Below are 283,053 nucleotides of genomic sequence, written 5' to 3' on the forward strand. Positions count from 1 at the left end.
GTTCTTTCTGGTCTGAACAAGTCACGCCATATTTGTGTGTGTACCAGTCGCTGCTGGTCTCAAAAGTGAGACGTTTAAAGGGTTCGGAGTGCAGATTGATTGATAGCGAAATGAAGGGGAAACTGGCCATTTATTTTCGATAAAAGAAGTACATTCATAATTTAAAATGATAAAGTGCTGTCTGTGTGTTTGGCGATACATTCATTTACCAATGCCCTTTTTATTTTCTTTATTGATTATCTAATTTGAAAGCGTTTGATAGAATACAATAATTAAAAGATGTGATACACCTACTATGACAAAAATTTACCACTGGATATCATAAAACTGATCGAAAACATATATGTAAGAAATAAAATAGAAATGAAAGTCAATGGAATAATAAAAGAACCCATAGAAGTAAACACAGGAATTAGGCAAGGAGATTCACTAAGCCCTCTACTGTTTAACATAATGTTGGATGCAATAATAAAACAAGTGAAGAAAAAAAGGCCTTTGAAATGTGGCTGCATAGACGTACACTGAAAATACCATGGACGGCTATGCTGACAAATAATGTGGCAGTCCTTAAGAGAGCAAATGCTACCCGCGAGCTGCTTGATAACATCAAATATAGAAAGATGGCCTATTTTGGACACGTAGTAAGGGGAGACCGGTATAATATTCTTCAACTTATTATGATGGGTAAAATCGAAGGACGCAGAGGAATTGGTAGAAAGCTTGGTTGAAGAATATTAGGGAGTGGACAGGAATAAAGAAAGCAGAACAACTATTTAGAATAGACAGAGACAGTTTCGCCATGTTAATCGCCAACGTCAAGGGGACTTGATAGGGCACGTTAAGAAAAAGAAGAAGAAAAAAAAAAGATGGTACAAAATGGGCGATAGAGAGATAAAAATACTCTGTTACGCTGATGACACCGTGTTAGTAGCAGAGTGCGAAGGCGAAGACGACCTACAAAGATTACTGCACGAATTCATCATTACCGCAAAAGACAAAAATATAAAAATATCAGCCCAAAAATCAAAAAGCTTAGTAATATCCAAAGAACCAATAAGATGCAAATTGGAATTAGACAATAGGGAGTTTTTATGGACACAAATACGTAAACGTAACGCGTCTTTTTGACATATACGCTTGCGCATTAATGGTTGAACTCCCGTATCGCGATACGTATTACCTAAAGTAGGGAGTTTTTGTGCACACAAATACGTAAACGTAACGCATCTTTTTGACATATACGCTTGCGCATTAATGGTTGAACCCCCGTATCGCGATACGTATTACCTAAGGTTACGGGCTGGTACGTTAGGTTCATACGCATCCCTATCGAGCCGAAAGTCACCGAATGCACACGAGGATCTTGCCCGATTACCTACCAAATGAACATTTCATCAGCGTACTACCTGTTTATAAACATTTTAAGGTTATATTGGTTATTGGTTTAGTCTATTTGAGTAAAATTATTCTGTGTTTGTAATTGGAAATTGGAGCTTCATAATAGATTTAAAATTTTATTGTTTTTAAGTTGTCTATTAATAAAGCAAAACAAACAAATCTTGTATTAATTTAAGAAATACAGTGATCACCACAATTAATAACTAGATAAACAAATGACCTAGTTTCAGTAAAATTTTCAAATAAATATTACCACACTATTTACATTATACCTACTGGAATTCTGATGTAGGTATACAATAATTTACAACTAAAAAGTAGGTATAAACAAAAATAAAACAATTTTAACCTAAGGAAAAATAATATTTTTATATTTAAATAGAAGCAATTAAAACCATACAATTTCATCATTCATTTATCTTTTTTTACATTTGTATATTAATTGTATATTGTGTGAACATTGTTTTATTTTTTTAAATGTCAACGGAATTTAAAAATGACTTTACGATTTGCTTTACGTTACGTTAAGGCAGTTACAAAAACTACCTATTTTAACATTCATCCTCTACGACACGTTAGTTGCTTTACGTATACGGAGATGCGTACGTTACGTAGCAACAAAAACTCCCTAATCAAATTATACAAGTAATGACTTTCACATATCTGGGAATTAATCTATCAGCCGACAATAATATCGAAGAAGAGGTAAAAGACCAAATAATTAAAGCCAGTAGAATGGCCGGATGCCTAAACGACACAATTTGGAAAAACAAACACCTAAGAGTGGAAACAAAGGCCCGAATATACCTATAAGTCAGTTATTAGACCAATTATGACTTACACGGCCGAAACAAGACCAGATACAAGCAAAACACAAAGACATCTGGAGACCAACGAAATGAAGACCTTAAGAAGGATTGCTGGAAAAGGACTACAGGACAGGGCAAGAAGTGAGGAAATCAGACGCATATGTGTGGTCGACAATATAAATACCTGGATAAAGAACAGAAAAGAAGAGTGGAATCAACACATAAGCAGAATGTCTGAATCAAGGATAATAAGAATAGCCAGGGACAAGTCACCGTTAGGCAGAAGAAGTATAGGACGCCCAAGGAAAAGATGGAATGACAATTTAGGGACAGAATGAAAGGCACCGTTGAAGAAAAACAGGCAGTACTGCCTATATAAAAGAAAAAGAAGAAGAAAGAAGATTATCTAATTTAAAGCATTATAGTATTCTGCTTCTCCTCATCATCCAAGAACCAGTAATCGTAGACTGAGGTGTTGCGAAACTTATCTCTTATACAATAGTTCCGTTTTCTTATTTTCTCTTCTTTATCTCTGTCTTCGATTATTTACTTTTCATAGTTTCCTCCCAATATTTTATCTCTCACCTCTTTAATATGCCTTTCTATAATTTCTCAATAGAACCATCTCAGTTTCTTTGTAACAATATACTAACCAATGAATAATAAAGCTCATTAGTCACTATTACAGTATATACCAGGGGTGGGCAAACTTAGTTTAATAAGGGCCACAAAAGGTTTTTGGTCTATTACCAAGGGCCGCTTAAGCAATTTTTTTTATTTGTTTGAAAATATGGTAGAATTATTTTATTTTTAAATTAAATAAACATATTCAGTACAATTCAAAGAATATCCGAAAAAAATGTTTCAAGACCAACTATTGAAAAATAAGCCAACGGTGGCAAATTTTTACCGACACCTAAACAAAATGAATTTTTCAGTAGACATCAGAACTCGTTATTGGATCATATGAAACAAAAAATTCAAAAATATTTTATTAGCTTATGAGTTTCTCGAGATAACACTATCGGTTTTTTTTAGTTTTGACGATTTTTGCGTTTTTGATATCTCTCAGAAATGAAAATACCGAAATAGTGAAAACCAACACATTTGTTATTGTTACCTCACGAAATGTCTAAAGAAAATATATGAAAAATTTCAGGTGGATCTGTCAAGTAGCTTTGAGTTACAATGTCCACCGCCTATAAAAAGCAGTTGAGCAGTTTTGAGAAAAACACGTTTAGTTTTGACAACTTTTATTTTCAATTTCTTCGTATTTCAATTTATCTGTCAAATCGTAAGCCGAATATGATTTTAAATCGCAGAGTAATTTACAAAAGAAAATGGAACAGCTGTTGAACGTTTCTCACTACACTCAACAAGCTGCTGCAAAGCGAGTCGAAGGTAGGGATATTAAACATGCTGGATTTCTGGTAGTTTTCCTACGGTCAAACTGAAATTTTCAGAATATTTTTGAAATTATGTATTTTCATACAAAATAATAAAAAAAAAATCGAAAATTTCAAAATTTTCAAACCATATCCCTACCCCCCTATACCACATTCGCACTTATTTAAGCATGGTATTTGCCGCAAATATACAGGGTGTTTCATTGAGAAACGGGAATACTTAAATTGTGAATAGAGGTCACTAAGGCGGTTCTACATTTACTACAATTAATGCCTTAATGATTTTTATAACTGAGTTACAGGGTGTTTTATCGATTTTGCCCAATGTCTTTCTGGAAGCATAACTTTAGAACCACCTTGTATATTTTTTGATATTTGACATAGATATCCCTCATTTAAAATCCAAACCACCCAACTTATAATCACAAGAATAATCCAGATCCGGACTAAACAAAATTATTGGAAAATAATTGGACTAATTCTTTCTTTTTTATATGAGGAATGAATAGTTTGAATTTCATTACAAAAGTTTCATTTTGCGATCAACACTTATAAATTTAGAAAAGTAGCAGTGTTTAATTTCTAAATAATTTCCTCCCATAATTCACAGCGTCTTTTAAGAACCTTTTCTAAACTTAATTATCGAATATGATTGTTGATTGTGATATAAGATATCAGTATGTTCTGTCTCTTCCAAAAGCTTTGAATTCACGATGATTTAATCCTATTGAACTAATACAGTTAACAATATTAGTTATTATTGAAATGACGTTGTCCACTTGCAAAACATTTTTGCACAATATCTGATGATGGATTATGCAGTGAAGAATAATAAATCATGTTCTGGAAACTGTTGAACGTAATTCTTTAAGTTTTCTCAACGTTACAATATTTGCTCCTCTTAAATTTGGTGCTTCGTCAGTTGTTACTCTTACTCTTACTAGGTGGTTTCGGGTTAATTCAAAATTTCCACACAGTTCCTGACTACTTCGAAAATATCATTTTCATTTGTTGAAATTTCATAGATTTCATTGAGGGAGCCGATAAATCTCTGTGCCAAAAACCCAAATCATTGCCCGCCTTATGTTGAAAATTTGCGGAAAAATCACCCGCTGCGAAAGTGATAATATTAATAGCTGCATTATCTATCTATATTTAATTATCAATATTAGCAATAATTAGAAAAAATCTTGAAATGAAAATAATTCACTTTTTCTCCTCGGGCCGCAAAAAAATGTCTAAAGGGCCGCATGCGGCCCGCGGGACGCACTTTGCCCACCCCTGGTATATACCTACATAACCAGACATATATTATGGACTCACCATGTATTTCAAACCCATTGTCACGGTCCCAGGCCGGCCCTGTCAACGCCAGAACTTTCTGGCGCCGAAGTGTCTGAAACCCTGTTCGTCGGCGAGACAGCTGTTTACGAACGTATCGGCATATCTAGAAGGTCACCTAATACACCTTTCTTTTGTTGCTTTGTAAATAATACATATCTTTCGATTTTTTCTGGAAATCAGTAGATTAATTTTTATAACTATATAAAGAGACATTTTTGAAATTAGAGTTAGTTATAAATTTGTAGTCGTCGGTCGAGTAACATTTTTCGATGTTCGGACGCGAAATAAATGTAAATGTAAATGGTACATATTAGACATTTAGATAAATTGTTGTTTTAGTGTAATCTTTAATAAAGCCGTGGTTATTTTGTAACGAATAAAAATAATGTAGTATTTTAATGTTAAGTTTGTAAATTAGTGTTATTAAATGATATAAATTCAGTGTTCTTTATTTCTTTAAGTGTAAGTTATTAAAAATAAATAAAGTCAATTAAATTAAACTTAGTGCCTAAAAACATAAACAATAAAATAGTAGAGTCAACCACGTAAAAAGACAATTACGCCACAAATGGTGTCAGAAGTGGGATACTTGAAATAAATCAATTCAACGTAAATTTTCGGTTTAAATAGAGTGTGGAACCTTTAAAAATAAATAAAATATAAATCGTATTAAATAAAGTGTGTGATCATGTCTACCTTGTGTAAGCTAAAAATTGCAGACCTGAGACTTGAATTGGAAGAAAGGGATCTGAGTTCTACTGGAAAAAAGGCTGATCTAGTCGAACGTCTAAAGAACGCTCTTCAAGAAGAGGGCCAAGATCCAGAAACCTATTTGTTTGAAGACAATCATGCTGCTGTGATCTCGTCGATTTCGAAGGTTTCGACAGACATTACATCGTTAGAGAACAAAGTTTCTAGTGAAATCTCCCAAGTTTCCTCGGATGTTTTGAAAGTTTCGACAGACATTGCATCGTTAGAGAAGAAAGTTTCGGGTGATATTTCATCCCTTGAAAGCAAAATGACTAACGAGATCTCTGCTAACATCTCTAAGGTCACTTCGGATTTCGACGACAAGATATCGTCCATAAAATCTACTTTTGAAGAAAAGATCAAGGAAATAGAAAAGAAACTGGAGGAAACTGAAAAAGTGGACAAAGTGGTGGAACCCATCTTAACAGATATTAAAGATGATGAAACCAAATACAAATTGGAGCCACGGTCGATAGTTGAAGGGAGTGTAGGTCATGCTCGTGTTAAGGTGCCAAATTTCGACGGAAAGTCATCATGGAACAACTACATGAAACAGTTCGAATCTGCGGCCAGAGCGAACGGATGGTCCGAAAAAGAAAAAGCTGTAAACCTCACTATTGCTCTTCGAGGCGACGCTTTGGATGTCCTCCAGACCATAGCCGTAGAGGAGACAGATGACTTCGAGCAGCTGAAGAAGAGACTGAATATGCGATACGGGCACGAACATTTAGAGCATGTCTATCAGTCGCAGTTTAAAAATCGAAGACAAAAGAAAGATGAAGCTCTTCAAGAATACGAGGTCGATATTGCCAGGTTGGTACGATATGCATATCCAACAGCTCCCGAAGACATGATGGAAAAGTTGGCTGTTCAAACATTTATTGATGGCCTTCGTGATCATGAAATGCAAAGAACACTGCGATTAGCTCGTCACAAGACGCTGGTCGATGTCTTGTCTGCCGCCCTCGAATACGAATCAGCTACCCAGGCCTCTGGTGGGTACAGTAAAGTGAGGACTGTGAAAGAGGAACAGGATGAGGACAAACTTGACCAGCTTGTTAATATGATGAAAGACATTGCATCCAAGAAAACGAAGACCATAAGGTGCTGGAACTGTGGGGAAATGGGACACGTACGGAGTTCATGTAAGTACCCTAGGTACAATAACAATCAAGAGACTCACCAGCAGGAAAACTAGAACGGGTCGGCCTTAGGGGGGCAGCTTCGACCCGCAACTTTTCCAAAGACCCTCTCATACTAATAGCTTCTTTGAAATGTCGTGAAGATAGTGTATATGTGGATGGAGAAATAAATGGTAAAAAGTATACATTATTGATGGATACCGGAACGACCAGGACCATTATACGACCGTCAGTTTTAAACAGCCGTAAGAAACTCTTACCAACGAGGTTGCGACTGCGGACTGCCACAGGTGAAGATGCCAACATCCACGGAGAAATCCAGATACAATTAGGGATTGGAGCAGAAAAGTTCGTCCATACTGTCATAGTTGCAGACATCGAAGAAGATGTTATATTAGGAATGGACGTAATGAATTTGCATGGATTTCAATTGGATTTTAAGAAAAGGGTAATCAAAGTTGGCAACGAGGAGGTATTTCTTCATCCACATGATGACAGCACTGTGCTAGCAGCCATTAAAGAAGATACAGTTGTGCCTGCGAGGAGTGAAACGATCATCGTAGCGCGGCTACAGGGAATTGTAGAAGAAGGAACACCTGTTATGATGGAGTCATGGAACCACGACGAGGAGGTTGGCCGAGGAATCATAATTGGAAAGGAATTGGTTACTTCTGCTAAAGAAATTCCCGTGAGATTGATTAATGTCAATGACTACCCGGTGACCATCAAGAAGGAGACCAAAGTAGGAACTTGTGTACCCGTGACGTCCATAATCCGTCAGACAACAACATCAGATAATTCCAATGACAAGTTCGACCAAATGGTTGCAGTTGCAGGCCAATCTCTAAATCAAGTGGAGAAAAGGAAATTAAGGGAATTTCTTCGGCAATATCGTGACATATTCGTACCGAAAGAAGGAAAGACAGGAAGAACGACAGTTGTCAAACATAAAATTGACACTGGTACCGCTAGGCCAATTCGTCAATCAGCTCGACGATTACCACAGGCGAAGAGAGAGGAAGCTGAAAGGATTGTTCAAGAAATGAAGAAAGACGGGGTGATAGAAAGTTCTACGAGCCCATGGGTCTCTCCGGTGGTCCTCGTCAAGAAGAAAGATGGAACTACGAGGTTCTGTGTGGACTACCGTTTGTTGAACAATGTTACCAAGAAAGATAGTTATCCTTTGCCTCGGATCGACGACACGTTGGACACATTGGCTGGAAGTAAATTGTTTTCTACGTTGGACTTGAAGTCTGGATATTGGCAGGTAGAAATGGATCCAGTGGACAAAGAGAAGACGGCCTTTACGACAGGATCTGGATTATGGGAATTCAACGTTATGCCGTTTGGACTCTGTAACGCTCCTGCGACATTTGAGAGGCTTATGGAAAATGTGTTGAGAGGGTTATCTTGGAAGACGTGCCTGGTGTATTTAGACGACATAATCGTTTTGGGGGAGACGTTTGAAGACCACCTGAAGAATTTAGAAGACGTTTTTAATCGACTTAAAGCTGCCCAGTTAATGTTAAACCCCAAGAAATGCCAGCTATTTCAAAGTAAAGTCAATTATCTAGGCCATATAGTCAGTAAAGAAGGAGTGGCCGTGGACAAAGGAAAAATCGATTCCATTAAGGAATGGCCGGAACCAACTGATAAACATCAAGTGAGAAGTTTCCTGGGACTATGTACTTACTACCGGAGATTCATTAAGAAGTTTGCAGATATCGCTAAGCCATTAACGCGACTTACAGAGGAAGCAAGGGATTATTGCTGGAATGGAGACTGCCAAACGGCCTTTGAAACTTTGAAGAGGCATTTAATTACAGCGCCAATATTAGGGTATCCACTGCCAGAAGGAGAGTTCATCTTAGATACGGATGCAAGCAATGTGGGAATTGGAGGAGTGCTGTCGCAGATCCAAGGAGGACAGGAACGAGTCCTTGGATATTTTAGTAAAGTGCTTTCAAAACCTGAACGAAATTATTGCGTCACGAGAAGAGAACTTCTAGCAGTAGTAAAATCAGTGGAACACTTCTATCAATACCTCTACGGAAGGAAGTTTCTAATCCGAACCGACCATGCCGCCCTTAAATGGTTAATGCAGTTTAAGAATCCAGAGGGTCAGATAGCCAGATGGATTGAACGACTTCAAGAATATGATTTCAAGATCGAGTATCGGGCCGGAGTTAGCCACAGGAACGCTGATTCTCTATCTAGAAGACCGTGTCCAGCAGAATGTTCCCATTGCAACAAAACAGAGTCAAAGGAAGCAGCAGTACTAAGAACAACAGTGGTCAACGACGAGTGGACGCCTACCAAGATCAAGGAAGAACAAGAAAAAGATCCAGTTTTACAGAAGATTCGACAATGGAAAGAAGAAAATCGTCGACCATCTTGGCAAGAAATATCAAGCCTAGGCTCAGTAGTTAAGACGTATTGGGCCCAGTGGGACTCATTTATCTTGGAAGACAGCTTGCTTAAACGAGTAATAGAAAATGATGATGGTTCGGTGAGGAGAACACAGTTGGTGATTCCAAAGAGCAGAGTAGCCGAAGTGCTTCGTCAGTTACACGACAGTCCATCAGGAGGGCATTTTGGTGTAAAGAAGACCCTTCAGAGAATTCGGGAACGATTTTATTGGATGAATAGTTCCGACGATGTGAAGGACTGGTGTAAGAAATGTACTACCTGTGCTACAAGTAACGGGCCCTACCGGAAAAGAAAGGCTCCTATGAGACAGTACAATGTTGGAAGTCCGTTTGAAAGAATAGCTTTGGATATTGCCGGGCCATTTCCAGAAAGTGACAATGGATGCAAATACATGTTGGTGATAATGGATTACTTCACGAAGTGGGTAGAGATCTACGCAATTCCAGACCAGAAGGCCGCCACTATTGCAGATGTGTTAATCAAAGACTGCATCAGCCGATTTGGAGTACCTCTGGAGATCCATAGTGACCAAGGAAGGAACTTTGAGAGCGATCTATTTCAAGGAATCTGTGATAAACTAGGCATGAAGAAGACAAGAACCACGGCCTATCACCCGCAATCGGATGGAATGGTGGAGCGTATGAATAGGACAGTCGGCAAGTATTTGACAAAGATGGTGTCCAATCATCAACGAGACTGGGACCAGTACCTTCCGTTCTTCGCAATGGCCTATAGATCTGCTGTTAATGAATCAACTGGCCAAACACCAGCAAAAGTCCTATTTGGACGTGAGATGCGTCTACCCTGTGATCTAGAGTTTGGATGTCGACCTGGAGAAGATGTTGCTGGTGAGGATTACGTGAATGAATTACGAAGAAGAATGGACGATATACATGAGTTGGTCCGTTCTAATCTTCAGATCGCTAGCGACCGAATGAAGAAACGATACGATACCCAAGCTGAAAAGGGATGTTTCAAGGAGAACGACAAAGTCTGGCTTTATAATCCAAAGAAGCGAACAGGCTGCTCTCCCAAGTTGCAGCAGTTCTGGGAAGGTCCGTACCTCATTGTCAAGAAAATCAATGACGTTATCTACCGAATAAGCAAGATTCCTAGGGGAAAGCCGATGATAGTTCACCATAACCGGTTGGCGCCGTACGAGGGAGACCACGACGTAGATGAAGAAGTGGAAGTCAACCAAGTTCGAGAAATACCTGACCTCACGTTTGAGGAGTTCATGGGGGCCTATGGAGGTACCGGTAAAGCAAGACATGGTGTTACCACTGAAGAAAAGCGAGATTTACTCGCACTTCCCGATGACTATTCACTGGCCCATACCATCCCGGCCAGTATCAAAGACGCACGAGGGTTGGCATCCGCCTTCCGAATGAAGTTTGGTCGAGTTGCAGAACTTCAATGCCAACTGCCAGCTCCTGGCAAAGCATTGAAACTCCAAGATGCATCACGTTACCTATTCTATCTGGTAACAAAAGACACTGTCCATGACCAACCTACCTACCAAGATGTATGGGGTGCATTAATTCAATTGAGAGAGCACGTGTTGGAGTCCGACGTGCAAAAGTTAGCCATGCCAAAGTTAGAATGCAGCCAATTAGACTGGAGAGTTATCCGAAATATGGTAGAAGAAATTTTCCAAGACACCGAGGTCCAGGTGTTAGTCTGTTGCAATCCGCATAGTTACTGGTGCGGAGAGAAGACCGTCCCCTGTCACTTTTATACAACTGGGAGTTGTAAAAGAGGGTCCAGTTGCAGATACCAGCATCCAGTTCCAGTCCCGACAAGGTTCCAGGAGGAACCATCTTTTGAGGAGGGGGCAATGTCACGGTCCCAGGCCGGCCCTGTCAACGCCAGAACTTTCTGGCGCCGAAGTGTCTGAAACCCTGTTCGTCGGCGAGACAGCTGTTTACGAACGTATCTGCATATCTAGAAGGTCACCTAATACACCTTTCTTTTGTTGCTTTGTAAATAATACATATCTTTCGATTTTTTCTGGAAATCAGTAGATTAATTTTTATAACTATATAAAGAGACATTTTTGAAATTAGAGTTAGTTATAAATTTGTAGTCGTCGGTCGAGTAACATTTTTCGATGTTCGGACGCGAAATAAATGTAAATGTAAATGGTACATATTAGACATTTAGATAAATTGTTGTTTTAGTGTAATCTTTAATAAAGCCGTGGTTATTTTGTAACGAATAAAAATAATGTAGTATTTTAATGTTAAGTTTGTAAATTAGTGTTATTAAATGATATAAATTCAGTGTTCTTTATTTCTTTAAGTGTAAGTTATTAAAAATAAATAAAGTCAATTAAATTAAACTTAGTGCCTAAAAACATAAACAATAAAATAGTAGAGTCAACCACGTAAAAAGACAATTACGCCACACCATATTAATTTATTTCTTTTAAAAAAACTTGTTATTGTTACGAAAAATAAAGGTTTTTATTGAAAATAAACAAACCGATAAAACAATCAGATAACACAGCTGTGTACATTAGAGATTATTCGCTCTATTTGTAAATTGATCGAAACTAAATAAACAACCTTTTGCGTTCAAAAACGAAAATACACCCTGTGTTGGGTTAGCGGACACGCAAAGAGGAAATATTATTTGTCTTGTGAAGCAAGGAGTGTCTCTATAGGCGTAACCAGGGGGGTTTTGGGGGTTATAACCCCCCCTATTGGGATGTACTTTGAGCTCTATACGCTTAACAACATACCCTTCAGAGACCTTCCAGTAGTTGTAACCCCCCCGTTTCAGGTAGTTGTAACCCCCTTAGGATCATCCTGGTTACGCCTATTGTAACAAAAACGAGTTTTGTGTGTGGCAGAATAGATATAGCTTTAAAGGGTAGTTACTTATTTATGGAAGTTTCCTCAAACTAGGCTAGCTGGAAATTGAAGAGACTAAACAGTAGGGCTCAGGGGAGGATTAGGCCGTATTTGCATGCCCTAGTAAGACGGTACCTACTGAAATACTTGAATGATAAAGAAAATAAATTAATATAAGGAGTAATGAAAAGAAAAGAACTATTGACCAAGAAGATATTCAGAAGTAGTGTTGAGCGCCAGGGAAGAATTGAATATATTCCTCTCCACGTGACCTATATTGCTGTACCTAACTAATAATATTAAAAAGGTAGGATAAGAAAACATATAAGTATGTACAACCAACAAATTTAATGAAAAAAAATACCTAGAACTCCTATATACAATTTTATACAAACTAGCTAACCATCTGACGTACTAGGCTAGTACGCTCCTGTCTATTACACAGATATTACAGTAGAGAAAAGCAAATATTGAATTTATTATACCAAGACAGTTAATGGATCTAAATATGTGTGTACAAAAACTTATTATTAAGGAGGATTACAATATTGGTTGACAATTCCACATCTGATCGGAATGACACACCGGACAATAGGGCTTTTCATTCACAGTCATTTGTTTCGAGCTTCTGTCATGTGTCACATAATATTAATATATCTACGTCATATGTTATTGACATATACCAATGATACAAACCAAAGACGTATGGCGTAGATATATTAATATTATGTGACACATGACAGAAGCTCGAAACAAATGACAGTCGATGAAAAGCCCTATACTGATATATTGTGATAATAACCGAGATAGTGTGCACAGCATAGAGAAATAACAACAAGGAGAGTGCTTGGTTGCATACATTTGATTGTCACACTAGACGCTAGCGACTCGATGAACTACTTACCGAACTACACGGCTAAAAGCGGGCGTGGCGGGATATTTAAAATTATTTTAGACTTCACTTAGCTATGAAGATCTATTTACAAAAACAAAATAACTGTATTTTTAAGTTTTCTTTAATGTTTTAGTGTAAAAACCTAATTTCTATGAAATAATTTGGAAATTGTAATATTATTTACACATTATCTTATTTATAATGTCATAAATAATATTAAAATTTTAAATTTTTTCATAGAAATTATATTTTTACACAAAAAATATTAAAAATACAGTTATGTTGGTTTTGTAAATAGGTCTTCGTAAAACATGGGAATAAACACTGGGAAAAAAACTACACATTTTATTTTTATTAATCTTCACAGCGACCTCTTTATTCATCTTATATTTTACAAAATGCAGATATTACTAGTTTGATTAGTAGCCTAAAAATATCTAAAGAAAAATATTTTTTTTTCAGAACTTTCAGAAAAATAGAAAATAATATAAACACTGGGAAAAAAACTACATATATTTTATTTTTATTAATCCTCACGGGGACCCCCCACTTACCGCATGCATGTATGGAGTGCTGATAAAACAAAATAAGAAAATCTATGCAGTAAAATTGTTTTGAAATAATGATGTAAAACACAGATCAACACAAAATGCATGCATGTCCCCGCTCTTTATTCTTTAATTATCTTATCTTTTACAAAATGCAGATACATATTACAAATTTGACTAGTAGCCTAAAAAAATCTTAAGAAAAAAAATTATACAATACAAACAGAACTTTACTAAAGCTAAAATAAAAGCCTTTAAAATATCAACTAACTGTTGTAGTTCCCTCAGAACTTTTTAGAAAAATAGGATAAAATATATAAACACTGACAAAACAACTTCATACATTTTATTTTTATTAATCCTCACGGGGACCCCCCACTTACCGCATGCATGTATGGAGTGCTGATAAAACAAAATAGGGAAATCTGTGCAGTAAAATTGTTTTGAAATAATCATGTAAAACACAGATCAACACAAAATGCATGCATGTCCCCGCTCTTCTTTATTCTTTATTTATCTTATAGTTTACAAAATGCAGATACATATTTGATTAGTAGCCTAAAAATCTCTAAAGGAAAATATTATATAATACACTGAGAACTTTACTAAAGCTAAAATACAAACCTTTAAAATATCAACTTACAATAAATAAGTAAAATACTTTTAGGTGATAAACAAATCGAACAAACCTGCAATTTAAATAAATGTTTATAAGAGAAATCAAAATGTTTGCCATTAAAAATTGTTTAACTTTACACTATATAGTCCCCAGTACAAGGACCTAAAATTTCAGTGATACATATAAGTTTTAAACTTTGTGTTTGCATTCCTTGCGACATGTCCGACAAACTTTTCCTCTGTGAAATCTTTCAGAGTTGCTATGTTTTCGAACGCTTAGTTCTCAAAGATGTCACTTTTACGTTATTGTCTCTCAATACAAGTTTGGTTTATTTAAATACAATTATGGTCACAGAGGAAAAGTTTGTCGTACATGTAGCAAGGAATGCATACAAAGCTTGAAACTTATATTATAATATAATATATCAGTGATATATTATAGATATACTATACAGGGTGTCCCGAAAAGATTGGTCATAAATTATACCACAGATTTTGGGGCCAAAAATAGGTTGATTGAACCTCACTAACCTAAATACAATAGTGCACACAAAAAAAGTTATAGCCCTTTGAAGTTACAAAATGAGAATCGATTTTTTTTCATATATCGAAAACTCTTGAAGATTTTTTATTTAAAATAGACATGTGGCATTCTTGTGGCAGCAAAATCTTAAAAAAAAATTAAAGTGAAATTTGTGCAGCCCCTCAAAGTTTTATGGGGGTTTTGTTCCCTTAAACCTCCCCAAACTTTTGTGTACGTTCCAATTTAATTATTATTGTGGCACCATTAAAACACAATGTTTTTAAAACTTTTTTGCGTCTTAGTAATTTTTCGGTAAGCCAGTGTTTATCGAGATATTTTGAATATTTGTGGAATCCACTACATATTTTGTATATGGTAAGTACGATTATAGAGACCTGTTAATAATCTGAAAATTTATTTATAATTTACATTTTTAGGTATATTTTGAAAAAGAAGCCACATCTCGATAAAAGGTGACTTATCAAAAAAGGACTAAGAGGCAAAAAAGTTTTAAAAACAGTTTGTTTAACTAACGGTACCACAATAATAGTTTAATTGGAACGTACACAAACATTTGGGGGGTTTAAAGGAACAAAACCCCCATAAAATTTTTATGTAAATATATTAAAAGAAGCCGTATCTCGATAAAAACTGGCTTATCAAAAAAATACTGGGAGGCAAAAAAGTTTTAGAAACGTTGTGTTTAACTAATAGCATAACAATAATGAATTAATTGGAACGTACAAAAAAGTTTAGGGGGGTTTAAGGGAACAAAACCCCCATAAAATTTTAATGGGGTGGACAAATTTTACTATAATTTTGTTTTAAGATATTCCTGCTATAAGAATGATACATGTCCATTTTCAATAAAAAATCTCTAATAGTTTTCGATATATTGGAAAAAATCGATTTTCATTTTGTAATTTCAAAGGGCTGTAACTTTTTTTAAGAGCACATTTGTACTAAGGTAAGTTAGGTTTAATCGAACTATTTTTGACCCCAGAATGTGTGGTATAATTTATGACCATTCTTTTCGGGACACCCTGTATTATAGATATATTATATCAGTGAGATTTTAGGTCCTTGTACTGGGGACTACTATACTATGTTAGTTATACAGTGATGAGTGTGCTGGAGTGTGCACAAAAGATGGAAAACACATTCAAGTTGTGGGATAAAAAGAAATTAAACTAGGAGGTGTGAGATTTAGCAATAAAAACTTATAAATTTACATTCTACTTATTGTTTCCCACCTTTAGATGTATCAGACGAGTTTGGCAATTGCCACAATGACAGTGACAGTTTTAGTTGACATGCTCCTCTGATATGTCTAAAGGTGGAAAACAATAAATGGAATGTAAGTTTATAGGTGTTTATCGCTACATCTCCCACCTTCATTAGTTTCATTTCTTTTTATCTCAAACTGAATATGTTTTCCCTCTTTTGCATTATTTTGCCGATGATTAGCTTGCTCATCACTATATAAATGTGAATACAATATAATAAAATTTACCATTAACTATTTCACTGATCATTATTGTTATCAGATTTAGCCCTACAGCTCAGATTCCGTCTAAGGGAGGGATTATTAATTTTCTTATTAGTATTAATTTTCTTTTTTCGTAAATCATTTTTTTGCAAATCTTGAGAACTTCTATAAACATCATCATAATATTTCTTAATTATTAAGGATACAGACACATCTAGACAATAATTAAACACATAATCCAAATGTTGGTTACAAGTAAACCACTCCAGAGTTACATACTTTTTTATCAGAATTTTAATTTTTTTGACCAAATGGTTTATATGTCCATTAATGACTAATACCGCAATTACAATATCGTACATTTTGGCTAAATCTACTAGAAAATTTTTTGTAACATAATTTAAACTTAATTTATTATCACTATATTCTTTAAACATTGTAAATGTATGGTGTGGTTCCAAACAGTCAGATATGATATTAGCTGCACACACCTCACATTCTTTAATCGATTTAAGATTTTTTATTATAAACCCAGCAACATATCCCTAATAGCACACGACGTCCAATGGACGTCCAAAATAGGTCCATTTTTGGTCCTAACGTCCATGGACTATAAATGGACGTCCTTTGGACGTCCCATGTTGGACGTCCTTCGGAAGGAATAAATATGGACGTCCTTTGGACGTCCGACGTTGGACGTCCTTCGGACGGAATAAAAATGGACGTCCTTTGGACGTCCGACGTTGGACGTCCTTCGGAAGGAATAAATATGGACGTCCTTTGGACGTCCGACGTTGGACGTCCTTCGGACGGAATAAAAATGGACGTCCTTTGGACGTCCGACGTGGGACGTCCTTCGGAAGGAATAAATATGGACGTCCGACGTTGGACGTCCTTCGGACGGAATAAAAATGGACGTCCTTTGGACGTCCGACGTTGGACGTCCTTCGGAAGGAATAAATATGGACGTCCGACGTTGGACGTCCTTCGGAAGGAATAAATATGGACGTCCTTTGGACGTCCGACGTTGGACATTCTTCGGACGGAATAAAAATGGACGTCCGACGTTGGACGTCCTTCGGATGGAACAAATATGGACGTATATATACTGGACGAAATACGGACAATTCCCTAATAGCACACGACGTCATTTGGACGTCCAAAATAGGTCCATTTTTGGTCCTAACGTCCATGGACTATAAACGGACGTCCCATGTTGGACGTCCTTCGGAAGGAATAAATATGGACGTCCTTCGGACGGAATAAATATGGACGTCCTTTGGACGTCCGACTTTGGACGTCCATACTGGACGAAATACGGACGTTTTATGAACGCTTATATTGGACACATTATACCAATTACGAGATCAAATAGCAAAATAATTCAATAAAATATTAACTTGCGTTAACTTTACGTTAATGAAATACAGTCAAACCTGTCACTAACGGCCACTAAAATGAAAGAACTATTGGCCGATATAGAAAAGTGGTCGTTATTGCCAGTTTTTGTAGCCTAGATATACAGTACAACCTGTGTTACTGGCCACCTGTACTAACGGCCAGTTTAAAAATTCCCCAAACCAATTATATCTAGACTACAAAAACTGGCAATACCGGTCACCTTTCTATATCGGCCAATAGCTTTTTCATTTTTAGCGGCCGTTACTGACAGGTTTTACTGTAATTAGTGTGGGGAATTTTTAAACTGGCCGTTAGTACAGGTGGCCGGTGTTGGCAGGGGGCCGGTAACACAAGTTTTACTGTAGTTTAAATCGATTAGATCGAAAGATTAAATCTTAATTCAAAATTGTATATTAAATTATTACAATTATAAAACTATATAGTTTAATATCCAAAACATGTTTTGATTTCATGTAATGTAATGAAAATCTTATTTGTAAATTATTGGTTACAATGTTTAACAACAGGAAATATTCAAGAATAAATAAAATAAAAGTTTCCCCTAACAACAAAACATTCCAGGAATTCTACTATCAAAGTTCTATTCCGTGAACATCTGATTAAATTATGGCTGGAAAGTTACCACAAGATATTCTATGAAAAGAGTACAATGTCCTCCTGGAGGGGTAAAATTTTCCATACTCTAAAGAGAGGCCATTTACTATTCAATTTGCGTTCATTTTCAAATTTGCCGCGCGAGTATCTATGTAGCGTCGCGTGGTCATTGGTCATCAAGTCATCAATTATTTCATTTTCATCATAAGATAACCTAAAAATTTAGTAAAAATTTTGATTGGAAAAAAATGCATCGATAAGGGGGTGAAAAATGGAAATTAGTGGCTTTTTTTGCTATACTCAACTGTACTGTTTAGTATGCTAGTTTTGGCTATGGCTGGATCTCTTAAACAATTATGTAAGTATTATAAAATCCGTTTTCAATTTTCTTTATGAAACGAATCATTTATGCATGTATTACCTGTAAATATTTTGATTTTTAATTGTAAAGAATAGAAAAATTACCGTTCATTTTAATTTTTTTTAGAATCAGCTGAAAGTGGTCTACAAAAAACCAGATATAACCAAAATAAAGATATAAAAAGTGTATTGGCTAATTGGAAGAAACAACATTGTCCATGCATAATAAGTTATTACTTTATAAACAAATATTAATACCTAGGAATGGAACCTGGATATAATCATCAAGAAGATAGCAGGAATCCCGACAAACAACTTAAATAAGTACAAGAATATTGAGGAAATCCTCCTCGATACTACTGGGCAAACTAGAAGATTGAAGAGGACAAAGCCTTTTGAACTAGTTTGAGTGATAGGTGATAGTGAAAAGCAGAGCATAGTGCGTGATGTGGCTGTGTATGTTAGAATAGTGCATGATCTTGTTAGATTAGATAAGAGACGCTATCGGGTAAGCTCTTCATTTTAAGAAACATTAGTAATTTAGGTTAAATTAAAATTGCTCATTGGTCAGTTATGACCAGATTGCTTTTTTTATGTTTGGCAAAAAGGGCGTAAGTCAGAATTGCACATTGCTAATGTTTTGATGATTTCTGGACCAGCAAAAAACTGTTGTAGACGTAAACTGTATGTACCAATAAAAAGAGCCGATTTTTCTGGTCCAGAAATCATCAAAACATTATCGATGTGCATTTCTGACTTAAGCCCTTTTTCCCAAACATCAGAGAATTGTAATGTACAAATTCTCCTATCTGATTTTTCATGAATTTTGTAGGAGACGAAAAACCATTTTTAGGATCATCTCCTGCTTTCACATGTAAATTTTGACATGTCTTGTAGTAAATAGATAGTTGAATTTACTACAAAACATGTCAAAAAATATATGAAAACAGGAGGTAACCATAAAAAAGTTTTTAGTCTCTCTTACAAAACTCATGAAAAAACAAATCGGAGGTATGTCACATCAGTGACTATATCCAGGGAATGTCTAAAAAATATACTTTGATGTCCCAAGAACCAAATATAACCTTTATATATATACAGGGTGTAACAAAAATACAGGTCATAAATTTAATCACATATCCTGGGACCAAAAATAGTTTGATTGGACCTAACTTACCTTAGTACAAATGTGCACAAAAGAAAAGTTACAGCCCTTTGAAGTTATATATTAATAGCACCAAGGGCCTTAGAGGCCCATGGCTTGAAAAGTTTGTTTTTTCTTCATTTTCACGTTTCTTTATGTACTGAGATCTTCTCTGGCTTGATATGTGATTTTTCTCCATTCCTTCCTCTTATTCATTTTTCTTTTCTGACCCTGTAACACCATTCTTTCCAAATCTTTTTCGACCTCTTGCTTCCATCTATTTTCCGGTCTTCCTCTTCTCTTTCTTGAAGCTATAGTGTAGTTTAGTACCCTTTTCGGAGTCCTCGTTTTTGGCATCCTTTCAATGTGACCTCGTGATCTAAGTCTCTGTGCCTTTATCACTCATTTGAAGTTACAAAATGAAAAGTGATTTTTTCCAATGTATCGAAAACAATGTGCTTTTGTGCACGTTTCAATTTAATTATTATTGTAGTACCTACCATTTAAACAACGTTTTAAAAACTTTTTTGCCTCTTATTGCTTTTTCGAAAAGTCAATTTTTATCGAAATATTGTGAATATTTGTCAAATCCACCACATATTTGTATATGGTTAAGTACGATTATGGAGACTTGGTAATAATATGCAAACTTATTTATGCTTTACATTTTTAGGTATATTTTGAACCATATTAAAAAAGAAGCCAGACTCGATAAAACGTGCCTTATCGAAAAAATACAAAGAGGCAAAAAAGTTTTGAAAACACTCTGTTTAACTAATGGTACCTCAGTAATAGTTTAATTGGAACATACAACATTTGGGGGGTTTAAAGGAACAAAACCCCCATAAAATTTTTACGTGGACATATTAAAAAAGAAGTCGCAACTCGATAAAAACTGCCTTATCTGAAAAATACTAAGAAACAAAAATATTGAATTTAACTAATGGTACCACAATAATAAAATTGAATTGGAACATACACAAAAGTTTGGGAGGATTTAAGGGATCAAAACCCCCATAAAATTTTTATGGGTTGCACAAATTTCACCATAATTTTTCTTTAAGATATTCCTGCCATAATAATGCCACATGTCACATGTCCATTTTCAATAAAAAATCGCTAATAGTTTTCGATATAATCGAAAAAATCCATTTTTATTTTGTAATTTCAAAGGGCTGTAACTTTTTATGTGCATATTTGTACAAGGTAAGTTAGGTTCATTTGAACTATTTTTGGTCCCAGAATAATGTGATTTAATTTATGACCTGTATTTTTGTTACACCCTGTATATACAGCCCATTACGCACCACCTTAAAAATTGGGCATTTTTGATGTCTCGAATTTCCTAAACCTGTTGTTGCATCTAGGTGATTTTTTTTATAATATTCTAGCCTAGGCCCTAGAATATGTTACCTCCTTATGCTTGTCATGCACAGGGAGCTATACTGTAATATATATTATATCACATTACTATAGAGAGCGATATGATATAATATACATATATTACAGCATGACAAGCTTAAGGAGGTAACCTATAGCCTAGGCTATAATATTATAAAAACATCACTTAGATGGGACAACAGGTTTAGGAAATACGAGACATCAAATATACCCCATATTTAAGGTGGTGCGTTAATTTCTTGGAGAAGTGTATTGTAATTTAATGTAAATACTGTAATATCCAATAATTGTAATTTGATATAAGATGAAATATAAGTTCCTTAAAAAATATATTTTTTATTTCCCACAATACATTCTCCACAGGTCTAAATATCGTCGCTAGATGTCCACCGAATGACCTTCCAGGACGTTAGATGGATGTTCAGCAGCAAGACATTGGACCAAACTGGGACATCCTATGAATGCCCAAATGACGTCCACCGAACGTCCCCTCCGACGTTAGGTGGACCTCCATTGGACGTTTAACAACTTGGCCTTTGGACCAAAATTGGACGTCCTGTTAAGGTCCAATTCACGTCCCCTAGGACGTCCGATTAAGGTCCAATTCACGTCCCCTAGGACGTCCGATTAAGGTCCAATTTACGTCCGATTAAGGTACAATTTACGTCCGCTTAAGGTCCCATTTACGTCCGATTAAAGTCCAATTTACGTCCGATTAAGGTCCAATTTACGTCCGATTAAGGTCTAATTTACGTCCGATTAAGGTCCAATTTACGTCCGATTAAGGTCAAATTTACGTCCTATTAAGGTCCAATTTATGTCCGATTAAGGTCCAATTTAGGTCCGATTAAGGTCCAATTTACGTCCGATTAAGGTCCAATTTACGTCCCCTAGGACGTCCGATTAAGGTCCAATTTATGTCCGATTAAGGTCCAATTTACGTCCGATTAAGGTCCAATTTACGTCCCCTAGGACGTCCGATTAAGGTCCAATTTGCGTCCGATTAAGTTCCAATATACGTCCCCTCGGACCTTAGATGGACGTCCAATGGACGTTCGGTAGCGCGACATTTGGACCAAAATAGGACGTATAAAGGACGTTCCTCGGACGAAAACGGACGTCCAAAGGACGTCCCTAAAGTCCGTGAAGGACGTCCATTGGACGTCCTTGTGCTATTAGGGATGCTAATGTGTTACCTTCATGACCTGTAACATCTGTATCAGGTAATGGTAGAGCTAGATTTTCTATTTCATTCACATCTAAAACATCTAAATCAATAAAATCATTTTTGGTTATTGAACTTTCCAAAAAGTCTTGCAAATTATCAAGAATAGAGCCATCATCTGTTTCACAATTTTTATTAGAAGAAGGAGTAATTAAGTTATTAAGAACAGATGTTTTAAATGATGAAATAAACTGGTAGCAACTTGGATTTACATTTTCTGCTCCTAGATGGCGTATAGAGGCAAATGAGTTTTCCAAAGGATCTTGATTTAGAGCACGGGTTCTTAAAAACTTAAATCCCAAATCTTTACAAATATTCCACAACTCTTTTGTGGCTGCAATGGTTGTTAACCACCCTGACTTAAATGGCATTACCTTCTTTTTGACTTTTTCATCAATAAACATCCAGCTATTAATTTTAGGAAGAAGGCGATTCCACAGCACGGCATGAGGAGATCTATTAGACATACACCTACGATAAGGCTTGCCACATTCAGGCTTTGTTGTTCTGCCATTAAAGCTATCGAAAAGCTGATCTACATCATGCACAAATTCAGCAGTTTCGATAGCTTGAGAGGGTATATTATTATTTGGATTACTAACCATCTCTTCCAAAGTGGAAGCAACTGTATGACTGAGGGTCCGTGCGGCTACACACACTTTCATTTTTAAGCGACTATGAGTTTTGAGATGTAAATAAACCTCCCTTATCCGTCTTAGGCCCGGTCTTTTCACCTCCGGATAAATAGTTAACGGGAAGTTTATCTGACAGATAAAAAAAGTAGCGTCTTTTCACTCTGGAATAAAGTTATCCGGCAGATAAATTGACGTTAAATATCAAATATTTAACTGCCGAATAAAGTACCGAATAAGAAGTTATCTGGCAGATAAACTTTGATTTTCGTATATTTCATGGTTTCTGATTACCAGGAAACTAAAAATATAACCTAAAATCTTGAGGGTCTGATTGAATTTATTGCAAAAGTAAAATTTTGTTCTTTCTAAAAATTCTCAATCACAAATTTTATGTTATTTTGTTTTTATACATACCTACCTACTGTAATTTTTTAAGCAGAGTTATTAGATATTAAATTAAAGATGGGTTATAATTTGAAAAAATTATAATAGGTATGTATTATTGTATACCTACCCAACTATATTCATTTACAAAGAAAAACAAGTTGTAAAAAATAAAAATAGAATAGTTTCTTATCCCATCATTTCTTTGAATTGCCAAATATTTTACGATTCCAAAATGAAAGGTATTGATATATGTAGGTAGTAACTAGAATTATGTATGCACATGGTTCTCAGAAACAGTAGATGATACCTACCTTGAAAAAAAGGCTGTTGTTAAGTATCCAAAACATACTGGGTGTATCATGAAATTCTAAAAAAAATAGAGTATAGGAAGACTGATTTTATATTCTGAGAATTTCGTAATACTCCCCGGATATGTTTTAAATAGGTACCTTCTTACTAATATTTTTTTGTGCTAAATATAAGTAATTCTGTATTATTGCTGTTTAAATTCAGATCATAGCAATGGGTTGTTACTTTTTTAATGAGTCCGCAAATACATCCCTTTTTGTATATAGCAGAAAACAAAATGATTACATTGATTCAGTTGTCCTACACTGAAGCAATATATTTATAACATAGAGAGAGATGAAAATGAAGACAATTTTGAAAATGAATTGCTAAGTATAGACCAGGAATAAGCTAAATTATTGAATTTACTGAAGTTATGATGTTTGATAACCTTATAAAAATTTTTGTGTTAAGCTTGTCACGCACAGGGAACTATACTAAAATATATCTCATATCACTCACTATAGTAATGAGTGAGGCTGCATACCCGGAACTATACCTAATGTATATTATGGTTCCGTTTATGCAGGCTCACTCATTATTATAGTGAGCAATATGAGATGTAATATATCTATTATAGTATACCTCCTGGTCAGTAACAAGCTTTATGGGGAAATAGAAGGATCATTAATATACATGTATAATTTTTTATTCTTTATTTAATTGTCCTTTGTATAATTTAATTATTAAATTTAATAAATCAATGAATTTTTGTGTCTCTTCTGCCCTTTAATTTTCTCTGGCACGCTTGTGTTCTACCCTTTCCTCCTCTTTTTCTATCTGAAGCAATTGAGCTATGTTGGGTATTAGCGTTGTTCTTTCTTGTAATACATTCTCTAGTTTATTATTGGTAGCTTATTTCTGGAACTAGCTTTTTCTTTGAGAACACAGGATTCCATCTTCTAGGTGTTTGTCATATCTGTAACCAATTTTTTTTATTTAGAAAAGTGAAAGATATCTACTATGGGCCATTCCACGAACATACGCCTGTTTTGGATTATTTCGACAACGAATATTTTACTGTGCAACCTAAGAAGTACGAAAGTAAATGGCACTAATAATTATTCCAATAAATAACAATGTAATTTGCAATTTACTTTTGTTCTTCTTATTTTGCAACGTAAAATATTCTTTGTCGAAGTAATCCAAAACAAGCGTATGTTCGTGGAATGACCCATAACAAATATTAAAATTAGGTTTTATTCTTGTTATTGGGATTCTTCAATTTACCATGTAAATTATCCAATCTTTAAAATATTGTGTTTTGATATACATAGTTGGTTTATCCCTAGTTTACTATTCAATATACCAGTTGGATGGATTATAAATCTGTAGCGTTTTGACAATGATTGATATGTCCATCTAGCCTAATTTTTCAGGAGGGCATTTTGAAAGTTTAAATCATGTTTTGTCAACCCAAAAACGAAAAGTAATCAACATAAGAAATCAAGTAATATATCAAGTTCTGGCCTACCTAATACAGTAGAATCCAGATTATCCGTGCTCCTCGGGACCGAAGGTGGCACTGATAATCCGAACATGTATTTCTTATGTATAATAAGTATGTATACACATACATATTATAATATTATGTACCTACCATAAAAAGATAACAGAAAAAATAAATCTTTCATTATGAGTCTCTCTTTCGTCATATAGAGTTTCCGTTAAGTGATTTACAATGACGCTATGTTGATAAAACCTCAAAAATGCAACTTGAGTAATAGAAAATCATAGCACGGATAATTAGGGTTCTACTGTAAGTTAAAAGGGGACATGTGGGACAAAGGGGGTTTTACCTTCATCATACACATACCAAACTATACCAACTTGAAGAAATGTTACTAAATAGCATATCAAGCAAATAATCTCATTATGGCTAAATTCAGACGTAACATCAAGTTTTGCCATATTGCATGATATTTACAGAAATATAGTATTGAATTTAAATAAAAGTTTTCCCCACATTAACAAATTTTTACATCATTGAACAGTCATTAGGTTTGTTCTAGCATCAGTTTCAAACGGTTTGAAACCATCAGCGAATAGTCGACCAGCGCGAGTAGATAGGGGATAGCACTGGTGACTGTATTATGTTGTCTCACTGAGCAACTAATTGCTGACGGTTTCTGACTAGTTTGACTGTTTGCTAGAACAAACCTAATATTAATAATCATATAATATGTACATATATAATTATGTAAACAAAATTACCACTGCATCTGTTTCATTAGCTAGCTTGTCTTTATTTAAACTTGTCTTTGTCTTCTATTTTACATACAAATCAACAGTTTTCCTCTAATTTAAAATGGATTTACCTCTTGTTCAAGCTCTCCAGTAAACTATTTCAGCATAATCAATGTTTTCCTTCTAAAACAATATTGTTGTCTGATTAAAATATGGAAATGTATTTCTAAACCTTATGACTTTGTATACCTATTTTTTAAGTTGTAATTCTTTGATTTACTTACATTTCCTTCATTCCTTCTTCCAAAATGGAAATAAAATCGATAAAATCATCTTTGAAATACTTTGAATCTAATTATGTTAGGTTAAGTTAAAGCTGAAGGTGTGTTCGGAATCCAAACTTACTTTTAAGCTTATCTACCGGATAACTAACTGGAACATAAATTGACGTGAAAAGACGGGTACTTTTTATCTGGCGAATAAATATTTATCCTCCAGATAGCTAACTGCCAGATAAGAGCATATTTATTCGGAGGTGAAAAGACCGGGCCTTAATGCTTGAAAACGTTTTCTTTTGTCTATATTAAAACACTGTCTTATATGATCAATTTTGGCCATTTTTGTCTGATCAAACTGAATATGGTACTTTAAAAGAGCATTACGAGTTGACTTTAATAAATGTGGTGGGTCGAAAATTGTCAATATCTTATGATTATTGATGAAAAAGTGAGGCCCTGGTTCGTTATTTTCCCTACAAAGTAAGTTAATAGCAGCACGGTTTGTAGCACCTTGGTCACACACAGTACACAGTATTTTCAAACCGGTTTCTATTTCTACCTGACTAATCACTTGTGAAATTAAAACCTTCAAATCATGTGATTTTACAGAATGTTGTGTAAAAAAAAAGCTATTGGTTGTTTCCAACTTTTGTGCAGACCATTGAGTATAAAAACTAGTGCATGATCAGCATACTCATTTTTACGACCCAATGGACCAAGATCTACATAACCAATGACTTTATCACTAAATTTATCGTAACTTAACTTCTGAGACAATGATATTTCATCAAAAACTAAGGAACAATATCTATCCAATGGTCCCATGGATTCTACTCTTTTACAAAGTTTCTTTAATAATTGAATTTCTGTTCCAGCTGCAAAAGGAATGTTTTTTAATAGTTTCTGAAGGGTACTTTTAGCTGGCAATGGTATACTACGTCTCAAAAATCTGTAACATCTAGGACCCCTTTTGTACAAAGCCAAAGCATATACCTTATCACGTGTTGTCCAAGTAGGCCTTTTAACTTTAAGATTTGAAAAAGAACTTTTAAAAAATGATGCAATTGTAGGGTCCATATTTTCTTCTAATTCCCTAAACCTTTCACCTTTAGAAAACTCATATGCCAATTTTAATTTCAGTTTAGTTACTTTTAAACAGTTTTTCAATTTACAAATAGAATTTCTATGAGTACGATTTAAAAAATATAACTTTTTCTTTTTAGGAGACAAATCTCTTACTCTTGTTTCATTAATATCTTTCAAAATACGGGATCGCTTACATTTAGGTGTAATACTATACTCATTATCATGCTGACTGGAAATTGACCGTTTATTATTGACTGGGTTATTAATGGAGGATAATTTTGGAGCAACTATTTCTTTGTTACTAAAAATGTGTACATTTGAAACAGAGATTTCATCAGAAGAATGTGCAGGTATAGGCAAAAGTTGATCATGAACATTGGATATGTGAATTATTTTGGAGGGCACTGCATTATTTAAAAGTTTTGTTTTTAAGCTGCTTGTAAATTGTGTTTCCTCAAAATGATCTTCACATAAATAACACCTAGTTTCAGTAAATTCAATACCAATAATTTCAAACCAGTCATGACGTCTTTTTAAATCTTTATCTGGAAATCTAAAAAACTTTTTATTTGTATACTCTGGGTCTGTGACAGGATGAAAATACTTGTTATTACAATAGGACGCTAAACATCCGTGAACATATTTACCGGGTTGGGATTTAGAATTTGACATTGCAAAATGATAAAATAATATTACCTACATACAATATAACCACTATAAATTGTAACTAAACAGAACCTTTATTGATATTTTTAACCTACCTACTTACAAAACACTGACTTTTGTTACAATACTAGTTTTTTATTTGTATTTACACTATAAAATGATAAACTAATTTTACAGTTGAGTACATTGGCAGAAAGTGGTTATGACAATCTGTGTGAATGAGGTGAACTTTGTATGTAAATTAATGCCAAAATAAAATTAGTTGTGAAAAACAAACAATAAACAAACCAGAAATGTTGCAAATTGTACTTAAATCTGAAAACGTCCCCAAGCGTCTTTTTGTACCTCTATTTTTTCGATGTACTGAGTCTAAAATGTTCATAAAAATAACATGTGTGTTTACTTAATAACAGGCAGTAGCTGGTTTGTCGTTAGTGTCATGCGTGGAACACAATGGTGCTAAGTGACAAGTATGTGTTTTATCTCTCCAGGTATTAATGAGAACCATGGACTCAACTGTACCTACATACAATATAACTACCATACCTTTATTAACGTTTAACACCTTGGTTAGCGATCACTTAAACTAATAAGATGTAATTTTGTACCATTTTATCCTTATTTTGAAACCAATATGAGAAACTAAAAACTCTCGCTTTAGAGCATTTTAAATCATTTAATAACAATGGAAGCCAGCGTCTCACACGATATTACAGTCGATATTTTGTGTCAAATGCTGGCATCTCACACGGTAGCCAAGGTATGAACCTACCTACTTACATGTACCTACACTATACCTGTTATTCTATTCTATTAGTCTACTTGTCTCTTCTACTTGTCTACAAACATGGGAGGCCTATGTCCAGCAGTGGATCGAGAGGGGCTGATGATGATGATGATGATTAGTCTATATCACTTCTCTGTAATTCCAAGTTCCTGAAAATAAAACAGAAGGCAATTTTAATACAATGCATATAGAGAGTGGATATCGAGGTTAGGGAGTTGAACTAACTCAAAATGTAAAGTGATTTTCTTATTAAATTTATAAAAGTATTTCTAAGAATACACAAATAGCATTTTGCAACTAAGAAAAAAATAATATTTAATTACTGAAAAATACTGAATTAACATTACTTTTAGTAGAATGCAGTAATTAATCACATCATAGTTTTTGAGAAATTAACTCATAAAAGAAAGCAATTTTGATTTTGATGTGTGTAGACACCACATGAATGTAATTTAAAAATTTGGTTATATGTTAATTATTTACAATAATTATTAAAATTTATTGGCCACCATTTAAAGGGTACATTTTTGGACATATTTATTAATTTAAAAAGTCCACCGAACCCACTGCAGGAAACAGAGATTTTAGTTATCGAGGTCCATAAAACACAAAATATTTGTCATATACCTACCTACCAACAAAGTACTTTTTTTACCTTATGTCTCTGTGGATTAAAGTAAAAATATTTATTATGATATTGAATATTATATGACACACTAAATCTTAGAAGAGTACCTGCACTGGGGTTTGGAAATGAATACCAACAAAACGGAATATATGTGTGTTGGAGGTATACAGCAGGATCTATCCTTGGAAAATGAAATAACTACTAATCACTGTCAGGAATATAAATACTTGGGTCTTAAAATTACACAAGATGGAACAGACAAGAATAGCCAAGAAAAGTGCACACAAGGAGGGAAAGCTATGACATTATTATACACAATCCTATGGGACCAAAAGTATCTCCAAAGAAAATAAACATAACATCTATCACAGCATTGTAACATATAGCAGCGAATTTTGATCACTAAAAGAAAAATCCGAAAAGATGCTCAGGAAAAATGAAATGGACTTCTGGAGAAGATCTGCTCGTATATCAAGAATACATAAAATCAGAAATACAAGAATATTGGAGATAATGGATGTAAGCATACAATAATTAACAATATAAAAACAAAGCAACTAAGATGTTTTAAGCCACTACAACGTACGGAAGACGACAGATTACCTAAGAAAAGCTAGATAGAAGAAATTCATAGGGAAATTGGAAACACATATAGAGAAAGAGGCTTGAAGGAAGATATTATGTGTTACGATAGAGAAAAAGGCGATTATATATATAAAAAATTGTATTTTCACCTACCGATATTCAATTTCAGCAATTCCAGCACTATCCAGTAATGAAAATAGAAAATATGTTTAGTAGTATTCAGTACAAACCGCCAAATTATCTATCTATGCCGGGCCGGGAAATTGCAAATTCTAACGCACAAAATGGCGTCCTAAAAACAAAAACACAAAGTCAATGTCAATTGTCAAAAATGTAAATTTTCTGCACGGTACAATCAAAATACTTTATTGTACCATGGGTAAATTTTAGTTTCAGAAACAGCAGCGCCCCTATGTGCTACTTACCTGCGCAGAAAGAGTGTTCCAGTTATTGCCTATCTTTTGACTTCTCTCTTGTTGTTATTTCTCTATGGTGCACAGTATCTTACCAGATAGGTTATGGTCTCCGGACTATTTTACATAAAATAAAATACCAATACAATAATGAAAATGACATATAAAAGTTGTTGAAAAGAAAAATATTGATTATGATAACGTTAATTGATTTTAGAAAAATGAATTTATATGATTATTAAGATTATATATGTTATTAAAATGTTAAAGTTGAAATATGTTATGTAAAAGAATTGAAAATGTAAATTTTAATAATAAAACCTGTCGTTTCTACAAAAAGTAGGCCTGTGGCTTCTCCAAACTCCGGTTAAGTTGATGAGGGAGAGCCAAGTAAGGTATCTTCCGGGTTTCCTCTACCTTAGGGGGAGTACTTCTCACCAACCAGAAGGTACGACGATGTGGTGCGACAAGGAGGTACTTCCTAGCACCCGGAAAACTGTCTATCTCCAAAAAACAAAAAAATAAAATCCATCCAATGCCAAATAACCCAAAATGATCGTCTATTCCATATCCAAAAAGATTGACTTAATCTTGATCTCCACCAGTGGCTAAAAAAACAAACCTTGATCAGCTGATTGCCTTGACCACACAAGAAACAGGGCCTCTGCAAAAAGGTGTACCACCTTATCAGAACTTGACAGAGAAAAAATCTAAGAAAAAATGAAGTTTGATGTACTTGCTTGAAATGTCAGTGACCTTGACTATCCTTGACTGGAAAGAGCCTTTTTAAACGAATATAAGGAAGTATTTGAACAAGTAAATATGAATCTGGTAATCAAGATTACTTTAAGGAGTTATATAAATGAGAGAATAAGAATGGTCATTGATTCCAAACTGATTTTGAACTGGAAGTATATAGTTAGAAAGAATTCTTTTCTCTGTAGAAAAAATAAGTGCGATGGTATTGAAGTATTGCAAATCTGATGATTGAAGAATAACAATTCATTTGAAAATAATATATGTAAGATATTTGAAATGAATAACAGGGTTATTTTTTTATTTAAGGAAAACATCATTTTTTTAATACATACCCATTACTCTTCAAAAAGGTGTTGGAAAACAAAAAAACCTCTTCTTTTCAAAACACTTAACAACCAAGAACAAAACAACTTCTTCCCACGTAAACTTATATTCTATTCAAACATTTCAACTAAAATTTTATATTCTCTGTAATGGCCACTGGTGTGATGGGTCTGCCTTCAACAACAGCCGAGATTGAAGTGACGAATAGCCCCTTCTGCAATGACAATCACGTCAGCCGGAAGCCGTATCGACACACAAACCAACTTCTAGGTTCCGAATTCCCCAAAAGTTACCAATTTTGTCGTCGGTCAACTGCAACTTTCAATACAATTGTCTGTAAAGTTGGTTGCATACCTAGTTCCTATTGGAATAAATATTTTAGTAACGATGGCAATAACTAATCGTTACACTATGAGTGTCTCAGAGGAACGTAGCTGCAGTGGTAGTGGTAAAACAGGGTGTTGTGTCAAAAACATATATTAGGTATCAGGAATTGGGAGAGCTTGCAAAGAGACCAAGACAAAGTCGCCAAAAAGTACCAACGGCTCGACACGACCATTTCATTGCCTAAGCAGCTAGAAGAGACCCAACAATTTCTCATATACAGCTCCAAAAGCATCTTTTGCAAGTTACAGGTGCAAGTGTTTCAGTGAAAACGATAAAAAAAGGTTTCGTGTGCATAAGGGACTATATAACAGGAGACCGTCAAGGGTTCCGGAGATATCCAGGCAGCACATAATTAATTGCCTAAATTGGTACCTATCTTCAACACCAAAACTGGAACATTGGAAATTGGCAAAATTTGCTATTTTCAAGAAAGACCCCAGAAAAAAAACGAAAACTACCAGATCTGTTCACAGATATGAAGTAGGAAGTGTCGTGTCCTGGGGAGGCATTATGATCGATATAAACTCATTTAATTTTTATCCAACAAGCTTTAACATCTCGCAGTTATGTTGATTTGGTTCTAGAACCTATATGGACCAGGGCGCATCTGTAAAAATATTAGTACATTTGGACGTTCAGAGGTGACTCATATTTTTTGCAGAAATTGCTTGGAAATATCTCATATAATAATAATTGAGTAATCCTTCCACTCAAAAAGGTCCGGAACATTGTTTAAATAATCAATACTTGTTGTTTTTTGTTTTTTTTTTCGCAATTATTGCTATTTTACAACAAGGGTGACAATTTTTAACCAATTCTATATTGTGGGAAATTTAATTACGCAACTTTTATGTCAGTGCAACTTTTCTCGGAAGTGAATACTTTGAAAGTTATAATCAAAAAACAAAAATAAAATCGGCTTTTTCCCTAATTTTTTGACATTTTGATTATTTAAACAATGTTCCGGACTTTTTGACTGGGTGGTTAACTCAATTATTATTATATGAGTTTATTCCAAGCAATTTCTGCAAAAAATGAGTCACCTCTCAACGTTCATCTCAAAACAGATGCGCCCTGGACTAATAGTAAAAGAGAGGAGAAATGGGAGAATATTTAATTTTCATACATAATAATGACGTATGAACACATAATAATATAGCAATTGATGGCCATACAAAAATTAGAATTGACGTGTTTTAAGATTTTTTTAAAAGTCATCTGTTTCTGACATAATGCATTTATTTCATTTATTTCATACTTTTTCATCATACTGTATGTGTATAGTGTTCCATTTCATCAGACGTCCCATGTACTTAAGTTTTCCCTTCTTCGAAAGTTTTGTGTGAATATTCATAATATTTACATATTTCATCTTCCAAATATTTCCCTAATATAAATAGATCGACGAGGTCAGTTCATTTTAGGTTTATAGAGTGTGCAGTGTAACGCGAGACCCTGTTAATGAGCAGTTGAGCGGCCGTTGTGACCACAACGCCACAATTACCACTTTAGAGATATATTAGCAAGAGCAGATTCACCAAAATAGATTAGAGTTACAAAGTGACAAAATTACGAATAATTTCCTATTAACACGTAATTATCGAATAAAGACTCTATATAATGTGGGAAATAAGTTAAATATAAATAAATAAGATACGAGTCACTTACGATTCTTTTTATTGAGTAAAGCATATTAGAATAGAGATAGAGCATTTATTTATTCTATCCACTAACAATTTTTTTGTTCAATTTTTATTACAGTCTTGTGCGGTCTATATACAGTCTATATAACAGTTTAATATGCGGACGATACAGTACTCCTAGCTTCTACTCAAGAAGATCTGCAAACACTACTTGATAGTGTCGTTGAGAGTTGTAGGTAGGCAGGTCTGGATCTGAACATACGGAAAACCAAAATAATCGTAATAAGTAAACAAAGGCATATAAAACCGTCTATATATGTTAATAATACCAAACTTGTGCAAGTTGATAAAATCGTTTACCTTGAACAGCAATTAAATTGTAACGCAGAAAGTCACGGCGAAATTAGATCTAGGATAGAGCAGGCTAGAGCCGCTTTTAGAAGGATGTCCAAGGTGTTATGTAACAGAGACCTAAAATTGGCATTGAGGATCCGCCTACTTCACTGCTACGTGTTCTCGGTCTTACTTTACGGTGTCGAGTTCTGGACTGTGAATAAAATCGATCTAAATCGCCTTGAGGGTTTCTAAATGTGGTGCTATAGAAGAATTTTAAAAGTTTCCTGGGTGGAGAAGATTCGAAACTCCACAATACTAGAACGTCTCAGCAAGACTACTGAGATCATAAAATGCATCAAGCAGAGAAAGCTGGAGTATTTCGGACATGTAATGAGAGGTCCCAAATATAGGTTGCTGCAAAATATTATGCAAGGAAAAATAGCAGGCAAACGAGGTCCAGGACGAAGAAGAACCTCATGGTTGAAGAACTTGCGAGATTGGTATGGTGTTGATACAAGCATGCATGCTATTTAGGGTGGCAGTGAATAAAATTAAGATAGCTATGATGGTAACCAACGTTCTGAAAGGACATGGTACATGAAGAAGAAGTTCACCGTAGTAAAATTTCACTAAAAAGTCCAAGGGCTGCTCACTATCTACACTTGTGAGCAAAAAAATCGACTCATTCGATGAATTGTATTTTATGCTTAGTAATTTCATGTTGTCTTCTTCGAATAATTAAAACAACTGATACAAAAAATATTGTCTATCATCTCAGTGTTAATATGTCGGCAGGGCTCCCGTAAGGGTAACTGGCGCCTGTGTGCAAAAAAGGATTTTGGCGCCCCTTAAGGCAAGGCATTTTGGATCATGTTTTGCTATTTATTTTTTAAGGTAGGTAGGTAGGTAGGTGCTTGAAATGAGGCAAAAAACTGAACTTTAGAAGTCATATTTATACTCCAGTCACTCACGGTAAAATATTGCAAAACCTCCGAATTTTAAAGAATTGCTTGCATTGATATAGAATTTGGCGTACACATACCTAACATGTCAAATAAAAAAAGTGATATTGTGCGCATGTTTGATTTTGCCCTGGATGTGAGTTTCACCCCATCTCGGGGGTAACAGGGAAACTTTCAAAAAAGGAATTGGATAAAAATGACTAATTTTAAGCAACTTTTGTTCTATAGAGTTATTTCAGTAAGTTTATTAAGTATTTTATCGAACAAAATGTTCTTACCAAAAATAAAGCTTATAAAAAAATGACAGTGAAACATATTTTTTTTTTGTTTTTTAAGTTTATAACTTCAAAAGTAAGTAAGTTACGCTAAAAATAATGCTATTTTTTGATAGCATTTTTTGTAAGCTATTTTTTTGATAAGAGCAATTTTTTCGATAAAATACTTACTTTTTGGGTTATTTGGGAAAAACCGTCTAAAAACAGGGTTTTTGTTAAAAAATGAACATATTCCCTCGCAAATAACTCAAAAAGTTTTAACTTACTGAAAAAGTTCTATAGAAACAAAGGTCCTTAGAATTGTTCAGTTTATCCAATTCCACTCTTATTTTGAACGTATGTTTTTCACCCCCAAGGAGGAGTGGAACCCACACCCAGTGCAAAAGCACACATCGGCACAATATCATTTTTTTTCTTTGACTTGTTAGCTATGTGTATTATGTGTATGCCAATGTGTATTTCATGTCAATGCAAGCGGTTCTTTAAAATTCACAGCAAAAACCGTGAGTAAATGGACTATTATTTGTAGACATATCAAAATGAAACAAACATAATAAAATCATAACAAAATAAATTAAAATGCCTGACTTCCGACATGATCTTGCATATAGGAATCGGCAGTGACTGGAATTTCGACCAATCCATCTTTTTCACTCCACTTTTTCTTGTATTAGGTATAAGGCGAAGTAGATGGAATTTAGGTCCTCTAATTATTGTATGGCCGAAGTATTCTGGTTTTCTTCTATTTATGCGTTTCTTCTATTTAATTTTTCAACTTTTATTTTAAAATTAATTTTTGTTTTTTTTTCAAATTCTTTGCAATTTTTTACCCTGGGTTTTGGCGCCCCTAAAGGATGGCGCCCGTGTGCTTTGCATACTTTGCACATATGGTAGCGGGGGTCCTGTATGTCGGTTTCCCCATATAGTGTTATAAGACATCCTGCAAGTCTATTTGCTTTTTGTCCTGGATTTCTCATTTCTTTGTCCAGGTCTACGTAGCTTGACAATGTAATTTCAAGGTATTTTATTTCCATTACTTGTTCACTATTGATACCATCAATTTATATTTTAAATCTGATTGGTTCTTTACTGATTACTATTGTTTTAGTTTTCTGAGATGAAATTGTCATATTGAATTCTTTGCGTCGTCTTTGTGTGACGTTTCTATTATTTTAAGAACATCAATAGGTGATTCGTCTGGCCCATGACTTTTCCCATTGTCAGAGCCTATTTTAATTCAAATCAGGCCCGAGGCACTTCACAATTTTCGGGACCCTAAATATAATTTAATAATAATAACTTTTTTAAATGTACATATTAACTATTTAATAGAAATTTAGTTGCACAAGAAAATAAAATTTTTATTAACAATAAATAAAGTTTATATTTAAACAATTAAACATTGTTTAAGGGGATAGGAGCAAACTTTCGACATCAATGCTATTTAAATGCATTCTTTTTTTTTCGAAGCCTGAGAAAACTAATAAGTATTTTTGAAAAATTTAAACGCAGAATGAAAGATTACGTTACTATACCGAGGGCCGAAAGTCCATCAAATCTTTGATAATGTTTATTTCAATAACTTACAGGGCGAAAAAAGAGAGAACTGAGTGTGATTTTTAATTTTAAATATGTATCTTATTCAAAAGAAACTTTTTATTTAATCGAAGGAACATTCGGCCTCGATAATAATGTAATCTTTCATTCTGTGTCTAAATTTTTTTTAAATATTTATTAATTTTTGGAGAATTCGAAAAAATGAATGCATTTAAAAAGCATTGAAGCCAAAAGTTTGCGCCTATCCACTTAATTACTCTTATGGTTATCATTTATCATTGCCTGTTCGTAAAATGAAAGAATTTTGAAAATTTGTTTTGTTATTGTAATAAACATGTTTTGTTTGGTGATCTTTCCGGGCCCCATTCAAATACGGGCCCGAGGCAGTTGCCTCACGGACCTAGTGGTAAAATAGGCCCTGCCTATTGTGAGTAGTCCTTAGCTTAGCACATGCAACATTTCTACTTTGCAATTTCTGCAACTTCCTCTCTTTCTTCTAACGATATGATATGCGTTCTATTTTCCTCTTCCGTCTTCGAACAGTTCTTCGATGTATTCTTTCCAGACCTTTAGTTTTCCTCAGTCTTGATTATGGTGTTCCCATGTTTGTCTAACATTGGTAAAATATGGTTTCTTCGTTGTAACCTTGCCATTTCTCTAAACTTTTTATGTAGGTTATGTCATAATTATTCTGAAGTTTTTAGATTTCTTTCATTTCCCTTCAAAGTATGCTTGTTATGTTTTTCTGAGTTTGTGTCTGATCTTATTGTTAATAGTTATGTATTTGAGAGTGTCTATGTTCTTTCTCGTCTCTGGTTTGTCTACACTGTTACATCACATTCAATATGTTCATTCAGCTCCATCTGTTACAGGCTCTTTCAATATCATTTTAATTGGTTCTTTTCATTGTCTTCCATTCAGTGCCGGATTAACCATTAGGCAAAGTAGGCAGTTGCCTAGGGGCCTCGGCTCCAAAGGGGGCCTCGCAGGGCCAAAAACGAAAAAATAATAATTAGAATTAAATAAAAATATAAATCGTATTACGTTAAGAAATTCAATTATCACGCAATACCATAAAAGTGATTGTGAACGTATAAAACTACATAACAATGCATACTTTTGTTCACATAGAAAGCCTATGTTGTGAGAATTAAGTCGCTAATGTAGAAGCCGTTTGGCAGAAGTAACAGTACTACGGTTTCCCTACCCTCTCCTACACTACCCATGCCTTTCGCTCTAGATTCCCGCGGAATTGATCATTTAGCCCCTTATTTGTCTTAGTTTGGTTTTATTCTTTGGCAGAGAATGACTGCTGTCGTGTAGTTAGGTGCAGTAGTTGATCAAATAGTAAGTAAAGTATCCACCTTTGGGAATTTATAATCAAATGCTTAAATCAAACTCCACTAAGCGATCCCATTCGCCACGATCTAGTCCTTAAAAGAACAAGTAGCACTAGATGGAGTGCAGGGGCTGATGCAACAAGAGCTTTGTCTAAAGGTTACAACGCCTTCAAATCTGCTCTTCATACTCTTGCTGAAGACACTAATCAGAAAGTTGAAACAGTTCGTGAGGCTTAGTGTTTGTTAAAATAAATGTCAAAAAAGAAACATTCATATTGAATCAGTTTTGGCCAACAAATTCTAGAACGCATCAACGTTGTCAGTAAATCATTACAGAGAGAAGAGATTGAACTTCAAACTGCAGTCCAGCTTCTAAATTCATTTTTAGAGTTCTTAAAATCCCAAATAGATAATTTTTGCTTACTACGAGCAGAAGGCCTGGGATCTTAAATACCTTTAATATTCCGACGAGAGTAAAGGACAACCAACAAGAAAACTACATTTTGATGATGCTAATGCCAATGAAGTTTATCTACAGGATGGAGAAAATTTAAAGGTTGAGACATATCTACAAATTTTGGATAAGCTAATTACTGAGCTGAGTCGTCGGTTGACAGCGTACGAGTCAGTGAACTCAGTGTTTTGATGTTTTGTGTATTGTTCCTAAACTGAGGGATACTGAAATAAAGAAGTATGCTTCAAATCTTCATGAAAACTATTCCGATGATACTAATCCTGAAATTAAAGATGAACTAGTGCAGTTCAAATATTTTATTGCCCAGCTTCAAGACTTCTTCAAATTCAACCTTCTGTTCCAAATATATATTGGTTTAAAAATTATGTAGTACCTCGAAGATATATAACAACATTAATTAGAATGAAGTTTGGACATGCATGTTTCCCTCTACATCTAGCAAGAATTAAAGTTTTTGATTCAAATCTTTGTACAGAATGTCAGAAGGTTGGTGACTTAAATCATACTTTCTTTGAGTGCGCAAAATATATTCCATGCACATATAATTTAATCCAAGATTTAATAAAATGTAATGTTTTTCCACCTTTCAATGTATCCTATCTATTGTCTCTGAACAGCAAGAACATATATGATTGTTTAATGAAATTTATCTGTGAAACTAAAATTAACCTCTAAACTTATTAATCCTGATAATTTGGTATATTATGTACATATGAAAAAAGAAGAAGAAGAAGAAGATACATAATGGAAAATGTGGTGAGCAACTTGGACAGTCCATAGCGGCCAGCTTTTAAACTGAGTAGAGAGCTGTAGAAGAGTTTGCTATGGAACTCTAAGGACCTCATTGCCTTCCTTATGTATGAACAGAAAACAAAAAAAGTTGTGACTGGCTAAATGACACCCACGTCTATGCCATAAAAAAAAAGCTTCAAGACTTGTAGGGAAAACAATATATTCCTGCTTCATTCATGAGAACAAACTCGAATCGATGTTTCCAAATGTGTCAGTAGCTTTTAAGACTTATCTTACGATAATGATTACAAATGCAACAGGCGAACGCGAACGGTCATTTTCAAAAATGAAAATTATTAAAAACTGTCACCGTTACATCTTATGTCTATGGAATATCGCTCGGAGATGAAGAAGTTTTCCGTGGTTTTGGAGGGAGAAGGCGTAGGTTTCTTAAGGGGCCTTATAGCTCGGGTTGCCTAGGGACCCCATGATTATTAATCCGGCACTGCTTCCATTGTTGATTGACGTCCTCGATACTAGTATCCGATTTATTAAAGCTCTGATATTTTTTGCTGACAATTCGCTCTTATACCAGGATCCTTCAATTTAATTATTTTTAATCTAGGGCTTTTATGATATTTCTTGATGCGTTTAAGTTTGAGTATAATATCCGCGATTAGTGGAATGTGGTCGGATGAGACATCTGTTGCTCGATATGTTTGCACTGCTTCGAACCGTCTCATTGGTTATTTATAGAATGTGTGTGTGATTAAAAGTTCATGTTCTTGGCCAATTTTAATGCCAAGCACACCCATTGGGGTTCTAGGTTAATTACAACAAAGGGGGAGGAACTCTTGCAGGCAGTTAAGCAATTAAAATGTGAAACACTTTCAACAGGTAAACCGACTTATTGGCCTACTGATTCCAACAAAATTCCAGACCTGATTGATTTTTTTATAACTAGAAATATTTCTGTTAATTATTTACATATTGAAGAAGCTTGGGACATGAACTCCGATCATTCACCCATCCTTCTCACAGTTAGTGATACTGTTATTCAAAGCCAGCCACCTCCTAAACTGACTAATAGGCTAACAGATTGGCGGAGTTTTCAGCTTCACTTAGAAGAAACAATCAATCTCAAAGTTTCACTAAAAACTAGATATGAACTTGATGAAGAAACGGAATGTTTTGTTAAACAAGTTCAACAAGCCGCTTGGAATAACTCACCTGAACTGATTCATAGAGTTAAAGGTAATAATTACCCTAAAGAAATTAGAAAGCTAATCGAACAGAAAAGAAAACTCAGAAGGATCTGGCAACGCTCTAGAGCTCCATCTGATAAAACAAAACTGAATAATGCTACACAACAACTTAAAAGAGAAATTAAAAAAAATAAAAACGAATCAATTAGTAACTATCTAAGAGAATTGACAAATGATAGCACAACTGATTATTCCCTCTGGAGAGCCACTAAGAAATTAAAACGACCGATAATGCAAAATTTCCCACTAAGAAATACAGATGGAAGCTGGGCAGAAAGCAATTTAGAGAAGGCTAATAAATTTGCTGAATATCTCCAGGAAACATTCCAGCCAAATGAAGGTGATAACACACTGCAATGGGAAAATGCCAGACAGGAAGAAGGTGAAATTAAACTAGTCACCCCAAAAGAAGTGGCCGACGAAATTAAATCAAACATCAATCCCAGGAAAGCACCTGGGTTTGACTTAATTACTGGGGAAATCTTAAAACAACTTCCTAGAAAAGCCATAGTAAAACTGACATATCTCATAAATGCCTCGTTCAGATTAAGATATATTCCCAAGATATGGAAAGTGGCTGAGGTCATAATGATCCTTAAACCTGGAAAACAACCAAATACAGTATCATCGTACAGACCGATTTCATTGCTACCCGTAATTTCAAAGCTGTACGAGAAGCTTTTGCTGAAAAGGTTGAAACCTCTCATAGATGCTAAGGCTCTAATTCCATCACACCAGTTTGGGTTTCGAGAAAGTCACTCAACTATCGACCAAGTCCATAGAATAACGGACATAATAGAGAGGTCGCTAGAAGGAAAGAAAGTTTGCTCCGCTGTCTTCCTCGACGTGGCGCAAGCTTTTGATAAGGTATGGCACGAAGGACTTAAGTACAAATTAAGCAGGATTTTGCCAAGACAATACACATAATTATTGGAATCTTATATATCAGAGAGAGTTTTTAGGGTTAAGCAAGAAGATGCCTACTCGGAACTAAAGGAAATCAATGCCGGGGTACCACAAGGTAGTGTGATAGGACCGGTCCTATACCTATTATACTCTAGTGATATCCCTGAAGTACAACATAATACAATAGCTACCTTTGCTGATGACACTGCCGTCTTAGCCGTAGGTGAAGACTATGAAGAAGCAGCAAGAAAATTATATATATCTCTTAACAGACTTAACGAGTGGACTAAACGCTGGCGAATTAAATTAAACGAAATGAAGTCAGTGCATATAAATTTTACAAACAAGAAAAATCAATACATTCCTGTTAACTTAAATAATACTCAGATACCATATGCCGACACCGCAAAGTATTTGGGTATTACACTAGACGCTAGGCTACGCTGGAAGGCCCATGTTAAAAAGAAACGAGAACAGCTTAACATGAAGTATAAAAAAATGTATTGGCTATTGGGAAGACAATCCACTCTCTCGATCTACAATAAAATACTTTTGTATAAAAAGATTATAAAACCTATATGGACATATGGCATCCAACTATGGGGCTGCGCTAGTAATACAAATTTAATTATCATTCAACGATTCCAAAACAAAGTGCTAAGGAGCATTGTCAACGCTCCATGGTACTATAGGAACAGTGATCTCCATAGGGACCTAGACATGGATACTGTTAACAAGACCATTGAAAAATTTGCCAAGAGTCACGAACAACGACTTCTTCAACACGTCAATGTTGAGGCCATCCAGCTCCTCGACAACACGGATCTAGCTAGAAGACTCAAGAGGAAGAAACTCTTCGAGTTAGTTAAGTGAAAAATAGTGCACGGTGCAAGTGATGGTACAAGTTAAAATTTGTGCAATATATTAACAGAACCTAGGGGGTACTATCGAGTTTATCCTTAGTCTTAAGTTTTTTAGTAGTAATTTAGGTTAGAAATAAGTTGCTCATTGATCACATTATTTGATCAGATTGTAATGTCCTTAAGCATCTTATTGGTGTTTAATAAATAAAAAAAAATGTTCTTGGCAAAATTGTACTAACCGATCCACCATTTCACTAGAGTTCCTCAATTCAAGGTTCTAAATGTTGCCCATAAGTACCTAGTTATAGTGATTTTCCTGTTCAGTAATTTTCAAGGCATTATCAATATGTTGCCCAAACATTTCTATTTCATCTTCCGTTCCGTGTTCGTTGGTGAATAAACCTGAATCAGATTGAGTTTGGTGTGAGGTTTATTTATTTGTAGGAGGATCACTCTTTCGAAAATCGGAACTAAACCTTGTATGTACTGCTTTATTCACCATATGCAGGTGAGGTTGACAATTGGGTCGGTGTATTACATACAATAATCACCCCTAAAGTTGTAATAGGTACTTGGGCCTTAAAAATAATTCCATTTCTTTGTTATTCTTTGTCTTCAGTCTTTTTTAAATCCATAAATCACTGACGTGAGTAATTTTTGGTCTTATGTAATTACTTACGTAATTCCGTTACAGCAAAAACGGAAATAGAAACAATGAATCAGATTAAGAATATAAATCAGAAAAATTTAAGAAAATGAAAAACATTCGATCTTTAAGAGAGAAGGGCAGAGTGGTATCTAGAACTAATAAATAATGAATGATAGTCCAGAAAGCCACTGCGCATCCGCTCGGAAAAATATTCTGATTCGGATTTTTTGCACAATCTTACTCAAAAAGGACTCCTTTTAACAAATTTGCATGTTGCCAGGACCAAAAGGTGGTCAAAAATTTTTTATACGTTTTTTTTTGGTTTTTTTCCTAAAATTATTTTTCTTTACATGGAAAAAAGTTTTTTTAGGTTTTTTGGATCATTCCAAACAGAAAAGGTCTTTAGTGACTTCTCTCTAAAAATAATAGTTTTTGACATATAAGAGATTAAAAATTGAAAATTGCGAAATCGGCCATTTTTAACCCTCAAAAACTATGTGAAAAACTGAAAATTTGAATGTTGCCAAAGTAGGTAGATATTCTTTAAACATCTATTGATGAAATCCCGATGAGTTTTTTACAATACAATATTCAAAACTCCTTTGTTTTTTTAATTGCTAATCAAGCGTGCGCGACACTATTTTCCACCGACAGTATGGTGCAAATGAAAGGAATAAATTCGTTATTTCGTAAACCGGCGACTTTAAGGAAAAATATATTGTGGCATATATGGTATACTAGTGACATCATTCATCTGGACGTGATGACGTAATCGATGATTTTTTTTAAATGAGAATAGGTGTCGTGTGCTAGCTCATTTGAAAGGTTCTTCAATTCTCTATTCAGTAATATAAACAATTACATAATTATTTATATAGGGTGTCCAAAATTTTTTTATTAAATTAAATTATTTGACAAAAAAAGAAGTAGAAGGACACCCTGTATAAATAATTATGTATATGTTTACATTACTGAATAGAGAATTGAAGAACCTTTCAAATGACCTTTCACACGACCCCTATTCTCATTTAAAAAAATCATCGATTAAAGATTGCAAAGATTGTGCAAAAATCCGAATCAGAATATTTTCCCTAGCGGATGCGCAGTGGCTTTCTGGACTATGAGAGAAAAATATTAAAATTAAACTTTAATAAACAATTTTTAATGGGAAATAAGCCACAATTTTACCAAAAAAATGATTTTATTAACGTTTCTTTTTAATAAACAATTCATTTTAATTGGCAAGATTTCAGCATAATAGAAAAGTCTACATATATTATTCAATTTCTGAAAGGAAAATGCATCAAATTTGTAAAATTACTCACAAATTTGTGTTTTCAACAGTTGGTAACAGTTTGCTATTTTGCGTAGACAATTTTCTTATCATTGATTCTCCTTATTGTGCCTTCTTCTTTCGAAGGTTGGCCATTCAAATGGTAATTGTAGTTTTGGAACCTACTACACGAAAGGTCCTCCAACCATGAGTTCTGGGGTCTTCCTACTCTTTTGCCCTGTACTATATCTTCTAATATAATTTGGACTAATTCACATCTTTCACCTCTCAACACACGACTCAAACATTGTGCTTAGTGCATTGTCCTCCCTTTGATCGTGCTTAGCAGTTGCGTCGAACTACTTAATCGTTGGTAACCTTTTGTTTTCATCGAAATTTCAGCCTCCATTTTACGCTAGGGAAATAAGGTAAAAATATACCATGTTCGGGACACTTGAGCAGCCAGGTTGCAAATGGGTTTTTTGGGTACTATATACCTAATGCATTATAAATACAAAAATGCCCGTCACAGTTCGGACGAGAATTTTAGTCATTAACAAATAAGTGTCAAAAATGGCAGTTTTTTCGTTTAAATCGCCACAGGTAAAAATAGCGTAATTAAATATCTTATTTTTTATAGTATCCTTTTTTTAGAAGATGAGCAAAAGTTTAAAATGGCAGTTTTCAAATGACAGAAATTTCAAAATAAAACTAAAATTTCGAAAATAAAAAATTTGCTATAACTTTTGCGAAAATGACCTTAAGACTTTCATGTTATACGAAAAGTTGAGTCAAACATTCCATATAATGCATAAAAATTTTTAAGACGATTCGTCAATTAGTGTAAATTTTCTTCAATTTGTTTATCCCAAAGAGCTTTTTGCAGAAAATAATAATGATATAGCTATTCTGTTGAAACCGCGTGAAAGAAGAATAGTTATGTTTTCAAAGTATATAAAAAATCATTAAAAAGTCATTATTATCATTCCGAAAACATTTTACAAAAGTAGAGTCATTTTTGGCTTATAAACAATTTGAATAACTTTGTTAATATTGACTCTAGCTCTAGCCTAAAACTACTTTGGGATTTAAAAAGCTGGTATTTTTACACGAATTTGCCACGAAAACTTTTTGCCTAGGTTAATTACAGTCAAAAATAGTCACTTCTTTTATTTAATTCACAGCTACTTTGTTTATAACAATTAAGCAACCTTACTAGCGCCACTCTGAAGTTAAAGGTATATAGTTTATGTGTAAAAGTTTGAGTAAATTTTGAACTTCAACAAATGGGTTAATAAAGCTGTAAAAATGACGTCCTAACGGAATCGATTCGTGGTCGGTGGAGGGGAATTATTGAAATCCGTGCAGTCAAAAAATGAAATTGATTCTTCAAACATTATGCTGCGATTAATATCTCCGGAGCTTGTTAAAGGATTTTGATCATAATTTTTTTAATTTGTATGTACTCGTAGTCTTGTAGAGTACGTTATGTACACATATCCCCACCTAATATTGCAAAACGTTAGGGGAACCCCCTTATCACTCAGGGATATGAAAAATAGATTACGACCGATTCTAAGGCCTACCTAATATACATATATAATTTCATAAAAATCGGTCAAGCGGTCTCGGAGGAGTACTGCAACTAACACATGTGACAGGAGAATTTTATAGATGTAAATATATAGATGGCTATTAAAAAATAGGGGTTGGTGATAGAAGAGTGAAAATTAAGGGTTGTATGTATTTTTTAATTATACACCATGCAAAATTAAGGTAGATAATTTTGTCCAAAAAAATAAAAAACATGTCAGGGGGACAACACGACTTATAATTTATAGGTATGAAAAATAGATTAAAACCTATTCTCAGTCTTATAAGATATACGTGTAAAATTTAATAAAAATCGGTTAAGCCGTTTCGGAGGAGAATGGTAACTAATACTGTTATAGGAGAATTTTATGTATATAGAAGTAACACTGAATTAAATAATAAAAACGGATAACTTTGACCGCAATTAACCTAGGCAAAAAGTTTTTTTGAAAATTCGTGTAAAAATACCAGCTTTTGAAATCCAAAAGTAGATTTACTCTATTATAGAGTTGACTCTATTGACTATATTATTAACAAAGCTATTCAAATTGTTTTTAAGCCAAAAATGACTCTTTATCTTAAATACTCTAGCAAAATGTTTTCGGGGTGATAAAAATGACTTTTTATTAATTTTTTTAAATCCTTTGAAAATACAAGTGTTCTTCTTTTATGTGGTTTCCACATAATTGATGCATCAACATTATTTTCTGAACAATAACATTGAAAAAAAAGCTCTTTGGGATAAACAAATTGAATAAAATTTAAGCTAATTGACGAATCGTCTTGAAATTTTTTGTACATGATACGTACTGGTTGTCTCAACTTTTCATGCAATATTAAAGTCTTAAGTTTATTTTCGCAAAAGTTATAGCAAATTTTTTATTTCCGAAATTTTAGTTTTATTTTGTAATTAGCGAAGCAACAGATGATCATACCAAAATTCGAAAACTGCCATTTTGAACCTTTGCCCATCTACTAAAATGTGAATGCTCTAAATAAGATATTTAGTTACCCTATTTTTACCTGTAGCGATTTAAACGAAAAACTGCCATTTTTGACACTTATTTGTTAATAACTAAAATTCTCGTCCGAACTGTGACGGGCACTTTTGTATTTATAATATTGTATTAGGTAATACCTAAAAAACTCATTTGCAACCTGGCTGCTTAAGTGTCCCGACAAAAACCTTATTTCTCTGGACTATTTGTATATACAACATCTGTGTACATATCTGTGTATACATCTCAAAGGCATTGATTATTTTTTTCTATTTTAACGTCCATAATAATTTATTTAGAACTGCAGAATTTGGTTGATTGTAGCTGCTTGTTTAGTTTTATATAATTGTACAACATTCGATAACTGTTTGCAGTGGATGATAGAGACACAAATTGATATTGACAGTTTGCACAATTTGAGTAGTGGTATGGTAATAGCAGTTCATAACGTAGCGGGGTATAACTCATAACCGAAGTTATATTATTGATAGGACTTTATAGCAATTAATACTACTATATAGTGGTTATTAGAGACTAAAAAAGTAGGTCATAGAAAGTTGATTACAAGCTCCAGAAACTGGAATTTTGAAAGTTAAAGGTGGGAACTGTTGAATAAAACTGTTCCAAAATATCGTAAAGTAATTTAATTTAATTCAATTTAGGGGTAACACATTCGAAAGAGAAACATATTGCTTGAGAAAATCATCTTCCTTCGACGCGTTGAGTCGGGAGGGTGATTTTATAGCAAGCAATTTCGGTAAGAAAATGACCCCCGACGATTACACATTAGACGATAATCGGAAAAGATATGGAGAAAATGAGGAGCAGTCTTTTTCGAAAAGCAAAAAAGTATCAAGAACCTCAGATAAAAAGAACACAAGGAAGACAAAATAGACCAAATATTAAATATGATATCAAACTTAACGAAAGAGACACAAGATCTGAAAATTCACGTAAAAGAAATTAAAGAGGAGCAAAGGCAATACGGAGAAGAAATAAGGGAACTCAGAATTGAATTAGAAGAATTAAGACAAGAGAATAGTGAAGTGCGAAGAGAAAATGAACATACGAAAAAAGAACTGGAAGATGTAAAAGTGCGCCTTGAAAGACTCGATAGAGCACGAAAAGAAAATAATGTTATAGTACATGGAATGACAATAGATACGGGAGATAGAAGATTACTAAAAGAAACAATGGAGAACTTTATGAAAAAAGTTAATTAAAACAGGCGGTCATGAACTCATAAGTAGAATCCATCAATTAATAGAAAAGGCCTGGCAACAAGAAATAATGCCGAAAGAATGGTGTGGTAGTATTATTGTACCAATACACAAGAAAGGAAAAAAGGAATCATGCATGAATTACAGAGGAATCTTACTAATCAACACTACGTATCAAATATTGGCTTCGATATTATTAAAAAGATTAGTACCATACGCCGAAGAAATAGTTGGTGACTACCAGTGTGGTTTCAGGCATGGCAGATCGACTATTGATCAAATATTTACAATAAGATAAATGCTTGAAAAGTATTGGGAATATAATCAGGACGTTCATCAGATCTTTATAGACTTCAAACAGGCTTATGATTCAATTAATCGTGCAACATTATGGAAGGCAATGATCGAGCTCGGCGTACCCAAGAAACTAGCTGCGGTAATACAAATGTGTGTAAGTAACTCCTTTGTACAAGTTAGAATAGGGGGAAAATATCAAATGCTTTCTGCGTAAATTCTGGACTGAGACAGGGAGATCCGTTGTCCCCATTCATCAGACCAGACATAACTGCTCGGGGAGCAAAAATCATACTCGCCTTTGCCGATGACGTAGACGCAGTAGCACAATCAACATTAGAAATTAAGGATATTTTCTCGAGCTTTGAAGAAGCTGCATTAAACATCGGTCTAAAAATAAATGAAGACAAAACAAAATACATGGTCTTCTCAAAACAAGAACGACGGCGACTAAGGCAACATATTACTATAAACGATCATAACTTCGAAGTGGTTAAATAATTTAAATATCTAGGAGCAACAATCACAAATGACAACAAATTAGAGCGAGAAGTTGAAACGCGAATAATGGCAGGAAACAGATCTTTCTTTGCAATGAAACATCTATGAAGTCAAAACTTCTTTTACGAGGTGCAAAAATCCAGATATATAAGATCATAATACGACCAGCAGTCGCGCATGGAAGCGAAACATGGACGCTAACAAAAAGAGAAGTAAATAAATTTCTGGTGTGGGAACGTAAAATCCTTCGAATGATATATGGCCCTTGCAGAGACAGCGCGACAAACTAATGGAAGCGCAGATACAATAACGAGCTAGTGTCTCTATTCGGAAAAGAAAATCTAGTCAGATATATAAAGGCTAATAGACTCAAATGGGCAGGGCATGCGATACGCAGTAACGACAATCGCCTTATAAACAATGTGTTCTGGGAAAGGCCAGATGGAAGAAGGTCTGTAGGGCGGCCTAGAAAAAGGTGGAAAGATCAAAGAAAATCAGGTCCAGTCAAAATCTAGAGAAAATGGGAGTGCGGCAATGGGAATTAGTGACACAGGACCGACAAACATGGAAGGCAATAGTAAACGCGGCAAATACTCACGAAGAGTTGTAGCGCCAAAGATGATGATGATATTCTAAAGCTAGATTGAACAGTGTCGTGGATAAGGCATCTCCTTGTTTCACTCATTTATTTATAATTAATTCATCTGTCTCGCCTCTTCGCGTCTATATGCTAATTTTGGTAGTTCATATTTATTAATTTTCTGAGTTTATGTGGGATTTTTAATTTTTCCAGGACAATCATTAGTTCTTTTCTCTTAATCGAATCAAATACCTGTTTGAAGTCGATGAATAACATTTCTAATTCTAGTTTGTATTCATTTGTTTTTTCCATTATTTGTTTTATCGTCTGTATAGCATCTATTGTCGATCTTTCTTCTGTGAATCCACATTGGTATTGTCCCACTCTCTTCTTGGTGATCTTTGACAATCTTTTTCTTATTATCGAAGTCAAATTTTATACGTTGTGCTTAGTAATGTTATTACTCTACAGGGTGAGGCAGATAAAGGGCCTATTAGAAATATCTCGAGAACTCAAAGTAAGAAAATTACGAAAATCGGAATACAGGGATTTTGAGGTGTGAACTATTTAATGAAAATATTTTGGTCTCTTTGCTACTTCCGGTTATACCGGAAGTTGGTTGTAACTTCGTTTTTTTTTAATGGGACACCCTGTATATTTTTACATTTTTGGATTCTCCTTGATTTGTTCTTTCTTAAAATATAAGTTTTTGTTATATTATACAGGGTAGGTTAAAAGATAATTACGTTTTTTTATTAATTTCGTAGCAAAATTCACACCCTGTAGAATTGTAGTAGTTTTACATAATAAACTTTGTTTATGTTCAAATGATTTTTAATATAGTCTACTACGTTAAGAATTATTGGTATAGTTAAATTTTTCCTCTTTTGTATACAGGGTTGGTCGAAACTCAGAATGAGTATTTTCTGAGTTTTCTTAAATGGAACACCCTGTATTTTAGTATTGTAATGAAATGTTATTTTAGGATACTTTTTAATTTCTTGAGCAATCCCTATATCTAACTGCTTCAATTTGTGAGTTATTGGTGATTCAAGCCAAACATTAATTCCAACACAAAATACCTGAAATTTTATTAGGTTGGCCGTAAAAATATTCAATCGAGACTGATACTTAAAATTGCCAATAATGGTTGAGCCATCAAAATATCTACGTAGTTAAGATTATTGGTGCGATTAACAATTAAGCACAAATTAAAGCAGTTGGGTATAGGGAATGCTATTAGAAAGAGGTTAAAAGAAAAAAAATTAAAAAGTACCATAAAATACCATTTCATTACAATTATAAAATATAGTGTGTTCCATTTAAGAAAACTCAGAAAATACACATTCCGAGTTTCGACCCACCCTGTATACTAAAATTCAAAATTTAGCTATACTAATAATTGGTAACAATAGTAGACCATATTAAAAATCATTTGAACATATAAATGGATTTTGATGTAAAACTACTACAATTCTACAGGGTGTGAATTTTGCTACGAAATTAATAAAAAAACGTAATTTTCTTTTAATCTACCCTGTATAATATTACAAAACCTTATATTTTAAGAAATAAGAAATCGAGGAGAATCCAAAAATGTAAAAATATATAGGGTGTCCCATTTAAAAAAACGAAGTTACAATCAACTTCCGGTATAACCGGAAGTAGCAAAGAGACCAAAATATTTTCATTAAATAGTTCACACCTCAAAACCCCTATATTCCAATTTTCATAATTTTCTTTACCTTAGTTCTCGAGATATTTCTAATAGGCCCTTTATCTGCCTCACCCTATATAATTTTCACAAATTTGTTGGTCTCCCTTTTTATGTATTGTTATTACCTACACTATCTCCCAGTCCGCCGGCATCTTCTCTTCCTTCCATACATTTTTCAATAGTGATAGTATTTTTTCCTTCAGTTCCTTTCCTCCATATTTTATAAGTTCCATGTTAATTTCGTCTTTTCCTGGAGCTTTTCCATTTTTGCTCCTCTGTATTACTTCCTCGAGTTCCTCTATTGGCGCTTTTGAGACTTCAATGTGTATTTCGTCTGCTTCTTCGTCCACCGTTTCCTCTTCCTCATGCATTTCTTCTCCATCGTATTCCATTTACTTATGATACTCTCTTTCGTACTTCTCCCTCGAGCAATACCTCAATATGTCTTCATAGCTTTTATCATGGACTGCTCAATCACCACATCTGTTGACGTTTCACAACTAAATTTGTCTGAACGTCTCACAGCGAAAAATCCTTGTGTAAATTTGTCGTAAACTTCAAGAGTAAATTTTTTTTCACAACTTCGTAAAGTTCTGAAATTGTAATATATCTATGAGCAATAATAACTGACAAAATAACGCAAAAGATGGAAAACATAATAAGTTGTGAAATAAAAAAAGATGAAACTAGTAGAGGTGGAAATTATCGATATTAACGTATAAATTTACATTACATAGTTTTCCACCTTTAGACTATCGGATGAGTGTGACAACTACTGTCACGGTGACAGTAGAATTTTAAAAAATTCTGTCACAGACGTCTTAAGGTGGGAAACTCATACACATATTAAGGATAGACAAGGCATACTGAGCCAAAAAAGCGTAACGTGCGGGCAGTCGATCGGTGGTCTGTCTATCTCTTTTTACAAAGCTATCCCGCGCATGTGACAGACAAAGACTAGACCACTCAAAGTGGCTATTGTCCAATTATATTGGCATTACACCTCGATGCACAGAGCGGCCCATACCTTGCCTGGTCTACCCTTTATTATGTCTTCTTCTTCCTTCTTGCATGTAGGCTTTAAAGTCTGTTTCTTCTGTAATATTAGCCTCCTAAATTGTTAAATTATCGCACCATCTTTTCTTGGTCTGCCAATACTTCTTCGTCCATTTGGTGACTTATCTCGTGCTATTCGTAACTATCCTATCCTCTGCCATTCTACTAATGTGTTCGTTCTACTCCTGTTTCCGTTTTGTCACTCATCCATTTGTCTTCTGCATTGCATGCTCTTCTTATGTTATCGCTTCTCTCCCTATCCAACAAACTTTTAACAGATATTCGTCGAAGTATTTTCATCTGTTGTTTCTAGTAGTCGTCTCGTTTTAGATGTGTCAGGTCTTGTCTCCGCCGTGTATGTCAATATAGGTCTAATTGCTGCTTTATAGATGCTTGCTTTTGTGTCTTGTCTTAGGTGTTTGGTCTTCCAGATTGTTTCATTAAGAGATCCCGCCGCTTTACTTGCTTTTAAACTTTGTTGTTGTACTCCTTCTTCAACATCTCCATAACTAGTTATATCTTTTATGAAGGATCTTTTTATTATGTCTATGGGGAAACTATGTAATGTAAATATATACGTTTTTATCGATAATTTTCACCTCTCTTTCATTAGTGGCATCTCTATTTATTTCACAACTTATTATGTTTTCCATCTTTTGTCGGTTATTATCGCGCTCATCACTGTCTAGGTGTGCAGACAGCATAAGGAAAATGTCAAGACGCGTAAAAATAATGAAGATTTCTCGAATGCAGTTTAAATGAGCTTTTAAATGAACTCTTTTGCAATTAAAACCTTATGAAAATATTGTATCCAAAGCTTCGCAATAGGTCCTCGTTTCTCATATTCTTTAGTTTCTTAGTTTTTGATGAAACAGACAAGGCGAAAACGGCGGGTTCGTTGGGAAAAATATTCCCGTGAGATTATTTTGCATAATTACATTCGTGAGACATCCCAGAATAAGGTTCAAGAAGTCGCTCACGTGAAAAGTGGACCAAATTTTTTTTAACAATTTTTTTTAATTAAATTGCAAAAATCAATATTTTTGGCCAGGACAATTTTTTTGTAGGTTTTTTTGGACCATTCTGGATAAAAAAGGTCTCTTATAATTTTTCTCTAAAGTTGATCGTTTTCGAGTAATAAGCAATTGAAAATTGAAAAAAACGAAAAATGGCGATTTTCAAGGCTTAATAACTCGGTTAAAAGTTATTATTATGAAAGTCAGAAAGTGACTAAATCAAAGTTTAATGCCGCCCCCTACAAGATGCCGAAGAAATTTTTGTCATTATTTTATTACTAAGCTGTTATTTTTAAGTAATAATATTGAGCGCCATGCACGTGGTAGGCGGCCGTAAATGTGAGTGCAAGTAAGATGCACAATTGGACTGCCGGAGTGGCATCTCTCGCGCACTCAGCATTTACGGCCGGCTACCACGTGCATGGCGCTCAATATTATTACTTAAAAAGAACAGCTTAGTAATAAAATAATGACAAAAATTGTAGGGGGGGCATTAAATTTTGATTTACTCACTTTCTGACTTTCATAATAATAACTTTTAACCGAGTTATTAAGCCTTGAAAATCGCCATTTTTCGTTTTTTTCAATTTTAAATTGCTTATAACTCGAAAACGATCAACTATAGAGAAAAATTATAAGAGACCTTTTTTATCCAGAATAGTCTAAAAAACCTACAAAAAAATTGTCCGGGCCAAAAATATTGATTTTTGCAATTTGATTAAAAAATATTGTTAAAAAAATTTGGCCCACTTTTCACGTGAGCGACTTTTTGAACCTTATTCTGGGATGTCTCACGAATGTGATTATGCAAAAAAATCTCATGGGAATATTTTTCCCAACGAACCCGCCGTCTTCACCTTGTCTAAAATTTATTAAGGAATCCTCCTGATACTTCATTATCATTTTCAATGTCATATGAATGAGTGTTATCTAGTATGTTTACAGCTTCAGTGATGTATATACGTGGTGTCTCTCTCTCCTGTCGTTTCCCCATTACTGAGGATCGTGATTTCTTCCAATATTCCTAACAATGTTTCTCCATTGGTCTCTATCTTCAGCTGCTCTAAGAGCTTCGCAGAATGAGTTTCCAGCTGAATGCTTTATTTGGTCAGACCATCTAGTCGGTGATCGTCCTCTTGATCTTCTCCCCGGAACGTTTCCAGAAACAATTAATCTTTCCAAACTGTCGTCACCTCTTCGAACCACGTGACCAAAGAATTGCAGAATTCGTTGCAGACATAATGTGGACAGCCTTTTTTTAATATTGAGTTGGTTTAGAATGGAAACGTTTGTCCTATGAGCTGTCCAAGGTATGCGCAGCATTCTTCTCCAGCACCACATCTCAAAGGCATCAATTTTTTGGAGCTCGCATGCGCGAAGAATCCAAGTCTCCGCTCCGTATAGAAATATTGAGAATACAAGGGCATTCACCAGTCGCATCTTGATATTTTGAGAGATAGATCTGTCTTTCCAAACTTTAGTTAGGCGACTCATCGCATTTTTTGCCATACCAATACGTCTCCGAACTTCTGTTTCACAGTTACCATCGTTAGTTATACTAGACCCGAGATAGACAAAGGTGTTTACTATCTGGTATTCCTGTAATATGTTAGTCAGTTGAATAGTGTCAAATCTGTCGACCACCATTATTTTTGTCTTAGCTTTATTGATTTTCAGACCAACTTTATTGCTTTCGTACTCAACTCTTCGCAGAAGATCTAACATTTCTTGCTCATTTGCTGCTATAAGTGTAGTGTCATCAGCAAATCTTAAATTGGAGATTTTCCTACCAGCTACTGTTACTCCACCGGCCCATCCTTCTAAAACCATCCTCATGACATGTTCACCATAAATGTTAAATAAGTCAGGTGACAACACGCATCCTTGTCTAACACCTCTCTCGGTCTTGAATTGGTTTGAGAACTTCTGATCTAGTCGTACTGTCGCTATATTAGACTGGTACAGATTTTTAATAAGAGTCACCAGGTGCATTGGTGCGCCCATTTCTATTAAAATTGACCACAGATTTATCCAGCTTACACAATCAAATGCCTTTTGGTAGTCAACGAAGCATATAATCATAGGTACTTGAAATTCTCTAGACTTTTCAATGAGTTGTCTCAGGTTCAGGATTTGTTCCTTTGTACCTTTACTCTTTACAAATCCCGCTTGTTCCTGAGGTATTTGGTAATGTAGATAGGTTTTTAATCTGTTTTTGATGATATGCAACAAGATTTTACTAGCATGTGTTATTAGTGACAGTGTGCGGTAGTTCTACGACGTTGTTCTGCGGTTTTAATATTTCTTGTAAAATCGTAATAGCCATCAAATACAACAGTAACTCTCGGGCCAAAATGTCATCTCGTTTAATATTTTTAAATGTTAGCCCGGTTATTTTTGACATAGAGATAAGGTAAAATTTCACGAAGTTTATAATAATTAATTTTATTATCACTAACGATACCACTTGCACCTCTGGAAAAGGATCATGCGTGGAGAACCACCCAAGAAGTTTCCGTATATCTTGTGCATCTTTTTTACTCCTGAATCACTTGCATCAACATGCTGCTCAGTCGTATCCATTCTAACATTAGCGAGATCTTCTAATCTTGCACAAACTGCATACTATACTGCATACTATACTTGCATGCATACTATAAATCAATTTACTTATGATACTCTCTTTCGTACTGCTCCCTCGAGCAATACCTCAATATGTCTTCATAGCTTTTATCATTGACTGATCTGTTGGAAGTTTCACAACTAAATTTGTCTGAACGTCTCACAGCGAAAAATCCTTCTGTAAATTTTTCGTAAACTTCAGGAACTATGAAGTTCCAAAATTGTAATATATCTTGTAAATACAGTGAGCAATAATAACCGCCAAATTAACGCAAAAGATGGAAAACAGTAAGTTGTGAAATAAAAAAAGATGAAACTAGTAGAGGTGGAAATTCTCGATATTAACGTATAATTTACATTACATTACATAGTTTTCCACCTTTAGACGTATTGGATGAGTGTGACAACTACTGTCACAGTAGAATTTTATAGAATTCTCCTGTCACAGACGTCTTAAGGTGGGAAAGTCATTGGGCATACTGAGCCAAAAAACCGTAACGTGCGGGCAGTCGATCGATGGTCTGTCTATCTTTTTTTACAAAGCGATCCCGCGCATGTGACAGACAACGATTCCTAAACCACTCAAGGATACTATTGTCCAATTATATTGGCATTACACCTCGATGCACAGAGCGGCCCATACCTTGCCTGGTCTACCCTTCATCATGTCTTCTTCTTCTTCCTTCTTGTATGAAGGCTTTAAAGCCTGTTTCTTCTGTAATATTAGCCTCCTAAATTGCTAAATTATTGCACCATCCTTTTCTTGGTCTGCCTATACTTCTACGTCCATTTGGTGACTTATCTCATGCTATTCGTAACTATCCTATCCTCTACCATTCTACTAATGTGATCGTTCCACTCTTGTTTCCGTTTTGTCACTCATCCATTTGTCTTCTGCATTGCATGCTCTTCTTATGTTTTCGCTTCTCTCCCGTATCCAACAAACAGACTTTTAACAGATATTCGTCGGAGTATTTTCATCTCTGTTGTTTCTAGTAGTCTCGTTTTAGATGTGTCAGGTCTTGTCTCCGCCGTGTATGTCAATATAGGTCTAATTGCTTCTTTATAGATTATTGTTTTGTGTCTTGTCTTAGGTGTTTGTTCTTCCAGATTGTTTCATTAAGAGACCCCGCCGCTTTACTTGCTTGTAAACTTTGTTGTCGTACTTCTTCTTCAACATCTCCATAACTAGTTATATCTTTTACGGAAGATCTTTTTAATATGTCTATGGGGAAACTATGTAAATTTATACGTTAATATCGATAATTTTCACCTCTACTAGTTGCATCTCTATTTATTTCACAACTTATTATGTTTTCCATCTTTTGCAGATTATTATCGCGCTCATCACTGTCTAGGTGTGCAGACAGCATAAGGAAAATGTCAAGACGCGTAAAAATAATGAAGATTTCTCGAATGCAGTTTAAATGAGCTTTAAATGAACTCGAATAGATCCTCGTTTCTCATATTCTTTAGTTTCTTAGTTTTTGATGAAATTTATTAAGGAATCCTCCTGATACTTCATTATCATTTTCAATGTCACATGAATGAGTGTTATCTAGTATGTTTACTTGTATTACAGATTCAGTGATGTATATACGTGGTGTACATATTATGACGATTACAACTCTTTCAACTTTTTGAATCGTTGTATCTCAACAACGGTGGCTCTTAGGAAAAAAAGTAGTAAGACATTTTTTACAGAAATTATCTAATCTACATTTTTTGCTAGAACTAATTTTATGATAAAACTTTACCCCGAGTAAATTTTTTTCCGATGTTCAAATCCATGAGGACTTTTTAGATTTCATATTTATGATTTTTTCCTTTGTGTTTTGAATAATCCTATCAACTTTCAGCTGGGTGCGAATTATTGTAACCTCCTATTTTTGGGTCTAATTAGACCGGTCAAAATTATTCTATAAGGAATGGTATTTTTATTACAGAAAGATATTTTTAAAAGAAAAATAAGACATTATGTATGATACTCAATTTGATCGTTTAATTATTAAATTAAAACAAAAGAACTACACGGGAACAATATAATATGAAATACTCCCAAAAATAATATTAAGATTGTTAAACTCCCACAGTATAAAATTCTCATTAGTATTAAATAAATCAAAAGATAAGATACACGCCTTGGCTGCATTTGCAATGGTTTTCCCTACACGCCTTCGCCTTTTTCCTATCAAATCTGAGTCCAGTTATCATTCTCGTAGACAGTCTCATCACCTTTTGCCCTTGGTCTTCTTCCATTTTCCGTAGAAACTAGTGATGGATTCGATGGCGATTCCTACCGACTGCGCCAATCCGACGTAACTGAATTCTTTGTTTTCGTTTTAACAGATATTCGTCGGAGTATTTTCATCTCTGTTGTTTCTAGTAGTCTCGTTTTAGATGTGTCAGGTCTTGTCTCCGCCGTGTATGTCAATATAGGTCTAATTGCTTCTTTATAGATTATTGTTTTGTGTCTTGTCTTAGGTGTTTGTTCTTCCAGATTGTTTCATTAAGAGACCCCGCCGCTTTACTTGCTTGTAAACTTTGTTGTCGTACTTCTTCTTCAACATCTCCATAACTAGTTATATCTTTTACGGAAGATCTTTTTAATATGTCTATGGGGAAACTATGTAAATTTATACGTTAATATCGATAATTTTCACCTCTACTAGTTGCATCTCTATTTATTTCACAACTTATTATGTTTTCCATCTTTTGCAGATTATTATCGCGCTCATCACTGTCTAGGTGTGCAGACAGCATAAGGAAAATGTCAAGACGCGTAAAAATAATGAAGATTTCTCGAATGCAGTTTAAATGAGCTTTAAATGAACTCGAATAGATCCTCGTTTCTCATATTCTTTAGTTTCTTAGTTTTTGATGAAATTTATTAAGGAATCCTCCTGATACTTCATTATCATTTTCAATGTCACATGAATGAGTGTTATCTAGTATGTTTACTTGTATTACAGATTCAGTGATGTATATACGTGGTGTACATATTATGACGATTACAACTCTTTCAACTTTTTGAATCGTTGTATCTCAACAACGGTGGCTCTTAGGAAAAAAAGTAGTAAGACATTTTTTACAGAAATTATCTAATCTACATTTTTTGCTAGAACTAATTTTATGATAAAACTTTACCCCGAGTAAATTTTTTTCCGATGTTCAAATCCATAAGGACTTTTTAGATTTCATATTTATGATTTTTTCCTTTGTGTTTTGAATAATCCTATCAACTTTCAGCTGGGTGCGAATTATTGTAACCTCCTATTTTTGGGTCTAATTAGACCGGTCAAAATTATTCTATAAGGAATGGTATTTTTATTACAGAAAGATATTTTTAAAAGAAAAATAAGACATTATGTATGATACTCAATTTGATCGTTTAATTATTAAATTAAAACAAAAGAACTACACGGGAACAATATAATATGAAATACTCCCAAAAATAATATTAAGATTGTTAAACTCCCACAGCATAAAATTCTCATTAGTATTAAATAAATCCAAAGATAAGATACACGCCTTGGCTGCATTTGCGATGGTTTTCCCTACACGCCTTCGCCTTTTTCCTATCAAATCTGAGTCCAGTTATCATTCTCGTAGACAGTCTCATCACCTTTTGCCCTTGGTCTTCTTCCATTTTCCGTAGAAACTAGTGATGGATTCGATGGCGATTCCTACCGACTGCGCCAATCCGACGTAACTGAATTCTTTGTTTTCGCCATTCGACAGTACGTTTTGGTTTCCAATAAGCAGCGTGACGACGTTTGACGCGCCCTTTTGCTGCTCGGCAAGGAAATGGCAACATTCGATTATCTGGATATATATGTGCATCTCTTTGTCTTTCTTCTTGGGGTATTTGATAAATGGAATGGGAGCTCGTTCTTGAGGGCGCTGGGCGCGAAAGAAACGGTTGCCGCGGTGGAACTGGGACTCGAGCCATCTGATGGCGTCCCTTGCTTCTATCTTTTCTCGCTTTAGATCATCCAAGGCCGACACAACTGATAACAGAAAAGGTATATTATTATTTTACACTCTTAAACTGTTAAAAAGTGACAAAAATTATTTCAATTTTAGTTATATACTCTTTTAACAATAAAACTAGATTTTTGCATTTCTCCCAATTGAATGAATAACTTGCTTTAACTTAAATCTTTCATAAAAGCAACACAAAACAGCACAATCCGACTGTTGCTCAATCGATCTCACAAATCAATAGTAACAGGTGAAAAATCCACCTTAGTGCAGTCACTGAAGGTTTTCACCTCCGATTTCGTTGAACCTTCATCAATTTTCATGAAAATTGGCGAGTAGTTAGATGATACCTCAAGGAACAAAGGTTACATGATGCCAACTTGCGCTTTTACCCTGGGGGTGGATGCCACCCCATCGCGGGGTGAAAATTATTGTATTAAAAATAATACTACAAGTCGATAGAATGACAAATTCTAAGCAAAATTTGTTATATAAAGTTATTAACATAAATCACTACATTTTGAGTTATTAAAGATCAAAGATTTTATTTTTTCGCAAAAAAATGCATGTTTTAAAGGTATTTTTCACGCATAACTCAATAACTATAAGCTTTTGCAAAAAAGTTATTATTACCAAAGTTGAAGATAATAAAAAATTGAATACACTACTCACAAAAGAACTAAACTAATGTTAATTCAAAGTGAGTTATGGGTAATTGAATGTATATTTTTTTCGACGAGTACTCAAATCTAAGTATTTAAGCTTAAATAACGGGAAAACGATGCATACAGCATACCTATCAAATGAGAACCAGAAGAAGTTAATAGCTTCAAAATTAAGCAAGTTATGATGAAAATAAGAGAACCCTTTCGAATTTTTTAGGAAAAAAATGAAAAATAAAACATATGCCATTTCCACAAAAATTATAATTTATTGTAATCCTTACAAGAATTTCCTTATATTAGCATAAGTAATCATTTCAACAATTTTGATCGGTTTAGAATGCATATTTTTGAAAAAAAAGATATGACTTAAAAAATCAGACATTTTTAAATTATCGTAATTTTCATTTTCTTTTGATAATAACTCCAAAAATACTCAATACACGTAAAAAATGGTATATAACGAAATTTTAGTTTTTTCTGTAACAAATATTTTACCTCCTTTACTATTTCTGTAGGGTAAAAATTAACTGAGACAGAAACGTTTAAAGCTCAAATTTTGCTCCGAGAACCATGTAGCCGGGTCCATTTTACCTTTTATTTTTAAAAAAGTAAGGGGTTTAAAATATTAAATTCAACGTAGTTTAATAGCTCTTGGAATTAAGTTTCAAATGGTGTTTAGGTGAATCTGATATCGTAAAAAATAACGGAGTTATTTAAAAACACAATAACATTTTTGGAACATTTTTTTAAAAGATAAATTTTGAACAATTTTTGGTGCATAAATTTTAATGCTATCGACTCGTTTAGGAGCTAATTTGATATATATTTCTAAGCGGTGCCGCCCAAAATCCCGACAGCCAAAATCCCGACGGCCAAAACACCGACACGCCAGAATCCCGACGTAGTACTCTGACAATTAAGTTTATGTCATAAAATGCACCATTTCCCTTTATTTAAGCTTGAATATTTAGAGTTGGGTACGCGCCGAAAAAATAAACATTCAATTACCTATAACTCACTTTTGGTTAACAATAACAGGTTTTTCTAGAAAGGAGTTTATTTCGTTTTTACTAGCTTCAATTTTAATAACTATAACTTTTTTGTAAAAACTTATAGTTTTTGAGTTATTTGTCAAAAATCAGTTAAAAACATGCATTTTTCTAACGAAAAATTAAAATTTTTGATCTTTAATAACTCAAAAAGTTTTGATTTATTTTAATAACTTTATATAACAAATTTTGCTTTGAACTTGTCCGTCTATCGAATTATGGGGTTATCCTTAAGAAAATAATTTTCATCCCAGAGAAGGGGTGGCGTCCACCGCCAGGGTAAAAGCGCAAGTTCGCACCATGTCATCTTTGTTCTTTGAGGTATCATCTAACCACTCACCAATTTTCATGCAAATCGATGGAGGTTCAACGAAATCGGAGGTACATAATAGCTCATATCCACCTTCAGTAACTGCACTGCTATTGAATAAACATAATGAAAAAGTTGTTTAAAATAAGAATACCCAATTCTAACTGAAAAGCTATTAAAGCTTAAAAATTAGAAAACAACAAAGAACATAGTGACGTAGAACCTGCAGCAATGAAAATTTATTAATGAATCGGTAATCAGCGATAGACTCACGAGGATATGTAAAACATTGTGTAGTTGGAAAGACATTATGAAGAGATTATTTATAGATTTTGGTACAAAAAATTAAGTTTATTTTAATATAGGAACGTTAATCAATAAACGACTGAAGTTGTGTGCTAATTCTTCTCTTTATAATACCATTAATGCAAAACCAAACTAAAATTATTAAATTTATGAAATATTCCTACCATATTTACACATTTATCACGTGTTTCACACACTATCACTTTAATGTTAACTTTAAACTATATCTTAACATCCAAAGAAGCCACACGGTGCTAACAGCACCAAACAATCATGGTGTTGAGTAAGTTATGAACTTCAAATATCTAGCAGTCAACATTACCAGTAGCAGAAACTTCAACATTATCTAATTTAGAGGAACAACCATAAGAAGTAAAGTAAGAATATATAAGACCTGAGTCAGACCAGTAGTGACCTATGTCACTACTGGTCATTTCAGTTGTCCTTTGGAGCAAAAAGCTCCAAAGGACAACTGAAATGAGAACACTGATATCCATTGCTAGTTATACCCTTAGGGACCGAGAAATGAGAGAATGGATTAGGAATGAGTTTATAAGAGAACAATGCAGCATCCGGGATATCGTAAGATGAGCTAGACAGAGACGCAGGCACTGGAGAGACCACAACAGGCCTTAGTTCTAAATTAAGAAGAAAAAAATATTCACTTGTTAGTTTATCGCTAAGAAACGGTCACTAATTGAGGGAGTTGACCACAAATGATTAATAAAAAAAAAACAATACGAGACATTAAAATGTGACATGTCATCATTCATTCATTTAGTTAAAAATGGAGAAAGTTATAGCATGTAATAAACTGAGATTTTGGTAAACCATTTGCAAACAATAAATTTATTTAAAAAAAAAAACAGTAAAATCCTGTATAAAAGGTATATTTAAAAAACCCTCAAAAGGGCCACATCAAAATCACATAACTAGTTTTCGACTGGTTTACCAGTCATCATCAGTGCTTACGTGCAATGTACATGCTAACCACCAAGATAGTATTTAACAAAAATACTATCAAAAATACAAAACTAAATACTAATACTATACAAAAATATTGGTGGTTAGCATGTACATTGCACGTAAGCACTGATGAGTACTGGTAAACCAGTCGAAAACTAGTTATGTGATTTTGATGTGGCCCTTTTGAGGGTTTTTAAATATACCTTTTATACAGGATTTTACTGTTTTTTGTATTACATGGTATACAGCCAAGCACAGGAAAATTTTTCCTTGTGAAAATTTATTTTACTAATTAATTAGTTCTACAAAAATTGTTGCATCGGCAGTTATTCATTCTTATAATGGTTTTTAAATAAAGGAAGTAAACGATTCTCTAATAAAATAGTGGTAGCGAAATAAATAAATCAAGTACCAGTTTAATATCAAAATAAACCTACTATATTGTCTGAGATATATTGTATCTGGGAATAAAGCACAATCATTGTAATTAAAATTGTATAATGTTACATAATAATTACCTACCAACTGAAAAGAAAATCTTTTATTGCTCTATATCATTGTGGACGTTAGATACTAGCATGTGTTTCTTCTTCACTCGCTTTTAGCATCCCCCTTTCATTGAAGAATAAGTTGCCAGAGGCGATATTTATGTCTTATCACATGCCCAGTTATTACAGCTTCCTCTTCATGTTTTATACCTCATGTTTGCTGTCAATTATTCACGAATTACGTTTTAGATGTCGATCTCAGCCAGGGAACAAAAATTTTAACGTAGCTGTTTAAAATCCAACTGAATGTGCGACCTGTGTATGGGATTGACTTAAGGATGAATAGTACGACAAGCGATCGGGTCTTGCGGCTCGCTGTTACTCAATAGATCCCAACCGGAAGAGCGAGCACGCTTAAAGATTACGTCTCTTTTTACTAGCAGATATTCAAACCACGAAATTAAGTCCCTTATCAACAAAAAATGCATTACGTAAAGACAACAGCAAACAATGTGAATGGTACTGCAAATTTGGAGTTTTAAGAATGCCAAAACGTCAGCTTTATTGTTTATAACGAGTTTTGGTATTAATTAAATTTTAAATTAATTTCGCTGTCCTGAGTTATAACTTTTTCAAAAGTAATTGTCATAACGACTAGCCATACCGTTAGTGCTCGATTTCGCAGGATAATTACATATTTATAAGCTAATAACAAGAATACTGATTAATCGTTATAATAATTATTTTCGAGAAAATAAATATAACTCCAAATTAATTTGAAATTTAAATACATAATACGAAATTAATTATTATAACATCATTTTGACATTGTCAAAATTCAAATTCCCAGTATTAATCACAGTTCATCATATTGTTGTGTTTGTTTAATGTATTGAATTGTTAAAGGAGAAGCGACTAAATTTCATGGTTTTAGATTTTGTGGGCAGAAGAGCCATCCACCACCAACAGCCTTCACTTAGGGTTAGGCCCTCTGGCCTATTCCATTCCTTCACTTCACGTCTTCCTGGTTTCAATATTTAATTTACATTTCAGTTAGTGGTTATGCATCAGTTTCAGAAACCGGACGTCGTTCATTCTGTCAGTCCTCGTTAACACTCCTCAAAAATCTCGTCTCGGCAGCCAGGATTTTGTTTTCATATTTTTTGTTATGGTCCACGTTTTGTTGCCATATATGTATAACTATTTTTTTTTATCTTTTGGAAGCCGTTTGTTTTTGTAATCTCGCTGTACTACAGCCAATTTGCTTTCTGGCTAAGGTTTTAGTGTTACTGACACTTATATAACTGGAACCGGCTTTACGTGCCCCCTGAAGCACATCGTTGTATTTTTTCTCGTGTGTTCCTATTGACCCTATTAAAATTACGCATATTATTTTTAAAGTTGTTTACTTATTATCAATATCTCGGTCATAGACAAAAGATAAATAAACCCAGATAATTAAAATTCGGCAATTTTTCAAGAGAGATGTCATCAATGCATATCTTACTTCCAATGTCATGGGTTATGGGCAAAAATGCCAGCGTAGTTCAGACTGAACTGGCTGGTATCTCCATAGCCGCAAAAGAGATAATCCGGAAAGGTATAGCCGGCAAAACTATAATAATCTGCACAGACAGCAGACAAGCGCTACAAACCCTGAACAGCAGGGCAAGTAATGGAGTGTCATGAATCACTAGCCCAAGCTTCGGATGGTAACAACATCATCCTGAGGTGGGTTAAAGGACACAACGGAAATCAAGGCAACCGCATTGCTGACCAGCTAGCTAGGAATGCGGCAGGCCTAAGACTCTTAGGACCTGGTGATCTTTTTGGCTGGGCAACTGCAACAATCGCGGAAATTGTCAAATGTCACTTCCACACGCAAACCGTGAAAAGATGGAAAGAAGGGCCAGGATGTAGGCCAAGGTAACACTAAGGAACCTTGGGAAGTCAGCATCAGAAAAGTACTTGAGAATGACCAGGAAAAACCTACGCTTGACAGTTGGTTTTTTAACTGGCCATTGTCAACTAAGAAAACACCTCCACACACTGGGGCTAGTAGACACATCTCTATGCAGGAGGTGTGAACGAGATGACGAAACTGTCGAGCATGTCCTATGTGAATGTCTGGAGTTATCGTCAATAAGAGAGTATGCGTTCGGCGAGCCTTGGTCTACACCTGCCGATATAGGGGAGATGTCACCAGGTGATTTGTCCGCCTTCCTGGAAATGGCAGGATGGATAATGAACTAAGGACAACTTCCTAAGAGAATGTACAATGGGTCAATTGTGGCCTAAGTGCTGTGGGACTTGACACTTGACTCACACTCCCTACTCTACAGATACAGAGATACTTCCAATGTCCTGATTATAGTGTTTGCTAAATATGTCTAGTTTATATAGCAACATTTTGAGGTTGTCTTCAGTCCTTGATGTCTTGGTCATCGGCATATCTTCATCTTTAAGTGCCGTCTTCTAATCGGAGGTTGGATATCATCATCACTATCTTTACTCTATCTACCGCTGCTCCGAAAATTTTTATGTTACTGCATTTAAACAAGTCAATTAAATTTTTCAACCATGACACACTTCCTATACTCCTTCCTCCTCTTACTTTCCCGTGTATTAGCATTTTATGTTGCATTTCTCTCATTACGTGTCTCAGATGATAACTTTCTTATTTTTATTGTGTTGATTATTTCGTATTCTTTGCACATTTCTCGCAATAATTTTGTGTTTGCTTTCTTCTGTGTCCATGCTATTCTAAGCATCCCTCTGTAACACCACATTTCAAATAACTGTACCTTATTTATGTGTTCTTGCTTCAGTGTCCATCTTTCAAGTCCATATTGTAGTATCGAAAAGAATAGCATGACAGAGCTCTTACACGGTGAGCTTAAAACACGTTATTATCTAATTTAATATAGCTTCAACTTTTTTTGTTGGGATATCTTCTTTAACTCAAAAATAGACAATACAAGACAAAAGTTAAATCCGCTAAGCGTCCCTTTTTGAAAGATTTTTTCTAAAAAAAAAATATAAATTTCTGAAAAGTAACATTTTACATAAATATTTTGCAATAACTATCGTTGTAATCGTTTGGAAAATGAAAGAAACGTTTATGCAAACTTCTATATTAAAAGTAGTATATAAACACAGCAATATATAAATACAGGGTGGGCCAAAAAAAAAAGAGTCCACCTCGATATTTGGCCGTAGTTATTCGATTTAAAAAAACAAAAAGGCCGAAACAGGTCCGTTTTTATTTTTATATTGCAATTTTTTCGCATATATTTCATACTAGCGACGTCATCCACCAGAGCGTGATGACGTAATAGATGATTTTTTTAAATGGAAATAGGGGTCGTGTGGCAGCTCATTTGAAAGGGTGTTCAATTCTCTATTCAGTAATATAAACATTGATATCATTATTTATACAGGGTGACCAAAAAATATTGTCTGAATTAATTAATAGACGCAAAAAGAAGAATGTACTTTTAATTTATTTAACTCAAAATACATTATACTGCTGTCAGAAAATAGAAAAAAATGTTTATTTCACAAATACATTTTTATTTGCTTAAATTAAATCACAAACAGCCTCCCACCTACCTCTTTTGACAGTTGTAACATTTAATTTAAGCGAGCAACAATGTTTATTTGCCCAATAAACATATTTTTTTTTATTTTCCGAGAGCAATAAAATGTATTTTGAGTTAAATAAATTACATACATCATTATTTTTGCGTTAATTAATTTAATTAAAAGAAAAATTTTTTTGGCCACCATGTATAAATAATGATATTATCGTTTATATTACTGAATAGAGAATTGAACACCCTTTCAAATGAGCTACCACACGACCCCTATTCCCATTTAAAAAGTCATCGATTACGTCATCACGCCCAGATGGATGACGTCACTAGTATGAAATATGTATCAAAAAATTGTAATTTAAAAATAAAAATCTATATGCTTCGGCATTTCCTTAAAATCTAATAACTACTGCCATATAACGAAGTCGACTCTTTTCTTTGGCCCACCTTCAAGAAATTCTTCAAACATTTCAGAAATTTATATATTTTTTAGAAAAAATCGTTTTTTTCAAAAAGGGACGCTTAGCGGATTTAAATTTTGTCTTGTATTGTCTACTTTTGAGTTGTAGAAGATATTCCAACAAAAAAAGTTGAAGCTATATTAAATTAGATAATAAAGTGTTTCAAGCGCACCGTACTTACTCTCAGTTCTAATCGAGGAACTTTATTGCAGATAATTGTTTTCATTTTCACAAACGCATTTCTTGCTATTTCTATCCTGGCCCTTATTTCTATTGCTTGATTATAATAATAATATTCTCCCGTTTTATACCGCTAACACGGCTTTGGGATTATAGCAGGGTAGTCTGCTATATCTAGGGCCTACGGTATACAAGGAAGGAAACGGCCAGTGCTACGCTTCAACCGCCTATTATTACCCCTGGTTTTACCCAAGGTGCTCATTTTATTCAGGCTGAGTCGACCTGGGGCCTATAGATATTTTAAAAATGTCTAGTTGTTTTTGCCGGCGCTAGGATTTGAACCCTGACCTACCAGCACGCGAGCCAAGCATACTACCGCCTGAGCTACGCCGGCCCTATTGTTTGATTATTTTTAGAAATACAGTTTCCCAGTATCTATTTTCCGAATATATTTACTGTTTATCAGTCCCAATAAAAAACTGTTAACCCTTTCAGCTCCGCTATATTTCCAAACTTAGCTCCTGTGCCGACAGAAATAATTTGGTTTGAATATAATACACACAAAACGCGTTTACGCGTCCAACGGCACTAGTGATATTCACACAGTCATATTTTGACGCTGTACGCTTCACCGGAGCTGAAATACACGAGCGAGACACCCTCAAAAAAGCGCTTAGTTTTCGAGATACTGACCACGGAGCGGTGAATGGCTAATTTTATTCATACTTTATATTTTCGAGGGTGCTGAAAACGAGAATGAAGTTTATTTTGAATTTTATGTGGGGGAACATTGTCAAAATCGCAATTTTAACCTAAAAATAAAAAAAAATGAAATCACGTTTTTTGCGTTTACCTCGCTCCATCTCTGTTCGATTTTAATATTTTTTTCTGAAATTTTTACAGTATATAGCTCTAACATTTCTGAAGACAACGATACCTGTTTCAAGCTTTTATTCTTATCATGATAAAGGTTATAAATTTTTCAAAGGAAAAGGTGCGGATTTGTGCATTGCAAAGTTTATTCGCAAAAGTTGTGTGACGAAGTTTAAAATTTAGCTTCTTAATTACGTTTATGTTAAAGTAGAGAGTACAAAGAAGTTTTCTGGTAAGTTTTAGATCAAAATGTTTTATAGAAAAAAAAAATAGTGCAACTTTTAACGTCGACATTAGAAATCCCCAATATAACGCTTATTTTTCGAGATACTGACCATGGGTGGAGAATGGCTAATTTTGGTCTTAGATTATGTTTTGGACCGTGATGAAAACGAAAATGAGATTTATTTTAAATTTTAGGTGGGGAATATTGTCAAAATTGCAATTGTACCCTAAAAATAAAAAAAAAAATCACGTTTTTTTTGCGTTTAGCTCGCTACAACTCCCGACGCTGGTCCGTTTTAATATTTTTTTCCAAAGTTTGTACACTATATCTCGCTCACTTTTTTGAAGACAATGGTTTCTGCTTTAAGCTTTTAGTCTTATTCTAGTAAAAGTTATGAACCTTTTAAAGTACAAGGTGCAGATTCGTGAATTGCAAAGTTTAATCGCAAAATTTGACTGACAAAATTTGAAATATAGATTTTAAATCAAAATCAAAAATAAAACATGAGTACAAAGTAGTGTTCTGGAAAGTTTTGTATCAAAATGTTTTATAGAAAACAAATGGTGCAACGTTTAACATCTACGTTAAAAAAACCCCAAAATAACGCTAATTTTTCGAGATACTGATCATTGGTGGTGAATGGCTAATTTTGGTCTTACTTTACGTTTTTGGTGGTGCTGAAAACGAAAATCAAGTTTATTTTGGATTTTTAGGTGGGAGAAAATTGTCAAAATCGCAATTTTGCCCCAAAAATAAAAAAAAGTTAAACCACGTTTTTCTTAAAATTAAAAGTTGCACCATATTTTTCCTATGACACATCTAGACCTAAAACTCCCCATAAAAGATCTTTGAACTCTATGGTTTAACATAAACGAAGTTTAAATACATAAATTTTAAATTTTGTCACTTAATTTTTGCGATTTAATTCTGCAATTTACGAATCTGCACCTTTTATTTTTAAAAAATTTTTAAAAATATTTTAAAAAGTAAAAATTTTAGAAAAAAATATTAAAATGGAGCAGAGTTGTAGCAACGTAAAAATTCGCGATTTTGACAATGTTCCGTCACATAAAATTCAAAATAAACCTCTTTTTCATTGTCAGCACCACCGAAAACATAAAGTAAGACCAAAATTAGCCATTCACCTCCCATGGTCAGTATCTCGAATAATAACCCTTATATTGGAGATTTCTAATGTCGCTAATAAAAGTTGCACTATTTTTTTTTATTAAACATTTGTAACTAAAACTTTCCAGAAAACTTCTTTGTACTCTATGTTTTAACATAAACGTGATTAGTAAGATCAATTTTAAATTTTGCCTCTTAACTTTTGCGATTAAACTTTGCAATTCACGAATCTGCACATTGTACTTTAAAAAATTCATAACTTTTACTAGAATAAGACTAAAATCTTAAAACAGATACCGTTGTCTTCAAAAAAGTGTGCAACATATAGTGTACAAATCTTAAAAAAAAAATATTAAAATCCACCAGAGTTGTAGCGAGTTAAACGCAAAAAAACGTGATTTCACTTTTTTTATTTTTATGGTAAAATTGCGATTTTGACAATATTCCCCCACCTAAAATTTAAAATAAATTTCATTTTCGTTTTCAGCACCGTCAAAAACATAATCTAAGACCAAAATTAGCCATTCACCACCCATGGTCAGTATCTCGAATAATAACCCTTATATTGGGGATTTCTAATGTCGATAATAAAAGTTGCACTATTTTTTTTTCTATAAAACATTTTGATCTAAAATTTTCCAGAAAACTTCTTTGTACTCTCTATTTTAACATAAACGTGATTAAAAGGCTAAATTTTAAATTTCGTCACTCAACTTTTGCGATTAAACTTTGCAATGCACAAATCCGCACCTTTTCCTTTGAAAAATTCATAACCTTTATCAGAATAAGAATTAAAGCTTAAAGCAGGTACCGTTGTCTTCAGAAATGTTAGAGCTATATACTGTAAAAATTTCAGAAAAAAATATTAAAACTGAACAGTGTTGTAGCGAGGTAAACGCAAAAAAACGTGATTTCTTTTTTTTTTATTTTTAGGTTAAAATTGCGATTTTGACAATGTTACCCCACATACAATTCAATATAAACCTCATTTTCGTTTTCAGCACCTTCAAAAATCTAAAGTATGAATAAAATTAGCCATTCACCTCTCCGTGGTCAGTACCTGGTCATTTTAGGGGTATCTCCCGCTCGCCTAAAAGTGTTAATATTGTTGTGTAGAAAGAAAAAATATAGATACTCCGGGCACTACCTGTTAGAGGTATGAACAACTTACAATGATGTTATGTATTAAAGTTATTAAGATAAACTTCAATAAGGTTAAAAATTTGATTATTTTTATACTACGCGATGCGACAATTTTAGTAAACTATGCATGTTTATTAAAAAACCCTACCTGCTGTAGGAACCAGCACTATAAATTTCCTAGAATGCACCAACTGCTTCACCATGAACGTGTACTTGATCAACGCATCGGCGTCTAAGACCAAATAAGGAGAAAGGGCGGTGGTCTTACCGGCGCCCACTCTATTTTCTAGTGCTCGAACTTCAGCTGCTAGCCACAGTTGACCCATGTGCTTCATCTTGTTGAGTTGCCCTACACCATCGTTTGGCGATTTACTTGACAAATCATCATCAAAGTTGGGGGAGAACGTACGCTTGGAGGTGCCGTTGAACGTTGTAGTTGCCAGGGAGTCTTGTATGTCCTAAAATAGATCATAGCATATATCATTTACTCCCAAACAAAACATTTACAAGCCCTAACAATAATTGTATAAAAGGACAAGGGAAAATAATATTTATTTGTTACATTAATTGATAATTACGAGCAAATGAACACACGGCGTGAGAATAGTATTGAAGAGAATATGACGCAGAACATATAAAATTGGAACAGGCGAGATGAAAACAAAGGATTTGTGATTTACTTTCTAAATGGGAAATAAGCCACAATTTAACTAAAAAAATGATTTTATAAGGAAATAGCTTCAGAACAACATAAAGGATTTATGGGCATGGGAATACATGGTGAATAGATAATAAACAGAAATCGAATTAAAATGGTTTGGTGTTGCTACTATAGTTGATTTTTTACATGCTACACAAATGATCTGTTAATGGGTAACTCTTAAACACTACAAAATAAATCTACAGGAAAAGGCAGAGAAACAAAAGGCATTATTATAGATGTCGTGTACAAAATGAAACAAAATAAAAAATAAATTTGGACAGAAAATAGAGCGGAAATGAAATGCATCACAAACTGTTAATGGCAGAGATGCCATGGTGCGGTGCGGCTAGAACATATTATATAACACAGCAATATACGAATAAGAAAAACTAAAAGATGAGCAAAAGTAAAGGAGAGACCAAGAAGAAACAGGAAAAATTGAAGCAGTAATAATGAAAAAGGCAAATAGATATGTGGCAATTATTATCAGTAAAAAAAAATAAACAAAAAGATAGAATGGTGTTACACAGAAAAAAAATATAATAGTACACAAGAAGAGCAAGACAAAAGGAATACCAAAAACACAGAAAGTAAAATAAGAGAAGGAAAAAACCCGAGTTGGAAGAAGTTCACTAAACCAAAATTATAGAGACGACAGTTCCGAAAAAAGTAAAAAGTCTAAGAGAACAAAAAACAAAAGAACTCAAAGTAGTAATAGTAGTACAGGTATAACAGTAAAAACTAGAGTTATTAATCCCACTACAAAATCACTACGTTCATAACATAGTTAATTAAAATCTCATTTTTTTTATCTAAATTTAAGAATAGGAGAATACATTGAGGTTGCCAATAAAAAAATTCCTTAAAAAAATTCGTTCATGAGTTAGATTTCTTATATCAAATTAAAGATAATTTTTTAAATACGATGATATGAACTTGGTTCTTAGTTGTAAGTTCAGCTGAGAATTGCTCAGAATAGATTTAAGTTTCATAAATGCCCCTCTTGCAATTTCTATATGAGTTTTAATTTCCTCGTCAGAATTTAGTGTCTCGTTTATCCAACATCCTAGGTATTTAAAATGGTTAACTTCTGTTATCGCTTCATTGCTGACAATTAGTTGCATATGGCCGACGTCTTGTTCACCAACCACAAGTGTACTATGCTAAAGAGAATATACTATGCAAAAGATAATACGATATTGGAAAAAAGAAAAATCAGTTTAAAAACAAAATTGCATATACGGTACCAACATTCCTATATGCAAACGAGACATGAATTATAAATAAAAGCACAAATGCAGCAACTAAGAAAAACAACAGGGAAGACGAATCTCGATAGACAAGGAAATGAAAAATATCAGAAACGAGTTAAAGCAGGAACGAATAGAGAAAATAACTTGAATGGGGATTAGATTATTAAAGAAAGTGATAGATGCCAAGAAAACAGTGAAAAGGAAAGAGTAGGTCTAGAAAGTAGTGGATGAAACAAATCCAGGTAATCGGGAGTAAGGAAGTGAAAATATTGCAACAGATGAAGGAGAGGGCAGTTACCCGGAAGGAGTGAAAGAAATGGGTAAAAGATGCACAGATGCCGCAATACCCGATGCTCTTATATAATAAACAAAATATTCAATTTTGCAAAAAAAATAACTTATTTTGGTCACATTTGACACACATTTTTGGCTGCTTGTATTATGATAAACAAAATATTCAGATTTTGCAACAAAATAACAGTCAACTTGTTGTGGCCACATTCGACACAGATTTTCTTACAATAATTTTCTTTTTCAAGTAAACACAATTATCTTTTTGGATTAATCAATATTAATTTTTTTGAACCAGAAATTATGAAAATTTTGAAAAACTCAATAATATGAGAATATTACATATTACTAAAGCCCGGATTATAAGCATGACAGAAAGGTCAAAATAAGCACTTAGATAAGCAAAAAATGACGCAAAAATAAGCTAAGTTTTTATGAAATAAGCAAGGTTCAAGAAATAAAAACCGGTAAGTAAACATGTATATGATATAAATATGAATAAAGGACATTAACATTAAATACATTTATTTTTAATTATCGTATTATTAACAATAAATAAAAAAAACATAAAATCCTTTAAAAAAGGTATATTTGTTAACATCCCTATAATACAGGGCTACATCACAGAACAGAACTAGTTTTCAACCAGTTGACCGATCATCATCAGTGTTTACATGAATCGTAATATGCTAACCACCACAGTAAAAAATATTTGGGTAAAAACCCTTTACAATTAATCCGTCATAGGAACATAGAAATAAAATGTGAACTTAAACATGGATTTTTAAAATATCCAATGTTTCATGCTCTAGGTACCATTGAGCTCGAATCTGACTTGTTCACATCATGACTGTATGGTAGCAAGTGAGTCAACAGTTCTGTTCTGTGATGTAGCCCTGTATAGGGATTTTAACAAATATACCTTTTATACAGGATTTTATGGTTTTTTGTAATAAATGGTATACAACCAACTACAGGAAAATTTTTTCCTCGTGGATTTTAATAAATAAAAAATTACAAAAGTGTTAAACTATAATATAATAAAAAAATCAAATAATGATTAACATATTAATATATTTTTTATTCATGGCCATTAGCATAAAAACAATTAACAATATGTTTTTCAAAATTTTCTCGTAAAAAGCTGTCTTCTATCTGTAGGCATATTATTTATACGTAGAAAAAGTTCTTTCAACATCTGCAGATGTGATTGGTGCGTAGGTATTTAAATTTAGACAAATGTACTGATACTACCGAAAAGTATTTTACAACAATATAATAAATTTTGACTTTCTGCAGACAAATATTAGTTTATTACATGGACAGGTATAACGATGGGTTTTCCCGTTTATCTCCTAAGCCTAAGGGATTAAAATTCTTATGGTTTATTGAATTATTAGAGTTTTATAGCTCTGTATACTTATAGAATTTTGCTTAAGACAGGAAGTAATACATGAAATTTAACTATATCATAAGAAGCAAAATAAACAAAGATAAGCAACATATCTTTAAAATAAGCATGTTTACTAAAAATCCTAATAATAAGCAAAAAAGCAAAAAAAAATCAAAATGCTTATAATCCGGACTTTACATATTACATTCGTGTCTCATACTATTAAGCGTTATTTTCAATTGGTTTATTTCTAAAACTACAGCTCACGAAATTGATTGGTTTTCACTCAATGAAAAAGAAAACTTCTATTTTTACTTAAGACGCCCAGAAAAAGAGCAAGATTAGCGGCAAAATCGGATGTGGCGTAATTGCTAGCGCGTACCACCGCGAGAATTGCCAGCAACCTCATTTGCATCTATATGGGTTCAAGCGAGAATTTCCTCTGGCGAAACACAGGTGGAAATATTTCACGAGCTTATCACAATGATGTTCATTAGAATAATTCGCATTGCCGTGAATTGAGACGGTATTCATATTTTTTATTTTTTCTGACTGAAAAATAATTGGAGGAATAATTGGGTGAGACTGCGGGAATTGGGACGTAAACGTTAACAGAAATCATCCAGTTTATTGTTTTATTTGAACTGGTAAAATATACTGTTTATACACCATAAAGTGTATATTTTTTCAATTGTCTGACAATATGCTCGCAGTTGTCCACAATATTTAAACTTTCTAGATATTATCTATAGATCAGTAATTGATCTATAAATTAATGAAAAAATTATTCGGTTAATTCCTCATGAAATTTATCAAATGAAAGGTTTTTTCTACTTCTTGAAAAAAGTTGATTTGTCGATATGTATTGTCATAGATAAAAAAAGGCAGAGTTTTAAAGTTTTTAAAATATTTAATTTTTGTATTCAACATGTAAAATAGGTACCGATTGAAATTACTCAGTAATTTATTAAGTTTCTCTTTTAACAATGGTAAAATAATTCTATGAATTTTGGACAAATCTTTATAATCTTATCAGTGCGGCTAAATTTAATAGAAAGTGCTTCTAAGAACAATTCGCGGGTGAATGAGATTATACGAAAGACGTTGTTGTTATCGTAGTTACCAGAACTATTTGGAAAACGTCGGGATTTTCGATTTCCTAGAAAATATTTAAAGTAATGACGATTGGAAATTTGGATACGGTGAAATATGAAGAAGAGGGATATTTGTTTTGACCAATAGAACTGAAGGGATGTCATTGATGGAAGGGGAAGTAGAGCCAATACAGTTTTGGCAAAGAGAGAAAAAGGCAGGGTATTCCAGATAGTTGAAAGGAGCAGTTTGTGTTGTTAAAAAAAGTGTCGCTCTTCGTTAATCAAAGCCTTATAGGCCCCGTAAATAACAAGTACCAAGTAAATGTTTTTAAAGTTAAAATTAAATTAAGTGATAAATGGTAACAGTTGTACCCAGGTAGTAAGATTACTATATTTTTCTCATATAAATATTCTCCGTTGCGAGGATTTCGGTTTTCTTTGGTTCATCGACGTCTACATAAAGACTCCAGTGGAATTTGACATAAACTTTTACATAAACAATTTCGTGATTTTTTAAATTAATTTTTGTTTACCAGCTAGAATTCATTATTGTACCTATACTGGGTAAATTTCCATTTAGATTAATTGGCAGTATCTTTCATATCCTTTTACAATTATTTACATAATCGTTTCAGATTGTTTGTTTTATAATTTATTCTATTATTAAAATTTGTGTTTAATTCTTTGGTAGAAACAATTTGTTTTAAATACGGTTATATTTTACTTTTGACTTTTATTTTTCTATGAGTTTCATCTGAGTATTCGTTTGCATTTCTGTGATTGGATGACGTAAAACCCTGAGATAATTTATTAATTTGAGCTAGCCCAATAAAAGTTTTGTTACATTAATAATTGAAAATAAATTAAGTATAATTTTTAAATATTACATAAAGAAAATAAGTAGAATCAAAACAGTATATAACATCAAAATAGATACAGGCAAAGAAGACACTATTGTATCTCCTGAAAAATTTGTGCTACATCTAACTCAAGGTTTAGTAAATGAAGGATGAACACTAGTTATTGATAATTGGTACACAAGTTTGTCTCTGGTCAAAAAATGTTATACACCAATATAACCCAAAGAAGTTGTAAACGTGGCGAGATTTGTTCCATGTAAAATGAATACAGCATTACAATTTTTAATGGGAAAAACAAGAGGAACATTCATAAGGCTGATTTATCTTACAACGGGACTGGGACGGCACGGGGCGTAGAACAATAAACGGCGCACGTTCCCGTTTTACGACAAAAAAGCCAATGCTTTTCATATCAGACGATTCTTCAACGTGTACCGTAACTCAGCCGTGTCGTCCACCTCGCCGTGTTAAAATAAATCAGCCTTTATACTTTCTACAAAACGTGGAAACGAAATGATGGAGGTGCCTTGCAGTTAAGAGGATGGGTACGTATTTTCGGCTGCAATGCTATTCAAATGGGGATTCATTTTTTTCGAATCCTGAGAAAACTAATAAGTATTTTTGAAGAATTTAAACGCAGAATGAAAGTCTACGTTATTAGTGAGGGCGGAAAGTCCCTGAGAACTTCTATAATGTTTATTTTAATAAGTTACAGAAGTGAAAACTAAGAGAAAATTTAGTGTGATTTTTAATTTCAAATATCTCATTCAAAATAAACTTTTTATTTATTCTAAGGGACTTTCGGCCCTCGGTAATAATTTAGTCTTCCATTCTGCGTTTAAATTTTGTAAAAGTATTTATTAGTTTTTTCAGGATTCGAAAAAATGGACACCATGTCCGTGGTAATATTTTCCAAATCTATCTTTGTCTTACAACGCACTCAGTCGAATAGAATATTGTCAGCAATATGTCAGTCAGACAGTGACAATCAGTGACAATTTTAAATACATGGCATCGGGAATATTTTGAGTTGTTGATTAAATAATATTGATATATAGTATATTTGATAAATAATTGATTTAAGACGTGAACTTAATAAAAAGTTATTTATTGTGTATTATTTGTTTATCCAAGCAGAGAATACAACAGGATAATATATTCTGTGATCCAAGTATTTTGTTGTTAAAGATGTTCAAAACTGTAAGCGTTCCATAGTACCAATATATTATTAAAAAATCACTTTAACACTTTTCCTCTTTTCTCGATTGAGTATTAGTTTTTGTTGTACATATAAATTATTACAATCACTGAATACATAGTTAGTGAAAAAACTATAACATTTATTAACTGAATTAATAATTTGCAATTATACAAATAACAGTTATCCAAGAACATTCAAAAGCCATCTCTTTAAGTTAATGATGACATTTACAAGTAGAATGACATTCTAGTAATGTTTACATATCCATACCAGTCTGAATTTTACTACACGTAATTTGCCGTGTAAAGACAGAAAAAGTAGGGATAGCCATAAAATATTTGCGAATTATGTACCCATGGCCTTAACCAACAAAACTGACACCTAAAATTGTACTGGACTAAAGTAAAGGTAATGTACCCGAAGATTTTGTCAGACCAATTTGGGGCCTATTCAAATCCACTAAAGAACAGTATAAAGTGTTTCTGAATAATGGGATTTGACCTTATCCTAACTACACGTTTAGTAAAAGCCTACATTTTGTATAAACTGGTAACAGAAAACACGATATCCATAACATCAAAAAAGATGTGGTCAATCAAGCACCTATCAAGAGCAGAGAAAACTAAAAACTATGAAAGTTTCTTCCAGAAACTTCTTTTTTGTGGCATGTCTAATTTAAATATGGAATTTCTAGGGATAAAAGGCAGATTTTGAGCATATAGTTTAATCAAATCTTGCCCAAGTATACTTTCGCTAACTTAGCATCCTCAGGGGCATCTGAAATAAGCCAAAAGAACTCCATTGTAACAAAAGAAATAAGTGGAAAAACTTTGACAAGAAATCAAAGTTGATGTTATACAAAAAATTACAATAACGTAGACTTACTTCGTCAAAACAGGAAGATATCCCAGCAAAATGTAGATAACATTTGTATGGCAAGAACGTAATTCAAAGAATTTTGCAACTAATAAATAACATTAAACACACACTGGACGAAGGACAAACAGATCAAAAATTAATTAAAATTTACCGGATACTACATCTTGGCAAGAGAAATGTAAGAACAATGAATGACAGTTCCTTATTTTGGCAGTAGTGTTCAAGTAAGTGATAAGTGACAAATGACAACTGACGTGACTTTGACAAATATTGTGTACAGTCACTGCATAGTGAACTGTATATTACAAGAATTTAATGCAAATTGAACACCGAATCCAAGTACAACGAAACAGTAGCACAATGCAAGCCAGAGAATGAAATTAGGAGTGATTAACAAATATAAATTTGATGATGGTTAAATTGTGTAATCCAGTTCACAAATTCAAACTTCTCAAAAAAAATAAAATTTAGTTGTTAATTGGCGACAAATGTAGTGGACAATGAATGGATGTGAGAACTGGATAGAATACATGATATATGATCGGTTTTATACTTTAAAAGATTCATATTATGACATAATATGACTTACATTGTAAGTAGCAAATGTATTATATAAAGAAGAAGGAAATTAACCTATGGATTTGAATTGAATAATACTTAAAAATTAGAAATTACTGAAATATGAAATATTATTGTACCACTGTTTAGTCAAACCTATGGATTTGAATTGAATAATACTTAAAAATTAGAAATTACTGAAATATGAAATATTATTGTACCACTGTTTAGTCAAACCTGAATTCAATGGACAAAACAAATCAAAGTGTCAGGCCAATGTAACAAGAAAGAAGAACTTCTGTTGAAGTGAAAGTAAAAAGAATGATATACTCCAACAGAAGTAAGAAAAAAGAAAGAAACTCATGTGTAACTAAATGGGAACAGAAATGAAAGGGGGCTTCTAAATTGGAGAGGCTGGATTAACAAAATACTACGTTGATGTTAGTATTATGTGGGAAATGATAATACTAAGAAAAAGCTGAAGTAATAATGTAGGGGTAAAATGATACGATGTAGAAATAGATGGACTGATTATAGTAGTATAGATAGACAGAGGCAAACTAAATGAAGTGGGGCTAGCTAGAGATGCAAGAGAACGACTACTTGACACTCAAGGATGGATACGTCTCATTTGCATGCCTGTCGAAGACGGTAGCTCAAAGTAGATAATGATGATGATTAGAAAAGGTAAATACTAGAATAATAATAATGTACTGAAAATGAATAAAGGAAAATCATTGCTAAAGAAGAACAATTTAAATAACACTAAAAAATCATGGGCGCCAAGAAAATGATCTTCGATCACTCTCCCAGGTATCTTACACTGCTGTCTTAGAACCATAAAGGGTTGGCTCCACGTTGGGTACGCCAATGTAACAAGAGTAACAATGTAATTTAAATATTATGTTTATATGGAATTGAGCCACAATTATTAGTGTAATCAAAAGTCTTCTTCTCTTGGCATCATAAACCTGGATGGGTCTTTGCCTGTCTGGCTATGTCTTTCCATTCGGATGTCTCTTGTGCCCTTCTTCTCCATTGTCTTATGTTCATGGTTTTCAGGTCATCTTCCACGTCATCCAACCATCTCGTTCTGGACCTTCCTTTTTTTCGCCTTCCATTGTAATAATTTCTTCGTTGTTTATTCATCGTCTTGTCTCTGCACATGTCCCAGCCATGACAGTCTTTGACCGTTCACAAATCGTACAATATCGTAACCTTCATTCAATTCATTAATCTCGTTTTTTTCCTGATTCTCCATCTGCCGTCTTCCTCTTTTACCGGGCTATATACTTTTCTCAGTATTTTTCTCTCGAATGTTCAGAGTTGGGCTTCATCCCTTTTCGTCATTACCCAGGTTTCATAACCATAGGTTACTTCAGGTCTAATCAATGTTCTAATCAATAATTTTTGTTCTTTTGTCTAATAACTACGATTACTATTCCAATTGGGAAATAAGCCACATAAATGCCACAAAGAAATAGCTTCAGAACACTAATAACTTCGTTGTCATCAATCTTTTATTAGCATAGTATGTACGATTCCCCCTGGAAATATGTGCATTAATTTCGCTACTTATTTTACGCTACTAAGGAATTCTTCTGATTGTGTAATGAAAATTACATTTTTAATTAACTAATAATAATTGGCGTTTTGATTTCCACTCCTGAAATCGTTCTCAATTATACCCATGATTGTGGCTTAATCCCATATAAACATAATACTTAAAATAAAAACTATCACTCAGACAACATGTCAGCAATCCACGTTATTAAAGTGAAGACAGGGGGAAATAAGCATAGCAAAAAAAATGTACAGGAACTGATACAACAAAAATTCTGAAACAAACGGGCGAAAATATGCCATGAACAAAAACAGAAAAGTCGACACATAGTGTGAACAATTTACAAATGAGCCACATTTCTGCAATGGCTGCTGATTTTCACGCATCATTTTTTATGTACTTATACTAGTAAAGGGCTAGGAGAGAACGGGATATTTTCCCATGTAAAATCCCATAAGAAATCGCTAAGGTCCATTCTGCTCATTTTTGTCTCATTTTCCGCAAAGCTGACTACAGGCTGCCTCGACCTGACTCGACGCTGACTACAGGCTGACTCGACGCCGACTCGACTCAGCGTCGAGTCAGCCTGTAGTCAGCTTTGCGCAAAATGAGACAAAAATGAGCAGAATGGACCTTAGCGATTTCTTATGGGATTTTACATGGGAAAATATCCCGTTCTCTCCTAGCTCTGTTACTTATACTTCTTATAAAACAGTTCCTTACTTACTTATTTTAATTTTTGGTTTTTATCATCTCCTATAAAATAACGGCGACAAGTTCCAATTTTCCACTATTAAATAAACTACTCATAGAGTATATGCTATCTAGGCAGGGTTAAAAAAAACATGTTTTTTTAATTGTATACAAAACACATATTTTTTTGTTTTAAACGTTTTTTTGTTGTTGTTTTAAACATGTTTTATTTTGTTTTTAAATTTCATGTTTTAAACAAATAAAACATGTTTAAAACACATATTTTTTTTATTTTTAACATTTTTTGTTTTAAACATGCGTTTTTTATTTTAAATTGTATGTTTTGAACAAATAAAACTTAGAAAAAAACATTGTTTAAATCATATTTTCTTAAACATAATATTAATAATTTTGATTTTAACTTTTCTTTAACATAATAGATAAGAAAACTAATTGCAATTAGGAGCTATCGCTTGGGGGAACCCCAGACCTACTATTTATAAATTCGCATTGCAAGTTAGCTATTATTACGTCTACTGTAAGTTATTTTGTGGTGTTTAGTATTTTTTTGAAACATACAAAAGGCGAATTTTTATACATGATACGAAGGAGCGTATGGAAATGGCTTTGATCCCAGCTCATTTTTTGGCAAATTTACATGATAAGCGCTTTAGTGGAAATAAACTTACCATCCATCCATTATATATTATCATCCAGGAGCATTGTCAATTATTATTAATTACCAGGCAAAGTGTGTACCCTTTAAACCATATACGTTATCTAATCATTTAATTGAGAATGTAATATGTACCAGAGACTTGGTGGCGTTCTATGAAAAATATAAATAATACAGTACATAAATAAAATAAATGTCAAGGCTGCTAAGTTGGTTTCAATTTTAAAAGAGCTTAATTGCATCAGTGATGACGTGACTGATCAGACATCAGATTGATAATACATTTTAGATTACAAGATTACTGTGAGACTGAAACAGTTTTGAGAAATTTATTAACTCTTGTATGCAAAATGTTTTAAGTTTTCCAATTTTTGTTAAGTTCCGGTTATTAATAAATAAATAATATGTATGTTGAAAAGTTTTTATAATGTACATATTTGAGAATTTTTTTCCTATTTATTTATTATTTTAATCAAAACAATGAAAAAAAAAACGCTTGTTTAATTTAAGTGTTTTAAACAAAAAGTGTTTTAAACATATACACATGTTTAAAACAGTTGTTTAAAGCGAAACAACCCTGCATCTAGGTCACGTTAACCCTTCGTTATGACATATTGTTCATACAGATGGACCAGCAGCATAAACAGCATTTAAAAAGATTTGGCCCCATGGGACCGACTCAGGCCAAAAATGCAATACTACTGTTGGTCCCGTAGGAGTAACGTATCTAACTTGTATCTGTTGATACAAGGTACACTTCTGACCGTTTAAGTTTTAAGCTATTAGACCTGGATCCCGCGTACCAAAAAAAGTTGATTAATAACAAGCTGAAAATTTGGTAATAGCTTAACGATGTCTAGTCGGACAAACTTTGATGTATGGGAACACTGTAGCAGGGGAAGTTTTAATGGGGAACTTGCACATTTTTTTTTATTAGATAATAATGTTCAGTTTTGTTTAAAAATGAGATTTCCAAAATTTCACGCTTCAAAAACTCGTAATAACTTAGAAATACATATTTAAAGTCTTCAGCGGTATAAAATAGTTCAAACGGCACGTGACGTCACATAGTTTTGCATTAGTTTTTATTATGGTTATATTTCGCTGTGTCTAGGTACACGCTAACGTGCACGCAAATAAAAAAGTTAGGTAGACGCGAATTAAACTTCATCAAGCCAGTGACGTCATTATTTAGCTTGCGCAGTTACTATACAGTATGTCCCTGTAAGTTGTATCCATATGGAAAACTTTTTTATTATTAATTTTACGAAAAAAAGTAATTCTTTATAAAAAGCTCTGCATGGTCCAAAACCTAAGATTTAACCATCAAATATCAATTTTTTTAAATATTATACGAGGTATGTCAAAAAGTTTGAATTTCACTCAAGAGTTAAAGTAGCTTTATTTTTCACAATATTGAAAATTGCTATTATGAAAAGTTGTTTGGAATTAAAAACTGTATTCTAGTATGCAATTACATCCTTCTAATTGAAAATTTTTTGAAAGATGGATAACTAACATTATTTTCAGTTATTTTAATTCAGATAACTCTTTTATTATTATTTTACGAAAAAAAGGGATTCTTAATAAAAAGTTCTGCATGGTCTAAAACCTAAAATACAACCAACTTTTGTCAAATTTTATCAGTTTTATACGAGGTATGTCAAAAAATATGAATTTCGCTCGAGAGTAAAATACGTTTATTTTTTACAACATCGAAAATTGTTATTATGAAAAGTTATTTAGAATTAAAAACTATGTTTCAGTATGTAATTACATCCTTCTAATTGAAATATTCTGAACTATAAAGGTACTTTACTTTTGATCTAAATTTATCTTTTTTGACATACCTCGTATAAAATTGATAAAATTTAATATAAGATGGTTGTATTTTAAGTTTTAGACTATCCAGAACTTTTTATTAAGAATCACTTTTTTTCGTAAAATTAATAATAAAAGAGTTATCAGAATTGAAATAACTGAAAAAATAATGATAGGTAGTTATCCATAATTTCTCAAAAATTTTTTTTTCAATTAGAAGGATGTAATTGCATATTAGAATATAGTTTTTAATTCCAAACAACTTTTCATAATAGCAATTTCCAATATTACGAAAAATAAAGCTACTTTACTCTTGAGTGAAATTCAAACTTTTGGACATACCTCGTATAATATTCAAAAAATTTGATATTTAATGATTAAATCTTAGGTTTTAGACCATGCAGCGCTTTTTATAAAGAATAACTTTTTTTCGTAAAATTAATAATAAAAAAGTTTTCCATATGGATACAACTTACAGGGACATACTGTATATTTTGGTACATGCTATTTCGATATGTTTAGTGTTTGTTTGATGGAAACATATTTGTTAAGGGACGGGAAGCAGAACTATTCAGATGTTTCAAACTTAATTGTAATAAATCAATGTGTATATATAAAAGTATATATTTAGGTTAGCAAAATAATTATATGTATTTAGTTGACATGACATGTAGGTACAAAATATTGTTAAAATAATTTTTACACATAAGTGAATTATTATAATCAACTATTCTAAATGCAAAATAAGCCACAATTTAACTAAAAAAAATATTTTATTAACGTTTAGACGTCCAAATCGGATGTCATTGTCAAAATACAAAAATTAGTCAGATTAAATAAATTATTGGAAAAAATTTTTTACTAAGCAACAACATTTTTGTTTAATTTAATAATATTTTGTATTTTGACAACGACATCCGGTTTAGAAGTCGAAACGTTAATAAAATCAATTTTTTAGTTAAATTGTGGCTTAGTTCCCATTTAGAATAGATGATTACAAAAATGCCACAAGGATAATAGCTTTAAAACAAGTTAATTATTATTGTGAAAGCTTTAGGTCTTCCTTTTATTTTAATCTTTTACGGTAATACTATTTCATTTATAACTAAAAAAAATATATATTAATTTATTCTTATCTTTTGCGTACTGTTTTAAAATGTTCTTAAGCTCATTAAAAGAACTAAATAATTGTCCGCACTCCGTAGTTAATTTAAAAACAAACACTAAACAAATAAAAAATAAGAAATCACTAACATTTGCGTACACGTTAGCGTATACCTAGACACAACCTTATATTTAGGTATATTCTTCTTCTCATTCTTTAGTTTATTGGCCTCCACCTACTTGGGTATTTGGCAAGCTCATCGTCGTGGAATAAGTCAAAAATATTTATATTCTAATGACATTTATCTTATGTCATTGTAATAATATATACCAGTTTGTTAAAATTGTAGTTTTATACTGTTTTTGAAGGAAAGGAACGAAGGTTTACTATTGAAAATAAAACCATTTTGTAAAAGTACAAATTTTCTATGAATAGGTCAAACGATCAAAAACACTTGTAACGTCACATAAATGTATTTTCTACTGACGTTTATAACGTCTAATTTAAAATTCTGTTTACTTTATTGGAAAAATGTAAATGTAAAACCAAGTGACGTCACGATGCGTTTTGGACAGGCCCGGACTGGGCCGCCGGCCCACCGGCCCGCGGGCCGGTGCGCCTTTTGCCTTCGTTAGTATCTATCCATTAAAAAAATTAAACGCTGAACATTTTTTTTAACCTTTACATAAAGATTAGGTGGCTACCATTCCCCTAAAAACTGTTTTTACTTAATGAAGAAACAGAAACTGCTAGAGAAACTTAAATAATGAAGCCAGTGGGTACAACAAAGTATAACTTGTACCAGGTATCAGATAATCAAATAGCACATATACGACGTGCGGCGCACTCGAAGACCATTTTTACGATTCGGGCGCCTTTCGTAGGTATCAATATCCGCTGTTTCTATTATAATACATAGCTTAGGTTCGACGCGCGGCGCCCTCGAAAACAATTTTTACGATTCGGGCGCCTATCGTAGAAATCAATAATTTCCGCTGTTTTTGTTATAATAAATAGCTTATATACGACTCACGGCGCCCTTGAAGACCATTTTTATATTCCTTTGCATTTTGTAGGTATCAATATCCGCTGTCGCTGTCTCTATTATAATAAATAGCTTAGATACGACGTGCGGCGCCCTCGAAGACCGTTTTTAGATTCTGGCGCCTTTTGTAGGTATCAATATTCGCTGTTTATATTATAATAAATAGCTTAGATACGACGCGCGGCGCCCTCGAAGATCATTTTTAGATTCTGGCTCCTTTTGTAAGAATCAATATCCGCTGTTTCTAGTATAATAGGTAAATAGCTTAGATACGACGCGCGGCGCCCTCTAAGATAATTTTTACGATTCGGGCGCCTTTCGAAGGTTTAAATTCTAGCTGTGTCTCTATTATAATACATAGCTTAGATTCGACGCGCGGCGCCCTCGAAGATAATTTTTACGATTCGGGCGCCTTTCGTAGGTATCAATTTCCGCTGTCTCTATTATAAAAATGGTCTTCGAGGGAGCTGCGCGTCACATCTAAGCCATTTACTTATCTGGTACTTGATACAAACAGTGTTACATCCCACAATTGGCCTATAATAGACAGGTGTAGTTTTCTGCGTTCCATAACTACATTATACATATAGGATTGTTGCGCCCCAGAATCCTAAAAAATGACGCCATTGGGTACAACAAAATACAACTTGTCAACATGTATCAGGTATTAGATTGTTACGCCCCAGAATCCTAAATAATGAAGCCATTGGGTACAACAAAATACAGTTTGTCAACTTATATCAGGTATTAGATACCTAATCAAATAGCTTAAATGCGACGCGCGGCGCCCTCGAAGACCAATTTTACGATCCAGGCGCCTTTCGTAGGTATCAATATCTGCTCTTTCTATTATAATATAAGATTGTTACATCTCACAATTGGCTTAAAATATATGAGTGCAGTCTTCTGCGCTCCATAACTACATTATACAGATAGGATTGTAGCGCCCTAGATTCCTACATAATGAAGCCCGTGGGTGTAGTAGAAACGCAACTTTGTCCGAATGCGCAAAAAGTGGCCATTTTACTGTTTAGTATAAATGGTTAAGAAATTCGATATACCCCCTTTAAAAATAAGAGCTTGCCGATATTGTAACATCCCATTAATCATTTACATCCCATCTATAGGTACTCCGGGCACTGAAGTGAGGCAAAATGAGACTCTCATGCCTGATGCCCTCCCTTGCCACATGTGTAGCAGGAGTCCGCTCTGTTTTCTCCCTTGCAGTCGGTTTTACCATGACCGAACTGTAGGCATCTGAAGCATCACTGGACATGCAGTCTCTCTTTCGTATTTTGCACGAGTTATAGCCAATATGTTCTTTTTCCAGTGCTTTCTTGGCTGCGATGCGCGTCAGTCTGACTGTGACGTTTGTGTTGCCTTCTCTATTTTCCCTTATAGAGACGAGTTTGATGTGTTAGATTTTCTACTGCCGGTATACCTCCGAACCTCTCAGGATTTCTTCCTTTTTGACATCACTGTCTATATTAAATATGTCCACCTGGTCCTGATAGCCCCGGACGTTCTCTAATACGTTTTCCTCCATGCGAGCCACGCTTATCTTCTTCAGGTGCTCGGGCTGTTCTTTCCGTCCCACTTCGAGGTTTAGGTCCCTGTACCTAATCTTCTTAGCGCTTTTGACACCAATTTGACACTTCCTGGTGTCTGCACTGCCTTTATTTAGCTTTAGCAACTCGGCGTAGGAGTTTCCACCTCCCTTCACTATCATCTTCTGCGTCACCACGTTCATACTCCTCCAGCGCGAGGTAGAGGTCCATACCCATAAAGGTGACTTAGGGGAGCTTCCTGAGGTTCCTACCTCTGTAGCCCCTCCTATACTCTTAGGGACGCCTCTCTGGTCGCCAGTGTCTCCATGTCTTCCCTCAATAATTTAGAAATAATTGCCAGTAGTCTCTTGCACCCTTCCATTTCCGTCACCCCTTTCTCTACAGGGATCATGAAAATAGTCTGACGATTTCCCGGTTCTCTTTTTCCTGACTCTACCTTGTAATTGTAATCATAGAATTAAACTGGAGGTATCTCTCTTGGTCTGTATGTACCTACTGCACATACTACCAGTTTTTCCTGATCAGGTCGTGGGACCTTTCCTAGACCCCCTCACATAGAAGTCCATGTTCCAAGACTATTACAAAGTCGCCTGGAGGTTTATTTCCTCTTCTCGGTTTGACGACCGTAAAGTAAAGGGATCTTCTTCCCATTCGAATTTATAATGTTAATTTTTTCAAAGCCTCTTTCCCTTGGGTTCAGCACCGTTGCGATCATTTGTATTTTTCTTTTAATAAGTTATTCGGGAAAGAACTCCTTGTGTGTCTGGGAAAGTCCATTTGTGTGTATACGCTTGCCGCCTCTTAGTCGTTCCTTCCTCACCGCTTTTCTCCACTATTCTATTTCGGTTCTCAATGCTGCCGAGGGCGACTTCTCTGAAAGTGTCCTCCGTGTCTTCGGTGGAGAGTGGTCTTCGTTAGTTTAAGGACAGCGAGAGACGGTTCCCCAATAGGAAGACGATCAGAGGGAAGACCAAGAAAACGATGGAACGACAACTTACTAGAGGCACATTGAAAAAACAGACAGTCATGTCTATACAAAAAGAAGAAGATGTATTTGGTGACTCTTTTAAAGTTTTTTACCTCATTCTTGATTTCGACTTTCGTGTTCTTATGGTCGGACATTAGTTTCACTAAATTATTTGTAACTCTGGTAAGGTTATTCATTGCTCTTTCCATGGCCGTTATGTCGAAGCTCTACTCCTTCTCTCTAGATCTTTTCTCCCCAAGTGAGGAGCTCCTTTGCAAGGTTGCCTCCGTTGGAAGATCCGTTTTGTTCAGGACCCTACCCCTGACCGGAATTCTTCCAACAGATCCCCTTTTTCCGAAGTCTCCTTCCTCTTTTCTTCTTCGCTGAGTACTTTCCCTTTGTTCCCTTCACTACTGATGAATACCATATTATCATCTCATTCATAGCTTGTTCCAGCTTGCATCACCACCGGCGACTCGCTCCATTGTCCCTTCGTTTTGTTTTATTTTTTCCTGCGTGATTAAATACTTATCCATATAGTTCTCTCATGAGTAGGGGCGAATTATGCTGTCCGGCGAGGTAGTGCGCCCTTACCCACGCTAAGGCTTGAATTTTAAAGGGTTTCGTCAGTTCTGCGAGGGCTTCGTTTGCGGCCGTCTGATCTAGGTCATTCACCACTCAGGCACGGATCGCCTGACACCGTGTGGTTGCGGATATTTTATCTAGATTTACTCTTCTATTATATGGAGTGTTAGAGCGCTCTAAAAATTTGAAAAAATTCAAAAAGTGGCTTATATGGAACACCAATCATGATTTTTGTTAAATGTTTTTGAACCAGTAGATTCCTCTGTAGAAGCAGTTACAAAATTACTCAAACTTTTCAAAAATTTGTTTTAAGTCTCCAGAGAGCACCAAAAAATGTAATGGAGTAAAAGGGATACTGGGAAACTGAAGCTATATTTTTATGGCATCTTAATATAATTTACCATTTCCAATAAAAATAGTAAATTACTTTATGGATTTAAATTAAAATAAACTTAAAAAAGCACAAGTAATATTTATTTACTTTACATGCGTTAGGATTTGAAAAAAGTTTCATGTAAAGAAGGTGGGGAGGGGGGTCTGGCGCCTTTGTTTAGAGATTAGGTTGGCGCCTTTTTTAGGATTTGGGTTGGCGCCTTTTTTATGAGCCAGTCCGGCCCTGGTTTTGGACCACCTGTTTGAATTTTTAATCGTCTTTAGGGGCCAAACGAAAGACAAACAAAAGTTTTTTATCTTTGATACATGTTTTAAATTATGTTCTGTTGTGATTTATAACATTTTTTTTCGAATTTAAAAATTTATGCAAGTTCCCTATTGTGGAACAGGTTAAAAATTTGTAACGTCAGACTTCGAAAACGTTCCATGTATTTGCCGGACAGAACTTCCAATTGATTTGTTACCATTTCATTAAACTCTATGCAAAAATCAGTCTGGTGTTTATCACCAATTGGGCACTTTAATGAGTGGAACATGAAGAACATTCTGTCTGATTTTTGCATGAGAGTTTAATGAAAGGGTAACGAATTAATTGGGTGTTCTGTCCGACAAAATACATGGGACGTTTTCGTAATCTGACGTTCCAAATTTTCAAACTGTTCCACAATTAAAACTTCCCTTGTTCCAGTGTTCCCGTACATCAAAGTTTGTCCGACTAGAAACCGTTAAGATATTAACAAATTTTCAGCTTGTTATTAATCAACTTTTTTTTGGTACGCGGGATCCAGGCCTATATACCAATGAGTATTTTATCTCCGTGGTGTACAAATTAATTTACATTTGAACATTAAACATTTTATGTACCATTACTTACCAATTCTTCCATTAGAGTGGTAGACTTCTTTGCGTCATCCACGTTTGTCTCCTTTAGGTTACAAACGAAGATATTGCCGTCTTCTTCATAAATAATTCCAGTCTCAGATACAGTGGTTAGAAATTTTCCAAACGATAACAGTTTCACTACCCTAATAACAGCCTCTTCCTTCAGACTTAAGCCTTTTTTCTCTACGAGAGTCCAGTCTAATGTTTCCTGAGAACCTTTCAGTATTTCCATACCTACAAACAATTAAAAAATATACTTAGAAGAATGTATATACAGTGTCTCTCAAAAGTAACGCATACAATTAATTATTTTGTTCCTGATATGAGTGTGAAAAAACTCAAAAACAGGTCCATTTTTATTTTCAAATTGTAGTTTTTTCTTGTTATACATCTAATAATTTGTCAAAGTCATCTTATATTTGTCAAAGTTATGACGGCATCGGCTTTTTTTTTAATAGAACACTCTATACTCTATATTTAATAGACAAGAAACTATAGTCCTTTCAGAGACAAATCCAACGGTATAGATATCCTTCTATATTGCTTTATGAAACATTCCAGGACATGTTTTACAACACAAGAAAAATTTAGGAGGAAAGTGGCAAAAAATCAACGAAAAATGTTATAGGAAAGACAGTTTATTAAATCAAATGTTCAAAGGGCACCATTAACTATCTGACAATATTGTCATATGACCAATTCGATATTAGAACCTTTTAGTAATATTCGTAATGATATTACAAGTGATATTTAAAATTGCTTCCCAAATGGTTGTTTCACCAGTTCAATATTGTCTGGCCTATTTACATATACTTTGCTTTTTAAATAACCCACAACTAAAACTCTAAAGGGGTCAATTTCGGAGAACGAGGTGTTCATTCAATAAATCCTCTTTCACCTATACATCGATTTGGAATTATTTCGTGATAATTCTGTACATCATTCGTACAATAGAGGTGGGGTACCGTTTTCATTAGGAAGCATGACTGCTAAGGCTAGGATATGGTCAAAACGTAAAAAGTCTAAGTAAATATTTGCACATTCAAATTGCCATCGAAAAAATATGGGCCCACTAGACTAACCGATGTTCAATAATCCCAGCCCAAACATTAACTTTCTGTGGTACTTGAGTATAAACTTCTTGAAACCAATGTGGATTACTAACGATTCTGTTTGAACCAAAAACAGGATACAGTTTTTTTATGATGGAATCTCTTTCAAGCAAATTTGCAATCTTCGACAAAACATCATTCGAGATTGTCAATATGTAGTGTATGAGTTTGGCTGTTTCGTTAAGTGCCTGCATGTTGTCTTTTCTTAAACGCCCACTTTATTACTCACGAAGTCAATCGAAGTTCAGCGAGTACGAGAGTGTAGACAGGGTGTTCATGGGACTTTGCTGCGCTTCGGTCTACTTCCATTCTGTGGCGGTTTTTGACACCAAGTCAAAGAAACCGAAGTCCTTATCGCCCGCCGTGAATGTGTTCCTCGCAAAGTAGAACGAGTGTCTAGTGACGGGTACTTCGGACTTCGGTGACCTTTCCCGAAGTAACTTCGCGAGAGTGTGGTGCTCGCTTTAGGCGAAAAGAAAAATAACAGGTGCGGGGTCAAGTGTTGTAAAAGGTTGGACTCTGTGTAACGGTGCGTCCCGTTACTTAAGTTTTTAAAATTCTCTAAATATTTTTTTAAATTATTTTCCCTTAATCTCTTTTAAATTCTCTAATTTTCTCGTAACCAACTATTTACGTGACGTCAAACTTCGGTGTACAGAACGTACTATACGCCACCTAGTGGTGAATATGACTTCGTGTTCTGAGAGAATTTGACGTTTACCTTGGCGGAGAAGCGCATTTCGCTCGTCACTTGCCTGTGAGCCGGAATAGTGTAGTACCAGTACCCCAAATGGCGGAGAATATCTCCAGAAATTAATTAAGTTTTGTCTACAGTTCCCAGTTTGTCTTTAAAATAATATTATAGTACCCAGCAGTTTCTTGAACCAGGGAAAATGGCAGTCCACTAGGAGTTGGATTCTCATTCTTGGATTCAAATCAATTTCTATTTGGATTTTATATAGATTAATCGATGTTTATAAGATTCCGTCCCGGAAAATTCTATATTCTTTTTCTAATATTTTTTTAACATAACCAAACATATGAATTTCTAAATTAATGTTGGAAATAATCCAATTTGCACATCCAATATCTATAAGTAATATTCATTCCGAGAAAATCCTAACCTTATTTTTTTTGTCATACAAAAGGCAAAATTTCTTTTGAATTATTCCAACATTATTAATAATAATTGTCCTATAATATATTGTTCTAAATATCATATTCTGTATTTAAATTCTGCATCAAGGTCGCTCTCATAACTTTTCACATCTGATAAGCTTTGCTAATGGGCACAGCCGTTTTTATTTTTATTGCTGTTCATTCTAAAAACCTCTTCCTCATTATTTCTTCTTTTGTTTTTTTCTCACACATGTTCGATTGGAAATTGAAACTAAGACTGGGTAAATACACTCACCGGCAGAGAAAACGGGCACCCCAAAAAATGGGTCATTTTTAATGTCTTGTATTTCCTAAACCTGATGTCCGATTTAAGTAATTTTTTTAATATGTTATAGCCTTATTCTTTATCAATATCGCTGCAATAATATTGTTGCTAGACAGGTACATTGTCATTGTATACAGGGTGTACGAATCAAACTGTGTTTTTTTCTCAAACTTTGGAACACCCTGTGGAATGTTCTAGCTTTTATAAAATACTAAAATTAAAACCCAACTATAGCCACAGATTTTCTTAACATTCTGTTTTTTTATTCATTCGCTTATGTTGGATAATAAAAAAGTTAGGCACTTTAACAACTACCCCTGTTTTTCGTTAATACAGGGTGTTTTTCAATAAGTACGGCAAGCTTTAAATGGTAATTCTGCATGATAAAATAATGACAGTTTGCTTTATAAACTTATGCCCGCAAATACTTCGTTTCTGAGATAGGGGGTGTTGAAATTGTTCTTACAAACTGACGATTTATTTATTGCTCTAAAACGGTTTGTGATATGCAAATGGAATTTGGTAGATTTTAAGAGCTAGTTATTGCGCATTTTTTGGCATACAATTGAGAATTTTATATTCACCATTGGCGTGCATACGGGATATATCTAAAATATTTAAAACCCGTATGCACGCCAATGGTGAATATAAAATTCTTAATTGTACGCCAAAAAATGCGCAATAACTACCTCTTAAAATCTATCAAATTTCATTTACATATCACAAACCGTTTTAGAGAAATAAATAAATCGTCAGTTTGTAAGAACAATTTCAACACCCCCTATCTCGGAAACGAAGCATTTGCGGGCATACGTTTATAAAGCAAACTGTCATTATTTTATCATGCAGAATTACCCCTTAAAATTTGCCGTACTTACTTAAAAACACCCTGTATTAACGAAAAACAGGGGTAGTTGTTAAAGTGCTTAACTTTTTTATTATCCAACATAAGCGAATGAATCAAAAAACAGAATGTTAAGAAAACCTGAGGCTATAGTTTGGTTATAATTTCGGTATTTTATAAAAACTAGAACATTCCACATGGTGTTACAAAGTTTGAGAAAAAAGCAGTTTGATTCGTACACCCTGTATACAATGACAATGTACCTGTCTAGCAACAATATTATTACAGCGATATTGATAAAGAATAAGGCTATAACATATTAAAAAAATTACTTAAATCGGACATCAGGTTTAGGAAACACAAGACATTAAAAATGACCCATTTTTTGGGGTGCCCGTTTTCTCTGCCGGTGAGTGTATTTGTTTTAGCCTTTTGGGGAAGTAATATAAAACGAACATGAGAAGTCATAGACCCTCGCCCACCTGAAAGTAACCTATTCCGGCTACAGTCAGTCATTTGGGAAACAAACTATGGAGCGTTCCAGCTCCATTTTCTGTCGATGTCATCTGTGCTTACAGGAAGCATGGTTTGGCACCATCGTAGCGAATCTTTTGGTTAGTCGTTCGAGGAATGGGTTTGTTTGGGAACATTCAGTTTGGTGATTTTAGTAACTATTGCGTATATCGATTGCGATTAATTATTTTTATTAAGATTTAGCTTACCTTTGCCTGTTATATAACATATTTATATATTTGTGTATTAAATTCCCAAACTATTGTATCTACGGTAAGTTACTTGTGCACAAGGAATAAGCCCAGACAATTAGGTTTTTAGTGGTTTAGGTTATTCGTGTAAATTTATTTTGGAATATTAATTGCTTGTTTCCCAGATATTTTGGTGTTCATTTGCTTATCTTTATTTATTCAGTCAATTCAATTTGTTTGTATATTATATTTCTTCGCTTCGATTTCATTCATTAACTTTGCTTAATTCATTGTATTGTATTTTACTTTGTCAGGCTTGTGCCTGCTTATTTATATTACTCATATTTGTTGGGTTTTAATTTAGTTGTACGTAGCAAGAGTACTATAATCATTTGGTAAAGGTAGTCTCATGTGAGTTGTACCCCATATGTAAGTAAGAGGTATTTAATTTTGTAACAGGTAACATTATTGTTGTTATATTGGAGATAATAGAGTAAACCATAACTTTTGTCATGTTAGAGTCACTTATATTCAATTTGGTTTAACTAAGAGATTGTTAAAAATCTAGTAGCTTTTTTTAATAAATATTTTTTATTTATTTTGTATATCCTATCTTCTTATTCCTTTATATTTACATTTACTTATTGATTTAATATACTTTACAGCAGTGTAAGATACCTGGGAAAGTGATCAAAGATCATTTCCTGTCGCCCATGATTTGTTTGTTTTATTCAATTTGTTCTTTATTAGCAAGTATTCATCTTTACTCATTTTCACTACATTATTCTTATCTTAATATTTCGATTCTTAGTCATAATCCCTATCTACTTTGAGCTACCGCCTTTGACAGGTATGCAAATTGGCCGTATCCATCCTTGAGTGTCAGTTGTCGTTCTCTTGCATCCATCGCTAGCCTAACTCCATTCAGTTTGCCTCTGTCTATTCATACTTTTGTTATTAGTGCATCCATCCCACTTTCTTTTTCTTCTTATCATTTTCCCTCTACAAATACCACTGTAAAAGTATTTTGTTACTTCAGCTTCTCCAACGAGAAGCTATTTTCTTTCTATTCTCATTTTTTGTTCCATTAGCTACATCTATTTTTTTCTTTTTCTACTTCTGTTGGAGTTTATCATTCTCTTTACTTTCACTCCAACAGAAGTTTTCTTTTTTGTTACATCTGTTAACCAATTCCAACGGCGGGGTTCAAGTGCGTGTTAAAGCGAGCTTCACCTTTTTACCAATTTAAACGTCGACAAAGAGAGATATATGTTATGTATAAAAAAGAACTTCTGACGTGATGTGATGTTCATGTTCATACCTGTTATGATAGAAATATGTAAAATTTACTATTATTATTATTATTTATTTATTACCTTTAAGCACAGTATCCTCAGATAACGGGATCTTAATTCCCTTGCTAATAACCTCCGATGACTTCAGACGCACTCCAATCATCTTCGGACTAGCCAAATTTATATTGATCAAATTTAACAAATAAGTTATCTGCCTTAAAAGACTGGCGGAATTCGATCCGCACGATTTCAGAACGTCCAGATCGCTGAGAAGCCAATCGCTGAGTGTTTTGATGCTTTGTAAAGTCGCTTCTTCAGTGACGATCTCCAGGATGTCGTTGACGTCCATAAACTGAACGCTTCTGATCAAGTCTTCTTTAGTTTTCTCGTGATTGAGCGGGTTAGTCTTTATACCGTTGGGGAGACCGTTAGGAATGGAATCCTTCGGAGTGCCACAGTTTGATTCGTCGGATACCTAAAATGATACAAGATATTGTTATAACTGTTGATTACACAGCCCAACAAACAAAAATTTGTCTTGCTGCCGAAAAAAAAATCAACTGATTTTGGTTAATTCATCTGTGCTTAATTCAAAAATACAAATCTGTTCTTTGTATCAGCTCTAGTTTTCGAGATATAACATACTTATCAAATTCTTAAATATTCTTACATATCTGTATATTCCACCACTATAATTGCAATATATTTATAAACAAACCTAACAAATTCTAAGCCAAATGCATACTAATGACTTCTAATTAAAGTGTACTTAATTAAAGTGTATCACAGTATACACCAGATCACTGGCGTCTTTTTATCGAGAGTTCCAAACGAAGTTAAAAGTGTATCCTTCTACATAATGGCAACAAATATGGAAGTATACCAATTAGGCATTTGTATTAAATAGTGTGTTGTTACTGCCTTCTGGTCCCAATTAATTAAAACTCAGGTTTTCCGATAACATTATATTTAATTCGAAGTCGATGATTCACTACATAAGTTGTTTACAATATTAACTTGACCTATCCTATACGTGAATACCTTCCAACTACATCGATAATCATAATACCCTTTCTCGACCGAGTTAATGTTTATATACACATTTAAATAATAACAAAACATGACAATTCAATGTTACTTGCGGTTATTGATACAAGAACAGATACTACATGGATTAATGACTTTGAATGAGTTTTAAACATCTTTTGTACAGGGTGATATTATAATACCATACCTCCCCGTTTTGTTAAAATTACATATTTTTAAAATGTGATGCTCCTCTTTCCCTTTTACAAAAATGTTTATGGTTACCTAATACTATTTCCAAAAATTAAATTTCCTTACTATCCTAACTAACTGTAACATGGTACGTTTCAGAGTTTTTTTAATCCTAAAAATTGTTTATTATTATCACTAATTCACTTTCTGTTCCGTCTTGCTTTTTAGTCTTTTCTCCATTCACAAAACAGTGTCCACATAAAAACAGTGACTAAACCTATCGGGATTTTTAATATAGTCTTTTAGTGCCTATATGCATCTCCTATAAGCAGGGGAATAATCTAATCTACCTAACTAAAAATCTCGTATCTAACTAAAAGTCCTAAGCTAAGCTAATATTACTCGAATAAGTAAAAAAAATGTATCCTTTACTCTATTAATAATTCCTATTTCAGTCTTCTTTTGATTTATTTATATATGTCTTACTAACTTTAAAATAATGTACCTATAATAAAAATGTAATCTCTCTAAACATTTCTAATATTTCTCTAAACTTCTAATAACTCTTTTGTAGCTATAATAAAGATTTAATCTCTGTTGCTGAATGTCTAAAAATTTCACTTTTTGTGTCCCTTTGCTTACTATCTACTAACACTATTGTAAGATATTGTCTATCCTTAATTCAAATACTTCCATTTTCCGCGAAAATTTAACCTGAATTCATTAGCTACATTTAAAAAACAAGTTATTTATAATTTACGTTACTTTAGAGAAAAAAAATTTACAACTTTAATTCTTAGACATAATTCAGTCATTGTCATTGTCAATAAGTCATTGTCACAGTCGAAGTGAGTTGATGTGTAAAAAGTGCTCCTCAAAATCCTGTCTTCTGTTGGTAAATACTTTAAAATAAATATTGATTTTTATATCAAAGGAAACTGTATGAAATTCTGTACAAGATCCATTGTTGAATTTTCCAAATTGTGTCTTCTGTGCATCAATTTGATGTAATTACTTCCTGCAGAATTTATAAACATATAACAAAAACTGTAAAACCTCATTAGCAGACAAAAACTCGATTTATTCAAGTTCCATAGGCCAGTAGTTGAATATAATTAAACAGTAACAATTATGGTCAGTAAATGTTCAACTTGTAAAAATTCTTTGGAGGATGAAGACAAAACCGCTACTTGCGATAGCTGTCATTTAACAATGCATGCCACCGATAATTGCACTGGTCTATGTGCATCAGAATTGAGAGCTGTAGTTATCCAGAAAAAGACTCTAGTATATTTTTGTCTTGAATGTCGATCGGCATTTAAGAAAATACCTGTTTTATTGCAACAGATTGACAAACTAAACATAGAAGTGAATACCATCAAAAATGATATTAAGCAGTTGAGGAAAGAAAAAGATAAGGAAACCAAGGAACTAAAAAATGAACTTGAAATATTAAAAAGCAATTTAAAAGGGAATAGTTCGTCGGATGAAAATACTCTTGCAGAAATTTATGAACGTCAACAACGCTCAAATAATTTGATGATCTTTAATATGCCTGAATCCAACAACGATATGGAAGCAGTAAAGTCAGTTTTTATACAAATTACCAATGAGCCCATACCTATTCAAAAGGCTGTTAGAGTAGGAAAGAAGAATAAGTCTGGTAACAGAAGCCTTAAAGTTGTCTTACCCAGTAATTATGATGTCCAAACTATATTAAAAGGCCGTTCAGCATTAAAAGGTTCGCATGTATTCATAACTCCTGATCTAACTCCAAAACAGCAATCAACAACGCTCAAATAATTTGATGATCTTTAATATGCCTGAATCCAACAACGATATGGAAGCAGTAAAGTCAGTTTTTATGAAAATTACCAATGAGCCCATACCTATTCAAAAGGCTGTTAGAGTAGGAAAGAAGAATAAGTCTGGTAACAGAAGCCTTAAAGTTGTCTTACCCAGTAATTATGATGTCCAAACTATATTAAAAGGCCGTTCAGCATTAAAAGGTTCGCATGTATTCATAACTCCTGATCTAACTCCAAAACAGCAAGCTTATGAGAAAAATATGAAGACGCAACTACAAGACCGGACTTCCAAGGGCGAACAAAATTTAATAATTAAGTATATTCGTGGTGTACCTCAAATTGTTACAAAAAACTAAGTTTTAACCATCTTCATAAGTCTCCTTTTTCTATCTTTTATCAAAATTGTCGTGGATTGCGCACTAAACTTCGTGTTATTAGAAACAATTCGCAGGGAGTTTGTTATGATATAATTATATTTACTGAAACTTGGTTAAATGACCAAATATTTGACTCAGAACTTGATCTTACTGATTATGTAATATATAGAAAGGACCGTTCTCACCTCACTAGTACTGCGAGCAGAGGGGGGGGGGGGAGTTCTAATTGCAGTGCGCTCATCTATCCCTAGTAGACTGCTGGAATCTTTTCCAGGTATAGAACAAATATATGTGGCTGTTGGCAGTACTAATTGTCCGCTTATTGTGGGAGCGCTTTATTGTCCGCTTATTGTGGGAGCGCTTTATTTTCCTCCTAAGTCTGCTTTAGAAAAATATATCTCTTTCAATAACAGCATCGATAATCTTTCAAATACATTTCCCACCTCTCATTTCTGTATTGCAGGGGACTTCAACCTACACTGTACTTGGTCTCATGATAATTTTTGTTCTACGGCAATTTCTGCTCCAGACATTCCTTTAATCGAAGAAGATGCTATAAATATTATGAATCATATATGTTCCTATCAAAATCTTTTCCAACGCAATAACATCTATAATAATGTAAACTCATTACTTGATCTAGTTTTGGTTCATGATGAAAATTGCATTGTCGCAGAAGCTGATGAGGGATTAGTTGACCCCGATAGTTTCCACCCTCCTTTATGCTTTAATTTAAACCGCGGAGATGTTTTAACTGATGAAATGAAAGCTGAAGGCTTTTTCTACGACTTTAAATCAGCAAATTTTCAAGGTATTTCTGATTACTTAGACACAATATACTGGGATGAAATTTTCAGAGACAAAAGTTTAGATGATATGGTCAATATACTTTATGATGTCTTATATGGCGCTATCGATGTTTATGTACCAATGAAAAAGTTTTATACCGGCAATTTTCCTAAATGGTATACCCGAGAGTTAAGAAACTGCATCATTGCTAAAAAGAAAGCTCATAAGAAATTTAAAGTGACCAGGTTACCTCAAGACTATAATGAATTTTCTAGATTGAGGTCGATATGCAAGTCCTTATCAGGTCAAGCATACAATCAGTTTGTAGCAAACGTTGAACATACACTTCCTAGTACCATTAAAAGCTTCTGGAGGTTCGTAAATTCTAAAAGGAACAATAATAGCATTCCGAACACTTTAAACCATAATGGCCAAACCAGTTCCGATGGTCCTACCATAGCCAAGATGTTTGCTCAGTACTTTGCTGCAGTATCTAGTGAGGACGAATGTCCTATTCCAAATAGTGCAAGGGCTAACACTAGTTTCAACATTACTGGTTGTGACTTATCTATTTCAGAGGTATATACCAAATTATCCCAGCTAAACATACATAAGGGTCCAGGGCCTGATGGAATCCCACCCAAGTTACTGAAATACTGGAGTTTTAATCTTGCTCGTCCCTTATTCTTTATTTTTCAAAAATCATTACAAACGAGTGAATTCCCTCCCGTTTGGAAAGTTAGTTTTATATCACCGATATTCAAGAATGGAGATAGAAGCGGGGTACAGAGCTACAGACCTATTAGTATCCTTAATACTATACCTAAACTATTCGAGAGTTTAATATGTGACAAAATTAAGCCTACTATACAAAATGTAATCATTGAACAACAGTATGGTTTTGTTATGGGGAGATCAACTGAAATGAACTTGTTAAATTATACCTCCTTCTTAAATGAAGCATTGGAAAGTAAACAACAGGTAGATGCGATTTATACAGATTTTTCCAAGGCATTCGATAGAGTCAACCATACGTTATTGTTACATAAGATCGAACAGTTGGGTTTCTCTGATCCTCTGCTTAGTTGGATTCGAAATTATCTATTAGATAGAAGGCAGATAGTTCGTATTAAGAATTATTTCTCTAATGAAATTATAGTTACATCGGGTGTACCTCAAGGCTCCCACTTAGGACCTATCCTTTTTAATTTATTTATAAATGACATAAATAAAAGCTTCAATTTTGCTCAATTTCTTCTATTTGCTGATGACCTTAAATTATTTCACATAATTACCTCTGATTTGGATCACTACAATTTGCAATCAGATCTTAATGGTCTTGTGGAATGGTGCTCACTTAATGGTATGGACTTAAATGCAAACAAATGCCATGCTATAACTTTTACTCGACTAAGACACTTTGAGAATAATTCTTACTTTATACGGGACACTAGGTTACAATTAGTTGACTCAGTTATAGATCTGGGTGTTATTCTTGATACTAACTTAAATTTCAACCTACACATTAATAGCATGGTTTCTAAGTCATTAAAGATGCTTGGCTTTGTTAAAAGATGCAGCTATGACTTTACGACTGGTCGTTCTTTAAAATTTCTTTATTGTTCTTTGGTTAGACCACATTTAGATTATGCATCATGTGTTTGGTCACCTCAATATAACTGTCATATTAATAAAATCGAACAAGTTCAGCGTAAATTCTTACGTTATTATGCTTATAAGATGCATCTCACTGGTCAAAGTTACGAGTCTTTACTGCAAATTATTCGACTTGACTCATTACAGAGTCGTCGTCAACATAAAGATCTTTGCTTCTTATATAACTTAATTCATGGTCATAAATTCTGTATCCCACTTTTAAATAAAATTGGTCTACATGTACCTTCAAGAACCACCCGTTCTGTGACCACCTTCCACGAGGTCATTAACCGCACAAATTATAGTTCAAGTTCCTATCTCTCTAAAACTCTTAAATTAGCAAACACATTATCTCCGCAAATTGATTTCTTTGTGAACGACTTTACTGCGTTTTCCACACAATTATATTTATACTTAACTTAATGTTCTAATTTCAAGACTGATTTGTCAACTACTGTTATTGTCTTTGTTCTAGGATAAGTTGTATTTGTCAATTTCAAAATGTTCTAGCTCTCAATTGTTGAATGAGAGCAAGTAAGTTTATTCTTTATTATTGTTATGTATTTACCAATTTTGTATCTACTAGATCTTATTTTTCTAATTTGTGTGACATTTTAATTGTAAAAAATTTTAATTGTATCATGTACTAATGGACTTCGGTCCGTAAATGAATAATAAATAAATAAATAAATAAATAATTCAATGATTAGCTACTTATTTGATATTATTCTTAATTCTGCTTTATTTTGACATTTCTGACAAATTTTATGTTCCTTCTTTCATTTTTCCCACATATTTTAATCAAATTATTTTTTTTTCTCTCTCTCTCTTCTTCTTGTCTGGTACTATAACTATATTTCTTCATTTTTCTCCACATAATAACACTTCTACAGTGTATATAATTCATCTTCATATACATATTTCATATAACAATCATATATCATTTATCTCATATATCATTTCATATAACATCATAATCATCACTTCATATACTAGCTCCGATACCTTCGTTTTACCTTAATAAAAGAGGTTTCACTCGGATGTCTTAGTTCTCCGCCAACATTAACCCGAATTTTCGCCCTGATCTGTACGCACCATTTAGGTGGTATAGTTAACTCAAAACACGAAATAGGTATTTTATGCGGTTCAAATTCTTCTAAAAATATCACAACCTCAATCCCTTGCTTTGAGGCCGTTGTTTATTCACGAATAATCATGAATAAAATAGGTACCCTTCAAAACACAGAGTGGGTCTCTAATAAGCTTTCAAGCTTCTATAAATCACTTAGTACCTTCCTAATTTGACAAGAGCAGTGGGTTTCTTATTGTCTCTAGTTGCCTCATAATATTTAGCTTATAATATTGTTAGTTATTCTTCTTATCTATATAGTTCTTCTTCAAATTCCTTATCTCGACTCATCAGATCGGTTCGTTAAAAATATATCTCTTGCTTATAGCAATGTTTGTTGTATGTCATCCCTAATCATTATTCATTAAAAAAAAATCATTTATATATCATTAGTCACACAAAAATTATTAATTCAGGTTCATATCATACAAAATTTAACACAAAATCGATGAAAATGTATCTATATACTCAATAACAAAAACAACTGGCTAATAAAATTCAATAATAGTATACATATTAGAAAAAAAAAAATTCAATAAAAATTCAAAAATAGCATATATAATAAACTTCGATAAAAATATTCAGTTCAAAAATCACTTCATGTTTCAAAATTCTTAGATATTCTTAAAAAAAAATCGATACTTCATAAATTATTCAAAAATCAGCAAAGATAAATATTCAATGTTCAATAATAATATAAAAACGAGGGAAGCATTTTTAATAAAGATAGACATTCTTACTTACATTTTATCACTTTGTCTTTGTTCCCTGGGTTCTCTGCATCTTCGTCCTGGTCCATCTTCGCCGTCTCCGTTTCCAAGCTGGTGCCGCCATCTCTGCTCCTTTCAGAAGACCTCCTCTAGTCTGCAGGATCAGCCATGTATTAAATAGTGTGTTGTTACTGCCTTCTGGTCCCAATTAATTAAAACTCAGGTTTTCCGATAACATTATATTTAATTCGAAGTCGATGATTCACTACATAAGTTGTTTACAATATTAACTTGACCTATCCTATACGTGAATACCTTCCAACTACATCGATAATCATAATACCCTTTCTCGACCGAGTTAATGTTTATATACACATTTAAATAATAACAGAACATGACAATTCAATGTTACTTGCGGTTATTGATACAAGAACAGATACTACATGGATTAATGACTTTGAATGAGTTTTAAACATCTTTTGTACAGGGTGATATTATAATACCATACATTCTACATAAATGAAAGAAGACTATAAAACAATACCGCTGGAGCTAAAAACATAAGTATGGCCAACATCAGTGGGTGATCTGTGTTGATTTTAAGATGGTGAACTTTCTCCTGGGACAATAAGGTGGCTATACAAAATATCCTTGTTTCCTGTGTCTTTGGGATAGCAGGGTTAAGGACCAACACTGGAGTAGAAGAAAATGGTGTTCTAGAGATACTATAGTTCAAGTAGAAGTTAACGTAGTTAACGAAGCATTGGTCGACCGAGAGAAGATAATATTACCTCCGTTACATATTAAACTAGGGCTGGTGAAACAATTTGTAAAGGCTTTAGACCAGAATCGTCCTTGTTTTGAATACTTGTCCAGCAAATTCCCTGCACTTAGTAAAGAAAAATTGAAAGCCGGAATATTTGATGGGCCTAAGATACGACAACTTATAAAAGATTCGCATTTTACAGAATCGATGACTGAAATTGAATGTAATGCATGGTGCTCTTTTGTGAAAGTTTTGAAAAATTTTCTTGGAAACAATAAATCGGAAAATTACCGGGATATAGTGGAAGAAATGCTTAACAATATTGACAAACACGGTTGTCATATGAGTATTAAAATTCATTACCTCTACAGCCACTTAGATCGTTTCCCAGAAAATCTTGGTGACCTTACTGAGGAACAAGGGGAACGCTTCCACCAAGATATCAAAACCATGAAAGAGAGGTACCAGGGGAGATGAGACACTCACATGATGACAAATTGCTGCTGGAGTCTTCAAAGGGACCGTACTTTTAAAGCCTTTACAAAAAAATCATATAAAAGGAAGTTTTTGGGTGACGCCGAATAACAGATTTGTGCTGGGATGCTGGTTTGGTTACATAAAAAGTTAAGTTTTTTTGGCAGATATAATATGTGATGATTTTTGTAAGTATATTGTTGTACAATAAATATTTTACTTTTTATTCGTGTTTTGTTTATTTGATGGGTAGCAGCACTACATTACTACATATATTATGTAGGTAGTGCTGCGTTAAATTACCCTAAAGTATGTTAGAAATGTGGTCTGTCGTAGTTTCTGAAAACGATCTGATGGAGCAAATTTGGTGGCATTTTTGGATTCAGTAGACCCAAATTACCTAGAAACAGTAAAAAAATTTCCGGCAGCAAACTGTGTGTTTACCAGTGAGAATAATTGAAGCCATTGCAAAATCACGATCCAATCCGCTCTTATTACTCGAAGACATCTTTAAAAGCCTAGGAGACTAATGTAGAAGCCACAGTTAGAATGCAGTGTTGGTCTTATGACGCTCAGCGATGTCGCTCATGTCGGCACAGTGGTAGGTGCGTGGTAGTTTGGCGATAGACTGAGAAATCACCGGTCCTGATGCGCCTCTCGGAACAAACCGGCAACGTGGTCGGCCGTTCTCCCGTAAGAAATACGTTGCCTTATGATAACTGCACTGCATTCTAACTGTGGCTTTTAATATAGCTAGACTGGAATTTAGGTATTAACACAAACATGCAGTACTTCAATCACTTGCGATAAGCTAACGACATTGTATTTATATGCAGTAAAAAACGTTTTTAAATTATGAACTGTGATAACCACAAACCTTTACCAAGGACGAAATTGAAAACAGCGAAAACACAACAGTCTGTGGAAAGGTAAATGCTGAATAATAAACTTTTAGATAGAAAAATAAGTTGGACTGGTCATAAAACCAATGTAAAAGAAGTACTCAAATTGGTCAGATGACATACTACAACGAAATACAACCAAGATGGTTTGGTCACGTACAAAGAATGGATGAGGACAGAATCGCAAAGCAAATACAAAACTGGAAACCGCAATGTAGAAGAAGAGGTAGACCGAGAAAAAGTTGGCAGGCAGGAATAAACAAAGCCGTAAATGAAAAAGGTCTGCAAGTAGATCAATGTGCGGACAGAGAGGAATGGCGAATAGGTATCGGAAGACGAAGAACGTTGTAAACCGATAGTATATATACATACTACAAAAAATATTGTGACAGGGGTGGATATCAAAAGTCCAAGATAAAGCACGATGGAGGAAAGAGGGGAGGTATATATCCCAAGATGGATATTCTTGACTGATTAAATAGATTGTAGCAAGGAGACAAAAATGGCTAAAATTAAAAATCGCCATATTAGGGGAAGTTTGGAAGCGACACCAAATAATGCCAAAATGACAGCGAATAGATTCACACAGTTAGGATCTTATCAAATTAAATTACAAAAAATAAAATAAAAAACAAGTTATACAAAAAATGGCCTTGGGTCAACTTCTTGAAAAAAAAAATATGATAAAAAACACCAGAAAATCTGGTAGGAAATTGAAGCTCTATGTAATCTGTAGATATCTACTTCTATGGTTTCTCCTTGTATAAAATTAAATCTTATGTGAGCTCCACACACTCGCCGAAGTCGATCGAGGTTCAACAAGTACGAGAGTGTGAGTGTAGACGGCCACCTTGTGCAATTTTGCCTCGCTTCGTTCTACTTCCGTTCTCTGTCGGTCTGGCGCGTCCGAGTCAAAGGGATCTTTGTCGGTATCGCACCGCTTGAATGTGTTTCTCGCGAAGTAGAACGAGTGTGTAGAGAGGCACTTCGGACTTCGGTCAACTTTGGCGAAGTAACTTCGCCGAGAGTGTGGAGCCCGCTTTATAATATACAATACTGAATGTAGTGTTCCGGTAACTAATAATGATAAGAATGAATATAATGCACTACTTAAAAAACTTAAAAAGATAAAGAAGTCGCCTGCTATTAAAAAAATTGATAGAGATGTGAATAAATGTTAATCACTGATAGTTAGGTAAATAATATGTCAGGGCTGGCCAAGCTCCTTGATAGTTCGAGCCATTTTTCAAAACTTGAAATTTTTCACGAGCCGCAATTAAACAATTATTGAAAAAGTGTAAAAAAGTATCAAATTTTTAAAATTATAAAATCAATGGGAAAATCCCAATAGTTGGCTGTATACCATAGTTTAAAAAACTCATACAGAAGTAAAAACTTCAAGTTGTATACTGGTATAAAAATTGTTTATTAAAACTTCATAAAATGTCGTGCAAAACGTTTTCGTTCTAATTCAGAACATCTTCAGTGCATTCTGCTAAGTAATTGAAACTAGCACACTATTTAAAGTGGTAACTTCATGATACATGGTTGACATTTTAAATTTTGTAAAAGTATAATGACTACCAGTCGATGTTACAAGATTAAATTAAGAACATGCTTAAAGGGCACCATGCTTCCCTGCTCGAAAAAACTAGGTACTTGCCAGTTCAATGGGCACAGACCAACTAGTTACCACTTTAAATAGTGTGCTAGTTTTAATTACTTAGCAGAATGCACTGAAGATGTTCTGAATTAGAACGAAAACGTTTTGCACGACATTTTATGAAGTTTTAATAAACAATTTTTATACCAGTATACAAAAAGTTTTTACTTCTGTATGAGTGTTTTATTAAATTTTTCTCCCAGTCTTTAGATTTCATGAATTTTAAATGAAATAAAATGGTTGTTTCAAATATGCAAATAATTCTACAAGCAGCTTTTACTAGTTCAGTATACTTCGATTCTTCATCATCTTTTTCTGGGACAGCCTACTGATCTTCTATCTCTCAAAAAACACTGTCTTTAACACTATTCCTCTGATATTATACCTCATGGCCTGCCAATTTTATCTTAGCTTTTATGTATCTGACGATGTTTTCAGTACCATACACATACACATACACAATCACCAATTCAGTTTTGCGGCGCCTTCTCCACGATCCTGTCAATTGCCAAGAACTGTGAGTTTCAGAGACAATTTGGTTTTCGAAATGGATTAAGAATAGAAGAGAAGCTCTTTTTAGCTTAAATATGTTAACACACACAACGATACAGGACATGAACGTAGATGTATATTCATGTTTTATTGATTAGCGAAAATTATTTGACTACGTTAACCATCAAACGATAAGCGATATTCTGAGAACAGTTGGAATGGACGTCCAAGACTTGTGGCAGGGTTGCGTCTTATCACCGCTATTATTTAATATTCAGGGCTGGCCAAGCTCATTTGAGGACTGTTTGAGGTTAAACTCTTTAAGGACCAAATATCATTCTCAGAACTTTCCTTTCAAATACCAGCAACTTATTTATTTCCCACTGATGTATAGTCTATCTTTCACTTCCATAATATGTAAGAATTGGGCGAATAATTGGCATGCACAGTCTTAATTTATATTGTCTTTTAGCAGCTTAGATCTCAATAATGACGATAGGGATAGGGCAGTCAATGAGAGCAAGATCAGGTTATTACCTCCGAATTCTATCCTACTGCATGGATTTTAATGAAATTTTAGGAATAGCCTGAAAATATCTCTTTATTCAAAGTCTACCCTATGCCGATGTGTGCTTTGCTTTTGTCTTGGGGGCGGTTCCCACCCCTTCTCGGGGGTGGAAAATTTTTTGGTTAAACAACTACGGAAGTTGCTAGAGAACCTAATTCTAAGCAAAAATTGTTCTATCATTTTTTTTCGAAATCTCAATACTTTTTGAGTTACTCGTGGTTGAAAATTGGCCATTTTCATTGAAATATAACACCTTTTCAAACGGTTTTTTGCGAATACCTTAAAAACAATGCATCTAACTAAAAAAATTATAAAAAACATTTTTGTAGCTCATAAAAAAACAAAGAGATTCGTTCCTTCTTCAATCTTCTAGTTATAACACAAAAAGATATATGGTAGGTAAAAAGAGTTTGTTTTTTGGTGCATGCTCAAATCAGTGTATTCAACTTGAAATAACAGAGAAACGGTCGGTTTTAGGTGTATAATGCTACCAATACCTTTTATTGTACTTGAAAAGTCCTTTCAAATAAGCAATATTCAATGTCGATTACATTCAAACTAAGCGAGATATGCTGCAAAAAATTGATGACTAACGAATTTTAAGAAAAAAATTGAAAAGTATATTTAACTCCTCATCCACAAGAATTTAAATGCAACGTTTTCCTTCTACAATACATTTTACTACAGTGTTATTTTTATGTTCAAAAAGTTGAGCGGGTCTAAAATGAATGGTTTTTGAAAAAAATAAGATCAAATTATAGAGCGCATATTTAAATTTTCATAAAAATCTTCCTTTTTCTCCATGTAACTTGAAAATGATAAGAGATACTGTTATAAAAAATAAAATCAAAATGTTTATCTAGAAGAACCCTACATTTTTGTATGGCATCTTTTTTTTGGCATCTCTTATCAGTTACATGGAGAAATAGGAAGATTTTTAAGAAAATTTAAAAATGCGCTAAATAATTTGATTTTATTTTTTTTTCAAAAACCATTCATTTTAAACCCGCCCAACTTTTGAACATAAAAAGAACACTATACTAAATGTATTGTAGAAGGAAAATGATGCATTTAAATTCTTGTGGATGAGGGGTTAAATATACTTCTCATTTTTTTCTTAAAATACGTTAGTCATCAAATTTTTTACAGTTTATCTCGCATAGTTTGAATGTACTCGACATTTAATATTGCTTATTTTAAAGGTCTTTTCAAGCACAACAAAAGTTATTGGTAGCATTATACACCTAAAATCGACCGTTTCTCTGTTATTTCAAGTTAAATACATTGATTTGAACATGCACCAAGAAAACAAGTTTTTTTCACTTACGAAATCTCTTTTTGTATTATAACTACAAGATTCATAAAGGAAAGAATCTCTTTGTTATTTTATAAGCTACAAAAATGTTTTATATGGTTTTTTTAGTTAGATGCATAGTTTTTAAGGTATTCGCAAAAAACCGTTTGAAAAGGTGTTATGTTTCAATGAAAATGGCCAATTTTCAACCAGGAATAACTCAAAAAGTATTGAGTTTTTCCGTAAACTTCCGTAGTTATTTAGGCCAAAAATTTTCCACCCCCGAGAAGGGGTGGGAACCGCCCCCAAGACAAAAGCACACATCGGCATAGGGTAGACTTTGTCTCTTGGTCTATTCCCTACTTACTGTGAAAATATCACGTAAATCGATATAGTAGGATGGAATTCGGAGCCACATACCCTCATTGACTGCCCTAGGAGCAAAATGCTCTATTCCACGCAGCTATCCTTGCTGAGACTTCTTTTTATATGTGGTTGTCATCTGTGATTACCGTCCTTAGATATTTAAACTCTTTTACTACTTCGAAAGTAGTGGTAATTAATAGTTATGTTCTGCCTAACTCTTGGTATTGGATTTTTGGCAATTAGCATGTATTTTGTCTTCTCTTCATTTATTCGAAGGCCCATACTACTTGTTTTTTCCTCGAGTTGTGAAAACCTCTCTCACATCTCTTGTAGGATGAGCGACTGCATCTAGATCATCAGCAAAGGCCAAAAATAATTTTGATCCTTGATTCGCAAATTGCTCTGTCAACTCGGATGATATTTTGCTTATTTCATATTCTAGGGCCAAATTGAATAGCAACGATGATAAGGAGTATCCTTGTCTAAGTTCTGATGTTACACAGTCTTTTATATTTGTTTCAGTACAAGTAATTCAGGTACATTTATTGAGAGCCACAAATAATCCCTCAAAGAGCCACATGTGGCTCTTTGAAGGACAAAATCATTGCCAAAAATGGCAATGATTTTATTATAATGTAGCCAATTTAACGGGCAACTTTCTCTCTCTCTCTGTCTCTCTCTCTCTCTCTCTCTCTGTACGCAAAATAATTTATTTCAATTAACATATGTAAAAATAAAACTACAGTAGAAAAAATGAAAGAATACCCATGAACGAGCATATAAAACACGCTGTATTTTCCTGTCACCGTGTCACACAAAAAATTGGCCAGCGCAAGTACATGTAATAATTATTGTTACATGTACTTGCACTGAACAATTTTCTTTGTGACACGGTGACAGGAAAATACAGAGTGTTTTATATGTTCGTTCATGGGTATTCTTTCATTTTTCCGACTGTATGTTTATTTTCAATAAAACCACATTTAGTTATTTTAAGTTATTTATAGTTTTAGGTGGCATGACTGTAATTTTAGTTTGAATGACATTTGTAAATAATTATTTGACAGTTGTCAAAAACTCAGAGTAAGAAATAGCATGTTCTTGATTCTCTTTTTTAGGTTTGTATTTTTAAGTTATTTTAGTATTGTTGTATTAATGTTTATAATCTTTATTGTACATATTGTAAATAAACTCTTTTTTAGATGAATTCATACGGCTATCTCTTACACGAATAAGAAGTATGAAACTACTCTTATAAATCAAGAACTTAAGCTGACCAAGCCAAAATAGTGATAAAAATAGATTTTCAAACCGTTATTTGTACAAATTAAGGATGAATATTACATCAATGAAAATTTGTATTGCTATAGAAGCAAGCAGTACTGATAGTAAGAAGAATGTATGTAAATTTAAGTGGTTGCAGCCAACACAGTCACCTTTCTATTATGAAATGCCTGCTGAAAAGCAACTTCAAGATTATCATTCTGAACTATTTCGTCTGAAAAAAGTAAAAAATGTTTTAGCATCCATGAAATCAAGAGGATGCTTTAGAACATGTACCATTTCATTAGATGATAATTTGAAAGTGATTTATTTTGATTCAGATGGTGATGTGGTTTATCAAAATGAGTACCTACAACCGACCTTATTACCAGTGTATGAGAAGAAAGAAGCGATTGAACAATCTCCACCATTAGTCGAGTTGCTCCAGAAACTTGGTGATACTAGTATACCTAAAGTTGAAAAGAAAAATTACAAAAAAATAAAAGATGATTTCGTACTTCGAAATTTTGATGGTAAAAATGTTCCAATGAATTCATGGCTCAAGACCTTCGAATCAGAATGTTCGCGATGTGAGGTGGATGCTGATAAAGACAAGATTTTGATTCTACGTCTGTTTCTTGATGGAATAGCAAAGGAATGGTTTGAATCAAAAATAATAACATTAGGCTTAGATAACAGTTTTGAGGTATGGAAAGTTAATTTTTTAGATAGTTTTTGTCAAACAGGTTGGGATAATCATAGAAAAGCTTATTCTTTTAAGTATGTAGGTGGTAGTCTTGTTGATTATGCATTTCGCAAAGAAAATTTATTGCTAAATATCAAAAATGATTTTCCTATTGATATATTAATCGATTTAATTGTGACAAATTTGCCAATTCATATACAAAATAATATTAATAGAGCTGAGGTTACAACAATGGAAAAATTGATAGGTGAGTTACGAAAGTTGGAGAGTTCAGTTATAAGCAAAAAAAAATCAGAGACAAACCCAAATTTTGTACAAATACCTACCAAATTAAATACAATAATACCAAAAGAAAAAAATAGTTGTCAATATTGTGATAAAAAAGGATTCCCTGGGAGGTTTCATCCAGAGGCAATGTGTCGTTTAAAGCAAAAAGATAGAAGGACAATACAAGAAAACAAATCAAATGATATTCAATATGTTAATAATATTGCTATACAGGAGACATTAAATGAAACGGTAACCGACCAAAAAAACTGAATTTGCTGCCATTGATCAAATTAAAAGTATTCCTAAATAATAGAGAATTATGTGGAATCTATGACCCAGGTTCGAATGTTACTCTTCTGAATTCGAAGGTAGCAGGTAAGTTGGGATTAGTTATTCATGAAGATAGGAATATGTTTAAAACGATAAATGGCAGAACAAATTTTACAGGAAAACTAATTGCAAAAATGAAAATTAATAAAATTGAGAAAAATGTTAATCTTTTTGTAATTAATGATGAATATTTCGAGTATGATATTCTACTTGGATTGGATTCTATTTTGAATTTTCAAATGAAACAAGATTTTGATTTAGAAATTTATCAAATATTAGATCTAGATATTGAAGAGAAGATTGAAAAGTTTAATCACAATGTTAATTTGACAGAATATTCAATAAACTTTAATGAAGGAATTCCCACAGAGCTTTTTGAAGCAAAATTAGAACATTTACAGCCAGAGCAGAAAAGTAAAATAGAAATATTACTAAATAAATATGACAATATTTTTGCAAAACATAAATTTGATATTGGGCAAGTTCAAAATAATGAAGCTCAAATTAAACTTTTAGAACATAAATTTGTCGCAAAGAAGCCATATAGATGCTCAATAGAGGACCAAAAAGAGATAGAATTTCAAATTGGACAATTGTTAAAAGCAAATTTAATAGAAGAATCATCTTCGCCCTTTGCAGCACCTGTTACATTGGCTCTTAAAAAAGATGAAGGATCTAAAACAAGATTATGCATTGATTTTCGTGAATTAAACAAATTAATTGTTCCCGAACCACAACCTTTTCCATTAATTGACGAGATTTTGACTAAAACAAGGAATGCTAAATTCTTTACTACTTTAGATATAAATTCTGCTTTTTGGTGTATTCCAGTTCGGAATAAAGATAAATATAAGACAGCTTTTGTTACACAAGATGGTCATTGGCAATGGAAATGCTTACCTTTTGGGCTTAAAACATCACCAGCAATATTTCAAAGGATTTTAAGTAATATTATCAGAAAACATAATTTAAATCCATTTTGTATAAATTACATAGATGATATTTTAATATTTTCAGTATCATTTGAAGAACACTTAGAGCACATCGAAAGACTCATGGAAGCCATTCTTGAAGAGGGATTTAGGCTCAAGCTTCTAAAATGTAATTTTGCAAGAGAAGAGGTAAAATATTTGGGGCACATTGTGGGAAACAATTCAGTTCGTCCTTTACATGATAATTTAATATCGATCAGAAATTTTCCAGCACCAGATACCAGAAAAAAAATACGACAGTTTTTGGGAAAAGTTAATTTTTACCACAAATATATAAAAGACTCAGCTAGGTTATTAGAGCCATTACATAATTTACTTAGAAAAGATATTAAATTTCACTGGTCTTTAAGCTGCCAAACAGCCTTTGATATGGTAAAGAGTATCCTGTGCTCTGAACCTATTCTCGCTATTTTTGACCCAAATGCTCCTACAATTATATATACCGATGCTAGTATTTTAGGAGTTGGTGCAGTTCTCAAACAAAAACAAGAAGATGGAGAAATGAAACCTGTGGCTTACTTTTCAAAAAAATTGAACAAATATCAGAAAAACAAAAAAGCAATTTTTTTAGAATGCCTGGCAATTAAAGAAGCATTAAAATTTTGGCAATACTGGCTAATGGGAAAGAAATTTGTCGTTATTACTGATCATAAGCCCCTTGAGGGAAGAGAACTTCGTACAAGGCCAGATGAAGAATTAGGAGATATGACTCATTTTCTTTCACAATTTGATTTCGACATTAAATATGAACCTGGAAAAGAAAATGTAGAAGCAGACTGCCTTTCTAGAAACCCAGTTTTGGAAAATATAGAAAATGCAGAAACATTTATAAAAACAGTGAACCTAGTGACATTAACTGAGATAAAACAAGACCAGAATAATAATCGACAAGCTATAGATAAAATGATAGGAACAATTTTTAACCAAGATGTATTCTATAAATTAAGGAAGAACCAGAAAAAAATAATTTTATCCAAAGATTTTGGAGTGAAGTTAATAACAAAAATTCACAAATTTTATGGTCATATTTGTGCTGGTAAAGTAATTAACAAAATTAGGAATTTTTACTACATTAATAATTTGGATTTACTGGCAAAAGATATTTGCCAGAAATGCGAGATCTGCTGTAAAAATAAAACAAGAGTAGGTCCAAAATATGGTCTCTTGTCACAATTAGGTCCGGCAAAAGAACCCTTCGAGATAATGTCCCTAGATACAATAGGAGGATTTGCTGGCAATCGTTCAACAAAAAAATACCTCCACTTACTTGTAGATCATTTTACCAGATATGCATTTGCAGTTACTTCCAAAAATCAGATGACAGGTGATTTTATTAAACTAATCTCTAAAATTCAAGATAAACACCCCATAAAAACATTATTAACAGATCAGTATCCGGGAATTAATTCCAAAATATTTAGAAATAATATGAAACAGTTAAATATTCAACTGGTTTTTACAGCAGTAGACTGCCCATTTTCGAATGGTTTAAATGAAAGACTTAATCAAACATTAGTTAATAGGATAAGATGTAAACTAAATGAAACTAGAAGTAGAGCATGGACAAAAATAGCTGAAGAATGTATAGATGAATATAATAGAACAGATCATTCCGTAACCGGATACAGCCCAGAATATTTGCTTTTTGGAAAAGCGGATCCGATTGTTCCCGAGGAACTTTGTGAAACAAGAAATGTATCAAAAGATAAGCAAATAGCTTATAAAAATTCAGTACGACATCATGAATATAATAAAAAGCTGTATGACAAAAATAGAAAATTCCATGAATTTAAAGAAGGAGATTGGGCATATGTAGAAAATAAATCCAAACTAAATAGAAAAAAACTTGATGAAGTAAGACTAGGTCCATTTCAAATAAAAAAACGAATTTCAAATACTTTATATGAAATAGATATCGGATACAAAAGGAACGATATGAACTATTTTCACATCTCAAAATTGTTGCCTTGTGACCAACCATAGACTTTCATGGTTTGTCATACCTGTTGGTGGGGGGATGTAAAAATAAAACTATGTTTATTTTCAATAAAACCACATTTAGTTATTTTAAGTTATTTATAGTTTTAGGTGGCATGACTGTAATTTTAGTTTGAATGACATTTGTAAATAATTATTTGACAGTTGTCAAAAACTCAGAGTAAGAAATAGCATGTTCTTGATTCTCTTTTTTAGGTTTGTATTTTTAAGTTATTTTAGTATTGTTGTATTAATGTTTATGATCTTTATTGTACATATTGTAAATAAACTCTTTTTTAGATGAATTCATACGGCTATCTCTTACACGAATAAGAAGTATGAAACTACTCTTATACATATATACAGGGTGTCCCGAAAAGAATGGTCATAAATTATACCACACATTCTGGGGTTAAAAATAGTTCGGTTGAACCTTAGTTCGGTTACCTTAGTACAAATGTGCTCATAAAAAAAGTTACAGCCCTTTGAAGTTACAAAATGAAAATCGATTTTTTCAATATATCGAAAACTCTCACAGATTTTTTATTGAAAACGGGCATGTATCATTATTATGACAGGCCCACCTTAAAACCAAATTATACTGAAATTTGTCCACCCCATAAAAAATTTATGGGGATTTTGTTCCCTTGAACCCCCCCAAACTTTTGTGTACGTTCCAATTAATTCATTATTGTGGTACCATTAGTTGAACACAACGTTTTTAAAACTTTTTTGCCTCTTAGTATTTTTTCGATAAACCAGTTTTTATCGAGATGCGGCTACTTTTTTACTATATTTACATAAAAAATTTATGGGGGTTTTGTTCCTTTAAACCCCCCAAATGTTTGTGTACGTTCCAATTAAACTATCATTGTGGTACCATTAGTTAAACACAGTGTTTTTAAAACTTTTTTGCCTCTTAGTCTTTTTTTGGTAAGTCAACTTTTATCGAGATGTGGCTTCTTTTTCAAAATATACCAAAAAATTTAAGTTATAAATAAATTTTCAGATTATTAACAGGTGTCTATAATCATACTTAACCATATACAAATAGGTGGTGGATTCGACAAATATTCAAAATATCTCGATAAACACTGGCTTATCAAAAAAGTACTAAGAGGCAAAAAAGTTTTAAAAATATTGTGTTTAACTAATGGTGCCACAATAATAATTTAATTGGAACGTACATAAAAGTTTGGGGGGGTTTAAGGGAACAAAACCCCCATAAAATTTTTATGGGGTACACAAATTTCACTATCATTTTTTTTTAAGATGTTGCTACGATAAAGATTCCTCATGTCCATTTTCAATAAAAAAGCTCTAGGAGTTTTCGATATATTAAAAAAAAAATCCATTTTCATTTTGTAACTTCAAAGGGCTGTAACTTTTTTTGTGTGCACTATTGTATATAGGTAAGTGAGGTTTAATCACCCTATTTTTGACCCCAGAATCAGTGGTATAATTTATGACCAATCTTTTCGGGACACCCTGTATATCCATGAAAAATTCACAAAAAGATCTAAGTTCAAAATCAAAAAATGATATCTTGACGTCAAACGTAGCATATTTTTTCTTTTTTTAAGGTCGATAAATGCTAGTTTTTAGCCGCAAAATACCAAACAAACAATTTGACATAACAAGAAAGAACGAGTAAGTCAAGTAATACTTTGACCATCACAATATACATTTGTATTTAAATATCGCCCCATTTACACATTTTATGAAAAAATATCACATAATGTGTTAACAAAAACATTGTAAAAACTCTATTATTGAAAGTCATTAACGTTAGCAAGGTCACTGTTTGACATTGAATAGTTATTCTCACAATATTATTAATACGTTTTGTGCATTATTTTAATTTTAGATACTTAGAAAATAAATAACATCAGTGTTTGCTTAGCATTTTATATTATCTTTATCTTGAAATATTAGCAATAAACATAATTCTCATCCATAGATGATAATGGATAGAATATCATAATAATAAAAATTATCTGTAGTGGCAGATATATCTCCTTATGATGATCGTTTAAATATAAAAAAAGTTCTAATTTCTCAACATTATCTGGACATTAAAGCAGATTCGCAAAAGAAAACATGAAATTTTTAGATGTATTGTTCTGAAACTACACCCATCGGAAGAGTCTATGAATATTTTTAGAAAGATTAGTAATTTCATCTTTAATTACTAATTTGGATAAATAATAGTTGATTTGTAGTGATTTTATATAAATCATAAATATAGCTCCATAGTGGAGCAAAGGGCACATCAATGTTTCAATAGCAAAATAGTAAAAACAAAAGGTTTGATAGTAAGGTTGCTGGACTCACGCATCATTGTTTTGAGTCCCGTACGATTTTATTGATTCATTTTCTCCGCTCTCTTCTATTCCTTGCAATATTTTTGGCTTCGTTCCATGTTAAATTAACTTGTCGAAGTTCTATTTCTATCGTTCTCTTCCATGTGGATAGTGGTCTTACTTGTTTTCTTTTACCTGGTAGACTGTAGTGTAAAGGAGGGTTTACGTGTAAAGGAGGGTTTACATTACTAGTGAATAACGAACGTGGTTCACACTAAAAAAACAAGCGTTATCTACGCTTCTGTGCAATACGTTTCGTGAGAAACGTTATTGTGTTTACAATGGGCACTAGAGTTTTATGTGTTAGTAGTGGACTAGTGGACATGGCATCATCATTTGTATTAGAGGCTACTATTACAACCTGCGAAATAATAGCTATTAATTCTCTAGTACAAGTTTTGCTGTAAAATTTTCAATCTCAAGCTGAGCAAAAATTCTTTCTACTACTGCGTTTCGTGCGTCATTCGTTTTATAATTTGCGTCAGAATCATTCCGCAGTACAGGATCACTTTCGTATAATTCTACAAATCTAACATATATCGGTCTCCCGTTCATTCAGACGCTCATTTTTGAGGGTAAAAGCACGTGCTTAATCAAATACAAACTCTCTACGACTGTCTTTAGAGCGTGAAATATTTAACATGTGTAATGTCTATCGTGGCGTGGCGTAGACCCTTCGTGAGACAATCGTGCTACACGAACATATGTTTACATTAGGTCCGGTTTCACCAAAAACAAATAAATCAATGAATATATTCGTCCAATAAAATTTATTAGACGTTTATATTTATATTTTGTTTCAATATAATTTTGATAATTTAAAGTTTAACTGGCGAATTTACTTTCTTCTAATATTTACAGCGAGATTAACTTACCAATTTATTCGAAGAGTAAGTATTCATTTGATAAATACATAAAATAAGTCTCATTTGACGTTAGTAAAATGGAGAAATGTCAGTTTATTGGTCGAATAACTTTATCTATAGAATACCCAAACTACTATTTGTCGTTGGTGAAACCGGCCCTTAGTCGTGTAGCACAGGCCAACTACGTAAGCGTGAGCCATGTTCGTTATTCACTAGTAATGTCAACCCGCCTTATAGCGGGTCTACCCCAAAATTCCGACAGCCATAATCCCGACAGCCAAAATCCCAACAGCCAAAATCCCGACGGCCAAAATACCGACACGCCAGAATCCCGACAGGCCAAAATCCCGACAGGTTTGATAAGTTGATTTTTAACATATAATTACATTTATCGCCAACCGTCACTAAAGTCATTCATTATTGTACTCATTTGACGCCATTTGCGGCAGTAAAGTAACACTTTATTGTAATGAAAGAAGAATTTTACTTTACCTGCCGCGGTTAATCAAATTAACCGAGATTCTGTAGTATTTTGCAATTATATTCATATATAATTAATCAAAATTTTACCGATTTAGTAATTATTCAATATTGATAACTATCTATCGATTAAAAATCGGAAGCGGCATGCAGAAGTCACCTGTCATCACTGTCATATTTAAAAAATTTCAATTGAAAATTGTATTTATTATAATAAAAGTGTTAAAACGAATATCAAATTATAGTACAGTAGTGCTGCTTTGGAAATGGAAGAAATTACATGAACGCCACCTGAAATACGCAAGAAATCGTTGGAGGCAGTTTCAGAGCTTCTCCCAGCAAAATCCATCGAAAAATACAATAGGCAATATGACATATTTGAAGCATGGCGTGAAAATATTACAAATTATAGTGAAAGTGTTTTACTAGCATATTTCTCTGAATTGCCTAAAGAATATTCTCCATTCTCCATCGGCTATGTGGTCCTATTATTTAATGTTAAAGGCAACTTTGACCACAAATAAAGACATAGATATAAGCAATTATAAAAAACTTACAGCTTTTTTGAAACAAAAAGGAAGGAATTACATTCCCAAAAAATCAAAAACCCTGCCACAAGAAGAAGTGCTAAATTTCTTATTAAATGCAACTGATAACGATTATTTTTAATGATGAAGGTAATTCAACAAAAATAAAATTACTATTACATATTATATTGTACGTAAAGTTCTTTTTCATATCCTTGAATCTACCATGATTTATGTATAATGTCTTTTCATTTGATGTCAATTATTTTTTTTACATTTTTTACTTGCCTATTTGTTCTTTTTATACCTAATATAGGCCGTGCCTAGCAAGTGGTTGCGTAGGCTAGCGGTATGTGTATCTAGCTACGGACGTGTGAGTACTTGGTTCGAATTCCCCGTAAGGAAAACTTTTTTGTTTAATATTAATGGTTATTGACATATTTAGACTATTATAAGGACTAAGTACACACACTCTTTTTTCATTAGAATGACATAATTAAGTAAGTGTTAATGTTTTTTATGATTGGCGATAAAATTTTGTACGCACCACGTCAGTAAAGACTCTTTATCGAACTCGTCTGAATATCAGACTCGTTCGATAAAGAGTCACTTTACTGACTTGGTACATAAATAACTATTATCGCCAACCGTCACTAAAGTCATTCATTATTGTACTCATTTGCGGCAGTAAAATAACACTTTATTGTACTGAAAGAAGAATTTTACTTTACCTGCCGCGATTAATCGAGATTTAATGTACGTGGTCGATGGCAGTAATCGATTATTTATTTGAATTAACTTCGCTTTTTTCGAGTTAACGCCGTCGTTTTTAAGCCAGTCTGTCACTGTGCGTGCGACATGTGGACGAGCATTATCATGCATAAGGTAGAAGTTCTGACCAACCGCACTGTCAAACGACCCTAATAGCAACCAATACCGAATGAGAACAAATGCTGAGGTCAAGCAGATGTATAGGGCGAGTGACATAGTCCAAGAAATTAAATCTCAGCGTGTAAGATGGGCTGCCCATAGACTCCCTAATAACCGCCTTGCCAAACTGATCTGGGAGGAAGCCCCCATAGGAAGAAGGCCCTTAGGACGCCCACGAATGCGATGGATAGTCAATATATGGTCAGATCTAAGAACATTGGGGCTACCCACTGACCCAACTATCATGGACGACGGTTCGAGATGGAAGCGAGTTGTGCAGTCAGCCAAGACCCACCCCGGGTTGTAGTGCTACCAAAAGAAGAAGACTGTCAAATGGACGAATGAAGGTTGTAGAATGGTGTCGAGGTACTGTTGAGCTGTAAGGATGCTGTCTGGAAAAACGAGGTACATACGTTCTTCCAACGATTATTATTCCACTCCATTACTGTACCTCCTCTGTATGTGTAAACGTCCTGGACATGTTTTAAGCGTACAACATTTCCAGATCGTCTCTACCCTCTTACTCGTCGAGAATCTGGATGTAATCCAAATCTAGATTAGTCATAGAATAAAACTATAGCCCAATCATTTGCATCCCAGTTTTGATATACTTGACACCACTCTAATCTTGCAGCGCGATTGCCTCTGGAGGTAGGTGGACATCTCAATGGCCTCCGACTGTGGATATTGGCTTCATGGAACGGATTATTTACAGTATCTGATGTGCCCGCTGCAACTCGCTAACCAATTCAAGTGCTGTAATTGTTCGTTGTCTTCTAGGTTAACACTAAAAATCGGTCTTGAGCTGCAGTTGTACCGCGCTCAGGTCCTAGATAACGTTCGGCTAGACTTCCAGTGACACAATAACGCCGCCACAATTATTATCTTGTCGTAACACTTTGGGAGATTCCCATACGCTCAGCTACATTACTTTACAGCATGTCACATTGAAGAAGGCCGACAGCCCTGTTCATCTCATCCAAAGTTAAATGTCGTCGTTCCACTATGAAAACAATATTTAACACTAACTAAGCAAGAACTTTATAATATGAACAAAATCGAAACTGGCCGAATATTTACTGCAGTATAAAATCTATAGTTTTTCCTGTCCAATTAAAAACTTTGTCAATATTCGTTGTAACTTTCGCCGTTATGTTTACTCACAAAAATTTACAGGACGAGCAACTGTATAAATTCAATTGAAATTCAATGTTATAAAAATATCCTTAGGCTTTCCAGATGTCTCCATTTTGTTGACATTTTAATGTTGTTTAGTATCGTTAATGTTGTTCTGAAGCTATTTCCTTGTGGCATTTTTATAATTAACTATTTAGATGGAAAATAAAGTCCGACGCTCTTATAGGGCATAAGGACAACGAGAAGAAGAAGAAGATGGAAAATAAGCCTCAATTAAATTGAAAAAAATGTATTAACGTTTCGACGCCCAAATCGGGTGTCGTTGTCAAAATACAAAATACTACTAAATTAAACAAAAATGTTGTTGCTTAGTAAAAAATTCTTCTAATAATTTATTTAATGTGACTCATTTATAACGGCAATTTAGACATATATTATACATTTTAAAGTAGAAGACTTTAAAATGATATTGCCAATATTCATGAGTTGCGTTCCTGGGACGACTTTACTGAAATATAGTTCATTCGATTACATGAAATCAACCCGAACTCAAGAATATCCGCCACAAAAAAATCATAGCATGTGATCTGTCTTTAAAAAGACAACCAAGTGTAACGGTAGCAGTAAAATTCTCGCGTTGGGAATTCCATAGTAAATTTAGCAGTACTTTGTATTTTGACAACGACACCCGATTTGGGCGTCGAAACGTTAATAAAATTTTTTTATTATCCACATAAACCGCTAAACTGTTTATGTGGATGTGGGATAATTTGTAGTGGTTTTGAATATTGTAATTGTTCATTTAATCTAAAAGTGGATCAACAATATAAATTGTAGCAAAAATTTTTGAATGCTCAAGGTAGTGAAATAATGGAATCGGTGTTAAAATTCACTTAGCGAGAAGCAGCTCCTGATCTATTATTGACTTGAGTGAAAGAGTGTGTGACAATATGAGAGGTAATTTGATAATAATCTAATAAAAAGAATAGTAAATAATCAAAGAATTTTGGGTTGCATTTTCAGGAATTTCTGTGTCTAGCATCAAAATATTGCAAAGGAGGGCAGCGAATTTGAAGCAGGAAATATAAATGTCTGGTTTTGTCCTCTCAGAGGCGGAAACTATCTTCAAAAATAAAATTACACAGCCGTACAAGGTCTTTATTGTTAATTGCCATATAACCGAAAAACAAGTAGCCACTGTAATTAAAATTCAAAGAGATTTGTTAAAGAATTTGATTACAAAGGAGGCAAACAAAGTATACGGCTGGAAATTAGAATCTCGGATGTTGTTAAAAAAAAATAATCGCAAACTTTTGCTGGAAAAACATGATCCAAGACACCTACGACTAGTTTGTTTGGACAGCACTAAAAATTACAATGGAACACGAGATGTGGCCTTTTCTGCATTGTTTTCTAATAGAATAATAGACAGACAACAATTTTATTTTTGTTTAATAAGTATATTTCAAATTGCATGTTGTTGGTATTAATACTCAGTATTTTCAATTTAAAAAACATCAATCCTAATTACTAAGAACTTGTTTTAATATTACTAAACAAGTCGTAAATATATTATATCTATTAATAATTGATAGTTAAATGCAGATTTATATTAAAAATTACTCTGAACTATAGAGCAGACTATTAAATATAAATTAGAATTATAAAGTGATTCTATTGGTAAAAATGATAAATTAACACGTTTAGCCCTAGTGTTATAATTTTTTTTCTTGTCCATTGGTCAGATTTTTTTCTTTGTAAATAAGACGGGAGTCATAGATGCCTTTCCGAATTTCTGATTCATTTTCAAAAGAAAGGTTTGACAATTGAGTTATTGCAAAAAAATTTTGAGGCCAAGACACTATAAACAGCTCTCGTTCTAAATTTTTGAGCAATGAATGCAAAAAAACATTATTGTATTTGTTTTTTTTTACGCATAAGTCTCTTTTAAAATAATAAGGTGTTATATTATTATATTGTCCTTTTCATGAGCATTTTTCAGTGCGTAACAAATGATAGGAAAAAGGGTAAGTCCGTTATAATACACATTTATGAGATTTATTCTAACATGACATTTTAGTTAAATCTGACAGTTGTCACATTTTATTTTCAATTTGGAATAAAAACAAATCAAATGTGTTTCTTGCATTTATAAATTGGTATTTTCTTTGATTTGTATAGTCTTATAAATTATACAGATTATATTTGTAATATTATTATCTAAAAAAAAATTATTTTTTTTATTATGGCGCCATCTATCGACAACTAGAATAACTAGAATAACTGTTGTAAATGTCTGTAATCACTTACGTGCCTTTTTTTCTGTCACATACAATTTAATGCGTTAGAAAGAAATCGAAAAATTGTGACGCACTGAAAGATGATCATGAGAAAAAGAATAGGTAACTAATTTTGCATGTTCTGAATAAATATTTTATCTTTTCATAAAGTTGTCTAATTTCCATCTCTTTCATAAAAATGGTGCCACATTCGATCAGGAAATATTATTTTGCTCCCTGCGACCATGTGCAACTTATAATTTATATAGCTATGTGAGCTATAGTTAGGATTACCATAATTTATTAAGGCTATAATCAATAGAGTACTTTTTAATACATTTTAAAACATGTTCTACTAAAAGATCAGATGTTTCACCCGGAAGTTCATCAAAAAATAAAAGTTTCAAGTTCACACCTTGATTTTGCTTAAAATAACTCATAACACATACCGGAGTCAGTTTGATTTCATTTCTGTTTGAACTATCAATTATTGTAACCGTAATAAAATTTGCATCTTTGAGATCTTCAAGTAATTTGTTAAATACTTTTTTTTTAAAATATTTTTTTAGTAAAGAAAAAAATCCGGACATTTCTCATATCCGGACGCCAATCCGGACATGTCTTTCAAATCCGGACTGTCCGGACGAAATCCGGACGTATGGTAACCCTAGCTATAGTCGATACCACGGTGTCCCTAATACAAAACTAGTGTGGCGTTAGAGTGATGCACCCATGCCACAAGAGTACAGTTTAGTGACGCATCACAATGATGCCTCCCTGCGCTGAACGTGTTAAATCAATAGACTTATTAAAAAATCGAAATATTCTGAGTAAACAGATTGAAAGTCATTTAAATTTTTTATATTTATTTTCTCTTCTCTTCATGATGCTTAAACCTTTAGAGGATCTTGACCTTCTTAAATTTGCTGTAACAAACCGTTTTGTTGTGTGCTTGTGTTTACTAGTGGGCAGCCCTGACCTTTTCAGCATCATGTCACACCATATATCCACCTGAGCTTTTGTTTTGTACCCACTGGTTGCTCAGATATGATCACCTTTATCCTATTTGATTGTAGCGACAGCTACAAGTCCTGTACTCCACGAAAATAATATTTATTAAGTGATGCATTTTCTATCGTTATTTGTTGTTTAGGAAGTTGCAAAATAAGTAAGAAATTTCGGATTTTTATAAAGGTTAATAACTTTATTTAAAATAAACTTAACACCTCATATTAAATGGAATTTTAGGTATTTTGGTGTTTAAAATATGCTCAAAATTTCAAAGCGATTTTTCAAATAGTCTAAAAGTTTTATTTTAAAGTAAAATTTTATTTCTTTTTACCAAATTAATTTTTTTGCAATATGTCAGAAAATAATGAAGTTACAGTAACTGTACGGGTAGCTTATGATGGAAGACGGTTTATTCTATCACTATTCTAATATGAAAAAAAAAGATAAATAAAAACAATTTTAAATATTTTAAAATCATTTTTTAACCATTACCTGTAGGAAAATTATTTTTTCATGTTTGTAAAGATTTCATTTTTTGACACATTAAAAAAAAAGAGGATACATGCCCTCAAAATGTTTCTTGAAAAACGAAGATAATTTTAATATACACTCACCGGCACAAAATTCCGCCAGCCAAAATTTTTGATTAAGTTTAACAATCTATAACTTTATTATTTGTACTCCGATTTTCAAGGTTCTTTCATCAATTTGTAGATACATGTATTGGTGTCGTTAGTTATTATTCCGGTAACAACAAATTTTTGCTTAGATGGCATTATACGGGGGATAATGGAAGCGTTGTATTTTCTCCTAACTTTAAAAAATTCTGTGGAAAAATTGGAGGGCTGATTTTGTTTCATACTCCTTTTATGTTATCCTGTAGGTATCACTAAGGTTTTGTTTTTTGAATTATCCGAATATCTCTTTTATTATAAGAGCTGTAAATAAAAACTTGCTTTGAAGGTTTATTTTATTAAAATTATCAAGCGCACTAAAATTAACAAAACAAAACAATTCAATAGCGGGTATGTCCACCTCTTGCAGCAACGACTGCTCGCAATATATTTGGCATCGAATACAGATGTGTTATCCTTGCCTGGGGAATAGCCCGATATTCCTCTACGAGCGCCATAACTGTACCAAATTTTCTGAAGGCCTAGGATGTCGGCGAATAACTTTCTTTACTTCATCCCATAAATGCTCAATAGGATTGAGATCTGGGCTGTTTGCGGGCCATTCTAATCTTATCAATCTAACCTGTATTTTATGAGTCAATCAGTGTTTTTATTTACAAAAAATGGTACAGCTCTTACAACAAGAGATATTCGGATAATTCAAAAAACAAAATTGTAGTTATGTCTCCGGGATAATATGACAGGACCATAAAACAAAATCAGCTCTTCCATTTTTCCACATAATTCTTTAAAGTTAGGAGAAAATACAATGCTTCCATTCACGCCTGCATAATGCGATGCAAGCAAAATTTTTTTGTCACCGGAATAATACCAAACGATATCAATACATATACCTATTTGTACAAACTGCTGCAAGAATCTTGAAAATCGGAGCACAAATAATAAAGTTATAAATTGTCAAACTTAATTAAAAAATTTGGGTGGCGGAATTTTTGCCGGTGAGTGTATTTATGGATGATGTACCGCCTTCAAAAAAAAAATAGACGTGATTAATGTTTAGTAAAAATTTTGTATATTATACAGATAAAATGTAATAAAAATACTACTAAGTTTTCACTCTAATGGCATATAAAACATAATGCTATTCTACATCCCACCAGAATGAAAACAATGGGAACCTTCTCTGGTTACACCTCCGAGGCTTCTACAATTTGCAAGCCATACGGATGCTGAGACTAAGGAAGATGAGGGAATTCTACAATTTACAATTCACGTCCCATCTGCTCAGCGCGGTAAAGTTCCAACGAGAATGGTTCCCTTCGTACTCCAATCAGAGTAAATGTAAATCAAAAATGAATAACCATTTTCAATTTCGTTGCAAAACGAAAATACAGCCGAACCATATTCTAGTGCTATCAGAGAGTGCAGCAAGCACCTCTACCGGTTTCGAAACTTATTAGTCTCTCATCAGGAGGCACACGTTCTCGTTGGAACTTTACCGCGCTGAGCAGATGGGACGTGAATTGGAAATTGTAGAATTCCCTCATCTTCCTTAGTCTCAGCATCCGTATGGCTTGCAAATTGTAGAAGCCTCGGAGGTGTAACCAGAGAACGTTCCCATTGTTTTCATTCTGGTGGGATGTAGAGAAAAGCATTATGTTGTTTTATATGCCATTAGAGTGAAAACTTAGTATTTTTGCTAGCAGTTGCCGCTAGGGCATCTATGCCATTTCGTTCGTTGCAATCCGGGACTGCACGCTGGGGTTTGTTTTGGTTGGATCAGAGAGAGCAGCATATGTGCCTCCTGATGAGAGACTAATAAGTTTCGAAACCGGTAGAGGTGCTTGCTGCACTCTCTGATTGCACTAGAACAGGGGGTGGCGAACGTGCGGCCTTAAGGCCGCATGTGGCCTTTTCTTGCCCAAGTTGTGGCCTTTTCATAAATTAAAAATTATAAAAATTTTACGATACTAAACGATAAAAAAAAGTTTACGATACTAAAAATACCATGGCTATCAAGAGGACAAGTTTTGCTAAAAATATTCACCCTGCGTCAACAAATAATTAAATTTTTTTAAGAACAAAAGAAATATTGCGATTTATCAGATAAAGAATTTTGTAGAATTGCTGCCTTTTTATGTGACATGACAATGAAGCAAAATGAATTGAATTTAAACTTGCAGGGAAAAACTAAATATATATACGAAATGTGGCAAAAAATTCAAGCTTTTCGAAAAAAACTTTTATTCTTTAAATCATTACTAAGTCGATTAGAAATTTCTAAAGAACATTTCCGACAGTTATCGGAAATTATGATGGAGCAAAATTATTCCCCTCAAAATTTGGATGAGTATGTTTCTGTTCTGGATATATTAATTGAAGAATATAATAAAAGGTTCTCAGATTTTGAAAAACTTTTTGTCACACTTAAATTAACTTTCGAACCACACCTTGTTGATATCGACGTAGCGCCCAAAGAATATCAAATGGAATTATTTGAGATAGGAGAAGATAATATCTTTAAATCACAATTCGATTCAAAAAAAGATCCTATTGAAATATGGAAGACTCCAGTTATTTATCCTCGTCTAAGACAACACGCACGAAGAATTCTTTCATGTTTTGGAAGTACATATTGTTGCGAGGCAACATTTTCATACATGACTCAAATTAAAACCCGCCTAAGAAGTCAAATAAGTGATGTTCATTTGGAAGATCAACTTAAATTACGTACCACGTCAATTGAACCAAATATTTCTTTTTTGTCATCCAATAAACAACCACAGAAATCCCATTAAATTTTCTGGATCGTAAAATTAAATGTCAAATTTTTTGGAATTTATTAATTGTATGTCATTTTAAAAAAAATATTTAATTGCAAAGAAAATTATGTATTTTAATTTTGCATATAAATCCCTTTAATTAAATCGTATATATGTATGGATGCGGCCTTCTCAAAAATGGTAAAATGAAAATCGGCCTTCTAATATAAAAAGGTTCGCCACCCCTGCGACTAGAATATGGTTCGGCTGTATTTTCGTTTTGCAACGAAATTGAAAATGGTTATTCATTTTTGATTTACATTTACTCTGATTGGAGTACGAAGGGAACCATTCTCGTTGGAACTTTACCGCGCTGAGCAGATGGGACGTGAATTGTAAATTGTAGAATTCCCTCATCTTCCTTAGTCTCAGCATCCGTATGGCTTGCAAATTGTAGAAGCCTCGGAGGTGTAACCAGAGAAGGTTCCTATTGTTTTCATTCTGGTGGGATGTAGAATAGCATTATGTTGTTTTATATGCCATTAGAGTGAAAACTTAGTATTTTTGCTAGCAGTTGCCGCTAGGGCATCTACGCCATTTCGTTCGTTGCAATCCGGGACTGCACGCTGGGGTTTGTTTTGGTTGGATCAGACAGAGCAGCATATGTGCCTCCTGATGAGAGACTAATAAGTTTCGAAACCGGTAGAGGTGCTTGTTGCACTCTCTGATTGCACTAGAATATGGTTCGGCTGTATTTTCGTTTTGCAACGAAATTGAAAATGGTTATTCATTTTTTTTTGTAATAAAAATATTTATATGACACGTTATATATTTCCTTATATGTACTACATATAACGTGTGATCCAAAATTATTGTCACCATAGGTGGCTCTGAACGACAGAGATAGATATACAGTGCATTTCTATTATTAATTCAGATATACTTTCCAGTTTACGTCAGATTTGACAGATACTTGTCAGTGTACGTATGTCAACTTAAAAAAACACTATAATTGAACATAAAAAGTAGCAGAGGAAGCAAAATTTTAACTTTATACGAATAAGGTCTTGAGATTGGGTATCTTTTCAACGTGTTTTCAATCTTTATTCTTTGTTTGGAAAAGTGATCATAACAACACTGAATATAGCCGCAATTGGCCGTGACGTCACACTCCGGCGATCTTTCAGATTAAAACAAGACATACGTAATTTTTTCCACGGATAGCTTTGATCCCAATAATTGTGGATCGCTCGTTATTATTTTCTAATAAAATAAAAAAATTTAAATACCTAAGTACTAAAAAATCAATATATTGAAAAATGTTCTGCAAATTATTTTGTAAGTTCTGTTTTTGATTCATATAATAGCATGTTTACCAAGCAGTAAAACCTAGTTTGATATTTTTTATTTTCAATGCATTAAATAAACCAATACCTACTATTTTTAGAAATATTTGAATAGGACAATTTGGTACAGATAACGAGTGTTTAATGACAAAAATGTTGTTTTCACAATATTGTGTATGGGAAAATTTTGGTGTTTATAATTTGAGTTCATTAGATATTTGTAGACATAAAGAATGTAATTTATTCTCTTCTGTTAATCTATTAAAAACATGCAGTTTTTAATACTGCAGTGGCCAAAATTAATTAAAGCAATTTCTATACAAAGTTAGTTAAAAAGATGTGGACTTTAATCAGTGTAACACTTATTTGTAGAAAACTAACTAAATAATAACTTAAACAATGTGTATATTAAACAAAATGGGGTGGCAACGTTGCGCTGAGTGTGTGAATATTAATTGTATTTTGCTCCTGCATTAAACCCGTTTTTTGCGAAATGCAGAGTAAATCAATTAGAGCAAACGCATAAAGTGTGAAGCTAAGTGAGTAATCTTCGCGCTGAACGAAAAATAATAAACTAAATATTGAAATTGTGCTCCAAATTGGCAAAAATCAAAGGTAAGCGTAACACATAAACAAATAAAACGTCATCGATATTACGATATTCGAAGTGGATTCTTGTTTGATTGGAACGCGGTGTTGCCAAGTCGACAGGGAAGTCCTGTAAGTAGGGAGGAGCGAAATAGTATATACTGCTCAATATAATTTTATCAAAAAAAAAAAAAGAAAAAAAGTAAGACGCTACACTGAGAAAGGTTAAGTTTCCGCGGAGATAGTCCGAACGAGACCTTTATCGCAGTAAAACGAACCAGTTGTAATGAGCAGAGAAGATAAAAAATACGAAGAGCTATTATTTCGAACAGAAAGTGACGGTACCACGACAGACGAAAACGACAAGAAGAGAAAAGAGGAAGAATTGGAACGGGCTTTTAACAAAAGTCGAAAAATAAGCAGATCTCCCTCCTACAGAAAGGAGAAAATGGAGGAGAATATACAAAAAATTATGGAAATGATGGCAGGAGTAAGTCTAAAAATCGAGGAACAATCAAGAGAACTTAGCGAGATGCGTAGAGAGCAGAAAGAATATAGAGATGAAATAAGAGAGCTACGCCAGGAGAATGTAACATTAAGAGAAGAAAACACGAAACTAAAACAGGCAGTTTATCAAATAGAAGAACGGCTTGAAAGTTTAGAAAATCAAAAAAGGCGGAAAAATATAATTATACAGGGATTGAACATAGATACAAATGGGCCAGATATCCTAAAACATGCAATGAAAAATTTTATGCAGACAGAATTAGAAGTAGATGTACAAATAGAGGAGGCTCTGAAGTTAGGAGAAAAAATTTGTCTGGTTGAGCTTGAAAAGGAAGAAGATAAAAGAAAAATCATGCGAAACAAAACCAAATTGAGAAATCGAGAAGAAGGTCTAGTTTATATCAACGATGACCTAACAAAGAACGACAGAATTGTACAGAAACGTGTCAGACAAAAAGCGCAAGAACTAAGAAAGGAAGGGAGAAAAGTGAAAGTAGGGTATAAGAAAATATATGCCGATCATGAAATATGGCGCTGGGATGGAATGAACCAAACGTTGGTGGTAGAGACCAAAGCAAAAAACTAAGCAATAGCAATGAAAGGAAACAAATGACGACGAAAAATGCAAAGAATAGGATTACGAACTATGGACAGTATCGTTTCGACAATCATAGAGTGAAGGTCGCTCCAATATTATTGTCTTCGGTGTTTTCAAAATAATTGCTATTGTGATATTTTGTGAATTTATTTAATTAGTGCTAATAAACTGATATATTAGAGTCATAAAGTTTTTCAACAAAAACTAGGTAAATATGGAAGCAGAGTCAATAGGTTCTGGCGAACCGCCTGACCAAAACAACTCTAAAAAAACTAATATGGATAACAACAGGTCTGTAAATAATTTAATCGATTTTGATAATAGGTATAAATCTGATGACAAGGCACCATTCTTTGTTTATATTGAACATAAAAATTCTAGTATTGGAAGATTATTTCCAATCAGGGTCGGTTCTTTTTTGTTAAATGATCCTTTAATAAAACATGATGTAGTAGACATAAAAACGGTAGGTATTAGTAGGGTAAAAGTCATATTAAAAACTTATTCTGCAGCAAATAAATTAATTAATCATGAATTGATAATTAAAAACGATCTAATAGCATATATCCCTAAATTTTACACGCACAGAAAGGGCGTAGTCAGAATGGTTGACACGTTCTTTTCGGAGGATTACCTGAAAGACGCAATCATTTCTGAAAAGCAGGTGGTGAATGTACAAAGAATGCAAAGAAAAATAACCAACAGCGACGGTACTACTCAATTAGTACCAAGACAAAAAATTATTGTAGAATTTTTGGGCAATGAAGTTCCCCAAAACATAATAATTAACTTATGTAACTTCGTAGTTGATCCTTACGTGCATCCAGTGGTGCAATGCTACAAATGTCTTATGTACGGACACAGCTCTAGATTATGTAAATCCAAGGAGAGTAAATGTAAAAAATGTACAGACACTTCTCATACAGAAGAAAATTGTAGTGGAAATAATCTATGCATATATTGTAAAACTAACGAGCACACCTCGTTGTCAAGAAAGTGTCCAATATACGAGAAACAGAGAAAAATCAAGACAATAATGGCAACAGAAAATATAAATTTCAAAGAAGCAGAGCAACTACATAACAACCCGAACTACGCAAAAATAACTACTAATAATAGATTTGCTATTTTAAATAACATTACTAATTTTCCAAGCTTACCTAACCCAACTAACAATACCTCTAATTTCACATTAAATAATCCGGCAAAAAGATTTAGTAACACAACAAATACAGCTAATAAACGTAAAGCAACTTCTCCTCCAATTCTACCCCATTCCTCTGCCTCAACTAGCAAAAGACCCACCCCTAAATCTAATCCGATAATCCCTAATCCTTACAGGGACGAATTTATTGACTATAAAGAGAAACTTATATTACTTGTGACATCTCATATAAACCAACTCATAGATACTACTAATCAATCTCAACCCATATGCAATTTAGAAAATGAATTAAGAAAACTTATTTCTAATAATCTAGAAGATACAGGTACTAACACAGAAACGGATAATATAGGGACTAGTCTTAATGACAGCAGTCACTAACTTCCAAATGGATAAACACAATCAGCCTAGTCAATCATTATTAAATATTTTACAATGGAATTGTAGATCTTTAGTTAGCAATAGGGATAATCTTGTAAATTATATTAATAATTTTCATGTAGATATTATTATTTTATCCGAAACTTGGTTGAAAAGCCAAATGGATTTTAAATTAAAAGGATATAATTTTGTTTCAAAATGTCGTGACAGCGGATATGGTGGCGTAGGTATTTTCATATTAAAGAGCATTGATTATCAAATAATAAATATTAACTATAATTTTAATAGTGGAATAGAAGTGTGTGCAGTCTTACTTAATAAAATTAATATATCTTTTGTGTCTATATATAGACCTCCTGACATCAGAGTAGATAAAACAGATTGGATACATTTATTCAAACAATTTGATTTTAATAAAACAGTTTTTTGTGGTGATTTTAATGCCCACCATTGCATGTGGGGTCCGATCCCGGATGACCGTAATGGTAGAACCTTAGTCGAAAGTATGGATTTTCTCGAACTAGTCTTTCAAAATGACGGAACACCTACTAGAATCGGTCCAAGTGGGAATCAGTCTGCCGTTGATTTGACTATCACATCAGCTACATTAACAAACCGTATAAACTGGTCAGTACACTCTGACACACTGGGATCCGATCATTTTCCTATTAAAATAGAACTTAAAATTAATCCTTCTTCTTTTCTTATTAATCCATCAACCAAATGGAATGAATCCCGCGCTGACTGGAAACTGTTCCATACATATTTAGAGAATCAACTTTCTACCTTTTCAACAACCGATGATCTTTCAAACGATGAGCAGACAGCTCAACTTTTTCAAACTATTTCCATTGTCGCCTCTAAATCTATGCCCATAAAGAAACCCTTTACTCCTTCAACCCCAAGGCCCTATTGGTGGGATGAGGAATGTACACATATAATAAAAAAACGATCAGAAGCTTTAAAAGCATACCGAATGCAAAGTAACTATAATAATTACATAATTTATAAAAACATTGCAGCCCAAACCAGACGGTTATTTAAAATGAAAAAAAAATGTAGCTGGATTCATTTTTTAAATAGCTTGAACAAAAGTACTCCTCTCTCAAAAATTTGGAGAACTGTAAGATCATTTTCCAACAATAATCAATACAATAAGAAACCACAACTTTCTGAAGATCTCATTAATAAATTACTAGATCAACTTGCACCTTCATCTGCCCCAGGTAATATTGCTGATAATAACATAGACATTTTTCGTTTTAATACTAACATAGATCACATGTCAAAACCTTTTACTTTTTCAGAACTAGAGTTTGCTCTTAAAAAAAGCAGAAATACAGCACCTGGTTTAGATGGTTTTACCTATAAAATATTGGACAAATTGCCATTAAATGCTAAACACATTCTCTTACAAATCTTTAATAATTGGTGGTTGAAACAAGAATATTGCGACACTTTAAAAAATATAGTCATATGTCCTATACTTAAATTCAACAAAAATCCAGAACTTCCATCATCTTATAGGCCCATCTCCTTATTATCATGTGTAACAAAATCTCTTGAAAGACTAATAAAATTGAGAGTAGAACATCTTTTAGAAAGTAAAGCAGTTTTTCCCTATTCACAGTATGGATTTCGTAGAGGTCGAGGCACAATTGATGCTCTCATACATTTAGTTTCGGATATTCAACTTTGCTTCTCAAAGAACGAATTTATGCTATGTTTGTTTATAGATTTAAAGGGTGCGTATGACGTGGTTGATTTGGATATATTATATTCAAAAATGGTGGCATGTGGTATCGATAAAAGATTATCTGTAAATATATTAAATTTGTATGTTAACAGAAAAATATATTTACGTGACCATAATAATGTATTACACGGTCCAAGAATATTATATAACGGTCTTCCACAAGGCTCAATTCTAAGCCCTTTGTTATTTAATGTTTACACTGCAGATCTGCATGACCTGATAGATGACAAATGTAAAATAATACAGTATGCCGATGATATATGTTTATATACCAGCCATAAATCCTACGATGAATGTATGTTTAATCTAAAACGTAACTTTAGGAATATAGATAGGTGGGTTAAAAACATGGGATTTAGCATATCAAAAGATAAGTCTTCGATTGTATGTTTTACAAGACGTAGACAAAAAATCAGAGGCAAATGCCATATAGGTGATTATGCTTTTCCCTTAGAAGAAGAGTATAAGTATCTGGGCATGATCCTAGATAAAAAACTCTTGTGGTCTAGCCATATAAAATATGTGAAACAAAAGTCAGAGCGTGGAATTAACCTTCTGCGTTTCGTTTCCAAAAAAAGTTGGGGTGCAGACCAATATATTTCCTTAATGTTTTATAGATCCTACATACGATCCATTCTAGATTATGGCTGTATTCTTTATGGTTCTACTTGCAAAACAAATCTTTTAACACTAGACAGAATACAATATAAATCTATAAAAATCTGTCTAGGAGCTATGATGTCCTCACCAAGTCATGCAGTTCTAGCAGAAGCTCAAGAACCACCTTTATACATACGTAGGCAAATATTAGCAAACAAATGTCGAATAAAATACAGAACGTTTAATACAACTATGGTTCACAAAATAGGTCTGCTTTCGACAGAAAATTTAACAAATTCTTACTGGAGGATAAAAAATTCGCCTCCTCTTACAGAATCTTTTATCGATACGAATCTTTACCAACCGTATATTTCACAGCTACCAAAATTTCCTATTTTCGAACATGACTTTGAAGTTCTGATAGACAAACCAACCATTATAATGCCATCTTATTCAGACTTGCCAACTTTAACAAATCTTATATTTAAATCCATACTAAACAAATTAGGGAAAAATTTAACAGTAATTTATACAGATGGATCAAAAACAGATGAAAGTACTGGTTTCGCATTTTTTGTTTCAAACAACAATTATGCAGAAAAATACCGAATTCCGGATTGCTGTTCTATTTTTACAGCCGAGGCTGCTGCCATACAGAAAGCACTAACTTGGTGTGCTTCTAATTATTGCGAGAACGTTGTAGTAGTCTCAGACTCTCAGGCAGTACTACAAGCTATTTGTAGCCATCCATTAGATAATTTCCAAAACTCCAGTATTCTTGATATCAAAAAAACATTACATAATCTAAAATCCACTAAAAAAACAGTTACTTTACTGTGGGTTAAAGGACATAGCGGAGTGGTTGGAAACGAAATAGTGGACGGAATGGCAAAAAATACATCCCAGATACCAGAAATCACAAACATTTTCAACTTCAAAGACCTATTTTCTGTTATCAGAAGTGTTGGCAGGGAAAGATGGAGGTCCAAATACGAAGATGTTCAGCAGACATCAAGAAATCATTACTTTTCTATTCACCCATTATTACCCAAATGTATACCTCATTTTAACTACAATTATAACAAAGTACATTCCTCATTAATAACCCGGCTAAAACTTAACCATGGCCTTTTTCCAGAGCATCTACATAGGATTGGAATCTATGAAACTCCCTTCTGTCCGTGTAACTATGAGTCCATCGGGGATCTGAACCATGTATTCTTGGATTGTCTTAATCATAGGGATCAGACTCAAAACTTATATTTAGGTTTAATTAACCTTAACATTAGCCTTCCAGTTAGCATCAGCAATCTTTTATCTTATTCTGACAAATCTATATTTAATATCTTAATCAAGTTTATAAATGATTCTAAGATAAAAATTTAAACATATCTATAACAAAATTCTGTGGCAAAAAGACGCTTTGTCTAATGCCATCTCTTTCTCTCCACACACACACACACACACACGAACTATGGAAATAAAACAAATCAAGACAGCAATAAAAAAGAAAAGCCGAAAAATGACAAGATACAGTTTGCAACAGAGATAAATAAGACGGAAACGACGCAGGCAATGGACAAGGCAATAAGTAAAGATAACAAAAAGAAAACTAAAGTCAACTTGGGTACATGGACTGTAAGAGGCACATACGAAACAGGAAAACTCAAAGAATTAATTAGAGAAATTAAAAGATATAATGTAGAAATAATAGCTTTACAAGAGACAAAACAATTGGAAACAGAAATAGTAGAAATAGAAGACGTGGTATTTTTTAAAAGCGGGGGAGAAACCAGAAGGTTAGGAACAGGTTTTATAATACAGCGAAAATGGAAGGAAAGAGTAATGGCATTCCAACCAATATCAGATAGACTATGCACAATAAGATTAAAAGGGGACAAACGAAACATAAGTATAATAAATGTACACGCACCGATTGAAGATGCCACAGAAGAAGAAAAAGATGAATTCTACGAGCAATTGGAAAGAGAATATGATAAATTACCAGGGTTTGACATCAAAATAATAATGGGAGACTGCAACGCCAAAGTAGGAAGAGAGAATATATACGAACACATAATAGGGAAATATAGTAAGCATGAGGTGTCGAACGATAATGGCCAAAGAATAATAGGCTTTGCAACAGAAAGGCAAATGGTGATACGAAGCACACAATTACGCCGAAAAGATATATATATATATATATATATATATATATATATATATATATATATATATATATATATATATATATATAAAGAAAACTTGGTTTAATAATAGCTGACTCAATTTAAATTGTTTAAGGAGGAGAAAATAATTGGGTAACCAGCTGAATATGGCCAAAGTGTACTCTTTTTACTTATTCCAATATATTTCGCCCATTTTCATGGGCATCATCAGGGAAAGCTACAATGTTGGTTATTAGGTAGGTACATAAGATGAATTAGCAGTATACTTACTAAGTGAGAATTGTTGTCACGATGTTTTAAAAGAAGCAAATATAAATAAAATGATAAAAAACTAAAATACAGAAATAACATATCACAAAAGTCCATAATTTAAAATATACATGATGATAGATAAAATTTATATATTGACACAATGAATTGAAAACAAGGTCTGACATTATTTATTTACTTTTATGTTAATTGTCAGTCAAATTTTTTTTTTGGTCATTATCCTATTAAGTTAAACAGTTAAAATAGGTTATCAGCAATCAATATTATTTATTATTTAAGTGAGAGATATTAGCTAAACCTGTTAAATTTTGATTATTTTTATTTTTGTCTAAGAATAGTAAATAAGAGTATATTTCACTCAGGTGATTAATGTCTGATTTTTTGTTGATGCAATTATCACATTGTGCTATAAAAGCCATCTCCAAAAAGATTCTTTTAGTATAATTTTTTTCTATATCTAAAATTTTGAATGAATTATAGTCCATGGTATGGTTATTGTCATTTACATGTGTAGCAAGAGTGCATCTTTCTGGATATAGTCTACTGTCACTTTTGTGGGAAGTAATTCGATCTTTTATCGATCTTGAACTTTGTCCGATATATTCTCTGTCACAATCTGCACATGGGATACTGTAGATTACGTTTGTTGTCAATTCTTTTGGATGTTTATCCTTCAATTTTGAGAACACTTTTCTGATGGTTAGAACTGTTTTATTTGAAATTTTGATATCGGTCACATTCTTAAGTATTCTGGTTAAAGCTGGAGTAATTTCTTTGATGTAAGGTAATGTAGCAAATTTAGGGTGTCCTTGGGATGTAGTGTGATGATTTAAGTTATTGTCTTCTTGGATTATTACTGTATTAATAGATGTGGTGTTAAAGAGGATTTTCTTGATTAATGCTTGTGGATAAGAGTTTTCAATAAATAGGTTGTACAGGATGTCGAGGTTTTTTTTATGAAACAATTTGTCCGATATAAGAATCACTTTTACTGATAATAAAATAGTCATTGATTGGTATAGGAAACCAATGAGCTCAGGAAGATACCTTAACTATATGTCGTATCATAAATATTCCATGAAGGTAAATTTGGTAAAACAAATGAAGAATAGAGTGATTCTTATATCGGACAAATTGTTTCATAAAAAAAACCTCGACATCCTGTACAACCTATTTATTGAAAACTCTTATCCACAAGCATTAATCAAGAAAATCCTCTTTAACACCACATCTATTAATACAGTAATAATCCAAGAAGACAATAACTTAAATCATCACACTACATCCCAAGGACACCCTAAATTTGCTACATTACCTTACATCAAAGAAATTACTCCAGCTTTAACCAGAATACTTAAGAATGTGACCGATATCAAAATTTCAAATAAAACAGTTCTAACCATCAGAAAAGTGTTCTCAAAATTTAAGGATAAACATCCAAAAGAATTGACAACAAACGTAATCTACAGTATCCCATGTGCAGATTGTGACAGAGAATATATCGGACAAAGTTCAAGATCGATAAAAGATCAAATTACTTCCCACAAAAGTGACAGTAGACTATATCCAGAAAGATGCACTCTTGCTACACATGTAAATGACAATAACCATACCATGGACTATAATTCATTCAAAATTTTAGATATAGAAAAAAATTATACTAAAAGAATCTTTTTGGAGATGGCTTTTATAGCACAATGTGATAATTGCATCAACAAAAAATCAGACATTAATCACCTGAGTGAAATATACTCTTATTTACTATTCTTAGACAAAAATAAAAATAATCAAAATTTAACAGGTTTAGCTAATATCTCTCACTTAAATAATAAATAATATTGATTGCTGATAACCTATTTTAACTGTTTAACTTAATAGGATAATGACCAAAAAAAAAATTTGACTGACAATTAACATAAAAGTAAATAAATAATGTCAGACCTTGTTTTCAATTCATTGTGTCAATATATAAATTTTATCTATCATCATGTATATTTTAAATTATGGACTTTTGTGATATGTTATTTCTGTATTTTAGTTTTTTATCATTTTATTTATATTTGCTTCTTTTAAAACATCGTGACAACAATTCTCACTTAGTAAGTATACTGCTAATTCATCTTATGTACCTACCTAATAACCAACATTGTAGCTTTCCCTGATGATGCCCATGAAAATGGGCGAAATATATTGGAATAAGTAAAAAGAGTACACTTTGTCCATATTCAGCTGGTTACCCAATTATTTTCTCCTCCTTAAACAATATATATATATATATATATATATATATATATATATATATATATAAAGGAACGTGGATTTCCCCTGATAAGAAGACAGTAAATCAGATAGACCATATTTTAATAGAGAAGAAGCATGCAAACAATGTAATAAATGTAAAGAGCATGAGAGGAGCGGACTGTAACTCTGACCACTACCTGGTGAGAGCAGAATATAAAATCGAGCATAACATAAAGCGAAACAATAAAACAACAGAAAAAATTGGAAAACAATTTAACATAGGACTACTAAAAGATAACAACACACAGAAGAAGTATGAACAGGGAATAACCAACAGACTAATCAGGGAACAAGAAACGTCAAGCCCAGACAAACAATGGCAAAATATCAAAGAAGCAATCTTGGACACAAGTAAAGCAATCCTAGCGAAAACCAAAAGAAAACACAAAACAAAAGATTGGTATGATGAAGAATGTCAAGAAGTAGCAGAAGCAATAAGAAAAGTAAGACTCAAAAATCTCACAAATGACGAAGAAAGCACTAGAGAAGAATACAGAGAATTGAGAAAAATCATGAAAAGAAAATGTAGAAGCAAAAAGAGAAAATACAACGAGAACAAACTGAAAGAAATAGAAGAAAAATTTCAAAAAAAAGAAATAAGATCATTCTACCAGGAAGCAAAAAAAATGGAAAGAGGATATCAAAAAAAACAACCCATATATGAGAGATGGTAAAGGGATGTTGCTAAATGAGCCTGAAAAAATAATGGAAAACTGGCAAAACTATTTCACAGAACTGCTAAATAAGAGCGAAGTACAAAAGGAAACAAACCATGAAATTGAAGATGATCAGATAGCAATAGAAATACCCACAGAACAAGAAATAAAGAACGAAATAAAGAGCTTGAAAAATAACAAAAGCCCAGGAATAACAGAAATATCGGCCGAAATGATAAAATCAGGAGGGAAAAGACTACAGAAAGAGATATATGACCTGATAAAAAGAATATGGGAAGTAGAAAAAATGCCAGAAGAGTGGACCATAGCAAGAATATGCCCTATACATAAAAAAGGTGATAGAATGCGATGCGAAAACTACAGAGGCATCGCACTATTAGAAATAGTTTACAAAATCTTGGCACAAAGTATAAGAAAAAGGCTAAGTCATTATTCGGAAAAAATATTGGGGGAATACCAGGCAGGTTTTAGAAACAACAGATCAACGACTGACCAAATATTTGCCTTAAAAGAAATACAGACTACCTGTTACGAACATAAAACAGTACTATATGCTTTGTTCATAGACTTTAAGCAAGCTTACGACACAGTAAATAGACAGCAGATGTACGAACTGATGAAAGAATTGGGGATACCAAGTAAAATTGTCAGGATGATAAAGATGACGATGGAAAACACAACAAACGAAATAGCTTGGAAAGGGTATACATCCAAAAAGTTTGAAACCAAGGAAGGATTACGACAAGGAGACCCACTATCAACAATGGCATTCAATCTAACATTGGAATAAACATGCAAGAAACGATATTTAAAAACGGCCACCAATGCATAGCATTTGCAGATGATCTGACGCTATTAGCAACAAGCAAAAAAGAACTACAAAAGTTAATGAAAAACATAATAACAGAAGCCAAAAAATTCGGACTTAAAATAAATGAAGAAAAGACAAAATATATGATAATGGGAGAGATCCAAAAAGAAAAAGAGAATAACATCATAGTACAAATAGATGGAGAAAAAACATACTCGTTTAAAAGAGCCAAAGAAATTATTTACCTGGGAGCCAAAATAGATGAAAATGGTCATGAAGAAGGGGAGATAAAGGCAAGAATAGCTAAAGGAAATAAAAAATATGGAGCATTACGCACATTATTGAAATCCAAATACGTATCAAGAAAAACAAAAATAAGAATTTATAAGACTGTTATCAGACCTACAGTAACATACGCAAGCGAAACATGGGTGCTCAAAAAGTCAGAAACAGACCTGTTAGAAAGATGGGAGAGAAAAATGCAAAGAGCAATATATGGAGGTGTGAAAATAGAAGGTCAGTGGAGAAGAAGAACCAATAAAGAATTGGAAGAACTATATCAAGAGCCAACGATTACGACGACGATCAAAGCACAGAGAATACGATACTTGGGGCACATAGAGAGAATGGGAAGTAAACGAATGCCAAAAATGGTACTTTCACGAAGACCAATACAAAAGAGGAGGAAAGGCAGGCCAAGGAAAAGATGGAAGGACAGTGTATATGAAGACTTGAAGAAAAGTAACATTGAGAGATGGAAAGAACTAGCATTGGACAGAAGGAGATGGAGAGAGGTTGTGAAGGAGTGTATAAAAAGACTGAAGTGTATTTAAATAAAATTTATAAGTTATGTAAGTTATATTAAGTTATTTACTATATTATTTATGTAATCAGAAATGTAAACATTTTAGCCCTAGGCCTACAAGGCCTGTTGCGCTTAATAAATATAATATATTAAACAAAATACAAGAAATATTTAACTAGGTTCACAAACAACACGTATGGTTTGCATCCATATGTTTCTTCTCAATGCACTCCTTCTGACATCCACTTTTCCTTGAAAGTCAAGTTATTAGAGACAATGACCAACATATTGCAGCTTTTCCTTCTTTGATGTAATTTATTGATTCTTGTTGTTTATTCGAAACACTTCCGGATTAGTACGTAATATGGTCTATTCAGGATATACAGAGAACTCGTCGATATAACATTTTAACAATATACAGTTCATCCCAAACCCTTTTTTTTCAGTTCGTCATAGTTTGTAGAATTCAGTCTCACGCATTAATCTCGAAGTGACAGAGAAAAAACGTACGTCCGTGATTATTATACATAGAACTTCGAAAATTATGTATTAGTTGAAGGGTATTTCATTATTAAAGCGACTTATACTTACAGAGGTATAATTGGTTGACAATTACAATACTCTAAACTATATGGTTGAGAGTAATTTTTAATATAAATCTGCATTTAACTATAAATTAATAGATATAATATATTTACGACTTGTTAAGTAATATTAAAACAAGTTCTTAGTAATTAGGATTGATGGTTTTTAAATTGAAAATACTGAGTATTAATACCAACAACATGCAATTTGAAATACACTTATTCAACAAAACTAGTTGAAGACCCAACTCCACGATGAAGTTTGAAGCTAAGATGAAGACACAATGTTGATTTAAAATACTTTATTCTGTGTTTCATCGACTTATTGTCGTTTTCAATGTAGCCTAGATGGCTAAAATTTTATATTGTTAAGGTCATTCGACCTACCTCAGTAGCTAGTTTCAACTGCTTTGGATCTGGAGTCTAACCTGATGATGAACTGATTAGTCCGAAAACGTTTGTCTGTGATGTACTTGTGACGTACCTACTTTGAGTCCAACTTGGACCTTTTTTAGAAACAATTTTTAAATAAATTATATACCATTTACAAGGGATGATTTTTTACTTTAGTAATTTTTATTATGGTGTACAGTCAATGAGAGGGATTCAGTCATTTTTATAGTATTTTATAAAGTTATTTTATTGAAGCGTTTGATCTTTTTTCATTATTGAGAAGATTGATGGACGCAACATAATAAATACCGTAAAAAATAAATAAAAAAAACAAAAAGTTAAAAAGTAATCTCGAAAATAAACACATAAGTTTCCATTTGACAGAACTATAGCGAGACTAATGTATATAATATAATTACAATTTGTAGTTTAAAAATGTTACTTGCCTAATTAGATTAGAAATAATTAATTGGCGGAATCAATCAAATACTAGACAGTTAGTCGTTCTAACGATTATTTGAAAAAAAAAATTACAATGAAATGTACAAAGACTAAAATTTTAAATAATATGAAAACCCAATTTTAAGCACAACAAATGCACCAATGTCACTGAAAATGATAAGCGTCAAAATTCTTAGTAAATAATGTATCAAAAACATGCTATATCGCTTATTCTTGCTTAGATTATTGTGGTTTCTATGAACAAGCAGCTTAATTTTGCGATACTAGTTTCTGTGAGGAAAAAAGACAGTTGTTTTGAAGCTATTTTCTTGTGGCATTTTTATAATCAATTACTTTTAATTTGATGTAGGGACAATTTAATACCAAAGGGCTTTTGAAGACTCCAAAATATTCTACATAGAGCCAGTTTATCAGTGATCCGGGAAAGGTTACAATTTCATAAGTCAAATTTATTTTTTATTGAACAAGACATCGTAAGTATGTATTGAAGATTTGCTTTTCGGAATGATATCAGGTTCTGATTTTGATCGAATTATTTTTAGTTTACAAATAATTTATCAAAATTCATATCAAAAACAAAGAAATATGCATTTAAATAAATTTAATATTCTTTTAGAACACAATAGTATACATACTTTTGATAACCTAAATAGAAATAATGACATATTAGCGATAGTTGTCAATCTATCAAATAGACATTTAAACGCAACGGAAAATTTGTTATAACTATGCTGTTACTCATCCATCTATCCCAAAATTAGACATAATTAGCTCAATTGAAAAAATATCCCAGTGTTTACCAACTCATGAAAAAGAACAATATAGGGTACTATGTAAACTTGAATTGGAAAAATCTGATAAAATTGAACAGAACATCAGCAAAGAGGAAATGAAAGCTTTAAAAACTAAAAAATGATGACTCCATAACAATTCTACCAGCGGATAAAGGAAATGCAACTGTAATAATGGATAAAATACAATATGAGGACAAAATTACAGATCTAATTACAAATGGACCTTATACCAAATTAACGAAGGATCCAACGAAGACACTGGAAAACAAAATCTATAAAACTTTATTCAAATTTAAAAATGATCTAACGTACTATCAAAGAAAATTAATGACACCTCATTACAGTAAGACACCACATTTTTATGGAGTACCGAAAATTGATAACGCGAATATTCCACTTAGACCCATTTGTAGTACCATCAATTCTCCTTGTAGTGAACTATCAAAATTTTTATTAAATATTAAAAAACCATTTGCAAATAATAATGACATATTTATAAAAAATACACAACATTTTTTAAACAAATTATCAAATATTGAATTTAATCCAAATAATATTTCAGTAAGTTTTTACATAAACAGTTTATTTACAAATGTGCCATTAGATAAAACTTTAAACATAATCAAAACGAAATTAGAAAATGATAATACATTGACAACTAGGACAAAACTAAATGTATCAGGTATAATGGAGTTATTGGGTGCGTTCGGACGACCACAGCGGCTGGACAGCTGAGCCAGCAGTAGCTGTCAGACGTCACCGCTGGAAGCCAGCCGCTGAGAGATTTACTAAGCTTTCCCTATCACGGCTGGATGCAACCACTCAGCCGATTTCTGCTGGCAGCCAGCCGCTATGGTCGTCTGAACGCACCCATTGACATTATGTACTAATAATACCTATTTTCAACTAAATAATGAATTCTATAAACAAAATTTTGGTCTAGCAATGGGCTCTTCTTTATCTCCATTATTGGCTAATATATTTATGGAGGATTTCGAAACTAATATCATTTCTAAACAAAATTTAACACCCACAGTATGGTGGATATGTAGATGATGTGTTTTCAATATGGCGTCAACGATCAGAATTGTTGGATACATTCCTAAATATTATAAACGATCAAGAAGAGACAATAAAATTTACAATGGAAAAGGAATATAATAACACTCTACCTTTCCTCGATGTTTTAGTATCAAAGAAGGATACTGGATATGAGACTCAAGTGTATAGAAAATCAACACACACCAACAGATATCTCAACTACAAATCAAATCACAACATCAACGTTAAGAAGGGAATCATTAAATCCTTATATGATAGAGCCAAAATTACTTGTTCTAACGAAAATTCATTGTTAGAAGAAAAACAATTGTTAACATCTGTTTTATTAAAAAATGATTATCCTTTATCGTTTATAAATAAGGAATTGTCAAGACTGGATCGAATAGAACACAACAACTTAGAACGGGATCCTATAACATCCACAAGAAATAATACGAGGATAATATCAATACCATATTTAAAAGGGCTATCCGAGAAACTTAAAACAATAGGAAATAAATTCAACATTTCAACAACATTCAAAACAACAAACACATTGACATATATTCTATCTAAAACTAAACCTAACCATGAACAAGAAAGAACAAAGAATTGTATTTATAAAATACCTTGTGAATGCGAACAATTTTATTTAGGTGGAACATCAAGACCATTAAAAGTTAGAATAAGTGAACATCAGTCTTATATTAAAAATAAAGAATTTGATAGATCTCAAATATGTCAACATGCATGGGATAATGAACATAGAGTTCAGTGTCAATAACATATCGAGTTAGTACAAATTTTATATTTTAGTATTACTTATTATATATCTATGTATTATTAATATTATTTATAATTTAAACATATTAAAGTCAGAATTTGGTATTAGTTTTTTGAAAGTAAATTAAATGTAAGACCAAATACTTACGATGTCGGGATAGTATCACGAGGTTTTTTCCTGGTTTTCCCTCGTAATTTACTGTGGAATCTCTAACGCGAGAATTTTACTGTCATCGTTGCATTTGGTTGTCTTTTTAAAGACAGATCACATGCTATGATTTTTTTGTGACGGATATTCTTGATGATGATGATGGTGATGTTTGGCATGGAAACTAGTCCATTTGCCACAGATTTTTGCATATTAATATAATCTTATTATAAGTTATTAATTATGGTATATTACGAACTGAAACTTGACTGTTACAAATCTAAATTATATATCCGGAAGCGTATAAATGATTGCATACGAGTTCAAATATTGATTTCTGATTGAGTGACAGCAGATGGGTTATGTTTGCTGGAAGTTGCACCTTACTTTTTACAAGGTTTTCAGAAAATATATCTGAAAGCGTTTTATTCTTAAAACATCCAAAGAGGATGTGATTAATATCACACTGGGAAATATTATCGCATGAGCACTTTCCTGATTCGATAATGTTGAATCTAGCCTAATGATATTCTTGAGTTGGGATTGATTTCATGTAATCGAATGAACTATCTTTTAGTAAAGTTGTCCCAGGAACGCAACTCATAAATATTGGCGATATCATTTTAAAGTCTTCTACTTTAAAATGTATAATATACGTCTGAATTGCCAATATAAATGAGCCAGATTAAATAAATTAGAAGAATTTTTTTACTTAGCAACAACATTTTTGTTTATTTTAGTAGTATTTTGTATTTTGACAACGAAACCCGATTTGGGCTTCGAAACGTCAATAAAATCATTTTTTTGGTAAAATTGTGGCTTATTTCCCATTAAAAGTAATTGATTGAAAAAGAGAGCTAGTGTAAAAAGCAATTCGTGAATAATTTTATGCATGTGCAAAGATCCATTGGAACAACTGTATGTACAGTCGGAAAAATGAAAGAATACCCATGAACGATCACATCAATCACTTATTTTGTATTTGCTGTCTTTTTCTATAAATAACAAACGTTTGTTATAGAAAAAGATAGCAAATGCAAAATAGGTGATTGATGTGACCGTTCATGGGTATTCTTTCATTCTTTAATCGTTTAATGAATATGAAAATATTCAGGAGTTAAAAACTCACCTTAATAATATCTGACTCCTCATCTGAAGATATATCTAACACATCTTCATCATCAGAAATGAAAGAATCATCAGAACTGCTAAAGTCATCTTCTTCATTACCACTAGCCTCAGATTCATCATCACTTTCATTCTTTAATACCTTCCTTCTTCTCAATTTCGATCTTGATCTCTTCCTACCAGTCATCAGTTCTTTTAAAATCCCATTCAAAGACTTTCCTTTGCTTTCATTTTGGGGAAAATTTAAAATACCTTCTTGTAAATGATTGGTAACATTCTTTATCAACTGGGAATAGATACCCAACAGGAAAGCCACTGCTGTCGATAGTTGAGATGAATTTGATGACTTCAATTTGGATATGCATAGTAAAGAAATGACTACAATTTTGAAAATCACGTCTCCACTTATATGGGAAGCTACAGAATCAGTTTCTACAGAATCTCCATCTGTAGGTCCATCTCCTGACTCACTGTTTGTCAATTTAACAAATGTTAAACATTCTTCCAAGTTTTTATAGGTCTGATGACAAAGATCATACACTTTAGGAACTTTTTTGTTGAAATACCAAATGTCTATAAGCAAAAGAAACCTAGCTACAAATCTTTTGATCTTCTCACTTTGGTCAGGCTCTATAATGAGGTCAGCATTTTTATCCTCCTTTGGGAGCTGCTCCAAAAACTTAGAATTTCTCTCAAAAAGTGCTATAAGATTATTAGAAGTACCTTCAAAGGAAATTTTACATGATAAACATCTCATGTAGTGGTAAACAGCATCTAAAAAGCTATTTTGGTTCATGGCTAAGGTTCCCATTTGATTATGGGGCATGCCATACTCAGGCTTGTAAGAAATAGCTTGCAGGTAATAACGACAAGCTAGAGTAGACTCCCAATTAGGATATATTTCCAGTTTGTATCTACTTAAATCGCCCAAATAAATAAGGCATTGATGCACAGATTGTTTGGCCCACTCTATCGCTTCTATCTTTACATCACCAGTATCCTTCTTCTCAGAGTGTATCATTGGAAAATCAATGAATGTTTTGATATCTAAATTAAAATGATATTGCAACTTAGATAACATATGGCTGTAAAAACCTATTCCAGCATTTATGTGCGAAGCAATGAAACTGATTTCCTCAGGAAGGTACTCCTTTTTCTTCAGTTTCTTTGCTGTTGAAACTACATCATAAAACCCCTTCCTCCACAGTAACTCCTCTCCTTTACGACCATATAGTGAAGGATCTGAAAATATCAATCTTTCGCAGTATTCACAGAACTTTTTGCGCTGTACTTGTAAATTTGGTGAAAAGAGGTCTCCCACTATTCTGGCACAACTCCTAGTGTCATCTAAACGTTTAGCTTGTTCACTTATGGACCTAAAAAACAAAATACATTTTTTTATTTACAATTTGTTTAAATAGGGCAGGGAAAGTGAAGTTGGTGAAAAAATAAACTGTTGTTACAATATAAACTAAATAAATAAAATATAATTTGAAAACAATAATTTGTTATTATATTTAACCTACAATATTATGACAGAAGTCAGTTATCATTTACCATCTGACCAAATATCATAATCGTCACTACTTCTAGCCAATAAAATGCTTGCTGTAATAGTCCAAGTAATGAAGCTTAAAATAGGACAAAACCTCGCAATTTTTACAGAATGGATCGATTTGCTTGAAAATTTGAGAGTAAGTGGTGGATAGTCCAAGGATCAAAATCTATATGATGCCAAAAGGCGCTTTTACCATGGGGGTGGTTGCCAGTCCACCTCGGGGTGGAAATTTTTTATTATATTTTGACCACAAAAGTTGGTAAAATATTCATTTTAAGCAAGAAACGTTCTATACATTTTTTTGATAAACTTTTCTGAATAAATCAATGTGTTTAATCAGTTTTCTGCTAATAAATTAAAAAGTTTTCGTTTTATCAAAATAACTTTACTTAACAAAAATGTACCTTTTAAAAAAATAAACAAAACCGTTACTTTAATTTTCTTTAAGACCCATAGTAATCGAGCTATACTTTATTATATGTTACCTCTTCTTCGTCAAATGCTAAATATTCTAGTTTCAAAGTCAAAAGATGGGAAAACTATGCATTTTTCGAGAATAACTTGTTCAAACTAATTTCAAATAATTAAAAATATCTATATCCAGAAACAAAAAAAGTTTCTAGATCAAAAATTAAGTGACTTATAATGAAAATAATATTCGTTCCATATTCGTTCAGATATCGTTCTGAACAAATATGGTATCAATATAAATGTAGAGAAGCTCAGTCATTTGAGATTCGCAGATGACATTGTCCTTATAGCCGATCGTATGGATGATGCAATACTAATGTTGAACAAATTATATCACGCTTCCTTAGAGGTCGGACTAAAGATTAATATCAACAAGATGCAACTAAGGACTAATCTGATGCTAAATCGTAATATTGTTGTTGATGGAATGGATATTGAGCAGACTGCATCTTATAAGTACTTGGGACATGAAATTCGGTTGGGAAGATATAACCAGACGTGTGAACTCCCACATCGCATAGGATTAGTCTGGGCAGCGTTTGGTAAACTGAGCTATGTATTTAAATCAGACTTACCCATGTGCCTGAAAAGGAAAATCTTTGACCAGTGTGTGTTGCCTGTACTCACTTATGGAGAGGAAAAATGAACACTTACAAAAAAGGTAGTGAACAAGATTCGCATAACTCAGAGGGCCATGGAGCGCCAGATGTTGGGTGTCTCCCTGAGGGACCGAATCCCAAACGAAGAAATATGTCGTAGAACAAAAACAACGGACGCCGTCGAGGCCACGAGAAGAAGCACTAGGGAGCAGAGGACGACCACCAACCAGATGGGCTGACGATTTGAAGCGTATTGTCGGCAACTGGATGCAAGCCGCACAAAACAGAGAAAGATGGAAAGAGCTGAGGGAGACCTCTGTCCAGCAGTGGACGAGTACGGGTTGATGATGAATGAAAAGAATGTCAGTCCCTATCTTTTTCAGCAAAAACTGATCGGAAACAACCTCCTAATCACCACCCTAATTAAAATTAGTCATTGACCTGATTTGGTCTTCTTTATTTATATTTTATCTTATTATTAATAGGTTTTAGAAGTTTGATTCGCTTAGAATGATTAGTTTTTAAAAAACTGGACTTTAAAGCAAATAATGAATAGATAGAATAGATAGAATTTATCCATCCACAAAGTTTACACAATTCGTACAAAAAATGTATAAATCTTATCAGACTAGTAAAAGTTTTAGTACAATAGGTACAATATATAGTAAAAGTACATGTGATTAAAATAAAACAGTGATTACAATAAAATAAATATGAAATAAAAGTTACAAATAAAAATTTAGAACTGTTGTTGCAAAAACGTTAAAAATTTAAAAATCCATCAATACTGTAGGATGTGTTGTTCATTAAAAATGAATACACAGTTTGGCGAAAACCTTTATGTGAAGAATTACTGAAAGTTAATATATTGACTATTTTATTGTAACATTTTATTCCAATATATTCGGGTGCATGTTGGGATACACCTAATCTAGAGAAAGGTTGTCGAAAATTTGATTTACCTCTAGTATCATGTGAGTGAATGTCCTCATTTCTGTCAAACTTAAGCTTGTTTTCCTCAATGTGCAATATTAATTGGAAAATTAAAAGGCTAGGTAGTGTTAAAATATTAGACTTCTTAAATAGTGACTTGCAACTATCCAAAAATGGAACGCCATACATACTTCTTAAAAACTTTCTTTTGAGCTATAAATGCCCGTTCAAAATGAGATGAGCAACCCCAACATATTAAGCCATACTGAAGAACAGACTGGACTAAACTAAAGTAAATCATTCGCAATATATCAAATGAGACAGTTTCTCTTAAATTACGCATTATATAGCTACATGTACTTAACTTTGCTGATACATGATTCACGTGAGTTTCCCATGTAAGTTTATGATCTAGGGTTACCCTCAAAAATTTCGTTGTAGTATAACTTTCTACTGATTTGCCATCCACATGTAAATAAAAGTCGGAATTTGGAGTTAGGTTTTTTGGTAATTTGGTAAAAAAGGTCATTCTCTTCAGAATAGAAAGATTAGCATCAGAGATATGAAAAAATATTTTAATATGAAATAGTAGCTTATTTAATTCCCAAGAACATGGTTTGCAAAAAATGTTTCTACTGCAAAAATTCAGTGAGCTATTGACAATTAAAACTTGTAATAACATGCAAAAACCACCTTTACCAACCCTTTCAATGTCACCTCTTTTTGATATTAATAGCCTTATAGACCTTGTAAAAACCTACAAAATTATTTTATAATAAACTTTCTAAGATAAAAAATAAAAAAGGTACGGTTAAAAAATCAATATATTTAAAAAAAGGAGAAATCCACTTGGAAGTTAGTGGTGTTTTTAGTCATTGGCCTTATTCATTATTCTTTATTTATGTATTATTAATAGATTCTATAAGTTTGACTGGCTTAGAATGATTAGTTTTTAAAAAACTGGAGTTTAAAGCGAATAACGAATTTTTGTAATTTGGCAAAAACTCCATTCTCTTCAGAATAAAAAGATTAGCATCAGAGATACGGAAAAATGTTTAAATATGAAATTGTAGGTTATTTTATTCCCAAGAACTTGGGTTGAAAACATTTTTTCTACGGCAAACATTGAGTGAATCGTAAATAAGTATATCGAAAAACATTGATTTTTTAGATATAAAACTAACACTTTCGATAGCGAATAAATCGAAAACTATTAATTTTATCAAAAAAATGTATAGAACGTTTTTTGCTTAGAATGAATGTTATCAACATTTGAGGTCAAAATATAATAAAAAATTTCCACCCCTGAGACGGGGTGGCAACCACCCCCTGGTAAAAGCGCCTTTCGGAATCATATAGATGTTGATCCTTAGACTATCCATTACCTATTCTCAAATTTTCAAGCAAATCGATCCATTCTTTAAAAATTGCGAGGTGAAAAGCTTCAGTTCCCGGACTATAATAAGAATGACATGTCAAAAAAATCTGATTATTCCCTATATATTTTTTCAAATTAAGAATATGGCAACAAGGGGAAAATTACGTGCATTCCTTATTGTTTGACTTCTAGTTTAACAGTGTGAATGTGGAATATAAGAGGAATTAGGTAATACACGCAAATATATACAGCTCCAGGAACAATCCATGACTGGTGAGAAACACTGTCATTGGTCGTACACCCACTTAAACTTTAAATAGACAGGATTTCTCTCACCAGCCATGGTTCGGTCTAGGAGCTGTAATTATTTAGGAGTGTGTCTTTGGGGTTAGACACTTGAAGAATATGCAAAACAAAAGAATAAACTTAAGCTATTTCACATAAATTATACATTCAATGAGGAATAAAACAAATGAATTTGAAATGTTCTTAGCTGACAAAAACTGTGATATTGTTTGTGTAACGGAGCATTGGCACACAAATGGAGAGATTGAAGCCTTACATATAACCGACTATAGATTGGCTGCAGCCAGTTGCTGAGACAGCATAGGATGAGGTTCAGCTATTTTTCTTAAAACCATGTATGATTTTAAATTAGTAAATGAATTAAATGCCATGACTGCTGTATAATGTGTAGAAATCTGTTGTATTTCTTTAAAAACATCTAAATTATATGTAATTTCATTTTACAGGAAACCATCTGCTTCTTTGGATATTTTTCTGGAAATAATGGAGCGAGCCTTGACTATAGTTCATGGTAAAGGTAATACAGTACAACCTGCCATATCCGGACCTGTCATATCCGGACCTCCCCATATCCGGACGGTTCTGCGCCGACCGGATCTACCGAAATCTACCGAGAAAGGCAGTCCTGCTGTTGGACAACGCACTAAAAGAAGAACTAAAAGATGGCGAAATAATGTATTAATCTATGAAACGTGTTTATCAACGAAAGTTATTGACGGCGTTGATTACTGGAGAAAACGTTTCAGAGACTGTAAAAGAAGTAGTGATTATGTATTATATGATTATTATATAATAGTCTTGATATCCGGATTTTTTCATATCCGGAACGGTCTGTCGCCACATTGATCCGGATATGGCAGGTTTGACTGTATATTGATTGTAGGGGACTTCAATGTGAATTTTCTTTCTGTGATTCGAGAATGTGTTGAAGTATGTAACTTGTTTTCCTCTTTTGGACTACCCCAGTTGGTCTTTGAACCCACAAGGGGGAAGAACTGTCTGGACAATATATTTTTGAGTTTAGATCATCATGACTGTTATGTGAAGGTTATTGAGACTGCACTCTCTGATCACTGTGGCCAGCTTCTTGATTTCCTTGTGCCTACTAGTGGTAATGATCCAGCACTTGTTAGATCTGTCTTTAGACCAATTGCACAAGGGTAAATGGTCTTTTTTCTCATATGTCGAAGGTTTAAAATGGGAGTTTCTAAAAGATTCTAACTTGCCTGCTGAAACTAAATTCTTTGCATTTCATAATGAATTAATGAAGAGATCAAAGTTGACTAATAAACTGGTTCAACAATGATTTGAAGTATGTACATGAGAGGAACTCTGCACTTGCTAAAGGAGTAGTATGATCAATTTCCTACATTGGCTCATAAAAATCTATTGGCAAACCACAAAAAAGATTATAAATTAGCAATAAACTCTGCTAAACAAAGGGCCCATGATAACCTTATTTCAACTGCATCCAATTCAATCAAGTGTATGTGGAATATTATCAATGAACACAGAAACAAGTCTAAAAGTAATAGGTCTGGATCCCGCGTGTGAAAAAAAAGTTGATTAATAGCAAACTGAAAATTTGTTAATAGCTTAAGGGTGTCTAGTCGGACAAACTTTGATATATGGGAACACTGGAACAGGGGCAGTTTTAATTGTGGAACAGGTTAAAAATTTGGAACGGTCAGACTACGAAAACGGCACATTTATTTTGTCCGACAGAATAGACTTAAACTCTCTGAACAGAGATTAAATTCTCATGCAGAAATCAGACTGCTATTTATTGCCAAATGGGCGTTTTAATGAGTGGAACATGTAGAATATGTCAAATGACAGGTGATAAATAGCAGTCTGATTTTTGCATGAGAGTTTAAGACAATTCTGTCGGACAAAATAAATGTGCCATTTTTGTGGTCTGACCGTTCCAAATTTTTAACCTGTTCCACAATTATTAAAACTGCCCCTGTTCCAGTGTTCCCATATATCAAAGTTTATCCGACTAGACACCCTTAAGCTATTTACAAATTTTCAGCTTGCTATTACAGTGGAACCTCGATTATCTGTCAGGGCACCGGACCAAGGGTTTGACGGATAATCGAAAAGACGGTTAACAGAACATTAAAAAAATTCAAAATTCACAGTACAGCTCTCAAATTTTATTTGTATGCTTTGTTTGACAATATAAGAGAGATTTGTGTTCGTACAATCTAATCAATTTGTCAGCCGTAGTCTGTGCCAGCTTCTGAATCTGCTTCCTCCGCCTCTGTTGCCATTTCAACGATTTCATCATCTGTCAACAATGGACAGCTTTTTGCGTCCTCATCACAAATTAACCATTCTTTTATGTCATCTTTAGGCCACGAAAACAAAACAGTTAATTCATTCTTAAAATATGGTGATAGCAAAACTGTACATTTCAGCGAATTTCACTTGGCCTATCGACTTATCGCAATGCTCAAACAAAATGAATTTATGACTCATTTTTTACTTCTGTAGTCAATACAACTTATGTACGGACCCTGTGGTTAACAGAGGTGACGGTTAATGGAGAGACAGATAATCGAGGTTCCACTGTAATCAACTTTTTTTTCATACGTGGGATCCAGTATACCTATAAGTTGGAAACAAAAATTACATGAATTTAATGACTTCTTCACTAATGTCGCCTATAACCTGCAGACCCAAATACAACCCTCCTTCTTCAATCCCTTGGATTTTGATGTCACCATGTTTGGGGAAGTATTTTTCTTCCAAGATGTTTCTATCATTGAAATCAGAGACATTTTAACAAATATGGTGAACAAGAAAAGTAGAGACTACTTTGGATTCTCGGTTAACATAATAAAAGGAGTGAAACATCTCATTGCTGGTCCATTAACAATACTTATAAATCACTGTTTTAAGGAAAGCGTCTTTCCTGATCTGCTTAAAAAAGCAGTGGTGGTACGGATCTATAAGAAGGGTGACAATGATGACCCATCCAATTATAGGCCAATATCACTCCTTCCTATAATATCAAAGGTATTTGAGAAATATATGGCAGCAATGATTATTAAGTATTTTGAATCCAAAGATTTGTTTACAAATAGTCAGTTCGGCTTTAGAAGGGGTCTGAATACTAAAGTATTCAGAGAAGAATAGTAAGTATAATTGCTGGCCTGTCCTATCAAAAAGAATGTCAACTAGCATTTGTTACACTGTACATACTAACTCTGCCTTCACTATTTATTCTAGAGAGTATGGCTAATGTAAAACAAAATCTAGGTTGTCATCAAAGACATGAGGATGTACACCAATATGAAACCAGGGATAAGCATGCCTTAATACTGCCCTACACCAGGCTTCAAAGAAGTAGAGATGGACCAAACTCTTATGATATAACATTTTACAACAAGTTGCCTACTGAATTTACTGAATTGCCAATTTTACAATTTAGAAAATCACTAAAGAATTTTCTCATTAGTCAAGCATTTTACAACAATGATGAATTTTTAAATTTTAACTTTAATGTTTGGAACTGGGTTGTGAATGGTTGAATTGTACTTTGTTCATTCTTAGGAACCCAGAAAGTGTTTGTCTTAAATTAATGTATGTATTATATTTCATATTATGCCTTGTGTTTTTGTATTGTATTTTATATCTGTGGATAATTTTATATTTTTATTTAATATCTATGAACTAAAGTTGTACTATTTTTGACGTATGTAAGTACTTTTGTATATTAACATGAATAAATGCCTTGAATATAAAGTAAAACCCTGATTATCCATGCTCCTCAGGACTGGACATGGCACAGATACCTAATTGAAAAGCACCGATAATCCGAACATTTATTTCTTATATAAAATACATATGTACATAATATAAACATACACAATATATGTACCTACCATAAAAAGAAAGAAAAAATAAATCTTTCATTACGAGTCTCCCTATAGGCGTATAGAGTTTCCAGTTTCCATCAAGTGATTTATGGTGACGCTATTTTGTGAAAACCTCAAAAATGTAACTTGAGCAATAGAAAATCATAGTACGGATAATCTACAGCCCAGATAATCCACACACGGATAATCAGGGTTCGACTGTACAGTATTATGTGATTTTGAATAATTTCCTAATTACAAAGCAATTTCAAGAATTGTGAAATAATTGAATGGGTAAGCTAGGAAAGTCTAGATGTGGATTCGTGTATGAAAGTCAAAATGAGACCAATAAGACCCTTTCAATTCAGATAAGGTCATCACACAATACGAAGGCCTGAATCATGCAAAGGGTACTAGATACATACAGCAACATGTCTGGGAAAGAATATCAACATGATCCAAAAAAAGATGGGAGAAATGTAAGGAAGACTAACACCACATTATAAGAATGATAAGATGTTGCAATAAAAGAATACAGTTACATAAAGTTGTGAAATTTTGATCTCATATTGTAAATTATATTATTTTATTTACTAATATCCAAGCAGTAACCAAATTATTGTTTTTATTTGTTTTGCAGCTATTAATCTTAAATAACAACTGCATAGTTACTCCCTTGCAAAAAAGTGAGGTTAGCAAAACATACTTATAATTTATTTATGTAAATAATTCAGGAATCACAAGCTGCGTCATAAATAATTAATACAACTTACCGATATAATTTTTTTGAGAGCTCCTGGCCCTGATTTTGGTTAATATCTGTTGAGGTGTAGCTTTTCTTCATTTCAACTCATGCTTTTGTTCTTCCCTCGTCAAGAATTCAATAACCTTTTTTCTATTTTCGTTAATTCCAAATATCTGGTTACGGGCAAAATCATTGTTAGTTCATAATTAATTTCACAAACGTATTTTGACACCATCACAGTTTCTTATCAAATCGAATAAATTGTTCATGGCCAAATAAAAAATAATCATATAAAACTTCACCCACATCTGTCGGAATATTTAGGCACTCTTTGATCTTTCGTCGACCTGACAGAGACATCTGCCGATGTTGGATGTAAACAATTTATTTTGAAAAACAATAATTATAACAAAATAATATATATTTTAATTTTATAGGAATATACCGTGCAAATAAAATTAAAGGTAAATGAACATAATGCTTCTCTAATTTGTATACCATAAAAAATCATTTTTTTGTCTCATCAAATCAGTGTCCTTTAACTAGTTTATAGATTTCTTCTTTGATAAAATAGGAAACTTTATTTTAATATAATAAGGTATACTTTATTTTACCAATTGAGATATCTTAAAAATACTTTGTATTTATACAGCTCCAATTGACGAATTTTACAGATATAATTGTACATTATGAAGTGTTTTCTCTCTGTTGAAAATAGGACTTTTTTTCTGTGATATTAATTTTGGTAACATGAAACTTTGACATCAATCAATCAATGACATTTTGACATTGACAGTGCACTGGCAGTTTGCTGTCTTAATGTTGACATTTTTATATATTGGAAAAAATGTCGAAAGTTGAATTTAAACAAGATATGCCCCCACAGGGGGGCTACAATCCAATTAACTATAAAAGAGTTCCAGCCAAAACTTTATTTGGAGGTATGCAAACGAGAAAAAACACAATTACGTAATTAACATAACCTCAATTTATTTTCAGGATGGGCCTTAATCGGGGGCTACCTTGGCATGACTGCAGGAGCGGCGTATTTATATTATTTAAACGTTAAGGCAGTAAAAACTCGAGAACTTGAATTAAAGGGCGCCAGCTTAGCGCTGTATCCAATACTTATGGCTGAAAGAGACCGTGAATATATGAAGCAATTAAGGAGAAATAGAGATGAAGAACGTGAATTAATGAAAAATGTTGAAGGATGGCAGACGGGTACATGGTATGGTGAACCCATCTACAAGACTAAAGACAAAGATACTCTTATTCATCCCCTATTCCATGAATATTACATTCACAGTTCTTACAAGGACTACACTGTTCGTGCAAACGTTGGTTTGATGTCTTAAATTTTTATTCTATTGTAATTTAGTAGCGAAATTTAAATATTAAATTGTAAATATAATTTACTGAGTTTTAGTTCAATACTGACATTCATTTGAACATATCGCCTAGTGAGAACAATAGTGGCGAAACACGAAAATCGACATTTTTGAGTTCATCAAACGACATCTAAATATGCCCTCTTTTATGTGCAATATCGGCTAACAATTATTTAATTTCCTTATTACTAGAGGGTGCCTACAAGTCTTTATAGTATTGTGAATTTGTCAAATATTTTGATGCATTAACGACAAAAGCACACCAAATTTTATATCAACACTGGCGAATCTGTAATTACGCCGTGTTTGCATGTATTTGAAGTATTAGATATTTTATTAACCCGCCAGTGGTCGCTATATGAGATTTTCTCTCACGGTTTCAGAAAATTGCGCAAACATTTTTTTCTGGGAAATTATACACGCTGTAGTTCCTTCTAGTCTCCTAACTATCCTTCCTCGACAATCTAATAGACTCGTCTGCTCAGATAGTGACTCAGTTTACTTAATATCACCACATTGTTGAGTCAGTGCGCTTCATGTGATAGATTCTCTCATTAAGCGACCACCGGCGTCACCAACTGTGTATAAAAATTCATTTTATTTTTCCCCTTAAAACCTAAAATAATATCCTTTTATGATGTAATAAAAGGCGCCATGGATGTGGTCGATGATATGAAAATCCTATATTCTGTCTCACGGGTTAATTGTAGATGGTCACTTACCATATATTTTTCAATGTTAAATATTGGCGGCATCAATAGTCACATTTTATATAAAGATAATAATAATAAAATAGAAAAAAGTCGTGTCTTTTTAAAGCAAATGGCTTTATCGTTGATGAAACCTCATCTTTTTTGTAAAATTTTATGCTTTTTATGTATTTATTTTTTCAAACCCTGACAAAACTAATAAGTATTTTTGAAAAATTTAAATGGAGAATGAAAGATTATATTATTACCAAGGGCCGAAAGTCCCTGAAAACTTCGATAATGTTTATTTTAATAATTTACAGGGGTAAAAAAAAGACAAAGGACCCCGCACAAACCTTATGGAAAATAGGTCCCAGTGGATTTCGTTCATACTTTGGGAAAATACTCTTTGAAGCATCCTGATAAAAAGTTCTCATGAGCACAACTCAATTGTATGAAGGTTTTTCAAGATATAGAGGTCCAAACTCGGAAAATTATAAGATTTACGGGGTATTCCAATTCTGTGAGTTACTGGTTATTTGGCAACATGTAGAAGTTTGAATCAAGGAAAAGTACTAGTAGTTTAGGATTTTTTCCTGGCTATCCAATGGCGACCTTTACTTTGAACTTGACCTTCAACGGACGTCATCTTCTAGAGTTTCGAGGGTTTTAGGCATTAAATTGATATAAACAGATTATTCATGGGTTTTTGGGATCGCAAAACACGAATATGCCATCAGAATTGCCCTCCGTATGACGTGGTGGCCAGGGCCACTGCAAGGGACTTCATCTTCTAGAGCAGCGGTTCTCAACCTTTTTTATTCAGCGACGCTCTAACGTACTCCTTACAGATTCGTGACACCCTTATATTATGTACAAATTTTTGCTAGTGGTAGGTAAGTACACATGAATATATTAACCCATTAACCGCCAAGCAAAGAAATACTGCGATAATATGTAATATATTTGATTAATTAGAGTAAAATAAACTTAAACATTCGTAAAAAAGTTGTTTTACACTTTGATAATCGCAGGTGTCACAACAACAAAATGGTTCGTTTTCGAACCTTTGGCGGAAATGAGGTATAAAAGTTGAAATACACAATTTTATTTTTTGTGAAAAGACTCAAAACATTTAGAGTGTATAAATGGACCTGGAAGTTTTGATAAACAAAAATAGTATGGTTAGAACATTGCCTACACCTTCTTCAGCTTCTTTCTCAAAAACGAAGTCGAACGGCCCTTTATCTTTTTTAGAAATTATTTTAGATATTTCCAGTTTACAGTTTCCAATCCTGTATCTTGCACTGTGCCAGTTGCATAAATTCGACAAATCGACATATTGTCTAAAACACTACACAACCTCCCTTATGTAGCCCCCTCCCTCCCTACTCCTCCACCCTAGATTATAACAAAACGGAATACCAGAATACCCGTCTTTCTAAAGGTACATATCCACTACGTTCGTAATACTGGACCACCAAGGCACTGCCGCACGGTCGTTGGCGCACTGTTGCACGGTCCGGGAGCGCCAACCATCCACTATGTTCACGAACCTCTTGCACTCCGCGTTCCCTGCAACTGCTCCAATCGATACGGTATGCACTCCTCTACATATAATCCGACACAAATTGGAACGCCAAGGCTGAGCGCGCACTGTTGCACGGTCCGGGAGTGCCTACCATCCACTATGTTCACAAACCTCTTACGCGCCGCGCTCCCTGCAACTGCTTCCATCTACATGCATGCGCTCCTCTACATATAAACCACCACCTATTGGACCGTTGAGGCGGAGCGCACACTGTTGCATGGTCCAAGAGCGCCAACCATCCACTATGTTCACAAACTTCTTGCGCTCCGCGCTCCTTGCAACTGCTCCAATCGATACGGTATGCGCTCCCTTACATATAAACCGCCACAGATTGGAGCGCCGAGGCAGAGTGCGCACAATTGCACAGTCCGGGAGCGCCAAACGTGTCCACTATGTGGAGCAGTTGCAGGAGCTCGGAGCGCAAGCATAGTGGATACGTGTTTTTACACATAATAAAGAAATATCCCAACAAATTACTGCCTGTGCATCACCTTGAACTTATTCCTGATCAGACAGGATTACATGTCGACTTCCGCCAATGGTTCGTTATCGAACCATTATTTTCAAACACGAGATTTGAGGACTCAGAAATTTTTTTTTTGTATTGTTATAACAATTGGTGTACAAATAGGTTAAAAAAATAATGTTTTAATTTATTTGGCCACAAAAGTGTTATGCGAATAAAATTACTACAGTAAAAATAAAGTTGTGTCAAAGGATTGAAAATGTCGGACATTTAGAAAATATTTTTGTGATGAAAGCATGAGTTTGGAAATTAAACAAAATTAAATTTAGTTACACTTATATCTTCTGGTTGCTTAAAAAATACAAAGATTTAAAAAAAATTAACGAATTGTCAAAAAAAAATTCTACAAAAAAATGGTGCGTTTTCGCACCTTTGGCGCTAAATGGGTTAAGCATATTATTTTTTATTTCGTAAGAATTTAACAAGCAAAAAACAAAACAGAAAGAATACATAAAATTAGTGCTACTTACATAAGTGCTCTTTCATGCTCTCCTTTAGTAGAGTCGGTTCTTCAGATTTCAAATTAATTAAAGTTATAGAGATTTCGGGAAAAGCAGTCAAATCGTTTTTTTCTATAACCGAGTTCCAGAATGTAAGTTTTTTGGAGAACGCACTTATTTTATCAGTTTATGATATTATGGTTTCCTTTCGTCCTTGCATAGTTGCATTCAAAGAATTTAGCTTATTAAAAATGCCAGAAAGGTAAGCCAACTTAGCACAGATTTTTACAAAAATCACTTTGGCCATCTTCTGTTTTAAAAAATTTGAGTAGTTCGTCTATAAGTTCTAAAACTCTGTTTAGTATTTTTCCTTTCGAAAGCAAACGAATTTTACTATGAAATAACAAGACTTTATGATCTGCGCCTATGTCTTTACAAAGTTTCTCAAACACCCTTGATTTCACCGGACGAGTTTTGATATCTATAGTTGATCATAGAAACAACAGTATGAATAACTTCACCCAGTTGGCTTCCATCCGTAGTTTTTACTAACAGAGCTTCTCGATATAAAAAATAATGAGTAATTATTATTAACTGGTTTTTCTTTAGTGCGAAACTTAAAAATCCATTGACATTTCCCGTCATTGCAGCAGCACCATCTGTACATATCGCAATACAATCCGTCCACTTATGTAAGTCCGTGATCCTGAAAGAAGGTGTCAACAGTAGAAAATATATCAGCTCCAGTGGTTGTTGTTTCCAATTCACGACAGAATAGGAAGTGTTCAATAATTTCCGGTCCGAACACAAATCTTACAAAATATATCAATCGGGCCTTTCCCGAAATGTCCGTGCTTTCGTCCAGTTGTAGAGCAAATTGTGTATTTGCCAATACCTCCCTAACATTACTTTGAATATCGATTGACATATCTAATATACGTCGATATATCTAATATACGTCGAATATAAATAAAAATATCGTATTCGTAAATCTCGCGTCACACCTGATAGGTTCTTCCGGCACACCAGTGTGTCGGGACACGGGGGTTGAGAACCGCTGTTCTAGAGTTTCGATGGTTTTCGGCATTTAATTGATGCAAATGAATTACTGGAGGGTTTTTTGAGGTCGCTAAACACGAATATGCCATCAGAACCGACTCCCGGAGCACCTGGTTTCCAAGGTCAATGAAAGGGGCTCCTGGAGTTTCGAGGGTCTTTGGTACTACATTGATGCAAACGGATTAATTATAGCTTTTTGGGGTTGCTGCACACGAATACATGATCACATTGTGCCGTAGGCACAGTGTGATTCGTGGGTCGGATCTGATAGTGTATGCATGTTCAGCAACCCCAAAAACCTAAGAGTAATCCATTTGATTCCTCCGAAACTCCAGAAGATAACCTGTCTTAGGCACCAGGTGCTCCTGTGTCTGTGCTGATCACGCATTCGTGGACAGCAACCCCAAAAACCTATAACTAATCCGTTTGCATTAATGTAGTACCAAAGACCCTCGAAACTCCAGGAGCTCCTTTCATTGACCTTGGAAATCAGGTGCTCCGGGAGTCGGTTCTGGTGGCATATTCGTGTATAGGGACCTCAAAAAACCCTCCAGTAATTCTTTTGCATCAATTAAATGCCGAAAACCCTCCAAACTCTAGAAGATGACGTCCGTTGAAGGTCAAGGTCAAAGTAAAGGTCGCCACTGGATAGCCAGGAAAAAATCATAGACTACTAATACTTTTCCTTGATCCAAACTTCTACATGTTACCAAATAACCAGTAACTCACGGAATTGGAATAACCCGTAAATCTTATAATTTTCTGAGTTTGGACTTCTATATCTTGAAAATCCTTCATACGATTGAGTTGTGCCCATGAGAACTTTTATCAGAATGCTTCAAAGAGTATTTTCCCAAAGTATGAACGAAATCAACTTTGACCTATTTTCCATAAGGTTTGTGCGGGGTCCTTTAATGTGATTTTCAATTTCGAATATCTCTTCAAAAGAAACTTTTTGTTTATTCTAAGGGAATTTCGGCCCTCGGTAATAATGTAATCTTTCATTATGCATTTAAATTTTTCAAAAATATGTATTGGGTTCCTCAGGATTCGAAAAAAGTAATGCATTTAAAAAGGATTGGCCCGAAAAAATTGGCCCTTAATAAAAAATTCATTTGTACTACTAGCACTATTTTAAACTTAATTTAATTATATTTTCACAATTGCAGTATGGAAATAACATAGTGTTTGTTCATGTTTTACTTCACATTTATTGTATATCCATACAGGGGGTTACTTTTAGCTTGTTAAGTTTGATTAACATTTAGCCCTAACAGAAATGAAACTGAATAAGATATAAAAGAAAGCCGTAAACCGAAGTTGACTAATTTAGTTACTGTTACAGTATGTATGGTTTGTCACAGATAATGCAAACATTTAAATTGATTTTACCAAAAACATTAATTTTGCACATACAATATTCCTCTTAGCCATCGATATGGTGAATTCCAGAATCATCAAAACAATACCTTTTAAGACTAATATCAAAAGTTAGGGATAAACAGAAAATGTGGAGGTGCAATTAAAAAGACTGGAAGTTGGGTGAAAAAAAAAAGATCTAACAACTTAGCTGCGTTTAGAGATATTTATAAACTTATGTTGAGTGCGTTACGGGCATATATGTCCCGCATACCCCATTTGCCAATATGCTTTACAACACAGTTGATGCAGCCAACCATTAATTTAATACGAGGTCTCTTTGTCCAGTAAAGCCTTGGTTTCCTTGAAAGCGGCCCCGACAAACTGCGACCGCAACACTGCGATGAATGAGATAAGATTGCGGTGAAAAATTTAAGGTTCTTCATTGCGGCAATGAAATGTGTAAACTCAGCAAACGGTGGCTTCCAACGCATCCTTGAAAACCACTGCAATTATTTTGCGTGGTATAGTATAGTTTTTTTATGACGTCATTCGCCGCAACATTCCGGCCGCAATTCTCCGGTACCGCTTTCGAGGAAACCAGGGCTTAACGCAGCCAAGGTGTTAAGAAAGTAACCAAAGTGAAAAACCATGATGTCTCTGAAATTATAACAATAGCAATTATTGCTAATAACAAATAAAAACAAGGGGTATGCAAAGAATATGAAGAAAATTAAAATCTGCAAATTAGGAATAGAAATGTTGGTAAGAAAATGTTTAAAAATATAAGCAGTTGGGAGACGATACTGAAAATAATGTTTATTGACTATACACTCACCGGCAAAAAATTCTGCCATTTAAAATTTTTGATTGTATTTGACAACTTTGAAACTTTATTATTTGTACTCCGATTTTCAAGATTGTTGCATCAGTTTGTAGGTACATGTATTGCTATCGTTTGCTATTATTCCGGTAACAAAAAAAATTTGCTTAATGGAGGCATTGTATTTTCTCTTAACTTTAAAAAATTCTGTGGTAAAATAATTGAAAAGCTGATTTTGTTTCATAGTCCTTTTGTACTTATTATCCTGGAGGCATCACTAAGATTTTTTGGAATTATCCAAATATCTTTTTCTTGTAAGAGCTGCACAATTTTTTGGAAATAAAAACACTGTGGTTCATAAACATAAATATCTTAAATAAAGGTTGGATTGATAAGATTAGAATGGCCCACATGCAGCCCAGATCTCAATCCTATCGAGCATTTATGGGATGAGTTGAAAAAAGCTATATTCGCCATCGTCCTAAGCATCCAGAAAATTTGGTACAGTCACATACAGTTAATTATGGCCCTGGTAGAGGAATAGCGGGCTATTCTCCAGGCAAGGATAACACATCTTATTTATAAGAGGTGTACATCTTCGCTATTGAATTGTTTTGTTGTTAATTCTGTTTTGTGTTGTTAATTTTAGTGCGTTTGATAATTTTAATTAAATAAACCTTAAGAACACAAAAAGTATTGACTTGGTGAAAAAACTATAGAATAAAAGTTGTTTAGAATTAGCCATTTTATCCAATTCCGGACTTATTTTGAATGTATATTTCTTCACTCCAGAGAAGGAGTTATATAAAAGTGTAAACTTTTTTTTATATAATAATCGATACTTTCAACTAAAAGTTGAACTAAAGTTTTGTGTTCTTTGATCAGGCTACTAGTGCAAACTCAAATCATGCTTACTACCTGGCTTTGACTCAGGAGTTTCGAGTACAATTCCGGCTATCAGAAATCTTTTTTGTTTTTAAAATTGACATTTCGTCGGCCTCATATGAAAAGTGCCATATCTTCATGGAAATAGTGTAAACTTATTGAAGGTAAGTTCAATTTGATCATACTATTATAGTTTTTGTGTTAACTACATTTAAGTAGTATTATCCTTAAAACCCCACATTTGTTATTCTTGTGGGACTTGAGCATTTTTCACAGTTTATTTTTGGCGACTTTTTATGGAGTTACGGATATTTCTTCATGATTTTGGTTATTAAATGTACCTAACTCCAAAATTTTTCCTTATTTCAAAAATGAAAGTTGCTTAACTCGATTTTTAAAGTAATAATATTTTAAAAATAGATCATCTTTATGAGAAGGATGACGGACACTATTCTAAGTAAATGAGTCAAATACGATAAAGTTTTAGTCAAAATCATTCTTTAAATCAGTTTTTTTCGTCTCCTGTAAAATTTGTTAATTTGGACTTAGGCACTTTTCATAAAATATGAGGCCGACGATTTTGATTTGAAAAATAATTGTTTTTATAATACTTTTTATATTGTGTCCTATAAATAATAAAAACGTAGTATGTATTATAAAAAGTTCTTTGTTATAAAAGTGCGTAGTGTCTTTCATTTTTTGTACCTAATTCGTTTTTGTTTCTCCTATTTGTATTTTTGTAAAGAAATCAGTTTTAACAATAAAATATTTCTGTATTTTCCCAGATACTTTTTATTTTATTAATTTTTAACATATAAAAAATATATACATATGTACATACTTTGTTTCATATTGGTTCACAAACAAAAAAATCCGTAATGTAACATTAAGAGGCTACAGTAGCGAGCAACAGGTAGCAGCAAACGCGTTCCAATATTGCGGCTCTAATTTTGAATATTTTGTCGAGATATTTGGCACACATATTCGTAATATAATAAAGAATGGCGGTACAGAGCCCAATTTTAGAAATATGTTAGTACGTGGAAATTACTCTATAACTAAATAAAATATTGAAAAAAGGAGCCTGTACCGCCATTAAGAAGAAAAAAATAATAAACTTTCTTCAAATAAACTTTTTTATCTCATGCCTAGATTTTGTGTAATCTTGGAACTACTAAAATTTTTTATTTCTAACAAGAAATCGAACATATTATAACTAAATAACTAATTAGGCAACATAGAGAAATTATCAGTGTCATTTTGACAAACCTGCGTCAGATTTTCTCTAATTTGTTCTGTCATCTTTATTGATATCAGTCCAGTGCAGTAGTGTGTTAATTTAAGAATTCGTTATAGTTGTTTCATAGGAAAATAATGTTTATTGATAGTTATTTATTATATTTTTGTTGTTGTTGTATAAGTTGTTGGCCTGTTTGAAATAATAGATTGTTGTTAATTGTGTTTTAGTTCAGTTCTATGTAGGTAGGTAAGTATATTTTACGTAAAAACATTTCGAATTCTAATGCGAGTATAAAGATTTAGGAGAATATTTTATTTTTAACATATTATCAATAGTTTAACGAAATGGGAAAAGTTAATCAAACGACAAATAAAGCGAATAATTCCAAGAAAAAGTCCATTAAAAGCCGTGCCAAAATTATGAGAACATCGAAATTGGAGCCACCACAAATTTTAACAATGTAAGTACCTATGAGAAGTAATCTACTGTTGTCATACATAAAAAAAGTGTGAAAAGTTGTTTCCCATGAAAATGAAATTCGTAATAAATCTATGTTTAGGTACAGAAATCCTGACTACAGTACAAATGCCAATTTTTTTTAGGTAGATATTCATAGTCCTGTCGCCAAGGGGGTACAACGGCCTCCTTTATTCAGATGGTCTTACCCAAGATTTTTTTATGTATCTTGACCCGTAGAACACGAATTTGTTGGGTAACAGTTGATCCGGATGTCGATAAGATTGTTATAAACAAAGAACTTGAGGAATTACATAACAGCGATTTCTCGCAAAACAAAACATTTTTTTTGTATTTTTTGGGTCATTCTAAGCAAAAACTGTTCTGACAAGTTTTTTCGTAGGATGCATGGTTTTCGAGATAAACGCGGTTGAACATAAAATCGAAAAATTGCAATTTTTGAACCCGAAAAAATTTATTTTTGCTAAAGGTGATACAGTAGCGATCAACAGGTAGCAAAAACGCGTTCCAAGATTGCGGCTGTAATTTTGAATATTTTTTCGAGATATTTGGCACACGTATTCGTAATAAAATAAAGAATGGCGGTACAGGGCCCAATTTGAAAAATATATTAATATGTGGAAATTACTCTGTAATTAAATACAATATTAAAAAAACGAGCCTGTACCGCCATTAAGAAGAACAAAAAAATACAATTTCTTCAAATAAACTTTTTTATCCGATACCTAGATTTTGTGTAATTTTGGAACTACTAAAATTTTTTATTTCATTAGTAGTTCCAAAATGACACAAAATCTAGGCATCGGATAAAAAAATTGAAGAAAGTGTATTTTTATAAAAAGTGCAGGAGCTAACAATGCCGAGGAAGATCTATCAGGCTGCATCTCACTTCCCGCCTGTCCAGCACGGTAAAATTCGAACAAAGCTTAGTTCCGAATACTCAGATTACGAGTAGAACTAATCAAAGTAATAAATAATCATTCCATGAAGTACGACTTAACCTGGTAGATTTCCCTCGGCCTTCTTAGCTCCGGCAATTCGTTGGCTTGCAAATTTTAGAAGCCACAAACCACGATTGGTTTAACCAGAAGACTAGTTCTAAGTTTTATTTTATTTTTGATATTGTTAATATTAGAAGTAAAACTTTCGTTCGTCTTTAGCAGATACCGCCACGGCATTCATGCCATCATTTCGTTGTGAACCGATAACGGTAGCCCGAATTTTAGTAGTTCAAAGAGAATGAAATATGCACCTCTGATGGGACCCTAAGAAGGGTTAAAGGGTGTTCTAGAGTGCCTTTGGCGCTCTATGAACTAAATAAAATAAGACTGCTCTCGTTTCGCTTCACAATGAAATTATTATTTATTATTATTTTTTCGTACAAATACCTATGTTAACATAAAATTTTCACCCATTTGGGTTTATTTTTATAAATATTTATTTACTAATAACAAAATTGTTTTCGGTTACTTCCATTTAGCGCGCCTATGAGTTAAATTGTCAATAATATTAATCTTACATAATGTCAAAGATTACCAATGTTGCCAAAGTTTATGATACTATCTCCCGAAGTTATATTTTATTGCTACCTGTTGATCGCTACTGTTTACTCTTAATAAATTGTATTATTTTAAATCACTCTAATGAAAGCGCGAATATACTCGAGCGCCATCTACCTTGTGGTAGTTGGAACATATGGACTAAAAATGGCGTAATAATTCTAATTTTTTACATGTGAATTAATTTCGTATATTTCCAGACATATTAAAGCAAGTTTGATTTCTTTGTATAATATACTTAAATGTTAGTACTTATTTAAATAAAAATTACACTATGTATAAAGAAAAAAATAGAGCTAAAATTGACACTTTTTCTCAATGTAGTTAAACCATTATATCAACAGATGTCGCCACCTGAGTCAATTAATTGTAAGCTCTTATAAACTGCCACTACGTTTTTTGATATTTTTAGTACATATACGGCATTAAAATTATGTTTGTCGTACTCGCTTCGGCGGTACATATACTAAAATTGGAACGATACAGAGAAGATTAGCATGGCCCCTGCGCAAGGATGACACGCAAAATCGTGAAGCGTTCCACATTTTTTGATGATTTTAGGTTTTAATTATGTAATTAACAATTTTGTTAATTTATTAATTTTGCCATTTATTGGATTTTAAGTTAGTTTTTCAGATACATGACACGAGAATAAAAGATCTGCCATATAGAATTTCTAAGATCTTGTTTGTCTACAAGAGATTAAACTTTTCGACAGTTTCTGTCGGCTGGGAGCGTGGCGTCTCCTGTAATTCAGCTACTTGAAGGCCGGGTTTAGTGGATGGTTTGAGGTCGGGAGCTCTGGTGTAGGATTTCCTACGTCGACCGGGTGTCCACACTAAGCATGGCGTCGATATGGGCATCCTGGAGGAATTCGGGATGGCCAGGTCAGCCAAGGAGGGGCGAACCGGGCCAGGGAGGAAACTCAGCAGCCAAAAGTCCCCGCGTCGTGCAGTAGTGGGATCGCGCCTGGGAGTGGGACTTCTGCGTCAGCCCGACCAATATAGCTAGACCTGGACCCTTTTTTAATTTTTATTGTATTCATTTTCAATTTTAATTGATATTCATGTATTTTTCATAAATCTCAACACTATAACCGACCAATATGGTTATTCATGGGTTATTATTTAATAGGCATAGTATATGTGTTATTATACGCTTTTTACCGGTTGGATCGGCGAAGTCACTAAAACCGTGGATAATATATTAACGTCTATTTACATTGCACGCGAATGATCCGAGTTCAATTCCCCACCGGACTGTAATTTTTTGTTTTTTTTAATCCTGTAACTATTTATCTTTAATTATTTTGAATTCTGAATGTTATATCATTTTTAATATTGTTATATTTAAAAAACTAAATATGTATATATTTACTATATTTTAAATATTATCTAAATATACAGGGTGAGGCAGATAAAGGTCCAATTAGAAATATCTCGAGAAATAATGGTAACTGAGTCATGGAAATTGCAATTGAAAGGTTTTGAAGAGACATCTATTTAATGAAAATAATTTCATTTATTTCCTACTTCCGGTTATACCGGAAGTTGCTTACAACTTCGTTTTTTTAATGGCACACCCTGTATATTTTAAGACTTTCGGATTCTCCTCGATGGCTTCTTTCTTAAAATATGAGGTGTTCATATTATACAGGGTAGTTTAAAAGATAATTACGTTTTTTAAATAAATTTTGTAGCAATTTTCACACCCTGTAGAATTGATGTTCAATTGATTGTTGAAATAGTCTACTATAGGTAAAGATTATCAATATAGCGAACTGTTTAATTTTAGTATACAGGGTGGGTCGAAACAAGGAATGAGCGTTTTCTTAAACGGAATACCCTGCATTTTAGTATTTTAATGTAACTGCTTTAATTTGGGAGTTATTCGTGATTCTTTAAGCCAAACTACGTTAATTGCAACAAAACTTTTTTTTTATTATCTCCCTTTATTGACAATCAGATATAAAACAAACATCTATAAGTCAATTTGTTGGTCTTACATTAAATTAAATTATTGTAAATGTGGTGACGTGGAGAGGTAAACATCCAGCGATGTTTCCTCAGTTACCTCTTAGGTCGGAGGGCCAGCTTCTTCTGAGTCTTCTATTGTGGACAGGTTGCAGTAGTGGATGAAGTAGTTGATTAGGATGGTCTTCTAGTTTGTTGTGGTGTTTTCTGTTGTTTTCTCGGATGACTTCGGCTACATATGGAATTTTTAGATCTTTGTGTAGAGTTTGGTTTGATACATACCATGGTGCCGGTGCATTAACTATTGCTCGAAGTATCTTGGATTGCGCTCTCTGGATAATCACAGTATTGGATTTGCGTTAAATTTTATTAGGTTGGCGGTGAAAATATTCAATGAAAAATAATTTTTCGAAAATAAATACATATTAATCTGGACTGATCTTTAATTTATTAATATTGGTTGAAATAACAAAATACCTAAAATGATACTGGAATTAGAAACTACATTAGATTTGGCTATAGGGCTTTTCATTCACAGTCATTTGTTTCGAGCTTCTGTCATATGTCATATCTTCTTCTTAAAGTGCCTATCCGTTCCGGATGTTGGCGATCATCATGGCTATCTTGACTTTGTTTACCGCAGCGCTGAACAGTTCAGTGGTAGTCGTGTTATACCACTTTCGTAAATTTTGAAGCCAGGAAATGCGTCTTCTTCCCGGTCCTCTTTTACCATTTACCTTCCCTTGGAGAATCAGTTGGAGAAAGCCGTAACGTTCTTGATTTCTCATTACATGTCCTAGATATTCTATTTTTTTTTGTTTTGATGGTTATGAGAATTTCACACTCTTTCCCCATCATTAATATTAGGTTTATTCTAGCAAACAGTCAAACTAGTCGGAAACCGTCAGCAAACAGTTGGTCAGTGAGAGAACATAATACAGTCACCAGTGCTATCCCCTCTACTCGCGCTGGTCCACTATTCGCTGATGGTTTCAAACCGTTTGAAACTGATGCTATAACAAACCTATTATACACAGATTATACAAAATAACATATGACAGAAGCTCGAAACAAATGACAATCGATGAAAAGCCCTATTATTAACAAATTGTTTCAAAAGAGAGAAAATGAACTGATTGTTGTATATGTTCTATGTCTAATTTATGTCATGTCACTTGTCATTGTTGTATGTCTAATTTGTGTCATGACTTGTCATAAGCACAGAATAGGGAACAAATTGTTCCCTATTCTGTGTCATAAGGCACTTGGAAAATGCATTGTCATTGTAATGGGGCCTCGTGTTTAAGTCAATAATAAATATTTGTGTTTAAGTGTAAATCTGTGTTTTACTGGCCTAAATACACGCAACATTGATCACTACAAATGTGGACAAAATCACTCCCAAATGGATTTTTTCATCATAATATGATGATGCACGTGAATGGTAAGAGTGCAAAGAATAGTTAGTGAGACTGTGATCCAACAACTTAGTGATGAGCAAAACAAGAACAAGACCAAGACCAGGCTAGTCTTGGTCTTGGTCTTGTTCTTGCAAGCTTGGTCTTGCACTAGCCGGTCTTGTTCTTGGTCTTGGTCTTGCTGCAAGAGTCTTTCTGGTCTTGCTTTTTTGGTAGTAATAATTAGAACCAAACAATTTCGAATAAAATGTACATTGAATAACACAAAACATTCCAGGAATGTTCCTAGAAAGTACACATAGGACATTGAAAACATTCCTGGAATGTCCCCAAAAGCACATGAACGTGTCAGCTTTTTAAAGTGCTGTGTCAGCATTTTAAACATTCCTTGAATGTCTTGTTGGAACATTCCATGAATGTCTACGAATGTTCTTTGAACATTCACAGTATATTGTTTAGACTGAATGTCTTGTTGAAACATTCCATGAATGTTCTTAGGACATTCAAAGTATATTTTTTAGACATTCTCTGAAATATATCGTCAGTGATGTGACAATACCTCCTATATGTTTTTTCATGAGTTTTGCAGGAGACGAAAAACATTTTTTACGGTCAGCTCCTGTTTTCATACGTAAGTTTTGACTTGTTTTGCATTAAATAGATAGTTGAATTTACTACAAAACAAATCAAAAAATATATGAAAACACGAGGTGGCCCAAACAAGTTTTTCATCTCCTACAAAATTCATGAAAAAGCAGATAGGAGGTATTGTCACATCACCGACGATATACCAGAAGTACAGTAGGAAAAATGAAAGAATACCCATGAACGAACATATAAAACACGCTGTATTTTCCTGTCACCGTGTCACAGAAAAAACTGGTCAGCACAAGTACATGTAATAATTACTGTTACTTGCACTGGACAATTTTCTTTGTGACACGGTGACAGGAAAATACAGCATGTTTTATATGTTCATTCATGGGTATTCTTTCATTTTTCCGACTGTATATGTAGCCATACCAAATAATACATCCTTGATAAATATTAACATTTTTATTGCACAAAATCTTGTCATATATTTTTTTCCATAATCATCACTACGATGACGATTCATTGTATTGAATTGTTCATTAGAATTACAATCTGGTCATAACTCTGACCAATGAGCAATTTTAATTTAACCTAAATTACTACTGTTCCTTAAAATGAAGAGCTTACCCATAGCGTCTCTTATCTAATCTAACAGGCACACAAGCACTATGCTCTGCTTTTCTAACCGCACTATTCTAACATACACATGCACACAAGCATTATGCTCTGCTTTTCACTATCACTCAAACTAGTTCAAAAGGCTTTGTCCTCTTCAATCTTCTAGTTTGCCCAGTAGTATCCAGGAGCTGGATTTTCTCAATATTCTTGTAGGTACTTACGAAGTTGTTGCTTGTGACTTCCAACTTTAAAAACACATCCAGCTGTAAAATATTTATGTGCCTGAAGGCTTTTGTATGCTTTCATCTATAATATCTATAATAGTAATTTGGTGGAATGCACTTTATGGTAAAATCCAATTCTGACTGAATTGTATATGGATCTAAATCCCCAATTATTTTCAGCTTCAATAAATATCTAAAACAATAAAAGAAATAATGTTATTGCTTGCAAAATTCATCAATATTGATAAATATCAGAGAAAAATGAACATTGATAAAAATTGTTTGCCCTACCTTTCTCCAAACATCTGGTGTCTCCAATAATAATTTCCTTAAATAATCACTTTGCAGTGTGGTAAAGTTTATAAAGTTCACAAAATATAGCAAACGAAATCCAAAATATGACGATAAACATTGAAATGATGAAATGAAATGATATTACAAACATAACCTCTGTAACCTGTATGTGTATGCCATGCCAACCAGAACCAGAAGTCACGTGGTTTGGATTGCCTAAATACCTATACACGCGCAGCAAATTTGAAAGTGAATGCAAATTGAATAGTAAATGGCCTCTCTTAAAATATAGGACATTGGTAGTATGTTCATAGAATGTCTTGTGGTAACATTCCACGAATAACTTAATCAGATATTCACCGAATGTTCCTTGAATGTCCAGTACATTCAAACATTAATAGAACTTTGATAGTACATTCCTGGAATGTTTTGTGTTGTTAGGGACATTGATCACTTACAAATGTGGACAAAATCACTCCCAAATGGATTTTTCATCATAATATGATGATGCACGTGAATGGTAACGGCCGGTTTCACAAGGTAAAGTTAACTTGTGGTTAAGAGATAACCTCAAAATTACCCCAAAATATGCATTTCAGTTTCATAATTGTTACCCTTCTGGGTATACCCATAAGGGTAACCCACTCCAACCTCTGGTTAAAAATTCTGTGAGTTAACCATACTTCGCCGTTGACCTGAAACTAAAACGCATATTTTGACGTAACTTCTGGTTATCTCTTAACCACAAGTTAACTTTACTTTGTGAAACCGGCCGTAAGAGTGCAAAGAATAGTTAGTGAGACTGCGATCCAACAACTTAGTGATGAGCAAAACAAGAACAAGACCAAGACCAGGCTAGTCTTGGTCTTGGTCTTGTTCTTGCAAGCTTGGTCTTGGTCTTGCACTAGCCGGTCTTGTTCTTGGTCTTGGTCTTGCTGCAAGAGTCTTTCTGGTCTTGCTTTTTTGGTAGTAATAATTTGAACCAAACAATTTCGAATAAAATGTACATTGAAATAAATAAAGATGTGAAGAATGAAACTATATTTTTGCTTTAAAATTTTAACAGAATGTAGAATGCAGTTTCAAACGGATACCAATTTTTACATTATAAATTCACCTAATGACCTAATTATTTCTCTCTATATAAAGAGATTAGAGTATATTTTTATAATGGTAATGTTTATCAGTAGGAAAAACCTGCATTTACACAACCCTTGTTGCAGTTGCCGGCCTTCGGTTGTGTCACGTTGTGTTTTGCATGCTGTCGATACCTGCCGCCTGCCTTCAGACCACGTCTTGAGTCTGGATTACTGTTTATTGCCTCTGTATTTTAATAAAATGTTAAAGAAAAAGAGCTTCTTAAAGGTGCCACAAATGGTCGGGGAGCTTCAATTCACGGATTTTACGAAAAGGGATAAACGGTTTATAGTTGTTAACAGATAATGATCTGATCCTTTCACTCGAACACTTTAGTATTTATCCTACGAGGGTCAAATTTAAGAACATAAATTAAATTTTTTTAAGAGAACACAAAAATCAAACATTTTTTACTCTATTTAATCATTATTTAATATAATTAACTTTATTTTTATAAACTAACTAAAACATACTTTTTAGTAAATGCTTACATATTTACCATACCTATTTATAGACCTAATACTATAACATAATAACTAAACCTAATGGGGAGTTATAAACGCTTAATTCTGTAATTTGTTATCTTGCACTTCTTTAATTTTATTTAAACTACATTGCTCTCGTAACACGAGTTATTCGCACTTTTTATTTTCACATATTTTTGGATTGAATACCCATTATGACATATAAAAAGTTGAAAATATTCGGATTTGGGTAGTAAAAACTAGAATTTAAAACACACTGAAATGATGCGCATGCATTTCAAGTGCGGCACATATACTATTTGTAGTACTGGCCCTTTCTGGGGAAAACCTAAATTCTTCCAAATAGTTTTCAACTATGAAATCAGTAAAATTCTTTACGCGTGTGTCATCCGGGATTTTCACAAATAATTCAACTTCTAACTTTCGTTGATTGTAAAAAATTAATCCAAAAAATAATTTTAAAAATTTCCCAGTATCGGAATTTTTGTCATTATATTCAGAAACTGAACCTAAGCTTTGGATTTTGCGATACCAAGCTTGACACATTACAATCGACAACCAGTTATTTTTTATTCAGGCCACAATGCTTTCACAGCATTGTGAATCCCTTTTCAAAATCTATTATGATATTTTTTGTATTAATTTTAAATTTAACGACCTACATTTTTACTCGATTATGCGAAAAGAATTGAAATAAGTGTCAGTATTTTTATTAGACAAAAAAGCGAAAACTACTGGTACATAAAAACCGTTTTTAATTGCATTTTTTTTAATGGATTACCCTATCTATAATTACATTTTTTTGTCTTACAAGTAATTTCAATTGTCCTTGAACTGTCGCCGTTTGAAAACTTGTCTTCTGGACACTTTGAAGGTTGAGAAAATGCAGACCGTTTGACTTAATCAAAACGACTTAAAAATATAACCAAAATATTATGTATTTTAAAAATTCGATATTGTTTAAGGTTTCTTACAAGGTCAGTATATATTATATTGAACTAAAAAAATAAAGTTAAATAATAAAAAACAATTTTTCTCAAAAAAGTGCAAGAGTTTTGCAGGTTGGTCTTGGTCTTGCGTGGTCTTGCAAGGTTCGGTCTTGGTCTTGGTCTTGTTCTTGCAAGCTTGGTCTTGGTCTTGGTCTTGCAACCAAAAGGCGGTCTTGGTCTTGGTCTTGGTCTTGCTGCAAGACCAAGACCAAGACCGCAAGACCAAGACCAGTCTCGCTCATCACTACCAAACAACCTAATTTGATTTTGCTGGATATCGAAATAAAAAGCGAAACGGAACTAAAATATCTGAGAAGCCACAAAAAATCAAATAATCGGTGTTCAAAGATGAGAAAAAAGGTTTATGTATTCGGGGCAAAACTAGTAGAAAAAGGGGCTAAAACACCAACGGAAGTCCTAATACAATTCGGATAAATATTATTACTAAATATTATGTCTAAAGAAATGGATATTAAAATACTTGAAAAAAATTACAGGAAATAAGTTAAGTAAAACAAATACTAAAGCATAAAACATATACATATCTTGGACATCTCGGAATATCTTGGACATATTACATTTGGAGAGAGATACAACTTGCTCCAATTGATTATGCAGGGAAATATTCAAGGAAAAAGAAGCATAGGGAGACGCAGAATATCATGACCGCGCAACCTGAGAGAATGGTACCGATGTATATCAAATGAACTTTTCAGAGCAGCCGTCTCTAAAATCTGAATAGCTGTGATGATTACCGACCTCCATCGCGGAGATGTCACTTGAAAAATATCAAGAAGTACTATATACTGTCTACTGTATTCTGCATTGCAAGTTTGACACTTTGGAAGTTTGGAGGTTCACTGTTTGAGAAGAGATATGTGAGTATACCTACAGTGTCCAACTCGTAGACGTGCAATAATATTTTGGAGATCTTCTACTTTTGACCTACATGGGTCCGTCCACTATAACTTTTCCCATGCGGTACGATTCATTTTCAATCAAATTAAGTCAAAACAGAAAGTGAAACGTACGCCGATGTGTGTAGTATATAGTATACAGTATACAAAATGTATATATACATCGACGTTCGTTTCAATTTATGTTTGACTTAATTTGATTGAAAATGAATCGTACCGCATGGGAAAAGTTATAGTGGACGGACTAGGTATATGTATGTCACTTTCAATGGTTCTACTTTTAGAACTAGAATCATTCCCCTCCCGATTCCACTCACTTATATAACACTTTATTTTTAAAACAAACTTTCAAATCGCTAGCGGCTTTCCGGCGCTTGGTTTCTGAGGCGTAATTAAAATTATTTTTAAAAACTAACCTAACTAACTAAGATAAAGAAATATAGAAGATCATGGATACTGGAAAATCCCAGAATTGGATTTGGTAAAATAAAGGAATAGAAAGAAATTAATGAGATGGAAAAAAGGATGAGGATAAAATTATTTTCACAAACTAACCTATCTAAGATAAAGAAGTAAAGAAGATCATGAATAGATACTGAAAAATCAAGGAATTGGAATTGCTCAATAATGCATGAGGCAAGACCTCACCCTAAAAACAAAAATAAGGCTCCTTAAATGTTACGTGTACTCAGTGCTTCTATATGGAGTAGAAACGTGGACATTGAAGGCAGAAACTTTATCGAAACTTCAGGGTTTTGAGCCATATGGTTGTACAGAAGGATCCTGAAGATACCATGTTGTCACCAATGAAGAAGTACTACGGAGGATGAACACAGCCGCAGATTTAGTCAACATCGTGAAGGGTCGTCGTAAGCTGCAGTACTTGGACATATAATGAGAAATTAAGGCAGATACGAGCTACTCGAATGCATTTTACAAGGTAAAATTGAAGGAAAACCAGGCCCCAGGACGAAGAAGAATATCCTGACTTGCTAACCTGAGAGCATGATAGAGAAAAACCTCAACACAACTATTCTGTATAGCAACTAACAAAGTCATCATAGCCAGAATGCTCGCCAACGTTCGGAACGGACAGGCACCCTAAGAAGAAAAAATAATGGATGGAAAGCCGAACTATACATACGATTTTTATGCGAAATGAGCTTAAAAAAATTATTAAAAAAATAAATAAAACTTTAGTTAATTTATTGTAAAGTAACCTTTGGTTAAGCTTCTAGCTAAAATAAGTGAATCACTTATTTTCTTTTTATAAGTATGATTAACATTATTTCTATGTTGATATGTGAAATAAACGGAAATATTTAATTGAAGTAGGAAGAATGGACCGATATAATGGATTTATTTAAGATAAAATTTACGTTATCAATAACTTAAGAATAGTCTGTATATTTATAGTGATACGGGCAGAAAAATTGAATCAATGATTTTCAGGCCCGGATTTCATTTTTCGGAATTGAGTTATTTAGACAAGCACGTTCCAAGTCCATTTTCTCAAAAAATATCAATTTTAATTTTTTACTAAACAAAGAACAAACATATTGTGATGCATTATTGGTATATTAAAAATCTTTTTCTTATAGTAAGTGTAGATTTTTAGAGAGGCACTAGTGGATATCAGTGAAGACATTAAGTTAAATAGACACGCTGTGTCTAGGTACACGCTAACGTGTACGCAAATAAAAAAATTAGGTACACGCTTAAACGTCATTAAGTCAATGACGTCATTATTTAGCGTGTATTATGACTGGGTATTTTGGTACACGCTAATTTGAGCCGCGTGTATGCTGTGGTATTAAGTATCTGTAAGTATTGCGAGTGTCAGAGTGTGGTTAGAATTTGTCTAATCGCGTTATGTTTACACTTTAATATTGATTTGTAAAGAGTTTCCTTATGTTTTACTTGTTTAGTGTTTTTTTTTAATTACTATGGAGTGTGGACAATTATTTATCTCTTTTAATGAGTTTAACAACATTCTAAAACAGTATGAAAAAGATAATAGACAAAAATTCGTGATTAAGGGTAGCAGAAGTAATAAGATAAAATATACGAGGCGATTGATTAGTGTGATAAAGCTCAGTAGATCCGCTATAGTAATAGATAGCAATAAAAGTTAGTAACAAAAATTTTAGCAAACTTTGAGCTTCATATTACAAAATTACTAAAATTAGTAAGAATGTTACAGGGCGTTCGATAATATAGTGGCCGACCAAACTTATGTTTTTTAAATGGAACACCCTATATTTTATTTTATGTTCGAAATCTTCTTAACTTCCATATCACAAAAATATAAAGGTTTATTATGTTATACAGGGTATTTACAAAGTTATAACCAATTTTCTACGAAAATCATAACAAGTTCAACTCCCTGTATAAATAAAAATAAACACCACAGCAACAATAAACACCAATATAACTGGTATAATTAACTTACGTATAAAAATTATTTTAGCAGTATTTTGTATAATATATCATGTTAACTAATATTTATTTTGCTAACCTGAATACAGTCGGAAAAATGAAAGAATACCCATGAACGATCACAACAATCACTGATTTCGTATTTGCTGTTTTTTTCTATAAATAACAAACGTTTGTTATAGAAAAAGACAGCAAATACAAAAAAGTGATTGATGTGATCGTTCATGGGTATTCTTTCATTTTTCCGACTGTATATACTTTTATTTTATATAGGTACATATTGTTTTATTACAATTAAGTTTGAAACATCTGAATAGTTTTGCTGCCATTCCCCTTCCCTTAATAAAAATATTTTCTATCAAACAAACAACAAACACTAAACATATAGTCCTGTCGCCAGGGGGGGGGGTACAACGGCCTCCTGTATTCAGATGGACTTACCCAAGTTTTTTTATGTATTTTGACCCGTAGAACACGAATTTTTTGGGTAACAGTTGATCCGGATGTCGATATGATTGTTATAAACAAAGAAGTTGAGGAATTACATAACAGCGATTTCTCGGAAAACAAAACATGTTTTTGTATTTTTTGGGCCATTCTAGCCAAAAAGTGTTCCTACAAATTTTTTCGTAGGATGCATAGTTTTCGAGATAAACGCGGTTGAACTTTCAAAAAATCGAAAAATTGCAATTTTTGAACCCGAATAACTTTTGATTAAAAAATAAAATAGCAATTCTGCTTACCGCATTTGAAAGTTCAAGTCAAAGTATATCGGTTTTAGTTATTTGCATTGCTAAAAATTTATTATTTTATTGTTAAACAAAAGTATAAACACCTAGTGCTGGAGTGATGTTTTCAATGATTTCTCATTTAAAATCGAACGAGTAGGTAGAGTAGGTACAAGTGCAAGCGAGGCTATTTCTACGTAGCATGCATGTAAACGCATGTATTAGGCACGGGAAACACTATGTGTTTATAACTTTTTTTAGCAATAAACACATAAATTTTTAGCAATGTATATATTCGAAACCGATAGAATTCGATTTGAACTTTCAACTGCGGTAAGCAGAATTGCTATTCTATTTTTTAATCAAAAGTTATTCGGGTTCAAAAATTGCAATTTTTCGATTTTTTGAAAGTTCAACCGCGTTTATCTCGAAAACTATGCATCCTACGAAAAAACTTGTAGGAACATTTTTTGGTTAGAATGGCCCAAAAAATACAAAAACATGTTTTGTTTTGCGAGAAATCGCTGTTATGTAATTCCTCAACTTCTTTGTTTATAACAATCTTATCGACATCCGGATCAACTGTTACCCAAAAAATTCGTGTTCTACGGGCCAAAATACATAATAAAAACTTGGGTAAGTCCATCTGAATACAGGAGGCCGTTGTACCCCCCCTGGCGACAGGACTAATATCAAAATAGCGTGTAACAAACTATAAAGTCACTGCGCACGCTAAATAATGACGTCACTGGCTTGATGAAGTTTAATTCGCGTATACCTAACTTTTTTATTTGCGTACACGTTAGCGTGTACCTAGACACAGCAATATTATAATTAATATGTGTTACAGTTTAGTATGTATTATACCAGGGGTCACCAATTAGTTTCCCTGAGGGTCCGTTTCGAAAACCTATGAGACTTCCGGGGTCCGGATTTATGCTGCCTGTGTCTGACTGTACTGATTTGGTTTCTTTGTGGATTATTGTTAAAAAATATCCTCTATAAACAAATCAGAAGGGTTCCGGTCGAAATTTTTGGGCAGAAATTGTTTAATATTTTTTTTAACAAATTCAAAACGTCAAATTTTTTGCCCGCGAAAATATGTTTTTAGCATTTTTGGGTCATCTTAAATAAAAAAGATCTGTCATTTTATTAAAACTTAAGAGTTTTCAAGTATCGCAAATGCATATTTTCGCATTTTTCAGATTTTAAATCGCTTATAACTCGAAAACTATCAACTTTTCAGAAATATGACAAGAGACCATTATTGTTTATAATTACCCAAGAAACCTAAAAATACATTTTTTTGAGGCAAAAAAGTAATTTTGAATTTTCTTAAAAAATTGTTGCGCCCTGCACTTTTCTGATTTGTTTAAAGGGGACATTTTTGAACAGGAATCCGCAAAGAAATCGAGTCAGAAACATTTTTCATACGAAAGTGGCCTCACACGTGGACTAATATGGAAAGGAAAACTAATAATATCTGATTGTTTTTTGGTTACTATATACTTCTCTGTAAGTTTTCCTGGTACAATAAATAAATTATAAATTCATTGTGTATTGTTTTGATGTTATTATCAGTATAATTTGAAAACAGCAGTATTGTAAATTTTTACTGAGAATATTTTAAAAATTAGGAATTTATATTTTGAATGCTAATGAAGTTTTTAGACATCTTCAATTTTGTAGAAAGGAAACTAAGGAGTTTAAAATAAATAATCATAGTACAAAATGCTAATTAACATGTTATCTTTTCTACATTAGTTTCAATGCAAGGTGTTTGTTGCAAACTTATTAAATCTGAAAATTATTTTAATTAAATGCACATCTGAAAAGTACTCCTACTTAACATATAGTAGAGAGGAAATGAATAGTATAAAAAATGCACATGACAATTTTATATTACAGCTTACTTAATTTCAAAATTAATGATTAGTTAGTATAACAATAAGGGGGAAAACTCTTTACAAAATTAAATTATCAGAGAGAAAAGTGACATTTTTTTATGTACAATCTGTCTGAAGTGTGGAGTAAGTTTAGTGCAACTGAGTCTCATTACGAAGTTGAGATATTCATCTGTTAAGTGAGATCTCTACCGATTTTTAATAAAGTTCATTCTTGATAAAGCGGCTTCGCACACAATTTCATGGCCAAACATTTTCAAAATTGCCAAACACTAGGTATATTCTGAATTTATTGACGGTCCGCACAAAACTAGCTCAAGGTCCGGATGCGGACCGCGGTCCGCTAATTGGTGACCGCTGTATTATACTATAGTATAGTTCATAATGCTTGACAGCACAATATGGTTATTATATATTTAAAAAGAGAAGTGTCTTTTACAGAGTGATCCTACCAAGTTTATAAGTGATTACTAAAATTCTAATATTAAAGCAAATAGATGCCTGTATTTTTTTATATACACTCCTGGCCAAAAAAATCGGGACACCTTAAAAATGGGTCATTTTTGATGTCCCGAATCCCCTAAACCTATTATCCGATTTTAGTGATTTTTTTAATAAGTTATAGCCTTATTCTCTAAGAGTATCGATGTAGTAATAGTGTTGTTGAACAGATAAATGTCATTGTATACCGGGTGTAACAATAATGCTGTGTTTTTTCCTGAAAGTTCGTAACACCCTGTAAAAAATTCTAGCATTTAAAAAATATTGAAATTAAAACTCAATTGTAGCCTTAGCCTTTCTTACCATTCTGCTTTTTGACTCATTTACTTCTATTGGATAATGAAAAAGTTAGGTACTTTGACAACTAGCCATGTTCTTAGCTCAATACAGGGTGTTTCTAAATAAGTACTACAAACTTTAAGGGTTAATTCTGCATGAAAAAATAATTACAGTTTGCTTTATAAACATATGTCCGCAAATGCTTCGTTTCCGAGATACGGGATGTTGAATTTTTTCTTACAAACTGAGGATTTATTTATTGTTCTAAAACCGGTTGAGATAGAGGCCGTCCAGTAATCACGTAAGGCTCGAAAGGGGGGGAGGGGTCTAGAAGAAATCACGAAATGTCACAATACACCTGATATAGAGGGTGTTAAACCTCACAATGTATCACCAAGGGGGAGGATGGGTTAAAAAATGCCAAAAAAACATCACGTGATTAATGGATGGCCCCATATGCAAATGAAATTTGGTAGGTTTTAAAAGGTAGTTATTTTACATTTTTTGACAAACAACTAAACATTTTATATTCGCCATTGGCGTGCATACAGGTAATATGACCCGTATTCACGTCAATGGTGAATATAAAATACATAATTGTATGTTAAAAAAAATGCGCAACAACTGCCTGTTAAAGCCCACCAAATTTCATTTGCATATTTCAATTGGTTTTAGAGCAATAAATAAATCGTCAGTGTGTAAGAAAAAATTCAACATCCGGTATCGCGGAAACGAAGCATTTGCAGACATATGTTTATACATCAAACGGTCATTATTTTTTCTTACAGAATTACCCCTTTAAGTTTGTCGCACTAATTTAGAAACACCCTGTATTGATAAAGCACATGGCTAGTTGTCAAAGTACCTAACTTTTTCATTATCCATCATAAGTGAATAAGTCAAAAAGCAGAATGTTAAGAAAGGCTAAGGCTACATTTGAGTTTTAATTTCAATATTTTTTAAATGCTAGAATATTCCACAGGGTGTTACGAACTTTCAGGAAAAAACACAGTATTATTGTTACACCCGGTATACAATGACATTTACCTGTTCAGCAACACTATTACTAGATGCATATTCTTAGAGAATAAGGCTATATAACATATTAAAAAAGTCACTAAAATCTGACCACAGGTTTGGGAGATTCGAGACATCAAAAATGACCCATTTTTAAGATGTCCCGATTTTTTTGGGCAGGAGTGTACTTGTCAGATCAAACTCACGATACAATATAATATAGACCGTCGGATGTCTGAAAAAGTTTAACCACGATTCTCTCCATTATACATTATACCTCTTTAAAATATTTAAGATGGAATCTCATGGAGTGTGACGTGGCACACTTCACTAGTTTACGTCGGCAAAGAGAAATATGTAATAGCGAAAAGAAAAAAAAGCAGGGTTGACACCCCACGTTACTGGGAAATTAATAAATATTTAAAATAAGAAAATCTACGGTTTCGTTTTGATTTAAATCTGTCTCCCTCCATCCCCCGATAGTACTATTTCTAGGTCTACCTGTTGTCAAGGAGGCTCTGAGGAAGACAAATTTACACCATCACGATCGTAGTTTTCGATATAAATTAAAACAATTTATATCGCAGTACGGTTAGACCGCCCTCTAACGGGGAATAAGCGAAATGAATTTCGAATCGATTCAAGTTCCTTCTCTGTTTAACCCAGGTATGATAATACCGAAAGGCACTAATAAATATTTACTTTGTTATAAAATCGGTCGGACCATCTTGTTCCATAGAGTATCAAGCTACACCACGAGTGTTGGCGGTAGCAATTTTAGTAGATGGTTAATTCACACAATGATAAAACTTACAACACAACATCGTTGTACTAGCCGTAGCCGAGTTGGAGGGGTCAGTTTTAAACTTCTGATTTTCTTTGAACTGTGCTCATTTACCGACAAACGACCGGATAGTTCACACCGCTCCGCACTGGCCATAAATAGGGGGTTTGGTCTTTGTCTAAGGATCGTAAATCACAAATTCTGGGAAAAAACGCTATTTCACGTTGTGTTAATTCCCGTTTTTAGTTTTTATCTTTTCTATTGCATATTTTCTATTTCGCAAGGCGTGCCACGCCACGTTCTGTTGGATCCCAGCTTATGGTAGGTTATTACTTTATCGTACTACATACGCAGTATGAGTATAATAGATAAAGTTATAGGATCGTGCAAAAAATTTTTTTTCAGATTTCACTTTTTTTCGACGTTTTGAGTCCCCCTGAGTCTAAAAAGCAAATAAAAACGCTGGACGGAAGGGCCGCCCGAGAACTTTATCGTACCGATCTATTATCGTTATCGTACTAGATACTGGCATTCTGTAAAAATAACAAAGTTATTCGTTATTTTGATATTTTAGAAACACCTTGTATACTTGAAAATATTTTATGGTTCTACGCATCATTAATTCCTGCATTTGAGAAAATGTTCGGGGACACACTATAGATTATTGCATAAATCAATAGAATATTAGTCATACTTTCATTTCAAATTAGTTCATTTTTCTGAGAAATTAATAGTTTACTATTAATATTTGCATTTTACTGCATGGATTGTAATGAAATTTTGGAAGTAGCCCAATCTCCTAATTCAAAGTCTATCCTATATACTATATACTATGGCGCTTTTATCATGGGGGCGGTTCCCACCACTTCTCGGGGATAGAACATTTTTATTTTCGAATTGCATGGAGCAAAAGAAAGAATTTTAAGAAAATTTAAAAATGCGCTCTATAATTTGATCTTATTTTTTTCACCCGTCCAACTTTTTGAAAGTAGAAATAACACTATATTAAGAGGTATTGCAAAAGAAAAACAATGCATTTAAATTCTGGTGAATGCGGGGTTAAATGTATGTACTTATCATTTTTCCTTAAAGTACATTAATCATATCTTTTTTGCACCATATCTCGCTTAGTTTGAATGTAACCGACATTTAACGGTGCTCGTTTTAAAGGCCTTTTCAAACACTACAAAAGCATGAGCACTGAGCACTTTGAGCATGTCGGAAGTATGTACGTATGTACGTACGTATGTCGCCACCGCCCAGCAAAAACTACTGGACCGATTTCGATGAAATTCGGTATGAGTAATTTAAGAGAATTTTGTCGAGAAACTAAGCTTTGAAAAAAACCTCTCAAAGGGGGGCCGAAATAGGGGGGTTATTTGGGGCCCATTTTTGCAAATTTTGACCGAAACGAATGAAATTTAACTTAAAGTTAGCTCATCGACAGGTAAATAGAAATACGGAATTTGACATTTCCAAATCCAAAATGGCGGCCAGCATGGCCGACCGCCCACCCGATACATTTCCCTACCACTCTAAAAACTTGTTTAAGATAAATTTAATTTGAAAAAACATTTATATAGCCTAAAGATGGGGCTATAACAAGAATATTATCGTTTTTCAGAAAAAGTTATGGGTTGCCTATATTTAAGGGGTCAAAATTTGACATAAATTTGAACTAAATTTTCTCAAAAATGACTCTAAGGAATTTGTTTATTTTTTAATATATTTTTGATATCCTATCGGTAAATTGAATAACATTGGTCAGATTTCTTAACTCCTCATAGGAGGGGAGTTATGAATTTTTTATAAAAAAATATTCCAGTAATACCTCTCTAATAGAAACTAAAATTTGAAATTTGGCAGACATATATAGTACTTTGTTATCTATTAGCACAATAAATTTTACCCACAATATGGCTTCCGGTTTAACCGGAAATGAAAAAAAAATCTTAATTTTTTACATACGTATATTTTTACATATTTTGAAGGAATGTAAAATTATCTTTCCAATGACATAAACTCGTTGCTGTAACTCAAAAACTCGAAAAGTTACAGAAAATTGAAATTTTGCTAGAATCTTGTGTGTGGCCCCTCTCACGCGATTATAGCAGAGCATTATTAGTCCATTCTTTCACGGTTTTTGCTCTAAATTTTAAAGAACCGCTTGGATTGACATGAAATTTGGCATACACATAGCTATAATGTCAAAGAAAAAAAGTGATATTGTGCCGATGTGTGCTTTTGCCCTGGGGGTGACTTTCATCCCCTCTTGGGGGTGAAAAAATATATGTCCAAAATAAGTCTGGAAATGGGTAAACTGACTAATTTTAAGTAACTTTTGTTCTATAGAGCTTTTTCGCCAAGTCAACACTTTTCGAGTTATTTGCGAGTGAATATGTTCATTTTTCAACAAAATAACCACATTTTTAGACGGTTTTTCGCAAATAACTCAAAAAGTAAGTATTTTGTCGAAAAACGTTCTTAGCAAAAATATTAAGCACTTTTTGTGGAAAACCCATTATAACTTTTTTAAAGTGTTTAAAAAAAGCTTTATTTCTGTTTTTACAAAAAGTTTCTAGCATTAAATTTAAGCAAGTTACGCTCAAAATAAAGTTGGTCCCTTTTTGTTTTTGCAAAAAGAAATCGGGAAGACCACCCCCTAATTAGCAACTTAAATGAAATTAATCGTTACCGCTCCACAAATTATTTTACTTATGTTGTGTTTATATGATATGTAAAATTCATCGATTCAAAGTGCTTATTTTTGAAAAAAATTGGTTTCAAAATAAAATTTTTAAAAATTTAAATTTTGAAAAATATGCTTTTTTTCAAAATAACTTAAAAATTGTTAGAGATACCAAAAATCTCGAAAAACAAAAAAAAGTCAGATTTGATTTTCTGAATATCATGTATTTTTTTGTTTTTCTGTTAGACAAAAATTGATTAAGATTTGGTGTTTCTAAATTTGCATACATTCGTGATCAGTGACTCGTTCAACCCCTTTTAACTACAGCGCTTTCAATAATAGGGACTTTGAACCGATGAAACTTACAGATCATATAAACAACATATACACGAGTCAAGAAACTTGTGAAGTCGTAACGATTAAGTTCATTTAAGATACCAATTAAGGGCTGATTTTCTCGATTTTTTTACCAAAACCAAAAGCGACTAACTTTATTTTGAGCGTAACTTGTTTAATTTTGATGCTAGAAATTTTTTTATAAAACAAAAATGAAGCTTTTTTTAAACACTTTAAATAAGTTGTAATGAGTTTTCCCCGAAATGTGCTTCATTTTTGGTTATTTCACGTTAAATTATTCCATTTGGAATTTGACGAATATGAACCTATTTTTCATTAGCTATAACTCTGCTTCTACTAGGTGTAGAGACGTGATATATAGACCATTTTTACTGCCAAGTAACTCGAAAAGTATTGACTTAGTGAAAAAACTCTATAGAACAAAAGTTACTTAAAATTAGCCAGTTTATCCATTTCCTGACTTTCTTTGGACAAATATTTTTTCACCCACAAGAGGGGGTGAAAACCACCCCCAGGGAAAAGCACATATCGGCACAATATCACTTTTTTTCTTTGACTTGTTACCTATGTGTATGCCAAATTTCATGTCAATCCAAGCGGTTCTTTAAAATTTAGAGATTTTGCAATATTTTACCGTTAAAGAACGGACTATATTATAGGGCAGTCAATGAGGGTATTTGGCTCCGAATTCCATCCTACTACATCGATGTACTTGATATTTTCACAGTAAGTAGGGAATAGCTCAAGAAACAAAATCTACCCTATATACTATGGCGCTTTTATCTTGGGGCAATTCCCACCCCTTCAAGGGGGTGGAAAATTTATTGGTCAAAATAAGCATGGAAGTGGCTAGAGAACCTATTTTTAAGCAAAAACTGATCTATACTTTTTTTTGAGAACTCAATACTTTTTGAGTTGTGCGTAGTTGAAAATTGGCCATTTTCATTTAAAAATGACACGTTTTCAGACGGTTTTTTGTGAATACCTTAAAAACTATGTATCAAACTAAAAACACTATTTAAAAATTGTTTTTAATTATAAATAACAAGGAGATTCGTTCCTTCGTAAATTTTCTATTTATAATACAAAAAGAGATATGGTAGGTAAAAAGAGTTTGTTTTTTGGTGCATGCTCAAAGTGCTCATGCTTTTGTAATGTTTGAAAAGGCCTTTAAAACGAGCACCGTTAAATGTCGGTTACATTCAAAGTAAGCGAGATATGGTGCAAAAAAATATATACGACTAATGTACTTTAAGGAAAAATGAGAAGTACATACATTTAACCCCTCATTCACCAGAATTTAAATGCATTGTTTTTCTTTTGCAATACCTCTTAATATAGTGTTATTTCTACTTTCAAAAAGTTGGACGGGTGAAAAAAAATAAGATCAAATTATAGAGCGCATTTTTAAATTTTCTTAAAATTCTTCCTTTTGCTCAATGCAATTCGAAAATAAAAATGTTGTATCCCCGAGAAGTGGTGAGAACCGCCCCCATGATAAAAGCGTCATAGTATATAGGATAGACTTTGAATTAGGAGATTGGGCTTTGGGCTACTCCCAAAATTTCATTACAATCCATGCAGTAAAATGCAAATATTGTACACTATTAATTTCTCAAAAAAATGGACTAATTTGAAATGAAAGTATGACTAATATTCTATTGATTTATGCAATAATCTATAGTGTGTCCCCGAACATTTTCTCAAATGCGGGAATTAATGATGCGTAGAACCATAAAATATTTTCAAGTATTTTTCAACAAGGTGTTTCTAAAATATCAAAATAACGAGTAACTTTGTTATTTTTATAGAATGCCAGTATCTAGTACGATGACGATAATAGATCGGTACGATAAAGTTCTCGGGCGGCCCTTCCGTCCAGCGTTTTTTTTTGGTGCATGAGTGATTAGCCCAACTTTTAATCATTTCTCATAGTGTTGCCCAAATGCAAGACCAATACGAGACTTATAGGGTCTTGGTCTTGGTCTTGCACCAATACACCTGGTCTTGTTCTTGGTCTTGGTATTGCACTCCCGGTCTTGGTTTTGGTCTTGGTCTTGCAGCAAGAGTCTTGCAAGTCTCGCAGTTACCCACTAGCATATTGCTATTTATTAAACGTTACTTTAGATCTTAGAACAACGTTACAGTATAGGTACATTTTCAGCTTGACTTAACATACAGGGTGAGGCAGATAACCTTCCTATTAGAAATATCTCGAGAACTAAAGAAAACAGAATCATGAAAATTTGAATGAAGGGGTTTTGGAGAGTGATCTATTTAATGAAAATATTTTTATATATTTCCTACTTCAAGTTATACCGGAAGTTGCTTATAACTTCGGTTTTTAAAATGGGACTCTCTGTATATTTTCACATTTCTGAATTCTCTTCCATGTCTTCTTTCTAAAAGTATGAGGTTTTGTAATGTTATATAGGGTAGTTTAAAAGATAATTACGTTTTCTTATTAATTTCGTAGCAACTTTCACACCCTGTAGAATTGTAGTTATTTGACATTAGAAACTTTATTTATGTTCATATGATTTTTAATATAGTCTACTATTGTTAAAAATTATTAGTATATATATCTAAATGTTGCATTTGATATACAGGGTTGGTTGAAACTCGGAATGAGTATTTTCTGAGTTTTCTTTAATGGAACACCCTGTATTTTAGTATTGTAATGAAATGATATTTTATGGTACTTTTTTATTTATTAAGCATTCCCTTTACCTAACTGCTTTAATTTGTGCTTAATTGTTAATCGCGCCAACAATGTTAACTACTAGTCTAAGAGCTGGGAGCGGATTTTGTGCGTGATAAGTAATATGGAAAAACTATACTGGGATATGTTGAATTAGTTGTGTACATGACTTTCACCAACGGCCGGAAACCAGAGTGGGGACCGAGGGTATTTATAAGGAGTTAAAGTCGCGGTTTTTATTATTTTTTTTAATGACGCTCATGGTCGAGATAGTGCACCAAAATTTGAGAATAAATAGGTCATGACGTACCCAAGTAGGGTGCCTAGGTACCCACCTAGGGGCGCAACGCTGCGTGGCCGACAAAGGGGTGGGGGTAGGGGTGAATATAAAAAATATGAGGGTTTTTTTGCGACGTTCGTGATTGAGATAGTGCACCAAAATTTGGGTATAAGTAGACCATGACATAAATAAGTAATATCCCCAGAGCCAGAAACCAGAGTGGGGGAGGAAGGTAGTTATAAGGGGTCATAGTCCCGTATTTTATTTTTTTTTGTGACGCTCATGATCGAGATAGTGCACCGAAATTTTGGAATAAGTAGGTCATGACGTAACTAAGTAAAATCTCCAGGAGTGGAACGCTGCGTGGCCGACAAAGGGGTGGGGCAGGGGTAAATATAAATAAATTTAAGGGGTTTTTTGCGACGTTCGTGACTGAGATAGTGCACCAAAATTTGGGAATAGGTAGGTCATGAGGTATCTCGATCATGAGCGTCACAAAAAAAAAATAATAAAAACGGCGAATTTGACCCCTTATAACTACCCTTGTCCACCACCTCGGGTTTCCTGCTCTGAGGATTTTACTTAGTTATGTCATGGTCTACTTATTCCTAAATTTTGGTGCACTCTCTCAATCACGAACGTCGCAAAAAACCCCTTATATTTTTTGTATTCACCCGTGCCCCACCCCTTTGTCGGCCACGCAGTAGTTACGTCATTACCTACTTATTCCCAAATTTTGGTGCACTATCTCGATCATGAGCGTCAAAAAAAAAAAATAAAAACGGCGACTTTGACCCTTATAACTACCCTCGCCCCCCACTCTGGTTTCCGGCTCTGGGGATTTTACTTAGTAATGTCATGGTCTACCTATTCCCAAAGTTTGGTCCACTATCTCAATCACGAACGTCGCAAAAAACCCTTTATATTTTTTATATTCACCCCTACCCCCAACCCTTTGTCGGCCACGCAGCGTTCCACCCCTAGAGATTTTATTTAGTTACGTCATGACCTACTTATTTCCAAATTTTGGTGCATTATCTCGATCATGAGCGTCACAAAAAAAATTATAAAAACCGCGACTTTGACCCCTTATAACTACCCTCGGCCCTCACTCTGGTTTCCGGCCGTTGGTGAGAGTCATGTACACAATTAATTCAACATATCCCCGTATAGTTTTTCCATATTACTTATCACGCACAAAATCCGCTTCTATCTCTCCGACTATACGTAGGTATTTTGATAGCTCAACCATTATTGGTAATTTTTAGGATCAGTCTAGATCAGCGGTTCTCAACCTTTTTTACTCAGCGACGCACTAACGTACTCTTTACAGATTCGCGACACCCTTATATGTACAAATTTTTGCTAGTGGTAGGTAAGTACAGATGAATATATTAAGCATATTATTTTTTATTTCGTAAGAACATAACAAGTAAAAAACAAAACAGAAAGAATACATAAAATCAGTGTGAAATTTGACCCTGATGACTTTTGCAAAATATATCTATCCGAGGACGAATTGTAGACATACACACTCTCAGCTCGCTGTCCACATCAAGTAGTCGAGACCGGTAGCTAGATTTTATATTTTTCATCGCAGAAAATGCAGATTCACATAATTACGAGGTCTAAAACGGCAGTAAAAGGGATACTGCTTTCTTTGCTAATTCTGGATATTCATTCTTAACTGAAATCCAAAAAACATCCGGAGCTACTAATACACTTCAATAAGTGCAATCAACCATTCACAGTTAGCACTCAAGACAGAGGGAAAGTATTTAGTTATCCCTTCTTGCAACTTACATAAGTGCTCTTTCATGCTCTCCTTTAGTAGAGTCTGTTCTTTAGATTTCAAATTAATTAAAGATATAGAGGTTTCGGGAAAAGCAGTCAAATCGTTTTTTTTTCTATAACCGAGTTCCAGAATGTAAGATTTTTGGAGAACGCACTTATTTTATCAATTGATGATACGAGTATTATGGTTTCCTTTCGTCCTTGCGTAGTTGCATTCAAAGAATTTAGCTTATAAAAAATGTCAGAAAGGTAAGCCAACTTAGCACACCAAAGAGGGTTTTATCACTTTGGCCATCTTCTGTTTTAAAAAATTCGAGTAGTTCGTCTTTAAGTTCTAAAACTCTGTTTAGTATTTTTCCTTTCGAAAGCCAACGAATTTTACTATGAAATAACAAGACTTTATGATCTGCGCCCATGTCTTTACAAAGTTTCTCAAGCACCCTTGATTTCATCGGACGAGTTTTGATATAGTTGATCATAGAAACAACAGTATGAATAACTTCACCCAGTTGGCTTCCATCCGTAGTTTTTACTACCAGAGCTTCTCGATGTAAAAAGCAATTAGTAATTATTATCAACTGGTTTTTCTTTAGTGCGAAACTTAAAAATCCTTTGACATTTCCCGTCATTGCAGCAGCACCATCTGTACATATCGCAATAAAATCCGTCCACTTAAATCCGTGATCCTAAAAGAAGGTTTCAACAGTAGAAAATATATCAGCTCCAGTGGTTGTTGTTTCCAATTCACACAGAATAGGAACTGTTCAATAATTTCCGGTCCGTACACAAATCTTATAAAATATATCAATTGGGCCTTTCCCGAAATGTCCGTGCTTTCGTCCAGTTGTGGAGCAAATTGTGTATTTGCCAATACCTCCCTAATATTTCTTTGAATATCGATTGACATAAATCTAATATACGTCGATGGACTGTGTCATTTGATAAAGGTATCTTTGATATTTTTTGTTCAACAGCTTCCGGGCCTAACATTATAGCAACTAATTCTTTACATGCCGGTAAAATAAGCTCTTCACCAATAGTATGGGCTTTCTGTTTTTTGGCAATCAATTCAGAAACTTTATATGATGCTAAAAGTGCCTTATCTGGGAGTTTTATTCGTTTTTCTATTATAACTGAGGATGATTGAATGGAACAACGTAGACGTTGAAAATACTCGCGCGGTTTTTGGGAAACGCTTTGATGATTTTGTTCCAAATGTCTTTTCATCAAATGAATTTTCAAATGTCTTTTCAAGTTTTAAAAACACTTATAGAGAAGAAACAATTACGGATTGTCACTTTATTGATTGGTATAACGTGGTATATACCTAATAGTTAAAAAAAAAATGGTTGAATGCATGATTGGTATATTATAATAAGTAAAAAAATATAAATAAAATATCGTATTCGTAAATCTCGCGACACACCTGATAGGTTCTTCCGACACACCAGTGTGTCGCGACACGGTGGTTGAGAACCGCTGGTCTAGATTAATATGTACATATTTCCGAAAAATTATTTGCGATTGAATATGTTCACGACCAACCTAATAAAATTTCACTTATTTTTTGTTTCAATTAATATTTGGCTTGAATCACCAATAACTCACAAACTAAAGCAGTTAGGTATAGGGAATGCTTAAGAAATAAAAAAGTACCATAACATATCATTTCATTACAATAGGTACTAAAATACAGGGTGTTCCATTTAAGAAAACTCAGAAAATACTCATTTCGTGTTTCGACCAACCCTTTATTCTAAAATTAAAAATTTAGCTATACTAACAATTCTTAACAATAGTAGACTATATTAAAATCATATGAACGTAAATAGAGTTTTTGATGTCAAACTACTACAATTGTACAGGTTGTGAATATTCCTACGAAATTAAGAAAAAAAATGTAATTACCTTTTAAACTACCCTATATAATGTATATAACATTACAAAACCTTATATTTTAACAACGAAGACATCGAGGAGAATTTAAAAATGTAAAAGTATACAGGGTGCCCAATTAAAAAAAACTAAGTTATAAGCTACATCCGGTATAATCGGAAGTAAGAAATAGATAAAAATACTTTCATTAAATAGATCACTCTTTAAAACCCCTTCGTTCCCATTTTCATGATTCTGTTGCCTTTAGTTTTCGAGATATTTCTAATAGAACGTTTATCTGCCTCACCCTGTATACATAGTAAAAACCAACCAAATTAATAAATGTCTAAACAACTCACATCGGGTGGGGTTTGAACCCACGATCTAAACTATACCTGCCTATACTCTCACTAACTGAGCTATCTACCATATCTCACGGGAGTCAGTCTGTTTCTTTAAATATTTGCATTTAATAACCTTATATTACATATGTGCTAAAACATTGTTAAAACACGAAAAAACCAAATAAATGACATAAACTGTATTAAAGAACAGTCTCTGTCTAGAAAAGAATTTTGTTTGACCCATTGATATAAAATTGCACACTCTGTAGAAAGTTTACAAGTACGATGTTTAATCTTTATACGATGTGGTATTTAGAATCCTACCAACTGATAAGGAAAAACAATTGAGTGTGTGTCGTATTATATGTTTTATCAACTTAGGCGACACATCTTTAAAATTTTCAATAGGATATTACTGTCGGCGTCACAATACAGATTATTTTATGAAAGGACAGCTTTTCTGAAAATCTAGACAACTAACATACAATTAATTTCAGAGCAAAGGCGTCCGTCGACGTCGTCTGCTAGAAAACATGTATGTAGTATGTATTACAAAATATTTTATTTTTACATGGTAATAATTTATTATGACCTCTGAGTACGTGTCAAATAAATATGTCAAGTGTTCTTTTAATGAATATTTTGATTCGCTATGTATGTTTTCTATGGATGCTATATAATGTGCAACTTCTCTCACTACTTACATACATTCAAAACGAACAATTTCTCAGGCTGTGAGAAAAGTCGGCCATTGCAGTGAGAAATATTTTTTCTCACGGGTTCCATACGTAGAATCGCGGTTTTCATGGTAACATGCCCAATACGTACACAAATATTCTTGTCAAATAAAATGTGTCAAAACAAAACTTACCAGGAATTACCTTTCAAAGCTGTTCAAACATAACTGGTAGGTAACTATAATTTTAAATAAATAAAAGTATGTAAATATTAAGAATATTAAATACCTACATATGTGTATTGTATTTTATTTAAATTTTGGCATATAATCTACATAAAAGCACCTAAATTATTTAATTTTGAAGTTTGAACTCTTGACAAAAACGCATCCATAGAAAAAGTACAGTGTACAACACGTGAGAAAACGACATATTTCCCCCTCGCTTGATTTGCGGTTCACGACTTCTGCGCTCGTGAGAAATATATCTTTTTTCTCTCTTGTTGTACAATATACTATTTTTGTATTGTTCATAATCCGCACAAGTCCAAAATTTTTGTTACCTACATATCTTTTTGCGTCTCATAGTCTCTAAGCATATACCCGAACATCTATATTCCCTAAAATGACACTAAATCCTAACTGCAAGACGCAAGAGTCTCTTAGTCTTGTTCTTGATCAGGTATTGCACGGTCAGTCTTTGTCTTGGTCTTGCTAAAATAAAGCGGTCTTGGTCTTGCGAAAACGCAAGAACAAGACCAAGACTACAAGCAGGGGCGGCTCGTGATAGTATAAGTTGGTGAAGCACACTACACCTGAGGAATTTTATTATTATGCTTAGCTTCTCTTTAATGGCCAGAAGGTCGATTTTGTGACGTCATAACGCTAGGATGAATCTAGGACCAATAATCCCGGACAAAAAATCCTCACAAATTATCCCTGGACAAGAAATCACCGGATAGACAAGGCGAAAACGGCGGGTTCGTTGGAAAAAATATTCCCATGAGATTTTTTCCATAATCACATTCGTGAGACACCCCAGAATAAGGTTCAAGAAGTCGCCCACGCGAAAAGTGGTACAATTTTTTTTTAACATTTTGCGGACAGAAAAGGTCTCTTATAATAATTTGTGTTCGAGTTATAAGCAATTTAAATTATAAAAAAAGGGAAAATAGCCATTTTAAAGGCTTAATAACTCGGTTAAAAAGGATTATTATGAAAGTCAGAAAGTGACTAAATCAAATTTAAAGCCCCCCCCTACACGATCCTGAAGAAATTTGTGTCATTAATTTATTACTAAGCTGTTATTTTTAATTATTAATAATGAGTGGTAAGATCGTATTGACGTGGCTGTAAATGTGAGTGCGAGTGAGATGCGCCATTGGACTTCCTGAATGGCATCTCTTTCGCATTCATCATGGACGGCCGCCTAATAGTGCATGGCGCTCATTATTTTTACTCAAAAATAACAGCTTAGTAATCAAATAATGACAAAATTTTCTTCAGGATCTTGTAGGGGGGGGGGTGGCTTTAAACTTTGATTTAGGTACTTTCTGACTTTCATAGTAATAACTTTTAATCGAGTTATTAAGTCTTGAAAATCGCCATTTTTCGTTTTTTTTTCAATTTTAAAATGCTTTTACCACGAAAACGATTAATTTTAGAGAAAAATTATAAGAGACCTGTTTTATCCGGAATGGTCCAAAAAACTTAAAAAAAAATTGTTCCGGCCAAAAATATTGATTTTTGCAATTTGATAAAAAAAAATTGTTAAAAAAAATTTGTACCACTTTTCACGTGGGCGACTTCTTGAATCTTATTCTGGAATGTCTCACGAATGTGATTATGCAAAAAAATCTCATGGGAATATTTTCTCCAAAGAACCCGCCGCGCCGTTTTCTCCTTGTATAGGACAAATAATCCCCGGACAAAAAATCCCCGGACAAAAAATTCCCACAAAAAATCCCGGACAAATAATCTACAAAAATTTTTTATTGAAAATATCCCCACAAAGAATTCCGGACAAAAAATCCTCAAGAAATATTTGCTGTCGATTAGTTCTTTAAAAATTTTCCAGTGAATGCGATCGACTCAAATGCTTTCAGCCTCAGTGCATAGAGTTATTTTAAATTCCAATTCCATATTGAAAACTTCAAATTTTACATAACAAAAGAGTGTGCGTTTTTTCAAAAATCGTGGAAGATATGGGATATGAGGAATGAGCTAAGGCTGTGGGAATCATGTTGTAATATTATTTGCTTAAATCTTTTTCTCACTCTGATTTGAATAAGTATGTTCAAAAAAATTTTACAAAAAAAAACACGACCACAACATAGAACATTTTTGAAACGCTTAAAAACTACTTTTTTATGTAAATGTAACAAATAAATAAAGAAATAGTTATTTATGATATAAGTGTTAAAAGTACACGTTTAAGGCACGCATGTGAAAGTTTGCTGAATGAGCGAAGCGAGTTCTGCAATTCACATGAGTGCCTTAAAAATGTACTTTTTAACACGCATACCATACAATATTTTTTCTACAAACGTAATTACAGGACAATATCTACAAAAACTTTTACTCGAACTTGACTGACATTCCATTTTTATATTTTTTTGACATTACATCAAAATTGCCTATACGGTCAATACGAACTGCAGTGCCTTAAAAATTTTAAAGCACTAGTGCCTTAAAGTATCATTTTTAACGCTCGTGTGGAGTACTAAAAATTGCATTTTTAACGCGGTTGTAGAAAAAATAATTTATTATGTAGTTATATATTTTACCAAAAAAACACTAACACAAATACAACATTTTTGAAACACTTAAAAACTACTTTTGTATGTAAACGTCCGATGTGGAAGTGGAAACGTTAATAAAATCATTTTTTAAGTTAAATTGTATAATTTTATTTCTCATTTAGAATAATAAATTACATAAATGCCACAAGGAATAGCTTCAGAACAATATATTAGGTGATGATGAACAATGATTTAAAATGAACACTGTTTTAAATACATATCCATAAACTTCTAAAATATAATAATCCATTCGTATATACCGCGTGTACATAGAAAGCTATGATCGGCAATCGACTTGTGCTTGTAGTGGTCGGTTCAGTTCGGCTATTCCCATTCCGTTCGGCTATTCCTATTCCGTTGCGCGGAGCCGGAGGCCTGCCTTAAGGATGGATGAATTTTGTTCCTAGAATCGGTGGCACATTTTTCAAATTTTGCCGGTTTTACTGTTTGCGTTGTCCCATACTGTTGCAGGTGGTGTGAGGCATGCTTCTACTCTGTAATGATTTGAGAAAGTTGGAATGGCACGTGGAAGGCGGATATATAAGAAGATAAAGAGTCAGGGCCGTACTGATTTTAATTTTTTTCATAACATAAGAATAAAGGTATTTAGAAAATTTCAAAAAGCTAAATTATATTTAAAAGACTGATTATAAAACAACAAAATAACGTAAATAGTCGATTGATATACTGGTGAGGCACTGCCTCACCTGCCTCATAGGACAAGCCGCCACTGACTGCAAGACCAAGACCGATTTTGGGCAACACTAATTTCTCAGCTTGGGACCGGCAGAATAGATTGAGGTACTCAATTCACCAATGAATACCAAAGGCGGTATCATACGAAACTTATACAAAATAAAACGAAAAAAATTTTTGGCTGAAAAATTTTTATTCGTGATCTTATAATCATGTGGTCTAACAAAACTGTTTGATATTTTTATACTTAATCTTTGCAATGGAAGATTGTTTTCCTCTGAAGATATTCTTATTTTAAATATACTTTTAAAATGTTTGTGTAATTTTTCTAAAAATAAATTTGTTAACTTTTTCATGCAATGCTCGTAAAAAATCTTTCCTCAAACCGTACCTGTCAGAACTAATTATCATTTTGGTGACATCTAATAACACAATTACAAAATCAATAAAAATTTTATCCTGCATGTTTTATTCATTCATTGTTGGTCCATTACTTCTGTCTGCGTATTAATGAAAGGCTTTATTAGCATCCAAGAGCGGCCATAATTATCTGAAATAGGAGACATATTTAAATAAAAACGTCAAATTTGGTTATTGTAAAACACTCAGGTTATATTTTTATTAGTGGCGAAGTAATATCTATTATGTATGAAGATTGGCTTGTTTAAATGCAGTAATGAACAAGATTATTACAGTAAGTGATGAGCATATTAATTAACACTATTATGACGTTAATATATGATATTCGACAAAGGAGTTATTAAATGAGTATTGTTTAGGAAATGATTGTTTTTTAATTAATCAATTTGATCCCTTAATGTGACTGTACCTAATGCTTGCTTCTTAAGTATAGTATGTAATCATCATAAGTTCCATCCTTTTTAAACTAGTGATCATTAGGCTATTGATTACGTACTACAGAAAGGAACTACAACGTTAACGGAGTTTTATTATTTCATATGGTCAATGAATCTCTATATATGAAAAAACCGCGGTGTTCTACCATTTAAAGGGGTGCGTTTTTGAGAAATGGGTGGATTAGTCCCTGGGCACAGGTTTCATTAGGGTGAGTTCTATGCATTTTTGGTACAAACACGTCTACATAAAAATTGTTTCTGGTTAAATTTCCTATCTAAATATAACTTTTTAAAGTCAAAGATACTTTTTTTTACAAAAATATATTCAAAAGAAAAAGCACAAAGAAACCCAAAAGAAAGAAATTTTGTTTTTTGTCCCATAACTTTTGTCCACGGGGATATAGGTATAGACATTGCTTCACACAAAAAAAACTAACGTATTTTGTCTTTAAAATGATGTTTGGTAGAGGTCATTAGGATTTACAGTTTTCGAAATATGATTTTTCAAAATTCGCCACGCACAGCAATTTTGGCAATTTTCCTTTTTATTTCGCAAATATTGTTCTGTAACTTCTTTCTACGTAACTTTAGGCATATGCAATGGTACATGTAAGAGGAATAGAAATAAATTACCTTTAAAATGTTCTACTGTATAATGTTGTACGACTTCTTTTAAAGAGGTTATCTTTTTCAAGACTTTATACTTTTAACGAGTTTTTATATTTTTTACGCTTATTTTTTAAATTTCCCACTATAACTTTTTTTTCTACATTGAGGTATATATTATACGATAAAAAAGAAAGCTTATTCTGTTTACTTTAAAATGGTGTATTATAAAAAATTATAGGATTATTTTTGAATAAGATATGCTTTTTCAAAATGTAATAAGTACATACTTGCAACGATTTTTGATTTTAGGATTATTTTTTAAATTCCTCATTATAACTTTTTTATGTGATTGTGTGTTATGATTGAATCTTATTTTTTATAGGTAATACTTTGGATCCACTTGACTCGGCCAGGTAAACTTCAAAATATGGATTAATTTCAATATTTACTGTAGAGCTCCTGCACCACAAGATTTGCTTGAAAAAAATAGCACGTAAATTTACCAAAGGATGTACAAAAAACTGAGGTTGTAGGAAGATAGGAATTAGTTGTTCAATATTCTGCAAAGGGTGCATGTGCATGGGTACTAATTGTGGAAACTCTAAGATAACTGAGATGTCAGAGGAACATATTGAAGCTAATGCTAACGAAGAGATGGACTTTGATTTTGAAAATTTTTTAAATGTCAACGTTTAAATAATTTTAACTAAAGTGATGTTTTCTAAGACTAATTTTATGTAATTTTTGTAAAAGAAATATTTTTAAATAATACAGGTAAAAAAATATCAAAGAATCACTCGGTTTCCATTACATAATTAAATATAGATTATACACCATTTTAAAGAACAGAAAGTTAGCCCTCTTTATTGAGCAATATATAGTATATTCATGTACAAGAAAAAAAAAGTTATACATAATGAGGAATTTTAAAAATAATCGTAAAAAATGTAAAAAATAATATTTTTTATATTAGGTACCTATTATATAATATATAATATATAATATATAATATACAATATATAATATATAATATAATATTGTATTATATATTATATATTATATAATACCTAATATATAATATAATATATTATATAATAATATAATTTTATTTTTATATTATATTATAAAAAATCGTTAAAAGTGGATATAAAACCTTGAAAAACCATAATCTCTTTAAAAAAAGTCGTACAACGCTATACAGTAGACCATTTTAAAGGTAATTGATTTATATTCCTATTACGTGTACCATTGCATATACCTAAAGTTACGTAGAAAAAAGTTACAGAACAATATTTGCGAAATAACAAGGAAAATTGCCCAAAATTGCTGTGAGTGGCGAACTTTGAAAAATCATATTTCGAAAACGATAAATCCTAATTACCTCCAATAAACAATATTTTAAAGAAAAAATATGTAGTTTTTTTTTTCTGTAAAGCAATGTCTATACCTATATCCTCGTGGACAAAAGTTATGGGACAAAAAACAAAATTTCTTTTTTTTGGGTTTCTTGTGCTTATTCTTTTGAATATATTTTTGGAAAAAAAAGTATTATTGACTTTAAAAAGTGATATCTAGACAGAAAATTTAACCAGGAACAATTTTTATGTAGATATGTTTGTACCAAAAGTGCATAGAACTCACCCTAATGTAACCTGTGCCCAGGGACTAATTCACCCATTTCTCAAAAACGCACCCCTTTAAATGGTAGCACTCCGCGGTTTTTTCATACATAGATGTCCATTGACCATATGAAATAATAAAACCCCGTTAACGTTGTAGTTCCTTTTAGCTATCTTATTTTGAATATAATCAATAGCCTACATATTAAAGTTGATATATTAAATGTTGCTATCCAGAAAAATTAAAATATTTGCCTTCTATAGTCGGTTCGCTAATCTGAGACACAACTGTCTACACCACAATCACAATAAAATGCACTAGACAGTTGTGTTTCAGATTAGCTAATCGACTATAGTAGATTTATTAGTAGTACTATCGATGAACTTCAGCATATTATGGACAGGGTACAAAGAGCGAGTGAAGAAAGAGGACTTAACCTCAACATAAATAAAACAAAATGGATGCTGGTCAGCAAAACTCAAAAAACCTGCCATACAATTGAAAAAAAAAAACCAATTAATTCAACACCTTAACCCGTATATAGGTATACCTGGGAACAGTCGTCAACTCGAAATGGGATCAAACAACCGAAATACGATCTAGGATTGAAAAGGCCAGAGCAACATTTAACATGAGAAATATATTCACCCATGGCAACATATCTCTCCCAGTAAAAACACGGCTGCTAAAATGCTATGTATTTCCAGTCTTGCTGTATGGCGGAGAGGCCTGGACAATAACGGAAACATTAATGAGGAAGCTGCAGAATTAGAAATGTGGGTGTATCCTCAAAATATCCTGGACGACTCACACCACCAACGTAGAGGTATTGCGCAGAATGGGAAAACAAAAAGAAAAATCCGGTAAATCCGGTCGGCAAAAGCATGACCAATCTTTGCTACCGGCAAGGAAGGCCGCCAGTTGGAGGGATCTACCTCCAAAGATATATCAGAGTGATGAATCGACAACAGATAAATAAAAAAATATTAAAGAAGAAGAAAAACAGAAACATTATTTCAGGGATTTTTGTATAACAATCTTTTCAAAGTCTTATTAGGTCTTATTAAGTCTATTCTTATTCTCAATCTTCGCTGCGTTTCTTCTTTTTCGGAATTTTTTTAATATTATCATATACATCTGTCTTATCACCTTAAAAGTACCTACCTTGGTACGAATGCAAATGAAAATTGGGACCATTATCTAGAAATTAAATTTAGGATAAAGAAAGCAACATCTGCATTTCACAAAAGGGCTAAGCTATTCACATGTCATGATTTATGAATGCCCATAAAAATCAGGTTACTACGATGTTATATCTTTCTTATAATGTACGAATTTGAGACGTGGACACTCACAGACGCATCCTACAAGAAAATTGAGGCTTTCAAAATGTGGCTTCGCCAAGTCTTGAAGATATCTTGTACCGATCATATTACTAATCAGGATGTTTTGTTAAGAATGCAAAAAGAAAAAGAGCTGTTAATCTTACAGGGAAAAATATGTGGAAGGAAAATGGGGACCAGGAAGGCGAATAGTCGAAGAGATAGACGCGGATTTTATGCGTGATAAGTAATATGGAAAAACTATACGGGGATATGTTGAATTAGTTGTGTACATGACTTTCCCCAACGGACGGAAACCAGAGTGGTGGACGAGGGTAGTTATAAGGGGTAAAAGTCCGGTTTTTATTATTTTCTTGTGGCGCTCATGATCTAGATAGTGCACCAAAATTTGGGAATAAGTAGGTCATGACGTAATTAAGTAAAATATCCAGGGGCGAAACGCTGCGGGACCGACAAAGGGGTGGGGGCAGGGGTGAATATACAAATTATAAGAGGTTTTTTGTGACGTTCGTGATTGAGATAGTGCACCAAAATTTGGGAATAAGTCGACCATGACATAACTAAGTAAAATCCCCAGAGCCGGAAACCAGAGTGGTGGACGAGTGGCGGTACAAGTGGTGGTTTTTATTACATATTTTTTTTGTGACGCTCATGATAGAAATAGTGCACCAAAATTTGGGAATAAGTAAGTCATGACGTGACTAAGTAAAACCTCTAGAGGCGGTACGCTGCTTAAGGTACAAAGGGGTGGTAGGCAGGGGTGGGTATAAAAATATAAGAGGTTTTTTTTGCCGTTCGTGATCGACATAGTACATCAAAATTTGGGAATAAGTAGAACATGACGTAACTAAGTAAAATCCCCAGAGCCGGAAACCAGCGTTGGGGATGAGGGTAGTTTTAAGGGGTCAAAGTCGCAGTTTGTATTATTTTTTTTTGTGACGCAGCACATTCTTCCCCACGCAGCGTTCCGCCCCTGGAGATTTTACCTAATTATATCATGAACTACTTATTCCCAAATTTTGGTGCACTATCTTCATCACGAACGGCAAAAGACCCCTTATATTTTTATACTCACCTCTGCCTACCACCCCTTTGTACCTCAAGCAGCGTTCCGCCCCTGGTGATTTTACTTAGTTACGTCATGGCCTATTTATTCCCAAATTTTGGTGCACTAACACCATCATGAGCGTCACAAAAAAAAATAATAAAAACCGCGACTTTTACCCCTTATAAATTCCCTCGTCCTCCACTCTGTTTTTCGCCTCTGGGGATTTTACTTAGTTATGTCATGGTCTACTTATTCCCAAACTTTGGTGCACTATGTAGATCAAGAACGGCAAAAAAACCCCTTATATTTTTATACTCACCCCTGCCTACCACCCCTTTGTACCCCAAGCAGCATTACGCCCCTGGAGATTTTACTTAGTTACGTCATAACCTGCTTATTTCCAAATTTTGGTGCACTATTTCCAACATGAGCGTCACAAAAAAATAATAAAAACCGCGACTTTTTACCCCTTATAACTACCCTCGTCCACCACTCTGGTTTCCTACCGTTGGGGAAAGTCATGTACACAACTAATCCAACATATCCCCGTATAGTTTTTCCATATTACTTATCACGCACAAAATCCGCTCCCAGCTCTTAGACTAGAAGGATGGCCGATGGCCTGGTAAAAAAATCTACGTAGGTGGTTCAACACAACAACCACAACTCTTTTCAGAGCAGCAGTGTGCAAAATACAGATTGAGACGATAGTCGCCAACACGAATCTTCGCCATCGTCGGAACATCCGAAACGGATAGGTGCTACAAGAAGAAGAAGAAGAAGAAGAAGAAGAAGAAGAAGCCGATTTTAGGGCTTCCTTCAGTGGGCTATATATAATCCACATCTAAACGTATTGTATAAAGACACTGATCTATTCTTCATTGGACACACCATAAAAATAATTCGTTGTCTATTTCAAGATATATGAAAGAACATATTACCAGTATCAAGATTTTTTTCACTCCAAATAACATTTACAGGTCATATCAATTATTCACAAATTTATTTCAGGAATTTTTTAATAAGTTCTATCTTTATCTATTTACGGGTACAATAATTGTACATTATAATTATTCAATTGTTAACAGCATCTTGCCGTATTCGCGTCATCCCAAACATCTCTGTTCAAGGCATCGTCTTCTTGTAAATTGCGGTCATACATTGATCTCCTGTCGCTCTCATTCGCCGCATTCTTATTCCTGGTGGTCTCCACTGAAATATTTGTTTACGCCAACGTTCTTCAGGCATTCTTAATAGGTGTCCCAACCATTTCAATGATCTTCTTTCTATTCTGTCTACTACCGTTTCCTCAGCGTGCATTCTTCTTCTTACTTTTTCGTTAGTTTTCCTTTCTCATCTTGAAATTCTTGCACTTCTTATATAGTCCAGTTCAACGGCTAATAGCCTGTATAAGTTCTCTCGATTGGAAATCGAATCTTCAAAACAAAACAAAAAATATAATTTTTATTACAACTCACTGTATGTTATTCCTATGAATCAAATATTCAAGAGTTAAAACAATTTTAAACGGTATATATATGGTAGAAAAAATACAGAAGATTTAAAAAATAGAAGAGAAACCACGGAAAGAAAGAAGCTTAAACTTGACAGAAATGATGCTGCTGACTTGATTTATCCATTTAAAAAGATCACATAAACATTTGGCTCTGAAAAATTTTGTAAAAATTATCAGTAGTAATTGCACAAGAGCTCTAAAATTCTATATTAATTTTAGAGATCGAGTGCAATTTGTTGCGATTATTTCATGAATAAAACTGTTCAAAACAAAAATTTTATTGTAATTTATTTATGTAAGTACAAATTAGTACATTTAAACACACAGTTGTTATAAATATTTGATGGTTGAAAGTCATCACTTTTATAATTTTTAAAACATTAATTGTCATTAATGTTACTGAATGTATTTTTTCATAGCAACGAAGGGCATCTGACGTATTATACTTGACGACGGGAAATTATCAAAAATTATCAGTTTAATTTTTATTTCTGTAGCTTTCTATTGGTCAAAATCTCCTATGAATGAAATAATCAAGGAAAAAATTTATAACCACAGATACACTAGATAACCTAAACTGGAAACGATAACAGAATAAGTTGTAGAAAAGTACGATAAAAAAATGAATTTTTTGTAGTTTCTACTTTGGTTTCTATATGTAATGTTCCTTTTTTTTCTGTCGGTAAATAGTCGAACATTAAACTAATTGGTCAAATCTGTGAATAATACATCTAAAAGCAATTGAATATTGAATTATAATTAATATTTTTGTTTTTTCTGCAATAAATTGCAAGAGTGATGTCGTATGTTTTGTCACGAGATATTTCTTAGATAAGATCATGTGACTAATAAAACAGTTAAATATTATTATTTACATTCAACATGAAGTACTGCATTTATTACATATCTCTATAGTTTTAAAATTTCCACGAAGTTAATTAAATTAATATAGGATAATAACAGGTTTTTCTAGTTCAAAGCAATTGTAAAATTCGAAAATTCGAAAATATTATTTGAGATTTGTAATTTTAAGAAGTTGTATTTTGAAAGCGGCTTCAGAACCGAAGGCTAAAATATCAAATATTGTGTTTCTAATTTTCAAATAAGACAAAGTCACAAGAATCAAATAGCCCGATCAGGGAATGCAGAATTTTACGAAAACCTCCAAAAAAATAAAGGAAGGATGAAAATTTGGGAATAGGTAGTTGAAATTGTCTATTATTATATAAGAAAAAGTTTACAATTCTACATCCCCTCCATTTTACAAAAATTGGAAAATGGATCATTTTTTTCTTGGGGGTGAAAAAATATACTTTCAAAATAAGTCCGGAATTGGATAAAATGACTAATTCTAAGTAACTTTTGTTCTATAGAGTTTTTTTACTAAGTCAATACTTTTTGAGTTATTTGCGAGTGAATGTGTTCATTTTTAACAAAAAAAAAAACGTTTTTGGACGGTTTTCGGAGATAACTCAAAAAGTATTTTAGCGAAAAAAATGTTCTTAGTAAAAATATAGGTTATAAAAAATTGAAAAAAATGGTGTAAGCGTGAGGTCTGCAGACCCAGTAGAAGCAGAGTTGCAGTTAATGAAATGTAGGTTCTTCGTCGTCAAATTCCAAATCGAATATATCAATGTGAAATAACCAAGAAACGGAGCACTTTTCGGGTAAAATTCATTACAACTTTTTTAAAGTGTTTAAAAAATGTTTATTTTTATTTTTTAAATAAACTTCTAACATTAAAAGTAAGTGAGTTACGCTTAAAATATTGTTGGTCCCTATTATTTTTTGGTAAAAAAATGGCGAAAATCACCCCTTAATTAGCTTCTCAAATAAAATCATTACCGCTTTACAAGTTACTTTACTTATGTATTGTGTATATTATCTATAAGTTTCATTGATTCAAAGTGCTCAGTTTTGAAAAAAATTGGGTTTAAAATAAAACATTTTTTTTTTAATTTTGAAGAAAATCGTAATTGTTTATGGAATTAACTTAAAAACAATTAGGAATACCAAAAATCTCAAAGAGTAATAAAATGTACGTTTTGCCTTTCTGAATATTTTTGATTTTTGTTTTCTTGTTAGACAAAAATTGGTTATGCTATGGCTGTTCAAAATTTGCCTAAACTCGTAATTAGTTACTCGTTAAAGCCATTTTAACTACAGCTTTTTCAAAACGAAGCACTTTGAACCGATGAAACTTACAGATCATATAAATAATACATAGACAAAGTAACTTGTGAAGTGGTAATGTTAAAATGAATATATGTGATGCTAATTAAGGGGTGAATTTCCCCATTTTTTTAACAAAAAATAAAAGTGACCAACGATATTTTGAGCGTAACTCACTTAATTTTAAAGTTAGAAGTTTTTTTAAAAACAAAAATAAACCTTTTTTTAAACACTTTAAAAAGTTGAAATGAATTTCCCCTGAAAAGTGCTCCGTTTTTGGGTTATTTCACATTGAAATATTTGATTTGGAATTTGACGAAGAAGAACCTACTTTTCATTAGCTGCAACTCTGCTTCTACTGGTTCTACATACCTCATACATACACCGTTTTTTTTCAGTTTTTTATGGGCTATATTTTTGCAAAGAATATTTTTTCCGCTAAAATACTTAATTTTTGAGTTATCTCACAAAAACCGTCCAAAAACATGTTTTATTTTGTTAATATGAACATATTCACTTGCAAATAACTCGAAAAGTATTGACTTAGTGAAAAAACTCTATAGAAGAAAAGTTGTTTAGAATTAGTCATTTTATGCAATTCCGGTCTTACTTTAAATGTATTTTTTTCATCTTCGAGGGGGGGTATTCCCCTCCATTTTTGTAAAATGGAGGGGATGTAGAATTGTAAACTTTTTCTTATATAATAATAGACAATTTCAACTAACTATTCCCAAATTCTCATCCTTCCTTTATTTTTTTTGGGGTCAGATTGTTCTTTGATCGGGCTAAAAAGGCTAGAAAACACAGACAGCAATCCATACCAGATAGCTACAAAAATTGTAGCCTATCTAGAGCTCTAACGTGATAAACAAAAATAATGTGTGTATACTTTGTACGCACGTAAGAAGTTATACTTCTATTATATGATTTCAACGAAATTAATATAAAAAGACTAAGTTTTCACTCTAATGGCATATAGCATATCCCACCAGAATGAAAACAATGGGAACCTTCTCTGGTTACACCTCCGAGGCTTCTACAATTTGCAAGCTATACGAAATTGTATATATAATTGAAAATGGTTATTCATTTTTTTTTTTGAAATTAATATACTTTAAACAGTTTATTTATATTTTATTTAAATATTAAACTAATTTTAATACTTACTACTTTTCAAATTTTTTTATTAAAACAGTTCCAAAAATTAAAAAAAATAAAAGAATGAAACACACACAAACACATTGAAAAATGCCACAAATTATTTCTGAACAATAATAATTGTCGGAAATTTTTTTAACTAAATACGTATTTTCTGAAAAAAAATTATATAATAATTATACTTACAATCATAAAATGTATAAAAAAAAATAAAAAACAAAAGTTTCTATTGGGGTTCGAACCCGCTTATGTTTGCGCAGTTAGTATTGGAATTCATTCATCTTACACTTTTACCCACGAAGACACATGCATCATGTGGGAAGATCGACGAACTAAACGGATTAAACTTTTGATAGTTTTGAATTTAACCAAATTATTTTGATTTTTGTAGAATATTGAAATATTAAAATATAACAAAACATAGAGTAAGAAAACAATATATTAGGTGAATATTGACAGAAATTTTGATGGTAATCAAATTATGTAAATGAAAGCATTACATACTATTTTGGTAGGTTCATTTTAAATTTTCCAAATAGGTAGGTACCTATGTAATTTTTTATTAGGATACTGAAACATTTACAATTATTACGTACCTGTCGCTTTTAAAAACTATTTAAAAAGTCACTACAATTACCTATAAACTTGATTCTTTCTCTGCCATCACAACAATAAAACTAATATACACAACATTTGTTGATCCATAATCTCCAACAGTTATTGACAGATGATTTTAACACCCAATAAGATCCCGTATAACGTTTGAACGACTAATACCATACTGTCGGTGTGCGCATGCGCCCAGGAAAATAAAAATTCACCCTCGTGCATAAAGAAGTATAACTTCAAAAAACAAAATACATACATTTATTAAAAAATTAACTTAATAATTTACGCTAAACAATCCAGAATGACATAGAAGCTTTCCTCTTGTTTATTCTCCTCGTAGCACTGCAATCCGGGCTGAGTCTTGGCTAACTGAACTTGCTTCCATTTCACACTGTGGTCCTTGATAGTTGGGTTGGTATGTAGTTCTATTGTTCGCAACTCTCACCATTTTAAAACCTTTTTATATACTTGGCTTGGTTGTTGTCACGGACTCCGCAAATTTTATAATCCATTTTAAAAATAGTTCTAGGCTACGTAGGTACCTGAAATTTTCAGGATAGGTTTGAACTAGCTAACAATGTAATATTTAACTGCTATTATACAGGGTGATTGATTAGTGGGGTAAAGCTCCGTAGATCCGGTATTATAGTAATGGATAGCGATAAAAGTTGATAACAAAAATTGTAGCTAACTTTGAACTTAACATTAGAAAATTGGTTAGAATGATACAGGGTGTTCGATAACATAGTGGCAGATCAAAGTTATGTTTTTTTTAAATGGAACACCCTGTATTTTATTCTATATTCGAAATCATCTTAACTTCTCCATTGCAAAAATATAAAGGTTTAGTATGTTATACAGGGTATTTACAAAGTTATAACCAATTTTATATGAAAATCGTAACAAGTTTAACTCCCTGTATAAATAAAAATAAGAACAACGGCAATCGTTTATTGATGCCAGATTTTTTTGTTTATTGACAAAATTTTCATAAATGATCGATATTGTTAATTTTCTTTATATTGAATACAGGGTGAGTGAAAACGCAAGTACATTATTTTCTCAGTAATTTTAAATGAAACACCCTGTATTTTATATCACTATCGAAAAGTACTATTACCGTACTTTAGTTTTTATACAACATTCCCTATGTCTAAATTTATTAGTTTTCGAGATATTTTCATTTTTCAGAGCAAATTATTAATTACGGGTCTAAATCTATCCAAATATTAGGCAAGCCATGACTGAATTATCTAAAACTATTCTGTAATCAAAGTTGGCTACAATTTTTGTTATTAACTTTTATTGCTATCTATTACTATAACGGATCTACAGAGCTTTACCTCACTAATAAATCACCCTGTATGGATAAATCGATTTTTTTTATTTCAAACTATTTTAAAAATGTGACTAATGCAATTATATTTTAAAGTACGTTAATAAATCGATATCTACAAATTTATGGTGGGTCAGTGGCATTATACTGCAGATCGAGAGTTACCTATTTCGAACATGGCTGTTGCCTATCTTTTTTTTAATTTTTTTAATAAATAATTAAAAGTTGATATACTCAAAACTCATATTTTATAAGTTGATTATTATATATACCATTTTAAACAACCGTGGTATTATAAAAAGTACTTTTTTATACTACTGTAATTTTTGGAATTATAATTTTAACAATTAATACACCTACTAAAAATTCATATTTTATTATTTCGAAACATGTTGTGTCTTGTATATAACAAAACCGTGTTATTATAAAAAGGACTTTTTTATTATAGTGTAATTTTTGGTATTTTAAGCATTTTATAACGTCAAATTATTTTATATTCTCCCCTGTAAATAGTAAAAAGGTTTTATTATAAAAAACTTCTTTTTTATAAAAGTGTAATTTTGTTATATCTCTACCACGCTCGTGGGTGACCTCAAGGAACCTGAGGTTTACCACAAGGTTTACAATATCAAAACAACATTTAAAACAACCAACATACTCTAAGAAGGGGTGTGTGTGTTCTATCGGATTTCTTGACGGTGGACTTAATCCATTAGCCGTTTAAGAAAGGGTATTTGACAGGGATGTGTGCTTTCCCCTCTTTTATTCAACATTTATTCGGAAGCCATATTTCAGGAGTCTTTGGAACATGAAGAGATGGGAATCAAAGTGAATGGAATATTGATCAACAACATACGATATGCTGATGATGCTGTCTTAATTTGTGAAAACATAGCCGATCTTCAACAACTTGTCACTATAATCGGAGAATACAGTAAGCGAATGGGATTAGAGATTAATACCAAAAAGACTAAATTCATGATTATCTCCAGAAACTTGGATGCACTTGAAAACTTCACCATAACACTGAATACCAAGTCCATTGAAAGAGTGAGCAAATTTAAATACCTGGGAACGTGGCTTTCCACAAGCCAAAGCCACAAATGTAGATGTCCTTAAAACAATCAACCAAGAACGACAACTTTTCACAATCATCAAGAAAAGGAAAACGGCGTACTGGCTCACATCATACGAATCGAAAACTACCAGTTTCTTTAACTTAATCGAGGGTAAAATGGAAGGCAAGAGAGGAATAATAGGACGCAAGAAAATGCCTGGCTCCGAAACATAAGACAATGGACAGTGATTAACGGCATACAATCTCTGATACACATTGCAAGAGAAACAGAGTTAATGGAAAATGTGATCGCTAACATTCATTAGTGGATTTGCATCTTAAGAAAAATAACATACTAATACAGATAAATAATACATACAGATCATACTAATACATAATACATACAGATAAAAGAACTGCATCGACGTACAAAATATCCTGTGAATGCAATAATTTCTATTTGAGAAAAACTGCAATACCACCAAGCTAAGGATAAACGAGCATCAAACATACATCAAACATAAGGATTTCGATAAAACACATATAAGCAAACATGCCTGGGACAATGAACACAGAGTGAAATGGAAAGTTGCATGAATAATCATGAAGTAAACTGACATGAAAAATAGAAATATCAAAGATGTACTCATCCTACTAAATGTAGAACAATGTATAGCAAACCCATCAGCAGAATGCAGTAGGCTTTGGTTGCCAATACTGCAATACTTACAGAAGAAGTTAACAAGACTATACCAACAATAGCGGATGAGGAAATGAGAGACAAACATTTTCTATCATATATAAGGTAGGTTCGCCAAATAAAGCCCGGTTCCCAATAAAGCCCACTCGGATCAGTATGATCCGAGTGTCATTCCTGACATAGCTTTTTGCCCATCAGAAATAACAGAAAATAAATTAGACTCAGAAGATTCTGCTATTCCATCAGCTTCGACTTTCGCAACGAATAATCCTATTGGCAGCTCCACTCCAGACAGAAAAAAGAAAATAAAAGCTCTAAAGGAGAAAAATACGCAAGATAGCTCTGAGAGTTCTGACGGTTCTGACAATGAATTTTCGGTACATGACAGCTCAGAAGAAGAAAACGAAATGTCAGTAAGTTTCAACGCAGTGTTAATAACACCAGAATTAGAAACTGGAAAACGCAAAGGTGCTAGAAAGAAATCCCTGAACTATCGAGCACAGGAAGTCACAAAATCATTGTTTGATGAAGCTGGTTTAAATGACCCTAAAAAGTAATCAAGAAAAGGAAAACACTTGGCAAACGGAAAAATAGTCAAAAAACAACTAAAAAAAGGAGAAGAGAAAAATAAACACTGCTCACTTGAAACCTCAAAAAACAAAGAAGAACGAAAAGATAGTTGGTATTGTTTCGTCTACAATGAGGATGTCGTTAAGGATATGAGACTTTGTGACAGCTGCAAACGATATATTCATGAAGAGTGTGTAGGACTTTCAGCAGATGATAAAGACTTAGTTTTCATATGTCCAGACTGTTTGTAATAATTATTTTAAGTACCTATTATTTTTTACAAAATAAATGTCCTACATGTCACCTTTGTTTAATTTGATTAATGTATAGTTGCACCAATAGACCTTAAGCTTAAGACGTGGAACGTCAATGCGACATAAGCTGAACTGGGCTAAACTGGAGCTGAAGATCTGTTGGTGCAACCAGGCATAATTGTCACATTTAAAAAGTGGGCCTTATTAAGAACATGAAGTGGGCCTTATTAAGAACATGGTGTTCCTAATTAGGCCCAAAAGCAACCATTTTTAAAGACTAAAAAGTAACAACTCATAAAACATTTGACAAAATTTAACAATCTCATATTAAATTTAAATATGTGATTTATCTTCTCTGTGGTTTTCAGATTTATATCGTGATTTTATTTATCAAAAAACAACTAACAAACATTAAGTGGGCCTTATTTGGTCAACTTACCTTAATACATATGCAACACACAATACACAACAAAATAAAACACTCCCATGCACAGAATCGCATAAACCACATAAAATAATGCAAAAACACTCAGAATAATCAGAATTTAATGTACCATAGGGCATAAAACATCTACCTTAAGATTATTTCAGCCAAAGCATGGCTGTTGCCTACAAGACCATGGCCAAGTATGTCAACTCATACTTCCTCCCCAACAACTTGGCGGTTATACACTCTTTAAACACAGTTTTCTTAATAATCTTTTTGGAAAACAATTTCCGGAGTGGAAATCGAAACGTCGAATCTTTTTAGGCACAAATGTAATCGTCATTACAATCAACTGTGGTTAATCCTACTAATTTTATATTTGATCATCTTATTGCAGGTATCAAGCTATGTGCTTAATAAACAAATTAATAGGGAAGAACAAAATTTTTATTATTAAATTACTTTGTGAATGCGACAGATTTAATTGTACCTTCCCCAAATAGTCCAGAGAAATAAGGTTTTTGTCGGGAAACTTGAGCTGCCAGGTTGCAAACGGGTTTTTTGGGTACTAGGTATATACCTAATACATTATAATTACAAAAATGCCCGTCACAGTTCGAACGAGAATTTTGGTTATTAACAAATAAGGGTCAAAAATGGCAGTTTTTTCGTTTAAATCGCTACAGGTAAAAATAGGGTTATTAAATATCTTATTTAGGGTATTCTTCTTTTAGTAGATGAGCAAAGGTGTAAAATGGCAGTTTTTGAATTTTGGTCCGATCATTTGTTGCTTCGCTAATTGCAAAAAAGACTAAAATTTCGAAAATAAAAAATTTGCTATAACTTTTGCGAAAATGAACTTAAGACTTTAATATTGCACGAAAAGTTGAGTCAACCAGTACGTATTATAATGCCCTAAAAATTTCAAGATTATTTGGCGATTAGTTTAAATTTTATTCAACTTGTTTATACCAAAGAGCTTTTTTTTCAATGTTATTGTTCAGAAAATAATAATGATAAAGCAATTATGTGGAAACCTCTTGAAAGAAGAATACTTATATCTTCAAAATGTTTAAAAAATCAATAAAAAGTCATTTTTATCGTTCCGAAAACATTTTACTGGAGTAGGGCCATTTTTGGCTTCTAAACAATTTGAATAGCTTTGTTAATATTGACTGTAGGTAGAGTAAATCTACTTTGGGATTTCAAAAGCTAGTATTTTTACACGAATTTTCAAACAAAAACTTTTTGCGTAAGTAATTACGGTCAAAGTTAGCCATTTTTATTATTTAATCCACAGTTACTTCTGTGTACATAACATTCTCCTGTAACATTGCTAGTTACCATACTCGTCCGAAACGGCTTGACCGATTTTTCTGAAATTTTACACATATATGCTATAGGACTGAGAATAAGTTTTAACCTATTTTTCATACCCATAAGTTGTAAGAAGGGTTGCTCCCCTGAGATTTATTTTTTATTTTTTTGGACAAAATTGTCTATCTTCATTTTGTATTATGTACCATTAAAAAATACATGCAACCCTTAATTTTCACTCTTCTATCCCCAACCACTATTTTTTAATAGCCATATATATATTTACATCTATAAAATTCTCCTGTCGCAATGTTAGTTGCCATACTCCTCCGAGACTGCTTGACCGATTTTTATGAAATTATATATGTATATTCGGTAGGTCTCAGAATCAGTCGTAATCGATTTTTCATATCCCTGAGTGATAAGGGGGTTCCCCCTAACATTTTGTAATGTTTGGTAGGGGTATGTATACATAACGTACTCTAAAGGACTACGAGTACATGCAAATTAAAAAATATATATCAAAATCCATCAACAACCTCCGGAGATATTAATCGCAGCATATGTTTGAAGAATCAATTTCATTTTTTGAGTGCACTTATTTTAATATTTCCCCTTCACCGACTACGAATCGATTTCGTTAGGACGTCATTTTTAAAGCTTTATTAACTACTCTGTTGAAAATGAAAGTTTACTCAAACTTGTACACATAAACTATATACCTTTAACTTCAAATTGGTGCTAGTTAGGTTGCTTAATTGTTATAAACAAAGTAGCTGTGAATTAAATTTAAAAAAATTGGATAACTTTGACCGTAATTAACCTAGGTAAAAAGTTTTTTTTTGAAAATTCGTGTAAAAAATCAGCTTTTCAAATCTCAAAGTAGTTTTAGTCTACAGTCAATATTAACAAAGGTATTCAAATTGTTTATAAGCCAAAAATGAGTCTTCTTTAGTAAAATGTTTTGGGTATGATTGAAATGAATCTTTAATGATTTTTTTTTAAACGCGTTGAAAATATAACTGTTTTTTTGTTTCATGTGGTTTCCACAGAACTGATATATCATTATAATTTTCTGAACAATAACATTGCAAGAAAAAGCTCTTTGGGATAAACAAATTGAATAAAATTTAAACTAACCGACGAATCGTCTTAAAATTTTTTGTGCATTATATGGACTGTTTTATTAAACTTTTTATGCAATTTGAAAGTCTTAAGGTCATTTTCGCAAAAGTTATAGCAAATTTTATATTTTCGAAATTTTAGTTTTATTTTGAAATTTCCGAAGCAACAAATGATCGGACCAAAATTAAAATACTGCTATTTTAAACCTTTGCTCATCTACTAAAAGAGGGATACTATAAATAAGATATTTAATTACCCTATTTTTACCTGTGGCGATTTAAATGAAAAAACTGCCATTTTTGACACTTATTTCTTAATAACTAAAATTCTCGCCATAACTGTGACGGGAATTTTTGTATTTTTATAATATATTAGGTATATAGTACGCAAAAAGCTCCCCATGGGCAACCTGGCTGCTCAAGTGTCCCGAACATGGTATATTTTGCCTTATTTCCCTGGTGTAAAATTCTATTCTCAAAACTGATTTTGTATCAAAATAGAATGATAAATTGCATATGAGAGTAAGATTATATCCAGTCACAGTTATTATCTATTCTTATTAGGGCTGAATTAGATAACGGGGAAATTCCCAGGTGGCGTTCTTTGGTAAAATGAATGTTGACTGATGATGTGATGTTAGTAGGAAATAGTAAAAGGGAATTATAGCTATGATTAGAACTGTTTAAAATGAACACCTGGAAAGAAAAGGTTCAAAACCCGGTCAGCAATAGAGTATGTAAGTTATTTATTTAAAGATTAAATCACTAATACAAATACGATACAGAAATTACTCTGGGTAGTAAAATTATTTTAAAATGTAATATAATTAAGCCAATTGACAAAAGGGAAGGAAGGGAGTGGCGTGTTCTGTGTATTACCTCTAATGTATGGTCCTGGACCTTATAATGAGAGAAAGAATATAAATCATTAGGTATTGCAGAAATGGACCCCAAGAAAGACCTAAAACCAGATGGGAGAACCAGATAGTCGAAGATATTAAGAAAATGGGAGTTAGAGAATGGGTAACCATAAGCAAAAACAGGGACGAATGGAGAAAAATTGTAGAAGATGCCAAATCATACAAACAACTGTAAAACCAAAATGCGTGCTGATTCTCCGCGACAAATGAATCAGAAGAGCTCAAAGAGGGCGGCAATCACTCCGCTAGGAGTGTAGATGTCATGATGATGATTGCAGAAATGATAATCAATAAATGGGATGGGTGGAGTGAAAAAAAGAATATTCAGAATGAATAAGTATATTGTGACAAGTCTATCTATGATATTATGCTCTTTCACGTTGATTTACAGTATGTTTTTCACTATGTATTACGTTTTTTTTGTAGCTGAGGATTATGACAGCTTGGGTTATCCACAACAGCGACGTCAATATTCACCCGTGTTGAGCTGAGCCCCCCACTTGCAAAAATTAAAAAACAAATAGCCCTGATTTATGAGCTATTTATGAGCTTTCATATTCCGCAAATTAAAAATTTTGAGCTCGTTCCACTGAGCAGGAATTTAATATTTTAGTGGGGGGGGGGGGGGGGAGGCAGCCCCTCACTACTGAAAAATAGGGATATTGAATCGATTTTTGCGGCAGAATTACGAGCTATTTATGAGCACTTGAAATGATATAGTTTTGATTTTTGAGCTCATCCCCTTCACCCCCAAACAACCCTTTAATTGATTTTACTTAAGAGAAACATGCAGAAAAAAATTAAAATATATCGTATCATGGACTTTATTCTAATAGCTTATATATTCTAAGAATAAATTCTTAAATCATGCGCATTTCGATTATTGAGCTACAACCCCTTCCCAAGAAAACCACCCCATTTCCAGGCTTAAGAGAGAGTTGTACTTAAAATGCATTAAATTAATTATTTGGCGCCTAAATATCGGTTAATAATTTATGAGCTTCCAAAATACGCGCCATTGGGTCATTAAATTGCAATTTCTTTTGTATAGTGCAGTCACTGAAGGTAAAAATCAACTATTACCTTCAATTTCGGTGAACCTTCATCGATTTTCACGAAAATTGGTGAGTGGTTAGAGGATACCCAACAAACAAAGGTGACATGGTGCCACCTTGCGTCTTTACCCTGAGGGTGGTTACCACCCCTTCTCAGGGGTGAAAATTATTTTATTAAAAATAACTCCATAAATCGATAGGACAAATTATAAGCAGAATTTTTTATATAAAGTTATTAAAATAAATATCAATACTTTTTGAGTTATGTATTAAAGATCAAAAATTTTAATTTTTCGTGAAAAAGTGCATGCTTTAAAGCAGTTTTTCGCAAATCACTTAAAAATTGTAGGTTTTTATAAAAAAGTTATCATTACCAAAATTAAAGCTTTGAAAAACCATTTATTATTAACACGTTCAGTGCTGATGACGCACCGGTGCGTCAAACTAGTTCTTGTAGAGGGGCGGATGACGCACCGGTGCGTCATAAACCATATCGAATACAATGTTTATTTATATGCTAGCACTTGTAATGTGTGTATCGTAGGAGTGATAGCACTTGTGGTAATGTGTGTACTTATTTTGTCTTGTTTTTAAGTCTTATAATAACACACATATTAACAATAATGTTGGGCCAAAAATTTCAAAAATATGTATCAGGCCGGCAGCAATGTTACTAATATATGAGTAGCACTGAACGTGTTTATTTATAGTGACCTATAGGTATCTAATTAAATGTATTTTTTGTTTCGTCGAGTACTCAAATATAATTATTCAAGTCTAATTAACAGGAAAACTATGCATCTTATAAAATATACTGAATATATATTTGTCAAAGTACTCAGAAATACCTATTAATGAGCACCGAAAGAAGTTGATATCATCAAAATTAAGCAAGTGAACATGAAAATAATAGGACCCTTTCAAATTTCTAGTAAAAAGTGAAAAATAAAACGAACGCCATTTACACAAAAATTAAAATCTTTAGTAATCCCTATAATAAGACTTTCTTTACTTTAGCATAAGTAATGACCTTAAACATTTTTACCGATTTAGAATGCATATTTTTAAAAAATATATATTATACATATGTATGATTTAAAAAAAATTAAAATTTTTTAACTTTTCGTAAATTATTTGCTTTTGATAATAACTCCAACAATACTCGATACACGTAAAAAATGATAGATAACGAAATTTGAGTTTTTTTTATTAGCAAAGATTTTACTTGTCTTTTGATTTCTGTATGAATCAAAATAACCAAGATAGAAACGTTTAAGCCTAAATTTTACTGCGAGAACAATGTAACTGGAGCTTTTTAACCTATTATCCTAAGCAAATAAAGTATTTGAAAGATTAAAAATGTAATACAGTTTTATAGCTCTTGAAATTAACTTTCAAATAGTTGGAAGTGCCTGATATCATAAAAATTAACAGTTATTCCAAAAAAACAATATCATTTTTTTGGAAAAATTTTTGGAGTATAATTTTTTGATAGGTATTTCTACGTACTTTGACAAGTATTTAGTAAGTGTTATAAAATGCATCGCTTTCCCGTTATTTAATCTTGGATCCTTAAATTTGAATTATACATACATTCAATTACCTATAACTTACTTTAAATTAAGTAACATTAAATGGTTTTTTAGGTGAGGAATGTATTATATTTTTTATTAGCTTCAATTTTAGTATTGAAAACTTTTTTGTAAAAACTTAAAATTTTTGAGTTATTTATGAAAAATCGCTTTAAAACTTGCATTATTTTCACAAAAATTAAAATATTTGATCTTTAATAACTCAGAAAGTATTGATTTATTTTAATAACATTATATAACAAATTTTGCTTAGAATTTGTCCCTTTATCGATCTGTGGGGTTGTTTTTAATAAAGTAATAACTCAAAAAGTATTTCTTTATTTTAATAACTTTATATAACAAATTCTGCTTATACTTTGTCCTTCTATCGATTTGTGGAGTTATTTTCAATAAAATAATTGTGACCCCGGAGAAGGGGTGGTATCCACCCGCAGGATAAAGACGCACCATGTTATTTTTATTTCTTGGGGTATCCTCTAACCACTCACCAATTTTCGTGAAAATCGATTAAGGTTCACCGAAATTGAAGGTAATAGTTAATTTTTACCTTCAGTGACTGCACTATACAAAAGAAATTGCAATTTAATGACCTAATGGCGCGTATTTTGGGAGCTCATAAATTATTAAATGATATTTAGTCGCCAAATAATTAATTGAATGCATTTTAAATACAACTCTCTCTTAAGCCTGGAAAATGGGGTGGTTTTCTTGCGAAGGGGTTGTAGCTCAATAATCGAATCCGCATGATTTAAGAGTTTATTCTTAGAATATATAAGCTATTGGAATAATATCCGTGATACGATATATTTTAATTTTTTTCAGCATGTTTCTCTTGAGTAAAATCAATTAAAGGGTTGTTTGGGGGTGAAGGGGATGAGTTCAAAAATCGAAACAATATCATTTCAAGAGCTCATAAATAGCTCGTAATTCTGCCGTAAAAATCGATTCAATATCCCTATTTTTCAGTTGTGAGTTGTATTTCACTAAAATATTAAATTCCTGTATTTGGCATTTTGTTTTCCTTTCGACGTTACCTGAGCAGTATCATGAAACTAAAAATGCATATCTTTTTAAACTAATTTCACAGCTCTATTTTGGATGTCACGAATATTAAACCCGTGTTGAGCTGCCCCCCCACCCCACTTGCAAAAATTAAAAAACAAATAGCCCTGATTTATGAGCTATTTATGAGCTTTCATATTCCGCAAATTAAAAATTTTGAGCTCGTTCCACTGAGCAGGAATTTAATATTTTCGACTGTATACAAAACCTTAATAACACCTGTATCTACTTATTTTTCAGAAACCTGGAAACTTTCTAAAAGCGAGGAAAGATTATTAGCCACATTTGAAAAAAAATCTTGCGACATATATACAAAGGCACAAAAAACAATGAAATTTGGCGAAGAAGATATAACTTTAAACTATGTATATGTGAAAAGAATGGAAGAAAGCGAAATACCAAATAAAATAAGCAAACAAGTGCCAGTAGCAAAAAAAAACAACAGGAAGACCGAAGCTGAGATACATAGAATGAATAGAAAACTAAAAAAATGAAGAAAAGGAGCACTAAACAGATCAGAATGGAGAAGAATCATGGAAGAGGACAAGGCGAAAAAAGGTTTGTCAAGCCAGTGATAATGATGATAATCTAAGCTATTGTCTTTGATATTCTTTGCAGAAAAGGTCAATCCGTTTGGTATTCATGCGTCTTCCGAACCGGCACCAATAGGGAACTTGCACATATTTTTAAATATTAAAATGATATTAAAAAATATAAGGTAACATGATCTTAAAACGCATGCATGCAAAAAAAAAACAAATATTTTTAACTCATACGCCTATTACGTGGCTTTGAAAATACTATAAAATTCAAATTTCTTCAGAGATTCGTAAACGGGTCTGACGTCACGACCCAGGGTCTACTGCAATCGACAACAAAACCGCTAGGATATTTCGAAAATATTACTTACAAATTCCTTCACATTCACTTAAAACTCTTATGTAGAAGTCGATTGGATAAATAAATGTTGAAAAGAAAAAAAGGTTGTTTTGGTGATTGTATTAATTCCATTTTAATCGTATTTAATTGGAAATTCCAAGGTATTATTTGTGTTTATGTATAGTTCATAATCAGTTTATTTAGTTTCAAACTGAAATTGATCAGGTGTTAAAACAAATAAGTATTATTAATAAGCATGTTTAAATTGTTTATAACAATGGGTTTAATTACTCTTACTTTTATTGCTAAAAGTTTTGTTTATTTCTTTCTTCTTTGTTATTAATCTAAAATATTTATAAATGATAGGTTTTAGTTTCGTTTATCACAAAATATTACGACCAGCAATATATTCCGAACATTTATTATTATAAGGGACGAACATTTTGGATTTGTGTTGCTAGAAAACCGAGACCGAGAGCTAAAATCCAATATATCAACCAAATAACCAATGTTACAATGTACAATGCACACGCACAAGCACAAGTACAGTTGCCAATGTTCTATTTAAAAAATAAGTGTTTTTTTGCTTAGCAGATACAGACAAAATATGTAATTCAAAATTTACTTATATTTGAATAGAATATGACGCAGATCTTATTGACAGTTTGATTAGTATAGCACAAGACTTTTGGAGTGTAAATATTTTCCTCCATCTATTTGGCTCTGCTTATTATTAAAAAAAATTATAAAAAAAATGGAATAAAACTTTGATAAAATAAAGTTTTATCCATAAAATATTTTTTATTTCTTTATGTGAGAATGAAATTTAAATTTTAAATTAAATATATTTATATATTTTAATAAAACATATTTTCTTTTTATAAGTAATTTTTGTAGTATCTATGTACAATATGTATCTAAAATGTACATACTTACATAACTTTATAATATAATTTGGCATTTGAGATAGGTTGTTAAATAAAAATGTATTTCCGTTGACCAAAAACATTATTATAAATGGATGAAAATCTTTAAAATTTCAAAATATTGTCTTTACAGTGCACGTCTGGCACTAGCCAAACGATAACAGTGGTAAACATCATGGTTGGTGACGTCAGACCCAAGCGCACGCTTTTGAAGTTGTTTGAAACGGTAAATTTGGGCGCGCAACTATTATCAGTTATTGTACGTAAACTATTTTTGAATATAATATTTTTGAACATAAATTAACAATTTTATGCAAAAATATTTTTATGTGCAAGTTCCCTATTGTTGTTAAAGGGTTTGCCAAGGGTAAACCATGTTTGGTGAGATAGATCTATTTTCTAATTTATATTTGTTAATTTTAAAGAGATCAAGGATACTTGAATAAAAGATTATGAAGAAATAAAAATATCGCGAAAAAAAATAAAAGGCAAAATTTATAAAACAGTCATCCGACCAATAATTGAACGAGAAACATACTACCTTACACAGAGAGAACAAAAATAATGCTAGAAACAATAGAGATGAAAATACATAGAAAAATCGATGGTAAGACACCATGGGACAGAGCTGAAAGTACAGATATACAACGGAGATAAATGTGAAGTAGGATTGGTGTAAGAGCGGAAAATATTGGGTAAGAAAGAGAAGAGTAGAATGGAATGATCATATAAGCCGAAAAACAACAAATATAGGAAGACGATAAGTCGGAACACCGACAGTCGAAATCTATGGAACGACAACTTACTGGAGGCACATTGAAAAGCGGAGTCATGTCTACATAGAAGAAGAAGAAGAAGAAGAAGAAGAAGAAGAGAAGAACTATTTCAGTAGTGGCGACGTGTGACTTTTTCTAAAGTGTTACCAAAATCAGATGCAAAAAATCTTATTTAAAAAAATGAAGATGTGGCTAAATGTATATATAGATAACTCTGGGCTAATTAGCAAAATACAAGGAATAGCTATTTGTATAACAAGGGAGGAAAGTGCTACTTTTCCTCCCGAGAATGAAGTTTACTGCCCGACGCGTAGCGGAGGGCAGTAATCATTCAAGGGAGGAAAAGGCACTTTACTTCCATGTTATACATATGGTTTTTCCACCTTCCTCAAATAACAAGTCATTTTTTCATTTTTACTTAATTTATTTATGTAACTAACCAACAAAATTTATTAGAACTAAAACTAACAACTAGGTACAATATAACTGTCAACTGTCAAATATAAGTCAAATTATTAATGTAAACATTGTTAAATCAGAATAACAATTTACTGTTTTTTACCATTCTGCAAAATACAGAGTGTTTTTAAATAAACGTTAAAATGTATAGATACTAACGTAATATAAAATAGATATTGTACAGGGCGTCAATAAGTTATATTTCATGAATGAAATACCATGACGTCACTTTTACTTTTCCTCCCTAGGGAGAGGAAAAGTACAACTTTGCTCCCTACATTCAGGTCCGGAAAAGTATACTTTCGATAGAGGTAGGTCGAAAAAGTTATTTACCGGCAATTTTTTTGCTGGAATCGAATCTTATGATTGTATATATTAATAATATAGGTATGCAAAGTCCGCAGATAGTGTGCTACTTTTTTTATAAACAAAATGGCGCCCGAAAATCGTTTTTTTTTCAATCTTTGCTCTATAACTCCAAAGATTTTAACTTTACAACAAAAACACTCAAATAAATATTTACCGTAATTAAATTCTGCATAGAGACGTGTTTTTCCCGATTTACTTCGACGAAAATTTTCCCCGGAAATTGCGGGGTTTCAAACAAAATCTTTAAATTTTCAATTAAAATTTTAGATAAGTAATTGTTTATCAATAATTAAATAACTTGGTAATATAAAGCTCTTTTCGTATAGATTAAAATTCCAGAAGCCGATGGAAATTGAATGAACAGTTTAGCAACAATTGAATTGTTGTTAATGAACAAATATAAGAATAAAAATGTATACCATTTTTATTCAGTGGCAATGCGAAGCCAAAAGTGTCTTAATTTTTACTTAGATCAGAGAGTGCAGCCAGCACTCTTATCGACGATTTCACCTCTTGTTAGAGGTTCATCAGAGACTGCATATGCTGCTTTCTCTGATCCAGGTAAAAATTTTCGACATATTAATCCCCCATTGCAACTGACGAGAAGGTAGTAGGTGCGTAGCGGCATCTGCTAAATAAAAGACTAAGTTTTTCAACCTAATGAAAATATTTGTAAATTAAATATTTTTAAAAGATTTTTAATTGAAAAACTTATTGGCCCATCTTCCTGGTGACACCTCCAAGGCTTTTACAATATGCAAGCCAAATAGATGCTGCAGTGAAGACAAAATTAATATTACTCCTATAGAGTAACTAGGTCCATTTTCCGTTGGAACTTACCACGCTGCAGACGGGGGTTGTGAATTGCATAGTGTAGAATTCCTTCCCTTTTGTCTTCACTGCAGCATCCATTTGGCTTGCATATTGTAGAAACCTTGGAGGTGTCACCAGGAAGATGGGCCAATAAGTTTTTCAATTAAAAATCTTTTAAAAATATTTAATTTACAAATATTTTCATTAGGTTGAAAAACTTAGTCTTTTAAATATAACAATCGGATATATCAAGACAATCGGATAGTACAGCTCGGTACGGTATAGGTTATTTGCTTGAGTTGCAAATTGAAGGAAAATAAATAAACTAACGTTTGCGCTCAAAAACAAAAATTAAAGCTTCACGATATAATAATAGTAATAATAATAATAATAATAATAACCTGTGGGAGTTTTTTGTCAGTTCTTCTATCAGGCGCGGCCCCCTGCGAATGGGGGATGCTTTCTGGGTATTCGTAGCGCCAATACCCAGAGAGTAGCAGAGATACTTGCCGTGGAACAAAAACTGACACCTGGCAGTAGGTATAAAATGCACACCCATGAGAATGGAGAATAATAATTTATGTTTAGGATCGCTGCCTGGGGATCGCCAGGGCACGTCTGGAGCCGGCGCTGGACGTGACAGCATGCGGGACGTCGGTGGCAGGGTGTTGAGGAGGCGGGCCCCTGTCATACAATCAGCTACAGCCCAACCACAACCACAACCACAAGCGAGCCAAACAACAACAAGAGCTCCACCCGCCGAAGGTGCTGCGCTGGATCATCAGCCGGCGCTCACTCAAGCGGGACGACCGAGGCAGCGCATGAAATGGACTGTGTCCATTAATGAAAATATTTTGCGCTTCTACTACAAGGTGACAAACCTCGGTCAAGAAACAATCGGCTACCGACAACAGCTGTATGCCGAATTTTGCAGGACGTACCCAGATATTCAAGTATCGGAGCAACGAGTATCAGACCAATACCGGGTAATTATAAGAAACAACCTTATCCCAGAGACTAGACGCAATACCATCAGAAGCGAAGTCGAACGGGAGATTCATAACAATATTGTAATTGAAGATCAAGTCCCCAATGAAGTTCATGAGCAGATTCCTGAGCTTGCCATACAAGAAACTCAACCTGACAATACAGAGCAGGAAAACAACGAGCTACATGATAACCTAGTAAGCGAAATGGCACGTGCTGTACAAGAGTTTAATGGAACAAACCCACTTAGCAGACCACCGCTACCACGAATAAACTCTTGTAAGAGACTAGGTGTGATATTACAAATTGTGAACACTGAAGTCCTACCCAATTATGTCGTAGAAGCCCACACATTAGAGTATCTGCACATGCTAATCTACTGTGCAGCAACAGCAATTGCTAATGTAATGGGCATTAAGATCAGAACACGACGGGGTACTAATAACGGAAGGACTGGTAGCAGAATTGCACCCTGGGAAAAAAGACTGCTCGGAAAGATTGAATTACTGCGTAGGGATATTGGTCAAGTCACAGAATATATACGAGGTGTAAGAAGTACAAGAGTCATCAGAAGAGCTGAAGAAATAATACGGAATACTCCCAGACACTCAAGATTCGATCCAGAAAACAACACAGCCCAACAGTGCCTAGATACATTAAAACAAAGACTCTCAGTTTATTCAGGACGACTAAGAAGGTACAAAGTGAGTAACAACCGAAAATCCGACAATGCCCTTTTTGAGACTGCTGAGAAGGCGTTCTATCGAAAACTCAATTCCACCGTAGACAATCTCGATAAGTCTTACCCAAGCCAAGAAGAAATTCATGAGTTTTGGGGAAATCAACTTTCCACACCAGCTTCTCTTAACAACAATGCTGGATGGATAGAAGATACGGCACAGAACTGCCAACACTACACTACTACTCTCTACGAACCCTTCACCACTGAAGAAGTCTCAAATATCATCAAGGAGCTTCATAACTGGAAATCACCTGGACCAGACGGAGTTCAAAACTTTTGGCTCAAGAAGTTTTGGAGTACTCATGAATGCTTATCAACACTAATTAATCATGTTATTTCTAATCCGCAGGATATACCATCATTCCTAACTCAGGGAACCACTTATTTAATACCGAAGGATCAAAATAACACCCAAGATCCAGCAAAATATCGCCCAATTACTTGTCTTCCAACTTTGTATAAATTGGTCACATCCTGTGTAGCCCGGCGTATCTACCAACACTGTGCTCTGAACAATATCATAGAGCCTCAACAGAAAGGATGCGCTAAGGGTTCCATGGGTTGCAAAGAACAACTTATCATCGACTCAGTCATTTCTAATCAAGCATATTCCAAAAAGAGGAACCTATTTACTGCTTTTATTGATTACAAGAAGGCCTTTGATTCAGTGCCGCATGAATGGCTTATAGATATATTGAGAATATATAAAGTCGATGATAATATAGTGACCTTTTTACAACATATAATGACAGAGTGGAAAACTAGAATTCACCTTCAAATACCTGGTGAAAGTAACATCGAAACTGAAAATATCGCAATCAGCCGGGGCCTGTTTCAAGGAGATTCGTTGAGTCCTCTGTGGTTCTGTCTAGCTATGAACCCACTATCTCAGCTATTGAACTCCACAGATGCAGGTTTTAGCATCAAAAATAACAACAATGTGGTGGCGAAGCTTAATTATTTATTGTACATGGATGATTTGAAATTAATGGCTTCCACTCGAGACCAACTCGACGAGATGCTAAAAACTGTAGAAACTTTTTCTAATGATATTAGTATGCACTTTGGACTAGACAAGTGCCGTATTTTAAATATAGTCAGAGGAAAAGTACAGCCCGGAGGATTCGATATGCAAAATGGCCAGAACATCGAGGCCATGGGTGAAAACGATATGTATAAATATCTTGGAGTAAAGCAGGCGCGGAAAATTGACCATAAACAAATGAAAACAGAGATAACTACTGAGTTTATACGAAGGGTAAAACAGCTGCTTCGCTCACACCTTAACAGTAGAAATTTGTTTAAGGCACTAAACACCTACGCATGTTCCGCGCTTAGCTACTCATTTGGTATTGTTAAGTGGACAAAAACAGATATAGATGCTCTTCAGCGAAAAGTGCGAACACACCTCACAAAGGCACAAAAACACCATCCTAAAAGTGCAGTAGAAAGAACAACATTACCACGGAATCTAGGAGGAAGAGGACTTATGGATATAGGTGAGCAATTAGATAAACAAATTGCTAATTTAAGAACTTATTTTCAGATGCAGGCTGAGACATCTACTCTTCATCGCGCTATCTGCGCAGTAGATGACACAACACCGATCAAACTGAGGGAACCAGAAATGCGCATAAACCACCTTACCAAGGACGAAAAAGTGCGCGCCTGGATGGGTAAACCTCTGCACGGGCGGCATCCCAATGAGGTCAGCCAAGATTACGTCGACAATATAGCGTCGAACTACTGGTTGACATCAGGAAAGATGTTCCCTGAAACGGAAGGTTCATTACTGGCCATTCAGGATCAGGTTATACCAACGAGAAATTACCTGAAATATATCATCAAAGACCCTCAGGTTCAAAAAGACAGATGCCGATATGGATGTCAAGCCCAAGAAACCATCCAACATCTTACAGGGGGCTGCCAGGCATTTGCTGCAACTGAATACAAGGAACGGCATGACGCAGTGGGAAAAATCCTTCATCAAGAGATAGCTATCAAGCTGGGACTTCTCCAAACGGACCATCTCCCGTATTATCAATACGTCCCTGAGAGTATGCTTGAGGATGGCAACTACAAGCTATACTGGGACCGCACTGTGCTCACAGACCAAACAGTGGCACACAATAGACCAGATCTCGTACTAGTTAATAAATTAACAAGACAAACAACACTAATTGATGTGGCGATACCTAACAACAATAATCTACGTAGTAAATTCACTGAAAAGATCGCCAAGTACAGAGATCTAGAAATTCAAATACGAAGGCAATGGAGAATGCAAAGTACCCAGACGATACCGATTATCATGTCTACTACTGGAGTCATTCCGAAGACCCTCCTCGAAAGCATAAAAAAGCTGGGTCTGAATGAACATCTTTATAAGACCATGCAGAAAGCAGTACTACTCGCAACAGCCAGATGTGTACGGAAATTTTTGGGAGATACACCTGCATACCAAGTCACCTAGGGCTCGATAACACGGAAAGAGTCCCACCAGAGCTCAATCCTTTTGATACCGTAGGTATCTGGGATGAGTCAATTTTCCCCTTAGAGGGAGTGTGAGCCGTATGGCTAAATCTGGATAATAATAATAATAATAAACCGACTTTTATTTCCAAAAAATAATAAGTATAACAAAAATGTACATTCTCTAAAGTAGAGGGCAAAGTTTATTTTTGCTGTGTTCTAAGACACAACAAAAATATTCTTCCACTTAACCCCAGTGTAATAGTAGTCTTATGGTTCTAACAAAACAGTAGTAAAGAATATAATATTGAACAGTAAGATAGTAAAAAATGCACCTCACAAGGAAGACGGACCCACTTACTTTTTTATTACCATGAGAAAGAGAAAAAAATCACGGCACCTTAATTTTGAATGTTTAGGAGACGGCGTTTAAGCAAGAATTTAAATTTTGGTATGTTACATGTTTTTAATGTAGATGGAATCTTATTATATAAACTGCTGATTTGATAACTATAAGAGCGTCGATAAAGCTCACTTGAAAAAGGAGGAATAGTCAACAATCCCCTATTTCTTATATTTATATTGTGAACATCAGAGCGATATTTTATTTTTCGATGTAGGTAAGATGGTTTTTTATTTACAATTACTTTATGACAAAGAGTGAGAAAATGATGTTTTCTTCTATTCTCCATATTTAACCATTTAGTTTCTTTTAATTTATGCGATACTCTTTGTCGCCTTCTTATACCAAAAATTAAACGAAGACACGAATTTTGAACTTTTTGGATCTTATTTTTATATACTAGAGTTAAATTTGGTCCATACAATACATCCGCGTAATTAAATAATGATAATACAAGTGTTTCACAAAGCTGTTTTTTCATATGAATTGAAAATAAATAGCGATTTCCATAAATCATTTTAATATTACAGTAAGCGCGTTGTATCAGTATATTTACATGTTTCTGAAACCTTAGTTCGGAGTCAAGAGTAACACCTAAGTTTTTTGCAGCATTTACAACTTCAAGTTTTTCATTGTTTATATAAATGTTAATTGAATTTATCAAATATTGCTGATGATGCTTATTACCAAATAACATTACTTTTGATTTCGTTGGATTAATAATCAGGCAGTGCTCAGTTGCATAATCAATAAATGCTTTTAGATTGTCATTAATAATTTTGCAGGCATTTTCCACATCATCTGGCTTAAAATTTAAATACAATTGGGTATCATCAGCATATAAGTGCACGTTGCAATTCCGAATTTTGGTTAAAAGTTGCGAAGTATATATAGAGAACAATAAAGGTCCAAGGATGGAACCTTGTGGAACACCTGATTTAAGTAATAGAAAGTTTGAATTTACACCATTGATATAAACTTGCTGCTCTCTAAATTTGAGATACTGTTCAAGTAAAGTACTGGCATTATTAGAAAATCCTATATATTTTAACATGCTAATCATAAGATCGTAATGTATGGTATCGAATGCACGACTGAAATCTAATAACACTAACACTGTGCACTCACCTTGATCTACTCCTTTTAAAATATCATCAGTAATATGAAGTAAAGCAGTAGTACAACTATATCCTTTACGGAAACCTGACTGAATAGAAGGAAGTAATGAATTAACATGTAAATAATCTTTAATTTGTGTTTCCAAAGCTCTTTCTAAAACTTTCGACAGGGTAGGCAAAATACTTATTGGTCGCAAATCTTTAAATTCAACAGGATTTTGCTTTTTAGGCAAAACCTTAATAATGGCTTTTTTCCAGGAAGTTGGAACGACACAGTTAGTTATGCAAAAATTAACAATATGAGTAATATATGAAATTATATGTGGACAACACAGTTTAATCAAATTAACATTTAAACCATCACATCCCACAGAATTAGTTTTTATGTCACAAATTGCTTTGTAAACAAACAAGTCATTAATTTCATGAAAGTTAAAAGTAGAATCTATAATTTTACTAGTTTTATAAAAAAATTTAACATCTTCTGATGGTTCAGATTGTGGAATTGATTCAATAAAAAATTTGTTTATCTCATCTGGATTATTTAAATTATTTGGTATCTCAATTCTTTTGTCAGGTATAAATTTATTATATTTTAGAGTACGCCACATTTCTCTAGGAGTGTTATTATTAAATTGTTGCACGAAATATGCTTTCTTTTCCCTCTTAATAGACTGAAACGTAAAGTTACGTAAATTTTTATAAGTTTGGAAATGAACCTCAGATCTAGTTCGCTTATACTTACTTAGTGCTTTATCTCTTTCTGCCATCATCATTTTTATAGGAAAAGTTAACCAAGGTGCTTTAGGCTTAGTAACTCTTGATGTAACGATAGGGGCATGTCTGTCAAAAAGACTATTCAGACAGTTTACAAAATACGAAATTTTTTCATCAACTGTGGTCTGATCGAAAATTCTAAAAAATGATGTGTTAAATAGATCATTTTCAAAGCTTACTTCATCAAAATTTTTAAAACTTCTATAAGTAATAAATTTTGGAGTTTTTATGTTATTATCAATTTGTAAATTACAGAATACCATTGAATGATCTGAAATAATCTTTTGCATAACACCCCCATCATAATCAGTACTGTTCGGTACTATAACATAATCTAAAAGAGTTGCCGAGGTGGCTGTAACTCTAGTAGGTTTTTCAATTATCTGGCATAAATTAAGTGCTTCTAGAATACAATTAAATTTTTTTACATTTGTATTTTCAAAGTCCAACAAATCCAAGTTAAAATCCCCCATACATATCATCTCATCTACAGTTGTATAAATATATACAAGACTGTCTTCAAATTCATCTAAAAAAATGTTTGTATTTTTTTCATGTGGTTTATAAATAATTCCTATGGCATAAGTTTTTTTACTAATAGTTACTTTAATCCAAAGCTGTTCCCAAATGTATTCTTGCTCGCTAATAATTATTTCGCTACGTATTGTATTTCTAACATAAATGCAAACTCCTTTACCATTACAGTTTCTATCAGCCCTAAATAAACAATATCCATTTATAGCTAACACTGAATCATTAATACTCTCTTTTAACCATGATTCACATATTAAAAATATGTCAAACTCGTTTTGAATTATAATCTGTCTCACATCCCGTATTGAAGGTAACAGTGATCTAGCATTGGCACAACCTATCCTTAAGAAATGCATTTCGAACTATGTTCAGCCTTATAAAAATACCTACTTAATTAAAATAATAACAAAAACGATAAATAAATTCGCAAAAACAAGTAGTGATATTCCTAGTCGACACACCAAGGTGTATCTCAATTACACACATTACCAGTGCTGTAAAACTTACTTAAATTTAGTAAATGAATTCAATTTAATTCAACGTGCAATTAATTACTTAATTTTGAAAAGAAAGCAAAAAACATTAGTGATGAAATAAACACAAAAATAGGAAATTTTACTCAGTGAGTGATTCCTGTATCTTCTATTCAGAGTTTAAACTAACAAAATAGAAACACAAAGCGTAATACTTTTTCATTACTATTAACTAATAAAATAGAAAGAACAAAAAAAAAGATCTCGAAAATAAAAATAAAACAACTATATCAACAATTATTACAATAATTCACAATGAACCCAAATAATTACAGTGCATTAACATCATCCATCGTAGCTATTTTAACAATCCTATCAGAATTATTAAATTTAATAAACACATTACCGTATTTTGTCCACACTTTACCATTTTTCGAAACTTTTACCAAAGCAGCTTTTAAAATAGTCATCCTTTTCGGTGTTAGATCCTCTCTAGCGACAATTTTGCTTTGTTTTAATAATTTTTTATTACTATAAACAAACTCCTTACAGGTTGTCGATAAAAACTTTACAAGGATAGGTCTTAACTTGTTAGTTTGCTTGCCTATTCGAAAACAAGATTCAATACTGTTTTCATTTATTTCTAAGTTCATGGTCCCAGTGAAAATATCCATCATAATTTTCTTACAACTTTCTTCCTGGTTCTCAGTAACTCCATAAAATAAAATATTACGACTTCTGCTCGCTTCCTCTTGTTTCTCTTGCTTTTGTGTCAGAACCCTTATAACTTCATCCTGTTCCTCTAATTTGTTTTTAACTTGAACATTTTCTTCTTTTAATTTCTGGATATCTTCTTTCAATTTTCTGCTAATACTTTCAGTTATTGTTTTGGCAATTTTGCTTATAAACTCTTCCGAGGTACACAAAGTTGTGACTAACGATTTAACTAATATGTGCAGTTCGTCCTCTCCTTTGACCGAAGTCGATCGAGTTCTCGCTCCTTCCATTATGAAAAAACAAAAATGGGAATAAACAAAGGTACTTAGTACTTACAAGTGTAAATTTTTACTGCAATCAATTTGTCAGCACACTAACTCTTCATTTAACAAGAATGTTATTTTAGTTTGCACGTATTTTCAAAATTTTAGCAATTTAAATACAGCACTGTAACAGAACGTCTACTCGATTCGAGCCATAGACTACTAATGTTTACTAATATTCGATAAAAATATCGATGAAAACCAATACGATACCGATACAATACATGTATGTATACACCGTTCTTAGGCGTCAACGCCCTTCGGTAGGGATCAATGGGGGAGTTTCACCGAGCCGCAAGCCCTTATCCCTTGCCGTACTGATCCCTCATAGGTCGATCAGATGCCCGCATATTCCAGTCTAAGCGCCAGATTCATATTTGGAATTTTATACTGACGCGTTAGCCTTTTTGTTTTTCCGATGGCCTGGGCTGGCTTGAACGCACATACCTCACGGCGAAGTGAAGTGTGGATCAGCCGCTAGTGGCACTGAGCTATCCGATCGACCCGATACAATACATACCTTGGCAATATTAATGTCGATACGATACTCATTATCTGAAATCAATATAATATTCTTGTATTGTCGATACGCTTGCCTCGATATTATTGAAAATATCGATACCGAGAAAAAAAAAAACAAACCCCACAGTTGTTTGATTATATTTTGTGGAATAGGTATTTAGATCATAATTATTTACATAAAAGTATAAGTGATCTGCAACCCGTTATAATATTTTACACTTGAGAGCCTGAACTTGAAACTCTTGAGAGTGAGTAAATGACTGTTATGATTACACTGTATCATGTGGCATTTGTGGCAATATTATGGAAGTAAGTGATGATGACGCAAAAATAATTTTTAACAAATACTGAATTACGATTTATTCCGAATCTCCGGGGATTTCCCTATCTTTTCAAAAGTAGTTTTTAAACAATACACAGAATTAGTAAGTATTAGTCGACTTTCAATCAAAGAAGCATTCAGCCATATTCAATTTGGATAAGAATCTAAAGTTATAAGAAATATTCGCAATATTTTTAGAATAATGTCCATTTGCCAAGCATGCAAATGTGGGCATAAAGGGCCTACACACTCAGATGTATACAATGCAATAAACTTGATTATTATATAAATATAATAATCAAGGATTATTGTATTTAATATTAATTTTTATGTCAATATGTTATCGAGCATTGTATCGATATCGTATCGAAATCAGTATCAATACGATATTTTTATAAGAAAGTATTGCCGATATCGATACTCGATACGATACTTCATTGGCATAACCAATACAATACTCAATACATACTTAAAAAGTATCTATATTGTATCGTATCGTGAAGCTCTAACGAACATATGCCTGATGTGGGGTTATAGAACTTACAACGAGGAAAGATTATTGATCTTGTGGAGAAAGTAATGTTCTCAGAGGGACATAGCTGTAGAGCTAGGCGTAATACAGGGCGTTCTGTCCAAAACCTATGCTAGGTAACAGGAACTAGGAAAGCTCAAAAATAAAGCAAGGGAAAGTCGCCAAAAGTAATAACGGCTCTCCAAGATCGTTTAATTGTCCAATCAGCTGGAAGACACCCAACCATTTCTCACCTGCAGCTCCAAAGGCAGCTTTTGGAAGCAACAGGTGTAAGTGTTTCAGTTGAAACGATAAGAAGAAGAGTTCGTACCAAAAAGTATACAGCAGGAGACAGTTATGGGTTTCCGAGTTATCCAGGCAGCATAAGATTGATCGGCTAAATTGGTGTCTTCACCACCAAAACTGGAACATTGGGAATTGACAAAATGTGCTATTTTCAAAAAAAGTCAGGATTTGTTTAAAATCAGATGACCCATGAAATCGTGTACTTAGAGGTCGAGGAAGACAAGCAAGAACGAAAACTGTCAGATCTGTTCACAAATATACAAGAGGAAGTGTAATGTTCTCTAGAGGAATTGTGATCCGTAAAAAACTCCTTTAATTTTCATCCAATTAACTTTAACTGTTCACAGGTATGTTGATAACCTGTAGTTAGGCTCTGGAGAGGTGCAACAGGAGAAAATTTAATTTTCATGCTTAATAATGGACCTCTACATACCATTAGAGTGATTACAGACCTCATTGAAGTAGAAGGTATTCCTTGTTTGGAGTGGCATGCTTGCTCACCCGAGCTTAATCCTAGAGAGTATTTATGGGGTATGCTTAAAAGAAAAATTAGAGCTCGCCGGGATAATCCACAAGACACCGCACGGCTAGTACAAGCTGCTCTTAGAGGATGTTAGAGGACCACAACAAAATGTTGATAATTTGATTAGGAGCGTGCCCACGCAAACTGAAGCTTGCATAAGGACTAGAGGTGATAACACTGACTACCACAAAATACAAAAAAATAAATAAAAACAATTTAAACATTATTCGTTTAATTTTGTATGCTATTGATTTTAAAACAACTAGTTTCAATTTGTTTGTTAAATACTTTATTGTTTTATTTAATTGTTATGTATTTGTTATTAAATTGCTTTAAAATAAATATTGTTTGACTTCGTGTGTTCATTTTTTTAAATTCGCACGAAATAGTAAGAAATATCAGATGATTCCATATAAGGTTGGGTGTGTGTATTGTTGAGCAGTGTCCAATGGATGCGATTGAAAATCAGTTCATTTGTTCATTGTGCCGAACGTGTTAATTAATGAAAATGTTTAACGGTGATATGAAAATAAATCGTTAAAGTGGAGAAAACTAGAACAATATACTTTAGATAGACTTTACTTTCGGTAGAGATACTTTAGATATCTTAATTAATGGTTCAATTAGTAATAAAGAGACCACAGTGCTACGTAGTAACACAATTTTTTGATAAAACACGTAGCTGTTCTCCTTATCTTGTAAGAGAATAATTTCAATATTACTGCCCATTGTGGTGTAGCATAAAAATTTTTGTGAGGCTTTTTGATCAAAGCAAATATCTACATCTCGAGCATTTTAATCTTTCACCATAATGAGTCAAGACGTCTATTATTGTTAAAATAGAAAACTCAACGTTTTGTCTTTGCATAAAGCTGACATTGTTTGGTGGAAATACGAGAACATTTTCAGTGTCTGATAATACGGATGGACGAAAAATAAACTCATAGAATCATTTAATAAAAAAAATATATCGTCAATGTTGTCAAAATGAAATCCAACTAAAAACTCTTAATATACTATTGAAGAAAAAAAAATATAAATGAAAGACAGATCATTATCCTTCATCTTATATCTTTCTTACTCTATCAAATAATACTGGAGTCACTGAAGATTTTCACCTCCGATTTCGTTGAACCTCTATCGATTTTCATGAAAATTGGTGAGTAATTAGAGGATATCTCAAGGAACAAAGGTGATATGATGCCAACTTGCGTTTTTACCCTGGGGGTGGATGTCACCCCTTCTCGGGGGTGAACATGATTTTATTAAAAATAATATCATAAATCGATAGAGGGATAAATTATAAGCAATACTTGTTATATAAAGTTATCAATATAAATCAACACTTTTTGAGTTATTAAAGACCAAAGATTTTATTTTTTCGTAAAAAAATGCATGTTTTAAATAGGTTTTGACGTATAATTCAAAAAGTTTTTAGAAAATAGTTATTATTACTGAAATTGATGATAATAAAAAACTGAATACATTCCTCACTTAAAGAACTAAAAACTAATGTTAGTTCAAAGTGAGTTATTGGCAATGGAATGTGTATTTTTTTCGACGAGTACTCAAATCTAAGTATTCAAGCTTAAATAACGGGAAACCGATGCAATGTATAAAATATACCTGCTAATCATTTGTCAACGTACTACGGAATACCTATTAAATGAGCTTCAGAACAAGTTAATAGCGTCAAAATTAAGCAAGTTATGATGAAAATAAAAGAACCCTTTCGAATTTTTTAGGAAAAAGTGAAAAATAAAACCTACGCCATTTCCTCAAAAATTAAAATTTATAGTAATCCTTACAAGAACTTCTTTATATTAGCATCAGTAATGATTTTAATAATTTTGACCGGTTTAGAATGCATATTTTTGAAAAAAAGGTATAATTTACAAAAATTTTAATTTTTAAAATTATTGTAATTTTTATATTCTTTTGATAATAACTCCAAAAATACTCAATATACGTAAAAAATGATATATACCCAAATTTTAGTTTTTTCTGTGTCAAATATTTACCTGTTTTACTATTTCCATAGGGTAAAAAATAACCGAGATAGAAACGTTTAAATCTTAAATTTTGCTGTGAAAACCATGCAACCGGGGCCATTTTAACCTTTTATTTTTAAAAAAGTAAGGGGTCTAAAAGATTAAATTCAACGTGGTTAAATAGCCCTTGGAACTAACTTTCAAACGGTTTTTAGATAAACCTGATATCGTAAAAACAAACGGAGTTAATAAAAAAAAACAATAACATTTTTTGGAAAAATTTTTAAAAGTTAAATTTTGAAAAAATTTGGTGAATACATTTTAATGCTATCAACATGTTCGGGGGCTCATTTGATAGATATTTTTAATTAGTCGAGGAAATGAAGCATTTTGGCTCGTAATTTTTTCGTCCAGCATGGATTTACTTGAAATTTTCACAGAAGGTAGGGAATAGTTAAAGGATCATTTTCTATATCATGCCGCTGTACGCTAAAACCTTGGGGGTGGTTGCCACCCCATTTCGTGGGCGGGAATTTTTTATTACATTTTAACCATGTAAATCGATGTAAAAAGTAATTCTAAGAAAAAAATGTTTTTTACATTTTCTTCTTAAAACTAATGTTTTTCGAGTTATTCGCGCTTGAAAGTAACCGTTTTTTGATGAAAAAATCGACTTTTTTAGAGGGTTTTTTGAGATAACTCGAAAAATATGCATTTAATCAAAAAAGCTGTGGATATCAAAATTGTATCTTTTAGTAACACAAACCAAATTCTTTTTCTGTGATATCATTAAGACCAATACAAACCGAGATACGGCATGTTAAAATTTAGCTTTTTTCGTCAAATGCATAATTTGCAATATTCAAATTAAAATAACGGATAAACTTTGCATTTTTCGAGGAAAACTTAAATAATCTTTTTTCAAGCATACAAGGCCTACAAGTTAGGTCTTTCAAAAAAAATAATAAAAAGTTTCTAGCCTGAAAATTAAGCGACTTATGATCAAAAACTCTAAGAAAAAATCAGTGAAAACAACCCCCTAACTACCCTCCTGATTAAAAATTGGTCTTCACCTTTCTCTAATTCCTTTTATATTTGTATTTTCAATACCCCTAAGAAGTTTTACCTATTTAAAAAGCCTAATTTTAGAAAAATTGGTGTTTAAAGAAAAATTAATTTTTTAGAATCTCCCATTTTTCACCATTTACTTCAAAATATCTCCGAAAATACTGGAGATACAAAAAAAATTATAGACTACAAAATTGTATCTTTTTTAATAACTGAAATTCTCTTGTACATAGATTTTCATTACAGTGAACAATTAGCGAGATATAGCTGTTTAAAACCTCTATTTACGAGCAAACACCCTCTTATTCGAGCCCTTTAAACCCACCCTAATTAAAAACTAAGGGATCTTACGGAATTTAGTTTACACAGTCTTATAACTGTTCAAAAATCCTACAAAGCCATATTTGAAAAAACTTTTTATCGGCAAAAATGAAGGAGCTGTGTTTATAAAACCATTTTTTTTTTCGAAAAATTCGGATAGGCCGCTTATGGATAATTTTCAATGTATGTATAATACCACAGAACCGGTTCGTATACTGGAAGACGACTAAAAAACTATTTGTATTTGTATTTGTATTTGTACATATTTGTAAATTCGTATTTTTGTGTAAATAAATGTTTTTGTAATTCTTTAATTCTACTTTTTTTTCTGTATAGATCTGTTAAAATATCTACTTATAAAAACTGTAATGTTATTAAGGGTGGTTTTTAAGGGCTGAAATATTATAATATTATATCCTAAAGAATAAAACTTATCATTTAACCAATCAAAACCAAATTTTACCCATATTAAAGTTTACAATGTTTTTATATAATTTTTGACAATAAGGGGTAGTTTACACCCCTAAAAATAATCAACGCCCTTAAGCATGATATAGAATATGAAGTAAAGGGTGAGATGATCCTAATCCCAAATTTTTATGTAACTCGATGCAAGCCGAAATTATTATTTTAGGATAAGTAAATTTTTTATATATATGACAATATATATTTATTATTATTAGTTATTCAAAAAATCACTATTTAACACAGTACGGTCGAAAATATTTGTACAAATATGACAATATATATATAACAAATGTTGACAATATTAAAGTTTAAAATGATATTTTATAATTTTTTACAATTAGGGGTAGTTTTCACCCTTAAAAAACCAAAAGCGTACAACGGCTCAATATAGAAAATGAACTAGAGGCTGTAGTGAGCCTAATCCCAAATTTTTGTACAAATCGATGCTGGACGAAAAAATTGCGAGGTTTTGCCATTTTTTCAGCTTCATTTCCTCGACTATTGACAAATGTTTAATAAGGTTATGTTACAAAATGCACCATTTTCCCGTTATTTCAGCTTATATACTTAGATTTTTTTACTCACCGAAATAAATATATATTCAATTACCTACAACTCACTTTTAGTTAACATTAAAAGGTTTTTCTAGTTTTTTATTAGCTTCAATATCGGTAATTATAACTTTTTTGTAGAAACTTATAGTTTTTCAGTTATTGATGAAAAATCAGTTAAAAACATGCATTTTTCTCAGGAAAAATTAAAATCTTTGATCTTCAATAATTTAAAAAGTTTTTATTTATTTTAATAACTTTATATAACAAATTTTGCTTAGAATTTGTCCCTCTATCGAATTATGAGGTTATTTTCAATAAAATAATTTTCAACCCCGAGAAGGGGTGGCATCCACCCCCAGGGTATAAGCTCAAGTTGGCACCATGTCACCTTTGTTCCTTGAGATATCCTCTAACCACTCACCAATTTTCATGCAAATATATGGAGATTCAACGAAATCGGAGGTAATAGCTCATATCCACCTTCAGTGACTGCGACTGCACTATAAATCTAATGAAGAAGGATAAACAATTTTACTACTACAACATATCTGTTTATAACGTTTTCTGCCGTTTTCCGAATTCCAATCGGTACTCTTCTATTACTTCTATGTTTCTTTCTCTCAGCTTTTTGTCTATTCTTTCGCTTCAACTTTTTCTCGGTCTACTCGATTTCTCTTTCCTTTTGGTTGCCACTTTAATATTTCCTTTGCTATTCGTTGTTCATCCAATCTTTGTACCTATATGTCCGAACCAGATAAGTTGTTTTGTTGATAAATCATCCGTGACTGTTCGTTTGATTCTCCTTATTTATCTAAAACGTTTGTTGGTAATCCTCTATCTTTTACATCTACTGTGTTGCCAGTTTTCTTTTTTTCAGTTACCGTATCTCACAGCTGTATAGAGTGATACTTTTCACTCTCATATATTCTCTTTTTTGCTGGTGGATTGGTCGTATCAAATTAACCTGACGTATTTCGTTCTCTTATGACCTTGTCTAATGTTTCATCTTGCGAAATATTTATACCTAGATATTTTGTAGTCGTGGCAGTGCTTATCGTGGTCATGTCGTGCAATATGAGATCTTTTTTCTCCTCCAATGCACAAGTATTCGGTTTTCTTTTCATTCCCTTCCAGACCCCATATATCATACTTTTCAAGTAATTTTCGGGCCTAGTTTAAATCGTCATAATATTGACCCATTATTACTTGTATGATGATCTTTAAGAAAGAACAGCAATTTGGTCGGATCAGTGTGAACGGTCAACAAATCATCATCATCATCAACCCGTACGCGTCCACTGCTGGACATAGGTCTCCCTCAGCTCTTTCCATCTTTCTCTGTTTTGTGCGGCTTGCATCCAGTTGCCGACAATACGCTTCAGATCGTCAGCCCATCTGGTTGGTGGTCGTCCTCTACTCCGTAGTGCTTCTTCTCGTGGCCTCCACTCGACAATACGTTTTGTCCATCGATTGTCTGACAATCTGGCGACGTGTCCTGCCCAATTCCACTTCTCACGTTCTACGACGTATTTCTTCGTTTGGGATTCGGTCCCTCAGGGAGACACCCAACATCTGGCGCTCCATAGCCCTCTGAGTTATGCGAATCTTGTTCACTACCTTTTTTGTGAGTGTTAATGTTTCCGCTCCATAAGTGAGTACAGGCAATACACACTGGTCAAAGATTTTCCTTTTCAGGCATATGGGTAAGTCCGATTTAAATACATAGCTCAGTTTACCAAACGCTGCCCAGGCTAATCCTATGCGACGTGGGAGCTCGCAAGTCTGGTTATCTCTTCCCAACCGAATTTCATGTCCCAAGTACTTATAAGATGCAGTCTGCTCAATATCCATTCCATCAACAACAATATTACGATTTAGCACCAGATTAGTCATTATTTGCGTCTTGTTGATGTCCGACCTCTAGGGAAGCGTGATATAACTTGTTCAACATTATTATTGCATCATCCATACGATCGGCTATAAGGACGATGTCATCTGCGAATCTCAAATGACTGAGCTTCTCTCCATTTATGTTGATACCATATTCGTTCAAATCTGCCGTCTTAAAACTGTGTTCTAACAGGGTTGTGAACAGCTTTGGTGAGATGGTGTCTCCTTGCCGTACTCCTCGCTGTATACAGAATTTATTTGTTTGTTGATCAGATAGTCTTACGCTAGCCGTTGCGTTGTGGTAGATATATTTTATCATGTTAGTGTAGCGATGGTCTATTCGGCATTCTGTCAATGCTTTTAACATTTTCTGCTGGTTTATGGTATCGAACGCTTTCTCGTAGTCCACGAATATCAGTGCCAATGGTTTGTTGTATTCCGCAGACTTCTCGATCAAGTTTTTTATTACCAGTAAGTGGTCGTTAGTGCTATATCCGGATCTGAAGCCAGCTTGTTCTCTAGGCTGATAGAAGTCTAACTTAGCCTCCAGTCTTTTTTTGATAATTTTTGTGAAAAGTTTATATATGTGTGATAGCAGACTGATAGGACGGTAGTTTTATGATCTGTTATGTCACCTTTCTTGTGCAATAAAACAATGACTGCATCGTTCCATTGAGAAACCTGGATAATTTTATTTCCACCTTGTTTGATTGCCTCAATCACTACTCCGTCATCGCCAGGGGATTTATTATTTTTCATTTCTGAAAGTGTCTTTTTAACTTCGTCTGGTGTTACTTCTGGCATTAATTCTGATCCCTGGTTTGTGATTTTGGGCAGGAGCTGATCTTTCCTTGCGTTGGTGCTCTCATACATTTCGCGATAAAACGATTCGACAACCTTAAGGATTTCGGCTCTATCCGTAGCAATGCTGTTGTCTTTGTTTCTTACTTTGTACATATTTTTGTTGCCAATGTTATTCGTATTTTGCCGCAAAACTTTTAAACTTTTGTTTTCTTGAATTATTTGAGTTATTTCTCTTGTATTGTTTTCTCTTATGTCTTTTCGGATTGACCGGTGGATATCTTTATTTAATTTTTTCAGTGTTGTGTAGTTGGAGTCGTATTTTTCCGTCAGTTGTCTTCTTTTACTTATTAACTCTTTGGTATTTTGGCTTAATTTTTCTTTGTGGGTCACGACCGTCGGGCAGCACTCCCTTTCGGTTTCTTTTAGTGCATTCGTTATGAGATTATTTGCTAGTTCGATGTCTTCTATTTCATTTTCTAAGTGTTGTATACGTCTGGTTAGTATATCTCCATAGAGGTCGTTGTTTTCTGGGGGAATCCATTTCTTCTTTCGTGTTTTGAAGATCATCTTTGTTCTTTCCAAGTTGACATTTAGTTTTCAAGTCAACAAATAGAAAGAGTAAAAACATATACCTACCTTGGTACGAACGTCAATGAAAACTGAGGAATCAAATGTAGGATAGAGAAAGTAAGATCTGCATTTCAAAAAATGGCTAAGCTATTCAAATCTCATGATTTATCAATACTCATAAATATCAGGTTACTACGATGTTATAAATTTTCTATACTGTTGTACGGGTTTGAGTAGTACGGCTTCTCACAGACGCCACCTGCAAGAAAATTGAGGTTTTAGAAATGTGGATTTATCGTCGAATCCTGAAGATATCTTATACCGACCACATTACTAATCAGGGGGTTTTGTTGAGAATGCAAAAATAAAAAGAACTGTTAACCACAATAAAAATAGCCAAAATAGAATACCTCGGCAGCATCATGAGGAACAGCTAGAGGTATGGACTGCTGCAACTAATCTTGCATCTTGCAAGGAAAAGTATAAGCAAAACGAGGACCAGGAAGGCGAAGTATTTCTAGCTGAAAAATCTACGTACGTGGTTCAACACAACAACCACAAATTTTATCATAGCAGCATTGTGCAAAGTACATATTGCCATGATGGTCGCCAATATCCGAAAGGGATAGGCCCTACAAGAAGAAGATTATTACCTGATCGCCTGTAAAGTTGAGCGTATATACAATAGTATTGGTGAGTAGTATCCCCATTGTTCTACATTTTTGTTTCCATTTTTTTAAAGCACTTTCGAGGTTATATTTTAAATATAGTGGGGAAGAAGCAACATCCTTGCTTTAATCCTTTTGATGTTCCAAATCGACAAATCGTGTTGTTATTTGCGTGCCTGTTTTTATTTTTGTGATGGATTGTTTGTATAGTACTTTGACCGCATTTATTAATTCTACATTCACCTGCACAAAATTCCGCCACCCAAAATTTTTGATTAAGTTTGACAATTTATAATTTTATTATTTTTGCTCCGATTTTCAAGATTCTGCACCAGTTTGTAGGTACATGTATTGATATAGTTTGGTATTATTTCGGTAACAAAAAAATTTTGATTGCATGGCATTATACAGGGGTGAATAGAAGTGTTGTATTTACTAAGAATTTTAAAAAATTCTGTGGAAAAATGGAATCGCTGATTTTGTTTCAGAGTCCTGTCATATTATCACGGAGGCATCACTAAAATTATGTTTTTTGAATTATCCGCATATCTCTTTTCTTCTAAGAGCTGTACCATTTTTTTTTAAATAAAAGCACTGATTGACTCATAAAATTGAGGTTAGATTGATAAGATTAGAATTGTCCGAATGCAGTCCCGATCTCAATCCTAGTGAGCATTTATGGGATGAACTAAAAAGATTCGCTGTCATCCTAGGCCTCCAGAAAACTTGGTACAGTTATGGCCCAGGTAGAGGAATATCGGGCTATTCTCCAGGTAAGGAAACACATCTTTATTCGATGCTAAACAGATTGCGAGCAGTCGTTGCTGCAAGATGTGGACATACCCGCTATTGAATTGTTTTGAATTGTTGTTAATTTTGTTTCGTTTTGTTAATTTTAGTGCATTTGATATGTTTAATTAAATAAACCTACAAAAAGAATTGTTTTTATTTACAGCTCTTACAAGAAAAGAGATATTCGGATAATTCAAAAAACAAAACCTTAGTGATACCTTCAGGATAATACAAAAGGAGTATGAAACAAAATCAGCCCTCTAATTTTTCTACAGAATGTTTTAAAGTTAAGAGAAAAAACAACGCTTCTATTCACCCCCGTATAATGCCATCTAAGCAAAAAATTTTTGTTACCAGAATAATAACAAACGATATCCATACATGTACCTACAAACTGATGTCAGAATCTTGAAAATCGCAGTACAAATAATACAGTTATAGATTGTCAAACTTAATCAAAAATTTTGGGTGGCGGAATTTTGTGCCGGTGAGTGTATATTAATATTTGTGTTTTTCATTGATTCAGCTTCCTCAGTAGGATGCTATCCTGGCTTTCCGAAGATTTTCCTGGATTAAGGAGAAAATGTGGTCAATAGTGGATCGGCCCGTACGAAATCCTGCTTGTCCTGCTTCAGAATCTAAATATTCTGTCTCAATTTGATTCTTCAAAACCTTTCCATATATTCTACTTTCTACTCATATGTAGATCCCCTTACAGCTTTCCTCGGTAATTTTCGCAATTGTTTTTTTATAATTTTTTTTTTTATAAATCATCGGTTTTCGTAAAACAGCGTTCTCAAGACTTATACACTGGCCAGAGTCTTTCATACATAGATTTTTACAATGGAAGTAATATTTATAAAAGAATAAAGAAATTGAGAAACGCGTTTTTCCAATATATAAATTTGAAACTACAATAATCGCTGTATTAAACGTTAAATGCCGTTTTACAAATAATGGATACATACTGAAACGTAGTAGAGAAGGCTCGGAAATCCGCTAAAAAATTTAAACCGAAACCGAATATAATAAATATATCATATTTGATAAATTTTTTAAGATAATTTTTGGTAATTGGTTATACTACCTTTTCATATTTTAATTATTTGTCTTTTATCTCTTCCATTTCGTTTATTTTTTTATTCTTGAGACTCATTATTGATAACACTTTTAATGTTTTAATTAAAAATGAAGTCAATATCCATATCATCTACTTGCCGCAGCCCACTTACCATTCATGCGGCGATAGAAATAAATTGCAAAGTGTTTTGCCGTCAATCTGTGCCCTATCATTTAATAATTTGATAGGACTACTTGTTATTTCAATTGTCACGTAGAGATTGTAGCAATAAAGACATCTCTGACACGCTAATACAATAAACGCATTGAATGTGATCAAAAAGGTTGTTATTATCATAGTAAACAAAATATTTTACATTGTACACGTTTTAAATGATTGTTTTACCTGCGTGAGGTAATTTTATGATATTAGGCGAGAAAATAAAGCACTACATCTCTAACTTTTTTAAAGTAAGACGGATCATTATGAAACCTTTTGCCGTCGATCCGGGAGAGCCACAGGAAACTTCTTTACCATTTGGCATGAGGGACAAATGAAAATTGCATTGTTGTAGACGGAAAATGAATTTTCCAAAGTGCATATCAGTGTTCAAAAAGTAAAAATATACAACTACAACTATATAGGAAAATAATCATGGAAATAAGTTCAATTTTCATAATCGGGGGTTTCTGAGGTTGTTGAACACGAATATCTGGTCGGTGAAGCTGGTGACTGGTATCTAAGTCGTCTTTTGTAGTTTTATGGAAATTCGTTGTGAAAATAGTTGAAATTTATTATGTCGGGCCTTTTGAGATTGCTGAACACGAATATTGCATCGAAGGCAATATTATATGCTGTAATAGGTACCTGGTGCCCGGTATCTACATCGTCTCCTGGAGTTTCATAGAAATTCGTTATGAAAATAGTTGAAATAACATGTTATGAGACGGTTAGACAAAACATGATTGTCAAGGAGATTAATCTTATAATAGATAAATAAATATAAAACTATAGGCCCATCAGTCTACTGTCACACCTGTTTAAAATACTCACCAAAGTCATAACTACCCAAGGGCGGATCCAGGACAGATTTTCGGGAGGGGCCATGAACTTTTTTTTGAGAGAGGTACCGGAGGGTCTGGGGAAAATTTTTAAAAATGAGGGTTATAATAATGAGTTTTAAGGCACTTTTCACAGACTTTTGAGTGCCATAAAGACATTCCAAACTTATACTTATTAAAGTATTATTAAAGTCAGGACACATTTCTTCGGATCTAAGTGCAGTTCTTTCAACAAGTTTAATACTATTTTTCCAGTGCTTCACCTGTCAGGCCTTGTTCTTCCCCTCTTTCTGATTTTCACTAATTATTTTTATGTTCTCATAAGTATCAATGAACTTGACAAAGTCTTCACGAATGTTGCTATTGTGTATGTATCTCACATTTAGAGAAAGCTGTTCCACGTGGAATCCGTCGGTCATTTCGTCAAACATGACAGAGTAATAATTTGCACTTTGAACCTGATTCATTATTTGTTCAATTATTTCTTCACCACAACATGTTATATGTTATCATTGATTTTGACTGGTGCTACTAACGTATGTTGCTCGGGAAGATGCGGTGGATAGGTGTTGTTTGAGTCTCATCTCCTGATACGATTTTAAACCTTAACAATTCCCCTCATTGTTAGGTCCAGCATCATCACGATAGCCTCTTAGAGGAGTATTTTGTCGACTTAAGAACACTATAGACTCTACTATTAGTCGTAGTCTTTCTCTATTTTTTTGTACCTATTTAGACCTCTGAGAGTATATCTGGTTAATGATTGACTTTTGCAGCTTGCGATAACTTTATAGAAAATCCAGCCCAACCTGAACGCACTCCTTGTGGTATGATGTTTTTTCATGGGTTTTTATGGCTCCGTCTTTGACGATGAGTTTGGCTAAACATGTTAAAGGTTTCGTGATAAGAGTTTGAGCTGTCATCCCTTTATTGTGACCATGTTTTTCGTTAGAAAAATAAAACGCAATCTTAATAAACAATCTCTTTTGACTGTGCGAAAGTACCAATAAACTCCTTTGTTCTAAGTGCTGGTGACCCAAGAAATGCTTCATTTCTTTTCTATATGTATACAGAATATGGAAATTGATACGATTTTGATGGCTGCCAAAGTCGTTCTAAAAATTGGCACTTCCTATCCTATGTCAATAGGCAACATCCTATGTCATTCTTAAAGCTTTCGTTACTGATTTTGTTCAATTCTAGTCAAGACAACATATTTATCTCCTACTTTGTACATGTACATGTGTTTGAAACTAAAAGCATTTGAACTGTGAATATTTAAATTAATATTTTTTAAATTCTCGGAGGGGGCCATGGCCCCCTCCATGGATCCGCCCTTGTAACTACCCGACTAACAAGGAAATTAGATGAATACCAACCATAAGAACATGCAGGTTTTAGGAAAGGCTATTCAACTTCCGATCACCTGTTAACCACAAAAATGTTAATAGAAAAATGTAACGAATACAATTTTCCAGTTTTATAGCATTTGTAGACTACGAAAATGCTTTCGACACTATAGAACACACTGCCGTAATAAACACAATGTAAAATTGTGGAAGAGACAGCAGATATTATATCAACTTAATAAAAGAAACTATGAACCAAGAAACACTACATACTACCTAAATCAAAATGAATATACGAACCCTGTACCATTAAGAGGAAACAGTAGCGATCAACAGGTAGCAAAAACGCGTTCCAAGATTGCGGCTGTAATTTTGAATATTTTTTCGAGATATTTGGCACACGTTTTCATAATATAATAGAGAATGGCGGTACAGAGCCCAATTTGAAAAATATATTAATATGTGGAAATTACTCTGTAATTAAATACAATATTAAAAAAACGAGCCTTTACCGCCATTAAGAAAAACAAAAAAATACACTTTCTTCAAATAAACTTTTTTATCCGATGCCTAGATTTTGTGCCATTTTGGAACTACCAAAATTTTTTATTTCATTAGTAGTTCCAAAATGGCACAAAATCTAGGCATCGGACAAAAAAGCTTATTTGAAGAAAGTGTATTTTTTTGTTCTTCTTAATGGCGGTAAAGGCTCGTTTTTTTAATATTGTATTTAATTACAGAGTAATTTCCACATTTTAATATATTTTTCAAATTGGGCTCTGTACCGCCATTCTTTATTATACATATTACGAATACGTGTACCAAATATCTCGAAAAAATATTCAAAATTACAGCCGCAATCTTGGAACGCGTTTTCGCTACCTGTTGATCGCTACTGTTTCACCTTAAAGAGGGGAGTCAAACAGGGAGACACTTTATCACGCAAACTGTTCACCTTAGTTTTAGAGGACGTTTTTAAGAACCTAAATTGGAAATATAAGGGAATGAACATCAATGGCCGCTACCTCAGTAATCTACGATTTGCGGATGACATAATCCTGATAGCCACTGACCTACATGAACTGCAAACCATGCTTTCAGAACTACACACTGAATCTTCTAAAATAGGACTGAAAATGAATTTAAACAAAACAAAAGTCATGCACTCCGAAGAAACCGTGACAATAATAAACGAAAAAGTTATAGAAAAAGTTGAAGAATATATCATACTTAGGACAAAATATAATGCTAAATAGGGAAATTCAAACGGAAGAAATTACAAGAAGAAGAAAGTTAACATGGGCAGCATTCGGCAAACTAAACTATATACTCAGAAATCAGCAAATTCAACTACATCTTAGATCTAAAGTTTTTGATGCATGCATTATTCCGATATTAACATATGGGACACAAACATGGATAATCACAAAAAAGAATATGAACATACTCAGAGTCACTCAACATGCGATGGCATATATCACTTAAGGACAGGAAAACAAACACATGGATAAGACAGAAAACCAAAGTCACCGATGTGGTACAAAAATCGTTAAAATTGAAATGGGAATACGCAGGACATGTAGCTAGGAGCGATCTAAACAAATGGCACAGAACAATTCTAACCTGGAGACCATACCAACACAAAAGACCCAGAGGCAGACCTCCTATGAGATGGACAGATGATCTGAAACGGACTGCCGGGAAAAATTGTCTAAAATTAGCGTACAACAAAAAACAATGGAAAGGAAGACTTGAAGAGGCTTATGTTCAGATGTGGACGTGAATGGCTAGACGAATAAGAAGAAGGAGAAGATCTGGAATGTACGAAAGTTAACATAGACAAAACAGTAGAAAAAATAGACTAAAAATGAAGATTCCATAATTTTAAAATGTAAGACTCAATACCAAGATTCACTCAGTAAGTAAGCAGAAATGTAATAAAGGAAAGCAAAAAATTAAGATCACATATTTTAAAATGTAAGCCTTTCAATAGATAAAGGAAATGTGTTTTATAAACGAAATTAGGAGTACTATCTTTGATCATTATTTATAATTCTAGTTACAAAACAAAGATTTCTATAAATTAATGATTAAATGTTTTGATGTGATTTTGCAATAATTATTACCAAAAATAGGACTTAATTTCCTACGCAACAATAACCCATCCTGTTGATATTTTTCAAAATTACATGAGTTACAATATAGTCAGATATGGAGAGGTATTAATTTGATAATAAAATAAAAATACTATAATAATTATTTTAGATATAGCATTTATTGCTTTTTGAGCTTCTTTTTATAGAACTAATTAATAAATTTTTTTCCAATTTTTTCTAATAAATATTTAATCATTTTTTGCAACAGCTGCTGCCAATATTAGAATTAGTTATAAAATACTAATACTTTCTATACCTTTACTTTGATCCAAAAGTCTAAGAAATAGAAAATAGGTTATATAAGTAGATTAGCATCGTAATACATATAAGTAGATATAGTACTTATTTATACTGATTAAAAGTAATAGTTCATGTAAGTAGGTAGGTATATCATACACTGATTCGAAGAATTTTAAATTTTCTTGTCGATTATCTTTTATTCCTAAACTTTTTTTCCAATAATATATAGATAGAAAACTTAATTAAAAAAGTTTAAAGAAAAAAGATCTGATCTGTAAGTACCCCTATTTATCTTTGTGAAAAATCGTTCGATTGTATCAATGGGAGCAATTATACAGGGTGCCATAAAATATTTACAGGATGTTTTATACCAAGATTTTTAGGGATAAAAATCTTAGGGAAGTCGATTTGTTTTTACTAACCTATATGCAAAAGTGCAAGAATTTGCTGCTACAAAACGGTTTAAAACTTTTTTATGAAAATTTTATAATATGTGTTAGCATGCCATGACCAATAAACCCGAAGAAGTAATATATATCTTTTTAATCGTTCAAGATGTTTAAAGATCTACAGAAGAGGAACCTCTTCCCCCCAAACTTTTTTATAGTACACTATTATATTGAAAACGGGACGTAAATATAATGATATAAGTATCACTTACGTGAATGAACTTTTTTGTCTTGGAGTATTTGTTTGCAAAATCGTTAATTTAGAAGAGATAATTACATTTTTTATATGCAATATTACATGTTTACAAATAGTAAGTGTAATATCTTTCAATTTGGTATAGAAAATATATTAAATTTAATTAAAAATTACTAAAAAATGACCTTTAGTAAGGTATAACTAGATCCAAACTCAGACATCCAGAGTGAAAGTTATCCTGCAACACCAAATTGTTCTATATGGTCCACATAATGTTCAGAAAAAAGTCACACCATTTTGAGCGTCGGGTTTGGGGGGGGGGGGGAGAGGGGGGAGAAATCGGTAAATTCGTAGTTTTTTACGTGTTTTACGAAATATTTCTAAAACTATGCAGTTTAGCTTGAACAACCTTCTATACAAAAATTTTCTACATTAAATTTGAAATAAAAAAGCCCTATGCATAATCCTTCTAAAATGAATGGTTCCAAAGTTACAGAGATAGTATATTATAATTGGTCCAAATAAAGACCTAACCCAGACATCCAAAGTAAAAGTTTTCCTCCAACACAAAATTGTTCTATATGGTCCACATATTGTTCAGTAAAAAGTTGCAGCAATTTGAGTGTCCGATTTGGGGGGGGGGGGGGAGATTGAGGAGAAGTCGGTAAATTAGTAGTTATTTTAGGTTTTTCGTCAATATTTCTAAAACTATACTTTAGCGTAAATTATGTTCTATACACAAATTTTCTACATAAAATTTAAAACAGAAAAGGCCAAACACATAATTGTTATAAAATCAACGGTTCCAGAGATACGGATGGTGAAAAGTGGAGGTTAACGATACTGTTTATATTTTTTGGGCAATTTATAATATTATTACTGATGAAAGAAATTTTTTTGTAAATAAAATTTACTATTTCGTGGCCGATGGTATGTTAGTGAAAAGCCCTTGAAGAAACGTCAACCTCACCACCCAAAATATTCATCAATTGTCCAAATAATATAAAAAGTATCGAAAACCTCCACTTTTCACCCTCCGTAACTCTGGAACCGTTGATTTTATAACAATTTGTATAGAACATTGTTTACGCTAAAGCATAGTTTCAGAACTATTGACGAAAAACGTAAAAAAACTACTAATTTACCGACTTCTCCCCCATATTCCCCCCAAACCGGACGCTCAAAATAATGTTACTTTTTACTGAACAATGTGTGGACCATATAGAACAATTTGGTGTTGGAGGAAAACTTTTACTTTGGATGTCTGGGTTAGGCGTTTTTTTGGACCAACTATACTACCTCCGTAACTTTGGAACCGTTCATTTTAGAAGGATTGTGCATAGGACCTTTTTTATTTAAAATTTAATGTAGAACATTTTTGTATATAAGGTTGTTCATGCTAAACCGCATAGTTTTAGAAATATTGACGAAAAACCTAAAAAACTACGAATTTACCGATTTCTCTCCCCTGTCCCCCCAAACCCGACGCTCAAAATGGTGTGACTTTTTTCTGAACATTATGTGGACCATATAGAACAATTTGGTGTTGGAGGAAAACTTTCACTTTGGATGTCTGGGTTATGCCATTATTTGGATCAATTTTATCATAATCTTATCTAATATATCTTATCTAATATCTAATCATATCCCTTCTTGTCAATCGAATCAATAAAATTGATTATCAGCTTCTAAATTTCGGTTATTTAATTGATTTGCACTAAATATTTCCACCGAACGAACAAAATCTTTCATAAAGCCCTAAAAACAAAAATCAATTGGACTAAGATCTGGACCACGCGGTGTCCATCAACAAGTGTATCAGGCCCTTTTCCTAACCAAAGTGATAGATATTATTGAAATAAAAATGGTCTAACCTGGTCGCTATAGTGAGGTGGAGCACCATCCTGCAAAAACGACATATTTGGTCTAACCTCTAACGATATATTCTCCAAGTAGAGAGGGGAGAGATCATTTTGTAAACATGATTAATAATTTTCTCCGTTTAAATTATATGTAAGAAGTACTAGCCCTACTAAATAAATATTGAAAATTCCAGTCCAAACGTTTACTTTAAAATTACTCTAATGGTGACGCAGTGTTTTAACATTAGAAATAAGTTTTATGATGATAAATGACTTTATTTCTGGTAAAGGTTGCTTCGTAGGTGAATAAAATATTCTTCATAAAATTTATGTCCTGTCTACTTTCTTCTAAATGCCAGTGACAAAATTCTATACATTTGGGATGGTCTTGTGGAAGCAATTCTTGAACTGCTGTTACATGAAAGGGTTGAAGTATGTAACTGTTTCTTAACCGCTCTCCAAATTTTCTCCACATACTTTAGGACAAATCTACTTATTTTCATCCCTAAGAAATCGTAGTATAATTTATGACCAATATTTTTGTGACATCCTGTATAATTTGGAGTAGACGCAGGAACAATAATTATTGTAAAACAATGTTTTTACACTTTCACGTCCAGACCGGAGGCAATTTTCAAAATAAATTAAACAGAATGTATAAAGTGAAATAAATTATCTTGTTTTCGAGTTCGATTTTGATTTATATTAGAGGGTATAACGTAAAGTAAAACAAATGTTTGGTAATAATTGAGGGGGCCAGACGTAAAAGGGTTTAAGTGCAGTTTTGATAGTTCTGAGATAATCAGCTTTAAAGTTGATTGAGTTTTTTAAATTCTAGGAGTCATTAAACTAAAATATGTCTAGTGTACAATGTACTATAAAATAATAAAAATATAAGGGTATATTATTTACTCTTACTTTATCCTTCTTTTTTTTTCAATTATTAAAAAAATGTACTTGAATCGGTACATGGTGTTGATAAATAAATGTTACTGGTAAAACGGTTCAAGTGCAGATGTTAACTACATATTACTATTAATTTTTGTCTCAGCCGTTATCCACAGTGTAACTACAACTGGCACGTTGCATACTACTTAATTAGTCTTCAAAATTGGTCACAAATCTAATATTTATTTACTTGAAATTAATCTTGTCTTAACATATGTTTACACATTACAGAATACTAAAAATAGTTTTGTGGTAAAATGGTTCAAGCGCACTTAAACCCATTTATTACTATTTGTTTTTACAGAATACTAAAAATAGTTTTGTGGTAAAACTGTTTAAGCGCACAGTTAAACCTGTTTACTACCAAAGCAAACTACAATTGTTTTCAGTGAACTAAATGTAATGACGATAGATGGTGACTGTAGGGCGAAATATGCTTAAATCGTTTTACCACCAAGTTTTAATACCATTTAAGTATGCGAATCTGTACTTAGAGTAAGATTTTAAAAAAGTGCACTTAAACCCTTTTACTTCTAACCCCCTCAATTGTAGTTAATTCTTAATTAGATAATTTGATAAACAATTTGATCGTTCCAGTCCCTGCAAAATTATTAGTCAAATATATTGACATATCTTATAGACGGGGATGTGCCGTCGCCCCCGTTAGCGAAATTATTCCGATTCGACTTTTGTGCACAAACTTACTCAAAAAGAGGTCCCTATAACAAATCCACAGGGTGCCAGGCGGTGCCGTGGTTGAAAAATTGTTTAAACAATTTTTTTTAAACAAATTCACATTTTTTTTTTATTTCGAACAAATTTTTTTTATATAATTTGGGTCATTCTGAGAAAAAAGGTCTCCTGTCATTTTTCTCTACTGTCGAGTTATACTCGATTTAAAATTTGAAAAATGCAAAAATGGCCATTTTCAAGGCTTAATAACTCGATTAAAAATTATATTATGAAAGTCAGAAAGTGATCAAGTCAAAGTTTAAAATCTCTCCTTCAGGATTGTTGGAAATGGAAACTTAAATTAAAAATGGAAAGTCCCCACTAAAATGGAAATCTTTACTTAACTTTTTGTGGTTTAAGGACCTACTCTTCACAATTCAATAGGTCCCCAAAGCGCTGGAGTGACTGCACATTTAGCTTAATTCGCTCCAATCGAGTTATTAAGCCATGAAAATGGCCATTATTGCATATTTCAAATTTTAAATCGCGTTTAAATCGTCAACAATCAATTTTATAAAAAATCACAGGAGACTTATTTTGCTCACAATGACCCAAATTATCTAAAAAAACTGTCCGAAGTGAAAAATTATTTTTGTGAATTTGTTTGAAAACATTATTTAAACAATTTTTCGACCAAGGTACCGCCTGGAACCCTGTGGATTTGTTATAAGGACTTCTTTTTGAGTAAGTTTGTGTAAAAAGATCGAACCGGAATAATTTCGCTAACGGGGGCGACGGTACAGCCCAGTATATTATCACAAATTCAAATTTACCCCTTTACAGAAACGAATTCTCCGATTCCAAAACCTTTTTTCCTACCGCGGAGTAGTCGCATTAGAAAAAAACTAGAAGAATCCTTGGAACGCCGGTACAAAAATTAATGATTAATCCTTTAATTCATACACACTCAAACAACCAGGTATGTCGTTTATGCCTGGTTGTACCAACAAATCTTAAGCTTCAGCTTAGCCCAGCTCAGTTGTAAATAGGGCTGCTTTAAGTCTCACTTATGTTGCACCATAATTTTCGATTCTTATCTATACAATATACATGGCAATCCATTGTGGCAAGCTAAAAATTGATATGACTCAATGGTGCAAATCGAGCTGAGCTTAAGGCACGTCTTAAGCTTAAAATGTGTTGGTGCAACCAGGTATTATTTGCGTTTTTTGTCCCGATTGTCAATTAGACACATTCAACCGCGGACGTATACAGCGATCATCTCCACGCAGGTTCGAATTGCCAATATAATTCCCGACCTCACAGCGTTCTGACTTAGTTTAACAACGGTTTAACATACACATACAGAGTGTTTGTTTGCGGAGTGACTGTCGTCCTCATTATATTCATATTTATCGAAAACCGAATAATAACTGTCGACTGATTTAGGATAAGACATAAAACGACGGGAAACGAGGTCCACCGTGGATACCACGTAGCTTGAGCACCATCGTGGTGATCATATTTGTATTCAGCGACGTCGAAAACCGCCGAGGAACAAAATTTAACTCATTCTTTTCGATATTTTCCGAGTTAAAAATGTTTCATTTTCTACGCACTTTGGAAATGCACTTTCCCTATCCACAAAATGTAATTTTCATCTTACCACCATGAATTTTGTTTAAAATTTAATAATAGCGATTCATTTTGCTGCGAAAAATTGATAGGTTTAGTGCATTTTAGTACTTAGACTAAAAAAATTTTCGTTCACAATTACTGTCAAACTTTTGTCAAGATAGAGATCACAACAACAATTTGCCTACTCGAATAATAAACTTGATTATTTCATTCATAGGAGATTCTTACCAATAGAAAGCTACAGAAATCTAAATTAAATTGATAATTTTTGATAATTTCCCGTCGTCAAGTATATTACGTCAGATGCTCTTCGTTGCTATGAAAAAATACATTCAGTGACATTAATGACCATTAGTGTTTTAAAAATTATAAAATAAAACTTTCAACCGTAAAATATTTATAACAACTGTGTTTAATTGTACTAATTTGTACTTACATAAATAAATTACGATAAAATTTTGGTTTTTAACAGTTTTATTCATGAAATAATCGCAACAAATTGCACTCGATCTCTAAAATTAATATAGAATTTTTGGCCTCGTGACACTTTGACATAATATTTTGACATGAATTAAAACTGTCAAAGTGTCACTCGGGAAAAATTCAATAATTTTAGAGCTCTTCTGCAATTACTACTGATTATTTTTTGATGATTTTAACTTCCAATCGTATAGTAAGATATTTGATCACGTGTTTAATTCTGTCCAATCAGATTAAAATTATACTGAGAATTATCTACTGTAGAAAATTACCGATAGAATTTTTTTAAGTAGATTGTTTCTGTTTAATGGCAACCAGTTTCCTAGTTTTGACAACTGTCACATTTAAGAAAATATCCATAATATACGTATTAAAAAATAATGTTACGAATATCACACGACAGTAAGAATAAATAAGAAAATTATGCTTCATTTTTACTCAAATTTGTTGTCATTGGGCAATAGAATGGCTATTGCCAGACAACAAATTTTCGAAAAACTGTTGCATTATTTTCAATTTATTCTCACTCTCTTGTGATATTATACCCGATAATTTTTGATAATATCCCGTCGTCAAGTATATTACGTCAGTTGCCCTTCGTTGCTACAAAAAAATACATTCAGTGACATTATTGACAATTAATGTTTTAAAAATTATAAAAGTGATGACTTTCAACCGTCAAATATTTATAACAACTGTGTGTTTAATTGTACCTAATAATTTGTACTTACATAAATAAATTACAATAAAATTTTGGTTTTGAAATGTTTTATTCATGAAATAATCTCAGCAAATTGCACTCGATCTCTAAAATTATTATCGAAGTGTTTCCCTCGTGCCATTTTGATATAATTTCACTCCCCTTCGGGTCGTGAAATTAAAACTGTCAAAGTGTCACTCGGGAAAAATTCGATAATTTTAGAGCTCTTGTGCAATTACTACTGATAATATTTGTGAAAATTAATATTGTAAAAGTTTAGCTTGAGATTTAAAAATGTAGCTGAAATTCTAAATGAATGATTATACGAACAAATACTATAAGAAAAAGTCTGAATTGATGATTTTACAAACAAATACTTTAAGACATAAGACAACGAAAAATAGATATTTGATTCCATTTACGATCCGTTTTAATCCAATATTAAATAATACAAAAATGTTGGGGTGGGGGCTAGGTGTATGAACACCCTCTCTACAATCTTAAAAAATCGAAAAAAAAAATATATATTTTCGCTACTTTGGTTTATTGTCAATGGCATGCTAATAACTAATACGAGATAAATTTCATAATTTTCATAAACGGTTTTGAAGCAGTATTAAAAAAATTCAGGCGCACATATGCAAATAGGTAACTTAAGTCTACTTATTTTCATTCCTAAAAATTGTGGTATAATTTATGACCAATCTTTTGTGGCACCCTGTAGAATGAGGAGTAAACGTGGGAAATATAACTGCAAAACCATTTTTTTACTTTAACATAAAAAAGGGATGGAATCCCTTTAATTGGTTGTATACTATAATAAAAATTACTTAAGGAGTAAAAATCTTCCTCTGCAGATGGTATATAATTTTATTAAAAGATTTTTCTAAAAAAGATCCAAGTTGGAATCAAAGTACATCACAAACGTTTTCGGTCTTATCAGACCATCGTCAGGTCAAACTCCAGATCTAAGTGGTTGAAACTAACCACAGAATTTGGTCACATGACATTTTAATTACAACATTTGAGCCATTTGGGCTTAGTTAAAGATGACACCAAGTCGATGTTTAAAGATTAAAAAATTATTACAATGGAGTCTTCATCTTTACTCTAAACTTCATGGATAATGTGCTTGTTTTGTGAGACAGCAGGAAACAGACTCTGTTAAGTCTTTTCATTATTTAAGCTCATTATTAAAATGCAAAAATAGTAGCTTTGCTACATTTTTTGAATTAATTAGATACTTTTTCGATAATTTAGTTACCCAGGGATACACTCTTGGTCTCTCGCACCACCAAACGAGAGAATCTTTTTTTCTTCAAGGTTTGGCTTTTCGGAAAACATTTTTATTTTGACTGTTGGACTTGCAAAAGTTTTTTACACATACACATGTACCAAAATTCTGCCAAATCATATCTTTCATAAGCCCACATGCCCAATTTCCCTCCATTCTGGTCTTGTGTTATTTATGTCTATAGTGGGGTGTTTATTTTTCATGTTTTCGTAAATTTGTCACACTTCCATTTTGTAAGAATAAATCTTTTAAAAATATTACATTCAGCTTTTTCATTGGAAATTGTATCGAAATGTAACAAAGTAGCACTTCTTTTTTGAAAACATTCATTTTGATATTGCAATTTTAAAAGTCGAAACAAATTATACAGGATGTCCCGAAAAGATTGGTCATAAATTATACCACAGATTCTGGGATCAAAAATAGATTGATTGAACCTCACTTACCTATATACAATAGTGCACACAAAAAAGTTACAGCCCTTTGAAGTTACCAAATGAAAATCGATTTTTCTTCATATATCGAAAACTTTCAGAGATTTTTTACTGAAAATGGACATGTGGCATTTTTATGGTAGCAACATCTTAAAAAAAATTAAAGTGAAATTTGTGCACCCCATAAAAATTTTATGGGGTTTTGTTCCCTTAAATCCCCCCAAACTTTTGTGTACGTTCCAATTGAATTATTATTGCGGCACCATTAATTAAACACAATGTTTCTAAAACTTTTTTGCCTCTTAGTACTTTTTCGATAAGTCAGTGTTTATCGAGATATTTTGAATATTTGTCGAATCCACCACATATTTGTATATGGTTAAGTACTGTTATAGAGACCAGTTAATAATCTGAGAATTTATTTATAATTTACATTTTTAGGTATATTTTGAAAAAGAAGCTACATCTCGATAAAAGGTGACTTATAAAAAAAAAACTAAGGGGTAAAAGTCTTAAAAACACTGTGTTTAACTAATGGTACCACAATGATAGTTTAATTGGAACGTACACAAACATTTGGGGGGTTTAAAGGAACAAAACCCCCATAAAATTTTTACCTAAATATATTGAAAAAGTCTTACCTAAATAAAAACTGGCTTATCGAAAAAATATTAGGAGGCAAAAAAGTTTTAAAAACGTTGTGTTTAACTAATGGTATCACAATAATGAATTAATTGGAACGTATACAAAAGTTTGGGTGGTTTAAGGGAACAAAATCCCCATAAATTTTTTATGGGGTGGACAAATTTCACTATAGTTTTGTTTTAAGATGTTCCTGCCATAAGAATGATACATGTCCATTTTCAATAAAAAATCTCTAATAGTTTTCGCTATTTTGAAAACAATCGATTTTCATTTTGTAACTTCAAAGGGCTGTAACTTTTTTTATGAGCACATTTGTACTAAGGTAAGTTTGGTTCAATCGAACTATTTTTGACCCCAGAATGTGTGGTATAATTTATGACCATTCTTTTCGGGACACCCTGTATAAGTCGAATAATTAAATGCAAAACGAAGCCCCTCAGTTCTAGTTCTTAGTTCCCATTCACTCAAAGAAAACAAATATTTCAAATTAACAGAGTGAAATATTAGATTATTTTCTAGACCATCGTTCTGCCAATTTGTTTTCTTAATATATTAAACAATAGTAGGACTCTTTTTATTACAGATTTTATTACAGTTGTAGTAATAAATAACGTACCTAAATATCTAAGAAACCTATACCGATTCCCGTCGTGTCGACACTCCGTCGCGTCGCGGGTATTTCGCTACGGGTATCGAAATTCGGGTATTTTTCTTTAGAACGGTTTAGGTACTTGTTTGTTTGGTTTATAGCGTTGTTATAACACAGTGGTTCCCAACTTTTTATGTCTGGCGACCCACCTTCTGATGTTTTTTCATATTCGCTACCCATCTCTTACCTCCATTGGTTGAAAGCCCGACACAATTGGACCAATTAGTTCCATTTTCGCGAATAAAACTATCCAAGAAATCCAAAATGTCTTAGCCAATTGTAGTGGTGTTTAGCATGTGGTAAAATAACATTTCTTCTTCAACTGACCCATTGAAATTAAACCTTACTAAGCGTAACAAATTAACTTGATCAGCAATATCTGTACTTTCGTCTTATTGTAAAGAATAAAAATTAGTCTCTTTCATAGCAGATATTAAACTCACCTTTTCGTTAACAGATGATATTTCCTCGATTCTATGTTTCACTGAAGTGTTGGATAGGGGTATTTTACACATATGTTGACCTGCTTTTTTGTCAAACAGAAGTGACGAAATTATTTCTGCCCAGGGCAAAATAAAATTCTCGCCTGATGTGTGCGGAGCACTATTTTTTGCTATTAGCAAAAGGCAGCTGGTAAGAGGCCATGGTAATTTGATTTATTACCTTGCCCCGACGACACATTCTCCATATTCGACCGAGTCGAAGTAATTTCTTTGACAACACATCAAAGGTTTATTTAAGGTTTCTGGATGGTTAATTGAAGTGTGGTTGAAATTAAGTTTCGAAGGCTTCATACTTTCGTTAGCCAAGGTTTCGAAACAGAGGAGTACATTGGAGAGTATAGGTTCTTCTTCCGTACCTATGAACGTGAATTCATATTGAAGGTATTCAGGACAATATTTTCGTAACATTTTCTTCCCTTTCTTAACATTTGAAAATTCTTAAGGCCCTTTAGTGTCATTGCTAGTAGATGGACGATTAAGCTCACCTTCGCTAGTAGATTGCAGTTTTCTCTTAACACCACTTTTCAGACATTTTTCCATCGTTAAATAGTTAAACACTACATTTAAACGAAAACAACGCTAGAAAGAGTATCAGCCACGCTCGAATGTTATTACTCGGGCAAATACTAGAGTCAGACTGAGAACAAGAACCAAGTGTTTGGGTACGAGTAAGAGAGCAAGTGGGAGAAAACCGATCTGACTGGCGCCTGGGAAAAACCGGTTCTGGTCGCTACTTAGCTACTGTAAAGCTGGGTATTCACGGTCAATCCATTTGGAGATACGCCAAATGGATTCAGTCTAATGGATTGATGCCAAGATCAGAGCCCATTCACGATCACTCTGAATTGGTTATCATTTCGTATTTAACGTGGTTAAGTAAAAAGCACAATGTCGGATTCCGAAGATTGCCGAAGAAGAACTCAGCGTAGAATGAACGAAAGATGGACGTGGGCTTGGAGATTGACGGGAGGGTGGCGCTATGGCATGACGCGGTGTTTCGACACTCACGAGCAGACGGAATGATGGCTTGGCGTCAAGCACCGGCATGATGCGATGGATTACGGAGCGAATGGAAATCCGGATTTTGGTATGTCGCCAAAAAAGCAATCATGCTTCAACACTCACGATCAAAATTTGTCTGTATATCACGCCATTTGACGCGATGGCACGACTTTGAATGTCCATCTTAAGACACATGCCGCGACACACCTGGTATCCGCCCGCGACCCACCGGTTGGTAAACGCTGTTATAGCAAGTTATAGTTTTATTCTGTACCAAAGGTAACGAGTATTTCTAACAACGAGGAATCGGTACTTTGGGCTTGGGTATTGGAAAAATACCTGTTACAAAGTACGAGCAGGTACTTTTGTAACGGGTACCTGATAAATTTTATAATGTTCATACATCATTTAGAAGCAATACTAAAAAAATCGATTTTACTTTGTAAGTTCCAACTTTTTCTGGGTGAACTTTTGCTTGCATATGGTAATTTTGGTCTACTTATTTTCATCTCTAAAAATCGTGGTATACTTCATGACTAATATTTTTGGGCCACCTTGTATAATTAGGAGTAAACGCAGGAAATATATTTATGTAATTGTAAAACCATTTTTTACTTTGACAAAAAGGGTTGGAATCCCTCTAATTGGCTGTATACCATAGTAAAAATTACATAAGAAGTAAAAATCTTCCTCTGTAGATGGTATCTAATTAAAAAATATTTGAAAAAAGTTTATTCTTCCAAGGTATTCTAAAAGGTATTCCAAGTTAGAATCAAAGTAAATCAAACAGTACATCACAAACGTTTTCGATCTTATCAGACCATCATCAGGTTAAACTCCAGAACTAAGTAGTTGAAAAATTTCCAATTTACCACATTTCCAATCTCTGTATCATTATTAGTCAACTATAACTACGAGATAAACATAATGTTCATAAATCGTTTAGAAGCAATTAAAAAAATCGATTTTACTTTGTAAGTTCCAACTTTTTCTTGGTGAACTTTTGCATATGGCAATTTTGGTCTACTTATTTTCATCTATAAAAATCGTGGCATACTAGTTGTATGCTTGTAGTTATACTATGCATAGTACCAATACTGGGCATTTAAAGACGATGCAACCCAACAGAATTACAAGAATAGTCCACGAAGCAAACAACATCGCAAAAAGAAAAGAACAGACTGAGAAAAAAATGGATACAGCAAGTAATAGAGGCGGAAAAAGGTAAAGAAAAATTCCTCGAGGAATTGAAAAAAATGGCAGGAAATAGAAAAGAATGGAAGAGTGAATGGAAATTAAAACAGTGAGCCCAAATTCTACACCCTAATAGAGTAAAAGGAAGGAGAGAAAGAAAGAAAGAACAAACAAATACTCTAAGATAAACTAAAATAGGTATTTAATTCCAGTGACATCCTGTTTTGGTGTAGAAGGTACTATAGTTGAGGATATTGAGAGAAAACAGCTCATATGGTACGGGCATGTGAGCCGAATGGGGGACGAAAGATTGCCTAAAAAAACTATGATGTGGCAACCCCCCGAGAAGAAAAAACGAGGAAGACCACCACAGAGCTGGAATCTGAGAGTTAGGAAAGCGATTAGCGCTCGAAATCTAAATGAAGACCTAACTCAGGACAGAATACAGTGGCGTTTAAGAGTCGGACAACTTCGTAAGACGTTATGAAACCAAATATATATATCCTGTTTTAATATTATGATAAAAAAATATTGGGGAATGGGGAAACGTTTTGGATATTCCCTCTCTAAACATCTAGAAAAGAATGAAGAAAATAATAAAAATCCACAAGGAAAAAGTTTTCCTGTAGTTGGCTGTATACCATGTAATACAAAAAACAGTAAATCCTTTATAAAAGGTATATATGTATTTAAAATCCCTAAACAGGGCTACATCACAATCACGTATAACTAGTTTTCGACTGGTTTACCATTCATCATCAGTGCTTACGGGAAGTTTACATGCTAACCACCAAGATATAGTTTAACAAAAAATATGTGGGTCAAAGCCCTGTATAAGAGATCCTTTACGGAAACATCATTTAAAAATGCCAATTAAAGCATGGATGTTTAAAATATTTTAATATTATGCCCCAGGTAACATCTGAGCTGTGGTTTGACTTGATCACATGGTGAAAGTCTTGTAGCAAATGTCAGTGCCATGTAGTCATTTGCTACCAGACTTTCACCATGTAATCAAGTCAAACCACAGCTCAGATGTTACCTGGGGCATAATATTAAAATATTTTAAACATCCATGCTTTAATTGGCATTTTTAACTGATGTTTCCTTAACGGACCACTTATACAGGGCTTTAACCCACATATTTTTTGTTAAACTATATCTTGGTGGTTAGCATGTAAACTTCACGTAAGCACTGATGATGACTGGTTAACCAGTCGAAAACTAGTTATGTGATTGTGATGTAGCCCTTTTTAGGGATTTTAAATATAGACCTTTTATAAAGGATTTACTGTTTTTTGAAGAAAATAATATTTTCGCTACTTCGTTTTTTGTCCATGGTAGGTTAACATCTAGTACGAGATTTCATATTTCAGAATTTCATAATTTTCATAAACCGTTTTGGAGCGATATTAAAAAATTCGGTTTTACTTCGTAATTTTCGTAACTTTTTCTGGGTGCCCTTTTTCATAAAGGTAACTTTGGTCTACTTATTTTCATCCCTATAAATTGTGGTATACTTCATGACTAATATTTTTGTGCCACCATGTATAATTAGGAGTACACGCAGGAAATATACTTAGTTATAAAATCATTTTTTTTACTCTTTTACTTCCAGACTAGATGCAGTTTTCAAAATAGAATAAATCAGAATGTATAAAATAAATAAATGATCTTATTCTCGAATGTAAACAAAACGCCACAGAATCTTAAATGTGATTTCTATTTAGAGGGTATATCGTAAAGTAAAACAACTGTCTGATCTGGTATTTGTAGTTAATTCTTAATTATCGACAAACAATTTGCTATGTCGAATTTCAATCCCTGTAAAATTGTTAGTCAACAATATCATCATATCTTATCACAAATTAAAATTTACATATTTACAAAAACCGATTCTAGATTCCAAAACCCTTTTTTCTACCGCGACGTATTCTCATTAGAAAAAAACATCGAAGAATCCTTACAACGCCAATATACAAATCATTAATAGTCCAGAAACCGAAGCTTTTCACCTCGCAATTTTTACAGATTGGATCGATTTGCTTGAAAATTTAAGAGTAAGTAGTAGATAGTCCAAGGATCAAAATCTATATGATGCCGAAAGGCGCTTTTACCATCGGGGTGGTTGCCTCCCCATCTCGTGGTTGGAAATTTTTTATTATATTTTGACCACAAAAGTTGATAAAAACATTTATTCTAAGCAAAAAATGTTCTATACATTATTTTGATAAAATTAATAGTTTTCGATTTATTCGCTATCGAAAGTGTTAGTTTTACATATCGAAAAAATCAATGTTTTTCGATATACTCGTTTACGATTCACTCAATTTTTGCAGTAGAAATTTTTTTTTTCAAACTAGGTTTTTGGGAATTTAATAACCCACAATTTCATATTTAAACATTTTTCCGTATCTCTGATGCTAATCTATCTATTCTGAAGAAAATGGCATTTTTTACCAAACTACAAAAATTCGCTATTCACTTTTAACTCCAGTTTTTTAAAAACTAATCACTTTAAACTAGTCAAATCTTCTAGAATCTATTAATAATACATAAATAAAGAAGAATGAATAGGGCCAATGGCTGAAAACACCGCTAACTTACATTATTATGCTTCCAATCGGATTTCTTTTTTTTTGCTTTCAAAAAATATATTAATTTTTAACCGTTTAACTTTTTTATTGTTTATCTTGGTATAAGTAAACGATTTTGTAGGTTTTTACATATCTATAAGTCTATTAATATTAAATCTTTTTAAAGTCCTCAGTTACAAAAAGAGGTGACTTTGAAAGGGATGGTAAAGGTGGTTTTTGCATGTTATTACAAGTTTTAGTTGTCAATAGCTCACTCAACTTTTGCCGTAGAAAAATTTTTTTTCAAACCAGATTTTTCGTATCTCTGATGCTAATCTTTCTATTCTGAAGAAAAGGCCATTTTTTTACAAACTACAAAAATTCGATGTTCGCTATAAACTCCATTTTTTTAAAAACTAATCATTCTAAGCCGGTCAAACTTCTAGAACCTATTAACAATACATAAATAAAGAAGAACAAATAAGATCAATGACTAATTTTAATTAGAGTGGTGAATAGGGTGTTGCTTTCGATCACTTTTTCGCTGAAAAAGCTAGGGACTGACATTCTTTTCATTATAAGTAATTTTTAAGCTAGAGACTTTTTTTTATTTCTGGATATAGATATTTTTAAGTACTTTAAACTAGTTTAAACAAGTTATCCTCGAAAAATGCATAGTTTTCCCGTCTTTTGACTTTGAAACTACAATATTTAGCATTTGACGAAGAAGGAATAACATATAATAAAGTATAGCTCGATTACTGTTAGTCTTAAAGATAATTAAAAAAAAACGGTTTTTTTTATTTTTTTTAAAGGTACATTTTTATTAAGTAAAGTTGTTTTGATAAAACGAAAACTTTTGGAGTTACATGTTAACCGAAAACTTATTAAAAACATTGATTTTTTCGATATAAAACTAACACTTTCGATAGCCAACAAATCGAAAACTATTAATTTTATCAAAAAAATGTATAGAATGTTTTTACCTACTTTTGCGGTCAAAATATAATAAATAAAAAATAACAAAATTGAAGGCACTCGTGGGAGTGCCGACAGAAGTGAAAACTTCTTATAGTAAATAAATTAAGAGCTCAAGTAGTGCACAACGTCCCTAAAGAAATTTTCAATTCAAAAACTGATTTCGTCGAAGCGATGACGTTCCCTAATTTAATACTTTTTCCCCATCCGAAAAGTGCACAACGTCCCTCCAGAAGTTTTCACTTCAAATATTTATTTCGTCGAAGCGATGATGTCGCGATGACGGTTGCTAATTTAATACATTTCCCATCCAAAAAGTGCACAACGTCCTTAAAGAAATTTTCAATTCAAAAATTTATTCCGTCGAAGCGAAGACGGTCGCTAATTTAATACTTTATTCCATCCAAAAAGTGCACAACGTCCCTCAAGAAATTTTGAATTCAAAAATTTATTTCGTAGAAGCAATGACGGTCACTAATTTAATACTTTTTCCCCATCCAAAAAGTACACAACGTCCCTCAAGAAGTTTTCACTTCAAATATTTATTTCGTCGAAGCGATGATGGTTACGAAAACGGTCGCTAATTTAATACTTTTCCCATACAAAAAGTGCACAACGTCCCTAAATACTTTTCCCTATCCAAAAATTGCACAACTTCCCTCAAGAAGTTTTTACTTCAAATATTTATTTCGTCGAAGCGATGACAGTCGCCATGACGGTCGCTAATTTAATACTTTTTCCCATCCAAAAAGTGCACAACGTCCCTAAAGAAGTTCTCCCTTCAAAAATTTATTTCGTCCAAGAGATGACCGTCGCTAATTTAATAATTTATCCCCACCCAAAAAGTGCACAACGTCCCTTAAGAAGTTTTCATTTCAAAAAAATTTCCACCCCCGAGATGGGGTGGCAACCACCCCTATGGTAAAAGCGCCTTTCGGCATGATATTATAGATTTTGATCCTTGGACTATCCACTACTTATTCTCAAATTTTCAAGCAAATCAATCCATTCTGTAAAAATTGCGAGGTTTTGTCCTATTTTAAGCTTCATTACTACTTGGACTATAATCTTTGAATCGTTACCCAATGCAACAACCAGGTATGTCAATTATTTGTTTTTTTTTTGACCCGATTGTCAATTAGACACATTCAACGATCATCTCCAAGCAGGGGCGAATTGCCAATATAGTTCCTGGCTTCGCAACGTTCTGACTCAGTTTAACATACAGATTGTTTGTTTACGGAGTGCCCATCATCGTTGCCCCATTATATTCATGTTTACTCGAAAACCGCCAAGTGATGACTGTTGACTGATGTAGAATGGAATTATGCATGTAACTCCAGGATACGAGACCCACCCTGGGTACCACGTAGCTCTACGGACATCGTCGTTATCAGATTTGTGTTCAGCGACTTCGAAAACCCGCGAGGAACAAAATTTAACTCATTCCTGTCTATATTTACAGAGTTGCAATTTTTTTTATTTTCTACGCACTTTGGGGACTTTTCTTATGTACAAAATGAAGTTTTCATTTTACCACCATGAATTTTGTACAGAAACTTCCTGGCACTTTCCTGAATCGAATAAATCAGTTGCATAGCAATTAATCTTGCTGTGGAAAATTGATAGGTTTAGTGCTTTTTACATTAGGGGAGGAGAGTATGCAAAATTTACAGTTACTCGAGCGCTAAGGGGACCTATTGGGTTGTGAAGATTAGGTTCTAAAATCAAAAAAAGTTAAGTGCAGTTTTCCATTTAGGCGGAGACTTTCAATTTTTTAATTTAATTTTCCATTTTTCGGGGGGTCATGTTTGGTATAATTCGATAGATTTTTGAAAAATATTGAACAAGTATTTTTTAGTTTTTCGACATGACGTATATTTCTCGAAATATTTGTTTTTTCCTTGTGAAACTTTGTGACTCTTCCATTTCTTTACGCCCCGCTCAAACCGTCAGATTTTTGAAATATACACTGTTCTGCATGCACTTAATTTACCTTATCTTAGTTTGATATAAGGATAGATTTTTTTTCGGACCCCCTTAACGAACTCCCCTGTATTAAGACCCAATATATGCTAGGCGTACATTTACAGGGTACAAAGTTTCTCCCCAGGTGATTTTCTGACGCGCTCGAGTAACTGCAAAAATCCCCGCTTGGGCTCCCCTACCATAAGTGGTTCATTACCTTGCCTATTAATCCAAACAAAACTTTCGTTTATAATAACTGTCAAACCTTTGTCAAGATAGAGAATACATCAATAAATTGCCTACTCGAATAATAAACTTGTATTTGTGAAAATTAATATTGTATCATTTCAACTTGACACAATGACTTGGCACTTTAGAAAAGTGGCTGTGTCTTCTAAATTAATGATTAAAACAACTGGTAACAGGTTTCTTAATGTATGAGGACGGGACGATATAATACTAATAGCAGATTCCGAGAACACAATGCAGAAACTAATGGATATAAATATATGTATAGAACAAATAATAGAAGAACTAAAAGTAGAAATAAACGAGGAAAAAAGTAAGATAATGATAATCAACAACAAAGAAGATAAGAAAGATAATGGAATGAAGATAAAATGCAAAAACTCAGAACTGGAAAGGTAGCACCAAATCTGGGCATTTGAGGAGGATGCAACCCAACAGAATTATAAGAAAAGTCCACGAAGCAAACAACATCTAAAAAAGAGGCGAAAGAAAAATCATTCGAGGAAGTGAAAAAAATGGCAGAAAATAGAAAAGAACGGAAGAGATAAGTGAATGGAAATTACAACAGCAAGCCCAAATCCGACACTCTAATAGAGTAAAAGGAAGGGGAGAAAGAAAGACAGAACAAACAAATACTGCAAGGCAAACTGAAATAGGTATTTAATTGCACATACATCCCATTTTAATCCAATATTATGATAAAAAATGTTGGGGGATGGAGAAGATTTTTTTATATTCCCTCTCCAAACATCTAGAAAAAAATGGAAAAAAAAATATTTTCGCTACTTTGGTTTTTTTGTTCATGGCATGCTGACAACACCTTATATCTACGAGATTTTGCTCTGTTTTGGAGCAATATTTAAAAATTCGAATTTACTTCGTAAGTATCGTAACTTTTTTTGGGTGCTCTTTTTCATAACGGAAACTTTCGTCTACTTATTTTCATCCCTAAAAATTGTAGTAAACTTTACGACTAATATTTTTGTGCCACCATATACAGTGAGCACGTAACGGTTGGAATAAATTCATTTTTTCAAAAATGGGCGATTTTGGAAAAAACTCCGAAACAGGTCAATTTTTATTTTTAAATTTCGACTTTTTGGCATATATATCATACTACTAACGTCGCCCATCTGGGCGTGATGACGTCATAGATGATTTTTTTTTAAATGAGGATAGGGGTCGTGTGATAGCTCATTTGAAAGGTAATTCAGTTCTCTATTCAGTAATGTAAACATTAACATAAATATTTATACAGGGTGTACAAAAAAAAGAATGTGTGTACTTTGTACGCACGTAAGAAGTTATACTTCTATTATATGATTTAAACGAAATTAATATACTTTGTATTTATATTTTGTTTAAATATTAAACTAATTTATACTTACTACTTCTCAAACATTTTTATTAGAACAGTGCCAAAAATTAAAATAATAAAAGAATAAAACACACACAAACACATTAATCAAGCCACAAATGATGTCTGAACATTAATTGTCGAAAAATTTTTTATCTAAATACGTATTTTCTGAAAATAAAATTATACAATAAATATACTTACAATCATAAAATGTATTAAAAAAAAACAAAAAAGAAAGTTTCTATTGGGACTCGAACCAGCGCTGATAAGAGCGGTTGGTATTGGAATTCATTCGCCTTCTCCGCTTAGCCACGGACACTATGTGTCATTATTTACGAAGATCGACTAACTAAACGGATTAAACTTGTGATATTTTGATATTTTGAAAATTGATCAAATTATTTTAATTTTGAATTGAAATGATTTAGAATTGAAAAAATACAACAAAACATAGAGTCAAAAAACAATATATTAGGTGAATATTGATAGAAATTTTGATGGTAATCAAAATATATAAATAAAAGTATTACATACTATGTATTTTGGCAGATCAAATAGGTAGGTTTATACCCATGATACATTAACAATTATTACGTACCTGTTGCTTTTAAAAACTATTTAAAAGTCACTACAATATTATAAACTTTTTTGTTTCTGTCCTCACAACAATAACACTAATATATTATACATTTGTTTACCTTTACCTTTACCTCCAAACCACAGCTGCCATATCGGATAATTTTTGACATGTCATTTGAACATCCAATCAGAACAAAGTTATAATGCGCATGCGCCGGGCTGATAGGTTTTAACATATAAAAAAATCACCCTCTATCGCCGGTAAAGAAGTATAACTTCAAAAATTTTTTTTAATTAAATTTATTGACATAAAAAGAAGAATATATGTAATTTATTTAATTCAAAATATATTTTACTGCTCTCGGAAAACAGAAAAAGTGTTTATTTGAAAAATATTCATTGCTTTTCGCTTAAATTAAATGTTCAAACTGTCAAGAGGCAGGTGGGTGGCTGCTTTAATATTGAATTTAAGCAAAAAACAATATTTATTTGTCAAATAAACATTTTTCCTGTTTTCTGATAGCAGTAAAATGTATTTTGAATTAAATAAATTACACAGATTCTACTTTTTATGTCAATAAATTTAATTAAAAAATAGTTTTTTGGACACCCTGTATAAATAATTATGTTAATGTTTATATTACTGAATAGAGAATTGAATTACCTTTCAAATGATGTATCACACCACACGACCCCTGTTCTCATTTAAAAAAGTCATCGATGACGTCATCACGTCCAGATGGGTGACGTCACTAGTATGATATATGTATATGCCAAAAAGTTGTAATTTAAAAATAAAAATTGACCTATTTCGGGATTTGTTTCCGAAATTGTCCATTCATGAAAAAATGAATTTATTCCAACCTTTACGTGCTCACTGTATAATTGAGAGTAAATGCAGGAAACATAGTTGTAAAACAATTTTTTTAGGTACCATTTTACTTTCAGAGTGGATGCAGTTTTAAAAACAGAATAAATCAGAATGTATAAAATTAAATAAATGATCTTGTTTTTAAATGTAAACAAAACGTCACAGAATTTTAAATGTGATTTCTATTTAGAGGGTATATCGTAAAGTAAAAAATAATTGTCTGGTATTTGTAGTTAATTCTTAATTAGATAATTGACAAACAATTTGCTATTTCCAATCCCTGTAAAATTGTTAGTCAACTATATTATCATATCCTATCACAAATTCAAATTTACCTATTTAGAGAAACGAATTCTCCGATTCCAAAACCCCCTTGCCCAATGCCCCGATTGTCAATTAGACACATTCAGCTGTAAGCGTATGCAGCGATCATCTCCACGCAGGGGCTAATTGCCAATGTAGTTCCTGCCTTCACAGCGTTCTGACTCAGTTTAACATACAGAGTGTTGTTTGCGGTTGATGTTTACTCGAAAACTCCCAAGATGACTGTTGACTGATTTAGAATGGAACTAACATAAAACTCCCAATACGAGGTCCACACTGGGTACCAGGTAGTTCGAGAACCATCGTTGTTATCACATATGTGTTCAGCAACTTCGAAAACCCGCGAGGAACAAAATTTAACTCATTCCTGTCTATATTTACAGAGTTGCAATTTTTTCATTTTCTACGCACTGGAAATGGATTTTTCTTATGTACAAAATGAAGTTTTCATTTTACCACCATGAATTTTGTACAGAAACTTCCTGGTACTTTCCTGAATCGAATAAATCTTGCTGTGGAAAATTGATAGGTTTAGTGCTTTTTACATTAGGGGAGGAGAAGATTAGGTTCTAAAACCAAAAAAAGTTAAGTGCAGTTTTCCATTTAAGCGGGGACTTTCAATTTTTTTATTTAATTTTCCATTTCCAATACCGGTTTTTTCCGATTATAGCGCCATCTATCCATAATTCGAAAAATTGCCTCGAATAAAAGGAATGCAAATCTGCAATGAAAAATGAGGGCTCCTATTATAGATTTTAAAGTAACCCCTCACCCCACCTCCGTGGGGGTCGTGTTTGGTGTCATTCGACAGATTTTACAAAAATTTTAAATTCGTGTATATTGCAGCTTTTTGATCTGATGTTCATTTCGCGAAATATAGCGGGGTTTCTATTTAAAATTTTAAATTTACCCCACAATCGTCTTCGTGGGGGGTCGTGTTTGGTATCATTCGATAGATTTTTGAAAAATATTGAACAAGTAGTTTTTAGTTTTTCGGCCTGACGTATATTTCTCGAAATATTAGTTTTTCCTTGTGAAACTTTGTGACTCTCCCACTTCCTTCGCCCCGCTCAAACCGTCAGATTTTTGAAATATACACTGTTCTGCATGCACTTAACTTACCTTTTCTTAGTCTGACGACTTAGTATGAGATAAGGATAGATTTTTTTTCGGACCCCCCTTAATGAACTCCCCTGTATTAAGACCCAATATATTATGCTAGGGGTACATTTACAGGGTACAAGGTTTCTCCCCATGTGATTTTCTGACGCGCTCGAGTAACTGCAAAAACCCCCGCTTGGGCTCCCCTCTACCATTAGTGATTCATTGCCTTGCCTATTAATCCAAACAAAACTTTCGTTAATAATATCTGTCAAACCTTTTTCAAGATAGAGAACACAATAATAAATTGCCTACTCGAATAATAAACTTGTATTTGTGAAAATTTTTTGCTCAATTAGAAATCCAATGAAATCAATTAATTTGTGGTCATCTGATTGAATACAACCAATAAAACCAACATTATACTGAAAACAGATCCCATGGGCTGTTTTCACTCAATCATGTAGCTATGGATACCTACATTTCGTTTCATTTCGATTTTGACATTTCAAATATTCAATATTTCAAAATGTCACGATTTGGTTGTAATACTGATGAGAATATTAATGAAATTATCGAATCAAATATACCAAAGAATACTGTTTACAGTAAAAAATTTGTATGGAAAGCGTTTATGGACTTTTGCAATGATAGAAAATATGAATTAGATGGAAATCGGACGGTGGAAGAATTGTTAATTGCACATTTAAATAAATTGTTTCTGCTTTGTATTTTTTTTTCATAACCAGCAAAAAATTTTCTATCCGAATAACCCTCGAACATTGATAAATGCTCAAAAATTTTTTAACAACTTTCTCAAGCTTGTTGCTTACAGGCAACAGACCTCCGCCTACGGCGTCGGTCTGTTTCCAAGCAACAAGCTTTCGAAATCTGTTATAAAATTTTTTCGAACAATTATCAATGTCCTTGGGTTATTACTACTGAAAATTAATATTGTATCATTTCAACTTGACACAATGACTTGGCACTTTAGAAAAGTGGCTGTGTCTTCTAAATTAATGATTACAACAACTGGTAACAGGTTTCTTAATGTATAAGGACGATATAATACTAATAGGGAAGGGGGGTATGATGGGGTAGCTAAGGAAAATAACAAAAATACAACATAATTACTACGTTTATTACTATTTTTAATTGATGGCACGTTACGTCATTAATCTAACTATAATTTGGTACAATCTTTGGAAAATCAACCTATCACATTTTTCAACAATTAGCCATTAATAAGAACATTATGAAAAACCATCTTGCCCCATACTATGGGGTATGATGGGGTAATGGAATTGGGGCATGATGGTGATGCTAATTAATTCTCACAAAACAAACAAAAATGTGTATTTGCTCCAGATCTTCATTGTCCACCCTAGCATAAGCATTGTGAGCTCAACACCCACAGATCTGGCAGCCTACCCAGGGTTCTGACGATGTCACTTTATCTATGGCTGTTTTCATAGCATCTCTCGACCACTCTCCTCTTTTTGTTTTTTTCTTGTAAGTACGTACCATGGTATTATCTAAAATAATAATCTAATGTTATTTATTAAGAAATTTAAATTAACCCAGACTTACCACCAATGTCCCATCATACCCCGCACCCAATACCCCATCTTGCCTCAAAAGGTAACTTTGAACAAAAAAAAATTCACTAATTAAATGTTTAACGTATTCACACAAACAATATGCCATTATCAAAATAAGAATACTAGTAAACAGCGATAAAAAAGACATTAATGAGGTGATCAGAATTACCTTAAAATAACGATGATTGTCCTTGCACAAAATTAGATCAACGGATCGCTAAAACAGTTTTCCGTTTTTAAACAAAAAACGCGTGCACTCTCATTCACGGTTTCTCTTGCAGGGACCGTTAATCGAATGACTCTTCCTATTGAGTTACTGCATGCTATTCACCAACGTGTAGTTTCTTATTTGTGTGCGGTACCCCGTCTTACCTCGAGACCCCGTCATGCCCCCCATTCCCCTAGTAGATTCCAAGAACACAATGCAGAAACTAATGGATATAAATATAATATTATGTATAGAACAAATAGAAGAACTAAAAGTAGAAATAAACGAGGAAAAAAGTAAGAGAATGATAATCAACGACAAAGAAGATAAGGAAGATAATGAAATGAAGGCAAAATGCAAAAACTCAGAACTGGAAAGTTAGCCCCAATTCGGGGCATTTGATGAGGATGCAACCCAACAGAATTACAAGAAAAGTCCACGAAGCAAACAACATCGTAAAAAGAGGCAAAAAAAATCATTCGAGGAATTGAAAAAAATGGCAGGAAATAGAAAAGAACGAAAGAGATAAGTGAATGGAAATTACAACAGCGAGCCCAAATCCGACAGTCTAATAGAGTAAAAGGAAGGGGAGAAAGAAGGAAAGAACAAACAAATACTGCAAGACAAACTGAAATAGGTAATTAATTGCATAGACATCCCATTTTAATCCAATATTATGATAAAGAAATGGTGGAGGATGAAGAACGTTTATTTATATCCCACTCTAGATATCTAGAAAAAAATGGAAAAATTTTTTTTTCGCTAGTTCGGTCTTTTTGTTCATGGCATGCTAACACCTAATATCTACGAGATTTTGCTCCTTTTAGGAGCAATATTAAAAAATTTGATTTTACTTCGTAAGTTTCGTTTTTTTTGGGTGCACTTTTTCATAACGGTAACTTTCGTCTACTTATTTTCATCCCTAAAAATTATGGTATACGTTATGATTAATATTTTTGTGCCACCATGCATAATTGAGAGTAAACGCAGGAAACATAGTTGTAAATGGTTATTTTCCTAACTAGTGCGGAAAGTAATACTTTTACGCACGAGGCTGCCGTTGACCCGAACGAGGCGATAGCGGAGTTCGGGCAAGCAGTCGAGTGCGGGGAAGACACTTTCCGCATGAGTTAGGAACAATATTTTTTCTAAGGCCGTACGTTTGGAAAAAAACCACAAAAAATAGAGTTATATCAATTTTTATTTAGAAGTGAAAATACACAAATTAATTCTTTGACAGGGTTGTCAAAACCAAACTTTCAATATAATGGGTTACCACGACGACGATATTAGTTTCCATGACGACGATTCAATTTTAAATATTATGTCAAAATAATTTTATTTCACCGAATTATCAGTAGTAATTGCACAAGAACTCTAAAATTATTGAATTTTTTCCGAGTGACAGTTTGACAGTTTTAATTTCACGAGCCGAAGGCGAGTGAAATTATGTCAAAGTGTCACAAGGGCAAAAAATCTATATTAATTTTAGAGATCGAGTGCAATTTGTTGCGATTATTTCATGAATAAAACTGTTCAACGCCAAAATTTTATTCTAATTTATTTATGTAAGTACAAATTAGCACAATTAAACACACAGTTGTTATAAATATTAATTTGACGGTTGAAAGTGATCACTTTTATAATTTTTAAAACATTAATTGTCATTAATGTCACTGAATGTATTTTGAAGGGCATCTGACGTAATATATTTGACACACGGGCGTAGCCAGGTTTTAGTTTCGGAGGGGGTTCAAAAAAATAAAACGACTAAAACTACATAAAATAACCTTTATGTTCATGATAAAAATTTGAAACATGTTAATATCTTAACTTTTCGGGGGGGGGGTTGAACCCCCAAAACCCCCCTGGCTACGCCCGTGTATTTGACGACGGGAAATTATCAAAAATTATCGATTTAATTTAGATTTATGTAGCTTTCTATTGGTCAGAATCTCCTATGAATGAAATAATCAGTAGTAATTGCACAAGAGCTCTAAAATTCTATATTAATTTTAGAGATCGAGTGCAATTTGATGCGATTATTTCATGAATAAAACTGTTCAAAACCAAAATTTTATTGTAATTTATTTATGTAAGTACAAATTAGTACAATTAAACACACAGTTGTTATAAATATTTTACGGTTGAAAGTCATCATTTTTATAATTTTTAAAACATTAATTGTCGTTAATGTCACTGAATGTATTTTTTCATAGCAACGAAGGGCATCTGACGTAATATACTTGACGACGGGAAATTATCAAAAATTATCGGGTATACTTAATATCACAAGAGAGTGAGAATAAATTGAAAATAATGCGACAGTTTTTCGAAAATTTGTTGTCTGGCAATAGACACGAGAGCCCGCAGGGCTCGAGTGGCTATTGCCCAATGACAACAAATTTAAGTAAAAATGAAGCACTATTTTCTTATCTATTCTTACTGTCGTGTGATATTCGTAAGATTATTTTTTAATACGTATATTATGGATATTTTCTTAAATGTGACAGTTGTCAAAACTAGGAAACTGGTTGCCATTAAACAGAAACAATCTACTTAAAAAAATTCTATCGGTAATTTTCTACAGTAGATAATTCTCAGTATAATTTTAATCTGATTGGACAGAATTAAACACGTGATCAAATATCGTACTATACGATTGGAAGTTAAAATCATCAAAAAATAATTAGTTAAATTTAGATTTCTGTAGCTTTCTATTGGTCAGAATCTCCTATGAATGAAATAATCGCGCTAATTTCATTAAAACATGAACACAATAAGATAAATTTGAAATAAATTAGTAAATAATATCTAAGTATTAGTTTATTGTATGCATTATAATATATTATAATGCCATATTACAAGGTATTTTACTTTCCCGCACGCCGTGCGGGAAAATTTACTTTCACGCACGCCGTGCGGGAAAGTGCAACTTTCGGAAGTTTACTCTTTTACTTTCAGAGTGGATGCAGTTTTCAAAATAAAATAAAGCAGAATGTATAAAATTAAATAAATTATCTTGTTTTCGAATGTAAACAGAACGTCACAGAATCTTAAATGTGATTTCTATTTAGAGGATATATCGTAAAGTAAAACAATAATAATTGTATGGTATTTGTACTTTTCAATATGATGCAAGTCTTCGAAATGCCGCCCCTTAAGTATGATTGAAACTTAACTTTTATTTTTATTATGTAAACCTACACAAAATGAAGGACAGCTTTTACTTTAAAGACAAAACCTACTTTAAATTAAATGAAATATGTATTAACATTAAATAACATTTACAAAAATTACAATTTTGCCCTTCTTTATTGACTTTAATTTTGGCAAACTCGTCAATCACATTGGTTAAAGTAGCAACTAGTGAGGACTCTATTGAAATTGCTATATTTTTTAGTTTTGTTTGTCTTATGGACTTTAGTAAATAGTTTTTAATAATTTTTAATTTTGAAAAACTTCTTTACCCACTAGCTACCGAGACAGGGAGTGTTAATAAAATTCTTAGTGGTACAACTATATTTGGGTATAAAGAAATTAGGTTATTTTGGCACAAACTGTTCAAAATCTCCAAACATGAAAAAAGTTTTCATGGAGTACGGTATCATTAGAGATATATCACGCAATTTTTCTAGAGTATCATTTGACTCTATAAATGATTCTTATTCTTTTTCTCTAGAAAGTATCGAATGAAGATTCATACAATATTTTTCTAGTGTTTTATCATCTATTTTCCTCCATTAAAAATATCATATAAAAATTTAAAATTTTTATTATGAGTTTCTAGAAGCGAAAATCGGCCATTCAAAGAATTAATATCAATGTCTATGTAGACATATAGGTGAAACATTATTTATTTTAAATTTATCTTCCTTCGCTAAGAACTCATCCACAGATTTTTCGTAATCTTTGCGATTTTTTCTCCTAGCTAGAATTTCATTTTCAGCTGGAAATTCGTAACTTATATAGAGATTTTCTAAAATTCCATTAACAAGAATTTTCATTGGTCTTAGCCAGATTGTCTGTAACTTTTCATTTTTTCTGTAGTTTCTGACAACATTTTTACACAATCTGACAAATTTATAGTTACCTACATGTTACAACATCTTCGAGACTTAATTTATATGAAGTAGCCAAATGCCAAAGAACAACACCGTATAAAAATTTATAATTTTTAATAAGTATTTTTTGCTAATCCTCGTGCTTTGACTTTAGTTTCTGGATCTTTGTTGGTATCTTCTATTGTTTCGAATAAGGCATTATATATTTTACAAAATTTAAATCTTAAAGATTTCAATGCATATATTCGACTTAGCCATCTAGTAACACTCAACGGTTTTAGAGTTAGTTTGAAACATGTTTTTTCAGAACTTTCCAATGCTTTGTAGAACCAGAAAAAAAGTGCACCTACAGTTCTTGTATAATACAAAAAAGGTTGTTGTTTCTATAGAAGAAGTCGCTGCGTCAATTATGACTAATTTTAAAGAGTGGCAAGCGCAGGGCACCTTAATTAAGCGCCTAGGATATTTTTCAAGTGTAGGTATTCTATTTTGCACACTCTTTCTTGTTCCTTTCATATCAGTCCCGTTATCATAGCCTTGTCCTCTAAGACTCTAAGCCATTCTAGCTCAAGACCTAACTTTTCCCAATTTGTCAAAATAAGTTCCGTTATACCTTCACTGGTTGAAAAGCTTAAAAAAAACCAATAAAAAATCCTTCGACATTATAGGTATTTGTTCTGACAAAAATTAAAAGCGACAACTCTTATCGTCAATGCGAGCTGTTCAATATGACTTACGTCTGGGGTACAATCGGCGATTATCGAAAAATATTTGGCGATTTTTGTTATTTCGACAATTTTGTTTAAGATAATATTACCCATTAAACTTATCAATTCATCTTGCCTACTGTTGCTTAAATAAGTCGCAAACATAGGCGTAACCAGGGGGGATTTTGGGGGTTATAACCCCCCCCATTGGGATGTACTTTAAGCCCTATACGCTTAACACCATAGCCCTCAGAGACCTTCCAGTAGTTGTAACCCCCTCCTTTCAGGTAGTGGTAACCCCCCCTTAGGATCATCCTGGTTACGCCTATGGTCGCAAACCATGTATCATACTCTCTTTGAACTATCCTGATATGCTCTTCCATTACTGGATCAAACTCAGAGAGCAATTGTACCAGCTTAAAAAAGTTTCCATGATTAGGTAGAAACAAATGATCATTTGTTCCACGAAAAGCTAAACATTGTGAGGCCAAAAGTCTAATTTTTTCAAAACTTCTCTCCAATAATGTTGAATTATCTATTAATATATTAGATTTACTAGCAACTAGCAACAGGAAACAGACATCGTGGTGGAATGAACAAATTAAATCAGAAACAAAGGAAAAGAAAAGACGATGGAAAATATACCTATCAAACAAAACAACTGAAACGTATGAAAAATATAAAGAACAACGAAAAATAGTAAAAAATATGATAAAAGATGCAAAAGAAGAAAGTTGGAAACAATTCGGGGAAAAACTAGAATCAGATAGTAAAAGTAACCAAAAGCTGTTTTATAAGACCATGAAAACATTAAGAAGGGGAAAAAATACAGTCCAATTGACAATTAGAGACGAAACAGGAAACATTTTGACACAGGAAGAAGAAATAATGGAAAGATGGAAAAGGTATTTTCAAGAACTATTATCAACTGAAAACGAAACACCACATTATACCATTAACGTGACAAATACCGGAGAAACCATAGAAGAAACGCAAGACACTGCAATAACATGGGAAGAATTTACACAAGGATT

General features: G+C 33.2%; 2 protein-coding genes and 1 non-coding gene across 4 annotated transcripts; 2 read left to right on the forward strand and 1 right to left on the reverse strand.

The window, feature by feature from the left end:
* Window positions 1-57,671: 57,671 nt before the first annotated feature.
* LOC114331928 (nonsense-mediated mRNA decay factor SMG5) lies at window positions 57,672-179,965 on the reverse strand. Of its 2 annotated transcripts, none has more exons than XM_050646335.1 (6): window positions 179,959-179,965; window positions 148,070-149,444; window positions 96,083-96,476; window positions 90,595-90,836; window positions 71,220-71,529; window positions 57,672-59,706 (listed from the first exon to the last, which is right to left on the reverse strand). In XM_050646335.1, the coding sequence occupies exons 2-6, from the start codon at window positions 149,147-149,149 to the stop codon at window positions 59,318-59,320; spliced, it is 2,415 nt and encodes an 804-aa protein (XP_050502292.1). In that variant the 5' UTR covers window positions 149,150-149,444; window positions 179,959-179,965; the 3' UTR covers window positions 57,672-59,317. The 2 variants fall into 2 exon arrangements, with proteins under 2 accessions (XP_050502292.1, XP_028137421.1); XM_028281620.2 differs by lacking the exon at window positions 179,959-179,965 and adding an exon at window positions 157,953-158,240.
* LOC114331929 (NADH dehydrogenase [ubiquinone] 1 alpha subcomplex subunit 13) lies at window positions 158,693-159,338 on the forward strand. Its single transcript, XM_028281621.1, has 2 exons — window positions 158,693-158,865; window positions 158,924-159,338. The coding sequence occupies exons 1-2, from the start codon at window positions 158,772-158,774 to the stop codon at window positions 159,280-159,282; spliced, it is 453 nt and encodes a 150-aa protein (XP_028137422.1). The 5' UTR covers window positions 158,693-158,771; the 3' UTR covers window positions 159,283-159,338.
* On the forward strand, window positions 170,406-170,512 carry LOC114331930 (U6 spliceosomal RNA). The gene has a single exon (XR_003652723.1). It is a non-coding gene; the product is annotated as a U6 spliceosomal RNA (small nuclear RNA).
* Window positions 179,966-283,053: the final 103,088 nt, after the last annotated feature.

Source organism: Diabrotica virgifera, chromosome 1 (assembly GCF_917563875.1).
Source record: "Diabrotica virgifera virgifera chromosome 1, PGI_DIABVI_V3a".
NCBI lineage: Eukaryota > Metazoa > Arthropoda > Insecta > Coleoptera > Chrysomelidae > Diabrotica > Diabrotica virgifera.

Bases quoted from the DNA above. Each gene is read 5' to 3' on its own strand.
- LOC114331928 (XM_028281620.2), bottom strand. From the start codon at position 158,023: ATGAAGAAAAGCTACACCTCAACAGATATTAACCAAAATCAGGGCCAG. The intron at 149,445-157,952 runs GTAAGTTGTATT...TTTGTTTTTTAG, and splicing joins CTCTCAAAAAAATTATATCG to GTCCATAAGTGAACAAGCTA. The intron at 90,837-96,082 runs GTAATAAATAAA...AATTGTTTGTAG, and splicing joins TGAGGATACTGTGCTTAAAG to GTATGGAAATACTGAAAGGT.
- LOC114331929 (XM_028281621.1), top strand. From the start codon at position 158,772: ATGTCGAAAGTTGAATTTAAACAAGATATGCCCCCACAGGGGGGCTAC. The intron at 158,866-158,923 runs GTATGCAAACGA...ATTTATTTTCAG, and splicing joins AGCCAAAACTTTATTTGGAG to GATGGGCCTTAATCGGGGGC.